The 230,028-nt window shown below is 49.3% G+C and overlaps 14 protein-coding genes and 1 non-coding gene across 30 annotated transcripts; 8 read left to right on the forward strand and 7 right to left on the reverse strand.

Moving 5' to 3' along the window:
* Positions 1 to 495: 495 nt before the first annotated feature.
* Positions 496 to 7,061, forward strand: LOC134516933 (lipase member M-like). The gene is made up of 9 exons (XM_063337778.1): positions 496 to 585; positions 1,139 to 1,304; positions 2,664 to 2,862; positions 3,119 to 3,228; positions 3,651 to 3,787; positions 4,230 to 4,373; positions 5,599 to 5,670; positions 6,398 to 6,463; positions 6,828 to 7,061. The coding sequence occupies exons 1-9, from the start codon at positions 502 to 504 to the stop codon at positions 7,059 to 7,061; spliced, it is 1,212 nt and encodes a 403-aa protein (XP_063193848.1). The 5' UTR covers positions 496 to 501.
* Positions 7,062 to 16,868: 9,807 nt separating this feature from the next.
* LOC134517207 (lipase member M-like) lies at positions 16,869 to 23,615 on the forward strand. Its single transcript, XM_063338479.1, has 9 exons — positions 16,869 to 16,973; positions 18,000 to 18,117; positions 18,770 to 18,968; positions 19,871 to 19,980; positions 20,703 to 20,839; positions 21,434 to 21,580; positions 22,041 to 22,112; positions 23,187 to 23,252; positions 23,382 to 23,615. Exons 1-9 carry the CDS (start codon positions 16,869 to 16,871, stop codon positions 23,613 to 23,615), a joined length of 1,188 nt encoding a protein of 395 aa, XP_063194549.1.
* Positions 23,616 to 25,250: 1,635 nt separating this feature from the next.
* On the forward strand, positions 25,251 to 28,190 carry PAOX (polyamine oxidase). Its single transcript, XM_063339046.1, has 7 exons — positions 25,251 to 25,426; positions 25,743 to 26,235; positions 26,316 to 26,515; positions 26,683 to 26,938; positions 27,146 to 27,258; positions 27,355 to 27,512; positions 27,960 to 28,190. Exons 1-7 carry the CDS (start codon positions 25,276 to 25,278, stop codon positions 28,098 to 28,100), a joined length of 1,512 nt encoding a protein of 503 aa, XP_063195116.1. The 5' UTR covers positions 25,251 to 25,275; the 3' UTR covers positions 28,101 to 28,190.
* Positions 28,191 to 28,650: 460 nt separating this feature from the next.
* On the forward strand, positions 28,651 to 31,451 carry MTG1 (mitochondrial ribosome associated GTPase 1). Of its 2 annotated transcripts, XM_063339047.1 has the most exons (10): positions 28,651 to 28,791; positions 28,863 to 29,260; positions 29,340 to 29,420; positions 29,689 to 29,745; positions 29,929 to 30,019; positions 30,134 to 30,195; positions 30,437 to 30,533; positions 30,731 to 30,812; positions 30,953 to 31,065; positions 31,162 to 31,451. In XM_063339047.1, exons 1-10 carry the CDS (start codon positions 28,662 to 28,664, stop codon positions 31,257 to 31,259), a joined length of 1,209 nt encoding a protein of 402 aa, XP_063195117.1. In that variant the 5' UTR covers positions 28,651 to 28,661; the 3' UTR covers positions 31,260 to 31,451. The 2 variants fall into 2 exon arrangements, with proteins under 2 accessions (XP_063195117.1, XP_063195118.1); XM_063339048.1 differs by lacking the exon at positions 29,340 to 29,420.
* Positions 29,872 to 32,706, reverse strand: SPRN (shadow of prion protein). 6 transcript variants are annotated; one of them, XR_010071641.1, is made up of 3 exons: positions 32,418 to 32,706; positions 30,461 to 30,747; positions 29,872 to 30,009 (listed from the first exon to the last, which is right to left on the reverse strand). XR_010071641.1 is itself a non-coding variant. In XM_063339054.1 (2 exons), the coding sequence occupies exon 2, from the start codon at positions 32,193 to 32,195 to the stop codon at positions 31,788 to 31,790; it is 408 nt and encodes a 135-aa protein (XP_063195124.1). In that variant the 5' UTR covers positions 32,196 to 32,214; positions 32,529 to 32,672; the 3' UTR covers positions 31,395 to 31,787. The 6 variants fall into 6 exon arrangements, 3 of the variants coding, with proteins under 3 accessions (XP_063195124.1, XP_063195122.1, XP_063195123.1); XR_010071642.1 differs by lacking the exon at positions 32,418 to 32,706 and adding an exon at positions 31,074 to 31,183; XR_010071643.1 differs by lacking the exon at positions 30,461 to 30,747 and having other exon boundaries at positions 29,886 to 30,009; positions 32,418 to 32,492.
* A 66-nt stretch (positions 32,707 to 32,772) lies between these two features.
* ECHS1 (enoyl-CoA hydratase, short chain 1) lies at positions 32,773 to 34,872 on the forward strand. Its single transcript, XM_063339049.1, has 8 exons — positions 32,773 to 32,939; positions 33,389 to 33,586; positions 33,676 to 33,803; positions 33,885 to 33,984; positions 34,091 to 34,195; positions 34,282 to 34,401; positions 34,482 to 34,549; positions 34,653 to 34,872. The coding sequence occupies exons 1-8, from the start codon at positions 32,831 to 32,833 to the stop codon at positions 34,716 to 34,718; spliced, it is 894 nt and encodes a 297-aa protein (XP_063195119.1). The 5' UTR covers positions 32,773 to 32,830; the 3' UTR covers positions 34,719 to 34,872.
* Positions 34,873 to 35,010: 138 nt separating this feature from the next.
* PRAP1 (proline rich acidic protein 1) lies at positions 35,011 to 37,408 on the reverse strand. The gene is made up of 4 exons (XM_063339051.1): positions 36,636 to 37,408; positions 36,253 to 36,331; positions 36,089 to 36,147; positions 35,011 to 35,669 (listed from the first exon to the last, which is right to left on the reverse strand). The coding sequence occupies exons 1-4, from the start codon at positions 36,716 to 36,718 to the stop codon at positions 35,402 to 35,404; spliced, it is 489 nt and encodes a 162-aa protein (XP_063195121.1). The 5' UTR covers positions 36,719 to 37,408; the 3' UTR covers positions 35,011 to 35,401.
* Positions 37,409 to 37,796: 388 nt separating this feature from the next.
* Positions 37,797 to 45,897, reverse strand: ZNF511 (zinc finger protein 511). 2 transcript variants are annotated; one of them, XR_010071640.1, is made up of 7 exons: positions 45,727 to 45,897; positions 45,402 to 45,475; positions 43,780 to 43,981; positions 43,508 to 43,632; positions 41,920 to 42,105; positions 39,080 to 40,451; positions 37,797 to 38,003 (listed from the first exon to the last, which is right to left on the reverse strand). XR_010071640.1 is itself a non-coding variant. In XM_063339050.1 (7 exons), exons 1-6 carry the CDS (start codon positions 45,895 to 45,897, stop codon positions 40,382 to 40,384), a joined length of 828 nt encoding a protein of 275 aa, XP_063195120.1. In that variant the 3' UTR covers positions 38,563 to 39,633; positions 40,380 to 40,381. The 2 variants fall into 2 exon arrangements, 1 of the variants encoding a protein (XP_063195120.1); XM_063339050.1 differs by lacking the exon at positions 37,797 to 38,003 and having other exon boundaries at positions 38,563 to 39,633; positions 40,380 to 40,451.
* Positions 45,545 to 86,553, forward strand: TUBGCP2 (tubulin gamma complex component 2). 5 transcript variants are annotated; one of them, XM_063339044.1, is made up of 19 exons: positions 45,991 to 46,288; positions 47,218 to 47,535; positions 47,727 to 47,899; positions 49,410 to 49,538; positions 49,848 to 50,024; positions 56,769 to 56,928; positions 59,851 to 60,058; positions 61,693 to 61,892; positions 63,514 to 63,703; positions 64,627 to 64,772; positions 65,442 to 65,622; positions 67,930 to 68,110; positions 68,793 to 68,965; positions 70,378 to 70,506; positions 71,932 to 72,052; positions 77,774 to 77,917; positions 78,494 to 78,622; positions 79,528 to 79,691; positions 86,174 to 86,553. In XM_063339044.1, exons 3-19 carry the CDS (start codon positions 47,750 to 47,752, stop codon positions 86,277 to 86,279), a joined length of 2,688 nt encoding a protein of 895 aa, XP_063195114.1. In that variant the 5' UTR covers positions 45,991 to 46,288; positions 47,218 to 47,535; positions 47,727 to 47,749; the 3' UTR covers positions 86,280 to 86,553. The 5 variants fall into 5 exon arrangements, with proteins under 5 accessions (XP_063195115.1, XP_063195113.1, XP_063195114.1 ...); XM_063339045.1 differs by lacking the exons at positions 45,991 to 46,288; positions 47,218 to 47,535 and adding an exon at positions 45,545 to 45,625; XM_063339043.1 differs by lacking the exons at positions 45,991 to 46,288; positions 47,218 to 47,535 and adding an exon at positions 45,962 to 45,984.
* Positions 86,554 to 89,409: 2,856 nt separating this feature from the next.
* On the forward strand, positions 89,410 to 104,652 carry ADAM8 (ADAM metallopeptidase domain 8). 3 transcript variants are annotated; one of them, XM_063339696.1, is made up of 22 exons: positions 89,410 to 89,538; positions 90,604 to 90,713; positions 94,187 to 94,266; positions 94,549 to 94,627; positions 94,736 to 94,812; positions 96,320 to 96,506; positions 96,986 to 97,051; positions 97,154 to 97,222; positions 97,866 to 98,035; positions 98,123 to 98,204; positions 98,869 to 99,017; positions 99,251 to 99,428; positions 100,198 to 100,287; positions 101,725 to 101,920; positions 102,106 to 102,205; positions 102,326 to 102,509; positions 102,607 to 102,684; positions 102,793 to 102,877; positions 103,017 to 103,131; positions 103,216 to 103,393; positions 103,487 to 103,543; positions 103,785 to 104,652. In XM_063339696.1, exons 1-22 carry the CDS (start codon positions 89,484 to 89,486, stop codon positions 103,959 to 103,961), a joined length of 2,562 nt encoding a protein of 853 aa, XP_063195766.1. In that variant the 5' UTR covers positions 89,410 to 89,483; the 3' UTR covers positions 103,962 to 104,652. The 3 variants fall into 3 exon arrangements, with proteins under 3 accessions (XP_063195766.1, XP_063195767.1, XP_063195765.1); XM_063339697.1 differs by having other exon boundaries at positions 94,190 to 94,266; XM_063339695.1 differs by having other exon boundaries at positions 103,216 to 103,543.
* A 782-nt stretch (positions 104,653 to 105,434) lies between these two features.
* ERLIN1 (ER lipid raft associated 1) lies at positions 105,435 to 128,038 on the reverse strand. The gene is given in 13 exon segments (XM_063338478.1): positions 105,435 to 109,032; positions 109,034 to 109,177; positions 109,377 to 109,456; positions 109,735 to 109,824; positions 110,400 to 110,491; positions 111,516 to 111,574; positions 116,703 to 116,776; positions 117,914 to 118,039; positions 118,826 to 118,887; positions 125,034 to 125,080; positions 125,602 to 125,683; positions 126,923 to 127,046; positions 127,906 to 128,038. Coding segments are annotated over 13 exon segments (1,128 nt in total). The 5' UTR covers positions 127,931 to 128,038; the 3' UTR covers positions 105,435 to 108,909.
* On the reverse strand, positions 128,029 to 169,903 carry CHUK (component of inhibitor of nuclear factor kappa B kinase complex). The gene is made up of 21 exons (XM_063338472.1): positions 169,742 to 169,903; positions 169,568 to 169,662; positions 167,990 to 168,104; positions 163,884 to 163,953; positions 160,230 to 160,318; positions 159,452 to 159,541; positions 158,712 to 158,836; positions 157,118 to 157,225; positions 155,437 to 155,572; positions 152,059 to 152,253; positions 151,571 to 151,673; positions 148,520 to 148,643; positions 146,347 to 146,498; positions 145,269 to 145,330; positions 142,804 to 142,913; positions 141,254 to 141,303; positions 140,408 to 140,504; positions 139,400 to 139,547; positions 136,878 to 137,014; positions 135,424 to 135,523; positions 128,029 to 128,168 (listed from the first exon to the last, which is right to left on the reverse strand). The coding sequence occupies exons 1-21, from the start codon at positions 169,901 to 169,903 to the stop codon at positions 128,142 to 128,144; spliced, it is 2,295 nt and encodes a 764-aa protein (XP_063194542.1). The 3' UTR covers positions 128,029 to 128,141.
* Positions 169,904 to 169,976: 73 nt separating this feature from the next.
* CWF19L1 (CWF19 like cell cycle control factor 1) lies at positions 169,977 to 184,421 on the reverse strand. 3 transcript variants are annotated; one of them, XM_063338473.1, is made up of 14 exons: positions 184,335 to 184,421; positions 184,083 to 184,167; positions 182,444 to 182,522; positions 181,587 to 181,688; positions 180,590 to 180,804; positions 179,418 to 179,536; positions 178,627 to 178,711; positions 177,636 to 177,776; positions 175,217 to 175,328; positions 173,507 to 173,586; positions 172,390 to 172,599; positions 170,796 to 170,915; positions 170,232 to 170,329; positions 169,977 to 170,127 (listed from the first exon to the last, which is right to left on the reverse strand). In XM_063338473.1, exons 1-14 carry the CDS (start codon positions 184,355 to 184,357, stop codon positions 169,977 to 169,979), a joined length of 1,620 nt encoding a protein of 539 aa, XP_063194543.1. In that variant the 5' UTR covers positions 184,358 to 184,421. The 3 variants fall into 3 exon arrangements, with proteins under 3 accessions (XP_063194543.1, XP_063194544.1, XP_063194547.1); XM_063338474.1 differs by having other exon boundaries at positions 184,374 to 184,391; XM_063338477.1 differs by lacking the exon at positions 184,083 to 184,167 and having other exon boundaries at positions 184,335 to 184,403.
* On the reverse strand, positions 171,082 to 171,221 carry LOC134518065 (small nucleolar RNA SNORA12). The gene has a single exon (XR_010071859.1). It is a non-coding gene; the product is annotated as a small nucleolar RNA SNORA12 (small nucleolar RNA).
* A 24,268-nt stretch (positions 184,422 to 208,689) lies between the features above and the next one.
* On the forward strand, positions 208,690 to 216,262 carry STRIT1 (small transmembrane regulator of ion transport 1). The gene is made up of 2 exons (XM_063338520.1): positions 208,690 to 208,729; positions 216,168 to 216,262. Exons 1-2 carry the CDS (start codon positions 208,690 to 208,692, stop codon positions 216,260 to 216,262), a joined length of 135 nt encoding a protein of 44 aa, XP_063194590.1.
* The last annotated feature ends 13,766 nt before the right edge of the window (positions 216,263 to 230,028 follow it).

Here is a 230,028-nt window from a genome sequence, read left to right on the forward strand (position 1 = left end):
GCCTCTTTCAGCCACAAGGAGAGCCCAACCCAATAACATTATTTTATTTCATATTAAGAACAAAGCCTCCATGGTCCTTCAACTTAAAACCGGGTGGTTCACTCCTGATTAGTTCAGTTATCAGTTCAACCAAATAATCTATTCTTCTGACCATCCAAGCCATCATTTTAAATGAATCCCCTCGAAGACCAGATTTGCCCGGGATGGTATATCCATATACATACACATGCATTTTCCTGAATACAGGGATCTAACAGAGAACGTGTGATTAAAATCTGATGGAGTTTGGACTCTGGCATTGTTCAAGACAAGAAAAATGAGTAATTTCTAGAACCAATTAGAAGATTTCAAATTTATAGTTGTTTCAGCTGTTGAGTGGTCAGATTGATATACCAACAGAAGTGTAGCACATGCCAAGTGAGGTGTGTGCAATCCCTGGCTTTTGTGTTAGTTCTGTCAATGTCTCTCATGCTCATCATGTTGACTGTTTTGCAGAACACCATGACGTGGCTGTTCATCACCGTTGCTTATTTAATGTGCCTCCCTGAAAAGTCAGATGCGAGCCCTGAGGTGTCCATGGATGTTGTAAGTCCTGACTTCTGTCCCTTCTTTTCCTGCTTGGGCATACTGCCATCGTCTGGGCAGGACCCATGGTCTCTATGCATGTATCTTCACCAGGGTTTGGTACCAGGGCTTTTTTAGAGCTTTTTTCTACCTGTGCTTAAGTACATGGAGATTTATGGCAGACATTTATGGAGGAGTTCAGTCCAAGTCAACAGGTTTGGTCAAAGCAGCTGTCTCAGGTTTGGAGCTTTGCTGTCGTTTCTGCCCTGCTCTTCACAAATGTTGATTGCAACATGAAGAGCAACAATGGGTCCTTCTTTACCAGACCTGCTCAGGGAGTGAGGGAAACTCACTCCTGCCAAAAATTTTAGATGAAGTCATGACATCACCACAGCGTTGGTGGAAGGGATGTTGTGAGGTCCCTACTCCACCCTCCTGCTGACAGCAGAAGTTGCCACTACCAGTTCAGGGCGGCCACTGTTGGTTTCACCCAGATGGTCTCCCTGACATCCTCTGGGATGGAGACACCCACTTCCCTGGGGATCCATCCCATGCTGTCCTTCCCTTCCCACAGGGTGAAATTGTCCGCTACCACGGGTACCCCTATGAGGAGCATGAAGTGGTGACAGACGATGGCTATTACCTCACCATGCAGAGGATTCCTCACGGCAGAGAAAACCCAGGAAGCACGAGCACCTCCCACGAAGCAGAGGCACAGGGCTCCAGCATGTTTTGCCCCCGTAAGTGCCATAAGAAGGTCTGTCTGCTCCAGCGAACCTGAGAGCTTTGCTGGGCTGGAGTGGGCCATGGTCAGGGCCGCCTCATCATGGGATGGGTCCTCAAGGAGACAACTTTCCCTGTAGGATTAGCCTTGGGAGCAGAAGAAATGCAGGTGCCCACCACGCCAGCCTTCTTGTTCTGAGAGGATCTGCTCCAAAGAGGAAAGAAAAGATAAGAAGAATGAATGGGACAGAGAAATCCTGCCCCAGGTTTTATCCCAGCTGAAAGCCAGCCAGTGGAGCCGCAAAAAGCCATTTGTCAGCAAAAAAGCCCCACATGTCCAATCCAATGCCATCTCACCATTTTCGTTCCTTTCTGTTCTTCAATTGAACCACTGTTTCAAAGTGGAGGGGGTGATGCCCCATTCTTGGCAGAGCGTCCCTCTCCTGGGAAGCAGGAGGACTGACGTATGAACATGGCAAATAAGTGTAAAAAGCCAGATTCCTACTCAGGACACTTTGTCCTCGGCTGTCCAGGGTGGAAATGCGAGTCTTATATTGGGGGTTTAAAAACCAACAGAAAAAAAGAGGAAACAAAGGAAGGAAAAAAGAAAGAAAAAAGAAAGGAAAGTCACTTTTATTTGAACTTTTTCATGCTGCAACCTGTGGTCGCCCTACTGTATGAATTCAGATATCTTTATGATGACCCTGTGAAGTTGGACCTGCTTCGAGTTGGGGATTGGAGCAGAGATCTCCAGAGGTCCTTTCCAAACTAAGCCTTTCCATATTCTCTCTTCCACTGTCTTCCTACAGCACTTCAGGCTTCCTAGTCCTTTGTAAAAAAGACCTTAAGTTTGTTCTGGGGAGGTGAGATTCACCCATATGGCTTAAAGTGGGCAGAAATGGGTGGAGGAGATGCTCTTGACCCCTCTTGACCCACGTCTCTTGCAATGTGGCAGCATGGTGTCACCGTGCCGTGGGAGGTACTTAAAGTCTGATGGATTTTCAGTGCCTCCTGGTCAGACCCAGAGTACCTGAGCCAAACTAACGTCACCGTGAGAAGGGTGGCCTCCATGCAAAAGGCACAGTTCAGTGTCCATGGGGCTTGGTTTCTTTCTTCCTGGGAACATGATTTACTGAGCTCCATTCAGTGTGGAGTCCAACCTTATTTTTCAGCTTTGCTATATCAATTTTCTCTGCCCTAGGATGACCAAAGAACCTACTTCAAAAGCAGCTCTCCAAAGAGGCTGAGGACATAGGTGACCATCTCCTTGCTCTGGAGTCACTTCCCTGAGGCATTGCTGGCAAAAGTGATACCTGGGTGTGAACGGTCAATTCTGAGAGTGGTCAGAGAAAATGATCCTCCTATTCTTTCTTCAGCTCCGAAGGCCGTGGTCCTCCTGCAGCATGGCCTGGTGTTGGAGGGAAGCAACTGGGTTACCAACTTGCCCAACAGCAGCCTGGGCTTCATCCTTGCTGATGCCGGCTATGATGTCTGGATCGGAAACAGCCGTGGGAACAGCTGGTCACGAAAGCACAGAGAGTTTGAGTTTCACCACCAGGAATACTCAGCTTACAGGTATTTTCTGCAAAAATGAAGGGTGGGCAGGTACCTGTTACCCTCAGCAGTGTCCACAGGCTGGAGGAGCAGCACCCTGACAGTCGCACCATCTGCCAGTGGGCATAAAACAACACCACCAAGACACTGTAGGGGTGCCCATACTTGCTAGAGCCCTCGCGTGCTCCCCAGTAGCCATGCCACTACTTGCCCTGTCCTGCCTGTCATGCTCAAGGTCAGCAACAGCAATTTTGTCATGTTCCCATCTCCACTGCAGCTTTCATGAGATGGCCATGTATGACCTTCCGGCAACGATCAACTATATTCTGCAGAAAACTGGACAGGAGCAGTTATACTACGTGGCTTACTCTCAAGGCACCACCACAGGTATTTAGGAAGAGATCAGACCACTGCCAGAGTTATGTTAGCTACACACTGCTTGTTTGGGAGTGTTCTCCTGAGAGCCTGGATGGGGAGGGTAAAGTCCGGGCACATCCAAACAATGAGGGGAAAAGAACAGGTTTGCTTTAACAGAACAGTTCTGAGCAGTGACGGCCCAAAACCAATTGCAACAATGGCTTTGGGTGTGTCCCAGTGCTGCCAGAGCCCCAAGAATGGCTTTCAGGAGCTGCAGCTGGACTCAGCAGTCAAGCTGTGAGCCAAAATATATCAGCAGCAGAGGCTTCAGGTCAAGTCAACAACCTGCTAAAGCCACCTCTGAGGGTCCTTCCAATGGGCACACACACCTGGGAGTCAACAGCTCCTTCAGAAATAACAGGGCAGGGTCTGATTCCTTCTCCCTCCCACAGGTTTCATTGCATTTTCATCCATTCCCGAGCTGGATCGCAAAATCAAGATGTTTTTCGCCTTGGCTCCTATCACCACAAATTCAAATATGAAGTCACCCTTGGTAAGGGTGTTTGACCTTCCCGAGGTGCTGGTTAAGGTATGTCCTCTCCAGATGCTCATCTGATGTGAGAGGGAAGGGGGGAACAGGAAGGTCTCGTTGCCCGTGTCATGCAGTGCTTGCATATCACTTCCATTTCCCTGCCCTCCGAGTGCCCTTTGCATTGAGCAGGTACGTTTCTGCCTACACTATTGAGTCTGCGGGGCACTAAACAGTGTAAAGCATCCTCCTGTCCAGCCCTAATCAGAGAAGAGCTGTTTCTAGACATTGTTTTTGGGTTCATCCTCCTAGGAGAAACCTCTTCTAGGAAGATCAGGGCTCTTCCAGGGCCATGGCCATTTCTGAAAAGCCAAAATTACAAAGCACAGCAAAGGTGTGGCAAGGAAGGCAGAAGTTTTCAGGGGTGAGCAGAGAGGTGGGGAGTGTCTGGAAGCAAAAGAGGAACGTGAACCACACTGATCAACGCCTTTGACTTTCACAGCTCATTTTAGGACGCACGGTGGTCTTTGACAAGGGCGAGGTCTTGAAGCAAGTGATTTCCAGTCTCTGCAGCTACCCCATCTTTAAAAGCTTTTGCTCCTTGGTCCTTTACTTGCCTGGTGGGTTTACCAGCAGCTTAAATGTGGTATGTACACTCCAGCTTACCTTTTAAGTGATCCAGTTTCTCATTGTTTGAGCCAAAGTTGTCAACTAGCTGCCTTCACCTGGCCTTTCGCCTCTTCAGTTCGTCAAAAATTCTGGCCATTGTGTCAGCATTTTGCAATCTGGCAATTACGTTGGCCATTGCAATGTTCTTGCATTGGCACCAGAGGGAAGCCCAGAGTGCACACAAGGACATGCACCCACGGGGCACATTGTGTCCCAAGTGGGGAGGATGCCAAAGGGGAGAGTGCAGAAATTCATTCAGTGCCCCAGGAGCTCCTAGGGTTTCTCTTTCACTAAACAATGTGTAATTTCACATGTGTTTTAGTATCAAAACAGGCTCTTACAGAACAAACTCCCCTTGAATTCGCTGCTAAGAGAGGTGGGCCCTCAGCCTCTTCAGTCTGCCATCCCTTAGAACATATCTATCCCCAAATCAGAGCCTTTGCCTGTGCTCCACTGCAATGAAAAATTCAGGCTGCAGGCAACAGGGTGGGGGTCTCTGGCCCTACCTCGCTCCCACCAGGGCCAACACTAGTGCAGATTGCTGTAGATCTAGATACGGTAGATTCTTTGGGGACATGTCCAGGTGAGCTGGGTGGTCCCAGTGATAACCCACTCACACAGGGAAGGGCTATTTCCTTGGGGCTAGACAAGATTTCAAGGTCCAGATCCTGCCACAAACCGCCCATGTGAGTAAAATCAGAGGCAGGTCCACATAGAATGCCAAACAATCATGGATGGAGTTAGAGCTGGGCCACTGTTTCTCAAGGAAAGTGTTGATTTTCTTAATATTCCAAGGAGGAAATGCGTTAGAAACAACACGTAGAGCTACTGTGATGAGTTGTACATTGTCTTGCTGAGTTGCTCATTGTCTTTGCAAAATATCCTGAGCACAAGATACGGAATTTTACTTTGGTTTGAAAACCACGTAGACTTATAACATGATACAGCATACCATGGGAATTCCTTGGCTTACTGAAGGGAACTCTACAGCACCCTTCATGCTGCTGTCTGTGGCGAGTGTTTGCACGGCATGTGGCTGCACTGTGCCTTCTCAGAGCTAAGATGAAGCAGTTTGTGCAATTGCAAGCTCCAGCTAGCCTGTGTGAGTGAAAGACTTATGTAGCTGCTGAACAGGATCATTTTTATTTCTAATGGGATTTCCCTCCATGCAGAGAATAAATGTCTCCAATGGTTTCTTGCAGAGCCGCATAGATGTCTACCTGTCCCACTACCCTGATTCAACATCCCTAAAAAACATGTTACATTGGCGCCAGGTAATACTTCCTGCTGCAGAGTAAGACCACATGCAACCAAGGCCCATGTGCTCTTCTCTCAGCTGCCGAGGACCTCTTCTCAATGCTTGGGTATAATCCTCCGTTGCTCTCCCTGAGAGCTATATTAGAGAGAAAGGGGGAAATCACATGAAATACCAGCGCAGATGCAGTTCTTCTCGTCATGACTTTCAACAAAAGATGACCAAGCTCTTTGGAGCTGGTAGGAGACGGAGATGGAAACAAAAACTGGTAGTAAGCCAGCACATGAGATGCTAGAGTAAAGTCTAAGAGCTGAGGGTCAGTAGACACAACTGATCATAAAACAACTAGTCACTGAAAACGCGCACAGACTCATATCCTTCTGTTGTAGACATTGACCATGACAGTAAAAGGAAACTCGGCCAAAAGGCTGATTTGTGTCTTCTTTGAGGCTTGCTCTTGGTTCTACGCTAGGTGCACTATGGGTTTTTGGGGCCTCCAGACATGTACAATCTGCAGCTTGCCAGACACCTGAAAGAGGAGGGATGGAAGATATGAGCAATGCGAGGCGATCTTGCAGACCATGCTGAGGTCTTCCTGGCGGTTGAGCTTTCCTCCCTAAAGACAATATCACACGTGACCTTGGGCTTTGGTGGCAGGAGGGAGCAGTGTGGTTCCCCGGTCACCAATTTTTCATATGGTCCCCATTAATGCATGAACAATAAACACAGCTCTCCTCCTTTTCCAGATCTATCAAACAGGGGAATTCAAATATTATGATTACGGCAGTGATAACATGCTTCATTACAATCAGGTAAGAGAAATCCATTCTCATTTGCCAGTTTTAAAAGAGAAAAAAAAAGAAAATTACAGTGAAAATATTGCAGTCTCTGAGGCTGAATTTTGTGGGATTTATGGAATTTACCTTATATGGTCAAACAGGTTTCTACCTTTCTTACAAAAAAGAAGTCTGTTGTGTCGTTCAGTGATGACTTTTTGATGCTCTGGTGAGAAGCGCAAGAGCCCAAGGCATAGTCAGGGTCTCTGGTGATAGTTTCTGTATCATCTCTCGGTATAGGGGAGAAATTCCAAGCAGCAATCAGGAATACTCTGAATTTTTGGCATTCCCATTGACCTCCCAGGCTTTCCTTCCTGAAGCCACACTATTTGTCTTCCAGACCACACCTCCCTTCTATGAGCTGGAAAATATGAAAGCCCCACTTGCTGCATGGTACGGTGGCAAGGACTGGATTTCAGCCCCCGAAGACGTAAACATCACATTGCCTCGTATAACCAATGTGGCATACAAAAAGTACATTCCTGAATTCGTCCACTTTGATTTCCTTTGGGGTGTGCAAGCGTATGAACAAGTGTACAAAGAATTGCTTGAACTGATGGAGAAGAGCGCCTAGAGTCATACCAGTGTCAGTAATTGTTGGTATCTCATTTGACTTCTGGGGCTTCTTTTATTTGAAAAAAAAAAAAAAAAGAAAAAAAAGTGAAGAAAAAAAGAGAGGTAAAAGGCTTGTTAACCTGCTACGCTTGGTTTGGATTGATATTACTCTCAAAAGTGAGGAAAACAAGCCAATCCAATGATCAGGAAAGCAATAGGATTTAGGTTAAATAGGTTGAGGTCCTTGCAGGAGTTGGGCATGGCCCTTGGACCCTGAGTCTCCCAGGTGCCTCACTCATGTGGGTTTCCTGCAACAAGCAATTTCAGTGGAATTTGGCTCCTGGTCGCCGTTGTGAGCTCTGTCCTCTCTACACTTGAGTCGGGAACTATGGAGAGCAGCTCAGCTCCCTCCTGGATGCTGGTGTTTCACGAGAGTGGATATGCTTGGATGGGACCACATGACAGGCTGAGTGATGAATCCTGCTGGTGTAGCTTTATCCACCTTCTGGCGACTACTCTTCCACATGAAGAATCCCAACGTCCTGACATTCATTGCTTTACATACATCCAGAAGGAGCTAGAAACTTTCTGCCTGGTGACAATGAAAAGAGTCCGTGTTTTATTTCCATAAGAACTGTGCGTTTCGCTAACATAGGGAATATCTTTCTCAAATGCATGTTGATTTGGATAAAACCAGCCTTGCTTGTACACAAAAGGTTTTTCAGTAAGTTCTACCATTTTGCACCATTTTAAGCAATATTCCCAAGACACAAATGCTGCTGGAAAAGTCACCTTTTGCCGACTGTCAGGAAATGCTTTTGTTTTCCTTATGTGGGAGAGAGAGGAAGAGTCTGGTGGAAGCCAGTAATGAGTCTAATTCTGTTTTCAGCTTCTGGATTACGTTTCTTAATAATATATTGATTAGGAGAGGAATTGTGAATTTGCCTGTTCATGTAAGTATATTCTTAAATATGTCTAGGAGCAAGCAGGGCAAAGGATAACTCCCTCTTTCCACATAGATACACAAATAATAATTATGATAGCAATAATAAAGTAAGATAGGGTCCACTGAGCTCTGTGTGGTTGTACTGCCTTAAACCTCTGGAGGAGCACGCGAGTTTTCAGCACAGACATCTTACCATGCATAGGCGAGGGAGAGCTGCGTGTCCAACACTCCCCCTGCTCGGGGATAAGTGTTGGTGGCTTGTAACACTGCCAGGTGCCCACCACCCGCGAGGCAACTCTTATCCCCCACCCTGTGCCCTGTGGGGAAGGGGTGCGTCACAGAGGGTAGGTTGGAGGGTGAAGAGGGGTGTTAGAGACCAGCACAGCTTCTCTCCAAAGGCAAACCATGGGTCTCAGCAGCACACTTCCATCCAAGTGTCTAGAGATGGTGGGACAGGTTGGTTCACGTCCTCGAAGGACAACTGCAGTGGGCTCTGTCTCAGTTATCATCAAAGGGGACCGGCTGTAAAGGTGTTTCACTTTCCATCCTTACAGCTGGAATTGACCACAGAAGAAAACAGGATGGGGTGAGGTAATCCTTGGGTGTAAGAATTAGGCTATAGGTTAAATATGATCTATCCAGATTACTTAGTGTATTTGTAATGACATCTTTTTCCATGTACTTAGTTATTCCCTGCAGGGCTTTGCCCTGGAGCAGCATTCTCACAGGACTGCACTGTGTCCTGCCATGGATGTCAACGCAAATGCAAGAAGACTTTTTTGTCTTTGCAAATAAACACCCAAAGCTCGGCAAGACATTTCCCCAAGCCCCTTCTCAAAAGTTTGCAGGAAGTTACTTATGTTCAGTTAGAAAGTACTAATGTTTTACTTCTGAAAATGTATAAGAATTGCAGGGTTTAGTCTCTTCTCTTTCTCTTCGGGTTATAATGTTTCTGACACTTCTGTAATTATTTGATGCAAAGTTTGTATTGCATTACCTTCATTCATTGGCGGTCTCCCATGACAGAGCGTTTTGATGAAGTTCTCCCTAAATCAGGTTCCGTAAGCTCTCTGCTCCCTATGGCACTGGTAGTTGCTTCCTATCTCCTGTTAAAGGATCAACAACGGTTGGAGCAGTGCATTTTGGAAGCAAACAGAATGGTAAATAATCAAGGTGCTTGTGGCATAAATACTGTGATGTTCTGTCATCTGGGATTGCCTTGACCAATAAATGGATTGAGTTACATGGCAAGCTGTGTTCATCTTGCCAGGACTGGAGTCCTTGCATGCCTCAAGTCTATCAGGCAAGTCAAAAGTCACCAGGGAGGTCCATGGTGATGGCAGAGGTCCAAGATCAGGCTGAGACATCAGCCCATGATGTTGGGGTACAGATCAACTCAATCTCTCACCCTTAGACTTCACAACGCAGCACCAGGCCTTCACTACCCTGGTGAATTAATTCACGGCACAGCAGTGCTTCCTTTCTGTTCTCCATGTGTGAGCAAACCAACCTCACTCACACACCTACGCTTGACAGAGGATGTTCGTGATTCAGCCACTTACTTAATTTTCTTCCAAGGTGTGCTCATGCAAAGCCGTTCTTGATCTGCTTGTGTATGGCACACAAGGCCAGAAGGGCTCAAAACTGTGTCACATCCCATTCAAAATACATCCGTTTCACCATGTTTGCTGACCTATAGTCTTCTATCGTCATCAGGGTCAATACCAAAAAAGGTAGCACACGCATGTACTGTGGAGCATATCATCAGCTCCAAGCTGGAGAGGTGGTGAGCACATCTACTACAGTGTCCTTCCCACTTGAGGATTATGCGCAGGCACATGCTTAAAGGGGAGTTGCATTTTGTAAGTAACCCTAGGATTGCTTTGGTGTCTGCTTTAAGCAAAGTACTAGCCTACACGGTTATTTAGAAACTGATTTGTACCAAGGTTAATCTAGGACAAGGTTTCGAGTTACGTCACATGATGTAGTGCCTTTTCATATTTTTTTGATCCTTAATCACAAGCCTGACAACAGTTTCCAGCAGTCACCAGCATTGCTGACTGGATTCAGAGTTTTATTCAGTTGAGGACACGTTGCTTTCTTATTTCAGGAACCATGAGCAATTTCTGTGTTATTTCCTATGTTATTTCCACATTTTCTTTTGAGATTGCTGGATGAATGCTCAGAAGAGAGACCAAATAACTGTTCTTTGAGACTTGTATTTTCGTATATTGGTACTTCAGGAAGATGGGAATAGGATAAGGCCATGGAAAGTTATGGTTAGCCAAAATCATGATCAGATATAACTACCTCCAACACTCTTCACAAGCCTTTGTTGGTGTCCATTCCTGATCCTGGACTATATCATGTGGGACATGTTACTGCTCCCTGAAGGTCTCTGATAGCCCTGACCAGGGCACTGGCTAAGCTGAGCCCAATCAGCTTTTCTCTAATACAAAGAGCACCGTGGTAGCAAATTTGAAAGATGTTCGTATTTCTTTAGTGGGAAAGTTTGATGAAGTTGGCTTTAAAATACTCTTTAAAGCCAATTGTACAATGAAGAGAGATCAGAGAAGTACAAGAAGCTCAGAGTTGTTCTGGGGTCTTCTGAACAAAGAAATGGGGAAGAATTAGCTGAGACAAACCACTGGTGAGCACAACTCAGCTATTTCACAATCAACATTCAGGAACATTTTATGCTTTTGTTGATTCAGTTTCACTACTGTGTATAAAATGATTGCGTGAACAATTCCAGCAAGGTGTTGTGAAAATAAATTGTTGTTTCATCAGGCTTCATCTGTAACTCCAGCATGCGTAAAACTCCTACTAAATGTGCAATCAGAGATGCTGGAGATATCCCAGCCTAGCTGAGGGGCTTTAAACTAGGAGAGGTACAACCAGATAAACACTGCTTTGCTTATCACGTTCTTTACCTGGGCAAGGTTCTCCAAGGTTACTGCAAGGGAATCATGCTTATCTGGCAGGAATTACACAAGAGTTGAAGTTCTCTTATTGCTAAAATCAGAATGACGCTCTCTTTCACAGTTCAGGATGTCAAGACCAGATGACAGATAGTTAAGCATCTCCCTACTTACCCTTGTGCTTGGCAAGAGGCAACGGATAGAAGGTAACTACCAGTGTCTTGGGCATACAGTCTGGTGGCTTGTACATGCGTGAAAGCACCAGGAGAAAGACCAGAGCAAGAGTTAGGGGAATGGTATGCGCTGATATCCAAGGACATGATTAACACCAGTCAAACTGGCAAGCACTGTGGAATGTGTTTCTTGCACTGTGATGCACCACACAGAAGGTGACTCACCAGCAGAAGACCCGCACCTCTTAACAGAAGGACAGCAGCAGGGATACAACACATTTCATGGGTTGTTTCTCTTCCTGTTATCCCAACAGCAGTACGGGTTACAGTTCTATGATTCCTCAAACAAGAAAATGAAAGACACCCAGCAGCAATGTTGCCTAATATTTATGAAGCATGAGGTTAACAAGATGCAGAAGCAAAACCATACCCGGTGGTAACTTTTGACTCCTAAAGGACCTTAGAGGTCAAGAAAGAGTTGGCCCTTGGACCTCAAGCAGAACCCAGAAGGCATATGGAGTACTCAATAGCTAGCAACCCTGACCTTCCATGTCACACTCAGGTGACCTCGGCCAGACCACGTGGATACACACATTTTGGCGTCTCGGAGAATGTGCGTGTGAGAGTGCTGATTGGTACAGTCTACTTGGTTAGAAAGTTATATAAAATACCTTTCTGTTTCTAAATGGTCTTGAGTTTTCTTACATTAGTTCCCACAACAACAGTGTAAAAACATCCCATGAGTGTGGTTATACAGCTTCATTTTAAGATGCCCATTACAGTCTATCTAATGTTTGGTTGGGCACCCTACCATGTATTATGGGGTTCTGACACCATAGGTTAATACTAGTGACTGTTTACAATTCTGTTCAGTGTACAATCACAGCCGCATCCTGACGGTATTGCTCTTTCCACCTAAACTCGCACCTATGTGTCAAAACATCCAGCTTTGGTCTCCTAACTTCAAATAACTCAAAGGTCTTCATTTCTTCCTTTGACTAAGCTACACAAGAGCTTCTCCGTAAAAAGCTAGCTGCTCTTTCTTGGCAGCTTCTCTCCTTCCTATCACAGTTATGATAGGTACTGGTGCTAAATTGCACACCAGCCTCAGCGCTGATACACTGCTCCGATAGCCTCGTCCCATAGCCTGAGGATACTGGAGAAGTCTCTGCTCCCTTTCCAACCTCTATTAGTACCTAGTACTTAGTACTTCTGCTAGATAACTAGTACTCCGTGGAGGCAGAAGGCAGCAGACTTGACAGTGGATGAAGTAGCTGACCATACAAGTAAAAGGTGAGGTCTGTCTCGATGCTGTTGAAGGCAGCCTGATGATAGAGTGGAAAAATACAAGTTGGGTAAGGACAACACGGCAGGGCATAAGCAATCCAGGAGGTTCCTGGAAAGTGCTGATGATAACTTCCTTCTCCGAGTGAAAGAGGAGCCAGTGGGGAGAGGTGCTATTGTGGACCTTATTCTCAGCAGCAAGGAGGGGCTGGTGGGGAATGTGAAGCTCAAAGGCAGCCTTGCCTGCAGTGACCACAAGATGGTGGAGTTCGAGATCCTGAAGGCAGCGAGGGGGGCGCACAGCAAGCTCACTACCCTGGACTTCAGGAGGGCAGACCTGGGCTTCTTGAGGGATCCGCTTGATAGAGTACTGTGAGATAAAGCACTGGAGGGAAGAGGGGCCCAAGAAAGCTGGTTAATATTCAAGGCCTCCAAGCTCAGGAGCAATGCATCCCTACTGAGAGGAAGTCAGGCAAAAACACCAGGAGGCCTGCACGGATGAGCAAGGCGCTCCTGGAGAAACTCCAATGGAAAAAGGAAACCTACAGAGGGTGGAAGGAAGGACAGGTAGCCTGGGAGGAATACAGAGAAATTGTCCGAGCAGCCAGAGATCGGGTTAGGCAAGCTAAAGCCTAGATAGAATTAAATCTGGCTAGGGACATCAAGGGCACCAAGAAAAGCTTCTGTAGGTATGTCAGTGATAAAAGGAAGACTAGGGAAGACGTGGGCCCTCTCCAGAAGGAAATGGGAAACCTGGTTACCCTGGATATGGACAAGGCTGAGGTATTCAATGACTTTTTTGCCTCAGTCTTCACCAGCAAATGCTCTAGCCACACTGCTGAAGTCACAGAAAGCAAAGGCAGGGACTGGGAGAATGAAGAACTGCCCACTATAGGAGAAGATCAGGTTCGAGACCATCTAAGGAACCTGAAGGTGCACAAATCCATGGGACCTGATGAGGAGCATCCGCGAGTCCTGAGGGAACTGGTGGATGAAGTTGCCAAGCCACTATGCATCATATTTGAAAATTTGTGGCAGTCCAATAAAGTTCCCACTGACATGAAAGGGGGAAACATAACCACCATTTTTAAAAAGGGAAAAAAGGAAGAACCGGGGAACTAAAGGCCGGTCAGTCTCACCTCTGTGCCTGGCAAGATCATGGAGCAGATCCTCCTGGAAACTCTGCTAAGGCACATGGAAAATAAGGAGGTGATTGGTGACAGCCAACACGGTTTCACTAAAGGCAAATTGTGCCTGAAAAATTTGGTGGCCTTCTACAATGAGCTTACAGCATCGGTGGATAAGAGAAGAGCAACACATGTCATCTACCTGGACTTGTGCAAGCATTTGACACCCTTGCCTCTAAATTGGAGAGACATGGATTTGGTGGATGGACCGCTCGGTGGATAAGGAACTGGGTGGGTGGTCTCACTCAAGGAGTTGTGATCAATGGCTCGATGCCCAAGTGGAGTCCAGTGACAACCGGCATTCCTCAGGGGTTGGTATTAGGATCAGTGCTTATTATCATCTTTGTCGGCAACATGGACAGTGGGATTGAGTGGACCCTCAGCAAGCTTGACAATGACACTAAGCTGTGTGGTGTGGTCAACACACTGGAGGGAAGGGATGCCATCCAGAGGGACCTGATCAGGCTTGAGAGGTGGGCCCGTGCGAACCTCATGAAGTTCAATCAGGCCAAATGTAAGGTCCTGCACCTGGGTCAGGGCAATTCCAAGCACAAATACAGGTTGGGTGGAGAATGGCTTGAGAGCAGCCCTGAGGAGAAGGACTTGGGTGTGCTGGTGGATGAGAAGCTCAACATGTACTGGCAATGTGTGCTCACAGCCAAGAAAGCCAGCCGCATCCTGGACTGCATCAAAAGCAGTATGGCCAACAAAGGGAGGTGATTCTGCCCCTCTACTCCGCTCTGAGAGACTCCGCCTGAAGTACTGCCTCCAGGTCTGGGGCCCCGAACATAAGAAGGACATGGACCTGTTGGAACGTGTCCAGAAGAGGCCATGAAGATCATCAGGGGGCTGGAGCACCTATGCTATGAGGACAGGCTGAGAGAGTTTGCGTTATTCAGCCTGGAGAAGAGAAAACTCCAGGGAGACCTTATAGCGGCCTTCCAGTACTTAAGGGGGCTGCAGAAAAGATGAGAGGGACTCTTGATCAGGAAGTGTAGTGATAGGACGAGAGGTAACGGTTTTAAACTGGAAGAGGGCAGATTTAGATTAGACATTAGGAAGAAATTCCTTCCTGTGAGGGTGGTGAGCCCCTGGCCCAGGTTGCCCAGGAAAGCTGTGAATGTCCCATCCCTGGAGGTGTTCAAGGCCAGGTTGGACAGGGCTTGGAGCAACCTGGTCTGGTGGGAGGTGTCCCTGCCCAGGGCAGGGAGGGGTGGAACGAGGTGATCTTTAAGATCCTTTCCAACTCTAACCATTCTATGATTCTATGATTCTGTGATTCCACGATTCTCTAAAGTAAGGTAATGAAACAGTGAGGGCTCTGGCCACACACGCTGTCAGGAAGATAGCACCCACACAAGCAGTCCCTTTGTGTCAGTGGTTGTGGCTCTCATAGAAAATTACAATCTGCGGGATGGAGTAACACATGCGTGTTTTGGGCTGTGTTTCACAACTTGCATACCGCTCATAGACTATGGCGGGTATGAACATTTGAAGTCACCCAAATCCATGACCGGGAAACATATACTCAAGCAGAGCACCTGGTAGCCAACCGAAGGCTCAGTCTTTTAGGTGGCTACCAAGCATTTACAGAAAGGCGTAGGTTGTAAGGTCACAGGGCTGGAGGTGGAGAACAAACACCTTCACTCTGTGTAACACTTGTCGCTTCAGCCAAACAGAGGCATTGCACAAGTTCTCCTCTGCTCTGCCATCCATCAGCAAGACACTAAGCGTGGTTGCTTTTCCAGAAAACGATGCAGAGGTTTTGAAAATTGCCAGTTCCAAATACAATGTCACTTGGGTGTAAGGGCTATGTGGAAGTTGCCTTGGCCACTGTCACTTTTGAAGAGTGCTGTAATTACCAAGTGTCTCCCACCCAGGCAGCCAGTGAAGCCTGACCTGTCCTTGGAGTGTCTATGGAGAGGTCGGCATGCTCCTGAGGCCTTGTGAAGCTGATGGAGCCCAAGTCCTTTCGTTGCCCCAGGAGCTCATCTATGAGGCATTCCCAAGGGTCTCTGGGAGTTAGGAAATGACCCTTTAAAAAGAAAACCTTTCAACTTTTTTTTACTGCGGCTACCATGAGCTTAAGGCGTAACTCCATAGCTGAAATTCCTCACCGCACCTCTCCATCTGCTTTTGGAAACGCAATCCTTTGCAAGCACGAAAGTTATGACCACATGGCAAGCAGAGGAAGTTATCGAAGATATGACCAGCACGCACATCGCTTAATTGGAGGACACGTGATGTGGTCCAGCGTGGTGCCAACGTAGCAGGGCTCTGACACAACGTGCTCTTTTTAACACTGGCGATGACAGAGCCACCACCATTCACACCACCAGCCTGATCAGATACGACAGTGGGCTCCGCCTGGTAATGTATTTTCCTCCACATAATTCAGATTTGCATTGGAGCTATCCCCAGGGTGAAAATGCATTGATTGCTTTTTTCTTCTCAGTAACTTGCCTCTTGGTAATACCATAGAGAGGGTTACTGGGAATATTTCAGCGGGCAAATATGTCTCATGGTGTGGGAGACCCATCGGGAGGAGGAAGAAGGGAGGTGGAGAGTAACCAGACAGCTGGCGTGAAGACTTGCAACTCATGCTACTGGGTTGAAGTTAAGCTCTAACTTTTAAGAGCCTGGCAAAACATTAGAAATCATATTAACTGTGTATATTAAGAATAGATCTCTGCTCTAGACAGGAGTCTCTAAGGCGATCAAAAATGTTTCCGTTTTTTTCAGGCTGCACTGATTTAATAAATAGTCTTCGTATGAGGGTCTACCAGTTTCAGTTCATAGAATCCTTCTGTTAATATTGGTTTTCTTGGTGCAAAAGCTAAGCAATAAAGAAACAGCAAAAGTGTAGACGTAGTCATAGCCCAGCCAACCTAAATGTGTTTCTCGTGTAGTGTAAACTCTTACTTCAGATTAATTTCCTCCATGTGACAATTGGCCTGATGGCTTTCTGTCACTTTAGTTCTTGCATTAGAGAGCTGGTTTTCTTCTTTTTACCATTAAAAATACAAAAATGGGTCTTGACTAACACCAGGTCCAGTCTGCATGGAGGAGTACGAAGAGCCATGAACGGACTCCAATGCAAGCTGGAACTGGGAATCTCCTTTGCTTCCCCAGCCCAGACCATGATATATGGTCTTCAGATACATAAAGAACTTAACCCACTATAACCAAGTATAAACAGATATTCATAACGATGATGACGATGATAATAATAGTAGTAGTAGTAGTAATAATAATAATAATAATAATAATAATAATAATAATAATAATAATAATAATATTTTACACAGACACAAGATGTGGCTGTTTATTGCAATCCTGGTTTTGATACAAGCACCTGTGAACTCAGCAGATGCCATCCAGCCGAAAAAGGTTACAAATCCTGAGACTTTCATGAATGTTGTAAGTCAGAAGTTTGAATTTCCACTCTGTCTGAAAGCTTGCGGACATTTAGATGGGTGAGAGTGGCGTGGAGGGTATGTATGTGGCAACAGCGCAGGTCACCACGTGTGCTGGTTTTGTTGAGCAGTGTGATATGGCGTCACCTCCATATCATCATTAACAAGCCCTGCTTCCTGAAGGATTCCTCTTCCTCCCAGCAGTATTAAGTGCAATTATCAGCAGGTCAGTGAGAGAAGGGAGTAATCACAGCCTGGATTTGATCAGACATCTTCCTGAAGGGTAGAAAGTTGTGTGTGGCTCCTCTCTTTCAGCTGCAGGAAGTTGCTTGGGGCCGTGTCCAGGCCAGTCCTGAAAGTCTCTGAAAGTGGGTTTAGATGGACCCAAGACGTGGGCAATAAAATTGCTGACATGAATCTCTTCCATCATATCTGTGGCAAAGCAACCATATAGCGATGTGTAGGCAGGATCGCAGCTGGATTTCACCACACTGAAACTTCCCAGTCTGTGGAGTTTTTGGCATAAATAAAGCTCAGGCAGAGCCTCGGGAGCACTGCAACAAATCCTATGGGGCTCGTCCTATTGCCCTTCCAGTCAGTCCAGCTCAGCAGGTTTGATATGCCTCGCTGTCTATCTGCCCTGCTCACTAGCTCAGAGCATGACATGACATGTCCTGCCACCAGTGTCAGCTGTCAGCAAATCCCTTTCATTTCAGTCTTTGTTTTTCGAAGCATTTCAAAGGCATATGCTGGTGAAGAGCCCTGCTGCCGCCGGCTCCCCTCTTGCTCGCCGTCTGAGCATCTCCTCTTCCCTGGGGCATCTCACTGGAGCGGGCATGGGACTCGGACTGACGATCCTCTCTCAAAAAAGTCCTCCTCTGATCCAGAGGCACCCCAGGCAAAGCAATGTCCCAGCTGCCGCGGCGTTTCAGTTTTGCAAAGGCATCCCAGCGGATGAGGGATGTGTTCTTCGAGTCAAATGAGCCCCTCGGCTACAGAAAGCTTTCTGCCTGGGTTTTTCTTTTCCCAGAGCCAAATGATCTGCCACAGAGGGTACCCCAGTGAGGAGTATGAAGTCCTGACTCGCGATGGCTACTACGTCAGCCTGAACAGAATTCCTCATGGGAAAGGAAATCCTTGGAACAGAGGTATGGCTCTATTTTGCAGGGAAGCTGGGAAAAAAACAAACAAACAAACAAAAAAAACCCCAAAAAAACCCCACCTTAACATAGCAAGCAGGTAAAGAGATAAAACTTACCAGGCCAGGCGAGTATTTATTGTTAAATCAAAAATAACAAAACCACAGTACTTCTCCAATTTACAGTCAAGGCTTTAGCAACCAGCATAGGAAAGCGTGCGTGCAGCACAGCAACTGCCTTTCATATCAAGCAGAGCCTGGACTTTAAGGTTCAGAGGGAGCAGGCATACCTTAAGAGAGCTCCTCATTTAATTTTTTCCCCCATAAATTTGTGGCTTTGGGGCTTGAACGATCTGAGGGATGAGCCTGTACACCTGAGGTTTTGCAGGGTTGTTGCCAGTGGTCACAGTGCTGAGCTTGTGGGTATGAGCACCCGGGGTCTGAAAGGCTTAGGAGGGACATCTGCAGCCCTCCAGCCTGAGACAAGGAGGGCATCCACCATGAGATGACTATGGCAAGGATTCCTTCACCAGAAGGCGTCATTACAACACACAGTGTATGTCCTCTAGCAGTGCAAGAAAGACGCTTTATTGGCCTGAATTTGGGGTGAGTAAGTATACAAATTCTGGTTCAATGAAACATGCTGTTTCCTTCACATTCAGGGCCCAAGCCAGTCGTGTTTCTCCAGCATGGGTTATTTGGAGAAGGCAGCCACTGGGTGCAAAATCTGGCTAACAACAGCCTTGGCTTCATACTAGCAGACTCCGGCTATGACGTCTGGCTGGGAAACAGCCGGGGGACAAGTTGGTCCCGGAGACACCAGCACCTTTCAGCTGAACAGGTTGAATTCTGGGATTTCAGGTGGGCTGCAGTGGATTACAAAAGTGTGGCAAACTTCTCTAGACAGAGATGGGTGCCTCCAAGAAGGCAAGTCAGAGCACCTAATCCCCAGGTATGGCCTCCCCCAGACCTCCCGGTGATGTGCCCAGGGAGGAAGGAAGAACCTGTGCAGACGTGCCTGCTGACGTGGTGTGAACACCTCCCTGCAGTAGCCTGGCCCTGCCAAGAGCGCAGGGCACTGCTGCCTGTGGGGAGACACCCATCCTGCAGAGACATCAGCCCTATCTTGTGGCCTCCATGGGGGCCTCCCCGGCCAAGCTCCCCCAGCAAGGTGTCTAAAAGCATCATTGCAACCTCCACTTCTAGACATTGTCCACAGAAACCTTCTCCCCAAGAACAGCATTTTAAGCTGCTGCCGCTCTGAGTTGATCTTCAGAGAGCACTCCTGGATTTCCCAAGCTCATAAATGTGCTTCCAGTAAAAATAGCTAATAAAGTAGGCCTGCATTTCACCATATCACACTAAAAGGCACACGGGCAGGAACCGGTGCTCTGTTTCCTTCAAGGAAAGAGCACCTCTAGGAGCAGAGCTGGTGCTGTAATCCTGATGAGAGTCAGCTCTGGATCTGCAGAGCTGCTGGGTATTGCACCCGAATGCACAGCTGGCCAGGCTCTTCACAGTTTCTTAACCCTAACCATGCTTATAGGAGGACTAAGCCCTTTCAGGGAAGGATGAGGCCATGGAAGGAGGGATGCCTTCAGACCCTGTGCAGTTTCACTTAGCTCATAGTAATTTTCTCCTGGAAAATCATCCCCGGATGTTAAGCCCTTCAATATATGAGCAACGCAAGGCAACCAAAATTCGCAAGTAAGTCTGTTCTCCTGGTGTTACCTTATAACCAATGCGCTACTCCTGTGTTGCAGCTTTCACGAAATGGCAATGTACGACCTCCCAGCCATGATCGACTTTGTTCTGCAGAAGACTGGGCAGAAGCAGATCTATTATGTTGGCTACTCACAGGGCTGCACAATGGGTGCGTCAGAAGGGGTTGCACATCACATTGCCTGGACCACCTTGAAAACATTAATTTTGGTGTTTGTAGGCAGAAAGCGGAGGGGTTCCATCTTTGTGGGCTGCCAAGCAGGCACATTAGGTAGAAGGTCTCTCGCAGTGAGAAGTCCCACAGCAGCCATGCTTTCCATACAAGGCATCTGGGAGGACCAGCATGCTCCTAGGGTAAGAATGCTCCTGGCGACCTCAGTAAGCTCCTCACTGCAACTGGAGCAGCTGTAATTCAACCTAGAAAACTGAATTGCAGTGTTGCACATCAAAACAAAAGGCATTTTGCATGGAGGTCACAGCTTCTGCTTTCTGATATAATGCATGGTGCTTCTTTTGACCAGCTGGGCCACCAGGGGTATGAGATAACCTCTGTGACAATGATACCCTTTACCAGTGGTTGATGGAAGATGACACCACTATTCCCATCACCTGGTGAATGGGGCAGGACTTCCCATCAGTGGTACTCGTTGAAGTGCTTCATCAGCCACTTCTGGCCATAGGAATAAAGGCATTGTCTCCTTTTGGACACCTGTAGCACTAACATTAAGCAGAATGGTGGCAAGAGGTCCCAGATTTCTAATTGGAGATAATGCCAGCTAAACAGATCTGGGCAGTGGGTCCAAGTGAACGCTCGGAGTAAGCACCTGAAGAAAGATCAACAAAGTCTCAGGGGTTTTTTTTCTGTTTTCTCAGCATTCATTGCGTTTTCAACCATGCCAGAACTGGCTCAGAAAATCAAAATGTTCTTTGCCCTGGCTCCAGTACTGACAATCAAGTACGCCAAAAGTCCCATCATGAAAATGTCCTTCCTTCTGGACAGGCAATTCAGTGTGGTTCAGGTAGGGGTCTACTTCATGCTCCTCCCCTGAACACATCGGTGCTAGGAAAGGGATCGTGCCCAGATGCAGTCCCTGGGGCTATCTGATGCAGCGGAAAAGTTACTTCCCACTAATTTGTAAGCACAGACACGATTCGGGTGCAGGGGCACTCCTGCACCATCCCTTTGTTGAGTGCATGCTCCCCTTCTATCTGGAGGATCCTCAGGTGTTGGAACTGGTCTTTCTATGAGGGCACCAGACAGACAGCCTGGAAATGAGCAGCTTTGCTGCGTTGAGTTTAATGACAGTGAAAAATGAATCCAACGCTTGAGGGAAGTGGGGGGAAAGAGAAGAATCCCAAATATTGATTTCCCTGTTGTGCATTTGGTCAGTACCACCTCCTGCCACGAGCTGTACACATCTCAGTGAGGCAGGAACGAAGGAGGAGAAGGTTTGGCTTCTGTGGGGACCCTGTGCCACACATCCCCTCACCACCCAGCTGGTGGGACAGCTCATGGGGACACCGGCTGGAGGCGGATTCGGGGAGGGGCTCCAAGGGGATGCCAGGGAAATGCAGGAAATCACCCTTGCCCTTTGCTTCTGCAGCTTCTGCTTGGCAGAACAGATGCCTCGCTGCGGATGAGGAAGCTGTGGAGGTTTCTCCCCGAGCTGTGCAGGCACCCGCTGCTGCACAAACCCTGTGCCAACCTCCTCTTTCTGCTGGGTGGCTACAATGAGAAGAACCTTAACATGGTGGGTGCAGCACCAGGGGGGGCGTGGGGTGCAGTGTGGGGGCAAGGGATCTGGAGCCAGGTGGTACTTGACAGCATATCTGAGTTAGGGCTGCCTGTCACCATGGTACCTCCCACCAGCAGCCCTGGGGTGCAGCCCCTGCTCCTGCCCATCCTACGTCAAGTCTGCTAAAGCAGCATCTGGACGACACAGGGTAGTCACTAAGGTCTTGAGCACAGTCCCTGGGCCCAGATGAGGTATCCACAGGAGCCAGGGGTGTCTCATCCTTCATCATCCGTTCTCCCCCTGGAGCTGTCTCAGAACAATTGATTTTTAATGAAGATTATATTCCCTGAACCCGACCCAACTCTAGGCAGTGTGACTCAGCGGTGGCTGTTTTGGGAAACTCGTCATCTGGCAACTACCATCCTCACTCCTGTCCATTGGGAAGCAATGATAGCTTGAATATGTTTCCTTGCAGACACGGCTGGATGTGTACACATCCCACTATCCAGATGGGACATCTGTCAAAAACATGATACACTGGGCCCAGGTAGGTTCCCTGAAGCGCAAATGGTTTCACCCATGGGATGGTACCTTCACTGAGAGCCTGGTGTGTCCAGGGCAGGTGTGAGAGATCAGGGATCTTGGACATTGGCAGCTTGTGAGAAAGTAAAGGCAACAAATTAGGCATACAGTAGAGGCACTGGATGCTGGATGAGCTGCCCCAGTGCCTTTAGGAACCAGAAGACGCCAGGGTGTGTGCCCTGGGCTGTGCCAAGCAGGAGCAAGGGAAGGGATGGGGAGGCCACAGCTGGATGCCGGGACCAGTTTGGGGCCCCCAAGGATCCCCAAGGCAGAGTGAGCCCGGGGACATCGCGGTGATGGTGGGTGGAAGCCAGGGCATACAAGGAGAGGCTGAGGGAGCTGGGCCTGCTCAGCCAGAGACGAGGAGGCAAAGGGGGATCCAACAGCATCTCCCCCTGCCCAAAGGGGTGCCAGAGATACCAGGGCCGGACTCTGACAGTCTGAGCAACCCGCTGCAGCTGCGGGACTGGCTCTGCTGGACACGAGGTCAGGCTGGAGACCCCCACTCTGGTGCCTCCTTGCAGAGACAAATTATAGGCTATGGGGAAGGCAAAAAAGGTCTTTTTAATCAATGCAGCTATTGTGCAGGCATCTGAGCTTTTGCTCCTAGCACAGAAGCAACTCTTATAATAACCTGGCTCACCGATGTCTCTGTGCTCTGAGCCCCCAGTGTCACAAGAAGGTAAGGATGATCCAGTTGTTGAAGGAAAGCTCACCAATGTGGCATCCTGCACACACAGTGCTACACGTGATGAGCAGGTATTCAGAGGCACGAGCATCGCACTGGGGCAGACAAGGAGTCACACGCAACACCTTGGTTTGTCAGCCCGTAGCTGGGGACAGGCGTGGAGCTGGAGGTCAAAGCATCACCCTGTTAAAAAAGGTGGAAAGCCTGGGTTTGCAGGGATGCCACCTCCTCTTGCAACGTCCTGTGTTGAACACCCTCTCATGATGCGGTCCCTCGAGGAGGACGGGAGATGCCAGACCGACACAGCAGTGCTTGCTGGCCTCCCACTGCAGATCTATCCTCTCCTCCTAGGTGATGAAATCAGGAGAATTCAAAGCCTTCGACTATGGCAGCAAAAACCCAGTCGTGTACCACCAGGTAGGAGGCTACAGTAGCAGTGCTGGTGGCTGGAGATGTCAGGGGACTGTCCTGGGTAGTGGAGGGATGGGCTGGCTTGCAGGGGTTGGCCAAGGCAATGGTTTCTCAGAGTCTCCTCTGTCCCTCCAGGAGACACCTCCCTCCTACCAGGTGGAGGAGATGCTTGTACCCACCGCGGTGTGGTCGGGAGGGGAAGACTGGGCGGCTGACTGGAGGGATGTACGCCAGCTGCTGCCCCGCATCGCCCACCTCGTCACCTATGACCACATCCCTGACTGGAACCACTGGGACTTCATCTGGGGCTTGGATGCTCCCAGGCGCCTCTACAGCAGCATCTTAGAGCTGATAGAGGGGTCGCTGTAGAGCAGCAGCTCTCCCCAGGCCCTTCCACCTCAGCCAGGACAGGCCAGGAAGGCAGTGGGACATCCCCTGCTGTCCCCGCCTTCCTGCTGGCCTGACACACTTGTGGTGACAGTGCTTCCCATACATCCCTTGGTTGTCGGGGTCTCTCGTCTTCCTTGCTTGGGAGCTCCCTAAGGACTGGTGGCACCATGCTAGGGTCAACCAAGGCATCAGGGCTGACAGGAGCCACCGGCCGGGCAGCCCTGCTTGGAAGGATCCTGGGTAATAGTGGACCTGTGTCCTGGGCTGTGCAAGGGGGATGCGGGGACCCTGCTGTGACCCCCCAGTTGGCTGCCCAGTGGATTGGGGATTAGAGCACTCAACCCAGGAGGAGATGGGAGGGAGCTGGGCTTGTTGGGTCTGGCTGTGGGGAGGTGGCGGGGGGGGCGCATCTGAGAGCAGCCCCTGATTGCCACACAGGCAGGGATGGAGGGTCAAACCCTTCTCAGGTGAGGCAATGAGGGGCCCCGGCCTCAGATCACAGCCCAAGGGGTGTCAGGTTGGATGTGGGGAAAACTTCTTCCCCCAGACATGTCCCCAGGAAGGTGGAGGGTCTTCATCTGGTGGGGGTTCAGGACTCAGCTGGGCCAAGCCGGGGACTTGCCTGCACCATTTGGTCCCAGAAGGTCCCCAGGGAGGGCTGCATGGCTCAGCGCTGACACTCCGGGAATCCCCATCCTCCATCCCTGGGAGACGATGGCCCCAGATACCCTGGGGCCAGGTCACAGGGCCGCTGTCTCCCCGTGAAGCTGCCTCCAGCCCAGTATCCCATGGTAGTACGTACCACTGCCCCCATGCAGTCCCTCCCAGAGGTGGGGAAAATCCCTCCAAAATAAATGCTCAAAGGGGATTCCAGGACCCTGTGCTGCAGCTCTGACACCCCCGCCTCTTTCTTGCATGTAAATATTTTCAAGGGGGCTGCCCAGTATGGGAGGGCAGCAGAGATCAGCGCTGGTGGGGCGACCCCAGCCGCAGTCAGCCGGGTGTTCAGGGTGGCATGGTGGGTGCTGCCCGGCTGGAAGCACCCTGGTACCTGCACCCCACCGCCGCCGGGGTGAGCGGGAGGCGGGGATATCCCCCACGCAGCATCGGGGCAGCAACCATCGATCGCCAGCAAAGAACCACCAGGCAGCCTCAGGGTCAGAGACCTTTAGTGATGGCCACAACAGCTGGGAAATCGCTGGCAAGCAGGACTGGGGGCCAGGCCGGCTTGGCTGATGGACTGGATGGAGGCATTCAGGGGCTCCTCCACCTTGCCGGGCTGCCCAGCACCGGCGCCGGGCAGCTGCCGGTGCGGGATGAGGACGAGAAGGAGGGTGGTGAGGCGGCCCCGGGGGTGTCCCCCCCACTCCGGGAAAGGTCGCCTTTTCCCGCCCCTCCACCTACGACGCGGTGTTCGGTCCTGTTCACTGAAGGCACCGACCCACCGTGAAAGGCCGTGCGAGCACCCGCGCTGGCTTCTCCGCCAGGCTCGGGGGGGCGGGGAATGGAGAGGGCGGGGCGAGGCCTGTGGAAGGGGGGAGGCCTGGAGAGGGGCCGAGGCCTGTGGAAGGGCCGAGGCCTGTGGAAGGGGCGGGGTCTGGCGGAGGGGGCGGGCCCGTGCCGGGCCGTACCGGGCGCCATGGAGGGCGGCGGCAGCGGGCGGCGGGTGGTGGCGGTGGGCGCGGGGCTGGCGGGGCTGGGGGCGGCCCGGCGGCTGTGCGGGCACGGCTCCCTCCTCCTGCTGGAGGCGGCGGGCCGCGTCGGGGGCCGCGTCTGCACCCGCCCCTTCGGTACGAGGCAGGCCCGGGATGGGGGGCGGGCTACACCGGGGAACGTGTCCGCTCAGAGGTCTGGCTGCACCGGGGCAGGATGGGGGAGCGGCACCTAAACCCCCGCCCCCCCCCGGCCGTGGGGCCAGTCCGGAGTGGGATGGACAGGGGACTGGGGGTCTTCGGTCCCGTGGGTGCAGTGGGACCTAACTGGAGCAGGCCACAGGTGGGGGACACCAGGGCGGGGTGGGGGGGTCCCGCTGGTTTTGGGGGGGACACATGGGGTTGGGGGTCCTGCCACGCCTTGGGGTGACCCCACTTCCTCCCCTCCCCGCAGCATCAGGGCTGGCGGAGATGGGGGCCCACTGGATCCATGGCCCTTCACCAGGCAACCCCGTCTTCCGGCTGGCCACCAGCTACAGCCTGCTGGGCCCAGAGGCTGCGCGGGAGGAGAACCAGCAGGTGGAGGTGGGGGGCCACCCCTTTCTGCCCTCTGTCACCTACGGCAGCTCGGGGAAGGCACTGAGCCCCACGGCAGTGAGCGAAGCCCGCCACCTCTTCGATACCCTGCTGGAGTCCGCCCGGACTTTTCAGGGGACCAAGGAGCTGCCAGCCCCCAGTGTGGGACAGTACCTGCGGGGGGAGATTGCACAGAGGGTCCCTGCTTTGGGGGAGGGCCGGGAGGACGCCCGGCGGCTCCAGCTGGCCGTCCTCGCTGCCTGCCTCAAGCTGGAGTGTTGCATCAGCGGGACACACAGCATGGACCTGGTGGCCCTGGAGCCCTTCGGAGAGTATGTCTCCCTGCCCGGCCTGGACTGTACCTTCCCAGGGTAAGCGTGGGGCTCTGGAGGGGGGGCAAAGAAGAGGGTTTTGGGGGGCACACCTTCCCCAGCGGCGCCTCCTCCTGCAGTGGCTACAGCAGCTTGCCCGATTGCATGCTCTCGGCTCTGCCGGAGGGCACTGTCCTGCTCAACAAGGCGGTGAGGACCATCCAGTGGAAAGGGTCCTTCCACGAGGAGGGGGATGAGGCCAGGAATTTCCCTGTCCGGGTGGAGTGTGAGGATGGAGACGCCTTCCTTGCCGACCACGTCATTGTCACCGTCCCGCTGGGTGAGGACCCCACCACCTGCCTGTCCCCTCCAACCAGTTGGAGATGGGCAGATGGAGGGCAGGGACTTGCCCAAACCCCTTCCCAGCCTCCCCTCCCCCCTGGGGAAAGTATCTCAGACCCCATTTAGGAGCCCACTGAACAGAGCTGCCCAACGTTCTGCTTGCAGGTTTCCTCAAGGAACACCACCAGGACTTCTTCCAGCCTCCCTTGCCCCAGCGGAAAGTGGAGGCCATTCGCCGCCTGGGTTTTGGCACCAACAACAAGATCTTCCTGGAGTTCGAGAAGCCGTTCTGGGATCCCCAGCAGCAGCTCCTCGAAGTGGTGTGGGAGGACGAGTCACCCCTGGAGGAGCCCAGAACTGACCTGGAGGCCAACTGGTTCAAGAAGCTCATTGGCTTCGTGGTCCTCCAACCACCGGAGCAGTAGGTGGCCATGAGCGTCAGCAAAGGGGCATCATGGCAGGGCGGGGGTTGGACAACTTCTGGGCAACATGAAGGAGTATCTTGGTCATATCTGGAGATTTAAGTCCTTCTCTGGGTCGCTTATAGCCCATGAGGCAGGGAGGGCACAGTGCCCAGTGAGCAGCGGGAGGGTGGCAGTCAGCTCTTGGCCCCATCTTTCCTCCCCAGGCATGGGCACGTCCTCTGCGGTTTCATCGCAGGGAAGGAGTCGGAGTACATGGAGACACTGAGCGACGAAGAGGTTCTTGGCACCATGACACGCCTCCTCCGCATGCTGACAGGTACCACCACCTCCTCCGCCCTTGTCACCCCAACAACGCCCACTCAGGAAGTGTGCCCCTGGATTTCTGGACCCCACCAAAAATCCACACCTGCAGGGAACCCGCACCTGCCCGCTCCCAGGAGTGTGCTCAGGTCCCGGTGGCACAGCGCTCCCTACACCCGGGGCTCCTACAGCTACGTGGCCGTCGGCAGCTCGGGGGACGACATCGATGCACTGGCTCAGCCCCTGCCCGAGGACCCCGAGGACCCCAGGGTAATTGCTTTATGGGACTGTAGGGGGAGTAGGACCACCCCTAGGGCATGGGGACAGACAGACAGGGCACCTCGGGCCTTGAGGAGCACAGGAAGGTGACATTCCCCACTCCTGCTCCATTCAGGGGTCACCGACGCTCAGATCACCAACCAACCCCCCCTTGGCTCTTCCCACTGAACTCCATGGGGGTGGGGGGAGCCTGATTTTCATAAAATTTGGGGACTCGTAACTCCTTCCAACCACTTTCCAACACCCTCATGTCATGGGGTGGGTCTCTAAGGAAGGGAAGGTGCCTGCTCCTCAGTCTCTGCAGGGCTGTAGGGTGGGTCATGCATCCGCGCAGTGCCAAAGAGCAGGGAGATGAGGCTGGTTTAGCATGACCCAGTGTCTCAGCTGGGGTGGGGAAGGCATTAGGTCCCCAGCGCTCACCTCCTGTCTTGCCCGCAGCCTCTGCAGCTCCTCTTTGCTGGCGAGGCCACCCACCGCACCTTCTACTCCACCACCCACGGTGCCCTGCTGTCGGGCTGGCGGGAGGCTGAGCGGCTCAACCAGTTCTTCCAGGCACCCAGCCCCGCTCCTCGGCTCTGAGGAGGGAAAATAAAACCCGTGCTTTGCAGGTCACTGGTGGTCAGCCTCCTTTATTGAGAAATAAAGGAGAGACGCAGAGGCTTCTCTCTCTCTCTCCGGGGAAAAAGGATGCGGCTCCTCGGCTGGGGTCCAGCGAGAAAAAGGGTGCAGCGCCGTTAGTACCAGTTGGTGCTGGCGATCAGGAAGCGAGTGTCGTCCAGCGGGGCCTGTATCGGGCCTGGCTGCGGGGTGGGCTGAGGGGCTGGGGGCGGCTGGGGGGCGGCTTGGGGACCAGGCCCCGAGGCACGAGGGGTGCTGGGCCCGGCGGGGGGCGCTGCGGGCCTCCCGCCGGGCCCGGCACCCCCTGGGCCACCCGGACCCACCGTCGGTACCCCGGTAGGTGCCGCAGACCCCACAGGCCGCGACTCCGCCATGGCACTGCGGAAGCGACGGCAGCTGAGGGAGGCGCCGCGTCCGCCCGGCTTGGCCACACCCACCGGGAGCCCGAGCGCGCGCTGCGTCGTGCCCCGCCTCCCCGCGCGTCGCGGCGGATGTGATGCGTGAAGGGGCGCCGCCGCCGCCATGAGAGGGTGGGTCGGAGCGCTGCGGGCGGCGGCGGTTGGGCCCGGGTCGGTGCCCGGCGCATTCCGGCAGCGCTTCGATTTCGGCGGCCGCGATGTCGCCTCCTGGTTCCCGGGGCACATGGCGAAAGGTGAAGGGTGGAAGCGGAGCGGGATGACTACCCCCCTACCCCGCCACCGCTCACCCAGCGCTGTGTTGCAGGCTTGCGGCAGATGCGGGCCTCCCTGCGGCGCGCCGACTGCCTCATCGAGGTGCACGACGCTCGCATATCCTCTGGCACGGCTCTTCATTCCTCCCTGGGGCAGCAGGAGCCGACACCCTGCCACCTACACCGGGTCCCCCCTCCCCAGTTGCTTCGTTTCCCTCCAGGCCGACCCTTCTCCCGGTCCCGTACCCCTCTCCAGCTCTGCACCAGCCCCATAAACTCCCACCGTCCTCCCCCCCGATACCTGCTCCCACGCCAGTGCACAATCATTCTCCTTAGCAGCGCTCACATCCCACTGTCGGGCCGTAACCCCATGCTGCGAGAGGTGCTGGGCATCCGCCCGCATGTCCTGGTGCTGAACAAGAGGGACCTGGCTGATCCCCAGCGGAAGCCGGTGAGTGCCAGGGCAGGGCTGGCTGGCTGTGGGTCCGCAGGTCACAGGTGCCAGCTGTGCCTCTGCCTGTCCCCTTCAGACGGTCTTGGAGTACCTGAAGCAGCAGGGATGCTCACACGTTGTCTTCACTGACTGCCAGCGCGATGACAATGTCAAGAAGGTAATGGGCCAGCAGCCCTGTGCCCAGCCCTGCTCCTTGATGCTGCCAGCTGATCGCCAGCCCCATGGAGAGGCCTCAGTGCCCTGCTGTGGGGAAGTGATGCTGGCTGGTCCAGAGCAGTCTTCATTTCCAGCTTACCCAAGGTGCCCCATGCTCTGCTTGGCCCCCGTTTTGCTCATCCTCCTGGTACAGCATCCTCTGAGTGAGTGGCTGCTGCCAGCCCAGGTGCAAGCAGCAGTTACGGTCTTTCTCCCATGTTTCTCTGCAGATTGTTCCCTTGGTTGCCAAGCTGGTGGACAACAGCCCACGCTACCACAGGGCTGAGGTGAGATGTGATAGTGAGACTGCAGACATCTGCAGGTCACCTCCCTCTCCGGCTGGAGGGACAAGGCTGCTCGCACGTGTGCCAGAAACACCGGCAAAGGCCGGGCTGTTGCATCTGCCTGTCGCTCCTGGGGTGGGTGGCCGATAACCGGCTGCTCCCTGCCCACATCCTCCTTGCTTCCAGAGCACCGAGTACAGCATCCTGGTGATCGGAGTGCCCAACGTGGGCAAGTCCTCGCTCATCAACTCCCTGCGGAGGCTGCACCTGAAAAAGGGTATTTCTCTGTGGTGCCTGGGTTCAGCGAGGAGCTGCTGATGCAGCGCTGGAGCAGGCAGGGGGGAAGAGCATCGCTTGCTTCTCTTGACTGTGTCTCTCCTTTCCCCAAAAGGGAAAGCCACCGCGGTTGGTGGCGAGCCAGGTGTCACCAAGGCGGTGCTGACCAGAATACAGGTAACATCCCTGCGGCACAGCCGGCTGGGTGGGTGCTGACCTCTGCCTCCCTGCATCCTCTGGCAGGAGCTCAGGAAAACTTTGAGGCGCACAGAGCTCATCTCAAAGGGTTGCTCAGGCCTCCTTTTCAGCGAGGCCTTAATGAAAGAGCTCAATGCCTGGCTCATTAGTTGTGTCAGAGTCTGCTGAGCCAATTACCAAGCTGTGCATCCTAACAGCCCTGCCTCCCTCCCCATCCCAGGTCTGTGAGAAGCCCCTGATGTACCTGGTGGACACTCCTGGTGTGCTGCCCCCCAAGCTGGAGGACGTGGAGACGGGCGTGAAGCTGGCGCTCTGTGGTGAGGGGGAGGCTGTGGCTGGGTGGGGTGACACTCCCCAGACATGGCTTCCAGCCCCGGCTGGGCCAGCTACCTGAGGCTGGGGTGGGAGTCTGCTGCTCGCAGGTGCCCATGGATGGCACATGGACAGCGGGGAGGGGTGGCTGGGGCTCGGAGCAGGGCTGGAGGGGAGCTGGGGCTTGGATCCTCTTTTTCAGGAGCCATCCGTGACCACCTGGTAGGGGAGGACATCATGGCTGACTACCTCCTGTACACCCTGAACAAGCAGCAGCAGTTTGGGTGAGCCAGTGGGGGAACTGGAGAGGGCCCTGGGCTGCATCCATGGCCTGTGGTCCCAAGCGGGTGGTGGAGAAACCATCCCTAGGGAACTGGGAGGGGGAAAGACATGCCAGCAGGGTGTAAACCACCTCCTTTGGCAGGTACGTGCAGCGGTACGGGTTGGCCGAGGCCTGTGATGCCATCGAACCAGTGCTGAGGCGCGTGGCCCTCACCCGGGGCAGAACACAGAAGGTGAAGGTGCTGACGGGCACGGGTGAGTACCTGTTGCGGGGGGAGCCTGGGGCAGCTTTTGGGGATCCTGGTGTGGCCCCTGACTCCGCTGACACCTCCTTCTGCACCCCACCACCAGGGAATGTCAATGTGACAACGCTCGACTACTCAGCTGCAGCCTATGAGTTCCTGCGGGATTTCCGTGCAGGATGCCTGGGCAGGGTGACACTGGACTGAGACCTGTCCCATGGGGAAGAGGCGCACCCACCTGCAGCTGCACAGGCTGGGGACGCCCCAACAGGGAGCGATCTGTGTCTGTCATGTGGTATCACCATGCAGGGCAACGTGGGGGGAAGATGGAGAGAATGCTCTCTGGGACCACCATCCCCAAATAAAACCCCCATGCGCAGGGTGCTGGGGCACTGGCCATCCTGGTGTCCTCATCCTGAGCCCTACATCCAGCCACACCAGCTTTCCATCCACCTTTATTGCCGTCTCCTCATCCTCCGAACGCTACGAGACCCTCCATACCAAGGAGTGGCTGAGACGGGGGTGCCAGAGTTGGGGGGAGTTTGGCACGGGGTGTGAGGGGAGGGTGGTGGAAGGGCTTCCCGTGGGGTCCTGCCCCGGTGGCGGCGGGTTATGGGGTGAGCTGGGCACGGGGTGGGCACAGCCCTGGGAGCCGCTGCTAGCCCAGGGTGGGGGAGGTGACCGGTGGGTCCTATCCGTATCTGCACCGGGTGCGGTCAGGTCCCACCACCGCCGTCAGCGGCGGAGGATGGCAGCCAGGGGACAGAGCCAGGGTATGGCCCAGCTCGGTGGGACCCAGGCCATCGCAGCAGAGGTCCAGGCGCTGGCCGTCCAGTTGCCGTCACGATAGTCGCCGCCGTTGCCTGCTTCCAGCTCCCCGGCCAACCGGGCCCGCCGCAGGGCAGCCCCCGCCGCTACGCCGGCCGCCGCTCCCGCCGCCGCCGCCCCTGCCACCCGCAGGGCCGCCCCGGACGAGCCGTAACGGGGCACCGCTGCCTTCACCCGCCCGCGGGCGGCTCCGCGGGCGACCCCGCCGCGGGCGGCCCCGCGGGCGCCGCCGCGGCCCCCCTTGCCGGCCACCGAGTCGCAGAAGGCGGCGGCCAGCAGCAGCAGCGCCCAGCACGCCGCCGCGCTTCGCCGCATCCCCGCCGCTCGGCCGCACCTGCGGGCGGGAGGAGAGAGCCCCGGCGCTCAGCCCGCGGGGCCGGGACACCCGCGGGCGCGGCGCGGCCCCGCACGCCCGCCTCCCTCCGCCGGCCCCACGCACACGCGGGCCCCACGCGTGAGCTCCGCTGTAGGCCCCGCTCCCCCCCAGCCACCACCACCACGCACACGCGCCAACCCGCGGCACCGCGCGGGGCTCACCGGGCCCGGGGCTGCCGCTGGCTCGCTCCGCTCCCGCTCCTCCCCGGCCGCGCTCCCGCCGCCGCGCTCCCGCTGCCCACCGCCCCCCACACACACCCCACTCCGCCTCACCCCACGCGCGGGGCGGGGGAAAGCGGGTCAGGGCGCCCACGCGGGGGAAGGGCACGTAGACACTCCCGCCCTACGGCGCCTCTAAACTCCCCCGTCCCCGATCCCGGCCCCACTCGCGTCTCGCCCCGCGTGGGGAGAGCGCAGGACCCGGCGGCTCCTTTCCCCCGCCGCCGCGCCCCGCCTCGGCCAATGGGGACGCCGCGTTGCGGGGCGGGGCCGCCTCGGCCAATGGGCGCAAGGGCGGGGCGGGGCGGGTGTGTGTGTGTGTGCGCGCGGAGCCTCGTTCCCCGCCGCGCTCCGCCATGGCCGCCTCGCTGCGCGCGCTCCTCCGCCCAGCCGCCGCTGCGCGCCGCCGCGCGCTCTTCCCGCTGCCACCGCCCCCCCTCCCGGGGGCGCGAGCCTGCAGTGCCGGTGAGCGCGGAACCGGGGCGGGCACGCGGGGGGGGGACGGGGGGGAGGGGCAGGCGCCGCGCGCCCCGGGCCGCCGCCATGCATCGGGGGTCGCCAGCAGAGGGTCCCAGCGCAGGCCCAGGTCCGGGCACCAGGGGCTCAGTACCGGGGCTCAGGACCACGTACGGCCCCAGCACCGTGCGCCGGGCTGGCACAGGGCGGTGGTCACTGGGCCGCCCCTGACCGGGTCAGGATGGCACCGGCGACTCTCCGCCATCTCCCGGTCCTGAGACCCCGGGGGCGACGGCTGCCGGTGACCGCTGTCATGCGCCCGCCACCCTGAAGGTCGGCTTAAAAATAGCACGGCGCCGCGGCAGCAACCGGGCCTGACCGGAGGGTGGGTGGTGAACGGGGGGGGAGTCACCCAGTTGCCGGCAACCGGTTGCTTAATGGTGTCGGTGTCGGGGCAGGGTCCCCGTACCAGTACCTGGCGGTGCAGAGGACGGGGGCACGGCAGAGCGTGGGCCTGATCCAGCTGAACCGGCCGCAGGCGCTTAACGCTCTCTGCGAGGGGCTCATGCAGGAGCTGCGGCGGGCGCTGGAGGCTCTGGAGAACGACCCACAGGTGGGGGCCATCGTCATCACCGGCAGCCAAAAAGCCTTCGCAGGTAGGGGCAGGGTGCCTCTCCCCACCCCAAATTTTTTTTTGGGGGGGGATGTGTGTGTGTCAGTGTCCCCACCCAGTTTCCCTTCGTAGCTGGCGCTGACATCAAGGAGATGCAGAATAAAACCTTCCAGGAGTGCTACAGCAGTGGCTTTCTTGCCGGCTGGGACAAGGTCTCCACCGTCCGCAAACCCATCATCGCCGCCGTCAATGGCTACGCTGTGAGTGTGTCCTCTCCCCGCCCCCGTCCCCGCTTGATCCTTGGCACCCCCCTGACACCCCCTCTTCCTCCCTGATCCCAGCTGGGTGGCGGGTGCGAGCTGGCCATGATGTGCGACATCATCTACGCCGGTGAGAAAGCGCAGTTCGGGCAACCCGAAATCCTGCTGGGGACCATCCCAGGTGAGCGGGACGGGGGGCACCCACCCACCCCCAGCCGGAGCGGGGACAGCAGGGACACCCAAGTTGTCCCTCTCTGGACCTTTCCCCCTTCCCCAAACGCCTCCAGGTGCTGGAGGGACACAGAGGTTGACCAGGGCGGTGGGGAAGTCGCTGGCCATGGAGATGGTCCTCACCGGGGACCGGATATCAGCAGCGGAGGCGAAGGAGGCAGGTAGGGGGCATGGGCCATCCCCGGCATGGTGGGGATCCGGCGGGTAGCCCCCACCCCACCCCACCGCCTCCCACCCACCATCCTAGGGCTGGTGAGCAAGGTCTTCCCCGTTGAGAAGCTGCTGGATGCTGCCATCGCCTGTGCTGAGAAGATCGCCAGCAACTCCAAGCTGGTGACCGCCATGGCGAAGGAGTCGGTCAACGCAGGTAGGGGCTGGGGCGGCAACCGGGAGCCCCTCTCTGGGGGGCTGGGCGGCAGGCCTCCCCAACTTCTCCTTTGCTTTTAGCCTTTGAGACAACGCTGGCAGAGGGGACCAGGACGGAGAAGCGGCTTTTTTATGCCACCTTTGCCACTGTGAGTAAGGGGAAGTCGGTCCCATCACAGCAAGGGCGGGTATAGCAGGGCTTCCGCAACCCCCCAGCCCCTGCCTCAACCTCACCCTCTCTGCTCCCCGCAGGGTGACCGCAAGGAGGGGATGACGGCGTTTGTGGAGAAGCGCAAGGCCAACTTCACTGACAGCTAAGCCCTGGGGGGGGCAGGTCCCCGCTGCCCCACCGGCTCCCTCCCTTACCCCACCAGAGGGGTCTGGCATCCGGCCACCAGCCAGAGTGGCCTGGGGTGAGATGACGAGCAGCGGGGGACCACGTTTGCTCTTGCTATTAAAAGGTTTTCCTGGCGCTCCTGGGAGATGGGGCTTCCTTGCTGTGGGGTGTCCCGTCCCCCCACCCCGGAGCTGGGAAATGTTGGGGTTCACTGACACACCCTCCCCCCCCGCCCCAACTCCATCAGCTCTCTGATGCTGAGCTGGGCGAGAGCAGCCTCGTGGAGCAATAAGGTACCTGCATCCCCTGGGGAGGGGACCTCCTCGGGCGCAACACCGGCGTGCTGAGTTCCCCCAGCCTTGGCCCTGCCTGGGTGGCACTGAGGCCGGGGGATGGGCTGAGTTGTGTCCATCCCCCCCCCACTCCGCCCACCGAGGCATCATCCTCACCCTTCTCGGGGCCAGTCCAAGGAGGAGGATACCCCTGATCTGGGAGCCCTGCGCTTCATGAGAGGTTTCTGGCAGCAATGAGCTCCACCGGAACATGGATGGGAAAATGGATTTATTGGGGAGGCTCGAGGGTGGGTAGGGAGGGGACGATTTCCGTCAGGAAGCCCCAGAGGTGGCTCCCACCCCTCACTTCACAGCCTGGGCACGTCTCTGACTCAGCCGTGGTGGAGATGGTCGCGGTCCTCCTCCGGGACGCTCTGCACCTCCAAGGACAGCATCCGGGGGGGTGGCCTGTGGGCATTGGCCTCCCCAGCGTTGTCCTGGGGGGGGTGGTGGAGGTGGTCATGGTCCTCCTCTGGTCCCGCCTGGACTTGGAGGGGGCCCCTTTGAGCCCAGGCGCTGCTGGAGACCTTTAGACCTAGTTCTACGTCGTCGGTGATCTCATGCTCCTCCGGCGGCTCCACGGCTCGTATGCCCAGGAGGCTGGAAGAGCGAAATCACGAGGAATGATGGGGGTTGCTTAATATCCCCCCACCCCAGGGGAATCCCCGTCAGGGTGCAGGGACGCTGGCAGGACACCCTGAACCTCCCAGGGAGGCTGCAATTAGGATCTCATCAAGCAAACAGACTAATTGAGCCGCTTATCCTGCAAGCGGGCTGGATGGGTTTGGAACATTGGTGCCGCCGGCGGCAAAGGGAAACTAGCCAGGAATGCTCGGAGGGTTTGGGTGGTTTTAGGGGGAAGACAGCTGGGAGCCCCTTAGTTTTTGTGGGGGGTGCAAAGCAACAAGGGAAATTTATTCCCTACCCCCTCCCCCCTCCCAAAATGCTTTGCATTTTGCGGTGTTGCTTTGTCAGTGGTGGGGGCACCCGACAGCGCGGGGAGCACATCCGCCTCTTACATTTCCTTGGCCAAATCCTGCTCTGCAGCCAGGTCCTTCCGCCCAGTGCCGCTGGGAGCCTGTGAGGGGAGAGGAGGCATGTGCCAGGGGGGTGGCAGAGATCACGCGTGGGTCTCCCTGTGCCCGCCGCTGGCAGGGGGATGAGGCGGAGACTGGGGGCTCACCTGGGTGCCCCCGGGTGCTGGCAGGAGGAGGGCAGTGCCCAGCAGGAGGGCAATGCTGCAGAGACGCACGGCCGCCGGGCTGCCAGAGAGATGGCCAGGGAGCCATGTTGGCAGGAGCCGTGTTGGCTGGTGCCTGCCTGCGCCCACAGCCCCTGCCTGTCCCTGCCTGCGCCCACAGCCCCTGCCTGCGCCCACAGCCCCTGCCTGTCCCTGCCTGTGCCCACAACCCCTGCCTGCGCCCACAGCCCCTGCCCGTCCCTGCCTGCACCCACAGCCCCTGCCTGTCCCTGCCTGCACCCACAGCCCCTGCCTGTGCCCACAGCTCCTTGCACCCACCCCTGCCCATGCTGCCTGCCCCCCGCTGGGTCCAGGCAGGGACCTACCGCTCCATGGCTGCCATCCGTGGGCTGCCCCAGCCTTTGCCCCGCACTTTGCCCGCTGGCGGGTGCGTCTCCTCCCAGGGCATCCTCTGGGGTGCTGGGTGGTGCCAGCTTGTGCTGACAGGGGGAAACAGGGCACAGGACTAACCCCCCCGAAGACGGCCTCCCAGGCAGCCTTTGGGTGCTTTGGCTCGGAGGGGACCTTCCAAAATCATCCATCCGCTCATGGGAAGCCAAAGGCTCAGGTTTGCCCTCTGAAATCAAGCTGGGATGGGGCTGTTTGAAGCAGATGCGTGCCTGGGCTGAAGCCCTCCCCAGGGAGATGGACGGATTGCCCCTGCTCAAGAAGCTGCTGCCCGAGCATTCACATGCCATTCATGGTGTTGCACAGGCACGGAGGCGCCCTTCCTCCTTCAGGCTCCTTGGCTTTCCGCAGCAGAGTCTCAGGTGTTGGATTTCACAAAATAATTAATTTAATTAGAAGGTACAGCAGCAAGGAGAGCCCGGGCTGGGTGCCTCCAAAGAGACAGACCCCCCAACAAAGAAATCCCTGGGCAATTACACCCTTGTGATCTCTACACCCGCCCCTCGCGCCTCTTTTAGTCCAATGGTGATTTTTGGCCTGGGGTCTTCTAACCAACCCTAACAATTCTATGATTCCACGATTCTTTTCCTGTGTCCAGGCAGGCAGGATCTTATCTTGTCGATTTGCAGTTTCAGGCGAGGGTTGGAGCCTCCATAGCTTCTGGTTTACGCTTCTTGTGCACCTGCCCTTGTTGGTAGAACATGCAGAAGTGGAGTCCCGGACTTGAGAGAAACGCTCTTGCTCTGCAGGGGTCCTGGAGGGGGGAGGCCTCTTTAGACTTCCCAGCTGGCATGGGCGTGGACGTCTTGCTCCTGCCATGGTGTTGAGTGCTCCCCCAAGTCAGCTGCCGCCCTTCCCCTCGCTTCTCCACCGTGTCCAGCGTGATGGGATCCATCTCCGTGGATGGGTTACACCCTGTTTCACCAAGGGCACCCCGTTTTCGCGTGGGGACGGGTGAAGGCAAGCTCCCAGCAGCAGCTCTGCCATCCAGAGGCTGGAGAACCTCAACGGTGCTTTGCTTACAGCTGGGTGCGTGCTCAGGGACACGCTGGATGGGTTATAAAAGCTCCCTTTCCCAGCCATGGGCGCACTTGCTTGCAAACGCCCTGTGCGTGGTGTGTGCGCGCACAGCTGCCGTACACGCGTGTACAAGTGGCATGCACGCACGCGTGCCGCCCCGAGTCCCGCTCTCTGCGTGCGTTTGCTTGCAGGCGTGCCTGTCCGTATGTCCGACCGGCCCGTTGTCCTTCTGACAGCTGCCGCTGTGTGACTCCACCTGCTACTGCCTGCACAAACAAGCAAGGGAAGGGCCGGAAAATTTCGCTTATGACAAACCCCACAAGGAATAAAAAAATTAAAAAAAAAAAAAAAAAAAAAGAAGTGCAATTCAAGTTTTGGCTTGAAATTTGAATTTTTGAAAGCTGCTAGCCAGCTGGGAAAGACTCGCCCACAGACTCTGGAAAAAGTTGGTAACACAGAAGGGAGCTAATCATGAGCCCTGAGGCTGTAAACACAATTTTTATTGATTGTTTAATAGCAAGGGCAGACACTCAGAGACATGGAATCTGGGAAAAAGGAAGGAAGTTTCCAGGTGGAAACTTAGGACCTAAACATGTCAGGGAGAGCAGATTGGGCTGCTTCTGCCTGACCTTTGCACCAGCACATGCCAAAGCCTGCAGGCATCTCCGGCGATGTGTCGCCTGCCTCAAAATTCCAGTTATTCCAGTAGAGGCAAAAAAAAAGCCTTGTCCGGGGCTTCCAGTGTTGGGAGAGTGATTTTTGGGCATTGCTGGTCCCTGCTGATAGACATCCCCGGGCAGGCGTGGAGTGGGAGCACCAGGGTGGTGGCCACAAGGCGGTGACAGAGGCTGGTCTTGTACCATGGGGCTGCCTGCTCTCCTCTGGCAGCGATCCTGGCCGGAGAGTTTGCCTGCCAGAGACGGTTCTCTCCGGAGACCGAGGAGCAAGGATTAAGGCCGGGCAAGTCAGCTGAGTTTTAAACAGAGCAAAGCATTTTAAAACCCGCAGGGAAATCCCCTACGTCTCCATAAGCATCGTTCCCTGCCCCTATTTGCAAGGATTTTTCAAAGCCCTTTTTATCCTTTATTCCTCCCAGAGAGGGGGAAGGGGGAAAAAAAAAAAAAAGCAATTATAGATCCTAAGCTTCTTGGATAAACACCGTCCCAGCAACCTCTTCCTTTCCACTTTACGGTCAATTTTATAAACGTCGTGGTTCAAGGGGACCCTGAGACCTGGCAGCAGCATGCCGAGCCTGGCTGTGCTCACAATCAATCTTTTCTCCTGGCAGGATAAGACTAAAAAGGAAGGGAAAGACAAGAGGGAAAAGAAGTTTCATCTCAACCTGATTTTTGGTGTATTTGGAGCCGGGGAAGGTTCACTCTTTACATCTGACTGCCTGGGCTTCAAAACAGCATTTAAATCCTCTACAAAGCAATTTTGTAAAAATTCCTTTTATTTATTCAGCTAGTTGGAAGTCACTTTATTCTAACTCCCCATGGAAATGAGCTGCAAGGCACCAGAATGCTTTTCCTGTCCTGGGCAAACCTTTTGTGGGGGTTTGAGATCAAGTGCCAGGGACGAGAGCAGACTTCGGCAAGATGGAGGAGGACAGAATTAAGGACCTGTGCTTTTTTTTCCTCTGTTTTTTTCTTTTAGTCAGTGGCACCAGCTTCTGAACAGTCAGCAGATTTTGTCTTCCAATTTCTTGAATCTATTTCTTCCCCCCAAAAGACAAAAAAGCAAAAAAAACCCCAATCCTGCGTAGCCTCAGCTCCAGCAGCTGATCTCCTCTCACCTCCACGTCGCAGCGCTCCACTGCAGCCTGAAACTTTCTGCGAGCAGCTGATGCGTAGTTCAACCTGCCCCGTGTCTGCCCGGGGCTGTCCTCGCCGGGAGCTTTTAAAAACAGCAAGAAAATGAAAGAATTCAATTAAAATAATTAAATCAATTGCTTTAATCTACACTGCTCTTCCTCTGGATTTTATTTTGGTTCTCCTTTGTGCAAGCAGGGCTGGCAGGGAAGCGTGACACCTTGCCCGAGGGCCAGCTGAGGAGGCTGGGGGGATGTAGAGCTTTCTGCAGGAAGAGGAAACACGGCATACTTTGCCCGGTGTCATTCCTGCTGCATCTTTGGGGGTGATGCCTTGCAAGTTTTTCACAAAGTGTATGCGATCCCCACAGCTGCCCGGAGTTTCAGAACAGCATTTGCAAGTTCAGGTGAGATGTGACCATCCATCTAGAATGCCACTGCTGCTCAGAGTGGTCCTGGCACTGATGAGACACAAACGCTCACAGCACAGAGGCAGAGGAATGTATTCGTAGTTTGATTTCAGAGGGGATCAGAAAAGAGACTGTTGTGTCTTGGGAAGGATAAACGTAAGCACGGGTCAGCTCTGAAATGCTGCCCAACTGAGGGTGGTACAGAGACACAGAGGGACCGTAGCAAAGCCCGTCCCAAGGTATTGATGTATCCCAAACAGCTGCCGCGCAATCCCTGTTTTCGCCCTTCTGCCTTCCCTGTACGGAGCAGGACCCTCCTACGCAGCTGCAAATATCCCAGCTCAGCCGCAGTGCTGTCGCAAACATTTATGGGTGACAGCAGCCAGTGGCCTTCTCATCGTGCACAAATCTGGTGCGCTGACCTTCAGACTTTCTTCCTTGGTCCTTTAAATCCTCGGGTGGCACCTTGTCCAAAGCAAATTGTGGATGGGATTCTGGAAAGTGAAAAGACAAGCTTTAGTACGCATTAATGCCCCATCTCTTGCAGGACCACCAGATGTGTAGCGTTTCAAGCTCCCAGAGTGGGAAGAGGAAGGCACTGGAGGAGCAGGACATCTAAATCAGCAGTGTAATTAAAAAAAAGGGAGAAATACTGGTCTGCTTTCCCATTTATCCTGCATATTTCATTGCTGTTCTGGAGGGCTCTCCTCTCTTTGCAATAGGGTGTAAGGCGTTACCAAATGCCACTGGGCAGTTGTAGTGGTTTTTTGCAGAAGCACACGCTTGTGATGAGCAGGAGAGCAGAAGCAGCAGTAAAAGCATGGCCTCTCGGCACCGAATTCTCCTTTTGACCTGCAGCATCACATTGAATTCAAGGGATGGTTTCTTTCTGGTTTATAAGCTGTTACGCTGGACAAAGCGGTGGAGTTTAAAATGTCACCTGCTTAGGGGCAGGTTTTTGTCAGGCAGACCATGACATACCAAAGCAGACCCAACTGGCTGCAGTCCACTGCGAGTGCTTTCAGACTCCACACCTCGTTAGAAAGCCCTGAAACAGTAACGCTACCTCGTTTTACAGAGGCAGTGCGAAACACTGACACCAGCGAACCCAAGAGGGAGCTGAGGACAGAAGCGGGTTTTCCAGTGCGGTCGTGGGCTCACTGTTCTGCTTCCAGACTGCCAGCGTGTCACAGGTACAGGAAACTCAAAACCACAATAATGCCTTTGCTAACTAGAATAGTTCAGGCAAAAACATATGCTGAGAGATGATTAAAACAATGAAAAAAATTACACCAATCTGGGTACTGGAAGAGGGTGGTGTCCTTTTGATGGCTCCCTTGTATCTTGTACAGGTTTTACGGCACAAAGTGAGGGGGGTTTCAAAAGTCAAGCCAGCATCAGGCAATTCAGTTTCAACTTTTTGTTAAGACTTTATGTCAAAAAAAAAAAACCAACCACAAAACAAACCCAGAAAAAACCAGCAATGCTGCTCTGGCCTAATCTGCAAAACCTCGGATTCAAGGCAGGATGTTCACCTGCTTTATTTGTGACTTGTCCTGTGACTGCACGGGAGAGCACAGACAGCTACAGTGAAATGCACCAGCACAGCCCCATGTCAGCTCGGATGGGAAAGTGTTACAAAGCAGGAACAAAACTTGTTTCGAGCATTTTAGGGCAGAGCTCATACCTTCAGACCCACGCCATTCTGCAGTATCCTGGGAAGAGATCATGAGCGGGCAGACTAACAGAAACTTATTGACGTGGCTTTCGCAGCGTACGCACACCCTTCCTTACGCTTTCCTCTTTTAAAAACATCTTTAAAACATACATGGAAATCCTACCTCTCTTATCTTCAACAGAGAACCACCCTGAGCCGTGCTGCCCTAGGCACTGCAAAATGCCATTAAGATGATACGGTCCCAGCCCCAGAAATTTTTGCCTGTGGAGGCCAACAGTACAGACCTGGATTTATAGTGTCGTTTCTCTGGCACCCCGAGGCCAGGGCTGGCTGCAGGATGAGGGATCTCCATGTTCTCACTGGGCCCTATTTCCATGGGGTCCACTGGGAATGGTTCCGATGTCTCCATGCTCACATCCATTGGTACACCAACACCCTGCTTCACAGGAGAGCTCACGTGCTTGGGGCCACTGCAGAGAGAAAATTTTATGTCCTTCCTCAGCAGCAGCCAAATAAGCCCAGAGCAAAGGAAATTAAAAAGTATTTCATGACGAAAAAGGTCAAGTCCAACTTGAGTGAGTTACTGCATGGTGGCACAAAGATTTGGCTGTGCAAACCACTGGGAGCAGCCAAAAGGCTGATGGAGAGCTGCGTGACAGGCTTGTATGAGTTTCTACTTTAAGTATTCAGGGTTACAGAATCCCAGAATGTTAAGGGTTGGAAGGGACCTTTGGAGACCATCTAGTCCAACTCCCCACCAAAGCAGGGTCATCCAGAGCAGGCTGCACAGGAACGCACCCAGGCGGGTTTTGAACACCTCTAGAGAAGGAGACTCCACCACCTCTCCAGGCAGCCTCTTCCAGTGCTCCATCACCCTCAAAGGAAAGAAGTTTTTCCTCATGTTCATATGGAATTCCCTGTGTTCCAGTTTGTGCCCCTTGTCCTGTCACCGGGCCCCATCCTCTTGACACCCACCCTTTAGACATTGATAAGCACTGATGAGATCCCCTCTCAGTCTTCTCTTCTCCAGGCTAAACAGCCCCAGGTCTCTCAGCCTTTCCTCATGAGAGAGCTGCTCCAGTCCCCTGACCATCTTTGTAGCCTCCACTGGACACTCTCCAGCAGTTCCCTGTCTTTCTTGAACTGGGGAGCCCAGAACTGGACACAGCACTGCAGATGCGGCCTCACCAGGGCAGAGCAGAGGGGGAGGATGACCTCCCTCCGCCTGCTGGCCACGCTCTTTTTAATGCCCCCCAGGAGACCACTGGCCAAGTTCTTTTCTTCAGTCCATAAAGCACAACTCATTCAATGGGCTCAGAATGTACACACTGGGCTACCCACACAAGCTTTGAAAGACTCCACAGACCCAGTCCCCTGTCTCTTTAGGCACCTCCCACTCTGCCAGGAGAGAAATTCTCTCTCCATTCTATCACCCAGGTCTCTGTTATCATTCTATTAATCCCTGTGGTGAAAGAAGTGCTTGAAATGAGCAGCCAGCTCAGAAAGCCATTCACCAAACTTACAAAGCCTCCCTCTGCTCTGCTTGAGCTTTTGGGGAACGGTAATGTTGCAAAGGGTTAGAAGGTAGGAAACATGCACAAGGTGATGCAGGGCTTTGCATTTACACTTGAGAAGGCACGAAGGGAACAGAGCCTGGAGCCACACAGGGAGAGAAATACAATGGGTTTCCACATTAAAATAAAGTAAAACATTGCCACAGAAAGACTTGCAAGTTGACTGTTCTTACAAGCAGCAGAAAACGTCCTTTCTGAGCCCCTGCTTCCTTACTCTGAAAGGGAGTGTGACAGCAGAGAAGCACAATATCACCTCTACAGGGGAAAAGCAGTTGTGCTACGGCAGTTCTGCAGTTACCTTTGCACTTTCTTCGGCCTATCAAACCGAAAGTCAGCAGGATAAAGGTGAACGGTGACCAAGTGATCCTTTCTGTCCTTGCTGCTCTTGAACTTCTCTGCACAGCCTTCTACCAAACACTTGTACTGAAAGGCAAGAGGAAAAAAAAAAAAAAGACATAATTGGAAAAAGCAAATGGTGTCAGCGGGGGGGACATGTGTGCCCTGCCCAAAGGGTGCCAGCGCACGCCGTGCACACCAATGACGAACAAAGGGCTGGGCAGGGCGACTCACCATGTTTTGCTTCTCGGCCATTATCTGGAAGAGCGAGTCGTGCCATTCCAAGATGTGAATATCCAAAAGATGCCCCGATGGAAAGGAGCGCTTGCAGAAGGAGCAGACGTTCCTGTGCAGCGTGTTGTAGTGGTGCTCGTAGCCCTCCAGTGTATCAAAGACCTGGCAGCACCCAGAGATGTGGCAACTGAATTCAGACACCCTATGGGGAAATTAGGACATCCACAACTCAAATTAAATTAGAACCTTAATTTAAGCTGCATCTCTCCCTCTAGATGACTTTATTTACTTGAGGAATTTTTTTGTGAATAATACTTAAATTAAAGGAAAGGTGCAACGGAATGAAGATTATGATGGTACTGGCAGCTGGAAACTCTTATTTGCCATTACGGCTTGAGCATCATTGTCCTCTAAAGTGGTGCTTCGATTAAGAATGAACACCAAGCAGCAATGTGAGAAATAAGCTGTTTGACCTTTACAGCTGTGGATTAAAACTTTGTGCCGATGCTGTTTAACAAGCATCTGTAGGATAACCTCACACAATCCTCAAAGTACTTCTGCAATTTCATATACGACAGCAGGTTTTAAAGCAAGATGAAGATTCTCCTGCAGGCTTCGCATTTGTAATTGGGGCTGTCTGTACCTGTCCCACTGTTCTGTCTGTGTAAATAATAACCTGCCACTTAAATCCTCTTGTTTAGCTACAATCCCAATGTTATAGATGCTTTGTATGCTTTTGGGGAACACTCAGTGAAATGATGTCACATCCAGCAAGCACAAGGAAGTCACTATTTAGCCAGACAGCTGGCTGCAGCACAAAATACCAATTTTTGACCTTTTAAGCAGGACATTGAGGTTTGCAAACTATTTCACCTCATTTTCCTTTTCAAAATCATAGAATGGTTTGGGCTGGAAGGGACCATAAAGATCATCCAGTTCCAACCCCCTGCCCTGGGCAGGGACACCTCCCACCAGACCAGGCTGCTTAAAGCCCCGTCCAGCCGGGCCTTGAGCACCTCCAGGGATGGGGCAGCCACAGCTTCTCTGGGCAACCTGTTCCACTGCCTCACCACCCTCATAGTAAAGAATTTCTTCCTAATATCTAATCTAAATTTCCCCTCTTTCAGCTTAAAACTGTTACCACTTGTCCTATCGCTCCACTCCCTGATCAAGTTTCCTGTAGGCACCCTTTAGGTACTGGAAGGGGCTCTAAGGTCTCCCCGGAGCCTTCTCTTCTCCAGGCTGGAGAACCCCAACTCTCTCAGCCTGTCTTCATAGCAGAGATGCTCCAGCCCCAATGATGTTCATAGCTTCCTCTGGACCCACTCCAACAAGTCCACATCCTTCTTGTGCTGAGGACTCCAGACTGGAGTAGAGAGGCAGAATTAAAATGCTTTGCAATGCATCCCCACCTTCTCCCTTTTAACTTATTTCTCCTCCTTGGCCTCTAATGTCCATGGATGAGAGGAAAAGCACCCATCTAAGCCTTGCACCCACAGAATGTGAGCAAGGCGGGGTTCAGTGCTGCACACCAATGTGATGAGGAGAAGGATATATAAACTAAAAGGCATGCCTGCTGCCACTGCTGTGCTGGGGTAGCACGCAGGTCCTGTCTCACTTACTTGGGTCTCTCTGCCACCTCCGCGAGGCTGGTGAGGACACCCTGGAGGTAGAGGTGCCTGTGAATGTCTCCATCCTAGGAGAGGAGGAGAGAGAAAGGCCGTGGGCTGGCAGGCCGGCCTCCACAGAGCAAACCCTTCCCCTGCACGGAGACAGGCGGTGCTGGGAAAGGCTCTGAGGGAGCACGGCCGTTGGTTAGACGGGAGGGCGGCGGCCCAGGCCCGAGGTGGGCTTTGAGGGAGCACGGCCGTTATCTTTCCACACAGACCAAGCCCGCAGGCCCGGGCCGGAGAGGGCTCGCCCGGCGGGCGGATGGTAGGCCCTCACCTCCAGCAGCGGGTGATGGAGGCCGAGGCGGAGGCGACGGGGGGCGAAGGCGAAGGGGGAAGGGGAGGACGACGGGGCAGGCGCCGGGGTCGGGAGCGGTGGGGCGGGCCGCGGCGGGGCAGGCGGCCTTTCCCTGAGGCGGCTGTGCAGTCCGGCCGGCAGCGTGAGCATGGCGCAGCATTGCGCATGCGCGGCGATGCGCACTTCCGGGCGGTGGGGGCACTTCCGGGCGGTGGTGGGCACTTCCGGGGCGGGCAGGTAAGGGACGGGACGGGGTGGTGCCCGGAGCCGCCGCGGGGGTTGGGGAAGGTGCAGGGCTCCCGGGGGAGCTGGGGCGGGAAACGGAGGGACCCGCCGCGGAGGTTCCGCGCTCCCAGCAGGGCTAATGCCGCAGCTGGTCACTGGGGGCCGTGTCCGCGTGAGCCGCCGGGGCGCCGCCGCGGATGGGCATCCCCCGCCGCTCGGGGCCCGTCCTCGTGGACGCCCCGCCTGTTTCCGGGCTGTTCCCTTGGGGCCGGCCGGGGTTTCCAGGTTGTTGCTGGTGCAGATCCTCGCTGCTGGGGTTGGTGATATTTGATGTGTCCTTTGACAGACAGGAGGAACGGCTTTTGGCAACTCGCGCGTCCCACAGCAGGAATGAGGGGTTGGTGGGCCACAGGCTGCAGTGAGCGCTGATAGAGAACTGGATAGGCTGGCCCGGTGGGGTCACAGAAAGGAACCTTAAGGAACTGGGAAAAATGCAAATGCCCAGTCTTTGGGAACACCACAGCCCAAATGACAGCAGAGGCTGGGTGACAGCTGGCTGGAGCACACCTGTGAAGAAAGGCGTCTATAGGTCCAGGGGAGCAGGGTGGATATGACAAGTGCTGTGCCCTTGTGCCAGCAAAGGCCAGTCCTCTCCCTCGTTAGCAAGGACATTGCCAGCAGATAAAGCAAAGGGAACACCTCGTTCATGACACCACATCCAAAAGACTCTGGGCAGTCTTGGGGCTTCCTTATGAGAGAACATATAACAAACCGGAGCAAGCCTCGGGTGGCCCTGGTGATGGTGGGTGGAGGCCAGGGCAGGCAAGGAGAGGCTGGGGCAGTTGGACTTGCTCAGACAGAGATGAGGAGGTTAAGGGGGATTCAACAGCATCTCCCCCTGCCCAAAGAGTTACTGGAGGCACTGGGGCTAGACCCTGCTTAGAAGGGCACAGTGAGAGCCCCAGAGGCACTGGCACAAGCTGCAACATGGGAAATCCCAGTTGGATATTAGGAAGAGGAGTTTTCACGTGAGGATCACGGCCCTGGGTTGGGGGGGAGAAGCTGGATCTTTAGAGATATTTAAGCTTTGACCGGACAATGCACCGCACAGCCTGCTCTGGTTTGAGTCAGTTTTGGATGGACAGTTGGACTGAGACTTACAAAGATCCATTCTAGCCTCAGTGATTCAATGATTTTGGCAAACCAAAAGCGTGTCTGTATGCTTGATATCCTATGTCTGTACAGGGTGTCACATTAAACTCCATACTCGCATGACGCCTCAATCAGACTCTTACTTCGGCAGCTATCGTTTAAGCAGCTTCGCAGAATTTGGTGCTTATCTGTTAATGAAATGGGTAGTAGAAGACTCCTAAACTTGGAAAAACTGCTTTTGAATAACATCAGAAGCAGCAGTGCAGGCAGGCTTCTGAAGCCAGCAGTTTCAGCTGTGTATGTAGTCTGTCAGTTCACGAACCACCACTTCCTATGACAACTCAGTAACTTTCCCACTGCCAGTGTGATTTTGAGATTGAAAAATTCTCTGCTGGCTCACCGATGTTTAAGGTGAGCTTTGTACCAGTACAGTTAAATCGGGCACAAAACCGAGTATCTCTCTTTTGCTTGCTTCCTTCCCTTAATTTCTTTATTCCAGTCAAATATTTTAGCACGTAGTCAAGAAGTGTTGTTTGTGTGGGTATATTTTCATTTGCAGCAGTAAAATAATAGCTTACCGCCTTTGTTTCTGCATCCCCCAGAGCTTGTAGCCTCAGGTAGGAGTATGAGCGAGTTCCGCATTCACCACGATGTCAACGAGTTGCTCAGCCTGCTGCGCGTTCATGGCGGGGAAGGAGCCGAAGTCTACATCGATCTTCTGCAGAAGAATCGAACGCCTTATGTTACCACGACTGTCTCTGCGCACAGTGCAAAGGTAAGCGTTGATATACTGTAATCACGGCTGACATGCGTTTCAGACCTTACGGGGGGAGCAGCAGGACTCCTGAAGTGGCATGCTTCCTTTGCAGTCACAGGTAGAGGTTCCGTCGGCTCTGAGAGCACAGTCCTCCCTAAGGAGAAATTCCAGGTAAACGTTCTTTAGCGTGATTTCTCTTGGCCAGTGACGTGAACTACCTTTTCCTTACTCTGCTCTTCTGCAAGATGACTTGACTTCTGTGGGTGTGGAGCTGGACACGTTTCGGGCGGCGGAATGACTCATTGGTAAAAAAAGGGGATAATCTGATCTGGAATCTCAATTTTGGGTATAAAGGAGAAAGATTATATCAGGAAAAAGGCAAAATCCTTGCATCTTGGAGAGAGTGGTGGAAGACCCTGAGAAGGATTTTTAGAACTGGTGTGAGGGGGAAGTTTAAAAAAGGAGCTTATTTTGTGCCTGTGGTGGTTGTTTCAAATTTTGATTAGAGGGGTTGTCCTCTGGAGGAATAAAACAAATGTAATGGTTTGAAATAGGATTATATGAACAATACCTGACATTTTCTGAACGTCACCCAGGTATTGGGGATTAAAGCCTGACACTTTCATGACTGGGCATAATTCTGTGGCTATACTGCTTTTCATTGTCATTTTTAAAAGCAAGCCATCAGTCAAGCTATAAGTGCTAGAAAATTGCTAACTCTTTCTGAAAGTTTAGATCTTTGTAGCCTGAACTGCATGTTTTCACTAATTCTAGTCTTAAGCATCATTTATACTGACAGCTACAGGTCATAGACTTGTACAAGGATTTAAGTAGGAGGCACAGCTGGTGACCTGCAGTCCAGCCCCTTGTTCACAGCAAGGCCAGCATCACAGCTACAGCAGACTGCTTAGCTGCGTTTTGAAGATCTCCAGAAGATTCTTCCATCTCTCTGGCTGTGTCCCAGGGTCACTTCTCTCTCCAGAAATAACTGTTTCCCTAGGGCCGGCTGGGATTTTCCATGTTGTGATACGCGGCGGTGCCTGTGGTGCTTCTGCTGTGCCTCTCGGAGCAGGGTCTGTAACCCTTTCAGGCAATGGGCAGCGTGCCCCACCATCTCTGTGGCTCAGTCCAGTTTGCTGATGTCTCTCTTGCTAATGGGGCCCCCAAAGTGGACCCAGTGTCCAGATGTGGCTTCATCAACGCCAAATCCCTTAATAAACCTGTTGATACAAAATTATATTGCTTCAGACTGAGCATGTGCCAGTCGAGCCCTACTGCAGATCTTAACGCTTACCTTCACCTTTTCTCTCCTGCAGTCCCTTCTCCATCACCTGAAGTGCTAGGACCCCCACTTTCCTCCAGCAGTTGTTAGTAGGAGACCAATGCTGCAGCATTCAGTCCAAAACCCATTCCTGAAGTACTTCAATAGCAGCAGCAGCCTGCACGTTGTCTTTGCACAATGCTCCTCTTTTGAATGCTGTGATAATATTATATATTAGACATTTAATATTAATTTGGTGTTTTACAGGTAAAAATAGCAGAGTTTTCTCGAACTCCTGAAGATTTTTTAAAGAAGTACGATGAGCTGAAGTCTAAAAATACAAGACATCTAGATTCTTTAGTTTATCTACTATCAAAACTCACAGAAGACAAAGAGGTTTGTTTATCCTTTAGAACTGGATGTGTTATAAGTATTCAGCAGTAGCAACAATGCGATGATTTTAAGTACAGCATGCTTTCTTATGACAACGTTCAGCGAAATGCGTTGAAATCAACCGGTTGTAGCATCTACTTAATTGTTAAAGCACTACTGAGTATTACAATCCTTGATATAAACCACCAAGATGTGGGAAACTGGGAGACCCGCGGTCTCATTCGGCACGGCCATCTTATGGTCATATGTTTCTTGCTTTAGCGTGTGCTGATCAGCATTCACAAAATCTTTTCTTTCTTTCTGTATGGACAGACACTCCAGTATTTGCAACAAAATGCTAAAGAAAGGGCAGAACTTGCGGCAAATGCAGCAACCAGTGGCAGCACAAATTTTTCTATTCCCTCCTCTACTTCCAAGATATCTCTACAGGAGCTCGAGGAGCTACGCAAGCAGCTGGGCAGTGTCGCAGCCAACTCCAGTGTACAGCAGGTATTCTCTTTTCCCAGGCTTTGGGCGCAAAATCGCTCCCTTCTGCTCATGGGTATAGCTGTGCTCTTAACTTTATCATCCAGTGGAACTATAAATGTTCCTCTCTGTGCAGATAATTTAAATTATCTCTCAAAATGTTTTAGTCGGATTATATTAAATCTTTGTGCTGTTCTTAATAAAAGTGCCTTTTTTTCTCTTTAGGTCAGTTAAGGTGAGTCAAGTTTAGGCCATGACAGTTCTAACTGGTGTGGGCGTTAGTGGAATTTAATTTTCCCGTTTCAAACAACCGCTTTGAGCTGTGCTGATATTTCCTTTTCTGCCTGTGGCAGTGCTTGCTCAGGAGCTCAGCAGCCATCGTGGGGTGTCCCCATCCACGCTAGGAGTACCGCTCTCTCAGATAATGCGAATACAATGCCTCACACGATCATTCCCCAAGTGGACACTTAGCTGCTTAGCTATTTGAGCTCCTGAAATAAATGCTGCAAAGTGACTGCAAAGACAAAAAGGAAGGAAAAAGGAAAAAAAAAAAAAAACCTGCTGTAGAAGTAAACTGTATCATTACAAGACACAGGCTTAGAAAACAGTTAAGCAAGTGTCTGATTATCAGCAGGCTGGGAGGTAGGAACTGCAAGAGGGTGATTATTACTTAAATCCAAATTTTTATGTCCTGTTATCATTTGTATAAATAACTATACTGTGATGGGTTGACCTTGGCTAGCCACGCTATTACTCCCCCTGCTCAACAGGACAAAGAGGAGAAAAATAGGATAAAAAGCTTGTGGGTCAAGATAAGGGCTTTTGGCTGCGGAATGCACGGAAGCAACTGTGTACGGACAGTTATTTGGACGGAGGTGAAAGAGTGATAAGTGGGGAGAAGGGGAAGAAGAAAAGATGCTCAGAGGTCCGTAGCGAGTGAGCAACTGGACGATATCTGCAAATGCATCCATTTAAAATCTTGCAGCTTACCTTTGTCCCAGAGGTTCGTTTCTGTTCTGCCTTCTGATTAATGGTCAATAAAATCTAACGGGCAAAGCGTCCAGGGTCTGAATGTGACTGTTTCCGAGGATGCCCCCTGCTTGTAGATGCTTGGAAATAACATGCTGGGCATGTCTCGGTCTGCAGCCTCTGTTGTGGCAGTCCTGCGCCCTTGCTCAGTGCAAGTTGTATGTATATCTTGTTAGTGCACGGGGTCTGTCTGCATTTACGAGGCGTGTGCTTCACTCAACTCCTTGCTTTGTGGCACTGCTGGCCCTGTCTTGGCCACGTGGCAGGATTCGCTACCAACCTTTTCTGTTGAGCACTCTAGCTGTGGCTGTATATGGTTTATTGCCCATGCTGGCTTCTCAGCAGATGTGCGTTTACTCTTCAATCTGTGAATATCGTTCTGTGGCAGTGGCTGAGCAGAGCAAACACCTTCCAGGGAACTGTGAAGATTATGACAGTAGATCTGCTGCCAACTGGGGAGTTTGCTGTGACGGTCAGATCACTTCAAGCCATCGGTGGCTAGAGGAATGGACTCTCCATGTTCAGTGTTTTGGGACACCTGCAGGTTTTCTCAGCTTGAAGGGCTGTACGTGCATGTGATGATGGAGCGTTCAAGTCCTAAACGGAGAGTCCAACCCCCTCCCACTTTCAGGCAGTGATGAAACCAGCCTTGTTCCACATACCCTGTAAAATACATGTCTGCACAGACTGTTTGCCTGACTTATCCAAGTCCTTCACAGGTGATCTGAGTCAAATGGTTGATTGAGATCATGAAGGGAAGATGAATTTCCACTAAGATAACTGATCTTTTTAATAGGATTCATGTGCAGACTTGCTAAAAGAGGAAAGGAAAGTAAGTGGTGTTCTCTGGGATGTTTAGTTCACAACCAAAGGAATTGAAATGGCAATGCAAGCCACATAGAAAGATTTGTGCCTCCCTGCTGCTCCATTTATACTTCAGACTTAAAGAGCTGAAACTCTGATAAAAGGCCCTAACAGGCAGGTGCTTGGGACCTTTGTGCCAGTTGGGCTGTATCAGCTCACATAGTTGAAATTTCTTGACCCAGAGTTTCCACTAGAGCCACTTGCCAAGAGTACTGTCAAGTAGGCATAATAATTGCAATTGATTTATTTCTCCATCTCTCTTCTAGAAGCTGGGTTGTGCACTGGCATAAGCCCTGGAGTGATCCTTCATACTGTATTGATGGGCACAAGGGTCTCACTTGAGCAACTCTATTTGTAATCCTTGTGGTACAGTCTTCATTCACCAGGAGTGGAGGATAGCTGCCAGTGTTTCCATAGACTCGTTACAGCACTGGTGGGAGGAACCGCTGGGGTTCTCCAGTCCAGCCCCACTCTCACAGCAGAGATGTCACCTACACTAGATCAGGGCAGCTGTCGTTTTGTGCGTCTGAGTCCTGCAGCCTCCCGGGAGGGAAATACCCTGCCTCCCTGCTGCCACCCTGTGGCTGCTCCCCCTCTGCGGGCAGAAGTGTCTCTTCCTGCCTGATCTCAATATCCCAAGAGGCAGCTTGCGTCCATGGCCGCCTGAACCTCCTGCCGCTGCTGAGAGGAGCTTGACTTCACCCATCATCTTGGTACTTGTCCTTCCTGCTCTTAGCAGCCTGCAGGCTGCTCTTAGACCTTCTGTTGGCCAGACACAGCAAAGGCCAGCTACCTCCACCGCTCCTCCTTGGTCGTGTACTCTAGGTCCGGTGTAGGCTCACTGTTGCCCGTCTTCCCTCACACCAGGGCTGTAGTGCAGGGAGCTCTTTGGTGCAGTCAGCATTCATTGAGCACCAAGATGAGCTCTTTCTCTACCTAGATGGATGTGGAAGATGCCAGATGCAGGTTCATCAGCATAAGGTGGCAAACTGCCACCTTATCCCATGGGCTTTTAAGTGCCAGGGTGACGCTTGAGGGCCATGTTTTCAGTCCTGGGAGTTTTATCCAGGCTTTCATTGAGGCCTGTAATGACAATGACCTAAACTTTAAGTTACGGAGAGAAGGTTATTCATGTCCCTGAGACATGTGCTTTGTCACTGGTGCCACAAGTGCTGTGCCACCTGCTCTGTGATTACTTGTCACTGTTGGAGAGATCATACAGTGATCTTTCAGTGATTGGAGTTGCTGCTTGGATCAGTTTTGGCCCAGGAATTATTGAGGTAGTAAAACTTACGTGTTCCCTTTCAGGTAGTTATGTCCTTTATAGCCTAACTATGTCAACTTTTTGGAACTCTGCCGGTTAACAAATTCACACTAGATGTGGTTGAACTCCAACAGAAGCTCCCTACCTCTTGTCATCCCAGAGAATCACTAGCAAAGAAGAACCAGTCCCTCGATGAAGGATGTTCTGCATTTGTTTCAGGGGTTCTGGCTGCTCCTTTTCATGATCACTCAAAGGAGCAGGCCTCAGTCCCTGCCTTTTTATTAGGGACAGATGCTGCTGCTCATGCCCTTATTCCAGGCACACCCCAGCCTATAGCCTGTGAGCTCACAGGGGCAGAGGTGCCAGCATGCTCCCTCACAGTGCCATGAGCTCATCTGATTTCAGGGACCTTCCACAGGCACTGGGAGCTATTGGGCTTATTCCTGTATAATATGGGAGTAGGGAATTTTACAATATATATTTTCCAGGGCCAAGAAGGAAAAGAGACTACTAGATGGATAAGGAATTGGCTGGATGGCTGCATTCAGAGAGTTGCAGTCAGTGGTTCAATGTCCAAATGGGAACCAGTAACGAGTGGTGTCCCTCAAGGGTCCATATTGGGACTAATACTATTTCATATCTTCATCCATGACATACCTAGTGGGATCGAGTGCACCCTCATCAAGTTTGCAAATGACACCAAGCTGAGTGGTGCAGTTGATATGCTGGAGGGACAGGTTGCCATCTAGAGGGACCTGGACAGGCTGGAAGAGTGGGCCCATATGAACCTCATGAAGTTCAGCAAGGCCAAGTGCAAAGTCCTGCACCTGGATTGGGGCAGTGCTCGCTATTGGTATAGTCTAGGGGATGAAGGGACGGAGAACAGCCCTGTGAAGAAGGACTTGGGGGTACTGGTGGAAAAAAAAATAATAATTGGATATGAGCTGGCAATGTGCGCTTGCATCCTGGAAAGCCGTGTGTATCCTGGTCTGCATCACAAGCGTGGCCAGCAGGTTGAGGGAAGTGATTCTCCCCCTCTGCTCTGGTGAGACACCACCTGGAGTTCTGCGTCCATCTGTGAGGTCCGCAGTGCAAGAAAGTCATGGACCTGTTGGAGCAGGTCCAGAGGCTGCGAAAATGATCCGAGGCCTTGAACACCTCTCCTATGGAGAAAGGCTGAGAGAGTTAGATTTTTTTCAGCCTGGAGAGGATTAGGCTCTGAGGAGACCTTACTGTGGCCTTTCGATATATAAAGGGGGCTTATAAGAGGGAGTAAGACTTCTTACTAGAGCAAGGGGCAACGAGTCCCAAGTACACAATGACAGGACCAGAGGAAATGGTCTGAAGTTGCGGCAGGGGAGGTTTAGATTAGATATGAGGAAGAATGACTTTACTGAAAGAGTGGTCAGGCACTGGAACAGCCTGCCCAGGGAGGTGGTAGAGTCGCCATCCCTAGAGGTGTTTAAGAAACGTCTAGATGTGGTGCTTCAGGGCATGCTCTAGTGGCAGAGATTGTAGGTTGTTTGGTTGGACTCGATGATCTTAAGGGTCCTTTCCAACCATGAAGATTCTGTGGTTTTAAACAGAAAGAGGGTAGGTTTAGATGGGGTGCTCCATCCCTGGCAGTATTCAAGGTCAGGTTGGACAGGGCTTTGAGCAATCTGATGCAGTAAAAGATGTCCACGCCCAGGACAGGGAATTTGATCTGGATGATCTTTAAAGGTCCCTTCCAACCCAAACCATTCTATGAGTCTACGATCTGGTTTAATTTTGGCAGTTGGAGACAGGAATTACTTCGCGTCTCTGATTTTCCAAGGTCATATATTCCATCTCACTCAACTGTCTCTATTTTATAGTCCTGTCTTCCATCCACATGTGCTGTTGAGATTTTACCTGGCTCTGTTAGGTTGTATGGTCTCCCATACTTAGCACAATGCCTCAGAAGCTTTTGGACTTGGATACTTTCTTAGTCTGCTCTCTCAGAAGTATTCATGGTTCATGGAGATGCTGTGATGGTGAGGTCCATGGTTTGTGGAGTTTTTCTTCCAGCTCATTCCTTCCTGACATTTGGGAAGATGTAATGATGGCTGTCCTTTTCCTAAGCAGAAACTTGTTCATACAGCTGCTGTGCACAGGGAGATCTTCCATTCCAGGTCCAGATACAGAAAGTGCACATGATGTTTTCATCTTTTAGCCAGTGTCTGCGTGTCCAGATTGTGATGGACAAGTAAACTACTATATACGCTACTTCAATGGAGAAGTATTTTCTCACTGTATGGATTTAAGATTTATGGGGGAGTTCAGGTTGCTGACCAAGGTGAAGGACTCAGTCCTACATGGGGATCTGCAGTTTTATGTGGAGTTTAGTCATCCTTTGAATTGCTGGCAGCTTACTTGATACTTCGTCCCTCTCCATACCCTACTATGAGAGTCCTGTTTCTGTTAGGGGAGCAGAGGAGGTTGAGGTCCTTCTAGCAGATCACATATACAGTATAAGTAGGAATGCAATGTTGCTTTGGGGTGCCTCTGACCTCAGGATGTTGTACTGGCGTTATGTCAGTGGTGAACCTGCAGGAAACATGCCCAGAACTGGTGCTGCTGGGAGGAGTGGTCCCACAGCTGATGCTTGTTTGAAGGATTCCAAGACCCAGCACTGGGCAGCTCTGAGAACGTGGAAGATGGCCGGGGCCAATCACAGTATGCACCCACTACCTCTCAGTGTAAAAGCGCCATTCTTTAAGATGCAAAACTCACATGTATGTTTGCTTCCTTCTAAAATTCCTCTCTCTTCTGACACCTCCTATAAGAGGAAAGCAAAATGTCCCCTTGTGTGTCCCATTTCAAATATGCAGCTCTGTGGAGCTTAAGAAATGGTGTTCATAAGCATGTCCCCCGTGTTTGTGTCTTGGGACTCTGAGTGTTCATGTAGGTTGTACAGCTCACGTGTCTCTCCAGCTGATAATTAGTCTTGCACTCCATTTTATTTTAGTGTCGGAGACCCAGAGCCAGGGGTGGAAAGTTTTGTTGGTCTTTAAGAGCTCACTTCCTTCACTGATTTCTATTCAGTGTAAAAAAACTCTGTAATTTTCCAGCTATCTGTGGGTGGATTATCTGGACTGCATTTGGCACGCAGCTACTCAGTGGGCACTATGCAGAAACGGAGTTCAGAGGTGTTTGTTAGCCTATCTGCAGGCGCCCCTTGAATAAGACGTTACTGCTTCTGGAAGGAGTGTGCTGCCTTTCACATGGTGCGCTTTGCAAACTAGTAAGCTGCCTGGTGGTTGTGCATGTCCCCATTCTGCTCCTCCATGCGTGCCTTAGCACCCAGGCCAGTGGGGAGGGGTGCAGAAGGGCGTTATTTGATGTACCCGCCAATAAAAAACAATAAAAAGGCCAACTGTATAAAAAAAATCACCTCTGTGGCACTAAGGCCAGTAGAGTGTGTGGTATTGTGAGACCAAATACTACACTGTGATACTGAAACATCAGCTATTCTACTTTCTGTTCTCAAGTTACCGGTTTACAGTCAATTTCTGCTTAAAATTCATAATTTCTTCGATGTCTGAAGATCTCTCTTTTCTCTTCTTTCTTTCACTTTCTTTTTCCAACAGCCTTTTGAGCTTACACGAAAAATCCTCCGAGATAAGCAGAACAAGAAGAATTCTGGTCAGCCCATTCCAGTATTTCCATCCTGGGTATATGAGAGACCTGCTCTTATTGGCGATTTCTTAATTGGCACCAGTTTAAGCACTGACACAACAGTACCTATAGGTATGTGATATGCAGGGAAAATTACATTAACGTTTTATGTTTTGTACTTGTTCAGAAATACTGTTCAGATTTCATCACACTCAGGATGAAAGCAAAACTTGGCTTCTTGGACTCTGCAGTTGAAGAGCAGGGTTCGGAAAAAAAAAAAAACAAACCCCAAATTTACTTTGTTCACAGTGTTTCTCCTGTGCTGAATTCCAGCCCCACTGTTGATCCATGGGGTCTAATCTGTTTTGAGTTTCGCAGTCCTTTTTCTGTCTTGAGTCACAGCCTTCATAAAATCCTACTGTAGGAGTATCACATCTGTTTTCTCAGCTGAATTCTCTCTGCACCTGACGATGGAGTATTCATCAGTCCACCCCGCTCAGTATCCTCTCCGGTAAGACTATAGCAACCTTCCTGATTTACTGTGTCTCTCCTCACCAGAGCAGCAGGGAATTAATCTCTCCCCGTTGTATTCTAGCTTTAGGCTGACCTAAGTCTAGTTTCTTATTCATAAATTAGATTTAAGAACTTTTTTTGGAAGAGAACAGCTGAGTTAGAGACGCATGTTTCCATTCCCCAGAACTGTGGAGGCTCCTACAAGAAACCCGTAACTTCTTCCCAATGTGGATTTAGCCTGCGTCTAAGGGGAGACATGAAAACAGTAGGCTGCTTCTTGGAGGTGCCCTTAAATAGCTTCTCCACTAGCGCATTTCTGCCAGGCCTTTTGGGATGTGCCGTGAGGGTATGTTCCTAGTAAGCTCACAACCATTTGTTCTCTCACATACAGTCCTACAAACGGAGATGGATTGTTGCCTTGTGTCATGAGATAAGCTTTGTTGTAGTTAGTGTTGTAGGCACTCTGTTCTTTGATCTTCTGATGCACTTGATTATATTTCAGCAGCTGGTTTGTAGTTGACTGCACCATTTGAGACCCTACAGTTTACAGTTCACCTGCAACTTTTGCTGGGCTAGTATTTCTTTGTGTCTGTATTTTAACTGTTTTCTTGATATTTGAATATTTCAGTGGAGGGGAGGTAGGGGGAGCTGTTGACAAGATTGGAGCTCCTCAGGTCCTGTATGACCTGATGAAATCCATCCACGGGTCCTGAGGTTGCTGGCAGATGAAGTCGCCAAGTCGCAAGTGGCAGTCTGGTGAAGTTCCCGCTGAATGGAAAAGGGGAAACATAACCCCCATTTTCAAAAAGGGAAAAAAGGAAGACCCAGGGAACTACAGGCCAGTCAGTCTCACCGCTGTGCCTGGCAAGATCATGGAGCAGATCCTCATGGAGTCTCTGCTAAGGCACGTGGAAAATAAGGAGGTGACTGGTGACAGCCAACATGGCTTCACCAAGGGCACATCATGCCTGACAAATTTGGTGGCCTTCTATGATGCTGCCACAGCATTGGTAGATAAGGGGAGAGCAACCGACGTCATCTACCTGGACTTATGCAAAGCATTTGACACTGTCCCGCATGACATCCTGGTCTCCAAATTGGAAAGGCATGGATTTGATGGATGGACCAGTGGGTGGATAAGGAACTGGCTGGATGGCCGCACTCAAAGGGTTGCGGTCAACGGCTCAGTGTCCACATGGAAACTGGTGACGAGTGGCGTTCCTCAGGGGTCAGTACTGGGACAAGTGCTGTTTAACATCTTTGTCAGAAACATGGACAGTGGAATTGAGTGCACCCTCAGCAAGTTTGACAATGACACCAAGTTGCGTGGCACGGTTGACATGCTGGAGGGAAGGGATGCCATCCAGAGAGACCTTGACAGGCTGGAGAGGTGGGCCTGTGCGAACCTCATGAAGTTCAACCAGGCCAAGCGCAAGGTCCTGCACCTGGGGTCACAGCAATCCCAGGCACAAATAAAGGTTGGGTGGAGAATGGCTTGAGAGCAGCCCTGAGGAGAAGGACTTGGGGGTGCTGGTGGACGAGAAGCTCAACATGAGCAGGCAATGTGCGCTTGGAGCCCAGAAGGCCAGTCGCATCCTGGGCTGCATCAAAAGAAGCGTGGCCAGCAGGCCGAGGGAGGTGATTCTGCCCCTCTACTCTGCTCTGTTGAGACCCCACCTGGACTCCTGCATCCAGCTCTGGAGTCCTCAGCACAAGAAGGACATGGACCTGTTGGAGCAGGTCCAGCAGAGGGCCATGAAGATGCTCCGAGGGCTGGAGCCCCTCTGCTGTGAGGACAGGCTGAGAGAGTTGGGGTTGTTCAGCCTGGAGAAGAGAAGGCTCCGGGGAGACCTTAGAGCCCCTTCCAGTACCTAAAGGGGCTACAAGAAAGGTGGGGAGGGACTCTTTCTCAGGGAGTGGAGCAATAGGACGAGGGGTAACGGTTTTAAACTGAAAGAGGGGAAATTTAGATTAGATATCAGGAAGAAACTCTTCACTATGAGGGTGGTGAGGCACTGGAACAGGTTGCCCAGAGAAGCTGTGGATGCCCCATCCCCAGAGGTGTTCAAGGCCAGGTTGGATGGGGCTTTGAGCAACCTGGTCTAGTGGGAGGTGTCCCTGCCCAGGGCAGGGGGGTTGGAACTAGATGATCTTTAGGGTCCCTTCCAACCGGAACCATTCTATGATTCTATAACTGACCCCCTTTTGCTGGAAGGATTAGCAGCACAAGCTGTGGGTGATGTTCTCTTGGCCACAGATGTCGGATGTGAAGCCCTGTCTACTTGGTTTGCTTTGGGTATAAATGAGCAAAGGATTCTGTTTTCTTGGAAAGCAAGGTAGATGATTTTGGAGTTGACCCTAACTCGGTTTTATTTCTCTATATCTTGATTCTGCGTTGTGTGATCTTCCTTTGTTCTCTTTGAATGGTACTGTCTTCTGTCCAAGCTTCAGGTATTAGATTGAAATTATATGAAGGGACACTCAGGTAGTACTATGGCATGTTCTGATTGTGGTGGTTTTTTGTCTTCTTTTTGGAAACAGGTACCTTGCCATTAGCCTCCCAAGAATCCATGATTGTGGAGGACTTGCTGTACGTTCTGATCGGTGTGGATGGAAGATACATCACAGCACAGCCTCTTGTAGGCAGGCAGAACCGAGCATTTTCAGTTGATCCAAACTTGGACTTGTCCATCAAAGAGCTGGTGACCAGGATTCTTCCTGTAGCAGCAAGTTACTCTGCTGTCACCAGGTACCAAGCTGACTTGTGTCAGAGGAGGATGTTCTCCCTTCAGCATCAGACTGCAGAATAAGAGAATCTGTCATTGTGCACATGATAACTTCCAAGCTTAATTTAAACCTATGGGGTTATAAAATAAGAATGACAATTTTTTTAAATTGGTTTTAGCTACATTTCCTTTTGCTGGGTTTCTCCTCTCTGCTGCCAGTTCACTTTTTCATTCACCTCACCTTCGCTTTGTCCAAACTTGGTCTTGGTAAATTCAGGCAAAGAGCAAATAAGATATGTCTGCTTGTTCTGGCTTGTGTCCTCCCATTCTGCTCTGAATTTCTCCATGTTTACTGCTTTTTGCTCTCCTCTGGGCATCGAGGACTGAGACAATCTTCATGTGCTTCTGAGCAGAAGAGCCTACTGCTGCCTAATTTCTGGTAGCTACCTTAAGTAATTGTTAAAAGGTCTTAATATAAAGTACATCTCACTAACAGCAGATGTTTGCTACGTGGATGTCTGCGTTTGATTCAAAGTCCCTAAAAGATCAGCAAAGAGAAAGAAGCATTTTTAGGATGTGATTCATCCCATCTCCTTTACATGTCTCCTTACAGACTTGTGTTCAGAAGCATCTGTTTCTCTCCACTAACATGTATGGAGCCCTCTAAATCTGTTCAGGTGAATCCCTGCTGTGGCATGCGGTGTCAGAAGCTAGCAGCAGTGCTTTCCCCACATTGCACATTGCTTCCTTTTGAGATCTCCCAGCTCGAGGGAGGTGATTCTACCCCTCTATTCCGCTCTGGTGAGACCCTACCTGGAGTACTACCTCCAGCTCTGGAGTCCTCAGCACAAGAAGAACATGGACCCGTTGGAGCGGGTCCAGCAGAGGGCCATGAAGATGCTCCGAGGGCTGGAGCCCCTCTGCTATGAGGACAGGCTGAGAGAGTTGGGGTTGTTCAGCCTGGAGAAGAGAAGGCTCCGGGGAGACCTTAGAGCCCATTCCAGTACCTAAAGAGGGCCTACAGGAAAGGTGGGGAGGAACTCTTTCTCAGGGAGCGGAGCAATAGAACAAGGGGTAATGGTTTTAAACTGAAAGAGGGGAGATTTAGATTAGATATTAGGAAGAAACTCTTCACTATGAGGGTGGTGAGGCACTGGAGCAGGTTGCCCAGGGAAGTTGTGAATGTCCCATCCCTGGAAGTGTTCAAGACCAGGTTGAATGAGGCTTTGCGCAGTCTGGTCTGGTGGGAGGTGTCGCTCCCCCATGGCAGGTAGGTTGGAACTAGGTGATCTTTAAGGTCCCTTCCAACCTGAACCATTCTGTGATTCTTTTTCCTGTCCTCTAATCTGTTGCTTACGCAAATAAAATTGCCTCGAAAATCCTGGCTGTCACTTTTTCCATAGTGCTTTTGCAGATAATTCTGGTTCCCCTGCAATTTGAGAGGGAATGTCTTCCCACAGCTTTCCGTACTAGGAAATATGGTGTTGGGAAATAAGCAGGGGACACAGAGCAAATGTGGAACCTGAAACTCCAGCTGAAGGCCGGTGTGCTTTCCAACATACGATCTACTCACGCTTGTACAGTGTCCTGAAGATAAAATTCCTGAAAATGATAGAAGGTGCCTTGCCTGAAAGAGTTTCCATTTTGCTTTTTACAGGTTTATAGAGGAGAAGTCTTCCTTTGAGTACGGACAGGTAAATCATGCTCTGGCTGCCGCTATGCGGACTCTAATCAAGGAATACATGATACTGATAACGCAGCTGGAACATCTTCAGAGACAGGGACTTCTGTCACTGCAGAAACTCTGGTTTTATATCCAGCCCACAATGAGGACCTTGGAGATTCTTGCTTCGCTTGGTAAGTTTCAAAAATACAGTCATTCCATTTTGACAGTGTCTTCTGAAAACTGTACAGAGTAGCGATACAGACAGGACATGTGTCATTTTGGTTTTACGCTATATTAAAGAAAAAAAGCAAAGGGGAATTGTAGTGGTCTGCTCTTTTTTGAGAGCAGTGGGCTCGAAGGGTGAATCTGCCCTTTAGAGCTGTCATGAGGCAAGTCCACGCCTTTTACCTTCACAATCCATGCCCTTTGAATCCGTTGTTTCCACGACTGCTGTCTCTACTCAGCATCTTTCCAAATGCCTCTCCTGCTATGTGTGGATGTATAACCACAAACCGATTCAATTAGAAGGAACACCTGGAAGTTTCTAGTCCAACCACTTGCTCGCAGCTACAGCAGGTTGCTCGGGGCCATGTCCGGGTGAGTCTGGACAATCCTCAGTGATGTAGATCCCCCACCATTCTGTGCCCTTTCCCATGATTTCACCACCCTTTTGTGAACGTTTCTTTCTGTATCTCCAACTGGAATTTCCCTTCTTGTAACTTTTGCCCTCTTGATATTGCCGCTGTGCTCCTCCAAGAGGAGTCCCATACCATCTCCTCTAGAACCATCCATTGTATAGTGAAGGGGTTATGTTCAGCAACTTCCAACTTCATGTTCTTTCCTTCTCTCAGCTAACAAGCGCAGCTTCCTGAGGCTCTCCTTGTATGCCTTGGACACCAGCCCCCGACCATCTTATTAACCTCTGCTGGACTTCTCATTTTGTCATTCATAGTGGGGACTCCAAACTGCATCAGCTGGTTGTCCACCAGGACCCCCTGGTTGTTCTTTGCACTGCTGCTCCTCAGCCAGCCGGTCCTAGCCTGTACCATTGCGTGAGGTTGTTGGTCACAGATGCAGTTACCTCATTAATTTTGGTTAAACTCTTTGGTGTGAGATTACTTGTACATATCTCTTTACTCAGCCCAGAGAATTTACCTGAAATTAAGTATCTGTTCTATTTACGGTCTGGAATTGGATGATCCCTCTTGGTATTCCCGTTTCCTGCAATTTTCAGCTTTTTGGAACACAGCACTTAAGGTTTACTTAAATCTGAAACTCATGTCAATACTCTGTTCCTCTGTCCATATGTCCCTTTTGTGATAGCAAGGTACGAATTTCACTATCAACCTGCCTAAATCCTGGTGTGCACGGCTACCTCAGGGTTACAGTTGAGAACAGAAGTGCTTTTGAGATCAGAGATTTCTCAAGCAAGCCACTGAAGTGTGTGTTTCTTCCATTACCACCTGGAAAGCAGGTCTCTATACATGGTCCCCCCAGCGTCGGAGGCTTTTGGACTCTAAAAAACCATGTACCTTGTGTCTACCTGAGTCCAGTTCTCCTTCCCTGGAGGGTTGTGTTTGGTTATTGCTTTTTTAGATTACGGATCATTTGGGTTTTCGTTTCAGCTGTAAGCCTTTGGTTGTGTGGTGGAATGGCCTTGCACCTTCATAGGGAGGGGTCTACAGCAGACGTGGAGACCTGTGGCTTGGGTGGTCAGCTAATCAGCTGCTAACTTAATGATGTCTAACAGTGTAGCTTGCACAATTAATCTGCGTCAGATTTGTGTCTTATATCTATATTTTTAAATTTTAGCTACTTCTGTGGATAAAGGTGAGTGTATGGGAGGATCAACCCTGAGCTTACTCCATGACAAGACTTTCAATTACACGGGGGACAGCCAGGCCCAGGAGCTGTGTCTGTATTTAACTAAGGCAGCCAGCGTGCCTTATTTTGAAATTCTGGAAAAGTGGATATATCGAGGCATCATTAATGATCCGTACAGGTAAAGAACAATTAAGGAATGAAAATGAAATGCGAAAGTTAAGAAATGCTGTTTATGTGTCTTTGGCTTCTCCTTTTTCAGTGCACCCATCCCTCTGCTCGGTAGAGTGCATAGCTTAGGGGCCTCGAAATGGCGGCAGTAGGTAGACAATGCAGCATTGCAAGGAAGGAGAGCTGCTGGAGCGTGCTTAACTTATTTTCTTATTTGATTCAGTGTTTGTGCAGTCAAGGGCACTCTCATTTGCTTTGTTTTTCCAAATTCAAGAAATGTATATGCCAAAGTCAATGGCACAACAGTTCAAATATGCAGCCCACTCAAATTCCACCTTACCATGCCTGTCCCTCTTTAAGTATTCTCCCTTCATATCCTCACACTCTTCACGACAGGGCTGAGCCCTCTTCTCTTGGGGAATGAGTGTGATAACTTGGTGAATCCGTGTGAAACGGAGACCACTGATACGCTAATCGGATGTGAGCTACCAACACTCTGAAGTTTCCTGTCTTTCGTAGAATCGTTTGAAGCATTTCGCTGTGTTTAATAGTTTATGCAGCGTTTCTCTTTCCCACATTTGCAGAATCCTGAGGGGCAAAACTCAGTTTAAAATAGCTGAAATACCTTCCTGATGGTGAGAAGGCAGACAAAGGCCAGCTTCTTCACCTCTACACTGACAACCAAATAATGTTTAGACGTGGTTTGTGAACCCTATGAAATTCTGTTTCTGTCATAATTGCTTGCAAATTAGCAGAAACACTCTGCATAATGCTTCTCCTCTTACTACAGATACAGAGTCGTTTCAGGTCTTGATTGGTCTTATTTTCATAAGACCTTATTTCTGATAGATCATATTACCAGTTTACAGATCAAAAAAAAGTAATCCTCATTGTACCACTTCCTGCTTCTAAACGTCTGCTTTAACTGTTCAGTGAGTTCATGGTGGAGGAACATGAGCTGCAGAAGGAGAAGATTCAGGAGGACTATAATGACAAGTATTGGGATCAAAGGTACACTGTTGTTCAGCAACAGATACCCTCATTCTTGCAGAAAATGGCTGACAAAATACTAAGCACAGGTAGGTAAAGAGATGATTCTGATGTAGGAGGAGTCTTGAGACAAGCATTACCGTTCTTTGTGTAAATGGAAAGTAAATGTCATTGTGCTTTGGCAGTTTATGGGGTTATCCAGCTGAACTTTCCAGAGGAATAGAAGAAACACATTTAAAAAAGAACTCCAAATCCTATAAATAATGTGTGTGAAGGAGTCCAGCAGCAAGGGGAGCTGCCTGCCTTACTGCTGTTTCGTGGGTACAGTTTTCTAGCAGCTAGCCAGATGGAACTAAACAGCTGAGGTCTGAACATATGCTGAGTTTTAATTTATGTGTTTAAATGAAGCTTGCAACCTGATGGCCACCGTTGTTCTCTTCCATAAGTACAAAACCCCCCAAAAGCTACTTCTGAAGCGCAGCACCAGATCTTCAAAGTTTCTGGCTATCTGCAGAGATGTTTTGTCACCAGTGGTAAAGAAAACCATTTCAAAGTCTCTCCTTAAAACGTGCTGCTAGATGCCTAATTTAAAAATCTGTATCATCTTTTGAAAGGTGTCTAAATCCTTTCCCGTTTTCAGTTGACCTTGGTACAAACATGTCACAGCATGTCTTCTGCTTGAAGGTAGTGGTCTGAAAGTTTCCCTGTTGAATGTACAATGGGTATAAATATGAGTCATTCTTTCTTTTTGTTTCTAGGGAAATATTTAAATGTTGTGCGAGAATGTGGACGGGATGTTACCTGCCCTGTGGCTAAAGAGGTCATCTATACTTTAAAAGAACGAGCATATGTGGAACAAATAGAAAAAGCATATAACTATGCTAGCAAAGTTCTTCTGGATTTCCTAATGGAGGAGAAAGAGCTGGTGGCTCACCTAAGGTTTGATTTATTTTACTAAATGCATGTTAAATAGATTGGTTCCGATAGCGAACGTAAGTTTTTTAAGTTAGCCCTCTTTTCTTGGTATATTATTAGTGTATTCTCTCTATTTCCATTAGAAAAGTTGACCTGAAAAAACAAGATTTGGTTTTTTTCCCCAAAGCGGGGGAAAAAAGAAAAAAGTGTAAAATCATAGAAATGTTGGGTGGGAAGGATGTCTGGGGGTCTCTAGTCCAACTTCCTTGAAAGGCTGTTGCCAAAACTAGATCAGGAGAGCTGTGGCTTTGTCTAGCCCAGTCCCAAAACCCACCCTCAGGTATGGACATTCCCCACCTCTCTCATGACTTGTGCCACAGCTACATGTCGCTCCCACCTGGGAAAGGAGTTTCCTAATGTCATCTGGTATGATCAAGAAGAGTTTCATGTGAATAAGAAATACTTTGATATTAAGCATCTCACCAAATATATGCTATGGTTATTTTTCATGCAAACACGGGTAGTTGGAATACAGTGTATTAGCCCCAAGTTCCACTGCAGGATTTTTCTTAACATTGTTCTTTTTTTTTTAAAGTTCATTTTAATAACCTCTGTTTTGATTCTTGTAACGCGTTCAGCTGATAGCAAATGCAAGTGCATTCTAGCATGCAAACTCCACCTTTCTTGTGTGAATCAAGCTTTTAGTTTGTTACTATCTTCTGGAAACACTAAAAGCAGGAATCTTAACTATCCAGAAGACCAAGACAGCAACAAATAGGTAGGAAACTGCAGCTGATAGCTGGTTGTAAGATAGTTTGTAATTGGTGTGAGACTTGGTACTAGAGGTTACGCTTCACACCAGTGACACAGTGTGAAAGAAAGTGATCTCAGCTTCTTGGGACAAACCTGCCAATTGACTCGCACAAGATGTCCCACTGGGAGACATAACCTGGAGCAGTAATGGCGACTGAAGTGAATACGCCTAGCAGGCCAGGGGGGATTGCTTTGGGTTGTTTTTCGCTATGTCTAAAAAAAGTTGTAGCCTCAACAAAGGTGTCTGCTCCAGACCTGGCAACACTGCAGCTCCAGCTGCGAGAGGCTGTGGGAAGAGCTGAAGATCCATGTTTCACTCCTTTGAAACTGATACATGCCTTCCTGCACTGTGAAAACTACCGGAGAATATGCCTTGTTTCATGAAAGGTTATGAGAGCTAAAACCTGCCAGTCGTTAAGGAGATTCTTCCTAGCCTTGCTGATGACTGTTATCGTTCCAAGCCGCCTTTGCTTAATAGGACCGTTCAAAAGACACTGGCTTCCAGAGTTCTTGTGGCACACCTCCTCTCTTGGGCCTGTCTGTCACCATGTAGTTTCAGATTAAGGTGTTGCTCAGTGTTGGTTGGAAGGAACCAACAACTTCGGCAGATTTCTAGTTGCACCTCCTGCTTGAAGCGGGATTGTTTGCCAGCGCTAGGTGAGGTTTTTATTTGGGTATGCGCTCTAGGGTGTGTCAGCAGTATCTCACTTCCCTGTCTGTTGTGTCCTCAGTTAACCACTGACACTGTCATGACTTCCTCGTGATGGGGGGAGTTTTCTTGGCTCAAGAGAGTAACGGCAGTCAGGGAAACGGAGGGGCTGAGCATTGTCCTAAACTGACAGTGATCAGGAGTCTGCAACCGCTTTGTGTTAAGGTTGTGCTGGTCCTGTTTTTGCTCCGAAAACTGCAGTTATCTTATGTGATCTTTGGCCAGGCATTAAGTTGATCCTCAAACTCTACTCTGAGCTATTTCTAAGCTCCTGGCTCGCTCCAGTTAACTCTGCCTGGCGCCAAGTGAAAATTAAAGTTTTATGCGTCCGACTATAGCAGAAGTCAACCTGAGTACCTGGAGCACTTAAAAGATCAGCACAGATACTTGTTTATTCAAAAGGAGTGCAAGATTCTATTCTGAGTTGGCAACTGCCTTTTAGGTGGATCTGCATGCTCTGAAGGTTGGGGTGTTGTTCAGGACAGCGGTATGAGCCTTTGCCCAGCAATGTAGTGTATATGGGTTTGGTTTTTTTTTTCTAAGGTGCATTTTTTGAGGGGAAAAAAAGAGCGGCAGCAGCCCTGATCTGACTTCATAAAAGCATGTTGACTGTGGCGGCAGGGAGGAGGGGACATGCATAAAAGACTAGTCTCCAAATGGGTTGTTTATGTCCTCTCTATGAAGAGGAACATTTTGTGATCAAACCCAGTAGGCTGTCTGAATTGATTGTGTTTGTTCCTTTAGGTTTAATATGGATTAACTTGGGCTTTAAAAAACATAATCAATTGTCCCCTCATTTTGTTGAGCAGATCTATAAAACACTATTTCCTGATGGATCAAGGAGACTTTTTTGTTCACTTCATGGATCTCACAGAAGAGGAACTTAAGAAGCCTGTGGATGACATCATAACTACGAGGCTAGAGGCTCTGCTTGAATTAGCCCTGCGCATGAGCACAGCCAACACAGATCCTTTCAAGGATGATCTTAAGGTAAGAATGTATGTAAGCAAGCAGAAGGTAACTGAATTTGAGCAGAAGGCCTGCCACGATTTGGGAAGATCTGTGTGCCTCTAAGAACCTGCTGAGCGTACAATGGAAGAAAAGAGAACTGATGGCTGTCCTTCTATAGACTTCTCCGGGTTAACTCCTCTTCCATCCAGATCAGTGACTGGAAGCCCCCACCCTGGACAAGGGGCTGCGTTTTCTTGCTGGAGTGTGAACACGGAGAAGGTGATTTTGGGTGGCCTCAGGATGAGATGGAAACAGCAGTGTGTCTCTCATGCTTATTCTCAGCTTGGGTGCTCACTTTGGAGTACAAGAAAATACCTGATTAGAAGTTCCTACCTATTAGTGATTGTGTATTTTATAGATGAGAGGCAGTGCAGAGGCTGTGCCTCAGGAGCGTGAGATCTGACTAGACCTTGCAGCCGCCGAGGGCCAGGCAGAGCAATCAGCAGAGTCGTATGTGTACGCTGGTTGTTAAACACGACAGCGACACTGCGCTGGTGTCTGCTGCTGCACTGTCCAGATCATGCCATTCACTGTTGCTTCTAGGTTGTTCTGATGACCTGAGAGCGACTTGGACGATTTGCACTCCTGCCACGTGTCTGTTGCCGTGCATTAGTTGTGAGTATCCTGTGGCTTCATTTTTTTTCCTGCTCTTCCTTTATAGATTGACTTGATGCCCCATGACCTCATTACGCAGCTCTTGAGAGTATTGGCCATAGAAACGAAACAGGAGAAGGCCATTATCAGTGCAGATCCCACAGAACTCACTCTCAGTGGTCTCGAAGCATTTTCCTTTGACTACATTGTTAAGTGGCCTCTGTCCCTTATTATAAACAGGTAAAGTATCAATCCACTGAAGTTTAAAAAGGCAGAAGCCTTTGCATGGGGTTAAATCACGTTTCCACACAGCAAAATACTGGAAAACCTGTATCTTAAAAGTGACATTATAAGTTGCTGACTAGTAGGGAATGCTTTGGAGTTGTTGAGCCCTGCTTGCTCTGCCTGTAGGCTATGGAATACAGATTGTCTCTTCAGTAGAGCCCTGCTAGGCCGTGTGTATGGCACGCTTGGGAAGTCAAACTTTCATTTTAAATGGTGGGAATGCATAGATGAAAGGGTGCTTTCTCAGCCTGGTCCTTAGTTTTACTTGTGACTGGTCACCCCGTTTTCAATTGTCCGTGGCTTGCTGAAGTATCTCCCCTGAGAAAGTGAACTCTTATTAAGAGGGTTTCCGTGCAAGATTCAAGCATTTCTTGAACAGGAAAACTGAAATTGAGAGCAGGAAAAAAAATGCACTTTCTGATATCCCTGGTTGCAAACTGTAAGGATAGAGGCTGTTACTAGAATTACTATAGCAAGCTATTTTGCATTTAATTGAGTTATGAGGGACTCAACGGTTCGTTTTTCTGCAGGGTTTTGCCCCCTGTTTCCCTGGAGAAACACTGGCAGACCTGGTGCTGTGAGCCAGGGCAAATGGGACAACAAGTGTTACATGAACAGGGTGACAGACGTGGAATTGCTAAATGCCAACAATTAGTTTTTCCCTTAACGTCCCCTTTAAAGAATCAGTTGATACAGTGGGACTTTTTTAATGATGTGATGCTTTTGAATTTTTGTGTCTTTCTTTCAAATTGAGTATATTAGCTCTGATGGTAGCTATGGAAGTGAAAATACTACTTGGTAAGGCTTCACGAACTGTATTGACTGGAGCTCTGTAGACGCCTACGCTGAAATGTCTGAATGCAGACCTGAATCCAGTCCCTGAAGCTATAAATAAGCACCCCCATCTGCTTCTGACAGTGCATTGCTGGTGGGTAATGCTCTCTGTAGCTTGGTTACAGCTCTTTCTTCATCTTTTTGGAGAATCCTGGTGCATTGTTTTGGTGACAGGAGTGGTCTTATTGCAGTGGGTACGTGACCCACAGGCTTTCAACCCGCTGTCCCAGCATCTGTGTGAGCGACCTTTCTGCAGGTGGCTTGAGGGAGCTGAAGAAGAAAGCTGGCGATGTACCCGCTGGCAGGAAATATGGAGGAGGGACTCCTTAGGGAGAAATTCTTTGGGATGGTTACAAATGTGATTTTTTTTTTTGCTTTGGTTTGAATTGTTTTGGTGCGGATCTGTGTGCGTCTGGAGGCGTAAGGAACATATTGTGTAAAGTCTCTTTGCCTTTGAGCAGCCTCAGCCTTCACGGCTTAGTCTGTCAATCAGAACAGAGCTTAATTTGGATGGGTTTCTACTTTCTTTCCAGGAAAGCACTGACAAGATACCAGATGCTTTTCAGACACATGTTCTATTGCAAACATGTGGAAAGGCAGCTGTGCAACGTTTGGATCAGCAATAAGACGGCCAAGCAATTCTCCCTGCATTCAGCTAAGTGGTATGTCCTTTTTTTTCTGCTGGATCAGATGGGAAGGTTTCATTTTCCTTCTTGGTAGTTAGGTATGTCGTGGCATGGATCAGATCATTTTGACTTGAAAAAGATCTTTACAAATTCCTTACAGGCTGAGAGGGGTCAAAATTGCAACATTGTAGGTTTCAGTAGGAAACGTCTGCTCAATAATCTTTGTATTTCTTGGCTCATTCCACTTTGTTGGCATGAAGTTTTGAAAAGGAAAAGGTGGTCTTCAGGGTTAGCTCATTCTACACTGAACGGTTACAGCAGAGGACATCTGCGCGCGTATCGTCGTGGTCGTGACTCGAGCATCAGCAAGATTAGTGAGGACCCCAGTAGTTTAAAAGCAACATCCTTCCGTTCTGGCCAGACTACTAGCAAGGGCTCATGACTCTGCACAGCTTGGCTAATGTTTGGGGTTTTGTATTCAATAGAAATTGAAATGAGGTAAAATTGGAGGTGTTTTCCCAGGAAACCATTCTGTCTTGTTCTGTCTGTGAGGGTAGAGTTTCATCTTTGGATCTGCACTACAGGTGCCTGTTTGGAGAGCGAGGCAGGCCCCAGCAATGCAAGGTGATACCTTCTGCCTTGCCAGCAGCACTGTCTTGTCATAAGGTCACCTCGGCTGCCTTGGCATTGACCTCAGCCAACATGACTGTAGCTCTGGTTCTCCTGTAACTGTAGAGGTGTTGGCAGAAGAGACCTGTGAGGATCTCTAGTCCAATCTCCAGCTCCCAGGATGACAGTGATCAGCAGGGGACAGGGCAGCTGTGGTTGAAAACCCCTAGGGTGGGTGTCCCCCACCTCTCTGGTGACCAGTCCCAGTTTGCCGAAGTCAGTTCTTAGTTTGCCATCACAGAGCCTGCATCAATTAACATTGAAAGGCCCTCTGTACAATCCCACTATTCTATTTTAAGGTGAAATTGCATTAAATACCCTAGGTAGCAGGTGATTTGATTAAGTATTTGAATCACCTGAACATATTGATGCGAGGCATAGAATATTTTTAAGTGTTCATTTAACAAGTAAGGCTGGAAAGAAACATGAACCATTTATCTTGTTAAATTTTGCCCTGCTAATGAATGCGTGTCTCACTGAATAGTAACGCTAGTAAAATTGCTTTAATATTTAATATTAAAATTTTAGTGGAGTATAATCAAATATTCAAAGTAATTGTCCAGTCCACAACAGGTTCAAAACTCTGACTCTAGTGATTGAGGGAAAGCCATTTGATTTATGTAGAAAATAATCAGAGATGATGGTTTGCATTAACTTTATAATTCCTCTCACGCTGCAGCAGTGAATTTCCTAGGACAGAAATATTTCGCTCTGCTTGACTGTGGAAGCCTGGTAATAGTTCTTCATGGCATTTGCTAGCTCTAAGTTGTGTGGGTGTGATTTCTCCCCTAGGTTTGCTGGCGCTTTCACACTGCGGCAGCGGATGCTGAATTTTGTACAGAATATCCAGTATTACATGATGTTTGAAGTGATGGAGCCAACATGGCACATTCTTGAGAAGAACCTGAAATTGGTGAGTGTGTGTGCTTGAAAGAAGTTGGAACAGCAGTCTTAAGTTAACAAATTTAATATGGAGGGGAGGGGAAATGCCTAATTTCAGTTACCGCAGGTGTCTGCTCATTTTGTTGGAGGCACTTAAGTATCTTCGAACCGTTGTTATTATCACACTGCAAAGAAGTGCTGCTGTTCTACGTTACCTTCCTGCCTTATTAGTCAGATATCCCTTTTCTCTGCTGCATCCTTCCATCTATGCCTAGCTCATGCTCTGCACTCTGTTACGTAAAGGTGGTGTTCTGATGAACATTGCTGGACGCAGAAGAAAGAAAACTATGGAAAAGGAAGAAGGATGCAGGGTCTGAGGATCATAAACTGGTCCAGACATCGTCAGCTGATTCCTCGGCTGACTTACAGTGTTCTTAAAAGCCAAGCCTGTGCTTTCTCTTCTGTGAAGCTGCCAAGGACTGGCATGTTAGGACTGTCTGTTATAAAACGGGGCTTTCCTTATTCGGGCACTATTTCACATGTGTATTCCCACTGCAGGTGGGCAAGGCTGGAGAACTTTTTCCCTCTGGTGTTATCTGGGAGAGGCTAAGCTCACTTGCCACTAGTTTTTATGCCTGACAAGGGGCTATCTGGGCAAAGGATGCCTGGCAGCATTTTAGTTCCTTTCATGGAGATGTAATGTTCTGAGCTGTGGGACTTTCCAGGTGTGCTACATAGTATTTCTGGTTCACTAATCCAAGGCAGTGACTTCTCCGGAAGTTCTTCACCCTAGCAAAAACAGCAAGAATCGTGTTTTATCTGCTGACGGGCATGTGAGATGTCTTCATGATCTCAGAGAGGAGCATCTGCCCGTTTTGAACCAAGAATGAGAAGCCATTGGCAGTTTGCCTTTCAGAACAGGCTGGTCAAGGAGTCCATAAAGGCCTTCTCGTATCTGGTTTCATTCACATAGATTTGTTGGTTCCATCCTCAACAACAGAGGAAAAAAATCTGTCGCCAACAGATCCAGGGCTATTCTCAGTTTGTCTAGAGCAAGCCCTTCTCTCCCTTCCTTTTTTACCTGTCTGTGGTAAAGATCTAGTCTTCCAGGGCATACAGTTACTGTGGTAGTTCATTAGACAAGTGAAGGATGATACTTGAGCACTGGTGGAGCTTGTGAAAGCCACAGCAATGCTGCAAATCCATGTTATCTTCCTTGCCATCAGCCTGGTGCAGCCCATAGCTTCTTTGTTCTCCAGGAATGCGTGCTGGAGCCGGGGCACTGGTTCCCTCACCCTCAGCACTGGTGGAGCTGCCTGGCTTCTGCTGGTTTCTGGCATACAAATAAGTCTTTGTGGGAGGAAAAAGCAAAGATGGCATCTTAGGTTACTTCTGTATTTGCTGCCTAGAACAAGAGCAGAGACATAGGCTGTCTGCTCCATGTTACATAGCAAGTGTCTTCACTGAGTCCTGTGTGGTCCTATCATACCATCATTTTGTGTTCTTCCAGTTTCACGTTTTTGCAGCAGTCTGGGGAGGGCTGGGTTGTAGTTGTTTTCGCAGCATGAACCTGCAGGGGTGCATTGTGTGGGCTGGGGTATGTCGTGAAGGCCTGTGAAAGTGCTTGAAGGTACATATCTTGGTGGAGTGGCATTGGAGGGCTTTGCCGAGGGAAAATCTGACCTGCTGCTACCTCCTCCGTGCCAGGAGGCAAGTGGAGAAGGCCCTTAGGAAGTGCTGTCCCTCAGCTTTGTATGACGGTTGTCTTGGTATATGGCGCTCATCACAGGTAAGGGCTGTGCCAGGCAGTGGACTTGGCATTTAATTAGAGCAGATGATCAGTGATCCCTTCCTCAAAGTTGCTTATTTTGCCGCGTAACCTTTGTGATGGCTGTAGTCATGTTTCCTTATCTCAAGGGACACTGTGTTCTTTGTGGTCCTTCTCAGCTTCCTTACCCACTGCAGTGCTGCTGTGTTGGGGCCAATGTTACGGTGCCCTAGCTACTGCAAGGGAACAGGAGGCAGATGTACATCACCTTATTATTCTTCCCTCTGGTAGTCATCCTGTGATCAGACGCTTTTGGGTTGCATATCTTTTTCCTCTTACACCGCGAAAGACATTTCTCTGAGCCCGATGCTCTTCCTGCAATCTGCATCACCACAGCAGCTCTCTTGGCAGCTCTCTGACGAGCCTTGTGAATCTTCAGCATCAGCTGACCCTGTCTTAATTTCTGCTGTGTACTGGGGAGTTGTTCTGGGGTCAGCTAACCAACATTTTTGATGCCTTGTCATCCTTTGTCCTGGAGAATTCACAGGAGGTATCATGTTTAGGACTGTGAGTGTCATCGTGTGTTCTTGATGAGGACTTCAATCAAGAAGAGGTTTATACGTCGAGCTCCTGGATGATCTGAGAGAAATGTACTTTCTTCTTAATTTTATTGTAAGTTTAGGTTTGCAAAATGTAATACTTAGCTTACTTTACTTAAATTGAGGCACTTGAACAAGTTTTACGGTCCTGGGTTCTTCCATACTGCTTTCAGGTAGCGCTTCCTTTCAGTCTCTGCTGATTCCAGATGTCCTAGAAGGGACGGTTAAACGCAGAAGGCACGTGGTCTGTATTCATGGCATCCCCTGCTCAGAAGAGACAATCTCCTAACTCTGGAGTTTTTGCAAAGACTTCCTGTCTGAAGATCCCTTTGCTTTGGCTCTCAGCCTTTGAGTTTCTCTGCTCCTTCAGAGATATTGTGGTGTTGAAGCATTTTTATTTCAGATCCAAAAAAGAATTTGTCGGTTTATACTGTTTCTTGGAGGAGCCCATTCCCAAGAAATATCTATAGACCAAACCTTTTTTGATAGCCCACATGGGCAGAATTTTCCCCTTGCTATAGGATATCTGCGAGCCTCTTTTGCCTGACAGAGATGTTGAGATAGCAGCTATAAAGTGACTTTGCTGGCACTGGGGAAAGGTGTTTTGCATGGCTGTATGGCAAGAAGGAGATCAGTCCGTGCCTTCACCATATGTTTCTTCATCTCTGAAACCTTGAGGGCTGCTGCAGCGTTCTGTAGAGCATTTCTACCATTGCTCTGTACATGAAGGGCTTCTTCAAGTAATAATGCAGTAAGAATGACTTAAAGATGCCTGTGATGTGAATATGTACACAAGTCATCACTTGAAACTGAGAAAGATTTTTGGCAAGCTAGCAAAGTCTTTGAGGCGTAATCCAAATGTGTGTTTGCCTCCCATCCTCATCAGTGTCCTTCAGTGCTTTTTTTATCTCTGGGAGATGGAGCATGCCCTCTACCAGTTCTGGGGTGGGAAAAGTCTGGCTCTCAGCAGTGTTGTGATTTGAGCACCTGTGAGTCAAACGTCTCAACACTGCCAGCTAAAGAAGCTGTTTCAGCAACCACTTTGTTATGCAGTCTTTAAAAGAGCTGCTCACCAGGGATGACATATCCCCAGCTACTGAGTAAAATTTTCCTTAGTTTAAATAAAAGCATCATTTATTGCCAAACAGAGGATGCGGAACTGGCTCCTTAACCTCCGTAGCCTACAGACTGGGGTAGTTTTTTTCCTTTCATTTGCGTTTTAGGAGGGAAAAGGATGATCCTCACTGGTCTCATGTAGTGCTTTATGCAGGTTTTTTATTTGTCAGACTTCTCTCTTGTGCATTTCCGCTTGAAGTCAAAGTGCTTTCTTCCTAAAAATATAGCTCGTATCTTCATCTCCACAACATCATTGTCTTTATCAACACAACTAGCAACTTCATGGCATTATAGAGCAGCATTTATCCCCCCTTCTGAACTGGTTGTTTAAAAGGTTATGGGGGGTTTTCTTTGGCATTGATCCTGTCTGACTAATCTGATAGCCTTCTACGATGGCATGACTGGATGGATAGATGAGGGGAGAGCAGTGGATGTTGTCCACCTTGACTTCAGCAAGGCTCTTAACACGGTCTCCCACAGCATCCTCATAGGGAAGCTTAGGAAGAGTGGGTTAGATGAAGGGACAGCGGGGTGGACTGAAAACTGGTTGAAAGACAGAGCTCAGAGGGTGGTGATTAGGGGCACAGTCTAATTGGAGGTCAGTGACGAGTGGTGTTCCCCAGAGGTCAGTACTGGGTCCAGTCCTCTTTAATATATTCATCAATGACCTGGATGAGGGGATAAAGTGCACCCTCAGCAAATTTGCCGATGACACAAAGGTTCGGGGGGTGGCTGACACACCGGAAGGCTGTGCCACCATACAGAGAGGCCTGGACAGGCTGGAGATTGGGCAGAGAGGAACCTTATGAAATTCAACAAGGACAAGTGTAGGGTGCTGCACCTGGAGAAGAATAACCCCATGCACCAGGACAGGTTGGGGGTGACCTGCTGGAGAGCAGCTCTGTGGAAAGAGACCTGGGAGTCCTGATGGACAACAGGATGACCATGAGCCAGCAATGTGCCCTTGTGGCCAAGAAGGCCAATGGCATCCTGTGGTGCATCAAGAAGAGTGTGGCCAGCAGGTCGAGGGAGGTCATCCTCCCTCTCTGCTCTGCCCTGGTGAGGCTGCACCTGGAGTACTGCGTCCAGTCCTGGGCTCCCTGGTTCAAGAAGGACAGGGAACTGCTGGAGAGAGTCCAGTGGAGGACTACAAGATGATGAGAGGACTGGAACGTGTCTCTTATGAAGAAAGGCTGAGGGATTTGGGTCTCTTCAGTCTGGAAAAAAAACGGCTGAGGGGGGGACCTTATCAACGCTTATAAATACTGAAAGGGTGGGTGTCAGGAGGATGGGGACAGGACAAGGGGTAGTGGGCACAAACTTGAGCACAGGAAGTTCCACATAAACATGAGGAGGAGCTTCTTTCCTGTGAGGGTGGCAGAGCCCTGGCACAGGCTGCCCAGAGAGGTGGTGGAGTCTCTGTCTCTGGAAACAATCCAAACCCGCCTGGACACATTCCTGTGCCACCTGCTCTAAGATGACCCTGCTCTGGCAGGGGGTTGGACTAGATAATCTCCAGAGGTCCCTTCTGGCCCCTGTCATTCTGTGATTCTGTTAGACCAGTGTGGATACTTGGGCAATTTTAGTCCAATGGCTCTTTCCTAAGCTTGACTTGCGTTCTCAGCTTCAGCGTATCCCGTAATTGTACAGAGTGTGTGTGGGAGGTTGATCTATCATTTAAAACTCGATATTGAAACAGACATTGAAGTAGCAGAAGTGGACAAAAATCTTACAGAATCCTTGCAACACTGCGTGTCCTGGTTCCTTATTGTGTTCCTAAAACAAGTTGCTGAATAACCTGTATGTTTTCAGCTTCGTAAACTTACTGGCATTTAAGGTTCTTTGAAAAGAGAAAAATAATTTCTCTTTTCCACTTACTGTAGCTGGCTTTACCGAGATTGTGGGAGTAGGCATGACAAGCAGATCTAAAAGCAAAGGAGGTGCATGTTCATAAAGCAGGTAACTCCATCTTGAGCCTCCTCTCCAGTGGGGGGTCTGGATGATTAAAGAAAGCATAATTTGATTGAGAAGGCGATATGACAAATCAGAGGTAAAAAGCCTGTGAAGGGCTGTTGAATGCAGTAATGCAAATATGGTCTCCATCTCAGGATGTTATTCAAAGCTGGAAGGTACATGAGAAGTATCTCAACATACCCTAGATCATGTCTGAGAGGTCACTGTCAGAGGTGGGATGGTGGGTTAGAGCTTTGGTCCAGTGCAGCACAGCAGTCCTGGTTTGGTTTTTCATTCTTGTACTATCCTGTCACAGGCATCTAATATTGATGATGTCCTGACCCACCACACAAGCTTCCTGGACAACTGCTTAAAGGACTGCATGCTAACCAACCCAGAACTGCTGAAGATCTTCTCCAAGCTGATGTCTGTCTGTGTCATGTTCACAAACTGCATGCAGGTATGTACAGTCTCCCCGTATTGACCGTGGCACTGCCAGCTGCTTTGGGTGCCAGCAGCTGAGACAGTCCCTATTTTCAACTCGATCCTTCCTGATGTGCCTGGAAGAGCCTCTGTTTCTCCTGCCAGCAGGCTCTACAGCTTGGCTACTCATCCTTTCTCCCAAATGGTTTCTGTGGCTTCTCCCTCCACAAAATGCTCTTCTTTTTCAGTGCTGGGATCCAGTTACCTCTCTTCAGCTAGTCCTGCAGCAGAATTTGAGGTGTAAGTTGTAGGGCTCTGTAGTCTTTAGCATGCTCTTTTGAGGGTCAGGCAAGGACCGGTGATTGGACCCACAGAGACTGATCTCCATGGGCACACTCTAGTCAGCATCTCAGGGAACCCATAGCTTTCAAAAAACCCACACCTTTCTGTGGTTTTAGGGACCTTGTGTATTAACGTCATAAATTGAGTCTCAGAGTTAGTTTTCATGGGAGTTAGCTAGCTGCAGGGATAGCAGAACTGAGTCAGCCTCATGTGTTGCCGTAGTTGAAAAAAATGGGAGCTAACCATTTACCCAACACTATGCCCTTCCAAGAGGTTCACCCAGAGCATGAAGCTGGATAATGAGATGGACCGCCTCACCTTAGAGCACGGCACCATGCTGGGCCCGCCAACAGAGGAGGAGCGCGCTGAAGAGACTGCGAAGAAGAAGCTAACTAACAAGGTAGGACACGGGATGGACAGCTAGCCGGGCCCTTTCCTCTCTGAATGCTGCCTGGATTCTAATGTGATCAGGGTGGCTGTACTGCCCCTTGCAGACAGACCTTCCAAGTTTCTAGAGCACCTCTGGCCCCAAAAGCAGAATCTTGCAGAATTGTGGGCATTTTTGAGGACGGTGTGGAGTGCAGGTAGTGTTCTCAAAGACTGCTTTGAAGACCCTGTCTCTCATAGCAGTCCCTCCACTTGTTTTGAAGTTCTTAGTTGTGTTTTCAGCTGTGCAGTGGGTACCCACATACAGGCTTTCTGCAACTCAAGACCTGTCTTATTTCCACAACTAGTATTTTGTGATGGAGCCATCCATGGCTCCACCTGATGGAGCCAAAGGAACCATCAGGTGCAACTTTGCAGTCCATCCCTTTCATATCTGGGGTATTTGTCTTGTCTGTATTTCTCTATCTGAATTCATATGTACCAAGTGATTTGTTTGGCGTGCTCTGTGGTTAGCAGGCTCTCTCCCATCCCACCGAAAGCCCCGCTCTGGCACACAGACGGTAGGGTCCACCACACTGCAGCAATCAGCGTGCTGCAGAAGTTACAACCTGTCTTAGGCAGCACTCACTTTCTCCTTACTGGCTTTTCCTCCTGCTCGAAAATAAATAACAACAGCGTATATTTGAGGGTAACTCTATTGGGATCTGCTCTGGGGTGCTCCCAGATAGGCATGGCAAAGGTTTTTAATCACCAAGGGCCTCGCAGCTGTTTTGAAGGATTTATTTTAGTAGCTGAGCAGCTGTTAAGTTCTATGGCAGTATTTTTGAGCAGGTTAGGAAATAGGGAAGGAATAATTGCATCACTTTGGCACGTGTCAGTCAGCGAACACACGGGGCCACTATGCCTTTGTCTTGGTAGCTTTTGGCAGAGCATGCCGACAACCTCCACCTGACATCCGGCTTCGAAGCAACAATCAACAAGTTTGATAGCAATTTCTCTACGCATCTGCTGGACCTGTTGGACAAACTGAGCGTTTACAGCACCAACGACTGTGAGCACAGCATGCTCAACATCATCTACAGGTGAGCCAGCAGTTTTCTCTCTGTAACTTCCCCTCCTGTGGTTTCCCAGTTCAGCTCAGGAAGAATAATTGCTGCTTTTGACCGTGCATGTCTACCCCATCAATGAAAACACTGAAATCACAAGAAATACCACTTTGCATTTCAACCCAAGGCTTTAAAAAAAAAACGGATTCCTTTGAATTATGTGAAATTTGTCTGTTAATGTTGTAAATGTAACACGAGTGTTAGTTTCTTGGGGATTTTCTCACTGTATAGACAGTGAGTAAGCTGATTCCTGAATGCAGGGTAAGTATTCCAGAATGAGAAAAACACGCAAGGGATTGATCATAAGTGGCTGTTTTGTTTCAAGTTCACACCTTGTATTTGTTTAAATAAACATCTCTTAATATGTTTTTACCATGGCCTCACCCATACTTACTGGCTTCTTAGAAAACAGAATTCCTCCAGTAATACCTAGAAGCAGAGAGAGAGAAAAGGAGATCTAAGTTTTGCTGTTAGGTTTGTAACCTGTGTTCCTTTTTCAATAAAATGAGATGTACAAGGCCTTCTTTGTAGTGATTAACATTTGTTTATGCTATAACAGTCATACATGCTGGTGTTGCTGGGCTTTTTAGGATCTGTGTTATAGGTTAGTGTAGCATGGAGGGACCTGCCCCGGTACTGCTAGATTTGAAGAACCACAGATAATGCTCAGCCTGCGTTGAGCACGTGCTGAGCAGGCAGAATGCTTCTTACTCTCATCCTGCTACCAGGGCTTTAGGAACAAAACAGAAATAACTGTGCTGCTGTGAGCGGCTGTTAGTGTTCAGGGCTGGAATATGTTTTTTCAAGAGTTAAGCACGCATGAAACCTCGCAGCCTGCAGATTGGAAATGTTCAGCTGAGGCGTGCATGTAACCACAGAATAAGAAGGCAAGTGAGGGTCAGGAGTTGAAATCTCTTAATTCAAAGAGTCACCTTGGTGGGAGTCAAATGTAAGAGATGCTGGGTGCCAGCTGCCTTGGACCTGGCAAAGACTGTGACACTTCAGAAATGCTGGTTACAGACTGTTAGGCCCATACCAAAACCAATTAATTTTTACAGTGACTTATTTTTTTCCAGCAAAGAGGCGGGATATATGTTGCACGTAGGCATAATTTTAAGAGGCTAGGGTTTTCACGAATATAAAAAGTGCTCCTTCTATGTTTGTGAGCCTAATAGACACATTTGTACTGTTACGGTGTGTGTAGGCCTGGGACACTTGAGACTTACCTTCTTTGTCATTACTCTCGGCTGGTGAAAGAAAACAAAGCCATCCTAAACATCCATTAGTTTCCACGTGCTGCCTGTAAACGAGCGTGTAGCCTTATTTTCATGTGTGAGCAATTGTAAACAGCTCTTACAGAACTAGACAGAAGTGAAGGTCATTTTTAGATATTGATTGTTTCGTCTTTTTCTGAGGAAAGCCCTTAATTTACCAAGGAGTACTCCCTACTTATACAGATGTTTTTCGTCTTAAGTTGTAATGCTTTTCAGCGGTAGATATGCTAGAATCAGTTGTCGGTGTTGTGTGATTGTGTTCATAAATGTGCCTGGTAACTGGTTAATCTCATACATTTTCTTTTTCCCCTTGATGTTGTAGGGATTCATGCCCCAAGCCCTTTGATATTTAGTACAGAGCAGTGTAGATCCTTAGTTAGTTCTTTTTAACCACATAGGACTAAAAGGTGCCTCAAGCTTTCTCCTAACTGTGCTTTATCCTCTGTTTTGTTTTGTTTTATTTAAGTGTCATCTTGTTGCTCCTCTGCTTAGTTTGGTCTTTGTGAGCTATACTTTTATTGATCATTGTCATCCTTTAACTTAATCTTCAGGAGAACCATAAGAATATTAACATGCAACCATTAAGTTCTGTTCGCTGCCCTTCTGTACTAGTTTTTTTTCTGTACCAGCTGGCCGATAACCCTTACACTTCTGTGGAGGTGTGCTACAGCTGAAAACAGAGAGAGAAAATGTTTCAGGAATGTTTTTTGGTTTGTTTGGTTGGTTTTTTTTGAAGTAGGTTGTTGCCCCCTGCTCATGCCTTGTCTCTTGAAGCTTCCATTTTCCTTTTCTAAGAGCATCTGACAGGGCTGTCCAGGATTCCTGGTATCAATCTTTCCAAACAGTTTTGCGAAGTATTCCAGCAGGAGACTGGGCTTCCAGTTGTCCTTTACTTCTGAGAACTTCTTAATCAGCAGCTACCATACATTTACACAGCCCCTGGCCTCCTGTGTTAGCATCTGCTGCTCTATCTGAGATGTGGTTGCACAGCTGAGACCAAGGTTGAACACTAAAATCTGTTATCCCTGTTACCATGGGTGCTTCCAGGAGTGGAATCTAGCCTACCAGCTCCCACAGCACTGCAGAGAATCACATCCCTTGTCTTCTTCCTTGTAGGCATTGTATTCCTTGTTTAAGGAGGACAGGGATACTCACAGGCAACCGAAAGGAAACACAGTGCCACCAGGGCTACTCGCTGCTCTGAACTCTCCTACTTCCATTCCCTGTCAGGGTAGGAGCTTATCTTCCTCCCACCAGAACTGCCCTTGTTGGTTGATACTCAGTCCCTGAAACGGGAAGGGAGGTGAGGACCACTTCTCCACCGTCCTAATAACTCTGATTCACTCCATTTCTGAAGTGACCATAGCCTGAGGTCTACTTCTCATCTTGGAAATTATTCTAGGACTTGTTTTGTGTCTGTGAGTGGAGGCCCAACTATATATACAGGTGATTGCTGTTCTTTTTGGGACTAAGCAGGACAGATAAGTCTCTGCAAATTCTTTCAGGAAATAACGGTGCGAGGCCTTCTGGATATTTTATGTCAACCTTCATCTGCCTGGGCATCGCTGTTAATCATCACTGGACTGTTGTAGATTGCAGACAGGATCCATCTGTAGAAAAATTGACAGGCCAAAGGGATTAAGCTCTTACGCTCCCCTTGTTGCCTTCACTCCTATGTGTCACAGTAGCATACAGAGTCAAGCTAGATTCGGGGATCAAGACCACAAGAAGTTGAGTCATCCAGGGAAGAACATTTACTCCTCAGTGCTCCACCTCTGCCTCCTTTATCAAGCGCTTACATTTTTATCGTTACCAGTACAAACTCAAACAGACAGGCTTTTTTATGATGCTCCATCCAGGAGATCTTAATAGCAGCTAATTCCATGATCCAGCCACTTGGACATCATTGCAGGTTGCATAGGGCATGGCCAACACAGTGTTGAAGACCAAGTTGCCCACTCTTTTAATAGAAGACCATCATGACCCCACAGTCATGCAAAGAACATGTGGAGATCATCCCATTGGTGGGATCACCCAGCTCAGTCTAAGGCTGGAGTTGGTTCTCAGCTTACTCAAGAAGTCAACAACGTCAAGTCCTTGCCCAGTCTTTACATCACGCAACAGCAGAAGTCCTGCAGCCTTCCATAATACTTTATCACGTGTGATGCCAGGCACTGATGTAAGGCCTTTTCTGGCTCACATGGTGTCCTCTTTCTGGCATTGCTCCTACACTTAGCATCAGAGGCTCACCTCTTTTACTTTTGCTTCCCCACCCTTCTGTCAACTTTATGCATCTACCAGGATGGTGGGACAAGCTGATGCTGCACAATGGAGACTGGCTGTATATCTTGTTCAATTGCGGGTCCGTGGTGGCGTGGCCAGGAGCTATCCTCCGCCAGATGCCTTTGTGTTTGTTGTGTGCCGTTTGCCTTTGTGTGCACGTGAGTGTTAGCTGTGGCAGGAGCTGGGTGACTCCTGAGCTGTGAAAGCTCTGGAGCCAATTATCCCAGATGCAGAGAGGTTGATTTTTTTTTTTTTTTTTTTACGAGTACTTCCTGCTTCAGGAGAAAGGAGAAGTGTGGTGATTCAGGCTGGTTGTGAGAAAACAAAATGCTTCCGTTAGCGGTTTGCGTTGACAGTGCTGAGCTGAGCCGCAACCAGAAGAGGGTCTGAGTCCTTTGCCCCCTGGTATTTCCGCGCCTCAGTTGTGTTCAAGGGCTGCAGAGGAAATACTGGGTCTTTGTGCCATCAGGACTGTCGTCCCTATCAAGTCCCCAGTTTGCACTGTCTGGGACCACGTGAGTCTTCACCAAGATGTTGGGCCTTTACTGACAAACCAGATGTCCCCATTTCCTCGGCTGAAATACTGCGTGTTAACAAGCCGTGCAACAGAACATTGTCTTTCCATTTCTGCAAGCTGCTCAGTAATGTTTTAAAGGGTGGCAGTCGCACAATGAATGCCCACACCTGACACTTAACTCTCATTCCGTGTGCAGAGATTACTGGATTGAGTCCTGGACTCTCTGAGAACAGGAACCCAAAACCGGAGCAGAGAAGGTTGCTATCTGAAGTAACATATTTGACACAGAGATGGAAACGTTTATAAGACTTTTCTTATAAATGATAACCTTTTTATATGAGTGCTTTTCAAGGGTGGTAGTCAGCATGTAAGATAGATAACAAAATATCCCTTTTGTTCATAATTCTGGTGGTTTTATCTATTTGATCCTGGTTAATATTTATTTAGTTTACAGTACTGAGTAATCGCAGCACCATCATAGTTGTAGCACCAAACACCAGAAGATGGAGACCTGGAGGCTTTACTTTCAAAGTGGGGAAGCTCACACGTAACTCGCAGATGTTCAGGGCGCCAAAGTCCTGCTCGGGCGCCTTGGCTCCGTCAGTAGCAGTGCTGACAGGGGGCTGGCGACTGCAGAAAGTCTTCAGAGTTACTCCTTCACATCCCAGAAGTGAAAAGGAGAAGGATTACAGCATAGAGGACTTTGTCAGAAGGATTACTTAATTCCAAATACTTAGAAGTCTTACCCATCGAGTGCTGTTAGAATTCATCAGATATCCTTCCTTTACCAGTGTGGAGGAAACAACGGTGACTGAGCTTCGAGTAAGACCGGTAGGATGTATGAAGTGATGCAAACCCTGGTGAATAAAAGTTCCAGCCGCAAAACAAGAATCTGAAGCGTAAGCAGAGTTTGAGGAAGCACCACGCGAATACTTAAGAAGTAGTTATCACAGATCATTTAACCCTAAAAACGTAGCTGAAAGGGAAGCTGGTCAAAATCTGCAATTCAAAAAAAGCAAGCAACTTTAGAAATGGAAGGGTATAAATGAGTTCTGGCCTTGTATCTGAATCAAAGTTTGGTAAATGTGCCTGCCTCAGTGTCAGGTTTCCTTTGTGCAGCACTTCAAGGATGAAAGAGACGTAAGCTTTTCAACCAGGAGGGAGCAACAGACAAATTCCATCTGTCAAGCCTCTGTTTCCCCGCAGTCACCAAGAACTGTCAAGGAACGATTTGTTGCCGTTTGTGTAAGGTTGTTAAGCAACATGAAACTCAAATATTGTGCCCATTCATTTAGTATGGGAGCAACTTAATTTGAGGAATGAAGAGAGTAATTCTTGTGTGATTCACAGGCTTATATTGACGGTTCCCAGGGCACACGTTTTTAAGAGCCGCATGTGTCTTAGTTCTCTTCGTAGCACAGAGAACTAAGGAAGGTCGCAGCAAATGGAGCTGGGTGGTTTCGTGGCATGGTTTTAGATGATCAGGGAGACAGGATTACGGTGTTGCTGGTGTTGCCAGCTTTGGAGAGGCATTTACAAGTATCAGCAGCAACGCTTGGGGTTTCGGCTGAGCGTCTTCCACCCAGTTACTCAGCTTCTTGAATGATGAATCTGTTTGAAGCATACCTGTGTTAGCGAAGGAGGGTGGTGGTAACGGAGTTGGCAATGTTTCGTGGTAGTCACAATGGTGGATTTCATGTGGGGATGAATACAGGAGTTTGGTGGTGGTGAACTCTGGTATTAAGGAGCGGTGGGAGTGGCTGGGAAGGGGTGGAGACTGAGGAGCCCTTACCCCTTGGCGCCTTGTCCCTGCGAGTGATACGTGTGGTCAAGCTGCGACTCCGGAGAGGAAGCTTCCCTGGCGTATTTTACACACCTGTAAGTAACAGGGGAAATTTAGCCTGTCGTCAAGAGACGGGCACAGAAGAGGTGTCACCGACAATCCCCGTGGCACAGTGCAGACATCCCCGTCTGCATCCCCCCGCCGAATCCCTCGTTCGCCTGATGCCCAGGGGGAGGTTTCTCCCCTGGGGGCCATGGCTGGGGAAGAGCGAGGCCGTGCTCAGCAGGGTGGGCTCGAGGAGCGCGGCTGCTTGAGAGGTCCGTGCTTCTTCCCGTGGTGCGACTTGCTTTGCTTTTCCTTCATACCCCTTTGTTTCAACCAATTTTCTCTTAAAAATCTGCCTAATCCTGTAAGAGAGTTTATGCATTTTTGGATCCCCTTGCTGCCTTTGAGAACCTTGACAAGCAGGTGCGCTGCAGCACTCGCAGCGCTGAGCCTCCCAGGGGCCCCGTGGCAAGTGTGTTTGGCATGCCGTGTGCCACTTCGGGGCACCGTTGGGCCGGTGGGCTGCCACAACTCCGGTGTTTTCTGTCTCTCTCAGGTTGGACTTCAACGGGTTCTACACCGAGCGCTTGGAGCACATGTCTGCCGAGCGCAGCCAGAAGGCAGCTCCCCTGCTTCCCCGCCTGGCTGTGCCTGCCCAGTGAAGTCCTGCTGCTGCCCCTTTCAGCCACCACCTCTTCCGCACCGGCCCCACACTCATTGCCTTCGAGCTAAGAATACTCAACCCTCTCCATTCACAGCGTGAGCTGGAAACGAACCGTAAGGTTTGTCCCAGAGAGACAGAGGGGGAATATTCAGTCTCATGAAATGTATGTAATGGATTTTCTCTTCTGAGAGGCTTTTGTTAAGTCCCTTTTTTTTCCTTTTTTTTTTTTTACTGCATTGTAAAGTGATGTATTTGTGTGTTGTAAAATAAATTTAAAAAAAATAATCAGGGTTTATTTTGGCTGTTAACAGAACTGAGGGTGCAGATTAGTCTTTTAGGTGACTAAATTTTGGTCAGCTCACAGAGATCTGTCTCAGCTGCCGTGTGGCCTTACTTTGGGGGAAGGGGGGGAGCCTAACTGGGGGGTTGCTGGAGTGAAGCTGGTCAGCTGCTCTAACCAACGGGATGGGCTTCACAGCTGATGAGCAGGAATGCGATGTTCGTATCACATTGGCCGAGTCCTCAGCAGAGGACTTCCAGGGTGTCTCGCAGAGTTGTGCAGTCATAAAAATTGCTTGAGGCAGTTTGGAAGCGGGTGTGGTAGAGGGTGGAAGAGAAATGTCTCCCAGGAACAAGTGGTGACCAAGGTAAGTGCCTGAGACACCAGAAGGCATGTGAACCTGGGGAGATGCACGAGGGCTGTGCTTACGGGGCTGAGTGCGCCTGTTAATGACCTGCCCTTCCACTCCCTCACCTCCTCCTTTGCAAAGACCTCCTAGAGTGCCTTAGAGGGAAGAGCCGGGTTCTCTTTGCTCTGGTGGCCTAAAGCTGGTCCTCCAGCTCGGCAGAGGGAGGGAGAGAGACCAATGGAGGAGATGGAGACCACCAGTCTTCGCTATGGAGGAGTGAATTCCTTCATCTGAATGTTGAGGTTGAGGACTGAGACCTCAGCCAACATCATCTGGCTCTTCAGGGAAAGGACTTGTGCAGTTCATGGGGACGGGAGAGTTTCGTGTTCCTGCCACTGAGGTGGCCTCTCAGTCCAGGAAGGCTTGGAGAAGTTGACCGCCTGTTTCCATTAAGTTTCTGTGGACCTCACAGGACTTCACAGCCTGTCCCTCAAACTCCTCAGGGTGGAGAGGCAGAGGGGCCCTGGTCCCTGGAGGGACCTGCTGTTCTCTCAGGGCTTGAGAGACTCCCCTGGCACTTCGCTGTGTCACTGTTGGTGTCATGCATTTTTCATGCCAACGAGCAGTGTGGTGGCTCTTGCCAGATACCCTACTGCCAGGCCCAAGCAGGAGATGGAGGTGGGTCTTCTCCCCTCACCAGAAGCCAGGAGGTGCCAGTAGAGAGGCAAGAAAAGGTCCTGTGGCTGAACCCAGCAGCCCCACATCCCGTGGCACAGCAGTTGGGTACCTCCTTGCCCCAAGTTGCCATTTGGCTGCTCTGTGTGTCTCTGGCAAGCTGGGCTATTTGCCGTGCTTCACAGACTGTGGGTTGGTCAGTAGCTCCTTCAAGGACCGCTCAGCTACGCACACCTTGCAAGGGTTACCGTTGTTGGGGGGAGAGCTCAACTGGAGACGTTTAGGTAGCTAAGAACAGACAGGACTAGGAGCGTCGAGGGTGAAAGACCAGAGCTTTACTATTTATTGGGTTTTCTTGATAAACTTGTCTATTTAAGAGGGAATTGCAGGAAAGCTGTGGGGAGAAAGAGGGAAGACACCGAAACAGTGCTTGGCTACGGTGGTTTCTGTGCCATTTTGGAGGAAGCTTGTCCCCAGTGACGGTGCTCTGCGACAGCCGAATGTGGCGTCCGAACCCCTCTGTCATTAAATGCGGCATTTCTTGGCCTGAAGCAGATGTAACTGGACAGGGTGTGAGAGAACCTTGGCCAGGCTCCCTTCCCCACCACAGGTGGGACCAGATGATCTTCAGAGGTCCCTTGCAACCTGGGCTGCTCTGTGGACAAGGGGGAGATGGCAGTTAGCTCCGGGGCGGAGCGGAGGTGCACCTCCCAGCTCAGCCCCACATGGTGATCCCAGCCCCCTCCCATCCTTTGGGATCAGGGAGGGTCCTGAGTGCCCCACTGATACGCCCTGATATCCCACAGTCCCCCGCAGGCCCCCTGGATGGTTCAGCCCCTCATGGTGACCCCAGCCCCTCCGTCATCTCAGTGCTCCATCATCTCAACCCCCCACCAATGCCTGCCAATGCCTCCGGCATCCTACTGCTGCCCTCTGGTAGCCCAGCCACCCTCAGCTCCTGCATCACCTCGGGGCCACCTCAGACACCCACTTCATGGCCAATGGACACCGCTCAATGTCCCCAGCCCCTCTGTCACCTAAGAGCCAGGCAGGCACCCCATGGACACCTCCCTCAGTGCCCCAGGGGACACTCCTAACCCCACTACCTCCTGTGGCAGCCCAGCCACCCCAGCCCCTCCAACCACCTCAGAGCCAGGCAGGGCTTCCCACTGCCCGCCGCCACCCTTGATACTCTATTGTCACCCCCCCGCCATGCCCCGCAGACGCCCACACGGCCCTGGGACGTGCCCATATTGGTCATGGACACACCCTGATGTGCCGGGGGTTCAGACTCTCTCTGAAGCCACACAGACAGCTGTAAATGCCACTCAGACCGTGTTGCCCCCGTCCGTCCTCCCCCCCCCCGATACCACATTGCACACCCTCTGCTACCCCACAAACCCTCCCCAGTGGCTCACGCACCCCCCCTTGACGCCCCACGGACAGTCCCTAAGGCTCTGTGGACCCTCCCCAATGCCCCGCAGATGCCCCGCCATGCCCCACGGACAGCCGTCAGCGCCCCGCGGACCCTCCCCGGTGGCCCACAGTCACCCCCCGATGCCCCACGGACCCTCCCGGATGCTCCACGGACCCTCCCCCGTGCCTTCACGGGCAGCCCCGGATGCCCCGTGGACAGTCACCGATGCCCCACGGACACCCCCCCCTCATCCCCCGACACCCCACAGACACCCCCCTCTGACCCCCGCCGGCCCCTCCCTGCCGCACTCCCCGGGCCTCTCCCGGCCCCGCTCCGCCCGGAGCCCCCAGCCGGGGGCGGCCCCATCCCCGCCCCGTCCCGCCGGTGCCGGTGAGTCACGGCGGGCGGGGGCTGCCGGCGCGGCTCGGCGCGGCTCGGCTCGGCGGCGCTTGGAGCCGGGCACCGCGGACACGTCGGAGCCATGGCCCCGCCGCTCCTCCGCCTCCTCCTCCTCCTCCTCCTCCTGCTGGTCCACGGTGAGCGTGGGGCGGGCAGCCGCGCTCCGCCGACGGGACGGGCGTGAAGTTGTGGGGAGGCGCGGAGGCTCCCCAGGGCGGGTGGGGGGGGTTCTTCTGCCGTGGGGCAGGGTTGGAGGAACATTCCTGCATCCCTCTAGACAGGGATGCTCTTCCCTGTGAGAAGGAAGGGGACGCGTGGGGAGCGGCACGGGAGGGGATGGATGCACGGGGTGGCTTTTTTTTTGGGGGGGGGGGGGGGCGGACCACAGCCAGGCAAGGCTTGGGCTGCTTTGTCGTTCCCCTGGCGTCACCGGGGGATTCGGCGGGCACTGCCGTCGTCGCCTCCTCAAGCTCCCCCCCGAGGGCGAAAGGCGACCCTTGGCAGAGGGATGCTTGGCGGTGACCTCCTGCCTCACCGCTGCCCCACACAGATTGCGGGGGAGGGGGCGCACCTCGACTGGGAGGCTCCTGCCAGCCAGGGGAAATTTGTCACCAGCAGCCGGCGGAGTGCTGGCAATGGTGGGGGGGGGCCCGGTGACTCAGCCGGCCGAGGGGGTGGTGAGGAGGCTCCTGGCTCCCTCTTGGGAGCTGTGGGCGAGGGCCGCCGGGCACCCGCTGGGGGCTCAGCCGTCCCCGTCTGACCCCCCAGAGCTCAGGCATGGCTGCGGCACGTGCTCCCAATTTGGGGCTGCCAGGGAGGCGAGGGGTTTATGGCAGAAATGTCTTCCTTCTGACACACACACACAAAAAAAGAGGCTGGGGGGAGGGCTACGCCAGCCCAGACACAAGAGAGATGTTCTCCAAAACACAACCCCCAGCAGCTGCCAGGTGCCAAGTCACAAACTGTGGCATCAAGACGGCAGGCTGGAAAAACTGCTGTCTTGATTTGCCCTCTGTGGTCTCAGCAGGGTTTTCCAGCCTTGAAGGACCACTCACACATGGGTGATGCTCCCCACCGGGGAGTTGCGTTCCCAGATGTTATTTCAGGACTTGCTGGTTTGGCTCTTCCCTTGGCTGCTTCCATTATCCCCTGACTTGGCTGTTCCTGGGCATCCCAGCTCAAAGGTCTTTGACCTTTCCCAGGTGCCACAGCCAGGCTGGAGGAGAAGCTCATCCATGTCGAGAAGTATGAGATGGTGACACCACGCAATATGCCGGTGCCTCGGGAGAAGAGGGACCTCTCTGCGCTACCAGTGAGTAGTGTCACCTCCTGAATACTGGCTCATCACAGCTGCTCTTGCTGCCTTGCAGGGAGGGTGTTGCAATCAGCAGACACCCGTAGCCCACCACTGGGCTCAGAGTTGGATCCCTTTGGCCCACCACTGGGCTTGGAGCTGGACCCCCTTAGCCAGAAGAATGACCCGGTGCACATTTTCTTGCATTTCTTCCATCCCAGAGAATGGAGATCTTAAAATAGTCGCTCAGATCAGCTTTCCTGCACTGTTTTTGGGTAAAAATAGGAACTGTAGAAAGCAGGGTGGATTCTTGAAGAGGTGGGGGCTGCTTTCTCCAATGTTTTCTTCGGAGCCATTAGCCAGTGGTGCCACCTCTTGCAGTCTTTCAGTGATCTTGCGACATCTGGTCTTTGCTTAAGGAGGGATTTGCAAAGCCTCATTGAACTGTAAGCACTTTTCTTGCTGTGTTTGCTGAAGTTGGTTTTTTTTTCATCCTTTGGGACAGGGAAATAAGAATCAGAAAGTTGCAGAAACCCACATGAAAGAAAGCCAGTGTTATTTTTCTTGGGAAACCTTATAATTTGGGGGAAGGAATGGGGTTTGACTCAGGAGTTTTGAGCTGTCAGAGCTGATGTCCGTAGGATGATGGCTTTGACCTCAAAGATATTTTCCTTGTTGCCTTAAAGTGAAATTCAGCCAAATACAAGGATTCATGTTCTAGGACCGAAAAGCACTGACATTAGCACATGATGAGATAGAGGGGCTGGGGACATTTATTTCCTAGTAAACTCTTTGTACAGCGTGTTCATCTGTGATTCAAAACCCTTTCTGATAAACTAGCTTCAAAAACACTCCCCAAAAGCATCTGTTTTCTCTGCTCTAGAAACCTAAACTTGTCCATGAGATAAACATTCCCCAGGCTATTTAGAGACACCATCTGTGCTGGGTGCGCTGGGCGGCTCTGCACTGATCCCCCTGGAAAGGGGAGCTCACCCATCTCGGGGTCCCTCCGCTTTCCGCAGCGCAGGGGGCCTTCATCCGCGGTCTCTGGCTGGGACGGGCATGGGCCAAGAGCTGGTTCCTGGGTCAGAGCAGTTGGGACACGTGAGGCTGGTCCAGCAGAGCATCTGCCACGTTTGAAGCAGACCCCTCTGGCTTTGCGTCAGTCAAAATGTTTAGCCCTGCAGACGGGGTGGGGAGCTGGGTCCCGCAGCGCAGGATCCCCTGGGATGCTAGCCTTCCCGCAGGCCGTGGTCTGCTGTGCCCACCCACCTTTAGCAGGGGCGGGACAGGACATGTGGCAAACCTGGGCACTTCATGGAAAGGGACCTGAAAAAAGAGCAAGAAGGGCCTCCAAAAAGATTTATAGTTACCTGCTCTTGATTGCAGAAGTGATATCTCCCTCATACTCAATACTCCCCAGTATTGAGGAGCGCAGCTCCAGCTGTATTGAAGTGGGAGGGAGGTTTCCAGACACCGTAAGACCCAGTGTTGCAAGCTTCCGGCTTCTCCCTCAGTGTACCTGTGCTCACACATCCCTGATGATGTCCCCCACCGTGTCCCCAGAGCCAGTTGACGCAAGGAGGCAAGCCCTTTGACTGGGTAGAGACAGCTGAGCTCCTGCTAGCCCAGCCCACGGCTCTGCAGGGGATAGCAGGACATTGCAGAGCGAGCAATGGGGCCAGACGGAGCAGGAGCAAGGGACGGTGGTGGCCCAGACACCCCCTTCTCTTCCTCCTCTCGTGTGCTGCAGCTCCTCTGATACGTGGCATGGTGCAACGAGACCCATCCCTACCGTCCTAGCCTGTCGCCCCTTCCCACCCAGAGAAGAAATACGCTGCGCTGGGGTGGGACGGTGGCATCACGTCCCAATCCTCTGCAAGCTCTCTGGGTCTCTTCATAACACCAGCTGGAAGAAATCCCTCCTTTCTGTGTGCTGTGGCCCTGGCTCTGTTTCGCTCGCTCAGCGTGGTCTGGGGGTTAGCAGGGCTCAGGCAGGGGCAGGGCTGAGCTGCCTGCGCTTCCACAGCCTTCCCATCTGGAGCCCTTGCAAAGCCCATGCTAATGAGGAAGGGGGTGATTCAGAGAAGCTGTAGCAGAGTTCTGTTTTTTTTTTTAACTTGCCCTGTGGTTGTCTCCAAGAGATGGTTTCTGACCCACCACCCCCTTCCAAGTGCTTTCCTGCCATTTCCTAAGACCTCTTCTGTCTCCGGCACTGCCAAGAATAACAAAGCGTTGCTTTGTCGGCAGACACAGGACGGGACGGCCACATCAAGCAGGAGACACTGTTTCATAAAAGAAGAATTTTCCGGGGACCCATGAGCGCGCCCGCGTGTCGGTGTTGTGCCTGCAGGCCTGTTGCCGCCTGCTCAGCCAGCAGAGAGGACATTTCATGGCCAGCAGCCCGTCGCTTCAGATTGGAAATGGGTCAAATGGAGGGCGACCGAGTGACAGGCAAACCCTCTTACCTGACCCTGCTGGTGCTGACTTGCTCTCGGCTCAGCCCCAGCTCCCGCCAGCTCGCAGATCATCCCCCTGGGAGTGCCAAGATGTCCTATGACAGCAAGTGACGTCATCCTCCCTGGGGGAGAGGCTGCACACCTCATCTGGGAGGAATGCTGGCCCTGTGGGAAGTGCTTGCTTTGCCTTTTGCTCAGCTCTCTGCCCCAGGATCCCATAAGAGGGAGGATGTGCCCTCAGGAGAGGTGTCTGTGCTGCAGTGGTGACTAAGGATGCAGGCTGGTACAAGGCACCGCCGTCTCTCTCTGTTGCCCTGGTGGGATGGGACCTCTGGAGGTCTATGGCCCGGTCTCTTCAGATGGAGATCGCAAGACATCCCAGAGGGAAACATTTCTGGAAGGGATGTCTCCATCCTGGGAGTTCAGGGCATCCACCCTGACCCAGCCACAGCGACTGGAGGTTGGGCTTGAGATGCTTTGAGATCCCTCCACCAGCACTAAGGTGGTGCTCAGGGGATCTGGCACATGGTGATACTAAAATCTACTCTCAGTAGCAGACGAGAACCCAGAAAAGGTTATTTTCTAACTGTGATGTTGCAGATTAGATCAGTCAGAGATAAGGAAGTCTCTGCTGATGAGAGCTGTTGGGCACTGGGGATCTTTGTGGTTAGTCTGTGAGTAAGCGCTGAACTCAGTCTCCAGAAAAGGAGCTTTGTGACTGATGAGTAGGAAACCTCAGTTTCTGGCGTGGCCATCTGCAGCCATGTGTCAGAGACAGGAAACCAGACTTTGCTGACTCTGTTTCATTGCTGGTGACCTGTTCTTTATCTCAGGATGTGCCGGGGATTTGTGTTATTGCCCACACGCTTTCTTTCTTCTCTTCTGATTTCCTGTGTCTTTGCTGGATGCCTCCAGGGCGAGCAGCCAGGCTCCCCATCCCGCAGCCACCTTCCAGCGGGATGCACGCACACGCCATCCCCTTTCTGGGCAGGTCCTCCATTCTGAAGCGGTTGATGTTGTCTGTCTTTCAAGCAGAGCACCTACCCGGACCGTGTCCTCTACAGTATCCGTGCCGAAGGCAGTGACTACCTCCTGTGGCTGGAGAAGAACAAGTGAGTGCGGGTGGGCACAGTGGGATGGTCAGGGAGAGGCTCGATTCTCACCCTTGCCATGAACATCACTTCTCCAAGGTCCGGCATCACCACACCAGCAATCTAAGCCCTCAGGCCAGACCCTTGATAGGAAAATATTTCGATTTTTTTTCCCTCCTTGGTAAACCCATCCAGGGAGGTCATGGGCCCACCACACCCAACCTGACCGACCTCATCCTCAAAGCTTTCCATCCTCTCCCCACAAAATAGGGTCGCTTCTGACACCCCTTCTCCATCCTGCAGGGAGCTGCTAGGGCAGCACTACACTGAGACGCACTACTCTGCTGACGGCACGGAGATCACAGAGCAGCCGGACGTTCAGGTATGGAGCTGGCTCCAGGGAGAGCGGTTTTCCCGCTCACGCAAGGTCCCTCTGTGCTGACAGCGGATGCAAGACCCCCTTTACACCTCTCCTCTCTCTCGGCGGCAGGATCACTGCCTTTATCAGGGCCACGTGCGAGGATATGCCGACTCAGCAGCAAGCATCAGCACCTGCGGCGGGCTCAGGTAGGACCTCCCCTGGGGCACCGTGGCTGGTCAGAGGACAGCATCAGGCCCAGCCTTGGCACACGCCTGCTGCTCCTGCTGGATGCGGTGCCACGCAACGGTGAACCGGTGCGACCAAGCCCCAGCCAGCCGGAGCTGTGCTGATGGAGGGAGAGCTCAGACTTCCCACGAGGAAGAGAAGATGTCCCTTTTCTTGCTGGCGGTGGGAGTGCTGGCCTCCCTGGCTCGGCGCCTAGCAGGAAAGGCGTTTTGCATCTCCTCTGGGCCACACCAAGCTCCTGGAGCTGATGGCTGGGCGCCTTTCCAAAAGAAAAGGAAAACATACAGTACATCAGGCCAGCTGTGTCTCCCACTGCCCACCCGCTGCTGGCCATGCTGGTGCTCGTTCCTCAAAAGCTGCTCTGGGTCTACCTTCTTTTAATGGCAGAAAGCATCCTTGCAAAGCAACCCTAGCCACCAGGTCCATGCAAGGTCACTCAGTTTGCCATGGAAGATTCATACTCTGCTTGTTCTCTTTCTTTTGAGGTCAGCTAGCAGCCAGACATGGCAAGAGAGTAAGCCAGAGAGGAAGGGGGCCCCTGGCAGGAGGATGTGTGAGGAGACCAGGTGGTCCCTGGAGCACCCAGGGACCTGCAAACATCCATTTGCAGGAGAAGCACCCACTGGAGCTGCATGGTAGCCATCTCCTCACTTGGCCAGCAGTGCTCGTGTCTGTGGAGACCTTGGCTCACACAGCTTGTGCGTATGTGGGACACGATATCCTTGTATAGTAGGAAGACAAGATGTGCTAGGGCAGGACAGGAGAGAAGGACAATACAACAGGCAGGGCACATGGGACACCTTACAGAAAGCATCTTGAAGGCCAGAGCTGTTGAGCAGGAATACTGTGTTACACCTGGCCTGGCAGCACTGGGCAGTTCTCCTTGCTGAACCCTGGGAGATTTCTGCTGCCCAGAGTACAGGATACTCCCCTTGCCATGGATGCTATGCTACGGTTTGCTCCCTCCCAGCCCAGCAGCCAGTTTCCAGCCTCCCTAACAGCCCTTTTGTTCGACCGGTGCTCCTGCAGCCTCCGAAAGCAAATGCTGTGGACGTGTTTCCTATTGCTCCCCGTCTCCCAGCATGCCCCAGGTCAGCTTGGTCCTGGAGCACCTCCTCTCAGGCCAGGTGAGGTTGCAGGGAAGACGCATCCAGTCCCTCATGTTGCTGTGAGCTCCTGCACCCCTGTACCTCTGCACAGTGGTGTGAGGCTTCATGCACTGCCCATGGGCTGCTTGGGGTCTTTGCGTTGAGCGTGGCTCCATGCATATGGCCAGAAGGACCAGACCATCGTATCCTGCTAGCTCATCCAAGCTGCCTATGGGAACCATGAAGGGGTAGGGTGGTTTCCTGGGTGAGATTTGGCAGCTGTATTTTGTGTCACGGGCACTAGCGGGGGTGCATGTAGGGTCTGTCCATGTCCTGCCAGATATCACCCCAACCTGAAGCCTGCCTTCTCTCTTGGCAGTGGGTTTTTCCGGGTGAATGAGACCACTTTCCTGCTGGAGCCCCTGGAGGAGGATGCGGCCGGCCAGCATGCAGTGTACAGAGCAGCTCACCTGCGGGGGAAGCGTGGCACATGCCCAGAGTCCGGTGCCACCCTGGAATATGACCATGAACCGAGAATTCCCGCAGCCATGAAGCTCTACCGCTGGGTTAAGGATTGCATTGTTTGTCCTTGCTGTAGCTGAGTTTGCAAGAGCCTAGGTCCTGTGAAGTCCAGGAGAGGAGTGGGGCCATACCGCGTGTCTTGGAGATGCTCCTCTCCCACATGTTGTTGGTTGGGTACCCAAATGTGGGTTGCTCCCAGTGGCCTAGCTCCTGGTGGGAACAAGTCCTCAGGTCCTATATCATTATCAGGAGCATCCTCTTTCCCCACGAGCTCCATGATGACCGCAGAGCCTCTCTCATTCCTTATCCCAGTAGCAGGCTTGAGTTTTGCCTTGTGTGTTGGAAGGTGTCTGAAACACCCAGCAAAGTAACATCAGAAAGCAGAGCTAGAAGACCTCCTAGCCTTGAATAACATTGAAAGATGCCCCAGGATCCAACACATCCCACAGGAGGGTCATCTGCAGGGCTTGGCAAGCTGCAGAGCTGAGCCCATCTTTGTGCTCACTTTCCTCTTCCCTTCCAGAAATCAGCTCCGTTACACAAAGGTCCCCGATATGTGGAGCTGGTCCTGGTCGTGGACAACGAGGAGGTAAGCACCAGGGCAGGGAGCCAGTGCCTGCATTTTTGCTGTCATCCACAGCAGCGAGGAGGTCGAAGCCAGCCTGGAAATCTCTCTGTGTCCTTCCTGTAGTTCAGGAAACACAAGGACTTGCGCACAGTGCAGAACCGCATGAAGGAGGTCGTGAACCATGTCGACAAGGTGAGCCCAGGGTCTGGATCTGCACTCCCCACTCCCACACATGCCCCGCAGTGCCAGCACAGGCATGAACATGGAGGAGGAGAGATTGGTGTGGGTCGGGTGATGGAGCTTGAGCTGATCTCAAGCCTCTAGGTGGGCTGCCATAGGGTGACCAACTTCCTTGGCCAATGGGGTGTGCAAGGTGGACGCAACAAGCAGCTCAGCCCTGGGTCCTCAAGAGCATGGGACGGCTGCCTCCCAGCTCTTTCATAAGGGAAGCGGGAGGAGAAATTTCTTCTCCTAACCCCTGGGAGTACCTCCCACAGCCATTCTCAAGCTGGAGCAGGTGCTAGCAAGGGGAGGGTGATGGATGCAGTGCACCAAGGGGGAGCTTCTGTTTGCCTTGCTTCAGCCTCACTCTTTGGTCGGCGGCATGGGAGCAGCATCCCAACCTTCACCAGCCAAGAGGGAGCCCAGAGGTCCCGGGGAAAACCCCATCTACGTGGTCACCCCACCTTGTATTATTTATTGAATGGGTGACAGAGGCTAATATTGCACAGTGAGGTGGGGTCCTGGGCTTGGTTGCAGCTCCCCAGGGGAAGTGGGACCTTCCCCTTGTGCAGATCAAATCCAAGCACTCCCTCTGGGCTCTCTCCCACCCCAGCTTTATCAGCCTCTTCGCCTGCGGGTGGCCTTGATTGGCTTGGAGGTGTGGAGCCACAAGGACAAAATTGTGGTCAGTCCCAACCCGGAGGTGACGCTGGACAACTTCCTCCACTGGCGAGAGGCAGAGCTGCTGCGGAGGAAGCCACACGACAATGCCCAGCTGATCACGTAAGAATAGGGTGCCACCACCTGGCCACCCTTGCAACCCTGCTGCCACCCAGGCCACGTGGCCATGATGGCATCTCAATCCCACAGGGGCATAGACTTCCATGGCACGACTGTAGGGCTCGCCAAGAAGCTCGTGATGTGTACCAGGGACTCGGGCGGTGTCAACCAGGTGGGTCCCACTGCCCAGGCATGCACTGGGAGGGCAGCGGCAGTCCCACAGTCTGCGCTCACTGCATTATATTGTCCAGAGCAGGTCTCTCCTCCGCTGGTCTCCAGCTTTTCCTCCACAGCCTTAGGGCTGGATCTGGTCCCTGACATCTCCAGCCCTTGAGTCACTGACCCCCAGAGAAGTGTTGGGGCCGCAGGAGGGGAAGGTTAGCTGTGGAAGCCCAGCTGGGTGCTGGTGGAGGGTTCTGATACACCTGAGCCCTGAAGAGCCTCCCAGGCTAGTTCTGTGGACACAAGGCTTCTCCCACCACCTGTCAGGTGGCTGGGACTTGGTTTGGAATTGCTCCTTGGCCATCCTGGCTGTTCTTCTCATCCCTCCCCAGGGAGGGCATCCTTTGCTGAAGGGGGACCCATGGCTATCCAGAACCACCACAAAGCATTGTTTCAGGGTAGCTGCTATATCTAAGCACACTCACACCCCTGAGAGGGACCATTCTGGAGTTCCTCAGGGGGCCATGGGGCCAAGTCCAGCTTTTGTCTTCCTTTACCTCAGCATGGCAGCATTAGGGAATGAATAGTAGACAGCAGTGAGACCTGGCCCTTGGTGGGCCCCATGGAAATGCTGTGGAGAGCATTTGAACCATGCTGCACTTCTTGTGCCACAGGACCACAGCATGAATCCTTTTGGTGCTGCATCCACCATGGCCCACGAGATGGGGCACAACCTGGGGATGTCTCATGATGAAGATATTGCTGGCTGCCAGTGTCCTGTCCCCAAGGATGATGGAGGATGTGTCATGGCGGCAAGTGTTGGGTGAGTGAACGAAAAAAGGGGAACACCTCTGGGCAGCAAATATCTTGAGGTGCCCTCCAGCATTGTCCTGATGGGGTGAAGCCTGTTAGATGGTCAGGTCTGGGAAGACATTTCACTTGAAGCTGCACTTCAAAGGTCTGTTGGTGGCCCTCCAGCTTCTCCTTGGGATGGTGGGTGCGAAGCCCCCAGGCTCTTATCTCTGCTCATGACCGCATGTTTTTGTGCCCCTTCAGCTTGGTTTATCCGAAGCTCTTCAGCCGCTGCAGCGAGCAGGACATGTGGCAGTTCCTAGGGGACCCCAGGACCAGCTGCCTGCTGAATGTCCCCAGGGCGGATGAGTTGTACGGGGGGCCGGTGTGCGGGAACCAGTTTGTGGAGCGGGGAGAGCAGTGTGACTGCGGTACACCAGAGGTATGGATGCTCTCTGAGGGCCCAGGAAGGAGGGTGGGCAGCAGGGACCTGAGGCCTGTCATTCGGGCTCGGAAAATGTTGTGCAAGCCTCTTCACTGGACCCTGTGCTTTGCAAGACTCATCTTCCTTATGTTCCTGATGCTTCTGCTGAAAAACAACTTATGGCGGGTTCGTTAACCTGGACGTGTGCCCTCCCCCCCACGCCACCCCACGTAGCTGGAGCAGGAGCATGCCTAGGAAAGATGGACATCCCAACAGGATGTCCCCCGAAGAGGTGATCCAGGAAGGGGGACATCATGGCACGTTGTCCTTTCAATAGCTCAGCTTTTCCTCGTCCCTTGTGGCCCTAGGGGGAGATCTGAGACAAACGGCCAGGTGGTGTCTCTGGGATAAATCCCTGTGTCACAGGCCTGCTCTGGGACCTGAAGGGATGCTCCCCTGATGCAGAGAGCACAGAGATCCTCCTGTTTTCTACTTCCTGGAGGTGTGCAAAGGGTGCTACCAAGGAGCAATGACTCACGTCAGGACCCATCTTCTGAAAAAAAATCTCTTCTTTTCCTTTGATTTGGTGTTGGTCATGGGAGTAAAGGGGCAGCGGTAACGATTCACACCTGGGATGATGCTGTGGTTTTGCCCCATGGTTTAGCCCATGGAAGCTACAGTGCTGTTGGCCCTTGGTTACGCGACAGCTGGGCCCCCTCCAAGAGGAAGGAAAATGGTCTTTAAAGGGGGGCTTTCGGGAGTGTTTCAGTCCCTCCCTATCTTCCAGGAGTGCTCCGACCGCTGCTGCAATGCCACCACTTGTCAGCTGAGAGAGGGAGCCGAGTGCGCCCAGGGGAGCTGCTGCCAGGACTGCAAGGTACCGCTGCCAGCCAGGGGACCAGCCTGGCAGGGAAGGGGGCTGGTGGGTGCACAGTCCTGCCCTAGGCTCCTCCAGTGCTTCCCAGTAGATGCAAGGTGTGTCCATAGCCCACTAGAAAGCCTGAAGGACCTCTGTAGTAGCCTGCCCAGAGCCAAATGCACCCAATGGTTCGGGTGGGAATCATGCTTTCTGTTCAGTGCTCTCACTACATGGACAGTAGCATCTTGGGTGGGGAGTGTTCAGGAATGTAAAGCAGCCTCTGTTTCTGGCATCCTGGAGCCCAGATCCCTTGGTCTGTTAGCTTAGGTGCAGGATGAAAAGTGTTGAAGAACTGGGCAATGTTCACAAGGGATCAATGTGCTCCATTTGTCGAAGAGAAAGTTAAGAATTACATGCATTGGTTCCTGCACAAGGGCATAAGAAATGCCCTAGGGAGGAATAACCCCACGCACCTGGAGAGCAGCTCCGCAGAGAGGGACCTGGGAGTCCTGGTGGACAACAAGTTGACCACGAGGCAGCAATGTGCCCTTGTAGCCAAGAAGGCCAATGGTCTCCTAGAGTGCATTAAAAAGAGTGTGGCCAGCAGGTGGAGGGAGGTCACCCTCCTCCTCTGCTCTGCCCTGGTGAGGCCACATCTGCAGTGCTGTGTCCAGTTCTGGGCTCCCCAGTTCAAGAAAGACAGGGAACTGCTGGAGAGAGTCCAGTGAAGGGCTAGGAGATGATCAAGGGACTGGAGCAGCTCTCTGATGAGGAAAGGCTGAAAGACCTGGGGCTGTTTAGCCTGGAGAAGAGAAGACTGAGAGGGGACCTCACCAATGCTTATCAATATCTAAAGGGTGGGTGTCAGGAGGATGGGGCCAGACTCTTTTCAGTGGTGCCCGGCGACAGGACAAGGGGCAACAGGCACAAACTGGAACACAGGGAATTCCATATGAACATGAGGAAAAACTTCTTTCCTTTGAGGGTGATGGAGCACTGGAAGAGGCTGCCTGGAGAGGCTGTGGAGTCTCCTTCTCTGGAGATGTTCAAAACCTGCCTGGATGCATTCCTGTCCAGCCTGCTCTGGGTGACCCTGCTTTGGCGGGGGGATTGGACTAGATGATCTCCAAAGGTCCCTGCCATTTCAGGAAACCTATGATTCTGTGAAGAGATTCTGGAAGAGGACCCCAGGTCAAATCCAGACTAAAAGCAAACCACAAGGTGTTGCCTGCAGGGCAAGGTTTAACTAGGGGAAGACCCAGTCAGAGGCCTGACAGGTGTCTGTCCGGTGCCATAGCTCGGCCAATAGTAAATGTCTTTGTGCCAGAGTGGCACAAGCTGCCGTGTCTGGATCTGTTGGGTGCTGGGAGGTGTTTTGAAGACCAGGGTGCTTCTTCTGTGGATCTGGGGATGCAAGAGCATTGAGGCAGTGCTGACATCCCCTTTTCTGTGCAGGTGAAAGCTGCTGGTGTGCTCTGCCGGGCCAGCAAGAATGACTGCGACCTGCCCGAACACTGCACTGGCTTCAGTGCCGAGTGCCCGGAGGATGTTTTCCAGGAGAATGGCATCCCCTGCCAGAACGGCAATGGCTACTGCTACAATGGGGCTTGCCCCTCTCACAGCGAGCAGTGCCGTGCGCTCTGGGGTGCAGGTAGCTGCTCCCCGACCCTGCTCACCCCTCTTTCCCCCACCACGCTGGGTGATCGCCTGCAGCCCTGGCTTCTTGGGCCAGGGCATTGCTAGGCTGTCGTCCCCTCCTGCATCCCTAGCTATGGCTGCTGACCCCAAAGTGCGGCCATTGGTGTTGGTGCACCTGACCCTTTCCATGTCCCGCAGAGGCCCGGGTGGCTCCTGATGTTTGCTTTAAGCGCAACAGTGAGCAACACCTTCACCTCCACTGCCTCACCAAGTACGGGAAGCGGCCCTGCAGCCCCAAGTAAGGAGCTGGGGAGGTGGGGTGGGTGTCCATGTCGAGCGACAGCACCGTGGGGCCAAGCAAAGCTCCACAGCCCTGTGCCACCTCTGCCACTGGTGCTCATGGCTGCTTCCCCCGCAGGGATGTGAAATGCGGCACGCTGCTGTGCCTGAGCGACAACACCAGCCCTGTCCTTGGCAGTGGCTCCTACTCCCTCTTCTTTGGACGCTTCAAGTGCAAGGCAGTCATTGCCGGCAGCGACGCCAACGAGGTGATGGCCAAGCTCAGGCTGGTGCCCACCGGTGCCAAGTGTGGAGAGGAGATGGTGAGTGGGCCGGCTGCTGTGCCGGGTTGGCAGGGGGGAGATGACTGCCAGCCACAGCACAATGGAGCAGCCTCCGAGCCCCCCTGCCTGCCCCCAGGTCTGCTACGCTGGTCGCTGCCAGAACCTCCTCGTCTACGGCGACAAGAACTGCTCAGCCAAGTGCAACAACCACGGGGTATGCTGCGAGATCATCCTCTCCCGGAGCAGCTGTGGGACCCAGGGCAGCAGTCCCAGCCCCTACTGTGTGTGTGCGCCACCCTGACGCTTTCCTCCCTCATCCCAGGTGTGCAATCACAAGCGGGAGTGTCACTGTGAGCCAGGCTGGGCAGCGCCCTACTGCGAGCAGAAGATTTCAGGGATGGCGGCAGGTACGGCACACCCACCCTGTGCATGGCCAGCACCAGCTTACCTCAGCCCGATGCCAGGGAGGGAGCCTGGCGATGGGAGTCGGGCTCCATCCCCACAGTGCCAGAGGTGCCCGTCCTGATGCCGAGCGGGTTTCCACAGGGAGCAGCAGCGTGGTCTTGGTGGCAGTGCCGGCTGTGCTGGCACTCTCCGGCATCCTGCTGGGCAGTGGCGTCATGCTTCTCAGAGGCAGGGGGACCAGACGCTTCCAGAAAGGGTAATTCCCCTCTCCTCTGCCCCAGGCTGAGCTCAGCGGGGGGTGGCCCAGAGCTCAGTCCCACATCGTTCCTGTGCCCCACAGGAGGACCTCTGGTGAGCCCGCTGCCAGCCTCGCTGACCCGCTCTTCCAGGAGGGCAGACGGACACCCCGTCCCCACCGCCAGCTGTCTCGCCGTGACATTGGCCACCCGAACCTGCTCAGCAGCACGGCAGCCCCAGGGGATGCCCAGCCCCTCGGGCCCTGCCACCCGGCACCGCAGGTCAGGGAGCCAAAGGGAGACCTGGCGTGGGGCAGGAATGGCTGGTCGGGGGGGAGGGCAGCCTCTCACCCCCGCTTTTTGCTGACCCTGCAGCCACCAGAACTGGTTCCCAAGGTGACATCTCCAGCCTCTCCAGGACAGCCCCTGCAGGTAACCACCCCTCCAAAAGCCACCATGGCAGGGTGGCCTGTCCTTCCCTTTCAGACATTTCCCCCCTCCATCAGCCTCCCCTGGCCTGATGGGCCCCAGATGTGTGGGGCACATCTCTGGGGTGGCCCTAGGCCGCTGGTGACCTGGGGATGCACACCCTTCCTCTGGCCCCCCTGTCCCCCTCTGGGCCCCTCCTTGGCGCCCAGGCAGGGGACTCGGGTCTCTCCTCTCCTCCCACTAGGTGAAGCCGAAGCCGCCCAGCAAGCCTCTCCCACCACTGAAGAGCAAGGCGCTGTGCAACGGCAATGGGCTGCCAGGACTGGCCCTCCCTTGCCCCCTGATGACAACCCCCATGGTCCTTCAGCAGGGCATCCCCCCGAAGGTGGCCCTGAAGCCACCACCCCCGGCCAGGAGGTGACCAAGGATGCTCCATCCACCACCATGGCTGAGGAGATGCCGGCTCTCGTGGCACAGCCGCAGAGCCGCTGTCTGGCTTCCACCCTTACTTGAATCGCTCACTGGACCCTCCCCCAGGATGGCACCCGTGTTTACAGATATTTTGAGTTGTGCCTTAACAGACTTCATAGCCTCGTGGCTGGCCCAGGGAGAGCCGTCAGCTGGGGCTTCACGAGGAGACCAGGAGCAGGGGGACAATGCCAGCTCTGGTTCTGAGGCCAGCCCAAAGTTGGTCCAGGCTCTCCTGCACCCTGGGAGCTGCTGCCTTCTCTCCTGATGTCCTGAATATGTCCTGCTCCTCACGCCTTCCCTGCTGGGGTCATGGCAAGAAGCTCCTGGCATGGCCTGCTGGGGCTGGAGAAGCACTGAACCACAGGGACCATGCCCCAGGACCACCAGCCCGCCCAGGGACAGTCACAAGGGGAGGTCTCGCCAGGGGCTTTGGCAGGTCCAAGCTGGGCTTGGCCTCCCCACAGGGCTTTTATCTCTGAACTTACCACCTGAGCGACTGTTCTCCTGAAATGGAATTTCCTGGGAGCCTTTTTACTGCAGCCGTTAACTTACAACCCTTCTGAGCCATCTGTTGTGAAAACAGTCGCGTCCCCCCACCCCATTTTTGATATAATTTAGGTTGAAGGCTTTTGTACCAATAAAGATGGAAGGTAGTGCTGTCATGAGGTGGTGTCTCTCAGCAGAAGGGGGCAGGAGGGTGGCAGCAGGCAGGGAGCTGCAGGGGGCTCAGGGTGGATCTGGCACGGGTGGAGCCAAGGCGGGAGAAGGGCTTGAGCGGAGCTGCCAAATCCTGTGCTGGAGTCACGGGGGCCCCAAATGGCAGCACTTCCTGCCCACTGCACGGAGCAAGGCCGTCCCAGGGGCTGCATGATGCTGCAGCAAGTCTCTGTCACCCTCTGGCTCACAGCACTGCTGTCCCCCAGCTGCCACAACAGGCCCTGGGCTTGCCCTGTGACCAAAGACTGGTCACCATGACTCCCACCATCAGCTTGGCTCCCAGCATCCTGGTCCAAGACTACGTCGTGCGTGCAGGCACCATCAGTGCTCAGGGCGCAGCCCACAGTCCCCAGGGACATGGCTCACAGGCAACAGCCATGCCTGCTTGGGAAACGCTCCTGCACTGGCCACACGCGGGCAACAGGGCAGCTCAGGTGAGGGCCCAAGAGCCAGCACAGCTCAGCTCCCAACCACAAGCTTGGAAGGACAATAGCAGAAACAGAGCAGGACTGTAAGCACTGCCCCTGCTGCTCAGCTCCACCATCCTGCGGTTTTCATCGAGCCCAGGCTGCTCCTGAGGCTCCTAGGGTAGCAGTCACCATAGCTGGGGATGTGCAGTGTTACTGCAGGGTGAGGCACAGGGTTGTCCCCCCCCGCCACGTGCCTACAGCGACACTGGCCCTAGGACACATGAAAACACTGAGGAAACAGTAACAAAATAATTTTATTCTGCTTTATCGAAAGAACTTAACACTGTGCATGTAAACTTGACCGTACTTATTGTTTTTCCTTAAAGAAGGCGCAGATCCAGTCGCAGACCCCTTCTGTCACACAGGAGCACAGAGGCCTTTTTGAAGGGGAAGAAAAAACAGTTCAATCCCACATTCCTGGCTGCACCCATATTCCCGCTCTGCAACTCCCAGCTCTGAGAGACGCAAAGCCTAGACAGAGGTGTTAAAGCCATGGTGATTCCCTCCTCTTGCACGCCTACTCCGGCTCCCGAAGCAGAGGGCTAGGGAAGCAGAGAGGGACAGAGGAGGTTTTCGCAGAAGGCACCATGCATCACACACACCTTGCTGCAGGACTTCAAGCCACAGAAGCATCTCTCGGTGTCCCTCAGACCACATGGGCCACCTCTGGCTGATGCATACCCAACCAGAGCAGGACAACATTTAGCCAGACGGACAGCCACTAACAGCAAAGTCATGCATCCACCCGGACAGCCGCAGTGAGACCCACTGAGGTTCAGATCCAAAGGGAAGCAGCTCTTCCTGCAGTGGCCTTGAAGGCTTTCCCACTCCCTGCGCAGGGATCTCACTCTGATCACCACAGGAGAGCTGTGAGCTGCCTGGTTATTGCTTGTCATGGTTCCCCTCATCCCTTACTTCTTGTCATCTCCAGGCTGGCAGAACCTACCCTGTCCACCCAGCCCCATGCCAGCACTGGGTAGTGCCCAACCTCAGTGAGCACCACATGGAGACAAGTCCATGTCTCCTCCAGCAGTGCTTCTGTTCTAAAAAGCCTGCCTTTGTCCAAAAATACAATCCAAGTGGCTGCTGCAGGCCAGCAACACCAAGGAGGTGGAGGGTCAAAGAGATGCAACTCCACTGACTCCTCGAAGCCCTTCCCACAGGAGAAATGGGACCGTGGCAAGTCAAACAATACTTCCAGAAGTCATTTCAACCACCACAGCTACAAAATATGCTACCACCCCCACTGCCCTGCCCCTTAGGAGGGCACTGCAAGGTCTAACAGGGCTAACGCTGTGCCTGCCTGTTCCTCTCCTGCCATCAGCCACGGGTTTCAACTCTGCCCTGCCTGCTGGCCGAGCTGCCTTCCAGCGCGACAGGCAGACATCCTTCCTGCTCCTGTGCTCGCCAGCATCCTTTAAAGGCTGCTCTTTGCCAGGAGAGCAGTGTTTGCCCAAGCCTTCTGCAGGTGAAGATGTGAGCTCCCCCATGCAAAATGCTCAGCTTAGTGCTCCCTAGGCTGGGACCTGCAAGGCACAGGGCTGTGCCACAACCCCCTGTGCACCAGGTGCGTACAGAAAACGCTTCAGAAACCTCTCCTCCTGGTGACAGCAGTACCCTTCCTTCCATCCTCAGAGCACGAGGGAAGCACGCTCACCCACGACCTCCCTGGAAGCCAGGATTGGTGCTCAAGCACCTTCAGCTGGCCTCTCACTGGGGTGGGGTGCTGGTCCCCTGCTCCTGCCATGGCTGGGTTTGAAAAGGAGCTGGTGTCCTGAAGCAGAACACCAATCAGGCCTTGGGAGTTTGCAGACAGACGGACGAAGGACAGACGGTGGAAAGACAGACCACTTGAAACTGCTGCAAGCTCCCAGAGTCACATGTTACCCAAGCTGGCCAGTGGTGGCAGCAGGAGAGACAGGGTCAATCCATCCCTGTTCTGCCGCAGAGATGGAGGAGAAGCAGCCAGGGCAGAAGCTGAGACACCGTAAGGCACCGTATGTTGCCAAACTTCCTTGAGAAGAGACACTGCCATCCTCTGAGTCAAGCCACGTGGGCTTGGAAAGCCTGTGTAGGTTAGGAAAGCAGCACTGGAAAGCCTGAAGCCCACACATCTCATTTGAGGAAATTATTAGCAGAGGTGAAGTCAAGCCATTTGTTTTGGGTTGAACATTTCACAAAGGCAAAACCTAAGCGTGTTCTTCCCATTGCCACAAGGCTGCAGACAGTGCCAGGGACAGAAGATCTCAATGCCAGCACCAACTGGCCCATCACCGCCAACTGGCCCGGACAGGAAAGCAGGATGAACATACAGATATCCCAGGCTGGCGGAGGAGAGGCAGTCTTGGAACAGGCAGCGGGGTTCAGAGGCAGGCATTGCTGCAGTGCTGCCCTCTGGGGAACAGTGCTTCAGCTCAAGATCTTGCCAGTTGCCTCCCCAGCCATCGTCTTCTGGGATCACCGCAGAATGCGATGAGAAACAGGTCCTAGAACAAGCATGTCCTCACAGACAAAGGGGAGGACAGAGGAAAAGAGGAACGCAGATCATACCAGCAGATTTCCCTCCGTGAGCACACCTCTTTTTCTCACCCTGCAGTGGCACACAGGGAGCGGGGATTTGATATATTACAATGCACACCAGGAGAAAAGATCATCCGGCTAGCACCGCTCACGAGTCAAAAACCTTGCAACACAGCAAAGCCTGGCCAGCAATGAGAGGACCAGCAACAGTCTCTCGACCGCAGCTGCTCAAGAACACATGAGGCAAGTCCAGCTTCTTCTTGGAGCAGTGGATTTTGCACTGGGGAGCAGCGATGCCTCACCTACTTTGCAGCTGAGGTGTCAAACATCTGATTTGCTGCAGAGCGGGGAGCCTTCGCTCTTCTCTTCCCATTCGCTTTCATCAGCGAGGCAGAGCAGTGGAAATTCAGCCCCCTTTCCCTGGCAAACATTTGCCAGCTCTGTTGCCAACCAGCTGCTCAGAGGTGATCCACGCACTCCGGAATCTGGTTTAGGATGCAAGGCGAGACTCAGCTGCCCAGCTGAAACGTACTACAGTCAGTCACGGGCAGCCAGCATGACGCTCTTGCTTGGAGAAGGGGAGTTACAGAAGCCTGTTAGAGATTGCTTGCTCTGAGTCGGTATCTAGTACCATTGCCTAAAGGAAAGAAGGTTACATCTATGGAGATCCTATTCATATAACCCATTCCACACCAAACCACTCCTCGTCAGGCCTTGCCCTGAGCAGGAACACACAGCCTCCGCTGGCCAAGGAGAGCCCACTCACTGGAGTTCTTGAGGCGAGTTAGACAGCGCCAGTAGAAACTTGCCTCGGAGTCCACAAAGCAAAGCTTCATTGGCAGGACAAAGGAAACCTCCTCGTTCTGCCTCAGCAAGGAGCACTGGGCAATGACCAGTGTGCAGCAACGTAGCACTCAAAGCCACATCTCCTACCTCCAGAGTAACACTTGCTAAATAATTGCACCTACTGCGGAAGGCTTTCCTGGTGTCTGTCTTTTAATATTCCAGTATAGGTATGTTAGTACAGGATTATCCCTCATTTGGAAGCACCAATTTAATAGGGGAAGAAACGGAAGAGGCAGAGCACTTGCAATGTGTTGCTAGAAGAAAATCACCCCAACTGCCACCTAATACACAGGATGTCCACACATGCGCTGTATCCGCCCCACCAGCACAGGGCAACAGCCCCATTCACAGCTGGGCTAGCTGTTGAGCTACACCGGGTATTTTTCTACCTCTGTCAGCCAGTGCTTTCCTTTGCTCTGAGGTGGCTTTCTCCAGAGGTGTCTGGGGCCTCCTGTGAAGGAAGGCTGGTTTCTTGGGCGGTCCTCAGACTGGCTTGCTGGAAGGCACAGGAATCCAGAAACACGTTGGGGATGCGGTCACCAAAATACAGCTTGCTGTTGGCAGCTATCGCTTGGTACTTCATTAGTTCCAGATACTCGGGGGTAAGTTTCAGCTACAAAAAAACAAAACCAGAGACTGTAAGAGACAACCTTCTGGGGCCCTCGTCATTAGATTTCATCTCAGGCAGCTGCTTCCTGGGACATGGGCTCCTAAATGAAGAGTTTTTCCAATGCAGCCCACCTAAACCTGATCTCCTGTGTAGAACGAAAAGAGTAAGCAAGTCCTCTTCTGACCAGCTTTCAAGTGCTCACCTTGTTGGAATCGGCCAGCTTCCGAGCAGTGTAGTATTCCGCATCAGCTTTTGCTTTCTCTCTTGCTAGGAATGCAGCATCTAACACAGCAACAGAGGACAGGACAGGAAAAGATGTGTTAGCCCCATCAGATTGAGCACCTGAGCTGACCCAGGTGTACCCGTGTACCTGCACTGCTGGCTTCTTGGAGAGGTCCCTGCAAGGGGGAGGAATGACCCCAGCGCATAACCTTGCGCTACTGCACCCTTTATTATTTTTGCAGGATGGCGATGCCTGTCGGCCCAGTCCTGAAGTTCCTCTACCTGCCACCACCCTTAGCTGAAAGGTGATCCCAGCAGCACGCTAGCACCACAGTTACCTTCAATTTCAGAAATTCGCTTCTCAGTTTCCTTCTCCATAATCTTCTGTTGATAGTGAATCTTGGCCACTTGAGCAGCCTTCTCCGCCTCTGCAATCACAACAGGCTCAGCTCAGACAATGGCTTCTCAGGGCTTGACCATCAGCACCCTGACACCAGCACCTGGTTGCAGAATCTGCCACGCAAGTTAAGTTTGCTCTCGGCTTTCTGCCTCCCTTTCTGCTCAGAGGCTGGTACTCCAAACTCAGTGCCAGTTGGTACTTCGAGCAACACAGTTACAGAAAGAAAACACAGTGCTGATGTTGCTAGAGTTGCACCGGCTGACATCCGTTTGACAAGTATAAGTCCCCCCGGCACAGGGACATTTAGCTTCAAGCCCAAGTAGCTTTTCTGGGAGAGCTGTCACCTCTTGGCCTGCTGTAGGGGGAGCCCCGGTGTAGGACAGAGGTGTTCGCTGCTCTGCTGCTACAGGGAGGGAGGCGGGACATGGATACAACAGCACAAACACTCTTTTTTCTTAATGACTGTTGGTGCAGCCGGGACCTGCCTCCTTCAGGGAAGCTGTCAGCCATGCAAGACAACATCCTACCCCGGCTTACTGGGGGATGCAGGGATGGAAATTCAGTCTGCACCCCATCCACTAGTACTCCCAGCTAGTAACATACCAATGAGCGCTTTCTTCCGGTCCGTCTCCGCCTCCTTCTCTACTACTTTCTGCTTCTGGGCTGCAATCAGCAGCTTGGTCTTCTCAGCCTCCCTGCAAGGTGAGAAACAATATCAGAAGGAAAGAGATGGGGAGCAGCTCTGCAAACCAGGCATGAAAGGCCAGCAGGACAGGAAGAAGCCTACCAGTTGCCAGCATCATGTCCTCACAGCCATGAGCACTATCTCTGTTTTCAGCTGTATGAGCACATGTGTAACCAGCAGGTCAAAGGAAGGGATTATTACTCCGCTCTATTTGGCACTGGTGAGGCCACATCTGGATGCTCTATACAGTTTGAGGCCCTCAGGACAAGGATGGAGTCCAGTGCAGGGCTACTGCAGATCTGGGGTGGAGGCCAGGGCATCGAGGAGAGGCTGAGGGAGCTGGGCTTGCTCAGCCAGACCCAACAGCATTTCCCCCTACCCGAATGGCTCCCAGAGGCTCCAGGGCTGGACTCTGCTTGGAGGGGTACAGCGAGGGCCCCAGAGGTACTGGTACAGCTGCAGCATGGGAAACAGTAGCCAGCCCCAAGGAAACAGCCCAGACCCATGCGAGCGAGGTGTCCTGGGACGGGGCCACAAGCGGTGAGGGATGCCCCAACTTGCCCACACATGGCTCCCAGTGACCTGCTGCAGCTGCGGCATCGGCCCTGCTGTCCAAGCCCTTTCCCAAAGGAGATCTCCATGGGTATTTATCAGACTAAAATTTGCCTGCAGTTCTGCGAGTTTGCTGGAGGGGAGTTTATGGGTGAGACTTCAAGACCCCCGAGCCCTGAATTCAGATCATGAGTCTTCTACAGGTTCTCTATATGACATCAGTGTCCTCTCTACAAAAAGGAGCAGGAACATAGCCTTGATACGGACTCTGTACACCTTAACCACCATCTTTGTGAAGGGTTGAAAAGCTTCAAGGTGGAAGAGCTATGGAAATTGAGAAACAGAATGCACAAGTGCGCCCAGTCAAGCACACGCTGTCTAGAGCCCATCTCTCACCTTCTGAGCACCAGGTAAGAGCTCTCTAATAGCATTAAGCCTGTGCTGGACCCTCAAAGCCAATTCATACAATTTTGTATACTCACATTAGCTCAAAATTTCTTCGGATGGCTTCTGGGATTTTGGGTTTTGTAACACGCACAGCCTGTGGAAAAAAAAAAAGTGCATTTTAACTTAAACATTTTGATGCGAGCTGCATAACTAAGAAATGTCTTTGCAAAACCAGCTCTAGTGCTCTGGACATCTCCACATTGATCCAAGACCACACATAATGGTTCCCAATCCTCTTGTACAACACAGCTGAGCACAGCCACTCTCACTGAGGTGCCCTGCATTTATTTCCTGTCTTTGCACCTTTAGTGGCACCAAAGCGATCAAGTAAGGCTAGTGGAACAAACTGCTAAAGAGGTCCACCACCTTTGTTAGAAGAGACTTAGTTCTCCACTCCAAAGACTCTCCAAACATCACCAGACAATGCCTCCCAAAATACTGCTCAAGAATGGGGCTCACAAACCCGACAAAATTAAATTGCAGGATTGAGACTTGCAAAACAGACGAAGGGCTACACGCTCAGAAATGGGTTTTCCAGGAGAAAAGCTTGCAGAAGTGACAACACAATTAAAGACACAGCTGTAAAGATGGGGGAGAACAGCAGGGCACGGGTGGCAGCTGTCGTTTGCAACTGCAGGTCATCAAGAGCAACGTACATAGCAATGCTGACACCACAGCTCAGGTACATGCCAGAGACAGCTGCTGAGCTGCTCTATGGAGGACTCTCTCTGAAACATGAAGGGAACAGCTCCAGAGGCAAGACCAGGAGCTACTGCATGTTGTACGGCTCATTACTGAGCTTTGGGAGACACAGATCGACAGTCCACAGCTGTGTAATTGCTTCACCACTCTTATCGTAAGATGTTTCTTCCTTACATCCAACCTAAACCTACCCTTCTTCACTTTAAAACCATTGTCCCTTGTCCTGTCACTACAGGCCTTGGTAAAAAGCCCTCTTCATATATTGACAGGCCGCAATAAAGTCTCCCTGGAAGCTTCTCCTCTCCAGGCTGAACAGCCCCAATTCTGCTTCTCTGAACAACCAAAGAAAGCAGATATATGGGACACCAAACCAGAAGATTCTTCAGCGAAAGGATTTTTCTAAGCTCCTACCACATCCCTAGAAAGCAGAGAGCTCACCTCACCTCCCACTGCAGGGTATATTCTTTATAATTCCATAATACCCCTGCACCAAAACAAAGATGAGCTTCCAGAAGAACAGCTTTTTCCAACACGGTCAAAGATTCCTCTGTAATCAGGAAAGCCACCAGGTCTTTGAAAATCTTCAGTAGCTGCTCCTTTTTCAAGCCAATGGCTCAATCTATTTAAGAGTGAAATCTACTTAAATCTACTGTATGGAAACACTACTGTGCACTGTGAGTATGTTAATAATCAAGCGTTAAGGCATTGGGAGATGCTGCGACTAAGTGGCTGAGCAACAACTTTGCAATAAAGAGCACAAAGGAATCAAATGACAAGCTCACCATATGACAGCATTTTTTCTCTGTGGACATGAAGTCCAGCAACATTCTGAGCCGCACTGGCAAAAGCTCAGCAGGAGGCTGAAGGCAGTTTTTATTCCAGTGTGGGGAGCCCAGTATAAAGGATAGCAATAAGCTGGAGAATGCAGTTGGAAGTCACAGAATCCCAGAATGGCAGGGGTTGGAAGGGACCTTTGGAGATCATCTAGTCCACTTCCCTTGCCAAAGCAGGGTCACCCAGAGCAGGTTGGACAGGAACGCATCCAGGTGGGTCTGGAATATCTCTAGAGAAGGAGACTCCACAGCCTCTCCAGACAGCCTCTTCCAGGGCTCCATCACCCTCAAAGGAAAGAAGTTTTTCCCTCATGTTCAGATGTAATTCCCTGTGTTCCAGTTTGTGCCCCTTGTCCTGTCACCAGGCACTGCTGAAAAGAGTCTGCCCCATCCTCCTGACACCCACCCTTTAGATATTGATAAGCATTGGTGAGGTCCCCTCTCAGTCTTCTCTTCTCCAGGCTAAACAGCCCCAGGTCTCTCAGCCTTTCCTCATCAGAGAGCTGCTCCAGTCCCCTGACCATCTTTGTAGCCTCTGCTGGACTCTCTCCAGTAGTTCCCTGTCTTTCTTGAACTGGGGAGCCCAGAACTGGACACAGTAAAAGTCATCAAGATGTCAATGTAAACGATGCAGAGAACGGGAATAAGTTGATGTTATGGTACTTCTCTCCTGTTGATCCTCCTCCCCGTAAATATGGGTGCAACATTTGCCTGTTTTCAGTTATTAGGGACCTCCCTTGACCGCTGCCATCTTTCAAAGGTAAGAGAGTGGCTTCACGATGGTGCAGGCCAGACACTCAGCACCCTCGGATGCATCCCACCTGGTTCCACAGAATTGTGCGTGTCCATCTGCTCAGTTGTCCTCTACTGTGGGTAACGCTTCACTTCTGCAGACACTGCTGCTTGGGTAAGGAACAGGGAGGCCCAAAGGCAGACCTTGCCAGAAAGAAGTCGAAGACAGTGTTGAGTACTTCAGCTTTTTCCACATCCTTGTTCACTATGTGCCCTGCTCCACAGCTTCCTTGGCCTTCCTTTTGCTGTGGATGCACCTCAGGAGTCCTCTGTGTTGCCCTACACAGCCATCATTAGGTCCAGGTCTAGCTGAGCTTTGGTTTTCCTAACTCTGTACCTGCGCTCTCCGTTCAACTAGCTTTATTCCTCTCAGCGTATCTATCCCTACTCCACTTCTTGTGAGGTTACTTTCTACTTTTCAGCTCGGTCCATTCATCCACACTGGCCTCCTGTCTCACCTGCTTAACTTTCCACACTTTGGAGTGTCCTTGGCAATGATGCGGGCCTCCTGGCCTCCTTTGCTGACCATGTCAGTCTTCCACAGGACCCTGACAAGCACACCTTGCACAAACTGAGTTCTGTTCTCCTTAAGCCCAGGCCCGTAATTCTCCTGTTCACCTCACTCCTCCGAGGACCTTGAACTCACCACCTTACAGCTGCTACAGCTGACACTGCTACCAGATTTCAGCTCAACCAGTTCTTTGTTGTTTCTAAAAGGTCCAGCAAAGCATCTCCCTGGGTCAGCTTTGCTCACCACTGCCAAAACCTGTGTTCAATACCCTTCAGAAAGATCCAGCATGGCTCGCAACCAGGCCTATTGCCCTTCCAGCAGATACTGAGGTGGTCAGAGACCCCCGTGAACACTAGGGCCTGCAATCATAGGGCTTCCTCTGGTCTTTTACAGGCATCTTTCCCTACTTCGTCTTACTAACCAATGATTTCCAGCAGACAAGGACGACGTGGTCCTCCATGTTGGTGTGACTCTTGCCTATATTGGCTCTTATCTTAGCTGTTCATCATCCATCCCAAACTGAAGCCCTCTGTACCCATCCACAGCAGCACTGCATTCATGCAAGCTATCCCACCAGGCCCCAGGACCACAAATGTGCATGGATTTCCAGTTTCTCAGTTTTGTTTCCCAGGAGGTGTGCGCTTCTGTCCAGACACTTGAGACAAGGCCCAGGGTGTGCAACTTTCACGTGGAAAGTGCAGGAGCCTCCCCGACAACACTGTTCCTAGACACCTCTTACCATTCACTGGTCTCCATTTCTCTTCAGGCTGTGGCTATCATTCCAGTTAGGAAAGAATGTTCTACATCAGACACCTTGGAGGACTTGCGAAGGTTTCATACATGTTAGTTTTAATAAACCTAGAAAAAAATGCTGCTAATGCCCTCTAACAGCATCTTTTCAATTAAGTTGTTTTCCGTGTCACTTTGTTCAAAAAAGAATTGTCAGTTATCTCTGAAGCACTCATGGGTGCAAACATGCTCCTCAAGAGGAAAACGTTATGCCCGAATACAGCATTATTTCCCTTAGAGCTCACAAAACAATTCAATTATAGGTACAGTTAAGTTAACCTGGGTTACACATCAGCATGCGGAGAGTCCAAAGAAAGCTCAGCTCTTCACCGAAGGAGCAGGGTATTTCATGACAAGAGACAAAGCAACATGGCAGAGTTGTATGCTGAGGCACAATTTTACTGGGAACAAGGGTGCACCTCTGCTTTGAAAGGGAAGAACAGGAACATGAGGGCAGGATCACAGTACTAGAGATGAACCACTTTCCTCACTAGTTACGGGACTTCTTCAAACTGCCAGTCTGGTGAGCTCAGTGTGGGCTGATGTTGGTGGGATATCCTTCAACTTTTGACCAACAGCAAAGGTTGGGCATGTCGATGGGATAGCGTACGCTGAAGATCAGATTTAGCTCTGCAGTTCACATCTCCCCAGCAAAGAGTTGTGAGCTTTGCTTATGCCTCTCCATACCCTGAGATCAAAAAGGGCCTTTACGTTATCACCATAATTTTTATCATGAACTTTTGCAGGAAATCTCTCTACGATGTATAGCGCAAGTTAGGTTGGGTATTTGGAAGAGCCGTGCCATCTCAACTTCTTTGTGGTAAGACACTGCCTGTGGCTCACCCCATCAAAACAGAGCAAGCCTATGCACAAATGAGCTGCAAAGCAGAACGGTATTTATCACAGCATTTCACATGCTGTCAATAGGAGGCTTACCCTCCCTGCACGCAGACGGCCAGCCTAGCTAAATGTGGCAACAACAACAGCAAAACAGATTTCGTCTCACTCCTCCCTACGTTGCAAATCTGCAGAGATTTCCATCTTAGCGCTTGCAAGCCTAAGGTATATTTTTCCCAGTCAGTTGCCTGCAACTTCAACATGTCAAAAAGCCAGTATGTCCCACAGCCCAGACAAGATTAAACAAGATTTTCTAACATTACATGTAAGCAGAAAATCACTTAAGATATAACATCTTTCCCTGTCACTGGTACAAGTGCAGAAGAGGTGAAGATCTCTTTTTCTTTTGCAATTACCTGTAGGAACTGTGCTGGCACACTGGAGTGCCCAGCTCTGTAGGGGGCCAAAGGTAGTTTGAAGAAAAATATTTTCTTGCTCTTTGCAAACTAAATCCAACACCTGCAGGTCTATGGCCTAAAAGGTCCTTTTCTCTATCCTGCAGGTCTTCCCCTAACGTAAAACTACCATTTAGAAGTGGTCGCTGTCATACAGACAGTCTTCAAATGACAAACCTCAACTCAATGCTCAACTATTTCACACTATGTGTAAAACCAAAGCAAGAAACCTCATCAATCTAGTGAAAGGGGAGCAAGTGAGAGGTGGAAAAAAGAATAATCTTTGTTAGGGAATGAACCTACCTGGATAGTGAGACCTGGTGCCATAACATTGAGATCTTTCTGCAGGGCCAACTTCAGATTCTCATCTATCTGATCTGTGTTTGAAGGACAAGAGAGAGACTACTTAGCTCATCATCATTTCTCCTACAGCTTGTGTGGCAGAGTCAGCTGGCCTTGAAGAGCAGATGTCTCTATGGTGTAAGATAAAGATACTTTCTGAGATCATACAGTACATCATTTCCCTTCCTATACCCCCTTGAAAGTGTTCCTGAAAAGAGAGCTACACACTACCATCTCTAGAAAGGTTCAGATATTGATGAACTCATGGCATCTGAGCTGAGCATAAATGGCTTTCAGTGTCTTGGCAAGAAAAAGCATCCAGAGCCTGTGGTAGACATTTATCCCTTCCTAGCCAGAGACACACCAACCCTGCTGCCTTAAGCTCTGCCTTAAGTCTCTAGGGATCTGCAGGATCAAGTACTTGCTACTGGAAAAAAAACATATTCTGTTACTTCTGAGCTCTAAGATCTTCCCACAAAAATGGACAGTTATAAAGGAAATAGACTGCATGTACTACCAGGAAACTCCTCTCTGACTATGGATATTTGGCAAGTCTCAGTACAGCATTCAAAGATTGACAGTCTCTTAATATTAGAACTCTGACAATCTTTTATCTTCCATAAACCCATTTTCCCCTGCTCTGCCAGTCAAGAAGGAACGTGATGCTGTTACGTCTCTGGGGGCACAGGTAGGTACCAAGACACAAAACATTAAATTTGCTAATTCCTGAACCACTGCTTCCCCCTCGTGAAAAAACTAGAGCATTGCAATGAACAGAGACAATGTTCCTTCTGGCTCTCACTTGCTAAATAAAGCCAGAAGGAAGTTTTTAAAGTAAAAAAGTCAATTTAGCAACTGAACAGAGGCCTGAAAGTAGAAGTACAAGACAAAACCATCACCATAGTGAGTGGCTAATTTGTGTGTCCAGAATTCAGTTCCAAGTGGAAAAGGGCTGAAATCTAATTCCCACGTGCAGATGGGGAAAGACAAAGATATCATTAAAGAGTAAAGTTACATGGAAAGTGACACATGGGTATACAAGGAGCTGGATTCTAGCCTGCAACTCAAGCACGGAGGCTGTTTGCTTGCAGGAGCCTCCTATAACATATTCCACAGCCGAACGGGGAGATTACACTGTTCTTGGTGGGCGCATCCAGCTGCCATCCACTTACCGAACAGCTCAATGTATACTTCCTGCAGGGTATGGGCGCTGCAGAACTGATTCAGCTCATGATGAATTTTATTGAAGATCAAGGTCTTATCATAGTCTGCAGTGTAGTTTCTCACAATATCGTACACTGAGGAAGCAAGAGAATTATCACAGTCACCACTGACACTTACCGCTTTCTGCAATGCCACAACCACAAAACAACAGCTCAGGGCATTAGGGGAGTAGTGCAGCACTGGGACAGGTTGGGTAGGGGATCTCCGTCCTTGGGAGTTTTCAGAACTCAGCTGGACGAAGCCACAGCTGCCCTGCCCAGCTGTTAGTCAGAAGCCTGCTGTAAGTGGGAGGAAGGTCAGAGTGGAAACCTGCAGAGGTCCCCTCCACCAGCGCTACTGGGATTATATGACTTCAAAAAGCAGAGTAGTTACAGCAAGATATACTGCACGGTCCTGTTTTATGATCTGCAGAAACAAACGAAAAGGTAAAGCCTGTCTAGGACCTGCATGCATAGGAACAGATACTACTATAAAGTGAAAACCTGTGTAGGTCTTTGGTTCAGACACTGGTGAAATCAGAAGGTAAGAGGCTTCGACACAGGCTGAGCTGGCAAGCATCTGGGGGCTTTGTCCCTTGTATTTAGTTTCACAGGTTGTCTCCCCTTCAGCAGCAAGAAATAGGCCAGCTTGAGTACCCATTGCATTTCTAAGTGTACAGGGGAGAAGCAATCCCAGAATGTATTTTCATCTGTGGCTCTCCAAAAAGCTTGCAGATACAGGCATGAAACTAAGTGGTATGGTACTGGCAACCATAAGGATACGGAGACACAGAAAACTGAAGTCTGCAAACCAAGACAGAGAGGCTATAGGATGAGTGAAGACAGTCACAGTGCTGCTTGTTGAAAGAGGACAGGAAATACCTGCATATGGTGCCAATTTATTGACAACTTCTATTCGGTCAATGTAGATCATAACACCGCCACTGTAAGTGAAAAAGAGAATTCACAAATTATTACTGCAACTGTTAAGGGTGGTCCATATTTAAAGCGAAGACTCCTCTGTCCCCTTTTTTACTGAATTCTACTAAACTTAGAACAATTCTGACTTCTTGAGCAAACCCCCGTTTTCTACAGACTAGACCCTCTCTTTGTATAAATCAAAAGCGTGCTCCAGCGCGTCTGCAAAGCCCTTTCACTTCGCTTTGTTACCTCCTACTTTGCCAGCAAAAGGAAAACATTTTTGAACAGGAATGTAGCTGCAACTATCAGAAAGGGGGAAGTCCAGCACAACAAAGGGAAGGCAACAGGGACGGCAGACGGCACCTGCAAGCAGCAGATCAGAGGCAAACTGCAAACGCACCACAGCTGTCCTAGGCAGCAAATACATTTTAAATAGAAAAGCCCTTCGTTTAAGTTCATGCATTTACTAACTCCAGCATGAACCTGACAAGGCCCTTGTTAGAAAGCAAGAAAGAAAGCACGTAACAGAATTTAATTCACGTTCCCTGCATCAATGTCATGTTGCAAACAGCTCGCCAGTTAAGACCCGCAACTGTGTGCACGTGCCCAGGCATGTGCACTGTCAAGAAGCTCCAGACACCTCATAGAATCATAGAATCTTCATGGTTGGAAAGGACCTTTGAGATCATCGAGTCGAACCATACACACAAAAAACCCAACCAACCAAACAAAAAAACCCAAAAAACCCCCACACATAACCAACAATCTCTGCCCTTCAGAGCATGCCCTGAAGCGCCACATCTAGATGTTTCTTAAACACCTCTAGGGATGGTGACACAACCACCTCCCTGGGCAGGCTGTTCCAGTGCCTGACCACTCTTTCAGTAAAGTAATTCTTCCTAATATCTAATCTAAACCTCCCCTGCCGCAACTTCAGGCCATTTCTTCTGGTCCTGTCATTATTCACTTGGGAGAAGAGGCCAACACCCACCTCTCTATAACCTCCTTTCAGGTAGTTGTAGAGGGCAATGAGGTGTCCCCTCAGTCTCCTCTTCTCCAAGCTAAACATCAGTAGAAGCCTGCAAGCAGTCCTCTCCCCAAGGGATCATGTGCTGCCAGACCAGCAGAGAAAAGAAGGAATCAGAGGTAGGGCTGGATCTCAGCCTCTGCTCTTACTGACGTGGCTTTCAGCAGGTCATGCCCACCCTTAGGTACCTATGGCACTGGGGAAAACCTTAAACGCTACAGTGAAAAAAAAAAAACAACACCCTCCTAATATTCAACAGCTTGTAAGTCTCTTGAGAGGCATATTTTCAAAGCACTCTTGCGATTTTGTCCTCAGGGCAAAAGCAAATCACAAACAACAAAAACCGTTTAGAGGCAGCTGATCCCCAGAAGCAGACCTCGCACACTTACAAACTTACTCTCCACAGTGTTTTAACTCAAACGTATGCCCAGGACAAACTCGGTTTCTTATTTGGCAGATCTTAATCTCTGGCAGTTGAAAGCTAAGTCTGCAGAAAAATCACCCAAACTTGCCTGTGTCTGCGCCCTTTTAGAAAAGGTCTCCCAGGCACAACCTGCGTTCACTCTGCAAACCTGCCTGCTGCATGGCAAGCTACGAGCTAAAAACATTGGTGATGGACTGAGCTTGCCTGCTAGAAGGGATAAGCCCAAAGAAAAGTCTCTTTAGCCAAAAATAGCTTATTTCCCAGTGAGATACTAGTAATAAGAGTATTAATCTCCTTTTCACTCAAGATTTCTTTTAAGGCCATGGTCATTCCTGCTGACTCCCTCTTAAGACCTGTTACTATTATTGAAAAATAAGATAGGGTTACGAGTCCTTTATGGATATGTCAGGCTGTGCAAGCAGTTATAATGGCATGGTATACGTGTTTTTCTCCATCTCATCTGTTCTGCACTCTAACTATCCCACCACATCCAATAAAACGACTATTGATCATGGCAAGTGATGTCCAACAGCATTCCCTGTGCTCTTCTGGACCTGCTTTCATCCTCCTGATTTATTCCTTACGACATATCCAACAGGACAGGGAAACCCAGCTTGGGGTATCCTCCAGATATCCCTGGTGAGGGAACCAAAGCAGAGTGTGTGGGCTTCTTCCAACAGAATCTCTCCACATCTTTCTGTTGGGGTCCTTTTGGCATTTCAATTTTATGGGGATGCGAGAAGAAAAAGAGAGCACCTGAGACAGTCTGCCTTCTAGGCAGAACTCATCCACAGCCCCTCATCACCTCACGTACAAGAAAGGCTGGCATCTCAGAACAGAGAGGACTGCCTACTGCCTGACTGACTCAACCGTAACACTACCCACAGCAACCCTGCCAAGGATCTCAACCTGCATGGGGCGTAAGTGAATTATATCAGTCCTCTTGGTCAGGCAATGGCTTTGAGGAAAGAGATGCCACCCAGAGCCCAAATACACTGGCCGCCCATTTCCCCACTGAGGGTTTAAGGTTCAACCGAGCCTACAAAGCACTTACACTGCAGTTTCCAGCCAGCCAGCTAGCTGCTAAAGCCACCATCATTTCACATTGTGCAGTGGGGACGGCCCTCTGGACGTTGCTGCTGTAAACCCAGAAGCCAAACCGAACCGTAATACTCTGATCTTAAAGTGAGGATCTCAGACAAGACATCCTCTCAAACAGCCTGGTCCAGAAGATGTTAGTTAACTTCTAGGTTGCAGGAGACACCGTCCTGGGCAGTTTCAGGACAGTTGCTCTGGCAGAGCATCACAGACTGATTTGGAGCGATTCACACACCTTGCTGACAAGGAACTGTATAAATACTCTCATCACCCACAGCTGCTTTACTTGCCCTTTGACACCTACAGCTTAAACGCTGGCTCAGACAGCACTCTTGCCATTTCAACAAGCCCCTACCACTCTCAAAACACCCTCGTCTGCCAGATGCACGGCAGGGTGACTTCCACAGGGCGATTTCCAGCTCTTGCAACTCTCCACTGCTGTTTCTGCAGCCTTTCTCAGACCAGCATTTGCAGCCTCTGTAAGGGCTACTCACACCCCACCCAAGGTCCTCACTGCAGAGCTGCTCATCAGGCTGGTCAGGCAGAACCATACTGAGCTGAGCAGGCTCTTTGGTCAGGGAGAGAGGAACAAGAAGGAAGTCTGAAAGGAGGATCAACACATAGACTATGCGCACCTGGGAGAAGCTGAAGCATAATCAGGCAGCAATAGCACCTAAATTTACAGGACAAGGTAAAAGCGTGCGGGGGACTAACATGCACTAACAGGCATTTCAGGAGACCTTAGAAAGCCTCATACATTTCAGGATTTTAGCTTATGCCAGGCCAGGAGAAGACAAGGGAGAAACTGAAGGACGTTGCCATAAAAAAGGGGACGTAAAATAAGGTGAAGGTTTAATGCTTATTGCTAGAGCTGACCACAAACAAGTCCGGACCAGGTTAGGCAATCAGAGCATGTAAAACTCGGGCTTAAAGGTCAGATCTGGTGTGTCTGGAGATATGGGGATTAATGCAATACATCCACTTGCAATATTGATGACACAAATTTTCCACGTGGCTGGCTAACAAGCAGGGATATGCCCCTCCACTGCTCCACTTGCATTCCTGCCAACAATCTGCAGCACGAGCACAAAATGACTCTCGCACCTCTGCAAATAAACAACTAGTGCTTGAGCAGTGTTACTGCGTAGCATCCTGGCTATTTACTGTCTCTTGGCATTGTAAAAACCTGTACAAGATTTAGCACGATTGTTTGCAGTTAAGTTTAGAAGAAAAATGCTACTTATGTAATTCTCTCATGCAATATTTGCACTACACCATTTTCAACGCATTTATTGTGAGTACATTAATTCTTCGAGCCAGCCCTTTGGAATACTTTGCTCTTCTAAAACTAATTTATTGAACTGATTTTCCATCAGTTTTTGGTGATTAGCAGACCTGCCATAAGGAAACCACTGCACTCTCCAAGGAACTGTGTGCATATTTTCTTGTTGGGGAAAGCCAGAAATCTCAGACACCAGAGGCAATTCACAGCTCAGAGCAGACACATATTCTACCTGCTGTAATGGAATGAGGTTTTTCTCTGGGGCGAGAGCTGTTTTATGAAAAAACAGTCATCTAGTGCCAAAGTATTTTAAAATCTGTATTTAACATATTCACTTAATGCTGTCAAGTATAAATGGGACAGGTAAGGCAGAAATTGTGGATGGGACACCCACACAGCCATTCAGAAGCTTCTTGATATAGATAAGAATACAAGGACAGGAGTATGAATACGGGGGAAGACAAACTCAGCCTTTAAAATCTGATGGTTTAATATACAATTATAAAAATTTAAACCGTTTCGGATCTATTCTTGCGATGAACTTTGAACTGGGAGAGTGAAATTTCAGATTTGATCCATTTGTTATTTATAAGCTAACATTTTGTTATGGAAATGTGAATTCAAAGTTTTGGCATGGACCAGCTGCAGACTTTGACCCCGAATGCAGAAAATTTAAAGGTTTCTGCAGTAACACCTTAAAAATGGGCAGGGCTACTAGGACCTTTAGACTGAATTGTATTCAATTATTAACTAAGAACTGCTTCACCAGCTGTTTGTTGTTTTAAAGCACATTTATTACCTGGAACTTCACAACCACTTACATTGCACAACTGAATCCTGCAACGCAGAAATGTAACAGGAGCTTAAAGAATTAAACTGAATATTTAGTTCCTACATCACAGACGCACAGAATGGTCAGGGTTGGAGGTCATCTTGTCCCACAGCACATTTTAATTTTGACTGTGTTAGCATGTCTAATGTAGTTAAGCTTCAGTGGAAAGCTTTCCTTGGTCTATTAAGAAGGCTTGCGGGATGGTAGGACACCAGCCCTGGCCCAAGGACACAATGCTGTTTTACAACATCCCGCAGGTGAAGTATTACTCCTATTTATGCTACTTAGGAGCTAAAAGTTGCCATTAAACACACTGCTAAAACTCTGCTCTGATGACTTTTTTTTTTTTTTAAACTTTGCCATTTAAAAGATACAGATACAGATCACAATGAATCGTAACTCCTCCTCCTTGCACTTACTTTCTACTTGACCTAAAGTCTCTTCACTTGATCACAAAGCCCTGGCTGCAGCGCTGACCACTCACGTTATTTATGGATGCTCGTGAAAGAGGTTAGAGATGTGAAACTAAAACCAGTAAGGGTTTATGTTAATATTTAAGCCCAAGCGATGTCTAACGAGTTGCTATAGGAATAATTCCAATAACTCATTTCAGTAAGGGCTAAACCAGATTGAAATTAACTCTGCCTTATTAATGTTGCTGCTAACTTTCAGCTTTTAATTTCAGCATGGTCAGTATGTGTCATCATTCAAGTCATACTGCCTTTTTTTTTTTTTAACAGAAATATTGTTGAGTACCCTAAAGCTAAAATACAAGAAGAAGCACCATCAGTTTTGTTTTTATCCTGAAGAAACAGATCCGATTATCGCTTTTATTTGTGAATGAACCAACACAACAGGATCTGCAACTCAGCTCAACTAGCCTTCTCCTTCTGTTACTGCTCTGCTTGTTAAAACAATACAGACCTGTGCTGCAAAAAGGATCAGCTTAATTACGAAGCACAGGTGCCACCCACGCATAGGATTCTTCTTTATTCTGTCTCCCTCTCCCTTTATGTCAGGTGAAACATCAATTCCAAAAATGCCCCAAATGATTCCAGGAGACTCATTTTCTTGAGCTGTTTTTGAAATGAACCATCTCCCATCAGGATTCCCATTCACCATTTACTTTTGCCCACTAAGTCACTTGTCAACACTTGTATCAGCCACAAGATTCAGAGTAGAAATACCACAAAGCAGAGGGCAGACCAAAGCACAAGCAACAGACTAGCAGAGTAATCAAGAAACCAAGCAAAAAATCAAGAAAATATCACTATAAATGTAAATACCCTAAGAACATCAATTCCAGCGAAAACAAAAGCGTTCCTTTCCATACCTCCTGCTCTATTATTTCCAAGTGTGATGTATGTGTGTATGTTTGAGACTAATTTTAGGGTATGTGCCTTTACTTTTCAGCCTCTGTGTTGCAGCACTATCAATGACTAGCTGCAAACTACACAACAGAGTGTACTTGCTCATCACCACAAGAAATAAAAAGGAAAAACATACCTTGTCCCACAAGGCACATTTTTCACTTCATCAGTCTGCAACGTGGTCTGAAATAAAAAGACAACCAGCGCTCACAAAACCTCTCCATTGTCCAGGAAGATGATGCTGTACCCAGACTCTCACAACCATTACACAGGAACATGGAGCCAAAAAGGCGTCCTCTGACTTTTGCAGAAGCGGGCAGAAGACAGACTTCTTTCAACTTGCCTTTTGTGAGACAGAAAGGCAGCTGCGCTCCTTTCCCTGCTCTCAGTTCCTGCAGCTCTCCCTGGAAACAATTAGGGCCACTAACACAAACTGTCTTCCCAAAGCAAGACATGTCCCATCCCAAGTAACAAACAAGCATGCTGGGGAGATTCCACCAAAAGGACAAGTCCCAGCGCACAGCTGGGTCTGGCACCTGAGACAGAAGGAACCATGGGCTTCCTCGGAGCCGGTGCTGCTCTGACTACCACATTACTGAGCTCCTCTGCAAACGTCAGTTGTCCAAGTCACCCCCCCACACCCAGCAATATCCCTACTGACATCTGCTCCCACTCACCCTCTTCCAAGATGAGGAGATACTAACCTGCACAGATTTGAAGGTGGTAACAAACGGGAGCATGATGTGGTAGCCTGGTCCGCTTGGACTAGATAACAATGCACCACCCCTACAGAGACAGACAGAAAATAGGGGAAAAGGCTCAAGTGACTGGAAAAAGCAAGCACTGACTTTGAGAGTGAGCAAGCACATTCAAACTGCCAGGGGTCACAGGTGCATTAGTGCAAATTACATTACTCACCTGCACCAAATTTGCCACTAATTCCCCTAAAAAAGGGCTTACTACCTAAGATACTTGCCTGCTGCTATTTGACAATTGTTTACTTCAGTCCTGTGAGCAATTAACTTTTAGAGAAGGCAGATATTCCTAAATTCTTCCCTCATTGCAACACTGCAGAGAGCTTCAAGAACATAGATATTCCTCTCCAAATAGTTCACTGGTAACCATGGAAAAATCCAGCAGTTGATGCAATACCGCCAGTTTGGATTTTCGCATGGCATTCAGCACAGTCCCTCATCCAAAGCACAAAGAAAACCCACAGCCTCTCCTGGGGACTGGCAAGTGGTTAAAAGACTGGAGACAACAGAGCTCAAACTGACTGATTGTCATAGTGCAGTATGGTCTCTTGCAGCATCCCGCAAGAGCCTGCGCTGCTCAAAACACTTGTAATTAAAGGAAAGAGCAGCACAAAAGAAACTGGTGGTGGTGAGGGCAAAGGGTAGAAGAGACAGGACGGAATGAAAAAAGGCTGGTGCCAAATTTCTCCGTTTCTTCATTCAAATTTAAAGTGAAATCTAGTCAAGAGGTGGCATTAAGTGACTGTGACCACTCGATGTTGTGGAGTGACAATGACTTGCTCTGCAGATGCTATTCACAGCATTGATGAGCCCTAGGGCTCTCCCCCAGCCCAGAGCCAGGGAGAAGACCCATTTAAAAACAACAACAAGGCAGGTACTCTGGCTGGCAGGCAGTCTTGAGTCGAAGGTGACGGCCCTTGATATAAGAGGGAGAGATCAACAGATGCCAAAAGCCTCAATGGACCAAGAGTTTTGGTCCCCATAGCTTTGAAATCCAAACCGTGACCCAGAAAAGGGGGAGAGAGGTAAAAGTAGCTGAGGATTCAGAAAGGCTGAAACTCGTTAAGGGTTCTACACAGAGTGAAGCTATCCACGCCCACATCATTCCCAATGCAGTAAGATCAGAAACAACACTGTTCGCCCACCTTGGGGCAAAACCTGGAAGGGAGACGGAAGCCTCCCAAGGTGACCTGGGCCCAGGATGAATCCTAAGCGGAGCGAGAGGGAAACTTAGGGAAGGCTCCAGGTGCTGGCAAAGGAACAACAGTACCTGTAATAGACGGCCAGATGCCCCTCCTCGACCTTGTGGATGGAGGAGTAGAGGAAGAAGACCAGGAGTCCCGCGGCCGCTGCAACGACGGCTCCAGCCTGAGCCATGGTCATCCTCGCATCACCTGTGGGACAGAGAGAGGCCGTGATGTGGCCAGGCAGATCCCGCCTGCACGGAGGTTTTTGTTCCTCCTCCCCACTGACGGCCTCCCTGCCCCCTTTTTCCCCACACCGAGCTCCTTTTTGCGGACCTAAAAAGCCAGGGAATATCCCCAGACCACGCAGCGAAAGGAAGAGGGCCGCCTCACCCCTCCCGCTCGTCACAGCGAGCGCAATGGCGGCCGACCACGACCCCCCCCACCCTTCCCCCGGTCCCCGGTGGAAGGCCGCGGGCGCACGGGCCGCACCGGGGGCCGCTCACCCGCCGGCTGCTCCCGGGACCGGCTGGGGCCCCGCCTCTCAGACCGGTCCGTAGGGCAGTAGCGGCGGCCCCCCCTCACCTCCGCTCCCCCCCATCACGGCCGGAGGACCCCGAACTCCCTCCCAGTACCGGGGACCCACCGAGGGAACCCGCCCGCGTCCCTGTAGCCGCCGCCGCGCCCACGTGCGGCCGAGGCCCCACTCCCGCCCCGCCGCGCCTGCGCGGCGCCTGCTTATGGCGTCGCGGCCCGCGACGGGGCGAGGGGGATACGGCGCCCTGCCCTGTTGCCCGGCAACAGCGCGGGGCGGGGCGGCGGCCCGGCCGGCGGGGTGCGGCGAAGGGCCCGCAGCGAGGGAGAAACGACACGGCCTCTCTCACAGCGTTTATTGCGGCTAATTCCACGTTAAATAGATACAATCTATACAAGATTCGTGTGCCACACGTTGAGGCAGTCGTGACAAGCGGCGGGAGGGCCGGGGCAGGAAGGCCCCAGCCCCTCAAGCTGCCGCCAGCTCTTGGCTCTCCTTGACTTGTCCAGGAAAGGTTCTGGGGAGAAATCACACGTCTCCAACAAGCCGGTTGCTCCATCAGTGGAAAGCCCAACTCAGCACCAGCCCGCAAAACGCTGTGTTATCTGCTGCTGACCAACGTCAAGCTGATCGCAATCAGCTCCATTAAGGTTTACAAAAACACAAGCTGACTGAGCCACCAGTCCCCTCCGGCTTGTCACATCGAAGGCTGCCAAGCCACCTCGCAGCACGCAGGCACTTGGCAGACAGCAGCACATCGGCTCCTTCAGCTATTTCAGCCAGCTCCAATCAAAACTCTGAAAGAAGAAGCAAGGAAACAACGGAAGTGCAGGAAATGGCTATTGAATAAACATTTTGCATCCAGAGGAGGCCACAAAGATGATCAGAGGGCTGGAGCCCCTCTGCTGTGAGGACAGGCTGAGAGAGTTGGGGTTGTTCAGCCTGGAGAAGAGAAGGCTCCGGGGAGACCTCAGAGCCCCTTCCAGTCCCTAAAGGGGCTACAGGAAAAATGGAGAGAAGATTTTTAGCAGGGCCTGTTGCAATAGGACAAGGGGTAATGGCTTCAAATTAAAAGAGGGAAGATTTGGACTAGGTTGGGAATTGGGGAAGAAATTTTTTACGCTGAGGGTGGTGAGACACTGGCACAGGTTGCCCAGGGAAGTTGTGGATGCCCCAGCCCTGGAGGTGTTCAAGGCCAGGACAGATGGGGTTTTAGGCAACCTGGTCTAGTGGGAGGTGTCCCTGCCCAGGGCAAGGGGTTTAGAACTAGATGGTCTTTAAGGTTGCTTCCAAACCTAACCATTCTGTGATTCGACGATTTCCAAGGTGGTGAACAAAGGGCGCTCAGTATCGAGTATCTCTCTCTTCTCAAAGAATCAAGGACCTGGGTGCCTTGTCAACCGCCAGGTGACTATGAGGCAGCAGTGTGCCCAGGTGGCCAAGAAGGCCAACAGCATCCTAGCCTGTATCAGGAATAGTGTGGCCAGCAGGACTAGGCAGGGATTGTTCCGCTGGTGAGGCCCCTCCTCAAGTACTGTGTCCAGTTTTGGGCCCCTCACCACAAAAAAGACACTGAGGTGCTGGAGCGTGTCCAGGGAAGGGCAACGAAGCTGGTGAGGGGTCTGGAGCACAAGTCTTGTGAGGAGCGACTGAGGGAGCTGAGAGGGGGCTGAGGAGACCTTCTCGCTCTCTACAACTCCCTGAAAAGAGGGGTTCGGTCTCTTCTCCCAAGCAACAGGCAATAGGACACGAGGAAATGGCCTCAAGTTGCGCCAGGGGAGGTTTAGGATGGTTATTAGGAAAAATGCCTTACCAAAAGGGTTATCAAGCATTGGAAATCACCATCCCTGGAGGTATTTAAAAGACAGGTAGACGTGGTGCTGAGGGACATGGTTTAGTGGTGGTTTTGGCAGTGTCATGTTAGCAGTAGGACTCAATGATCTTAAAGGTCCCTTCTAACCTGGATGATTCTATGTTGCTCTAACAGCGGAAAAGTAATCCCGTAATTTCACCACTCAGTTTGCCTCAATACAAAATGCCTCCCCACTTATTGCAGTGCTCAGGCACAGCACAGACTGTACTCGCTTTGGAAACTGCATTTTGTGCCTGCGCAAAACCTGCCGCCAGCATTTCTAGCACGCCATGGGACATACTGGTAGGGTAATAACAGAAATGAAAAAGAAAGAAAGGCTCCTAGTCAAATGTATGCAAGAATAGAGAAAAAGGTTCTTACAGATAGGACCATCATCGCGTTCACAGACCCTGGTCATCATGGGGGACTTCAACCACCCCGATATACAGCAGGGCACAAGAAATCCAGGAAGTTCGTCGAATGTGTCGATGACAACTTTCTTCTTCAAATGGTACAGGAGCCAAGGAGGAGAGGAACAGTGCTGGACCTTGTCAAGGAGGGGCTGGTGGTGAGTGTCAAGCTCAAGGGTAGCCTCGGCTGCAGTGATCATGAAATGGTGGATTTCAAGATCCTTCAGGCAGCGAGGAGAGCATGCAGCAAGCTCACTACCCTGGACTTCAAGAGAGCAGACTTTGTCCTCTTGAGGGACCTGCTTGGCACAGTAACATGGGGAAAAAGTACTGGAGGGAAAAGGGGCCTACGAGAGCTGGTTAGTATTCAAGGATCTCCTCCTCCAAGCTCAGGAGCGGTACATCCCAAGAATGAAGAAGTCAGGCAAAAACACCAGGAGGCCTGCATGGATTAACAAAGAGCTCCTGGACAAGCTCAAGAGCAAAAAGGAGGCCTACAGAGGGTGGAAGCAAGGAGCGGGTGACTGGGTGGAATACAGAGAAACTGTCTGAGCGACCAGGAACCAGATCAGGCAAGCTAAAGCCCAGATAGAATTAAATCTGGCTAGGGGCATCAAGGATAACAAGAAAAACTTCTTTAAGTATGTCAGGGGTAAAGGCAAGACTAGGGAAGACGTGAGCCCTCTCAGGAAGGAGTCAGGAGACCTGGTCACCCAGGACATGGAGAAGGCTGAGGTGCTGAATGACTTTTTCGCCTCGGTCTTCACCAGCAAGGGCTCCAACCACACCACCCAAGTTGCAGGATGCAAAGGCAGGGTCTATGAGAATGAAGAAGTGCCCACTGTAGGAGAAGATCAGGTTTGGGACCATGTGAGGAACCTGAGGTGCGTAAGTCCATGGGACTGGATGAAATCCATCCACGCGCCCTGAGGGAGCTGGCAGATGAAGTCGCCAAGCTGCTTTCCATTATATTTGAAAAGTCGTGCCAGTCTGGTGAAGTTCCTGCTGACTGGAAAAAGGGGAAACATAACCCCCATTTTCAAAAAGGGAAAAAAGGAAGACCCAGGGAACTACAGACCAGTCAGTCTCACCGCTGTGCCTGGCAAGATCATGGAGCAGATCCTCCTGGAGTCTCTGCTAAGGCACGTGGAAAATAAGGAGGTGACTGGTGACAGCCAACATGGCTTCACCAAGGGCAAATAGTGCCTGACAAATTTGGTGGCCTTCTATGATGCTGCCGCAGCATTGGTAGATAAGGGGAGAGCAACCGACGTCATCTACCTGGACTTATGCAAAGCATTTGACACTGTCCCGCATGACATCCTGGTCTCCAAATTGGAAAGGCATGGATTTGATGGATGGACCAGTGGGTGGATAAGGAACTGGCTGGATGGCCGCACTCAAAGGGTTGTGGTCAACGGCTCAACGTCCACATGGAAACTGGTGACGAGTTGCATTCCTCAGGGGTCAGTACTGGGACCAGTGCTGTTTAACATCTTTGTCAGAAACATGGACAGTGGGATTGAGTGCACCCCCAGCAAGTTTGACAATGACACCAAGCTGTGTGGTGTGGTTGACACGCTGGAGGGAGGGGATGCCATCCAGAGAGACCTTGACAGGCTGGAGAAGTGGGCCTGTGCGAACCCCATGAAGTTCAACCAGGCCAAGTGCAAGGTCCTGCACCTGGGGTCACAGCAATCCCAGGCACAAATAAAGGTTGGGTGGAGAATGGCTTGAGAGCAGCCCTGAGGAGAAGGACTTGGGGGTGCTGGTGGACGAGAAGCTCAACATGAGCAGGCAATGTGCGCTTGCAGCCCAGAAGGCCAGTCGCATCCTGGGCTGCATCAAAAGAAGCATGGCCAGCAGGCCGAGGGAGGTGATTCTGCCCCTCTACTCTGCTCTGTTGAGACCCCACCTGGACTCCTGCATCCAGCTCTGGAGTCCTCAGCACAAGAAGGACATGGACCTGTTGGAGCAGGTCCAGCAGAGGGCCACGAAGATGATCAGAGGTCTGGAGGCCCTCTGCTGTGAGGACAGGCTGAGAGAGTTGGGGTTGTTCAGCCTGGAGAAGAGAAGGCTCTGAGGAGACATTATAGTGGCCTTCCAGTCTCTAAAGGGGGCCTACAGGAAAGATGGGGAGGGACTCTTTTATCAGGGAGTAAAGTGATAGGACACGGGGTAATGGCCTCAAACTGAAAGAGGGTAGATTTACATTGGATATCAGGAAGAAATTCTTTACTGTGAGGGTGGTGAGGCACTGGCCCAGGTTGCCCAGGGAAGCTGTCAATGCCCCATCCCTGGAGGTGTTCAAGGCCAGGCTGGATGAGGCTTTGAGCAGCCTGGTCTAGTGGGAGGTGTCCCTGCGCATGGCAGGTGGGTTGGAACTAGATGATCTTTAAGGTCCCTTCCAACCCGAACCATTTTGTGATTCTGTGTAGTTATTTATTCTTTTTTCCTCTGTTTTTCCCTAAGTGAATTGAAGAGGACAATTTGTGTTTTCTGCTGCTTTCCTGTTGACTAAGTTCTGTCCCCTGATGCAAGGAAAAGGGGAAGAAACCAAACATAACAAAACAGGTGCTGATCTGCAGAGCGTGATTCCACAGCAATGAACAATCTTTCTGGGCTAAAACATGCCAAAGACAGATGCTGCAGCTTGGAATGAGATACGGGAGCTGACAGAGACATGGATGACTAACAGGTCATATGCCAGTCATATGGCTTCTTGCTCCTGTCCAGCCAAAGCAAGGAGGCAAGACAAGACAGAAGACTCTATTACCCAACTGATACCAACCCTGTCAGAACTGAACAAAGACAAACAAAGCATTCATCGACCAATGGATGAAGACCACGGTATGCATAACTAAGGCTGTTATCCCCACTAACGTAATTACTTTGCCTTAATCAGTGGCTAATTTCATTTCCCCATTCATATTGCTCAATCTCTTGCTATTACAGTGTCATCTGCAACTCCCACTAAGTTTTCATTTCACCATCCCAAATAACTTACTAACTCTAGTAAACTCTTAGTTCACTGTTTACTATTATTCACAAACATTAGAACATCAAAATGTTCATGAACTAAAATGTTTATAAGAGCTCCATTTCATCAACCACCCCACCATTTCGCCAACCTTGTTCCTTGTTATTTCACCAGTTTCAACTGGTAAACAGCTTCTGCTTTTTTATTCCATGAGAATGGAATTTATCCCCAAAGAGGCCTTTAAGAAGCTTTTTGAAAATCCGAGTTACGGCATATCGGTGGATATGTACCCTCCCTGATGACCAAGAATGGCAAAGTAATAACAACAGATGAGAAGGCTGAGGTTCTCAACAACTTTTTTGCCTTTTTTACCTCAGTCTTCACTGCCAGCCTCTCTCCTTATGCCTCGCAAGTTGAAGGACCGCAAGACGGGGACCTGCGGGACAAAGTCCCTCCCACTGGAAGTGAAGACAAGATTCGTGACCACCTGAGGAACCTGAACATATACAAGTCTATGGGACCTGATGAGATGCACCCCAGAGTCCTGAGGGAATTGGCTGATGTAGTTGCCAAGCCACTCTCCATGATATTTGAAAAGTCATGGCAGTCAGGTGAAGTCCCTGGTGACTGGAAAAAGGGAAACATCGCACCCATTTTTCAAAAGGGTAAAAAGGAGGATCCTGGGAACTACGGCACTGTCAGCCTCACTTCTGTGCCTGGGAAGATCATGGAACAGATCCTCCTAGAAGCTATGCTAAGGCACATGGAGGACAGGGAGGTGATTCGAGACAGCCAGCACAGCTTCACCAAGGGCAAGTCCTGTCTGACCAACCTGGTGGCTTTCTACAGCAGAGTGACTGCAGCAGTGGACAAGGGGAGAGCTAAGGATATCATCTATCTGGACTTCTGCAAGGCCTTTGACACAGTCCCCCACAACATCCTTCTAAGTTGGAGAGATACGGATTTCATGCGTGGACTGTTTGGTGGATAAGGAACTGGCTGGATGGTCGCATCCAGAGGGTAGTGGTCAATGGCTTGATGTCCAGATGGAGAGGTGTGACAAGTGGTGTCCCTCAGGGATCCGTACTGGGACCGGTGCTGTTCAATATCTTCATCAATGATTTAGACAGTGGGATCAAGTGCACCCTCAGCAAGTTGGCTGATGATACCAAGCTGAGTGGTGCAGTTGACAGGCCAGAGGGACAGGATGTCATCCAGAGGGATGTGGACGAGCTAGAGAAGTGGGCCCGAGCAAACCTTATGAAGTTCAACAAGGCCACGTGCAAGGTCCTACACTTGTGTGGGGACAATCCTCGTTATCAATACAGGCTGGGGGATGATGTGAGCAGCCCTGCGGAAAAGGACTTGGGGGTGCTGGTGGATCAAAAACTGGACATGAGCCAACAACATGCGCCTGCCGCCCAGAAGGCCAGTCACATCCTGGGCTGCATCAAAAGAAGCCTGGCCAGCAGATCCAGAGAGGGGATTCTCCCCCTCTACTCTGCTCTGGTGAGACCCCACCTGGAGTCCTGCGTCCAGCTCTGGAGTCCTCAGCACAAGAAGGACATGGACATGTTGGAGTGGGGCCAGAGGAGGGCCACGAGGATGATCAGAGGTCTGGAGCCCCTCTGCTGTGAGGACAGGCTGAGAGAGCCGGGGTTGTTCAGCCTGGAGAAGAGAAGGCTCCGGGGAGACCTTAGAGCCCCTTCCAGTACCTGAAGAGGGCCTACAGGAAAGCTGGGGAGGGTCTGTTTGCAAGGGCATGTAGCCATAGGACGAGGCGTAATGGTTTTAAACTAGAGCAGGGCAGGTTTAGATGAGACATTAGGAAGAAGTTCTTTACACTGAGGGTGGTGAGACACTGCAACAGGTTGCCCAGGGAGGTGGTGGAGGCCTGGACGCCTGGAGGCAAGGTCAGGCTGGATGAGGCTCTGAGCAACCTGATCTAGTTGAAGATGTCCCTGCTCACTGCAGGGGGGTTGGACTAGATGGCCTTTAAAGGTCTCTTCCAACCCAACACATTCTATGATTCTACGATTCTGTGATTTTTGACTTCTTTACAGGACTGCAATAAACTTGTGAGACAAACTCATGCTAACAGAAGCTGTATTGACTCTTCTCCATTATAAACAGGTCAACCTACTTGCCTAACTGTCCTTTTCTATTATATTTATACAGGTTCTTCTATGATACAGCCCCTAAAATTAGCACAGAGCCTCTTCTAAAAGACCAGTATTCTGTGGTGCACTTCATTCTTCTGGTAACTGGGCTCTTTTGGGCAGTAACTTCCTGGCCTCAATTACTAGTTCAGGAACAGAGTTTCAGACTGCATCAAAACATCTGGGTGATTGTTATTTAATTTTGTCATTTCTTGCTATTTCAAACACCAATTTGTGCAAAGAGCCATCTTAGAACTCTCTAAAGCTCCACTTTTGCCCTAAGGAGAGCTTCAGTGAATGATGAGGAAAGGGCTCTAGAAATGGAGAATGCTGCTCACTCCAGGGCAGGGACACAAAGCAGGATGCTCTGGTCAAGAATGCAAACGGAATTCAGAGCAAGCTCTGGACTGTGAGACCAGGGGATCCTACAGAACAGCCTGTTCTGCCACGCAGACCGCTTGGCTGATGTTAGCGCCAAGTGCCACTTTCCATAATGACCGGCATATTAGCAGAGTCCAGGAGGGACGACAGACACCATACACCAGCCACAGTCACCACAAATGATCCTATTTAAGGAGTTCTCCATACCCCTAGAGGACCCAGCTGCGGCTCTTAGAAATCAAGTCCTCAGAGATACATCAACAGACTTACCATCATGCTGCTGTTCTGTTCCTCTCTCGCCTCCTGCAAAATACTGCTAAAGAGTTCAAGGTAATTCAGATTCTCTTCTATCACTTGGACAAAATTTTCCCTGCAGGGAAGGGAGGGCATAAGATGACATATTTAAAACACAAAGTAACACCAATGTCAAAAGGCTCTGTGTTGGGGGGGGAGGGGGGAAACAACAAAAAACAAACACCCACAAAAACCAAATAACCCCCAAAAATGATTTATAGTTCTCTGCAATTGTAGGTGAAACCCTGTAAGGCACAAAAACATGCCTGGAGGTGGCATCCTGCAGATCCTCACCCTGGAAGTGTGAATTTGCACTCCTTCCCTACCAAGGAACTCCACAAACCACCCCGAAAAGAACTTAGGAAGTGAGCTGAATACGAGGGGCCTGAAATCACTGCCCACTCCCCGTAAGGCTTGCGTCTCTTGGCTCTTTGTATAGTGCCTCATACAGTGAAGGCACGGTTCAAAGAGGAGCTATGAGGCGATCCAAAGGCACCTTGCCCAGAAAAGCACCCATTGAAAGGTGATCACCCAACATTACTCAAGAGGCGAAAATTGCTGTGCAGCAGCAGACAGAAAAGAGGAAGTGGAAAAGGCTGCTTTCAGGAAAAGGTTTCAGAAAAATCAACTGACTTCCAGCAAAAGCCTGCTTAGATGTGTATCTTCAGAACCTAGGCATTTCCCCTGACAATCCAAAAAAGAAAAAGCTGGCCAAATGGTTTGATGCCAATGTTCACAACCCCTGCCCAGCCCCCCCAAAACCAGCACTGCTGCAAATAGAGGGCTGAGCACTCTCTGAGGGGCGCCTTCCCTTCTGTTATGCCGACTTGAAGTAAAATTGCTAATGAAGCAAAGAGGAGAAACCCCTCAGCTCCTGACAACTCTCTTACTCAGCTAGACCCGGCTGAGAGAGAGAAGCCTTAATAATCAAATCCAACCTCAAGACAGAATAACACGATGTGCAGGAAATGAACAGCACAATGCGTTAGCCGAGAGTAGTATGTGGAACTTGCTCAGGATAAGAAAGTGTAAGTTTCTGCATAAAGAGTTCAACCCAATTCCTGAATTTTTACAGCATTAATAACATATGAGCAACTGAAACGTTTTTTTTGGAAGGATAAAAAAAAAATCAAAAACAGATATCGAACCAGATGGATTGCTTAGTACTGACCGCGACTTCAGACCTCCATCTGAACTAAGACTTTTTAAAATCACTGAAGCTGTAAGAAGCACTAAACACGGCCTGGTTTACCTGCAACTTGCCCCAGAACCTGGGCAGGAAAAGAAACCGCACTTTGGTTCAAAATCTCATTGTTGCATTTTGCTGTGGTATGCCCAGAGCTAAGTTACTAAAACTCCAGTCAAGAGTCAAACAATGGCTACACTAAATGCTCTCCAGTGGCCTCATTTCCTTTCCCAACAGCTCTTACCCATCTTCAGGAGTTGCCATAGATGACAGAGGGTGAGGTACGTTCCCTGAGCAGCTCTGTGGGAGCCACGTGGCTGCTGGAGTTGAGGCTGTCCCTTCCAGGCTGGAGCTTACCAGTGATCGAGAAGAGCTCTGAGTCTAGAAAAAATAAATTTATCTGCTGTGACGGACAAAGGAAGAATTCAGTCAGGCTTAATTACTTTGTATGCAAGACTTGAGATTAAACATAAGCACTATTTGTAACACACACACACAATCTAGGCCATGCCTGTGGCTGGCAAGTCAGATGATACAATCCTCCACAGTTTTGCAAATAGCTGGTACCAAATGTCTCTGCATGCAAGTCACCCGTGGTGTTCACAACATCTTCTACCCTGAAGAATCAGGAGGCAATGCCATGTCCTAAACTGTGAGTCATGCACAGCAGCAACTCTCCTGACAGGGGAAAGACATACATGTTTCCCATGCTGACCTTGAACGTAGGCATGTGGAATCAGCGGATTGCTTCAGCGGTATAGTTACTACAATTGATGCAGAAAAAACAGTGTACTCTTAAAAAACACCTTGAACTAACCAGAGGAGCACCTACTTCACTTTTGGAGCCTTAAAATCATGATAGTTTTAATGCATAAGGCTGAAGTTCAACCATCCAAGGGAAAACCAGTGCACGCAGCATGGGCAGCAAACAGGAGGAGCTGGAAGCCACCATGCTGCTAGAAAGGTATGGCCTAGTTGCCAATACTGAAACCTGGTGGGACGAATCTCATGACTAGAGTGCGGCTATTGATGGCTACAGGCTGTTCACAGAAGGGACAGGCAAGGATGGAGGGGCGGAGGCATTGCCCGCTACATCAAGAAACAGATACAGTGTGAAGGGCTGTCTCTGAAGGCACCGAGGGACAGGGAGGTGATGCAAGACAGCCAGCATGGCTTCACCAAGGGCAAGTCCTGCCTGACCAACCTAGTGGCCTTCTATGATGGAGTGACTACATCAGTGGACAAGGGAAGAGCTACGGATGTCATCTATCTGGATTTCTGCAAGGCCTTTGACACGGTCCCCCACAACATCCTTCTCTCTAAATTGGACAGATATGGATCTGATGGGTGGACTGTGTGGTGGAGGAGGAATTAGTTGGATGGTCGTATCCAGAAGGTAGTGGTCAATGGCTCAATGTCCAGATGGAGACTGATGACAAGCGGTGTCCCTCAGGGGTCTGTACTGGGACCAGTACTGCTTGATGTCTTCATCAGTTACATAGACAGTGGGATTGAGTGCACCCTCAGCAAGTTTGTGAACAACACAAAGCTGAGTGGTACAGTTGACACACCTGAGGGACGGGATGGCATCCAGAGGGACCTGGACAGGCTCGAGAAGTGGTCCCATGTGAACCTCATGAGGTTCAACAAGGCCAAGAGCAGGGGCCTGCACCTGTGTTGGGGCAACCTCTGGTATCAATACAGGCTGGGGATGGAGAGCAGCCCTGAGGAGAAGGACTTGGGGGTAGTGGTGGGTGAAAAGCTGGACATGAGCCGGCAATGTGTGCTCACAGCCAAGAAAGCCAACCGCATCCTGGGCTGCATCACCAGCATTGTGGCCAGCAGGTCCAGGGACGGGATTCTGCGTCTCTACTCCCCTCTGGTGAGACCCCATGTGCAGTGCTGCCCCCAGCACTGGGGCCCCCAACGTAAGAAGGACATGGACCTGTTGAAGCAGGTCCAGAGTATGCCACAAAAATGATCAGAGGGCTGGAGCCCCTCTGCTGTGAGGACAGGCTGAGAGAGTTGGGGTTGTTCAGCCTGCAGAAGAGAAGGCTCTGGGGAGACCTTAGGGCCCCTTCCAGTACCTAAAGGGGCTACAGGAAAGGTGGGGACAAGATTTTTAGCAGGGCCTGTTGCAATAGGACAAGGGGTAATGGCTTCAAATTAAAAAAGGGAAGATTTAGACTAGGTTGGGAATTGGGAAGAAATTTTTTATGCTGAGGGTGGTGAAACACTGTCCCAGGTTGCCCAGAGAGGTGGTAGATGCCCCATCTCTGGAAACATTCATGGCCATGTTGGATTGGGCTCTGAGCAACCTGATCTAGTTGAAGATGTCCCTGCTCATTGCAGGGGAGGTTGGACTAGGTGACCTTTAAAGGTCCCTTCCAACCCAAACCATTCTGTGATTCTATGATACATCCTTCAACAGCAGCCAACACTAGACATTCAGGGAAGGTAAGAACAAGGCACATGGCATGGCACATCTACTGTACTCCAGCCACCAGTGACTTGCAGTTTGATGACTTACTGGGACCCAAGGACTCCTCCACTGGGCTTCTTTTCCATTAATTTGTTTACCCCCTTTCTAAACTTGTGTCAGATTTTAGCATCTCAAACTTCCCTTCTCTATAAAAAAATAAAATAAAATAAAAATCAACCACTGGGTGGAAGTTTTCCCTTTTTGGTCTCTTCAGTGTTTCATTTGATGTCCCCTGGCTCCTGCACTGGAAGGAAGAGCAAATGAATAGTCCAAAAGCTACTTACGCAAGCAATTTTCAACAAATGCCATATCTCCCTTTGTCTTTTGCCCTGCATCTGCATCACTGAGTTGTCAGCTTCCTTGATGTTATTTAGAGCCACTTCAATCTTTGGAAGCAAGTCAATGATCTTCTGCTTACAGCCCAAGAGTTTGCTATAATAAAAACCAAACACAAAGTTACTTTCCAGCTTGTGTGGTGATACGTTCTGGGAAAACCAAAAGCCTCACCTTGGGATTCAAGAAAAATTCTGTGAGAACACCCCTTTCTCTTAGCTCAGCACTGTGACAGCTGCAGGTACAAAACTGGCAAGACTGGAGTGACCCCTGGACTTTTCCAAAAGTCCAGTTAAGACTGGACCAGGCAGACGACACTACCATTAATACCCACAATACATGCTCTTCTGATTTGAAAAGCAAAAATGGATCCCCGTGACAATGGACAGCACAGCAACTCAACCATGATATTTCATTCATCTTCTCTGGTCTGTGTTGGTCTCTGTGGGCTGACCACACCATAGCTAACAACTTTCTTTATGGGATCTACCAAGCATAAGCTACACATGAAATGAACACTAGATCATGCTTTGCTGACCACAAGATTTGCATAATGACATTTTTTCTGAGCCACTTGAAGAATTAATGAAGTAGTGAACAAATCACTGTGATACCTTCTCAGTTGTTACGCTATTTTTATTTTTTTTTCCCCCCGTAAGATTTTAATCCCAGACTAAACCTTAGCAGACTTTGACTCATTTTAAAGTGAACTCTTGGATGCTAACAGTACAAGCCATTGCGTTCTCCTCCCCTTCCCTATTAGCTATACGTCTTAAAAAGTAAGTGGAAACATAACAGAGAGACAAAGGAGCAGAATTAATATTGCTATTAGAAACATATACCTGTGGATGGAGCTTTTGGGCTCCGATCTCCATGGTTTTCCCCTCTCCTTTCCTGCTACAAAGCTACAAATGTCACAAGTTGCATTTGTTTGGGTTTTTTTTTCCTGCATAAAGTACCTGAGATGGCCGAAGAGCTCCTTGAGAACTCGGTCTTGGCTCTGTACTGTCTGCACGATGATCTTCACCATGTCTGTGCTGTCACTGTAAGCATGATCTGGAAGGGCCATCAATCACCACATTAGTAAAATGCCTTTCAGTGAGGAGTCACTCTGGACACAAATGCCCAGAGTCAAGGAAAGATTTGACTTAATGAGTGCAGCCAAACAAACTGGAATACAATGAAATACGTTAAAATCTCTCTCAATCTCTCATTAGGCACAGCTTTTCCTTAATGTCTCTTCTTTCTGCAGTAACGTATACAATTCCAGCCACTCTTGCTGCCTAAATACTGTCTTCAATAAGGACTGAAGGCAGCTGTCAAATGCACAAGTAACTAAATCTTTCTGCTCACCAGTTACTATGTTCAGAACATAATAATCCCCAAACACGCGGTTCCATCCAGTATAATCAGTGGAGAGGAGGAGAGGGAGAAAAGAGATTGACATTGGGTTGGGGCGACGACAGAGGAACAGCAGTTCTTCCCATGTCTGGAGAGAGTAAAGCAATAGTACCGGGGGCAGGAAAAAAGGTAGATAACGCCAGAAGGCAGACACATGTTCAGGGCAGATGCTCCAAGAATGAAAACCAAAAGACAAACCCACGTCCGAGGAACAGGACTACAGAATTTGGAAGAGCTTTAGGCTCAGCAAAAAGAAGAAATCATCTTAAGGTATGCCCTTGAGTCTGGTGAACTTTAATACAATCATTTGCCTTTTCCTAAACAGTATTTTCTGTGTTTGAGTTCAGAAAAATTAGTCATGGGGTATGAGTGTGAAACAGTCTGTGAACCATCTCCTTCCATACCTGGAGGTCTTGTTTTTAATTGCTTGTACAGGTCTATGGCTCTCTGTTCCCTTTAAAAAGAAAAAAAATTATTCATACATGTTAGCAACAAGCAGGTGACTCAAGAAAAAAAGCACTGCAATTAAGTTATGATGCGGTGAACCTCACACATTGGAGCTGCCACCTTCCTCTACAGCTAGTGTACAAGTATGACATTTGAAACACGAGGATTGTCTTTCTGTGATGGAAATAAACCCTTCCCTAAAAGCTGTCTCTCTTCTAATCATACATTTTCTTCTCAGATAACTGTACAAACTGCAGGTTATTTTCAATTTCAAATTTTCAAGTGGCTCCGCTGTGTTTTCTTTCCATGGTATCCTTGATTATGAAACTCAGTTTTTGTAACTCTGGGTACTTCTGCACAACTGCCTGAGAAATTCTTGTTCCTGTTCTGCATTTTTAGCCTGAATTTTAGTGACAGTCTGCAAATGGAAAGATACAGCTGCATCACAAACGGGAGGACAGCGTTTCTCTTCTTCCCATTAAATAAGTGTTACTTCTTTCAAGTATTTCAAAAGCAGTCAAACACTGAAGCTTCCATCCTTGAACAAATCTTCGCTGCTCCAAATGTCGGCTACTGCTGCAAGAGGTGGTTTCTCCATTCCACCACTTCCTCCCCTGTACACCAGTTCTGATGCTCCTGCAACTACACAGGGATGAAATGCAACTTAGCTGATCTAGCTCTGCAAAGAGGGAGGCGGGAGAGCATGCCAGGAACTGGCACATTTCCTCCCAGAATATTCAGAGTCATTCAGAAGAGCTCTTACTAACAACTGATTTAGCGGCTATTCAATCTTGGTGGCTATTTGGTAATTGCCACTCTTCTATAATTGCTTTTATAATTGCCACTTGTGCTCTCAGCAACAGCCCAAATGACAATAATTGCTTCCTATGTCTTCTTAAGATCAGGAATACCACTTAGCTCTTTCATATTTTAATACTTGTTGAAAAAAACAATTTTCAAGTTTCCAAATATTCAAGTATCCATGAGTTGTTAATTATCCTTGCTTTGAAAACAGAGTGAAGATGTTTAACAGGATTTTATAATGATCTCATAATTTTCTCACTCAATACCATAAAATTACTCTTTTCCAACGCGAAAAAGACATCCTCTGCATTTTTCAGTTGAGACCAACATGTATCTTAGGCCCAACCTCTTCTATGATGAAGTTTCACAGTCAGTGACAGAGAAGTGTCCTGTCCCCCTTAGCTGTGTTTTCCATGTTTCCACAGGTCTAGCTACTGTGTGTTCTGCCTTATAACGCTGTCAAGTGATCCTTCGAACTTCAAGAGGAATGAGGAATGTACAGCCACAGGTAGTGGGATCTTCCCTTTTACCAGCAAAATGATCTTAAACCGACTGCAAACTGCTCTGCACTCGCAGTTTGCAAAAAGTGAGGAGTGCATTTCAAAAGCATTGATGGCACCAACAGATTTAAAAATAAACCCTCAGAAAATGAAGTACACAACATCCATTTATGTGCAAAAAAATTAACAAGCAAAGGACTTACAAACTCTCCATGACTTCTCCTTGGCGCCTTGCATACGGACTCTTCTGAAGCTCTACAATCTCTGTGTGCAAAGCCATGATCTGCTCATCCAGATATCCTATATCTTCAGCCTAATGGGGACATGCAGTTACAAACCAAACTGAAGGAGGAGGGCAATAAAGCAGATAAAGATCCCCAGAACACTTGTTTGGATAACGGGCTGACTCCACGCGGAGTTTAGGAGAAAAAAGCTTTCTGACCTGACTGCTGCTACAATAATTGAGGTTACTATTATTAACTTCTTAGTGCATGATATCACCTAGATCCAAATCTCTAACAACCACACTGGATGAGAAAAATCAGCTTCTTCATAAATCCCCTCTCTGAGATGCACGCTGCACACACATATACTCTCTGGCACTAGCAGGGAAGATTTTTTTTCCTCCCATTTTTACAGGATGGACAGAGGGTGCTCTCACATTTTACCCTCTCATATCCATTTTGGTTTGACATTTCTCCGGTATTTCACATCTTCCTCAAAGCAATACAAAAGACACGAGGGGGCCAACAACAAAATTTCTGGGCATGAGGATTAGCTATGCAGTGCCAGACATGCACTGGAGATCCCCAGCATGGTTAAGAAAGCACTGGTCACCGTAACAGGCGTTAGCGCCATGGACTGTGGGCACAGATCTGCCTTCCTGAGAAAGTATCTTGAGATATTTTCAGCTTTTCCTTTCTGACCTGGGGATGTAGGACCTGCAAATTGAACGTTTTCCAGAATGTACCCCTTGCAGAAGCTGCAGAAGTACTTGGTAGGAGGCTATATAAGTGGGATGTGACCCCTTGGCCAGAAAGGGATGTCTGTAGGTCTTGCAAGTAAAGAATAAAAAAAGAAGACAAAGAAGGAGCGAGAAGCCACACAGTCAAAGGAGAGTCAGTTTGTGAGAAAAACATGAAATAAACCCTGTTGTCAAAAGAAACGTCTTTATCTGGAGCACTGTGATTCACCATACAGCATAACTGTGACTCCTGAGTTCACAGAAGTTAAGCTACCTGCTAGATAGACTGAGATACCACCGTGTATTACAGAGTAAAATATTTTCCATCCTGATAAATGGACACGATGTGACTATACACATGGAGTGCACAGCCTGAAAACAGAACGTAATTCTGATGGCCTGCAAAGTAAGTATTTGTTGAGGTTCCCGTTTTTCTGGAAACAGCCTGTGACAGCTTTGAGTTACTCTGTTAGAAGCAGCCTCCCTTTTATCTCTGTTGCTTCCTAACAGGGAGCAACAAGATCCCAAAACGGAAAGAGCTACAACAGGGAGGAATTCAGATGGGAATGACAATTGCCCTATCTCCATCATATGAGCAAACAGAATCCAGGCTCCAAAAACCTTTTGACTTAGATGAAGATAGCTAACGGATCCCAGAACCTGAACTACCCAGTCTATTCCTTCACAGTGGAAAAAAAATAGGCAATGTAATTTATTGTTTGTGTTTCTAATGGCGTATGGGATCTTTACATATTGATCACTGTACTCTGTATTATTATACCTTCTGAATGCCCCCAGTTCTGAATGCTCCCCTCTGAACACCTCACCCCTCCCAAGCTTTATTCAGTACATCCAGTAGACAAGAAGAAGAAACAGCTTTTAAATAAACTACCATCATCCTAACTGTCCCTAGTTTTCACAGCTAAACGGTTATTCCTTACCTACAAAGGTCTGAACAGAACTGCAGGCAGAATTTTTCTTTGTCAGAAAGGCCTGTATCTCCTCCTCATTTTCAGTGGAGGTAAAATTAAAATACTCATTCCCAGAAGACAAGAGATCGGAATTCTAAGCAGCAGATACATTTCAACTAGCCTTCCTCGCAGAACTAACTCTCTGAGAAACAGAAAGCCATTATGCCAGCTCAATTGTCCATAAATCACAAGTGAAAACACCCATCAACTATTAGGACTACTCAGAGTAAGAACTGGCTCTAGCTCTGCTCTAAATTTCTTAAGGACGACTCTTATTAAAAACTGATTTGTGTATTTTCTTGCAGAATACCAGAAATTTATCTCTGTCCTCCTAAATGAAATACGCAGTCATTTCAAAACTGCAGTAACAAGCGACTGGTATTATTTTCAACTTTAGCAATGGAAATTGTTGTGTGCAATAAATCCAAACAGGAAGACTCTTGGCTATAGCAACATCCTTTCTTCTGGGCAATAAATAATGTGTCTTTATAGTCTGCTTTCCTATACAGATAACTGAGGGTTGTGACATTTGTGCTGGTTTTCTTCAAATCACTAGATTCAAACAACCCGGTGACTGTTTCTTTTTTAATGTATCTGCAATGAGATTCTCATTCCCACAGCAGGCAGAATATGAAACTCACTGCAGGCACAAAGCAGCGTCAGGTATGACACTAAGTTCCTGTCGTGGTATCCTTCGCAGAGAGATAATGACGCTCCTTTAATATCCCCCTACCTGTGCACACTGAGAGGCCTTCTCTTGCATCTCCTTCCAGGCTTTGAGCATTTTTTCTGAAGCTTAAGAGAAAAGAGTTGTTAATTTACAAAAACACACAGACACAAAAATAAAGCATGACCTGAACTTTACACACATCCATTCCTGTTGAATTTGAACACAAAGAGTGTGACACTGAATCTCCAAGCAAAAGTTATGTCCCAAAGATCACAGAGAGACAGCAAAGTTGCAACTTAACAACTCCACGCTCACATACAAACTGTTTGGTAGGATTTCACTGTTTGCAATCACCAGCCCAAAATGAGCCTGAGTCTTTAAACTCCACCACTAAGCTCAACAACTGCCACTTGTGATTAAACACACTGACTAGAACCAGTTCCCTGAGTCTTTCCATTTTCCGTCATCACCCTTCAGCCCAGTCATAATTTTTGACTCAAGTTTTGGGTTTTAGCCATATATCCAAACTATGCATAAATCTTACTGTTCTCCCCCGAACAGTATTTGTAAGATCCAGACATTTCCGTGATATTAAAACTGTAGCTGGTGCTTTTTCACCTCGTCTCTCAGCCTGGTTCATGCTACCTCCTAATATCAAACGCAGCAAGATAACTCCCTCTGCGCTGCTCAAAATGATGTTTCTACAGTCACCATGCCTGTTTCCTCTTCCAAGGGTGGTTAGTGGCCTGTCCACTGTCCATCAAGGGCGGCAGCTCTGCCCTCCACCTTCTGCCCAGTGACAATTACAAGTGAATCAGACGCTGACTGAATAAATAGCAAACATTTACATCACCAGTACTACTAATACTCCAATTTTCTTAGCTTGGTGTTCTCAGCAGGGAACCACCTGTTTCAGTGTCACTGAAGGCCTCCAAAACCATTTTTTTTTCAATCTTCCTGCCTTTCCTTCTGCCAAATTCTTCTCCTGCATCTACCCCAAATAAAACATACCCATAAAGATGCCAATGAACAGGATGGCAGCTCCTGCGTTTGTCTTCTTTCTACCCACAACCCTTCATAGTCGGTCTGATCCTTTACAAGATCAGACAAGACACCCACGCAAGTATTACACAATACGTACATATGCCGTAAGCCATCTGGTCACTGTATCTCTCCAGGTCGAGGCGAATGCTTTGATGAAAGAATTCCAGCTTTGCTTTCAGCTGCTGAGATGCTGACACCATATTGTTTTTCATTTTGATTAGGTTGGCGTTATACCGAAGAAGACTGAGCCTAACGAATGAAACAAGAGCAGCACATTAGTTTGAAAAACTGGACTTATGTGGCCAGTGCTGTCACATTACCTGACAGAAAGATATAGCTAGTAAAAAATGGTGTAAGATCCTTGAAACAGGGAGTCTCAGTGGGGTCATAGACTCCATCTCGCTTCCTTAGAAGCTGCAGGTCCTCAGAAAGCGAAAGAGAAAGTCCTTCCTCATTTCACAGATTTTTTGCCAAGCTCAGTTAAACAGTCTTTGGAGTGTAGAGTATTTCTTAGCATTTACTGTAGCACACATTGCCCCTGGTGAATGCTGGCACCTTTTTTATCACTTGAGAAATATGAGTCAGTCACAGGACAAAACCCTACAAATACAACAAACAGTTCCACTCACTCCGCCCCTTGTGAAACGACTATCCTGGGCTACATTAGGAGGAATGTTGCCAGCAGGTCGAGGGAGGTGATTCTCTCCTTGTGTTCAGCACTGGTGGGGCCACACCTGGGTCCAGTTCTGGGCTCCCCAGCACACCAGAGACATGGACATACTGGAGAGAGGCCAGTGAAGATTATTAAATGACACACCAGAAGGCTGTGCCGCCATACAGCGAGACCTGGACAGGCTAGAGTGTTGGGTGGAGAGGAACCTAATGAAGATCAACAAGGGCAAGTGTAGGGTGCTGCACCTGGGGAGGAATAACCCCATGCGCCAGGACAGGTTGGGGGCTGACCTGCTGGAAAGCAGCTCTGTGGAGAGGGACCTGGGAGTCCTGGTGGACAAGTTGACCATGAGGCAGCAATGTGCCCTTGTGGCCAAGAAGGCCAATGGTCTCCTGCGGGGCATTAAAAAGAGCGTGGCCAGCAGGTCAAGGAAGGTCATCCTCCCCTGCTACTCTGCCTTGGTGAGGCCACATCTGGAGTGCTGTGTCCAGTTCTGGGCTCTCCAATTCAAGGAAGACACGGAACTACTGGATAGAGTCCAGTGAAGGGCTACAAGATGACCACGGGATTGGAGCACCTTCCTGATGAGGAAAGGCTGAGAGACCTGGCGCCTGGCGAAGAGAAGACTGAGAGGGGATCTCATCAATGCTTATCAATATCTAAAGGGTGGGTGTCAAGAGGGTGGGGCCAGACTCTTTTCAGTGGTACCCACTGACAGGACAATTCCATCTGAAGACACAGGAAATTCAATCTGAACACAAGGAAAAACTTCTTTGAGGGTGGCAGAGCCCTGGCACAGCTGCCCAGAGAGGTTGTGGAGTCTCCTTCTCTGGAGATATTCAAAACCCGCCTGGACACGTTCCTGTGCAACTTCCTCTAAAGGAACCTGCTTTGGCAGGGGGGTTGGACTAGATGATCTCGACCCCTACCATTCTGTGTTTAAGGGACTGAAGCATCTCTCCTCTGAGGTAAGGCTGAGAGAGTTGGGACCGCTCAGCCTGGAGAACAGAAGACTGACTGGAGATCAAAACGTAAAAATACCTGAAGGAAGGGTGCATAGAGAATGGAGCGGGGCTCTGTTCAGCATTACCCAGTGACAGGACCACAGGCAATGGGCAAAAAATTGAAACACTGGAGACTCCCTCTGAACGTTAGGGAACTTTTTTACTGTGAGGGTGACCGAGCACTGGCACAGGTTGCCCAAGGGGGTTTTGGAGTCTCTATCCTTGGAGATACTTAAAAGCCATCTGAACACGGTCATGGGCAACCAGCTCTAGGGGACCTTGCTGGAGCAGCGGGGTTGGACTGGATGACCTCCAGAGGTCCCTGCCAGCTTCATCCATTCTATGAATCTGGTCTGTGACTATATTCAAGGTTCATGTTTTTTTCCGTATTATCAGTGTCAGGCACTATGCAGTAAAATACCCATGGAGGAATAACTTCCCAGCCCAAATATGTTTTATAATGTAGAAGTACAGAACAGCAAAGTACTGTAAAACTTCGGGTAACCAATGCTCCTCCGAGATGTACATTCCCATGCAAACAATCTCTGTATTTGCATAATACTGCATCTTCTTAACAAGGAGTAACAACTTACATGGCAGCTCTCTGGCCCTGGAAAAGCCTGCTATAATCTTCTTTTAGCCCAATCACGTAGTGAACTGCTTCTGCCCACACCTTGCGCAGCTGAGGAATTGGCAGTTGGATTTTACTATCCTGTACTGAATACAAGAAGAAACACAATTGTACACAAATGAAAGGACAACTCTAGAAAAGGACTTCAGCGCTTACAACATCGCTAACTTGCTTCAGGTGCCTAAACTAAGGGATCAAGCCACTTAAGATCTGTTTAACTTTTATGTGATGTTGCCTAAGTGCGTATAAGCTTTTCACGTTACAGCTCGCCGGGTATCTGACAGCCTGCTACTGGCCAGGCTCACATTTGAACTCACGGATACGAGAGTACTGATTTCTTGGAGCACTTTGGCCTATTGACACTAGCAGACACAGGGCACGCTGCATGAAATACGGCACAAGGCAGGATCCAGGAGTGCTTTTATCCAAACCTCTACGTAAAGCACTTGCCCAAGCTAGCAAAGCCAATGTAACTGCTACGTTTATCAACATTTCCTCCCAGATTCCTCATGTAGATGTTTACGGGGAAAAGATGCAGGACTTACATGTGTTCCCCTATAGAGATGGGGAACTATCAGTAAATTGGGGTATCAATAAACATGTCGTAACAAGCCTTAGCTCCAAGAGATTCAGCACAATGACGCCACACAACAAGATTCACCAGAATAAAATAGCCCAGCACACCGAAAAAAACCAATCAGAAATGTGAGTGACAATAAAAGGAGAGAGGGAAAAGCAGCGCAACTTCTGCAGAGCCAGACCAAAGAAAATAACACCATTTAACAGGAACTGTATGTCACAAGGCATTTCCTTTACATGCAGTATCCCAGTAGATGCCTCCTGTCCCTTGACACTATTTTTCCTTTCATTGAGGTATACAAGGTCCTTCCTACAGGTACACTGGGTATACATAAATCTTCACAGAGGTGTATTAGGTCCTGCAGATGACTGCTGTCATTTCAGGAGACGTGGAAGGGAAGCTGTAAGCAGAGAAGCAGCTTTGACGCAAGGTCTGTAAGTATACTGATGATGTCAGGGCCAGGCAGCAGCACCAGAATGAGGAGGGACCAATGGGAGCAGATCTCACCAGTGTCCATGCAGCAACAGACTGGCTTTACTCCTAACAACTCAAGACGAAGCAGGGGGCCTGGACTCTTCTCAGACACTTGATTCTGCTCGGTGAGACCAGAAGTAGGATCAGTGCTATGGAGTTCTGGCCACACTATGACTAGAGCTTAAAACTGTTGGGAAGATAGTACAAGACTGAAGGTTTTGAACCTCTGCAAAGTGTCTCTGAAGAACAGCCCTACTCCATAACCTCCACAGGGAAATAACAACAGTTCTGCAACTCATGCAACTGACTTGGCTCTGTGATCAGAACAAGGTGGATTTCCTCATACAGGGCCTGAATGATCAGCAGCACAAAATGAGGGGCCTGTTCTTTCATTTAGGCGAGACACAGGAGACGGATCACAGGTGAAATGCAACTATCACAGATATTACAGGGCAAAAAGGTAATCTGTATCCTCAGGATGCTGATACAGGGTTCAGGAGCATAAGCCTAGGAGAGCTCTAGGAGGGCAACTGCTCATGAACATCCAAAACACCCAATCTCAGGAGACAGGACTGCAAGGAGCTGAACCCTGTATGTACCTGTGCACAGGGAGGAGGGGAGGAAGAGAAGGGATATGTGCACAACTTCTTCAGATGCTAAGCGCTAAAAGAGGATATATCTAAGCAGGCCATCACTCAAGTTCTGCAAACATCTCCTGGCACAATGGCACTGCAACACTCTGTGAGTGTGTTGCGCGACACCCTTTAGCACAGCAAATGAAATAACAGTCCCCCAGTCAGAATCTTCCTTGGTGGATGAGAAGCTGCTTCTTGGTGGGTGAGATGCTCAGTGGTGGACCAGAAGCTCAACATGAGCCGGCAATGTGTGCTCACAGCCAAGAAAGCAACCGTATCCTGGGCTGCATCAAAAGCAGTGTGGCCAACAGGTCAAAGGAGGTGATTCTGCCCCTCTACTCCACCTAGTGAGATCCCACCTGGAGCACTGCCTCCAGCTCTGGGGCCCCCAATGGAACAATGACATGGACCTGTTGGAGTGGGTCCAGAGGAGGCCACGAAGATCATCAGAGGGTGGAGGATGTCTCCTGTGAAGACAGGCTGAGGGAGCTGGGGTTGTTCAGCCTGGAGAAGAGAAGGCTCCGGGGAGACCTTATAGCAGCTTTCCAGTATCTGAAGGGGGCCTACAAGAAAGCTGGAGAGGGACTTTTTACAAGGGCATGTAGTGACCCCATGACGAGGCATAAGGGCTTCAAACTGGAAGATGGGAAAATTGGATTAGACATTAGGAAAAAAATTTTCACCATGAGGGTGGTGAGGCACTGGCACAGGTTACCCAGAGAAGCTGCGGATGCCCCATCCCTGGAGATGTTCAAGGCCAGGCTGGATGGGGCTTTGGGCAGCCTGGTCTGGTGGGAGGTGTCCCTGCCCAGGGCAGGGGGGTTGGAACTAGATGATCTTTAAGGTTCCTTCCAACCTAAACCATTCTATGACTCTTTCCAGGAGAATGTGCAGGCACAGACCAAAAGTTCCCCTCTCTAGGCTACAAGATTAGGCTGCACGTATTACCTCCCAAGCCTTCATTCACTTTGTGGTTCTGTTTCAGTGGGGCAATGTTTAGGTTTAGGTGTTTAGGTGGGGTAGATGCTGTTCAGTGCCCAGAATTTAATACAAGCACAAAAATCGTAATTGAATTCTTAAGTTGCTCAATAGGAGAGTTCCCAAAGGGCAGGCAATAAATTCTCTGAACTGTTACATCTACAAAAAATGGAGATATAGTGCTGTAGATGTAAACTTTTTTAGGCTGCTCCAGGTTCTTAAATGGTCCTCTTTGAATGAGAGAATGCCATTCAAGACAATACATAGAGATTCGTAAGGCAGATCCACTTTCATATTACATGAGAAGCAGCGCTTTCAGTTCCCTGCTGTCCTCCAGCATACTTACCAATGTAATTTACACAGTCAGACAGACTCCGAGAAGCAAAGGGTCCATCATAGACAGTTTTGCTTTTGTCAAACAAATAGACCATGTAGCTATCCCAGCCTCTCTGGTGAGAAAAGAGAAGAGAACATAAGAGAACACATCCCAAACATAGATCCCGCTAACCCATACCATTCTGGTTACTTCATGAACTAATTATTGTGGTCAGACACTCTTCTTATCTGGCGCCTTAAAAAACTGGTTTTGATAAATCTCACAGAAACACAGCGCCCTTTGCTAGCAAGTTATTTTATTTAAATACTTAGACAGAGTATGACTATACAAGTCTACTTACATTACCTGATAAAGGAAATAATGCTAGACCTTAAGAGTTACTATACTTACAAAGCAAACTGTCACCAGTGGGAGAAGATTAAGGCAATTTATCTTCCCTAAGATTTTTAAATTCCCTGAGAATGTGAAAGACATTAAATGAACAGAATCATTCTTACTACGCCATCAATAACACACTGGGAAGCAGGTTTCCGAGGGTCCAGGCAAATTCCTGTTTCCAACAGCAGCTCCTGATTTCCAGTACTTATTCCAGTTTCAAACTCAATCCGAATCTGAAAGGAATGAAGGCTTTCCTCAGGATGCAAGAGAAACGAAACAATCTTGGCAGAGGTCATATTTAGGATGTGTACTATCTGTAAAAAGAGTACAAGTTGGTTACAAGTCACTGGCTGTCAAAGACAAAGGACACGAAGGCCTGGGAGGCAGTATGTAGCAATTAACACGTTAAGACTGAAAGCACCATTTGAGTTTCAACGACTACAATAATCAAGTTCAGGAGTAAAGCCCCACATAATAAAACTCAAAGCCCGGGCCTCTAACAATTTAATGTCAGAAAAAATTACAATAAAACACACTAATAACTGTCACAATCCACACTGTAGTTAAATTACATCAAAAGAATGGTGACAAGCTAGGATAAAGGCCATCTCGAGCCTCATATTCTCTGATGCTGGCCAGAACTGCTCCCAAGAAAGGGAGTCCCATTTCCTTTAATCCCTCCATACAAAAAAGCTGTTACATTACACTGCTTGTCTTCTCCCCACTTTCATAGAATCATAGAATGGTTTGGGTTGGAAGGGACCTTAAAGATCATCTAGTTCCAACCCCCCTGCCCTGGGCAGGGACACCTCCCACTAGACCAGGTTGCTCAGAGCCCCATCCAGCCTGGCCTTAAAAACTTCCAGGGATGGGGCTTCCACCACCTCTCTGGGTAACCTGTGCCAGTGCCTCACCACCCTCATGGTGAAGAACTTCTTCCTAACATCCAGTCTGAATCGACCCATCTCTAGTTTTAATCCATTGCCTCTAGTCCTACCATTACCCAACATCCCAAAAAGTCCCTCCCCAGCTTTCTTGTAGGCCCCCTTAAGACACTGGTAGGCCACTATAAGGTCTCCTTGGAGCCTTCTTTTCTCCAGACTGAACAACCCCAACTCTCTCAGTCTGTCCCCATAGCAGAGGTGCTCCAGCCCTCTGATCATCCTCGTGGCCCTTCTCTGGACGCGTTCCAGCACATCCATATCTCTCTTGTAGTAGGGGCTCCAGAATTGGATGCAGTACTCCAGGTGGCGTCTCACGAGAGTGGAGTAGAGGGGGAGAATCACCTCCCTCGACCTGCTGGCCACGTTTCTCCTGATGCAGCCCAGGATATGATTGGCTTTCTGGGCTGCTAGTGCACGCTGATGGCTCATGTGGAGCCTCTCGTCTGCCAGCACCCCCAAGTCCTTTTCTTCAGGGCTGCTCTCAAGCCAGTCACTGCCCAGCCTATATCGGTGCTTGCGATTGCCCCAACCCAGATGGAGGGCCTTGCACTTGGTCTTGTTGAACTTCATGAGGTTGGCACGGGCCCACCTCTGCAGCCTGTCAAGATCCCTCTGGACGGCATCCCTTCCCTCCAGCATGTCAGCTGCCCCACACAGCTTGGCTTTGTCAGCGAACTTGCTGAGGGTGCACTCTATGCCACTGTCCATGTCGCTGACAAAGGTGTTAAACAAGACCAGTCCCAGTACTGATCCTTGAAGGACTCCACTTGTCACTGGCCTCCACTTGGACATGGACCTAGATGCCCCCTCTCTAGTTTTACTATACCTGGGCAGAGACCGTAAGACCCAAACCACCCCATGATATACAAATTTCAACAAGCCCCAATTATGGGCACAATATTTTGTGTTTCTGGCTTTAATTGCTTTGGAATCCTTCCAGCTGAGACAAAATTATCCTCTGGCTTCTACACATGCTTGCCTCAGCTAGACTTGCTCCAGCAAAGCTCCAGTAATTACATGAAGGGGAAGAGTCAGGTAAATGTAATCTCTGTTCTACTAAAGGTGCTACTATAGTACGTGAACCTGGAGGTCACAGCATCAGTAGCAGAGTTCAGGAAAACTGTTATTATCAAATATTAAACCACTACTTGATCTTGGTGAGTCCTTTCTGAGATGACAGACAGCAATATGGGGTCATTTTTCTACTCCAAGTGTAAAGCTAGAGATTGATATTGCTGGTGATATTTTGCCTTCAGATATGTACTGGACAGTACATACTTCCTGATACCAAGAAAAACATTCCTCATGATCCTTATGCAAAGGATTTGACACTGTCCTGCACAACATCCTGGTCTGCAAATTGGAGAGACAAGAATTTGATGGATGGACCACTCGGTGGATAAGAAACTGGCTGGATGGTCGCACTCAAAGAGTTGCGGTCAACGGCTCAAAACCCAAGTGGAATCTAGTGATGAGTGGCATTGTTCAGGGGTCAGTACTGGGACTGCTGTTCAACATCTTTGTGGGCGACATGGACAGTGGGATCAAGTGCACCCTCAGCAAGTTTGCCAACAACACTGAGCTGCGTGAAGTAGTCCATACTCTGGAGGGACGGGATACCATCCAGAGGGACCTGGACAGCCTGGAGAGGCGGGCCCATGTGAACCTCATGAGGTTCAACCAAGCCAAGCGCAGGGTCCTGCACATGGGTAGGGGCAACCTCAAGCACAAATACAGTCTGGGAGGAGTACAGCTCGAGAACAGCCCTGAGGAGAAGGACTTGGGGGTGCTGGCTGATGAGAAGCTCAACATGACCTGGCAATGTGTGCTCACAGCCAAGAAAGCAACCGTATCCTGGGCTGCATCAAAAGCAGTGTGGCCAACGGGTCAAAGGAGGTGATTCTGCCCCTCTACTCCACCTAGTGAGATCCCACCTGGAGCACTGCCTCCAGCTCTGGGGCCCCCAATGGAACAATGACATGGACCTGTTGGAGTGGGTCCAGAGGAGGCCACGAAGATCAGAGGGTGGAGGATGTCTCCTGTGAAGACAGGCTGAGGGAGCTGGGGTTGTTCAGCCTGGAGAAGAGAAGGCTCTGGGGAGACCTCATAGTGGCCTTCAATACCTAAAGGGGCTACAGGAAAGATGGGAGGGACCCTTTATCAGGGACCGTAGCAACAGGATGAGGGGGAAGGGTTTTAAAATTAAGGAAGGTAGATTTAGATCGGAGATAATGAAGAAATTTTTCACTCTGAGGGTGGTGAGACACTGGAACAGTTTGCCCAGAGAAGCTGCACCTGACCCATCCCTGGAGGTGCTCAAGGCCAGGCTGGACGGGGCTTTGAGCAACCTGGTCTAGTGGGAGGTGTCCCTGCCCATGGCAGGGGGCTGGAATTAGATGATCTTTAAGGTCCCTTCCAACCTAAGCCATTCTGTGATTCTATGATCCTGCAGCTTGATGTTGCCAGGATTATAGCTTTGTTCCACTGAACACACTTTCTGTCCTTTGATATGCTTTCAGCAGGCCTTTAAAGCCAGTAACAACCCTCACTCACCTTCAAATTCAGTATGTGATCCATTATTAGGAAACACTTTGGACGACTGGTCTCAGGATCTAAACCTCCACCCCTCTGTTGCGGATCCCAATTCAGCATCAGTTGCAACCAATTTTCCATTGGTTCTACAATTAAACTAAAACAGAAGAGCCGTAAGAAAGAGAAGGCACATATTCTACAACACTTAGTCTACTTAGGAAACTAGGGTCTCACAACAGCAATAAGGTTTCAACTCTTTGGTTAGAGACCAAACATCCGCTGAACACATGTGAAGAACTGATTTTGCTGCAGTCGCTCATCCTGACCGCGGCGAAAGCCCACAAGGGGAGGAACGACCATGCAGAGTGAGCATCTCCACCATAACAACAGTCTTCACTGACCTCTGCAGGACCACTCGCCCATCCAACAGACCTTGCATTACACTTCTCCCTCTTCCTGATTCCTATTCACTGAGTCAAATGCATCTTGACACATCAGTAAGGTATGTCAAGATAGATAAGGGGTAGAATTGGTTTGTTTGTTTGTTTGTTCATTTTTCTCCAAAACCCATCTGTGATACACATGAAATTTAATAGTTTTCAAAGCCTTGTCTGCAGAATAACCATCCCCATGCTGCAGTGCCGCCTGGAAGGCTCTCCTCCGCATTTATCCACACAAGCAGCATGTAAGTTTTTTGTCAAGAATGTCTTTAAAGACAGCACACAGTGCAAAAAGCCCAAAGCACTGGCACAAAACCACTTATTTCATTCTCAACTCCAGTACTTTTCCTAGAAATCTGCCAGTGCCGTGAATTCTGCTGCACCACTGGGCACATCTAAATAAGTGCTAAATAAGCGACAAATGATCAGTCCGACTTCTGACTTGGTTAATTCAGGCTGAAGGCCCTCCTGGAGGTCTTTGGTCTGATCCCTAGCCCATTGCAAGCCCAACATTGCACAGCTACGGCAGGCTGCTCAGGACTGCATCCAAGCAAGTCTGGGCAGTTCCCACAGATGGAGATCCCCCACTGCTCAGGGCCCTGTCCCAGGAATGCATCACTAGCTTGGGGAAACCTTTTTCCTGTGCCCAAATTTCATTTCCCTTGTTGTAACTTATGGTGTTGCCTTTCATCCTTCCGCTTTGCCCCTCTGAGAAGAGCCTATTGTCTCTGTAATGCCCCAATAGATAGTAGAAGACAAAATTAGATCCCCCTTTGCCTGCTCTTTGCCAGACCAAAGGAGCCCAACTTAAGGGCCCCTCCTTGCATGCTCTATTCAACAGGCTCTGACCATCTTCGTGACCTCCACTGGACTCTCTGCAGATTTCCCAACACAAATACGAGACGCTTCTGCTTTCACAGAGGAGCTAACTCAAGTACCTGGTTTATGAGACAATACCGTCAAGTTATCAGGGAGATGTTACTCAGTGCCTTGTAATAACGGGTGGAAAGCAGTCACAGAGTTCACGCGGCACAGTGAAATGCCATCATCCCACCAACTGCAGGGTGAGAGGGCCCAAAGAATCAAAAGAGCTGTGTGGCTACGGGCTATTCTTTAACAGCAAATGGCAGCTTGCCAGGAGTTTGAAACACTGCTTAGGAGAAAGAAGTAGGACCTCTCAGCATTTGAGATAAAGGGGGAAGATCCCTCAGTTTAAAAGACAAGCCAAAAATGATCACATGTAGCCAGAAGGACAAACTTACCCACAGAGGCTGTGAGGCTGTGGCAAATGGGTACTAAAGCGAACTTCCCCATTCATCTCTTCGGAAGCAAAAATGTGCTTTGGATCCTTCTTCTTGATTTTTTCATGCCTAGAAAATAAAATTCTTTGTGGATATACCAGCAATATTACTTTTATAGTAAAGGGCCAATGGCCTATGGCAGCAGCAAAAAGTGCCACAGTCTAGTAGCTTTAGAAAACAAACTCGTCTTTCAGGACAAAGACGACATTTCCAAACAATCCACCCAGAACACCTCCAAGTGGAAGAGGGAAGCCCTTGCAATTAACTCTGTCTGGAAACATTTTTGCCCTTGCTTCCAAGGAGGTCTGGACAGCATCCAACGAGAGGGTCAACAGGTAACAACAATTCACTGACCACAGAGCAAGCCTGTATGACAAAATGAGCCTACAAACATCCATGAGACAGATAAGATTTGCAAGAGTCATCTTGGCAAAACCCCTGCCCTTACCTCGATCCGAGGGAAGCATCTAGTAAGTGCCAGAAACACAGCATGCTATTGGATCCTGGACCAGGGAAACCTCAAATTTACCTTTTCCCCAGTATTATTTCAATGCTAACAGAAAAGCAGGCTTCATATTTTTTTTCCGGTTGCAGAATTACTCTTTTAAAAACCAAGCTTACACACACTCCTGATACTGCAAGGTAAGAAGTGGAAATACAAAATTACGTATTTCTGTCCCTTCTTCTAGCCCTGAAAGAGTAAGCGGGTTAAAGTCTTTCAGTCCTCACTTTTGTGAAGTTACTTATAAACACATAAGTATGTGTTTACTACACAAAATAGGCTCTGTCTTGCTGCGTGTTATTTATTGCTAAAAATAAGTATCCTCCAAGCCTAGGTGAAAAAAGGACTGTATGACTACTTCCCATTACGTTTTTTCTGATACCAATACACAGACTGGTTTATAATTATGCTTTTTGATTCAAATTTCACTTGTGAAAGAATTATTACGACCAGAGGCTACCACACAATGTAATACACATGTACTACAATACATATAAATAGCCAATCAAACTGTTACTCATGCTGCTAAAGTATCAACGGCTTCTCCAAAGCTTAGCAGACCACCAGCCTCAGCACCTAAAACCCAATAAATTGATCATTCTGGTGCACGCTGTTACCTCACCACACGCAGTAGCTGTCATTCATAGAATCACAGAATGGTTTGGGTTGGAAGGGACCTTAGAGATCATCCAGTTCCAACCCCCTGCCCTGGGCAGGGACACCTCCCACCAGACCAGGTTGCTCAAAGCCCCATCCAGCCTGGCCTTGAACACCTCCAGGGATGGGGCAGCCACAGCTTCTCTGGGCAACCTGTTCCGGTGTTTCACTGCCCTCACAGTAAAGATTTTTTTCCTGATATCTAATCTAAATCTACTCTCTTCCAGTTCAAAGCCATCATGCCTTGTCCTATCACTACATGCCCTTGTAAAAAGTCCCTCTCCAGCTTTCTTGTAGGCCCCCTTTAAGTACGGAAGGGGGTCTAAGGTCTCCCCAGAGCCTTCTCTTCTCCATTTCTATTGCCTGCCATCACCACTCGCAGAATAAGCATCTTACCAGGTAAATGGCTGTAGGTTATGTAAGAAAGGTCTAAATCCTGCAATGCATTCAAACACCATCGTTCCAAAGCTCCAGTAATCAACAGTAACTGAGTAGGATTTATTCTCAAAGAGTTCCGGAGCCTAAAAAGGATCATAAAAAGACACTTTGAAAGTGGTACTTCATGTATTTTCTTGCATTGCTGAAGAAACAAAGCTGCATCTAGGTGTGGACCCCAGTTCCAGAGCACCGTGGGGACCCTGATGCAGCCCCACAGTGGAGATGGGCTGCCATGGTGGCCTGGAGCATCCAACCCAGGAGGAGATGGGAGGGAGCTGGGCTTGTTGGGTCTGGCTGTGGGAAGGCAGGCTGAGAGCGGCTCCCGACCATGGTGCACGAAGGCATGGAGGGGATGGTGAAGGCCAACTCATCTTGGAAGTCACAGGTGATGCAATGAGGGGCGACGGCCCCAGATCACCACCTGGAAGGTTCAGGTTGGACAACAGGAAACACTTCTTTCCCTGGAGAGGGAACACCCTTGGGACAAGTCCCCAGGAAGGTGTGGGATCTCCATTTTTGGAGGTTTCAGGGGTTGGCTGGACCAAGCCATGGCTGCCCTGACCTATTGCTGGGGACAGTCCTGCTGTAAGCGGGAGGCTGGACAAGGGACTTCCATAGGTTTCTTCTCACAAATACTTCTGTGATTCTATAAAATGTGTTGATACCACTTGTACACATGAAAAAAACCCAAGTCTTACCAAATATTGTAATGTTCCAACAAATGAAGTGCATAAACTTCCTTGATCCAGATCCTTTGCGTATCCCAGGTCTATTATTTTGTGAACAATCTGTAGACAGTTTAAACAGTTCATCAGAAAAGCAAATTCAGACAAAAAACCCACAACAAACAACCCAAAATCTGTGCAGTGACACCCACAGCATACACTCAAGAAGAGGAACGCCAGAATGGAAATTCTGGGGAAAGTCCATAGCAAAGCGTCAACATGTTACATGGCGTTAAAACATGCGGTTTCACCATGTAAGCTGGCGTTGTCCACCTATCTCAACTTAGACTCGACTTTATTTAAAGCAGCTTGCCGGTTACACCTTGGCCAAGCGGAGTACCTAACTTTTTATTTGGGAATTGAAAGCTATTTGTTTGAAGAGTAACAATAGATAAAACAATTTTTACTGAGAAATCCATCAGGCCGACTCTCGTAACTAGCCTGATTTTACATGCAGCCCTCAAAGCCACAAACACAGGGATACACTACAATCGTATATCGTTCAGATTCTGTTCCTTCTGGAAAGGACGCAGAAGTTGCTTGGTTTTAATGACAAGGATTTAAAAATAAGCAAAACAGGATTGTGTCTTCAAGAAGATGTAAACTTTTAGTAAATTCACAGCTGAGCTTTCAGCCAAGTTCAATGCCCCAAACTACTTGTTCTCTTTTATTTCTCTCAGGTAAGACAAAGCTTATGACAGCTTCCAGAAATGACAGTGGGAACGCCACTGACAGAGGCCACTTGACTTACCTTCCCACCTTCATCCTGAAGAACAATATTTTCAGGCTTTAAATCTCTGTGTATAATTCTGTTTTCATGCAAATACTGAATACCAGACCCTGAAAGACACACATTTGATTTAATAGAAAAGAAACTCACATTGATTAAAGATACACATGATAAAAATCTAATATTTCTGACATTGGGATTGACATCAATACATTTGCATTTTAAAGCACCATTAAGAACGATTGACTTAAGAGATCTGTCAGATTTATGCTAGAACTGAACTAGCTCCCTTTACTCTGCTCTGCAGAAATGGGGGTTGCTACAGAGTTTAGACCTTGTGGCATAACCACAAGTCACATCTTACAGGCAAGGGAGAAGGCAGGCAAATTCTTCTCAAACCGTAGTTACAAAATGAAACACAGCGCACAGACAAGCAAAACGGGTCTCCAAAATGTGTAGGCAGCTTGAAACAGCTCTGCATGTCCTCTAGCCTAAGATCGTGCTAAATTAGCAGAGGAGAACGAAAAGATCTATTTATATATGTGAGCACATCATGCAAGGTGCTGATGAAAGGAAACACTGAAATTAATTAAGCAAATGAAACAAGTCGAGGTTCCCTTTGACCTAAAACTACTGCCAAATAGCGGCTGATAGAGCTTCTAGTCTGCCAAAGCGCCACAATACAAACCAGCCCATCAGGGAAGGGACTGTTCAGCTGCGACGAAGCAGATGCGTGGCTGGCGTTAAAAAAATAATTCCTGGTCAGGGTCTAGTTAACACCATGTGGAGCAGCTGACCGAGGTGCCCCCAGCGACACCCAGGTCAGTATTAGCAACACTTGAATTTAGAAATGCAAGGCTTCCCCTCTGCTGGTGGGGGCCTAATGCACTCAAAGGAGGACAACTTCTGTCCCTCCCACCGTGAAAAATGAAACTCCACAATTGCTTTAAGCCAATCTATGTGGGGGCTGTCCCCAGATGGAACACAGGTTCCCAAATTCTCCTTTCCCAGACACAAATTCTATGGCAGCACAAGCATTTTATGGCAGCACTAGCATTTTATGGCACCGCATGATGAGCTTGATCTTGGGACTGGAAACTACTGGAAACTTGGTAGCTGGAAACTACTACAGAAAATAAAAATAAAAATCCATTTTTAGCCAGGCTGGTTTACAGAACCTGCTCCTCAGCTGGGTACGAGAGTGGCTGCAATAGGAGAAGGAATGGGAGCGTGCGCCCAAGAAAAGACAAAGAGCAGGACTTTGCCTTGTGGCGATGGTCCACACTTGAACTGCCTTGAGGGGACTGTGGAGCCACTAACAACAGCAAGGAGAAACAAGAGAAATCTTGCCGGCAGTAAGGGAAAAATTCACTACAGATTTACGCAAATAACAGCACTGGCTGCTAAATGAAAGATTATCAAGCAAATGCCTGCCAGAGGACGTAGCCACAGACCAAACGGGACTTTCAAAATTTGTTTGATTTGGTTTTTTAAGTCATTATTTTTCAACCTTGGAGATTGCAAGTGGAAATAAAAGCAAAGGTCCCATGAAAGGCCAAGGCAGGTATTTTATTTTCTCACCTCCGTCATGGGGTATTTTAAATTTTCCTATTCTGACTGCACATTGTGTAAACCCTACTTCTAACCAGCAATGACTATAAATTCATTACAGGATTATTTTAAGAGAAATTCAACCAACATGCCTTGTCCACAGTTCAAACAATTTCTTCCGTCAGGGAGAAAGTCCCCAACCTTCCCCGATTTACCAATCATTTATATAATTAACAGCTTCTAACTTGCATTTCTTCTCCACTGCATTGTTAAGTCTTTGCCAAAGACAAGCCAAAGACATTCAACTTCTTACAAAAACAACAGACCCTGTTCTGCAGGTGGAAGGGGAACAAGGATGAAGGAATGCAGAGCTGTACTTGATTCCGGGACCTCAACTGCAAGCCCTCTGAGCACTTAAAGTTACAGAAGCCCAGGCCAATATATCCAAAATGCTTTCTCACGCCAAAACCAGCTCCATTCCTACAAGTAGAGACAGGCTGTCTGTAAGAGAACTAAGAAACCCATACGCTCTATTGAGGAGCTCTCCTGGAAAGCCTACTTGCTAGAGAAACCATGTGTAGGCACAACCCTCCATCAGATGATTTGTTCTCTCCAGGCTGTCCAAGAAGCCAGGCACTTCGTGATGGACAGGAAGGCCAGTTTCAAGTCTCACATCTTTTAATTTTCTCGCAGTGCTTGCTCTCAGTGGTCATGGATTTGGCATCAAGCAAGCTAAAGCTCAACAGTTTTAAAAATGAAATATTTGATGAAACACTTCTGGAGACCCATCAAGTTTGTGTCACACAGTGATTTCCATGGATTAGTACAGCCTTAATAAATGGCTTTAAAGAAGGCACCCAAAGGTATCTAATTAACTTGCTCCTTATGAGCAGTGCTCTCACCTTGGGCTACTCCTGTACAGATCTGCTGTCTGCTCCCTTTCCACACTGCAGAATCTGAAATCCACATTATATCAAACACCTTCTGACTGCAGAACAAGGTGATGTCTGGCTCATTCTCACCTTGTCATCACTCTGCTGCCCTGTACGCTGCTTTGGGACTTCCCTAGGACCACACACAGCACATCACGAGAGTGTTAGTGGGAAAGGTTTCTTCTCCAACCTCGCGCTTCAGCCTCCCATGGTGGAACACAGGGCTGGTGCCCCTTGTTATGCTGCTCACCAAGTACACTTTCATCCCATCCATCACCTTTGCACGTGCCCTTGCCGTAGCCACAGGCTACAGGCCCTCCTCAGCCTCCCTGCGGCCCGTCTCAACAAGCCCATATGCTGGTGGGTCAAGTGCTCCAGGCCCTGGGCAGCCTTTGCAAGGCCTTGCCAGGACCTCCATGCCCCTTTGGAACTTGGGGCCAGATGTGGACAACTGTATCCAGATGTAGCTCCCCAGTGCTGAGTAAAGGAGACAGTGATCTCCATCACTCTGCTAGCTACAACTCTAATGCAGACCAACAGAAATGCTCTTCCAAAACAAGAAGCTTCTCAACATTTAGGGACACTTATTTGGGGATCACCTACCTAATTAACCCTCAGTTGAGAGCAAATCATTAGGCAGAAGATTGCTGGACTAGCCACAGCATGGTTGGCTTCCTCTTCTGCTATGCCCTCCGGTTTATCATCTCCTCTGTACTGTCACCTTGAACAAACAGAATTTCCCTCCTATGAAGCAAACCCTACACAGAGAAGCCACAGGGCAGCTTTGGCATTTCTCATGTTGGTTTTTGTTTCTTCGCTTGTAAATATTACTTTCCTTCAAGTGACATGCAGTTTGGCAACTCCAGAGCCATGAATAGAAACAGGGTTTGAACAGAAAACCATGACCATTAACAAAACAAAACGTTAAGGTCATAGCTACATAAAACCGACCCCTATACAGCTCTTCCAATCCCATTCCACAAGCATGCCATTAGTGCAAGCTTCTTGTCTCTGGGATCAGCAGGGGATACCAAGTCCATCCACTGGAACAGAAATCGGATTTAACACCCTGTTCTTCTTAGTCCCCTTTTCAGGGTCAACTGAAAAATCAAAATGCCATTACACATAATAACTCCCCCCCCCCCCCAAAAAAACAAAAAACAAGACAGGAGGAAGGCATTAGAGTACATACCGATGTCGCTAAGCAGAGAAAGTATTTGACTTTCCTTAAGTCCGCAGCAGTTTTCTGGTTTGTTTAGCAACTGCAGTAAAGAAAAAGGTGTTTAGACCCACAGTGCAACAGTTAGCAGTCATGAACAACATCTTCCATCCCCTGCTGACAGGACAGAAAACAGCGCAGCTCGAATATAACACTAGTTGAATAAGGTAGTTTGCTTTGTGAAATAAAAGCATGGGGGGAAAAGAAAACAACTCAGACAAAATGAAAATTCATTGCACAGAGATAGGGATGAAAAGATTTGGGCTTTTAGAATAATACCACAAAAGCATGAAAGACATCATAAAGCAAACAGGCAAGACGTGCAAGCAGGGCCAGCAGGCAACAGGGATCCTGAGGCTCCTGGAATTTGCTTATTTCTCATCTGCTGAAGTTTGGGTTGATGGCATTTGGGAACACTCCAAATCATCGAAGGATTTGGGTTGAAAGGGACCCTTAAAGGTCAACCTCCCCTGCAATGAGCAGGGACACCTTCAACTAGATCGGGTTGCTCAGAGCCCCATCCAACCTGGCCATGAATGTTTCCAGGGATGGGGCATCTACCACCTCTCTGGGCAACCTGTGCCAATGTTTCATCACCCTCACTGTAAAAAATTTATTCCTTATATATAGTCTAAATCTACCTGGAGCAGGACTGCTGCTTGGAAGAACAACTTTCCAGTGAGGAAAATAAACTGCGTGACAAAAAGCAAAAGGAACGGATGCACATCTAAGCCCCTGGCTTTCAAACATCGGTCAATGACAAAAGAATGAGAAGGGAAACCAACAGACTAACCCTGAAATTCAGTGCAAGCCACAGAAGAGAAGATCACTGCAAGGACATGGACCTGTTGGAGCGGGTCCAGAGGAGGCCACGAAGATCATCAGAGGGCTGGAGGACGTCTCCTATGAGGACAGGCTGAGAGAGTTGGGGTTGTTCAGCCTGGAGAAGAGAAGGCTTCAGGGAGACCTTATAGCAGCTTTCCAGTATCTGAAGGGGGCCTACAAGAAAGCTGGAGAGGGACTTTTTACAAGGGCATGTAGTGACAGGTAATGGCTTCAAACTGAAAGAGAGTAGATCTAGATTAGGCATTAGGAAGAAAATTTTCATTCTGAGGGTAATGAGCCCCTGGCCCAGGTTGCCCAGAGAAGCTGTGGCTGCCCCATCCCTGGAGGTGTTCAAGGCCAGGCTGGATGGGGCTTGGAGCAGCCTGGTCTAGTGGGAGGTGTCCCTGCCCAGGGCAGGGGGATTGGAACTGGGTGATCTGTAAGATCCCTTTCAACCCAAACCGTTCTACGATTCTATGACTGTAACATAGCCTGTTTTTCTCCATGTGGTCTCCATACCCCACGCTATGGAAAAGCAACCCAGGTATCGGCCCCTGCTGCAAGAGGCTGCCAAACACTGTGCAGCCGCCTTCATAGTCACCAACGCTGCCTGAGCCCTGCAGGGTCCAAGGCACAGTACCAGCCACCCACGTCACAGGCCGGCACCTTAAAACCAGCGAAGTGCATGTTCTCCAATAACGGTGCTATTGCCACAGGCTGCCCCACTCCACAAAAATCACCGTCTTCTGCTCAGAGTGCTCAATCGCTGTCTAGCTCTGCCTTGGGACATAGCCTCCTTTCTGACCGCCCTCCCACAATGAGAAGAAGCTGCTCGACGCTTCAGCACGCTGGCTCCTAGGTCGTCCACCTCATTCATCCTGAGCTAAAAAGCAGAGCATTGGCTGTGGATCACTGGATGGACCATGACCTGAACTCTCAAGCCTGCCTCCACTCTAAAGTGCTTCTTCATCTCTTCTCTCCCTTGCGCTGAACTTCTCTCCCCTAGCAAAAAGTATGGTAGAATCACTGGAGGAATCCCCCTCCTAATCACTGTCTTACTGATCTGTCAATAAGTAGCTTCAGCAATTTCCCACATATGCCAATCAACATGTGATCTGATTTTTTTCATCACTACATGGAAGGTTTTTATAAATGACCAAGGTACACCTCTGCACTACAGCCACCCCTCCCATGATGTACCCTCACATCTTTGCCTGCTTCCCACACTTCAGGCAAAACCAGCAGTCAAGCCTCTATGGTGGAGAAGTCAGACTTAAGCATCTCACTCCTTAAGTTCTAGGTCAACGTGCTGAACAAGAAAGGAGGAGAAGGGCAAAGTCAGAAATCAAGCTCAGAGCCCACAACACCGCCCTGAAAGAGCACAAGCATAAAAATGTGTGCGGTCCATAGACAGAAGCAGATCCTTTTCCAGGCTTTATAGAAGATTGCAGATGTGCAATGAGAAATTAACAGTGGTGCAAAACACCAATGATGCCAAGTGAGTGTAAGAGAAATGTTTAAAGAAGAGCAGGATCAGAAATTAAAAAATATGCATCTTTTTTTTTCTCTTCTTTACGGGACACAGCATTACATGTGATCAAATGAAATGAAGCATATTACTTCGTAAACAGCCCCAGCATCTAAGGATTCATTAGAAATTAAATTATCAAGTACTGCATTGCAAGTAGAGCCAATGTAACCCCAAATTTCTTGGCGAAGGTCTCCTATTTACCTTCAAATAGTCTCAGAACTTTTACTGCAAAAAAAACAACACCCAAGTATCACCGAGAACACAGGCAGCTACATGTGTCTGCAACATCCAAATGTTTTTTTCATATATACCCACTTCCTTTCATTGCCAACCTTAAAACTGTCTCTTCAAATTGTCCCTACTGTTTTAACAACTCAACAATATAAAATGAGGCTTAGTAAGTTACGGATACAGTAGCTGCTATTGCATTCAACATCTGCTCATGTTACTCTACTTAACACCAGTAAAAAAAAAAAAAAAAAACAACTGCTGAAAAATGAGCTTCCGGACCACTTAGATGAGGTGATTTCCAAGCAAAACTTAATCAAAAGGGCTTAGCTTCTTCACCTCTATACAAACTGCTGCCTTCTGAATCCAGCTGCAGCGGAAAGGGAGCATAAACTCTATCGGGCCATGCGGCCGCTGCCTGGGGAACTCTCGGCTGTCACTGCTTTGCAGAAGGCCCAGTTCCCACTTCAGCAGAATACAGCAAAGTCTCTGAAGGCCTGGAGGCCCCAGTCCAGTACCAAAAGGATCCTTCCCTGTGCCAAGAGCAATACAACACTGAATACACATCAATCAAAACCAGATCAGACTCCAAACAGAGACACATTGCAGTAAAGGCTGCATCAAAAGCAGCGTGTCCAGCAGTGTGAGGGAGGGGATTCTGCCCTTCAGCTCTGCTCTGGGAGAACCCCTTGCAGTGCTGCCTCCAGCTCCAGGGCCCTCAGCACAGGAGACATGGACCCTCCAAAGGAGGGCCATGAAGATCATCAGAGGGCTGGAGCACCTCTGCTGTCAGGACAGGCTGAGGGAGTTGGGGTTGTTCAACCTGGGGAAGAGAAGGCTCCGGGGAGAACTTATAGCAGCCTTTCAGTACCTAAAGCATCTACAGGAAAGCTGCGGAGGGACTCTTTTATCAGAGAGTGCAGTGATAGGATGAGGGGGAATGGTTTTAAACTGAAAGGGGGAAATTTAGATTAGATATTAGGAAGAAATTCTTTACTGTGAGGGCGGTGAGACAGTGGAACAGGTTGCTCAGAGAAGCTGTGGATGTCCCACCCCTGGAGGCGTTCGAGACCAGGTTCAATGGGGCTTTCAGCAACCTGGTCTGGTGGGAGGTGTCCGGGCCCAGGGCAGGGGGGTTGGAACTAGATGGTCTTTAAGGTCCCTTCCAACCTAAACCTTTCTATGATTCTATGAAAGCCAAACATGCTAGGCGCAAGTATCTAGCTGTATTAATGCTAAAGCAAATCCATGAAAGGACACGCTGCTTCATGATAAAAGAGTATCTGCCCTTGGATTGTTCCCTGTCCTCTGGTTTCAAAAACACGAGCCTCATTTCCCATGCATGGTTTTTTTCCCCTTCACATTTACTTTCCCCACATTAGTACCTAAAAAGAAAAAGCGCCACAGAACATACATGGTTTCACAGACAACCACAGTCAAACACCATTAACCCCACCTTATTTTGCTAAATATTGCAAAGCAAAGCAGACACTACCTTCCGGAGGTCACCCCCTGAACAATATTCCATTGCCAGAAGAGGAACATCGTTAACGAGGAAGTTCATCTCCTCAGGAACTTCACAGGCTCTTACTACGTTGGGATGGTTCAACCTAAGCACATGGAAAGATGAATGAAAAGTCTGACTCCTCTTTTGGAAGAATGAGCCAACAGACTGTCAACCACTCATGTTTTATGTTTCAGGTATAATTTCTGTTCCCCTTGCTGAGAAGTACACTCTTCAGCTGGTCCCTACCAGTATTGAAATACATAAAATCTATGTTTTGGGAATACACAAGCCAGCAATGAGCAGAATCAACATTTCAAAGTCAAGGCACAGGACTTAGATAATGGAGAGCCACGCTCAAGTTCTGGATTCCTGCACATTCCTGGCAAAGTTGTCACATATTCTGTCTCTGTTTCAGCATATGGGGACAGTTTCCTCCTGGCCCAAGGGTTTCACAGGAATCCACTAACACTTGTGTAACTGCACTAGGGAGGTAGGAGCAGGCAGGTGAAATCCACATACACGGGGAGGAATTAATTGTGAATTCCCACAGTTGTTTCCTCACTGTCTCTCATACACATTCTTCTTGGGAATAAAAGACACATCCAGAAGGAAGTGAAGACAAATTACTTCTGTGTACACCTCTGGAAGCCACCACAAGAGTAGCTGTAGCTGTGCAGCTTAGTGCTTGTATTCAGAAAACGTATAGAGTGAAAATGCCGATGGGAACAGCAATCACCAAGCTCTGACTTACAAACGCAGGTTGCCTCCAAGTGGCTTCCTCCAACATTAGTGCATACAGCCAGGTGAGGGTAACAAGGCGGCACAGCAGGAGCTCAGTAAAGCTCTATGCAGCAGGCTCGCTGCAGGCCTCGGTGAGAACAACTCAGAAGAAAACCAAGCAGAATCCCTGCTCCCACCAGCGCGATGGAGCATTTGACACTCCAGGATCTCTCTCAAAAAGGGACGAGGAATTCTCAGGACGAGGGAACAACTGTATGAGACCACGCTCACATCCATGACGACAAACCTGGCCAGCTGTGGTTCACAGGAATATCAGAATGACATGCTAGAGAGAGGGACAGTGGTCAGCATAGAATATAGTTTCTTACGAGAAAGTGTTAGGAGACATTACCCTGTACCTGTGGGAGCGTGACAGGAAAAAAAAGCAATTCCTAGCTCCCCAGATGCTACATCAAAGAGGAATGTGCTGCACAGCACAGGAATATGCCGGTGTTCTCACATCACCACGTGAAAACTCAGTGCACCGTGTGTTGTGAAGGAATTTAGGTATCACTGGGGGATGGACAAAGAGCCCAGGCAGCAAGAAAGTGCAGAGGCTTGGGATGTCGCTAGGTCCCAAGCCAAGGCATCAGCTAGTACAGCACAGCAGAACCACTGGACATCTTGTGACGACAGATAAACCACTGCAGAGCCACTAGGTGACGGGCAGACCCTCAGCCCGGCTGGTCCGGGGACTGGCTGTCCCAACGCCCCAGTGCCTCAGCCCGGCTGGTCCGGGGACTGTCCCCTGGCTGCCCGGGCCACGCCGTCTCCCTCCTCACTCACTTCTTCATGATGTCGATCTCGTGGCACCAGCGGTCCTTGTTCTTGACGCTGAGCTCCAACCGGCAGGACTTGATGGCCACCCGGTCGCCCGAGTCCTACGGGACACAGCGCCGTCAGCCGCCCGGGCTGGGCCCAGCCCTGCCCGCCCCGGCCCTCCCCGCCGCCCGGCCCCACCTGGTGCTGGTAGAGACAGACGTTGCCGAAGCCGCCGGTCCCCAGGCGGTCCCGCATCTCCCAGGGCCCGCAGCCGCCCGCCGGCTGCCCCCGCAAGGCCGCCCCGCCGGGGGCCCGCTCCGCGCCGCCTCCGGGCCCGGCGGGGTTGGCGCCCCGCTCCATTGCGCCGCAGCCACTCGGTGCTACCGGTTCCTCCGCCTTTATTTCCGCGTCACCCCGCGCCCGATCGCCGCCGTCAGTCCCGGAGGGAGAAGTCGAAGGGCTGGAAGTCACGGCGGAAGGCGCGGGCCTGCGCCGCCTCCTCCTCCGCCGCCCGCCCGGCCGCGCACCGCCGCCAGTCGGCCTGCTGCGGCAGCGCCAGCAGCGCCGGACTCGCCAGCACCGCCCTGCGAGGAGCGCGCACCGCGTCACCACACTGCGTCACGCGTGACGTCAGCGAGGCGGCGGGGCAGAGGGCAAGGGAAGGGGAAGGGAAAGGGAAGGCTCCGACCTGCCGAAGTGGAGCGGGAAGCGGCCGCGGATGCGGTGGAAGAGCTTCTCCCCCGTGTCCAGCTCCACGTAGAAGTAGGGGGTTCCCGGCTGCACCACCTGGGGGGGAGGCGAGGAGCGGTGGTAAGGAAGGGGAGAGGCAGGGGGTAAGGGGGGAGTAAAGGGGAGGGGAAGTGAAGGAGTAACGGAGGGGAGAGGCAGGGATGTTATGTCATTTCTCTGACATTCCACGATTTCTCTGATACAACAGGAAGATTTTCTTGCAAATTCTCATCCAAGAGAACCCAAAACTGCCTCCTTCCGTGCCACAGCACTGAAGGAGGGTTGGTGTTCGGTATCAGAAGGAATGAATCCAGCAAGCCCTAGGCACAGCTGGAATCGTTTTCACATCAGCCACGCGTCTGGTGTTTGCGGGAACTTTGCCTGCAGCAGAACACATCTGGCACAAATCAAGTCCTCAACGTTCTGCCTCTTAACAGCAACAACAAGGGACCTCAGAGGCACACCACCACCCAAGATGGGACACAGGGAGAATAAATTCAACAGGTGAAATCTTGTCTCATACTTGCGTGATATCTGAGTGTTCTGGGATTTCTACTAATTCAATCTGCTGTTCCTGTGCCTGTGCAATAAAGGACTCTTTAATGTCTTCGGGGGTGCAGTGGTCCAACGGGACAGGAATCACCTGGAGATGGAGGACAACGTTTCCGTAAAAGAAGAGACAAAATGAACCCACTTGCAGAAAGCGATCAGTCCATCACTGGAGCTGGTATGCTCCTCAGTACTACGCAGCGTCATCAAACAAGACAGGCATGCACCCATCTGTACAGGCTTAAACTTATGAGATTTTTTTCTGTAGGAGCTGAAAAAGGCTGAAAACCAAAAGCTTGAAAAAGTTCTCAGCACAGCCTTCTCCATTCTGATCTCTGTGGTAGTTTAAGGCCGCTCTGCTATAGTGACAGATCTGCCAAATACAGAAACCACCACAATAAACCACTAAACGATTTGACACACAAGGACAGAAATAAAAAGCAAATCAAAAGGGCTGGTACCGGTAGACAATGACCAGAGTTCTGCAGATATCTTTAGATTTCAGCCTACAAATGCAAGCACCGCAGTTCACCTGCCAGCGTGAGACAACTGGGAGTCAGAGCAAAGTCTTATCTGAAAACCCTGTGGGCTTTTTAATCAGTTCCATGCAGGGCAAAGTGTTCCGCACCCACTCAGCACAACCAATGCTGTGCTGCTGTAACAGGAAGAGTTAAAGGACTGTGACAGACCCGGCACAGAATCACAGAATGTTAGGGGTTGGAAAGGACCTTTGGAGATCATCTAGTCCAATCCCCCCGCCAAAGCAGGGTCACCCAGAGCAGACTGAACAGGAACGCATCCAGGCAGGTTTTGAACATCTCCAGAGAAGGAGACTCCACAGCCTCTCCAGGCAGCCTCTTCCAGTGCTCTGGCACCCTCAAAGGAAAGTTTTTCCTCATGTTGAGATGGGATTCCTTATGTTCCAGTTTGTGCCTGTTGCCCCTTGTCCTGTTGCCAGGCACCACTGAAAAGAGTCTGGCCCCATCCTCCTGACACTCACCCTTTAGATATTGATAAGCATTGGTGAGGTCCCCTCTCAGTCTTCTCTTCTCCAGCCTAAACAGCCCCAGGTCTCTCAGCCTTTCCTCATCAGAGAGCTGCTCCAGTCCCTTGGTCATCTCCTAGCCCTTCACTGGACTCTCTCCAGCAGTTCCCTGTCCTTCTTGAACTGGGGAGCCCAGAACTGGACACAGCACTGCAGATGTGGCCTCACGAGGGCAGAGCAGAGGGGGAGGGTAACCTCCCTCCACCTGCTGGCCACGTGCTTTTTAATGCCCCCCAGGAGACCATTGGCCTTCTTGGCTACAAGGGCACATCTGCTGCCTCATGGTGTCCACCAGGAGTCCCAGGTTTCTCTCCACAGATCTGCTTTCCAGCAGGTTAACCCCTAACTTGTACCAGTGCATGGAAACCAGTTTTATTTTTGCTCTGGCTCCATCTGTAGGTAGGACAACTTCTCTCCATACTCTGGGAAGGCACAGACAAAAGAGAGAATTTTGAAGGTGAGCCTTCTCTTTCCCTTCATTTGCAGAGAATTTTATTCTCCCAGGGTGCCACTAAAACCATACCTGTAACTGCAGATGCTGACTCCTGTAGTTTCTTTCAAACAGGACATATCTCTTTCCCTTGCTTCTAAAAAATTCCTTTAGGGCAGACTTGTACTTGGTCACTTCTTCCACCACCTCTGAAGACAAGTCCACCACCGACTGATAGTGGCCAATAGGCAAAATCAAGACGTGATCAGGCAGTAAGCCACCTTTGGCCAGGGCGAGATAGCACTAGAGTGAAACAATACACACCAGTTACACTGTGAGCAACACACACTTACCATGCTGTGGAAATGTACTCTCTGACCATATTCCGAGTATCCCCCCGCCTACTGATTCTGCCTCAGGAACAGGAAAGTCTTCTCTGTGTTGACTTGTTTTGTTTTTTAGCAATTTATTAATTATTAGAAGAATGAGAAAGAGAGAGGGCCTGCCGAAGGACAAAAAAACCCCAAAACTCTTGAATGCCAGAGAATGCCTTGTCTGCAGGAAAGCGTCTGAGTGAACTTCACCACTGTGGCTAGAATTTCTTACTATGACAAAAAAATCCACTTGAAAGTTGTGAACAGCTTTTTAATTAATCCATAAGTGGATTATGCTATACAGGAACAATAACGTCAAGCAAAGTGAATATATCAATGAGAGAACTGATCTCCAAGATGTACTTTGAGATGTCAGCTTTAAAGCTATCTTATATTCTGTTTAATCTATATATAATAAAACGGAACATATATAGAATAAAACCGGAACCAGTCATCCCAGGGAGATCTGGCATAACTCCAGACAGTGCATCCTGTAGCCAAAGCAGATCCCAGTTTACACTGAGTTAACACTGGGAAAGTTCTGCCAGATGGTAACATAAGCAAACCACGAGGGCTGGCACAGCAAAAAGTGTTCTGACACTGTCATCCAGTTCTGCTGCTGGAGCAAAACTGCTTCATTTTTTAAAAAACTATCTATATACTTTTGTCTTTTGTAGGGGAGATATGAAGAAACTGAAAACGAAACTGAGAGTCAGCTTCAAATCAAGTTTGTTAGGGTTTTTCTAAGATTTAAAATTGGAGAATGATATTTTATATTGCTGTATCGTAGCATGATTCTGCCACCACGTAGCAAAGACCACGCTACAGGTACTTACGTGTGTGCCAATACTAACAACCAAGTGCTTCTCAACGTCTGGGCTGGCCAGGCAGAACCAGCAGGGCCCCGTGGGCTGTGCTTTATGGGGAGAGAGAAACAAGTGTTAGCACAAGGCTTATTTGTCAGAACAAGGAATGGAACAGGATCTGGAAGAGCTGTTATTTTCCAGCCACCTTTCCCAGTTGATAAAATGCTGAAGATGTCAGAAAGACACAGCTCCTGGAAGCAGATCTGGTCAGAGAACTGGTGCCTCTGGGAAATTCCAGCAAGGGAGGAGGTGGCAGCAATCACGCCCTTGCTGACTGCCATTCCCATCGAGTGCTCTAACTTTATGGAAGAGCACTAATTCTAGGATTTAGAGGTTATAGCTCACTAATAGGAAAGCACCAGCGAATTTAAACAAATCAAAACGAGGTAAAATTACTGCGTAGGTACAGACAAGGACAGATGCTGCCAAACACACCTGTCAGTTCTGGCCTGTTCATCACACTCAAAACACCTGAATTCATACCCAAATTGCGATACCTGAGCTGACCTTTAAGACAAGTCGATGGGATTGATAAGCTAGGCCCTCTCCTTAGGGCGAAACGCTGTATTTACCTCCTCTGCAGGCTGCGTACGGGATTAGACAAGCAGCTTTGTAAATGCAATAAACATGGAGGCGGCTCTCCCAAGAACCACAGAAAACCAAATGTCCAATTCTGGGATTAATTTCTGAGCAAACCAGTGTAACAAGGTTCTCTTCTCATGATACCAAACTCCAGAAAGTTTTGGAAGTTATATGAATATGCACAATGGCACGCTGTCCTACAGAAGTGATGGGGGAAAACAAGAAAACCCACATGTATTCTTTCTTCAAAACTGACTGCCATTACAGCCAGTTGTGCTTCTGCAATGACAGTGTGCTCATTTTAGCATACAGTAATTTATCCTGTAGACCTGTTATGTGCAAGGACTGTGCAAAGGGTTTGGAAATCTAATAGATAAAAACCAAACAACTTAGTCTCATGTAACAAAGGCAACCAGACTTTATCTACCAGAGGCATTTTAGAGGAATGTCTTCTTACCCGCTGGGAGTGAGAACAGCTTTCACAGAAACTAAAGGGGAGGCTGACACCTACATTTGCATTTTAAGCCCGAATTTCTTTATAACCAAGACCAACATTTCTAAAGATAGAGGCTTGCAATAACACTGCCAATGGGAAGTCATGCTCCTTAAAGATTTCATTTCAGTTTCTTATAGTCAGACAAACTCTAATGAGATTTACAGCACAGAAATTCAGAGGTAACAGAAGAGCTTCCTCCCTTCCCAGTTCATTTATACTTTGCGAAGTCACAGCACAGAACACCCGAAGCCGTGCTTCAAGAACACATCAGCACCGTGATCTCGCAGTCCCTCTGAATGGAAACGTGCCGCTTTGTGAAAGTGCCTGTTGTCATGTTCAGAGGGTAAACAGCATCAGCCCAACCGCAACCACCACAGACCCAACTACCTTTTGAACTATCCTTTTGACTTTTCAGTCACCTATTGTCAGGTTTGTAGGAAACAAGGGACCCTTCGTTACTCTGTACTCCCACAGTGTCTAGGATAGCAACAGAGCGTGTTGTCAAGCTGACATATACAGCTCAACAGCTTGAGAAAAATGAAGAGCGAGATGTTTCAATGCCTCAAGGGAAGAACTCAGGAAAAAAGTATCTGCATACTTACGGGGTTTTTTGGCTTGCTTAGGTTGGGAGTTCCCTGTCTCTTTCCCATCTGAGGGACGTTTCTTTCCCTGATGCTTGTTCAAATCAAAGAAAAACTGACAAGCTGGTTCTTCCTGTTTAGAAAATGAAAACCGAAGCCCATTACAACTGCATCATAGAGAGTCACAGTACATACAAGAATTTGCCTTTTCCTGAAGAGGTGTATCACTACCTTCGAACAACAGCAAAAGCATCAATATCCTGGAACAGAATGAATTGACCTCTCCTAGAAACACAGCCAACTTTGCCTGCCTGGATATGCCGCCTCAGCCAGGGAAAAAATTCTGGGAGAGCCGCCCCAAATTGCCACATTCTCCTATTTAGCCTTATGCTGCACATTCAGAATTGCTTGATTTTATGGATTATTCAAATCTCATTTTCACTTGACAGCCATTGCCAAAAGAATGTCTGTATTTCCTGGAGATGTTAACTTCTCAACAGACTCCCAGAGAGGCTGAAACCACTTGACTAAGTTGTCATGTATGGCAAAATGCCATTAGAAGGCTTTAATGATGCAGAGGAAAGCATTTGGGAAGATGACAGCAAAAGAGCAGGGCTGCTCACACCAGCTTAGCTTGGCTTCCACATGGGAGCACAACTGCAGTCTAAAATCTAACTCATGCTGGAAGAACCAGCATGTGCAGCGGAAGCAGTTTTCCCAGTAAACTTTACAAGCTTTCGCGCCTGTCTCCAATCGGATATTGAAGCTCAAAGGTACGAGAATTTTTGCTTCCATCAAGTGATGGACTGTTTGGTCTACTTAAAGCCTTACTGCCAGGGGTTTAACACAACAGCAAGTCTCAGATGGGGACAGGGAGGCTGTCACAGCTAAAGGGGTTGGGAGGTGCCTGTTGCCCTCATGCCCACCCACGCTGTCAGCTGGAAGGAGCCAGCCCTTCACTCTGCATGCATGCTCCAGGGAGAAAGGCTGGAGACCAGCGCTTGCACTTCCTACCTGACACACTGTTCCAGCAAAGTCCAAGTCAAGACTAACTTCAGGCTGAGTATTTTCCCCCCCTGCCAATGATTTCCCGATTTAGCTTCTCTCCATTACATTAAGATATACAGGCATTGCTATTCTGTGTCCACATTAGTGGAGTATCCCACAATGCTCAGAGGGCAAAACATGCTCTGCACAGGGAAACAATCCGAGTCTCTACACTGATGAACACAATCCACTTGTCTAATGATCAAAATTACGAAGCTGGCAATTTCAAATCTTCTGACACCAACACCTGAGTGTTCAGGCCCCAGGAAGGAACGTTTCTGCCCTCAGGTGACAAGCAACTGATCTGTAAAGGAGCATGGAACTGGTAACTTGACAGACACTCGAGAAAAAAAAAAAAAAAAAACAACCACACAAGGGCACCCAAAAGCTAGCTCACCAGCACTGAGGGATACAATGGAAATGCAACATCAAAGAAAGTAGCATCTGAGTAGCCAGCAGTCTAAGGGAGAAAACTGGGGGCCAACTGCAAAGGACTAATTTGTAACCTACAAGCTTAGAAAAAATAAGACCATGTGTGCTGAGGCGCCCATAAGGGACAGGCCTGAGAAGCAAGTAGATCTAACTACAACATCACCATGCAGACCTGCAGGAAGAAGCACAGAATGGTTTGCATTGAAAGGGACCTTTAAAGGTCACCTAGTCCAACCTCCCTGCAATAAGCAGGGACACCTTCACCTAGATCAGGTTGCTCAGAGCCCCGTCCAACCTGGCCTTGAATGTCTCCAGGGATGGGGCATCTACCGCCCCTCTGGGCAACCTGGGACAGTGTTTCACCACCCTCAGCGTAAAAAATTTATTCCTTATATCTAGTCTAAATCTCTCCTCTTTTAGTTTAAAGCCATTACCCTTGTCCTGTCGCTAAAGACCCTACTAAAAAGTTTGTCCCCGTCTTTCTTGTAGACCCCCTTTAAGTACTGAAAGGCTGCTACAAGGTCTCTCCAGAGCCTTCTCTTCTCCAGCCTGAACAAACCCAGCTCTCTCAGCCTGTCCTCACAGCAGAGGGGCTCCAGGCCTCTAATCATCTCCGTGGCCTCCTCTAGACCCGCTCCAACAGGTCCGTGGTCTTCTTATGTTGGGGGCCCAGTGCTGGAGGCAGCACTGTAGGTGGGGTCACACCAGAGCAGAGTAGAGGGGCAAAATCCCCTCCATCGACCTGCCGGCCATCCTGTTGGCGATGCAGCAAATTGTAATAAATTGTAATAAATCCCCATGCATTGCATTTATACAATTTGGTTGATGCAAATGGTTTATGCAGACCCCCGAAGTTTTTTGGACAGAAATATTCCACGGTTAAAGCTGAACACTGTTCTAAGCTCGCTAAACACAGAGAGTGAAAACAGAGTGCGCACATGGGGAAGAAGGCAGCAGCTACCTCTGCACACAGGCGTGCTTTGGTCTTCTGAGCTTCCTTCCGTGATTTTTGGTATGGATTTTCGGTGACATCCTGTGGCTGTTTCACCAGCTCTGCAGGGTCCATCAAGCTCATCGGCGTAATGCTGAAGGCGTACAGATACTAGAAAAAAGACAGATGGCTCAAATGCAAGAAACTTTTGCTATGACTGCAACTCTGAAGACATTGGTTGTGAACTAAGCCATCCTGAAATGGTAACACATGATTTAGCACTGCAAGAACTCAGCAAGTCAGCGTTTAAGCTACGGCAGGACATGAAAAACACACTCCCTGTGCTAGTCTCCCACCCCATACAACCAAGAGTTTATGGAGTGCTTCCTCATTCCAGGTTAAGGAAAGACCTGTTTGAAAAGCAGCAGTGTATCCTACTTGAAAAAGAAAACAACCTTGATCCTTGCCCGTTTCCAGGTATTCTTTCTGTACAGAACTCCTGGACCTTTTTTTTGTTACCAGGCCTGGTTCCTATGCCTTCTTAACCACTAGCAACCTGTCCTTCTATACCAATATTCTGTAACTTTCTTAAGAGGAGAAAAGAAACAGCTTAAAAAAACCCCAACAAAACAAATCAGCCCCTTCCCATCCCAGAAGTTAGTAATTTTTAGTGATGTGTATGGGATCCTTTGGAATTTCGCTTCCTTCTTAAAGCAGGCCTGTGAACAGAAAATACATAAGGCAGCTGGGTAAGAGGAAGGAATGGCAGCTTTCTAACCACTTTCCTCTGCAGCTGTCTTCACAGCTAGATGCCATTTGACCAGGGAGAGAAGAACAACAGTGCCTCAGAGCACATCTTGCAGCCCTTACCCTTCTAACGTAATGTGCAAATGTGAGACAGATCCCTCTGCTTCAATCAAGCTTTTAAGGGACCAACACTGTCCTCTAGCTAGCCAAAGCTGGGCTTACTGCCCTATTACTTGTACTTGGGAAAAGAAGAAAGGTTCAAGAGTGTCAGTACCTTTTTCTTGCTTGTATTGCCAACATCAGCAAGTGCAATAAACCTGCTCACATGCTGTGGGGTCTCCTGTAGCACTGTGTGATTTCTGTAAGGAAGTAAAACTCGATTGTACTGGCATATACAACATAGAAAACGACAGTGGGAAAACAACATGTCCTCCATGAAGCTACTCAGAATGTCAGCCACACACAGTCTTCAGCCAAGAACAAGGAGGGCTGAGGACAGACAGACTGATCTAACAGCAAACAGCTGCACAGACCAAAATGGCATCTCATTGCAGTCCAAATACAGAGATGAGAGGACAATTCACTGGTCTGAAAACAGCTATACACTTTAAAGTGTTTCCTGCGGAAAGGATAATAATCTTACCCAACGTTAACATGACAGCCTTAGTTCTACATGTAGGTTGTTCTGACGCTTACCTTATGTTACTAGTCACGTTCTATATACAAAGTTATGACTGAAGACACCACTCTCTTCACCACACAAGCTTTTCCATGATACATTTTCAAAGATAAACCCCTGAATTAAGCTGAATACTGTTTAAACGCACCTGAGGGCAACTAATTTGGCATCAGATTCACAGCAATGTACTGGGAAGAGGGTTGTCAGCAATGGCACAGTTTTCAAGACAGCAGGAATTACAGTAATAAGATGCATCTGAGAAACAATCTTGACCTTATGTCGGGGCTGGATGAATTCATAAAATTATTTTAAAGTTGTCCTCCTGTGTTCTTTAAAAATTGAACTCTAATTAGAAAATAAATGAGATTTCACAGGGTCTTACAAACCTGTAAGGAAGTCTTTCATAATAGGCCTTCTCCAGGGCAGCAAAGTGGTACCTTGGTTTGAGACTTGCAGCTAGATCAGACACTAACTTGGAGCCACATTTCTTGGTATCTATTTCTCCCTATAAAATAGAAACCAAGTTATATTTAAAAAAATGCGTCAGAGTAGTGAAAAGAAACAGTTTCATACAGAACTGCATGCTGGAAATGTAGAGACTGACTATAGTGGGTGGCATTCCCTGGAAGTGGAAAAAAAAAAAAAAGTCAAAAGGGCTTGATCTCTTATTGCCAAGCAGAGCCTACTCATTTATTCCATTCTGTGTACTCAGGGTTTACATCCACTCGTTTCACCAATCCACATTTCTCATGTTTTCCTTCTCTTGGTCCTGTGAAGCCAGGGCAGCACAGAGTGAGTTTGGAAAACACAAACAGATGTCCAAATCATTAAGACAAGTTTTGACCACATGCCGAGAGTACCAAAGCTTTAGTGCATGAGTCAAGCAAATAGGAAAGCTCTGAGGTTCCCTTAGGAGGCATAATTTTATCCCACTCCCATCCCCGAGAAGTCAGAGCAAAACAAAATACAACCAAAGAGCAGACTTCCAACCATTTCCTTGGGTGAAGGCTCTTCTTGTGCTGCCTTTTCTCCATTAGCCTTAGACTGAGAAGTGAAGTAGAGAAGGAAAAGGGCAGGGAAAGACAGAAGTTCAGAAACAGCCTACATCTGTCACCTGTAGCGTGTTATCTTCGGTAAAAGCACAGGGACCTGACCTGGCAGGCATCTGTCACAGCCCTTCATTGCGACAGCTGGGCAGGCACTAACCCACCCCCAAGAAAACGGGGGGTGGGTTAGTGCCTGTCTCCCTCCAGAGACTACCAGCATCGTTCCACAGCAACTGCAACCAACTAAATTTAGAGCAACATTTGCGATCAGATGAAAGCTATTGACTCTGCTTTTTCAGGCAGGGACAGATAGAACACCCTGAAGTTTCATAAATCCTCCTCCCCAATGGTCCTTCTCTGAAGAACCAGAATATCCACTGTCCGTTTTTTACTTTTAGCTTTCTCAAGCATTCAGAGATGACCCAATAGCCAAAATAGCCAAAGCAAGCAGAAAGACAATGCTTTGTTAAATCCAGCTGGAAACCCACTCCACCAGAAAACCGAGCACTTACTGCACTGTTGGCAAAAGTCCCCACATCTCTGGGCCAGGGTGACGTCAGCAATATATCAACACCTTTGAAGTCTGGGTTTGATAACAAAGATGTTTTTAATTCTGACACATCCCTTGCGCTAAAACTGTAGTCAGGAGCTGGCTCATCCTGGGACTCGGTGCCACTCAGGTATGCGATCTGCAGTCCAGAAGCACCGCTGTAAAGACCTCGACGGCCTGCATTAACAGAGAAGCACACACTTGAAATGTAGGCACTGAGAGTAATCTCTTAGTCACATCATAGACAGAGGACCAAATTCAGCAGTCCTGCCTTATTCTATTGAAACTGTCCTTACAGACAGCTCATTTTCTATGCCCATAAATTGCGGTAAAGACATGTTTTAGTGCAATGACTCAAACCCTGTTTGAGTCTGTTCAGACAACCCCCAGTCTTCTCTCCTCACTGCTATCTTGCTTCCCCAAAGTCAATCCATATCAAAAGCTCAGTATGAAGGCAGAGTGAAAAAAAGCCAACTGCAAGTGCCTTTACTTGTTATGTTTTTGTCAGGTTGCATTCTAGAAAGAAAGTAGTTTTTCCTTTTAGCTTTGCTACAACTTCATTATCTTTAAAGATGACGCTTCTTACCTCTGCTACTCCAGTACAGCCTCAGAGCACAGCAAAATCATACTTCAATTAGGAAACCTTGCCCATACAAAGACAGGCATGCTATGGGAATAAGATATTCTCAAAGAACAGACTCTTTCAACCACTATTCCTTTTGACAAGTTCGGTGTTAGAAAAAAACAAAAAAAACAGGGTTCTCTTTCATATTTTCCATAGCAGATCATATCAGCCTTTCAACATACAGTTCAACTCCAGTCTGAAACCTGGAGTAAGAAATGCCACCTTAAAACTTCCAGTAAAAGGAAGGGCTTTGAAGTGGGAATATCAGAAAACCCTCATGAAAGCAACAATGGGCCAATACATATCCTTTACCACAAACCACCTGCACCCTTACCTAAGTAAGTGATGTTCTCAGCTAATTCGCAGCCACTGACATCTGGAAAATAGCTGACGGTCTTCTGGTCATTAGCACCAAGCACGTAGGTTGGAATTGGAGCTGAGGAAGAGGACGACATGCACTCAGTCTGCTTTAATTCAAGTACATTAGCACAAGTTCAGTCCACATTTACTAGGAATTGCAGCAGGTCCTATCCATTCCTACACACCCCAACAACCTGCTGCTGCTCTCCCTTCTTAAAAAGGAAACTATTGCTGTTTTTCATTCAGTGAACAGGGAATGACCGGGAATTTCTGTAAGGGAAGCACCAGGAGTGGCAAAAGGGCTACACACTGGCAGGTGTGCTGGAATCCCACAGCCTGCTGACCGAACTGCAGTAAACATCTATGTGGAGCTTATCAGACTACCTGGGTTGAGAAAACAAGGATTGCTCCACACAGCAGCCTGCAAGCTGAAAATGTAAGGAGGCACTAATAGGAACAGAAGTGGAGCCGTAAGACATCCAGGCAAGGACAGAGAAGACCCTGACACCAATTAGCAGCGCCTGCGTCTCTACTAGCAGTGCTAATAGCGCCGGCCAGATGATCCAGGCACAGGCCTTGACACCCAAATCGTGGGCGGGCGACTTGGACACATGCATTTTTGTGCTCCTGAGACTGAGAGCGTGACAGAAATTAGTTTTATTTTGAAACAAACCCATCTTGCCCTCCTGTGTAGAGGTTTCCCACTAGATCTTAACTGCTTTAACATTACACTGTTTAACTGCAACTTCTGAATTCAAAAACACATTGCAATGAGACAGTGAATTGGGTTGCAAAATAGTGCAATACCCAGAGTGACAATGCCTTCCTTACCTTTCTTGGCCCCTGTGCGATATTCTGCCCATTCTGCCTCTGAAGTAGCGCCAAAAAAATTCCCAACACACAAAAGCATCTAGAAACAAGCAAGAGTTGCAATTTGACCAAAGACAAAACACATGCCACATTTTCATAATATGCTGTATTGTCCCAATACTGGGACATGCTTCAACAGCATTTTGTTTGGTATGGTGAAGAGGTTCCTCTGCGTTTATCATAGAATGGTTGGGGTTGGAAGGGACCTTAAAGACCATCTAGCTCCACACCCCCTGCCATGGGCAGGGACACCTTCCACTAGACCAGGTTGCTCAAAGCCCCATCCAACTGGGCCTTCACAGAATCCCAGAATGGTCAGGATTGGAAGGGACCTTTGGAGATCATCTAGTCCAATCCCCCTCCCAAAGCAGGGTCACCCAGAGCAGGTTGCACAGGAACGTGTCCAGGTGGGGTTTGAATATCTCCAGAGAAGGAGACTCCACAGCCTCTCCGGGCAGCCTCTTCCAGTGCTCCATCACCCTCAAAGGAAAGTTTTTCCTCATGTTGAGATGGAATTTCCCGTGTTCCAGTTTGTGCCTGTTGCCCCTTGTCATGTCTCTGGGCACCACTGAAAAGAGTCTGGCCCCATCCTCCTGACACCCACCCTTTAGATATTGATAAGCATTGATGAGATCACCCCTCAGTCTTCTGCAGGCTAAACAGCCCCAGGTCTCTCAGCCTTTCCTCATCAGAGAGGTGCTCCTGTACCTTGACCATTTTCATACCCCTTCACTGCATCTAGTACTAAACGTGTAACAGCAACATTAACGGGTTTAAATATGACAAGGCAACAGTTGCTCTTCCGCACTTTCTGCCGACAGGTTATGGCTCCTCCCAACACTTTGTTGCTGAGCAAGGAGTGCTGAGGGGGCTGCAAAGCCCCCTCCACGTACCCCTTCGTATCCCGAGCAGAACGAGGAGGGGTTCACAGCTCAGGAGGGGGGCAACAACAGCAGCAACACCCTCCTCAGTGCAAAACCCACCCAAGAGCTTCTCCCAATTCACAGACAGAGCTGAGATATTTGCTTTATTCCTGTTCTGCGCCATATAGGGTTCTAGGCAATAATTTGAAAAGGCAGCACACCTGTTAGGAAACATCCAGAGTCTTCTATACAAAAAGGTAACGAAGGAAAATCACATCAAGACAGCTGATTGATCACTTCTAATTATATAACAAAAAAATCCTTTGCGCATGTCCCAATTCCTGTCTGGCTCATTATGCCAAGGTGGCCTTACACTTACGTGTAAAATCTCCTCCTGGAGATGTAATTTTATTACTAGAATTATCTAAGGTAACTAGAGGCTACACCTTCATCCTACCAGCTACCACCAGGTTACCATTCAACTTTCTATTCCATTGGGGCTCCACTTGGGACAACGACTAACTTTCAAGACTGGATTATTTATGCTTATGGGCTTTTTGTGTCAGAGGCTTCCTATTCCCTGTTGCTACGGTTTCAGAGCAGGCCATCGCGTCACGGCCGCTCAATTTTGTGGACTTTTTCACTCTTTTTTAGATCAGCATCACCCTGTGCAAGCTCCTTGCCCCCAGCCACCCCCACGGGAACCCCACCCATACCATCCACTCCCCAAGCCTTACATCAAAGTGGCCGCTCTTGCCCTGGATAGCCCGGACTCGCCTGAAGAGAGCTTCCAGTTGCCCCTCCACGTCGCCACATGCCAGCCTGCGGGACAGGGGGTGTCAGCAGCCGCGAGGCCAGAGCCCCACCGCCCTCCTTCTCCTCCTCCCTTTCTTCCCCCCCCCCCCCATCCTTCTCCTCCTCCTGTCCCCCCTTCTCCTACTACCCCCTTCTTCTTCTTCTTCTTCCTCTCCACCTCCAGTCACACTCACACACGCAGAGGTGCAACGGCCATCACGAAGCTGCTCAACCTGAGAGACGCCGCCGCGCCCGGAACCTCACGCCACTTCCGGGTGCGCCGCGACAAATGCTCCGCCCGGCGCCACTTCCGGGCGCGGGGAACCTCTTGTTCCCCCACTTCCGGGGAACAGAGGACGACGTGCGACTTCTGGTGGACAACAAGTTGCCTATGGGGCAGCAGTGTGCCCTTGTGGCCAAGAAGGCCAATGGTCTCCTAGGGGACATTAAAAAGCACGTGTCCAGCAGGTGGAGGGAGGTTACCCTCCCCCTCTGCTCTGCCCTGGTGAGGCCACATCTGCAGTGCTGTGTCCAGTTCTGGGCTCCCCAGTTCAAGAAGGACAGGGAACTGCTGGAGAGAGTCCAGTGAAGGGCTAGGAGATGATCAAGGGACTGGAGCAGCTCTCTGATGAGGAAAGGCTGAGAGACCTGGGGCTGTTTAGGCTGGAGAAGAGAAGACTGAGAGGGGACCTCACCAATGCTTATCAATATCTAAAGGGTGGGTGTCAGGAGGATGGGGCCAGACTCTTTTCAGTGGTGCCTGGCGACAGGACAAGGGGCAACAGGCACAAACTGGAACATAAGGAATCCCATCTCAACATGAGGAAAAACTTTCCTTTGAGGGTGATGGAGCACTGGAAGAGGCTGCCTGGAGAGGCTGTGGAGTCTCCTTCTCTGGAGATGTTCAAAACCTGCCTGGATGCGTTCCTGTCCAGCCTGCTCTGGGTGACCCTGCTTTGGCGGGGGGATTGGACTAGATGATCTCCAAAGGTCTTTTCTAACCCCTACCACTACAAGAAAGACATTGAGGTGCTGGAGTGAGTCCAGAGAAGTGCAAAGGAGGTGGTGAGGGGTCTGGAGCTCTTGTGAGGAGTGGCTGAGGGAACTGGGATTGTTCAGCCTGGAGAAAAGGAGGCTGAGAGAAGACCTTAGTGTGCTCTACAACTACCTGAAAGGAGGTTGTAGCGAGGTGGGGGTCTGTCTCTTCTCCCAAGTAACAGGCGATAGGACAAGAGCAGACAGCCTCGGGTTGTGCCAGGGGAGGTTTAGGGTGGATATTGGGAAACATTGGAACAGGCTGCCTAGGGAAGTGGTGGAGTTGCCATCCCTGGAGGTATTTAAAAAATGGGTAGACGTGGTGCTGAGGGACACAGTTTAGTGGTGGTTTTGGCAGTGTTAGGTTGATGGTTGGACTTAATGATCTGAGAGGACCCTTCCAACCTAGACAATTCTGTGATTCTATATGTGCACCAGAGGAAGCCCTGCCAGACCAGGAGAACAAGAGAGCTGGCTGCCAAAATCACCCCTTAAGCCATCTGCAATGCCAGACAGTTGCCTTGTGGACTACCCCAAGGCTGCTACTGGCCTTGTCGCCATGCAGGTGCCTGGGAAAGACTGGCACTGCTCACCTTGACTTGCCAAAAGGCCAGGGAGGGGAGTTGGGGTGGGTGCTGGTTGTGGGGTAGGTGTGCTCAGCAAATTGTGTGTGGCGGTTGCTTCCACTCACTTCCTGCATGACACTGCCCTGCAGTTATTGACATAAACAAAAACTTGGCAGCATAAAAAGAGGTTTCTGTGAGCCTAGAGGAGAAAATAGAAAGGGGAGCTCAAAAAATGGGGAGGGGAACAGACACAAGTGAGGGGAGGGGAATGCAGGGAGGGTGGTAGAAGAAGAAGTTCAGTTAGAAGCACACAGGAAAAAAAGAAGGAAGGAAATTTTAAGAACAGAAACCCCAGTCCCGAGCCCTGGCTGCACAGGAGTGCCTGGAGGGCCAGTTCCACACCACTGCCCAGGGAGAAGGAAAACCCACAGCCCTCCAGCTGCAGCATCACCTGCTCCCACCCGCCCCAGGGGACACGCTGCCACGAGAAGGCAGGCTGGCGAGGCCACCCCGCTGCAGGGACTGGTGCAACCACCCCTCTGCCCTGACTACAAAGGCAGCAGCCAGTTCTCCTGCATCGCTCAGGTATGTGGACAACAGTGGGGCCTGGGCCCACACCCCAACTCAGAGGGAAGGCAGAGACAGTGCTACACCCCAGGGCTGAGGGGCTCTCCACACACACCTCCAGCTTAGCAAGACACCCAGCATTAGCCCTACACTTGCCCCCAACACAAGCCTCAGTTCAGAAAGCACAGGGCACCTACTGAAGACTCTGGGCAGAAGCTCAGACTCACCTTTTTGTCAGAGAGCGCTGGCTTCTTGGCCGGTGGTGGTGACATGGTACTGCTCTGCTCCAGAGTGGTGCTGGCCAACAGGGAGGATTTCAGTTTGGCCAGCTTGGAGTCTTCAGGGGCAGCTGGCTTGGCGCTGGGACCAGCAGGGAGGTCCATGACACAGTCTGTTTCCTGAGAGGTGCAGAAGATGCTGGTTCCTCTCTTGGCTTTCTGGGACACTTTTGCCAGCTTCCTCACTGTGCCGTGCGCTGGGCTGGCAGCACTGCTGCTGCAGGAGTCCCTCTCCAGGATCCCAGTATTCTCCCCGCTGTCCCCAGTCTCCTGGCTGGGGCTGGGCTCCAGCAGCAGCTTGGGTGAGGTAGGTGGAGAGCAGCTTCTTGGGCCACCAGGCTGCATCACTGGGCAGCACTGCGGCCATGTGTGTGGCTTTGAGGGACAGTTTGGGTGATGGCGACTCAGTGGGCAGCTTCAGCAGTGCGATTCCATTCGGCAGCTTCAGCCACGTCCCAAACTTGCTGTGGGCCACAGGGACTCCAACCTCCTCCGGCCCCGGCAGCTTCTTCCCCAGCAGCATGTCTGGTGTCTGATCAAAGAGGAAGAGAGAAGGACACAGAGCAATACTTTCCTCCCCAGGCCCACAGGAACCCTTGGCTCAGCAGGATCCGTCCCTCACGCCTGCCCACTCAGAGCAGCGCACCTGCCTCCCTGTGAAGCTGCAGCTCACTCACCCTCGCGGAGCAGGCAGAGGGGCATCAGCTCCCAGCTCGGCACTGGCCGAGGGCAGCCTTCAGGACTCACCCAGCCCATCAGTGGTGAAGACAGGGGCCCATTGGTCACAGTTTTGGTCCAGGCAGGCTGGAGGCAACTTGGGAATGGGCCCCTCCAAGCTCTTCCTGGGTCTGGGGATTTTGGTGGAGGCAGAGAAAGCACATGTGTCAACTGCAAGGGTCTGAGTGACTGGAAAGCTCTCATCAGAGATGCACACAAGAAACAGGAGCCAGAAGCTCCAAGGAGATGACGTGCTCTTGATCTACAGCAAAACCATGACAGGGAGCTGGACCTCTCCCTGCCACCCTCCTCCAAGCCAGCACATGCACACAGGCATTGGGGCTACTTGGGCCAAGCTCCTCCCCAGTCAGGCACGTGCTACCAGCCATGTCCCAAATGCTGAGAGCAGGGGGCAGAGTGGACAGGAGACACAGGGCCCTCTCACCTTAGGTGGAACAGCACATAGGCCTGCTAGTTGAGGACCAGTTTGATGTTGCTGGAGTGGACCAGGTCACTGTTCATTTGGTATCACTGCCCGTTGCTGGCATGTGGAAGAAGACAGAACAGGGTCAGGCTGTGTCTGGGGACCCTCCTTGCCCATCGGCAGAGGTCCTCCACCCAAAACCCACAGGTGGACCAGGGCAGGCAAGGGGACTCTGCGAGAGCAGACATCCATGCTTCCTGTGGTGGAACACAGCCCATACCTCCCATCCAGTGCTCCACACCATGCATCTGCTGAGCAACCTCCTTTCCTACAGGGACACACGAGCACCCACCAGCCCCCAGCCCAGAGGGCGTGCCAAGAGAGCGCCCTGGGCTTACCTTCATGTAGTAGTAGTAGTGCCCTTCGTGGCAGCTGTACCCAGAGTGCACCAGCACTGCAGAGTTGGTACATGATAGGATCCCAGTGGTTCTGAGACACATAAGGGTGGATGTTCGAGAACTCGGGGTACCCCACCATCTGCAGAGAGAGGATGTCTCAGGAGCCTGCACAGCAGATGGTGTTCTTGCTAGAGCAAGAGCAGCCCAGCTGTCCTTTCTCCCCAGGCAGAGGTCAAGCTGTTCCACCACCCAGATGACTGCCAGCCCTAGCCAAGGGCAAAACCCATGGAAATGACTCTGCTGACATCAGACAGCGCTCCAGGGCACCTGCTCATGGCCATGTCTGCTGGCTCAAATCCTCATCATGAGAGGAGGGAGCTGAGGAGTGGCAGGCTTCATCGCAGGCTTCCAGGGCCATGTATCTCATGATTTAGCCATGGAGCAGGTTGAGAATTCCCCCTGTATTGCAGCAGGCTTTCCATCTGCTTCCCACCAGCACACACATGGGTCTCTTCCCACAGCCACAGCCCCACACACTCACTTAGCACAAATGTAGGCATTCTCCCCACCCAGCACAGCTGGCTTCACAGACAGCTCCAGCGCCTTCACTATTTTGCTGCAAGGATTGCTGCAAGGACAGAGGAGAGATCAGGGCACGTCTGTCTCCCTGCCAAGACGCTAGCCCCGAGAGATAATACAGAGCATGAGCACAGGGCCACAGAATACACCAAACCCATGAGCCTGCCACCAACTAGGCACTGGCCAGCATGCTGCAAGGGATGGCTGCACCATGGCTGCACCCCAACACCGTGGAGCCTCAATGGAGGAGTCATGGTTCATCCTCAGGCAACAGGCGTTGCTCTGCCAGACAGAGAAGGCAGCACAACAATGGAAGCTGCTGCTTCCCTCTTGTCTTCACTGTGCCTTGACACTGGCAGGTTAAGGAGACTTGAGAGCAGTAATGGTGCAGTTGCAGGAACATTCCCCGTGAAAGCCAAGCTCCTCCCCTCCCTGACCCTACTGCAGTACCTTGATCTCCAGCAAACAGTCCAGGTAAGGGTCATAGGTGTCTGAGATGCTCTTCCACATGGAGCACTTCACTGCAAAAGAAAGAGCAATGAGCGCACACTGGGTCAACACCTCCACCCACCACCACCCCAGCACACTGCTGGCAGCTGCAGTATTCCCCATCTTCTTGTTTGAGCTCTGGGATGTGAGTGCCAGGATTCACAGCCTGGAGAGGAGGAAGGCTGGCAATTCCACTATGTGCTGGGACAGCAAGTGTTGGAAGATAGCTTGCAGCATGGGTTCCTTTGCTGGTGGCAACAGCTTTTCCACTAGCCAGCTCCAGCTTTGGGGCTCCAGATCAGCTTTTCCTGGGGTCATCTGTTCCTTTGGGCTCCAGATTGGCTTTTCTGGGAGACAGGTCCTCCTTTGGGGCTCCTGGTCACCTTTTCCAGGGGACGGCTCTTCCTTTAGGGCTCCTGGTAGGCTTTTCTAGGGGCAGGATTGCTCTCTAGGTCTCCGGATTGTCTTTTCCAAGGGCCAGCTCTTCCTTTGGGGCTCCTGGTCAGCTTTTCCAGGAGTCAGGTCCTCCTTTGGGGCTCCTGGTCACCTTTTCCAGGGGCCAACTATTCCTTTGGGGGTCCAGGTCAGCTTCTCCAGGGGTTGGATCCTTCTTGGGGGCTCCAGGTCAGATTTTCTGGGGATCAGCTAACCCTCTGCTGGTCTGTGTTGGCTTTTCTGGGGGCCAGCTCTTCATCTGGGGCTCCTGGTTGGCTCTTCCTTTGGGGCTTTGGATCGGCTCTTCCAAGGGTCACCTCCTACACTGTGGCTCCAAACTGGCTTTTCTAGGGGCCAGCTCCTACCTTGTGGCTCCAGGTCAGCTTTTCCAGGGGCCAGCCTTTCCTTTGGGTCTCTGGGTCAGCTTTTCAAAGGGCTGCCTCTTCTGCTGGGGCTCCAGGTCAGCTTTCTAAGGGTTAGCTTTTCCTTTGGGGGTCCTGTGTGGATTTTCCAGGGGCCAGCTCCTACTCTGGGGCTCCAGGTCAGCTCTTCCTCCTTTTGGGGTCTGGGTTGGCTTTTCTGCTGGTTGGCTAATCCTCTGCTTGTCTGCGTTGCCTTTTCTGGGAGCCAGCTCTTCGTTTGGGGTTCTGGGTCAGCTTTTCTAGGAGCCAGCTCATCCTTTGGGGCTTCAGGACAGCTTTTCCTGTGGTCTGGTGCTCCTTTGGGGCTCCAGGTTGTGTTTTCCGGGAGCCGGCCCTTCCTTTGATGCTTTGGGTTGGCTTGTCCATGGGACAGCTGCTCCTTTGGGGCTCGAGGTCATTTTTCCTGGAGCTGGCTCATCCTTTGGGGGTTCCAGGTCAGCTTTGTCAAGGGTCAGCTCCTCCATTTGGGCTCTGGGTTGGCTTTTCCAGGGGCCGGCTCCTCATTTTGGGTGCTGGTTCTGCTTTTCTGGGGTTTGGCTCTTCCTTTGTGGCTCTAGGTTGGCTTTTCTGGGGTCCAGCTCCTGCCTTGAGGCTCCAGGTTGGCTTTTCCAAGGGCTGTCTCCTCCTCTGGGGCTCCTGGTCTGCTTTCTGGGGGCCAGCTCTTCCCTTGGGGCTTTGAGTTGGCTTTTCCTGGGAGCTGGCTCCTCCTTTGCATCTTCGGGTCCACTTTTCCAGGGGCTGACTTGTCCACTGGGGCTTTGGGTTGGCTTTTCTGAGGTAAGTGCTTTTCCTTTAGGGCTCCTGGTTGGCTTCTCCAGGAGCCAACTCTTCCTTTGGGCCTCTAGGTGAGCTTTTCAGGGGGGTGGCTTGTCCTTTGGGGCTCTGGGTTGGCTTATTTTGGGCTTGGCTCTTTCTTTGCTGCTCTAGGTTGGCTTTTCCAGGGTCCAGCTCCTCCTTTGAGGCTCCTAGTTGGCTTTTCCAAGCGGCGGCTCCTCCTTTGGGACTCCTTATCAGCTTTCTGGGGTCTGGCTCTTCCTTTGGGGCTCTGGGTCAGATTTTCTGGGGGTCAGCTCCTTCACTGGGGCTCTAGATCGGCTTTTCCAGGGTTCAGCTTCTCCTTTGAGGCTCCAGGTTGGATTTTCCATGGGTCAACTCTTCCTATTGGGCTCCTGGTCTGCTTTCTAGGGGCTGGCTCTTCCTTTGCACTCCGAGTCAGATTTTCCAGGGGCAGGCTCCTCCTATGGGCCTCTGGGTCAGCTTTTTAAGGGTCTGGATTCTGCTTTGGGGCTCAGTGTTGGTTTTTCCTGGGCTGGCTATTTGTGTCTCTGGGTCAGCTTTTCCAAGGGCCAGCTCTTCCACTGGGGCTCTGGGTTGTATTGTCTGTGCACTCGCTCCTCCTTTAGGGCTCCGAGTAGGCCCCTCTAAGGGTCAGCTTCTTCTTTGGGGCTTATTGGTCAGCTTTTCTGGGGGCCAGCTCTTCCTTTGGGGCTCTGGTTTGGATTTTCCAGGGGTTGGCTGCTCCTTTGGAGCTCCAGGTCTGCTTTTTCTGGGAGATGGCTCCTCCATTGTTGCTCCTGGTCAGCTTTTCCAGGGACCAGCTCCCCCTCTGGGGCCCCAGCTCAGCTTTTCTGGGTCTGGCTCCTTATTTGTTCCATGTCTGCTTTTCCAAGGGCTGGCTCCTCCTTACGTTCACCATCGATATGTACGAAGGTTGCATATGCATTCAGCGACTAACGTTACATGGCATGAATACTCAACCAGAAACTTGTGTAATTAAGACACACAAATATTCAATAGGTTGGGTCAAGAGAAACACCTGCCTTTTATGTGGAATTCTAAAAACTGTGAACTGTCATTAAAAAGCATTAAAATCAGAAAGATTTTCAATAGTATTGAAATATATAAAAATATGCACGACAGTTCACAGAGAAAGATCTATGGACATATTTAATAACTACGACCAAGAAAAAAGAACTTCTTACATGTTAAATTCCAGGTTTCCCTTGAATTTTGAAGGTTTTTGCAACACTGCCTAATAACCTCTGTATTTCACCCCAAGAGAAACAGTTCTTAATCTGAGTGTTCATGTATTTGTTACGTAACTGCCACGTGAAAAATTAAAAGTGAAGTAACACCAGAAGTCCCCCGCAGTCTTACCCCATTCGTTGGGCAGTTCTTTATGTAGTGGCCAGGTTTTCCGCAACGAAAGCATATATAGGATGGTGGAGGTGTATCCCAGGGTTTCTTCATGTAACTAAAAGGTTTCTGAGAAAAGAAGAAAAAGGTATGCCTGTGTTTCTCTCGTTAAAACAAACATCTCTACAATTTGTCCAGAATCTTCAAAGAACAGATTTGATATTATCGACACTTACTTGATTGGATCGTATTCACAGCAAGACTGTATCATCATAGCTTTTATTTTGTCTTCTTCAGAAGCGTTGGCTTCAGCCAGATTGTCAGTCTGTTTAACAGGTGAGCATTTGACACACGCATTAGAAACACATTTGCACCCACACAGCCAGAGACGATACCACTCGCCCCATCCTGTAAAGAGCAGCACAACGCTAGATGGGGCTGCATGAAAACAGCTGCTCATAGAAAATACTGTTGTCCTGAAGATGTTCTGGGGACTCCTTAACACCATCACATGACGTTGGTGTGCCCGTTAATCTCCTGGAAAAGAGCGTTCTTGGGCACTCAAAACCTTGGGCTCTGTTTGCACCTCACATAAAGACTCGTGTAACCACTCCAGTTTTCTTCCAAGCGGACTGAAGCCATGCGCAGAAAAAACTACCCAGTACTCTTCAACTGATCTTTAAGCTCCAGACTACTGGAAGGAGGAGATATCCCCTGTACGTTTAATGGAGAAAGATGTATGCAACTATCGTTATTTACGCTTTGCAGCGTTAAAAGGACACTCAACTGAAGAGTAGGTGAAGCTGTTTCTGCTTGCTGAAATTCAGCTTCAGACACAGAAGCGTTAAAAGGAATCAAGCTTTTTATAATCCCTCAGCAAGACAAAAGATCCTTTGCAGTAGAAGTTTGACCATCATGTGCTCTCAGCAGTCCAAACCGCGTGTTCTCCCCCTACTAACTTCTTCGTATTAAGTGATTTAACTACAGTAAGCAAAACCTGCAGGTTTTTTCCAGTTGACTGTGTCCTTTCAACATACAAATTGTAATAAAAGCCTTGTGCGGCACTAGATCTTCAAATTATCGAATCCCGCTGGATTTCTTTAAGCAGCATTTCTTAAAACACAAGTCCAGTTCCAAGCAGGGTCTAAGGGGGTGACTGTCAATGATTTGGACCTTCAAGTACCCATCCTTCAGATCAGCCACTCATGGTTTTGGTTTTATATGCATTCCTAAACGATTAGGTACGTTTTCAGAATTTACACCATCTGCGTGCAAACAAATTAGTTTGTGCTGCTCACTGTAGATATACTAGAATTTATGAAGTTGCGCAGCACTCAAGGAATGGATCTGCCACTGTAATGACTGGCAATTCAGAAATAGCCATACAAGTGTCCGCGTTACAGAAACACTGCTGTTTTGGCTGTGGCAAAGCCCCCTGAAATGTCCATAATTTGCAGCCAATTACATTCTTCTGTAAAAAATGGTTTAGTTTCCAACGCAAAATTAACGAGACGTGCAAAATGGTAAACAGCATCTGAAGGGCTTCGTTTTTGTGTCTTTTTTGTGTCTGATGAGTAATCCTGCAATGTTACGTTGAGGCTGATAAGGTACTCCCCTTCTCTCTGCCCAAACTGGGAACTACTCTTTACAGGATAGTATTGAAATACATGCGCATTTTAAAGTTAAAATAAATACTTTAAATTATTAAAAATTAAATTAAAAGTTTGTTCACATTACAACAGCTATCCAGCTATAGACCACAGCATAAGATTTAAAAATACAAAGCCAACACTTTTTTTTTTTTTGGGGGGGGGAAGTATTTGGCAAGATTATATATATATATATATATATATATATATATATATATATTTACCTTCACAAGCTGGGCCAGAGAAAGAGGTGCAGGAGAGTCATCAATCTGTTCACAAAAAATGAAACACATATTCAAGTTCCACAACCAAAACACAGCGATAGTTAACCTCTACTCTAGTCTGAGAGCAGCACTATATCCTCTGGGCATCACTGAAGGAGGCATTTCAAACCCGGTGTAATTTGTCTTTGTCCGAAACAAAGTCCAAAACTATGAGAGCTTAGGAGTGCCCATGTGGTTAATGAGAAGAAACTAAATGAATCAAACACGCTTGAGATCAACTGCTTGCTCCCGCATATCTCAGAGAGGGACCCTTGTCAATTGCTCACAACTGCTTAAAAGTCGAAGGGGTAAGGCGGCTGTCAATTTTCAGCTGAAAAGGTTTTTAAAAAAATATTTATTTGAGAAGGAAGCATCACTGCGGGAAACTTATCTTCAGTGTAGTTTGTAAACTAATTGTTAATTTCACATCATTGATAAAGGCATATGGTTACGCTTCCAGGAACAGAGTGTAGCTGCCTGTCAAAATAAAGCACCGGCACATCATCCCTGAAACGTGAACTCTGCCCCTCCACTCAAGAAGGTTAAAAATGCCAAGCTCGCCATACCCCACCAAGCCCAAACAAAAACAGCAATCCAAAACATCAGCCAATAAAAATAACCCACCACTTTGTCTAGAAAAAGAATAAGCTGCTCAAATTACTGAAATGAAGGTGTTCACCATGACAGAGATCCTTGCAGTCACTGACACAGCCATACTAAAAGGATCCCCTTCCTTGCTTTGGCTGTAGTAACAGCAGGAGAGCAGCACACATTTGCAAACGTGGAATGACAGCTAACGTAAGAGCAAAGCGATGAAGAAATAGCCAAAGAATAAGCTTTTGTGCATCCTTTTTAAAACAATCTTAACTAATTTTAAGTTTGCCGCTTGACTCTACAACAGCAATTGGCAAGCTTTCCAGTGATTTATTCCTACCACACTAAGATCCAGGTTCTGCTTTGAAATCCATCCAGAAACATGTGTATTGCAAACAAAACAAAACAAAATCCCCACACTTTTGACCAAGACCTGAGGCAGATTTCAGATTAAAGCTAATTGTGTCTCCAACACTAGAAGCACCTGAGGCTGCGCTGATTTACAGTGAGAGAGAGGACATGTAAAGAGCGATGCGAGGCTTCTGCCCTCCCTCCTTTTGTTTTCTGGGGGCTTTTTTGAGACACCTCTGTTAGCTGGTGGTAAGATTCAACTTAGAAATATAATGCAGACATGGCAGGGAACACATGAACCTAAAAGAATGGTAACTTTATTTATGAACATGTGATCTGTGTTTATACACATGCTAGCAAACAACGAGAAAAATAATGCTTTTCAAGAAATAAAAACCCATCTGAATCAGATCAAATACTATAAATGTGGCTTACATAAATGCAGTACATTAACTGCTGGGGTCACTGGGTCAGTTAAACTATCTCCAACCCAAGTGATCAGATCCAATGATCCAGGGTTAGTCTATGCCTCACACCATTCTAGAGAAGAAAAAGCATTTCTACTTCAAATAAAGATGAAAAATTAAACCCACCACACAGTAAGTTTTATACTACAAGGACTACTTTGAAACGCACAGTTTCACACGGTATTCAAGCCAAGTGCCAAATCCAGACCTAGACCACTACCAGTCAAGTATTTCCCTGGATCACTCATTTAGATTTTAGCAGCAGAATGACAAGTGTTTCCAAACCTGAAGAAAAATGCTGCCCCTTTTCCCAATGTAAATTCAAAGTGGTGGTATACTAAAGAAAGGCTTAACCTTTGGGAAATGAAAGCAGCATCCAACCTGAAAACACCCAGTTCCAAAAATGTACTGCAGGCAGAAGTTAAGAAAAGTGACAGGGATTTTACCCACAAATGCACCAGCCTACGCACAAATGCACCAGAGCGGGCAGGGGTGAGCAGCCCTGCTCCCTGCCCCGCAGGGGGACCCGGGGCACAGGGGTTGGCTGTGAAGCCCCGTTGGCTCTGAAGATGGTGGGACCCTTGGAGGTTTCCTTCAGGTACACAGTGAACTTTACCCACAAATGCACCAGGCTATAACCTTATGCCAGAATTTGTACACTGGGTTTTAGATATTTTCATTTGCGGACAAACTGTTAAACTAAACTGCTTCATCTGATAAAGTGGAAAGATCAAATGCAGAACTTTAGAATACCACTTTCTGTAGCAAGGATATGTAAATTCACGTCAATCTATTACAAACACTGATGTACTCAGAGGGGCCCAAACAGTATCACTTCAATGGTACAGTTTTTAGGAACAAATACCCAAGTATTTAAAGACATCAGGAATCCGAACTGTCCTCAAAAGGTATGGGATGTGTTGGGTTTGGTATTTGTTGAGCCCCTGAGTCAAAAGTTAGAAACAGTACCAAGTTTAGCAATAATGGTTTCTCAGTGGCTTTTGAAAACATTTTCAAAAAGCATTAGGCAAAAAAGTACTTAAAAACAAAAGCTAAGTGATACAATGGGAAAATGGAAAAAAAAATGGAAAAAAAATACGCTCTAAACAATTTTTGTTGCAAGAAACAAAAACCACACACACCCCCATACAAACATACATATTGGCTAGCTATAGACAGACAGATGTAGCACATCAGTGTGCAAACCTTGAACCGGCATGATCTAAAAACCATCATATATTACCTGTTCAACACAAAGTCATACAGGAAATAGCCTAGCATGTTCAATATGAAATACAATGCATTACGAGGCACAAATACCAATATTCACATTCGAACTGCGCAAGCGATGGCATTACTCAGTCTTTGCTATGCTGAATTAAATACACTGTATTTGCATTATATACTGCGTTTTACTGGAAAATATATGAAGTTAATGTTTGCAAAATTAACACAAGGCTATTTTTTTAGAATTTGCTTAGAATTTCTTCTTTAGAATTAAGCGTGTTGAAAAAATGGTGAGATGGTGTTTTTACATACTGCTTTTGATGTTCCACTCACTGGCTCAGTTCTGCCTCTAGAAGAAGAAATAAAGGTGATCAGAACTTAAAATAAAGCACTTGTACCAAATGTAAACAGTGAAAACAGATCACAAAACCTGAACATCAAAACATTATGTCCTAAATAATCTAGTGAATATGGTAATTCATTTCCACACATAAACTGTTCTCTCTTGGTATGTTCAGTGCAACTAATAAAACCCTCCAAAGTCATGTTTCTACTTAGTCACAATTTATTTGGCCATTCAATGGTTTCTTCATGCGTTTACCTTGAAGAACATTCTACAAGGCAAGTAACGCATGTTTGAAGGCCTCTCCACCATTACAGCATACTTGCATCATTCCCAAACATCAGCCCCTCTACCAGTGGTTTCTGCCATGTTTCCAGCTGAAGGAATAGAAAGCTCACCTGCCTGGTTAATTGTCAACATTAGAACAGCAGTGCTGGTCTGTCCTTATCCCCATGTACAGGTGTTTATTTGACCTTTGATGCCAGTAGCATCTATCCTCTCATTTTGGGGCAGCATGACAATACCCAGGGAGGGTGCCATGCAGCCAGAAACGGAGGATGGATTGGCAAGGTAGCACTAAGCATACATATTTAAATACATGAATTCACCCCCAAAGCAAGGCCGTGTTTATAAGCACAAGGCTGCGGTGTCCAGAATTGCTAGGGAGTGCTTGAAGGCATCTCCTCTGAGATGGAAACAAATTATAGGTTTACACTACAATGCCTATCTGTTGTTCCTATAAAAGCAATAAAAGCAAATGCATATAATACGGGATCTCTCCACGGAGAGGAAACAGGATCTACAACTTGGGTCTCAGAACAGCCAACCCCAAGAACAAACCCTGTAGAACCCTCTGAAAAGTTACCATTGATGGAGTTGGAACCCCATCTCCCAGCAGGCCTAAAAATGTCAGCCTACTTCGGGACAGATACAGTAACATCTACCCCATGAGGACAAACATTTACTACAGCTTTAACGAGAGAGGTACAATCGGAATGCCTCCGCAAACTAATATCCATTAAAAAAGTTCACACGTTGAAACCCCTAACAAAGAATTCGATGCTTTATGGACACTCACATAGCAGATGTTTTGCTGGCAGCTTTAACTCCTCCAACAGGGATTCTTCTCACAATTACCGAGGAGTTCTTAGCAATCAGAGCATTGTCATCTGTGTATTCTGTAACAACATAAACACAGAAAAAAAATCAGCCAATTTGTAAGAATGTGTATTAATTTGTAATTACATAGCACTCCAGAGGATCCTTTTGCAGCTATAAATGCAAAATTCTACGCGTAACAGCGTGCTGTTATCATCTCAACATACTAACAGGACTTTTCAAGAAGCAGATACTTCTTCACCGAGTTGTGATTACACATGGAAACAAAGAAACACACTTTGTAAAAATGCTATTACGTATATTACAGTAATACTTTATGGGGTAATATATTTATGAGCATCAATGTTTCACCTAAAACTTTGCTTTCGGTTTCTCAACTGCCATAACAGAATCTCCGTGTTTGGACTATTTCAAAACATTTTTTCTCCCAGTGGTAACAACTGGGCCCATCACAGTTTATTGCCATCAGTGTTCTGGTTTTAAGGCTCTGCTTTAGACAGACCCAGCCGCTACAGAAGGGACATCAGCCAGGCAGCCATTCAGCCTGCTGGCATTCGTCAGGCTGGAAGTTCATTAGCAACTGAAGGCAAATTCAGAGACCCTTCTGCAGCAAAGCCCTTCAAGCAAATTAAACCTCTTTCAAAAGCTCTTCACAATTTTATTCAACACTACGAGAAAAATCCAGGACTTCTGAAATGTATCTCTACCTACTCTGCGAGGCCCCCAGCACAAGTCACAGCTTCCGATGGCGGCCGAATCTCATCATGGCTTCCCGCCCCGCTTCATCCCCGCCCCGCATCCCTCCCGGTGCCCCCCACGCCCACGACACGGGCCCCAGGTGGACTCGGGCCACCTGGGGCGCCCCGCAGAGAGCCCGGCATGGCTCCCGCAGGCCGCGGCCACCACGGGGGGTCCCCAAGGCCCCACGCTGCGCCCCATGCACCTGCTCCGGTCTGGGCGTTGCTGATCTGCAAGTCGCTGGTGGCCACCTTCAGCTTCTCGTGGACCATGATCTGGCGCTTGAGGTCCCGCAGGCAAATGTTCAGGCCGCTGAAGATGACCCTGTCATACGCCGGCTTGGCGGCGAACTTGTAGTGGACGCATGACATGTTTGTGGCCATGTGGTCCAGGGGCCACGGCATCCACATCAGTGCAAAGTGTGGCGGCCTCTGTGCTGGGCTGGGCTCGCGGCAGCGCAGGGAAGGGCCTGCCGAGGGGCCGGGGAAAGCGGTGCGGGCTGAGACGAGCTCTGTCCCTGCTCCCTCTCTCCCACACAGTGTTGCCACACAGTCACTATGGACACTGGGCAACGGCCCACTGCCCCACCCCCATGCCTCAGGGGACCCAGCGCATTGTGCCAAAAGGGGTGTCGCTGCCCCTGGCTGCTGGTGTCCCTGCTGTCCCCCGGCCTGTCACCGGCCACTGTCCTGTTCACCCCCCACTGTCCTGTCACCCCCCAGGTCTGCGGGGTCCCTCCTGTCACCCCCAGGCTGTCACCCCCACTGTCCCATCCTCCTGGCAGCCAGACGAGCCAAGACAGCCTGGGGGAGATGCAGCCGGCTCTGCCGTGTGGCACCCGGCTGCCTGCACCGCAGGGCCAGCGAAGGCAGGGGACATCTCAGGGGGTCTGAGTGTTCCTTGGGGCAGCTACCGAAAGGTCAGCCAAAGGGGCCAATGACCACCTGGTTTATGGCCACGAGCCAATGTACTTCCCAACCGTGGCACACCCACAGCGGCGTGAACTCTGTCTGGAGAGGAGGACTAAGAAGTCAGGAATCAACCATCAGTGTTAGGAGGTGCCCCAGGACAACCTTTCTTGCTTTCTCAACCATCAAAGCTGCTGCTGCAACAGCCCTAGTGCAGGAAATCATGCCTTGAACTATGAGGTCGAGTTCTGTTGAGTAATATGCTATGGCTTGCAGACGCTTCTGGGCCAACTGGATTTTCCTTTCTGTTCATATAAATGTAAAAGGCGTGTTGTGGTCTGGCAGGGCTAAGGAGGGAGCTTCCACGACTGCTTGGTTTAGATCTTTAAATGCCTTTCGGGTTTCCGGAGTCAGGAAACCCTTTTGGTTTCAGTGCTGTCCTCTGTATAAAAGGCATCATTAATTTTGCTCTTGGTGTCTGTTTTTCCTGTTAATAGTCATTTGGAAGCCCAGGTTTTAATATGGTAGCCTTGCCTGTAAGCCTGTGGTGGATTATACGTATTCATTCCACAACTCGCCCATTGCCACGGTTGAAACTGCAGCAGCAGAGGAAAAAAAGCCCCACTGTTGGATATGCACTAAAAGCCCATCTTCTGCCAGAAATACTCTCCTGGGAATCTGTCCTGGTGAATTCTCATCGGTACAGGGACGGGCATCTATGTTACGAATTTTCACTGAGGAAAGGAAGGATACCAGCCTTCCACCAAGTCGGGTTTGTCACTAGTCTGAAAGGAGATCCCTGGCTATGCCTGGAGAGCAAACCTATTGACAAGCTCACACACTCTCCAGGGGCTGGGCACTGGAAATGCCAGTAGAGCTCTTAGGGCCATACAGATGAAAAGGGGAGTCTTATGCCTGGAACCTTCCATAGATTCGTTCCTATGCCTAAAGGCAATCGGTTTTCCTCCACAGACAGGCTGGTCAGTCTCGCCTCGGTGCCCGGCAGGATCATGGAGCAGATCTTCCTGGAACCTCTGCTAAGGCACACAGAAAATAGGGAGTACAATGATAGGACACAGGGCAACGGTTTCAAACTGGAAGAGGGTAGATTTAGCTTGGTTATCAGGAAGAAACTCTTTACTGTGAGGGTGGTGAGGCACTGAAAGAGGTTGCCCAGGGAAGCTGTCAATGCCGCATCCCTAGAAGTGTTCAATGCTGGGTGAGGCTTTGAGCAGCCTGGTCTAGTGGGTGGTGTCCCTGCCCATGGCAGGGGGGTTGGAACTAGATTATCTTTAGGGTCCCTTCCAACCCAAAACATTCCGTGATTCTGTGATCAGTGACAGCCAAACACGGCTTCACTAAGGGCACATGGTGCCTGACAAATTTGGTGGCCTCCTACAACAGGGTTACAGTGTTGGTGGATAAGGGAAGAGCAGTGACATCATCTGACTGGACTCGGGCAAGGTATCTGACACTGTCCCACACGACATCCTTGTCTCTAAATTGGAGACACGTGGCTTTGACAGATGGACCACTCGGTGGATAAGGAACTGGCTGGATGGCTGCACTCAAAGAGTTGTGGTCAACGGCTTGATGACCAAGTGGTGAGCAGTGATGAATGGTGTTCTATTTAACATCTTTGTTGGTGACATGGATGTCGGGATTGAGTCGACCCTCAGCAAGTTTGCTGACAACACCAAGCTGTGTGGCTGGAGGGGAGGCTGGAGCCATCCAGAGGGACCCAGACAGGCTGGAGAAGTTCAATTGGGCCAAGTGCAAGGTCCTACACATGGTCTGGGGCAATCCCAAGCAAAAATACACACTGGGAGGAGAATGGTTTGAGAGCAGCCCTGAGGAGAAGGACTTGGGGGTGTTCGTGGGTGAGAAGTTCAACATGATCTGGCGATGTGCACACGCAGCCCAGAAAGCCAACAATATCCGCAGCTGCATCAAAAGAAGCGTGGCCAGCAGGTCGAGTGACATGGTTCTGCCCCTCTACTCTGCTCTCATGAGAACCCACCTGAAGTACTGCCTCCAGCTCTGGGGACCCAAACATGAAAAGGACACGGAACTGTTGGAGTGAGTCCAGAGGAGACCATGAAGATGATCCGAGGGCTCAAGCCCCTCTGCCATGAGGACAGGCTGAGAGAGTTGGGTTTGTTGAGCCTGGAGAAGAGAAGGCTCCAGGGAGACCTTATGGCGGCCTTCCAGTACTACCTAAAGGGGGCCTACAGAAAAAGTGGAGAGTGACTCTTGGTCAGGGAGTGGAGCAATAGTACGAGGGGAATGGTTTTAAACTGAAAGAGGGTAGATTTAGATTAGACACTAGGAAGGAATTCTTTACGCCGAGGGTGGTGTGCCACTGGCACAGGCTGCCCAGAAAACTAGTGTATGACCCATCCCTGGAGGTGTTCAAGGCCAACCTGGACAGGGCTTTGAGCAACCTGGTCTAGTGGGAGGTGTCCCTGCCCATGGCAGGGAGGTTGGACTAGATGATCTTTAAGGTCCCTTCTAACTCTAACCATTCTATGATTCTATGATTCGTCAGCAATGTTTCAAGTCACACAATACTCAGTCACGTTACAAAATGTCAGTAAACTTAAGGACAGCAGCCTCTTTGCAGGTTTCTAACTCAAAAGCAAAAGGCCTGGTCCTTCCATGTGGCTGGCATCTTCTCATGGCTCTTCTGAGTCGGACTGCACCACAAGTGGCACTGCCCCACCTGCAGTAGACATACTGGACCAGAAATGATGGTTTCAAGATAGAAACCACCATACAATCCACCAAAACAGAAAGAAAACCACAACAGATAAAACATTGTACACAAAACAGAGACCCCTATCTAAACCTTAAAATGGTAAACAAGCTGAAAAAGAGGACTCTCCACAAAAAAAGACCATGCAGAACACAAGATAACGTAAAAATACCATAATCCAGGCAGCCAGGGCCAACACACCCAGATCCTGTACATAACAGTAAAACCTGGGTTAAACACTCCAGGGGAGAAAGGCTGAGGCCCTTGGAGACTTTGAACTGGCCAGCCATGGGCACCGGGCTTCAGCTCATTATTTCTGTGTTAGATGACCCTGTCCTCCCTGTGAGACCCCTCAGGGCAGCTGTACCCAGCTCCAGAGGGGTGGATATGGCGTCAGCATTGTGGGGAGGTGCTTCCTGGGAGCAAGATCTCTCATGGGGGCACTGGGAAACCCTCCTCAGGCCTGGATGCCTGAGAAACATCTCTGCACTGCTCCACATCTCACCAAAACCAGGGACAGAGGAAGGCTGCTGTGGAGGCCTCCAAGAGAACCAGCTCACCTGGGCTGTTCTGCAGCCACCAGGTGCCTCTGCTGTCAGGCGGGTCTCAGCGTTGCTCTGCAAATGGCTGTCACCTCCCTGCAGAATGCTCTCCAGCACATGGTACGTCTGCACTGAGACTTCTTGGGGACGAAGTCCCAAAGGGAGGGATGGGGTTTGCTCGGCCCCCATTCCCAGGGTGCCATGAGAGAGAGCTGCCACCCCCAAATCTGCTCTGTGACGTGGACACCACACACGAGCTGCAGACATGGGTCAGGACAGCTTTGGGGAGCAGGCAAGCCATTCCGTGGTGCCCCCGGTGCGGGCAGAAAGCAGAGCCGGAGACAACGGGGGGCAGCCCGGGGCAGCCAACGGCAGGGTGCAGCGCCTGCAGAAACACCCAGCTCCTTGAGCCTCGGCCCCGGGGCTGCAGCTAGGGGCTGGCGCTGGCTGGGGCTTCGCTGGGAAAAAACAGGTGGGGGTGACCCTGACACCCCGCACGTGTACCTCATCCCACGATCTGGGAACCTGTCCCTCTGCCCATTGTCGCCATGGGGTGCACAAAGCAGCGCCACTGGCCCTGGCGTGGTCCTGAGCCATGTCTCAACAGATGAGCCTTCAACCAGCAGGCCTAAAAAGAGGGAAAATTGCCCAGAACTAAGCTGTGCTCAAGTTTTTGCAGGCAGTATGATTTTTTGAGCTGCCTGGCGGTGCCGCACCTGGGGAGCGCTCAAGACCCAGGGCGGCTGCCTGTACCTGCAAGCAGCCGGTGGAATGTGCGCAGCGGGAGCCAGCGGTGGTTTGTGTGGCTGTTGGATGGGTCTGGGCTCTAAATGTGCCCAACATAGTACGCCTGGTTCCTTTCTCCTTACGGGTTGTATTTAGAGCTTAAACGGTATTTTTTTAAAAAGCACGAACAACAAGCAAACAGAAAAACAGCTGGGCAATTCCCCCCCCCGCCCCCCACTCCGAGCTGGGCTTTTTCCCCGCAGTCCTGACCACTCTGCAAGTTCATCACCAATATTAGGCAGCAGGACTGAGCCCAGGGAAGGGCTTTTGCAGGCAGCACACTCCTTGAGGCGCCTGGTAATGCCGTTGCTGGGGGGTGCTCAAGAAATAGAGTCAGTTGCCCATAGTTGCTATTTGTGGTCCCTCCTCATCGCCCTGTCTGGCTCCCTGCCCCCATCTTTTAATTTCTCCCTCTCTGTCTCTAGCCAATCACTATTTTTTTTCTTTCTCTTTCTTTCTCTGAACGGCTCCCTGACCTTATGTTTTTCGTCCCTCCCTCTCTGCCATACAGCCCGTTTTTGTCTTTCTATATTTGTCTTTCTCTGCCTGGCTCCCTGTCTGCCCTATAGCCCGTTGCTATTTTTTTCTTTCTCTGCATCTCTCTCCCCCGCTCCCTGCCCTTCTCTCGTTTCTATCGCTCCATCCACCTGCCCGGCCTCATCTTCCTCGCTGTCCTGCAGCCCGTCCCCTTTCCTGCCTGTCTGCCTGGGCCTTCCCTCTTCCCTCTGGGCCTCCATCCCGCTCCCCGTCCCCTTTTGCTCTTCCCCCACCTCAGCCCTGGAGGCCGCTGCTGTTCTGTCCTTCTCCGCCTCCTCGTCCTGACCCTGGCCCCTGCCCTCCATCTCTTTCCCGCCCTCCCCCTGCTCCTCACCAGGATTTCTCCTCCCTCCGCTCCCTGCCCAGCTCCCCCCTGCTCTCCCCGTTGTCCCCCTGGCCCTTCCCGCCCCTCTCCGCCGCCCTCTCCCTCTCTGCCCTCCTCCTCCCGGCTCCACCGGGGCTCCGGGGCCTGGCCCTGGGCCGGGGCAGCCCCGGGGAGGCGGCCCTGGTTCCTGCGGGGGTCAGAGGGCAGGAAGGGGCGCCCCGGGGCACGCTGGGGGCTGTAGTCCCGGCACGGATCGTGTAATTGCTGTGATTTTCGCTCTCTAGAGACCACACATGCTCTTATTTTTCTCACCACCAGTCTTAAATAACATACAGAAAACCTACAGTAAGTCCATCATGAATCAGCTAAAAATTCTGAGTCGTAAATTGTAGCCCAACCCTTTAGCACCATCAGTGCTGCTCACCTGTCCTTTCTGAAGGGGGAGATTACTGGCCTTAATGGTTTATGTCCCTTCAGTACTGACCCTTCAGCCGATGTCTGCTGAAATTTACAGAGACAGGCTTGGTATGGCTGGGTAACTATAGAATGAAATAATTACCTTGGCGTCGTCCTTCGTTCTTAGAGACCTGATTTATAGAAGGTTCCTGCATCAGCTGAAAAGGCAATGGATATTTTGGAATCTTTTTCAGAGAATCAAATGGCCTAAAGACAATCATAAATGAGCCGAAAAAGGCTAACATGAAGGCTGTGTATTAAGTGTATTTTTATTAACGGAGCTCTCTACCCATTAGAGTACAAACCATCTCATGATGCCTGCAATATCAATTCACAGTGTCAAGGAAAAGTGGTTGGAACGGAATTAATGCATACATTTACCTCTCATAATCCCATCTTTAACAACCACCTAAACTAAAACTAATACAGTCCAGTAACTGAGTAATGAACATTAGAGGGAATGGATGATGTTTCCACAGTGAAAGTAAGCTCTCCAGTGAGGGCATCTCTACTTTTCTCCAAGCATCCTTTCCCTTTATTTTACCTACAGCAAATTCTCTAGTGACAAACGTGCTTACAGACGGTTGCAGCTCTCCAAGGGTAAACCAGCCTGATGCACTGAAGACAAACTCTCTGAGAAGAGACGGCTAAAAAATACCAGGAGGTCTGGGAGGAATGCTTTGTCTCGGCTGGCCAGAGCGGTCTAGCTGGGGTTCAGCTCTCAGGGATGGGCACATGACAGCAGTGGACATCGTCCCTTGTTACCCTTTGCATTGCTTTTAATCCAAGGTAAACTGTTTTAAACCACTGCAAAAAAAGACTTGGCAGCCATGAGGACAGCGCCGCCCTCATCTTCGCCTGGCCCACTGGCTCCTGCGTTGCCACTTTCGGGTGAGCGGTGGTGCCGTGTGCCGTGGGTGGGCAGGAGAGCTTCCCCAGAATGCCCACGCCGTGCTGGGAATGGCCTCTGCCCCACCTGCAGAGCCTGGGCAGGGAGTGGGCAGCACGCCGGCAGGGAGGGAGGCGGGGAGGGAGGCAGGGAGGTTTCGGGGTACCATCAAGCTCCAGGCAGTTTATTTTCTTGCTACTAAAACTCTGTAAGATTGGTTGTTAAACTCCGCTATGGCAGCTTAACGCAAGGCTACCTTGCCTTACCCTGTGGCAACTTTTAGTCATAAAGGAACACACCATGATGCATTACGGCATCCACAGACACCACTGTCAGGGTCGGTGTGCAAGTGGAGTTCCAAAGTTCACAATTTCTAAAATAACCGTGCCACCCATACGAAAGGCATTTAGAGATGGAAAATCAAGTGCCCGCAAAAAAGTGTGGGGGTGAATTGGTGTTCTAGAGGAAAAAGATTCATCAGGTTGAAACAACTGAGGATAATAAAGCTTATTAATTGATCACAGATATTGAGCCACTTCCCACAGAGATGCTACAATGCTGCGACGAAATTGATAAATGTATGATACAAAGCCCTTGTCAGGCCTTATCCTGAATACTGCACACTATTTCTAGTCATCTGTGCTCAAGAAAGATGGATTGAAACGGAAATATACCCAGGGCCACCCAAACTGGCTAATCAAGGGAATGAAGAGCCTCTCTCTTCAGAGGAGATGGAAAGATTTGGCTGGTTTAGCCTACAGAAACAAAAACTAAGAGAAGAGACGACTGCTCTCATCAGTAGGGCAACTACTTGTGTAGGACTTGTGAAGGTCAAGAATGATACTGGCAGAAGAACAAAGAGATATAGCCTGGAAGTGAATAAATTTGGGCTGGGAATCAGAAGAGAATTTCCAAGCATCAGAGGAGTGAAATTCTGGAACAACGCTGCAATAAGAGACAGAGCGCGGTACAAAAGAAGCTTGTTTTTAAAACAGCAATTAGTAAGATTAAGGACATGATTATCCAAAGCACTTGCTGTGACAGCAGGGCTCCTCCCAGCTCTACCCTGGTGATTCGATGCGATTGATCCTGTCTTTGATTAGAAAAATCAACAGAAGGTGCACCTAAAGGCAGGGAGTATGTTTCTGATTGAGAGACTTTGCAGAATTTATTAGGAAAACACCTCGTTCCGTCATAGAGAAAGGGAATAGTGGAGCAACTTGCCAGCCAGCCATTGCAACTGAACAATTACTCAAAATACAACAATTTTGCAAGATGACATTTTTTTTGAACTAGGTAAGAACTAGAAATCACAAAAAATGGACAAATGTTAAAAGTAGTTTATCTTCAACTTGATTTTTAGTTTGGCGTTTGTTGGTGTTTTTTTTTAAAGTAAAAGCCCATTGAGAAGATCAGTCAGAATATGACCAGGTAAATACCACTCACTTTAGAAAGCCACATTGATTTCAAAAAATTGACCCAAAAAAACCCAAATCCAAAACAGTTTCTCCAATAATGGATTGATGGCGATGTTCATCTTATCATCCGTATGTCAGGATTTTTCACATCCTGATCAGGCAGCGACCTTTAACAGATGAATCAGCAAGCTAATTCTCCATTTGAGATCTGTTGATAACGGCTCAGATCTGTAAAACTGATGCATTTGCTTGCAACCCTCACTTTGCCAATCTGCTTTTAAAACTCCAGTTGATGCTAAAACCTGCTTTTTCTGTGCATAAGGCAATAGTGCCATCTCGTGGGAAACACGCTGCTTCGTGCCTTATGGTGGGGAAAAAGAGCCTGGAACCTTTCTTCAAACAAATACCTCCTCATGAAAAATAGATTTTTATTTTTCTTTAAGTTGGCTCCCTCCAGTTAGCACGTAAACTTTCATCTAAAATGCCCGCTAACCTTTTCTGGGTAAGGTTCCGTAAGGACTCGCCTCTTCTCCGAGATGCTCTCCTACAAACCCTGGCCCCAGCGTCCTGTTTGGGTACAGCCCAGGAGGGTCCCGCGGGCAGGAGGGAGAGCCCCCAGCCCAGCTCCGACTCGGCCCGCAGGCAGAGCAGCGCTGCTCGGCGTCGCCCGCAAGACCAGCCTCGCTGGGCGAGCACGTGCCACGAGTCCTCAGGTGGGCTGTACGTGCAGTATGTACACACACAGAGTTGCCAGTCACATCCCAACCCTGCTTCTCCTATCGACATTTTTGGTCCATTTTATCTGATTTTGTGCCTCTTTACCTTTTTTGGCAGAGCCAAAACACAAACAGCACTTGGCACACCGAAGAGCACTGGAAACCTTTTTACATTTAAACTGTCATCCATCTTACAGAGGAAAAATAACGAGGATTCATCTGTTTATTCCACGAGCAGTGGAAGAAGCATGGCAGGAACAAGGCCCTTTCTTCCAGAGAGCTCCACCTGCATGGCTCCTTGGTGAAGAAGGGAACTGATTAACCCAAATTGGCTTCCTTTTACACAAAGCAGGTGTTAAACAGAAACCCTCTGCCTCCTTCAGATTCCACCTTTCCTCCAAGGCTTCTCCTCCTACTGCCATGCTGGTCCTCATCCTGGCCCTGGTCAACCTGCTTCTTGGTAAGCAAGTAAAGGTAAATGCCAGCACAGCTTTTTTTCCTAGATGCCTGTTAAACGTTGTGAGTTCTGGAGCCATCAGATAGATATTTACCATAAATAAGAATTAAACAGGATCCTGTATTCACAGCAAGTTTCCGTTTGCAGCCTGCAGTCAGTGGTTCAAGACACACTCAAGAATGAATCTCAGGCTGGTACTTCCATGGTGCTGTTGGTTCACCATTGCCAATGAAGGCAAGCGTCAGGAAAAATGGTAAACTATTACCTTCATTTATCATTTGTATGCTTTTGCCAGTATTATAAAATTGGGATTTCTGTTTTAAAATACCAGTATAATAAAATAAGAAGAAACCATCACACCCACCAATTTTGTCTTCCTGTATGAGGCTCTGGATTGTTCCCCTGGACTGTTATACATGTAGGGTAAGACAAACACACACTCCCAAGCTTAAAATTCCTGGGATGGACAATCTATCACAACTCTTGATAAATTGTGCCTGTATAGTTACAGCAGTAGCCACAAAAAAGACGACAAGCTTATAGAGAAGAGATGTCGCCTTGAGCTTTGGCATCAGATGTTTGTCCATCTGCAATAACAGCAATTAGGATCTTGTTTAATTTGGTTTAAGCTAAATTCAGAGCAGGTCAGGTGCTGTTGGTGTAAGATACAAAGAGCTTAGGCTTGGTATTTTATTAATTCACTAACAAAATAACCAATTTACAATGCAGTTTTGAGATACTATTTTAAAACACACTGTTTATTCAGACTAATTGAAATGGACATATTATTTAGAGTCCAGTTAGTCGTTCCTGAAATTCCAGTCTGCGTGAGAAAAACATACAGTACTAACTGGTATTAATCAACTGAAAATGGTGAAATTCAAAATTTCATATGCATTCCATTGATTTTACAGCTGAAGCGCTGAAGACAGTACTTCATTTAAAGCACAAGCTCTTCAGGTTGAGCAATAAACCATACGCGGACTGGAAATGAGAATATTAACTGCATTTCTATATTAAAGGACTGCCACAGCTCAAAATGGCACTAAAAGCAGTATTACAATATGAACAACTTACCCCGAAAGCAGTCATAAAGCTTATACTTAGGGAAACAGAGGAAAAAAATGATAAAATAGCCCTTCAGATTTTCTGGATTTTACATGTGCGTCACAAGAGATTCTGATGAATCTTGGTTGTAAGCTATTTAACATAACTGCATATTCTAATATTTCCTAAACAACGCGTATAGAAATTTTATAGAATAAACTTTGTGCAATTTTTCTAAAGTGCAACATTTTGGCTTACCTTATAATTAACGCAGTACTTGAGAATCACGCTTTACCAGAAAATAGACAAAACTTGAAAAAGACTTGTCACTTTTTAAAAACTGTTCATTTTTTATTAACTAAAATGACTCAGCCATAAAAAGCGCAAAGTGTATAGAAGTGCATAGGGCAAAATGGTTTCTATGAACAGAGGATGATGCTTCCAATAATAAACGTTTGTCTTGTCCATGCTGGTTTGGGGGCATATGTATCATCAACACAGGAACAGGTTTTCACTGAAGGTCCTGAATGCAGTTCACATAGGGAAGCGTCATATCTGCTTGTGATAAATTATATTCCTCTAATCTAAAATGCTAAATGCCAGCTATTGGAGTCAGTCGCCGAGGTGCGCTGGCCCCATCCGCAGCGGAGCGGCAGAGCTTGATGCACGGGGGGCCTCCCGAGGCAGGGAAAAGCCAGGGCGGTGGAGAGACCCACCAGGAGCCAGCAGCTCTGGTGGAAGACGCTGACAAGGTGTGGGCATTGACAGAGCCACAGCGGCTACCCCACACCTATAAAAACCAGCCTGGGGACTAGAAGCGACCAGGAGCGCTGCAAACAGAGTGTGGCACAGTCTGCATGGCAGGGCATCATCACTCTACCAGCTCAAAAGGTGAGCTCCATTGGTGGTCATCACAGTCTCAGAAGGAGCAGAGCTACCGTATCCACGTGGCAGAAAGCCCAATCCTCTGCACTCACCGGAATGGATGTGGCAACCCAGACAGAGTTCCAGTGAGATCATGCAGGTCTTGGGCTGCAGGGCTTGCCAGAGAATTTCGCTAGTAACTGAGGGCAGCAGTGAGAACAACAGCGTGAGGTGTGACCAGGTGGACGATCTGCTCAGCTTGGTGACAGGGCTACGACAGGTAGTAGAATAGTTAAGGAGCATCAGGGAGTCCAAGAAAGAGATGGACTGGTGGAATCATGCTCTGCCCTCCCTGAGACAGAAACAGGAACAGCCACCAGAAAAAAACCAACAAGATCCAGGGGATCCTGCAACCTCCCCCTGCCAGGCTGAGACAGTAGCTTCAAGGAAAGCAGTGAACAGAGGCAAGTCCATGCCCAGGGTGGATGGAGAACCCCCTCCTTGCCCAGCCCACCTTCCCAGGTGCTGCAACGCATAGTCCAAGGGCCACCAAAAAAGGCTTCCAGGCCTCAGGATGGTTGGTAAGGAAATCTGAACCACAGGGTATTTTCTCCTCTCTCCTTCCCGTTGTGGGCAGCAACATGGGAAGAAATAGATGGACACAGTCTATTAATACGTGGCTCCGTGGCTGATGTCACCCACACAATTTTGGGGTTTTCGAGAATGGGGCAGCCTGCACGGCACGAGGCTTGCTGGCGTCAGATGGGATTCACCTTTCTGAAAGGGCGAAGAGGGTCTTTGCTCACGAGTGAGCGGAGCTCATTGACAGAGCCTTAAACTAGGCTTGAAAGGGGAGGGGGACAATATCAGGCGTGCCCGTGACAAGCGGTGGGACAACACACCAAGGTAGAGGGTTGGGGTGCTAGTGAGGGCACTCAGCCTGTTGCTCTGACACGTGCTGGGTACACTGGAGGATGCTTGAAGTCTTACAGAGATGAGGGAATGGCTCCTGAGGTAATGGGGGGGGAGCCAAAAGGGGAGGAGAAAAGAGGGGAACAGCAGTGAATACCTCAAAGGAATCAAGGTGTGTTCCTCTAAGAAGGTGACATGGCCGACAGCTCAGCTAAAGTGCCTTGACACCAATGCATGCAGCATGGTCAACAAATGGGAGGAGCTGGAAGCCGCCCCGCTGCTGGAAAGCTGACACCTAGTTGCCATTCCTGAAACCTGGTGGGACGAATCCCATGACTGGAGTGTGACTATCCATGGCCAGCAACAGGGGAGGAAGCGGGGGGCAGAGGGGCTACCCTCTGGGTCAGGAAACGGGTAGAGCGTGAAGAGCTGTCTCTGAAGAATAGCCAAGAGCAGGTTGAAAGCTTATGGGTAAGCATTAGAGAGCCAAGGCAACAAAGGGAGCCTTGGGGTTGGTGTCTACTCCAGGCCGCCTGATCAAGGGGAGCCTATTGACGAAGCCTTCTTCCTCCAGCTACAGCAGCAGGCATCATGCTCACAGGTTCTCGTCCTGCTGGGGGACTTCGGCCACCCCGACAGCTGCTGGAAAAGCAGCACGGCGAGCTGGGGGCAATCCATGAGACACCCAGGGCCGAGTGCCTTGAAGATAACTTCTTGAGCCAGGTAATAGACAGCCCCACCAGAGGAGCGGCCATACTGGACCTGAAGGGCACCAATGCAAACGAGCTAATGGGTGACATCAAGATTGGAGGCAGCCTGGGCTGCAGCGGTCAGGTGCTGGTGGAGTTCACAGTCCTGAGGGGTCTGGGCGTCAGGGGGAAGAGTAAAGTCAGGACCCTGAATTTTAGGAAAGCAAACTTCCAGCTCTTCAAAGAGCTGGTCAATAGGACCTTCCAGGACACTGCTGAAAATCCAGTTCCTATGAGACTGATAGAAATGGCACTTGCAGATTTGCATGAGGGACATGTAAGTACAGGGAACATGGACTACAAATTCATACCATTGCGCACGTATGAGTTCTCTAAGCAGAGTCTTAACTGTCAGTAACGCTGAGTTTATTTAGAGAAAAAAAATCCCTTCTGTCCACACTTCCACCCTTCCTTGCCCAGCAAGACAACAACGTGCTGCCTCCTGTTCTGCAGGTCATGAGCGACCCATTTCAGAACGGCCTCGAACACGGCCTCTTCTTTCACAGGGAGCTCATCCTTCTCCAGCAGGCATTCCAGGTCGTTGAAGGAGAGCGCCAGAAACTCTGTGGACTCCCTGGTCACCTCCTCGAAGTGACGCAGGATGAACTCATGGGCTGCTTCTCGCAGGTCAGGACAGTAGTAGTAGCCTGTGAATCTCCAGATGCCAATGCAATTTTCCAAGCACAGCTGGGATTTTAAGAACTCGCAGCACAGTCTGACGATGTCCAGGACGTTGAACTGGTCTGCCGCGATTAGCAAACTTTCAACGTTGTCATCTGTGACCGGCACTGTCCCGGTGTAGGCGTACTCCATAAGGAGCCTCATCATTTCAGAGGAAGTGCCGGGGATTTTATAGACCTTCTTCTCGGCATTGCTCCAGTTGCTGGAGAACAAAGCCCTGAAAAAAACAAAGCAGTGCTGGGGAAGAAAGTGGCCTTGCTGTGTGACACCCTGACCCCATTATCCCCTGTGCCTCCTTCCCCGGGCACCAATTTGGGCACTAGCAGTAGCCATGCTGGGAGGCCGTGGAGTTCTATGAAGGAACGTTTTACTAGCCGGTTGTTTTAATAAGGAGCCACAGGGCAAGTGGGCACCTTGCTTCAACAAGAACACCCGAGAATAATGGTGTGTGGGGAAGGAAAACCTCCCGCCTGCAGCAGACCAGCCAGGCTGGCCACGGTCCCAGCCCTGCACCGTATCTGGGGGTTTGCCAGACACCACTTCCAGGGCTGCTGTTCGATCTGAGCTTGTGGATGAATTTTGGTGTCCAGGGAGGTACCAGCACTAGGGGAAACTGCTGGAGGAGAGTTTGAGTGCCAAGGGAAGCGCTGGAGATACACGAAGGCACAGTGTGGCACAGAGCAGGAAATGCTGTTTGGCCCCATCCCGTCCTCCTTCAAGCACTCACCTGAAGTACGGACTGCAGCTGGTGAGGATCATCTTGTGAGCAATGAATTCAATGCCGTCCACGCTGATGAGCCCATCGCCCAGCTTTCCTTCCAGGCAAAGCCCACTGAAGGCGGTACAAGCCACAGCAGTCATCTTCCTCTCCCTGGGTGAGGAGGAGTATGCAGTGCGAGACAAGCTACCGCCCACCTTGACGCCTGAGGCACTGGGAGATGCTTCTCTCTGGGGTGCTTACAGCACTTGCCCTCCCTCCAACACCATAGCAGAATCCCTGCCTGTCCGGTGGCTCTGGAACATGCCCCATAATGACATCACAGACGTGGGGGGGACCGGGACCAGCCGTGAGCCCCTCCACAGCCCCTCTGTGGGGCCGAGGTCTGGGTCCCCGCAGTCCATGTTGTCGTGGGGCGGAGCCGTGGGGTCCCTGGGCACTGTGGACTTCCACACAGGAGAGGAAATAAAAGATGTACACAGCACTAGGCACCGTCTACAAAAGACTCCAAGCTTTTAAAAGAAAGCAAGGAAGAGGAAAGAGACATTTGGGAAACAGGAAAACTGTCAGAGAAAGCAAGCTTTCAAAACAAGTAGGAGCGTATACTGCTCATTGTAACACATTATTGCCATGAGCATCTACCGTAGCTAGAAAAGAAAAATGCTTGCCAGCCTCGCGTTGGAAGCTTGGTACCTGAAAAACACTTGTGTTTAACGGAAGCTCTCTCAAGAGCTAGCGGTTTGAAGCAGCAATGCTACCAGGTTCAAGGCCCGCATTTCCTCAGAGCACATGCTTAAGTCAGTTTTGCAAAGCCAGCCAGAAAGCTGAATGGAACCTGAAAATAAAAACCGCCTCTTTCCACCAATGCAAGTAAAAATGCCATGAATGCAGCAGTATTGGAAGTTTTGTTGGAAATACATGAACTGCAACAGAATCCTAATAATCTTCCCATTTAGTATTTGCATTTTCAACCCCATACAACAAGAAAAAATGCAACTCCACTGGCAGTCTCCATAAAAGACACAATTCTAGCAGATAGGACCACATATGAAGACATGTACAGGTCTATGCAACTTGGGGGGTTCCCATGGGTATTTGGGGTTCCCTATGAGGGATAGTGAGGGTTTTTTGGGTCCCGTGGGTGGGATTTAGGAGGATCCTGGGGGCTATTACATGGTTAAAGGGAGGCTTTGGGGGCCATTGTGTGTCCTTGATGGAGTTTGGGATGGGTTCCAATCCTCGTGTTTCCAATTTTCCGCAACAGGGTAAAATTCAACTTCTCTTCAGACAAGACAGGCCAGCAAATGTGTTAAAACAGTGCAGGTTTCTTTTGATGTAACCAGGAACAGTGACGCGTACGATGATTTGAAAAGAAATGTTGCAGTAGAAAATCAGCAAGGGCGGCAATCTGGTAAATGATCAAAAAATGAAAAATTGCATGTTCATCCCTTGCCTTGGAGCTGCAAGGGTTGCTTTCCCATATGAAACTGTGATGTATTACTAATACTACATATATTAATTAAGACCGCTGGTACACGGGGAAGGTGGATTGCTTTTGCTCACCAGCTCTTTTCTCATTTACAAACGTGTCACAATTGGCAGCAGGTCTCATAGGAGCATCTCGTAACCTTTCAGAAAGGATTCAGAGCTGTTCATATCGGATACATCCAAAGCTCATTTATTGCTTTAGACTTTCAGTAAACCAAGTTGCTGGTGGGTGCCCGGAGTCGGATCCCTTTTGGTGCAGAAGAGCAGGAGAGGGAAATGGCCACTGGAGAAGGCAGGGGGCCACAGGGCCACATCTCCTCTTTGAAGGTGCAGGCGTCTCCTCTTTGGCATATCGCTGTAGTGGCAGGATAGGAGAGGGCTGAGTCGGGCACTGTGTGCAGAAAGCACAGAGATGAGCTGTGAATCCTGACGCGCAGCCGCTGGCAAACATCCCTCTGAGGTATGGGAACTCATACCGCATCCCCTCATTGCAGCCCCAGCACAGTGATCTTAAATGGGTGCAATGTTAAATAATCACTGTATTTTTGATATACTGTTGCCAACCTAAAGAGACTTCTAGAAGGTGACGTACATCGTCAGAGATTGAATCCTGAATCTGTTGGGACAGCTGCTGTCAATAAAGTCCAGTACGGATGTTCTCCTGATGACCTATGGAGACCAAGAACAGAACCAAGCCTGTCTCCTCCCTGTACCCTGCTGCTTTTGGAAGTGCTAAGCTTTGTACTATCTCATTGCAGAGACCATAGCAGGGAAATCTTTGGGCTTTTGCTATGTATTTTTGTTGGAAGGCCTGCCAAGATACGGTGACTCCATGCTAAAAATAGCAATCATAGATAATGTGGCCGAAGCTCACAGGTATCTTTTTGCCCTGTGGCAATTGTGGTTTTTATGTGTTTAATTTAGTGAACTCATCACCAATGTAATGTGGCCTTTCTGAAAAAGATCATCTTTTCTCTTTCAGCCCAAGTCCCACTTTCACGTCTCGTTGTACCTATACTCCTTGCAGTTGGCTGGATAGTGGGTTGTGCGCTAATGGTTTACATTGTCTTCTCTTGAGGGAAGTAAGTGACTTTTACAGTATCATATATCATCCATGCTTTCTTTGGTTTGCGCTGCCACCTTTTTAAACATATTTTTCTTTGTCTTACAGGACAGAAGAATCTACAATGGTGTTGATCAGAACAACCTGGAAGTTAAACTGAAATTTCTAATTACTAAAATATGTATGAGTTCTTTTTAATATCAATAATGTAAACATGGGGTACACTTTTTATCCACAACAAAAGTTTGAAGTGCTAATTAGAGCATTAAGGAGAATCATCAAACCAATTTCACAGTTTTCAAATGGTTTTAATTGAGCGAGTAGTTTTTAGAGTCCAATGGTAGGTCAGATACCTGGCTGTTCTGCAGCCTGCATGTTGTAACCTTGAATTTAAGCAGTTTTGGAAACAGTATTCCCAGTGTTAGTGATGCAATGGTGGACAAAAGAAGTGAGTTAAGCTCATTTGTGAGATGTGCTGAGCTGGGGAAGAAGTATCACAATGTATTTGGGGAAGTTTTAAGCGGACAGTGGACAATTTTTTAAAGTTTTGTAGTAAAAAATAAAATATTAAATGTAAAATATTGTGGTGATCCACTCTTCCTGTCCCAAGATCTGAAGCGTTAGTGTCTAAATAAAATTTCTGAAACTACATTAACTTCCTTTTTTAAGAAAGCAAACGAACAGTCATACAAGCATACTAATAGATAAATCAAAAAAAGTCCTTTAGAAAATGAAAGGCAGCCAGGGAAAGTTACCTGGAAGCAATGCATCCTAAAATGTACGACTTGGACTTTCTAAATCCTAAAACATTTGGTTTTTATTTAATAGTTTGCAGATAAATACCAAATGAACTGCTGGTCTCTTCTGTTTACATGATGTTCAGGGCCCAATTTTGTATTTTTCCATTGGCAACCAAACTAGTTCTTGTGAAATTAAATGCTGCTGGACTCAGCGGGCACTGAACTGCATCAAGACCAGGTGGAATTCCAGCCCTGTTTTCTGGCATGCCAGCAGCCCCCCCCCTCTGCTGGCTCCAGAGTCCAGGGAGATAGGAGAACAAAAGGTAGGATTCAAAATGAAACTAAATCACTAGTCTGGAAAAAAATGCAATGCAATAGGTGAAAATTCAATTTCTACACCTTACAGGAACTGTTTAAAAGCACAAATACAGGACAGGGAACAGCTGGCTGGGTAGCAATTTTCGGAAAAGAGCCTGGGAATTGCCATGTATCACAAACTGAATTAAGGTCACTAATGTCATCATGTTGGTGTGAGAAACGAAACATTGTCCTAGGACAAATACCAGAAAAATGGCTTGAGAGATGCATGAAATCACCCCTTAGCTCTACCAGCAACGGCAAGGTCTCCCCAGCCTGCTGCAGCTGGCTTGGGCACCACAGGAACTGGTTGTAGGCTGATGGGAAGGAACTCAGGGAAGAGCAGCCTTCTCCCCTAGGAAGAGGGGAACTGAGGTTTGTAACATTTAACCAGGGAGAAGATGAGCACACTGGAGCAGTTCAGCCTAGAAAAGAGCAGACTGAAGAAAATGTAAGTCTTAAATACTATCAGACTTTTTGAAAGAGGAAGGGAATAATCTCTTATTGATGATACACAGGGCAAGAAGTAATGAAGAACTAGCAAGTAAGATTCAGGCTGTCCTTATGGTAAAGGTACAGAAGTACTGGAAGAAATTTTTAGGCATAATAATCAATATTATTGTTGATTATTGGAGGCCTTTGAGAACAGATGGACGAACATCCCTCGGGCATGCAGCAGGAGTACAGGTGATCCTGACTTGGTGCCTGAGGGCAGCTATTTGACAACCCCTCATGCACGAGTCTCCATGACTGTAAGTACTCCCATGAAATTCTACGGGACTGTTTGCAAAGACAGAACCAAGTGATGGTAACTGCAGGCAAGTACTACTTCAAACAGTAGTTTTTTGGGCATACAGGAAAACATTTTAATATTGGCTGCAGCATTAGGAAAAGTCTCTATAACATAGAATAGGAGGTGAGCTACAGATCACGCATGCAGTGTGTAGGTAAAGCCATGTGAAGAAAGGCAGCAATGCCATTAGAGCAACGTGACTGACCATGGAGGTTAATGTCCAAATGAATGCATTGGCACGTCCGCCCTCTCCATCTAACTGTGGACTACATAGCAGAAAGGGCTGAGCCTTCTGTCGCATTTTTAATGCTTCAACTTTATATGTTCTTAAAACTGCCTAGATGTTTCCTGAGTTGTTAAGAGGAGGAAGAGGCATGAGAAAAGCAGTTTGATCCAAGGGGCAGGTGGGCTGGCTGATTCTCTGAATTTCCCAGTTTCCATGCTCTAATGTCATCATGCTCACAGGCAGCTACCGAGGCAGTTCAGACTCACTTATCAAACAAGGGCAGAAGCTGAGAGGATCGCAGGCCTCTAGGTGAGACTGGCCGGACCATGCAAGCGCTGACTGGTATTACATGACATACCAAAACGTGGCATACTAAACTGTTTGCCTTGCAGCCATCCGAAGATACTGCAGTGTTGCCTGAATCAGCATTGGTACAGTACTGATGCCCGCCTTCAGAAATTTGGCCTTAGATAAAACATTGTTGAATATCAAACTTTTAAAATAGCTGCTATCAGCTAAGGAACTTCAAACTTTTTAGAAACAGGCAAGAGTTAATTCCTTGTGAGGCCTGGGGAAGTATTTTTAGCCTTATTATGGGGAAAAATTCTTGGAATCTATTGTTATGAAACAGGAACATGTACGTCCTTCAAAAAGAAAACATCAGCCTTCTTTAAGGTTGGGAGGTCTGTTGTACAGCATAGTGTGTCCAGAATTGTGGCTCAGACGCATCGTGGCCTCCTGATTATTTTGTACTAGAGGTTTTGCTTTTTTTAATTCTAATTGGAGGTAATTATATTCACCCACTAGATAATGTGCCTTGAGACATTCCTGTGACCCAGTCGTTTAAATCAGAAATGATGATCAGATAATCTGAGACACTGTTTTCACAGACAACGTTGAGCTTTTCAGCTCGAAGATTTTTATACTAAAAAGTTTCAGTTCTCAGAAGACTAAATCATTAATAATTCAGTCCTCAGTTAAAGTAGAGAACTGATTGTGTGAGGCATGTCTTGAAGATCCTAGCAAGATGTATGCTTAAGGGAATGTGAAAAAAATTTTAATGACCCCTGATGGGACTAGATAGACAAAGAAACTATTTTTTAACTGCTGCTCATGCAATTTGTATAATTTTGAGAACGTGAGGAAGGCACAACAATCGGTCATCCTGTCTGCATCTGTGATCGGTGTCTGTTATCCTGTAGGAAGGGAAAAGAACCAGAAATACATTTGGCCATAGTGCAACCATGAAAATTCCTTTGCAATGCCAGCAGCTATTAGCAGAAGAACTGAAGTGTGACATTCAGTTTTGGGAATTGTCTTAACACCAAGTCACTGTGCCTGTGAATAAACTGAGGGCAAAGGGGCAATCTTGTTTCATCAAATGTCCTGAAAGGGAGGGGATAAATGGTGCTGTCTCTTGGAAAGCTGGAGATTCCCGGTCTCTGCAGCAGCTGCTGCTTCCATATGAGGACCTCCAGCATCACCATCTTCTAGTCACTTCCAGATGAGAACATCCATTCTAACTCACTTGTACATGTACACTATGCAAGCTAAGAGGCTAGTTTAAGCATATACTTGAAGGAGATACCTCATTATCTCATTTCAAGGACCCATGTCTCATTTTCTAAGACTGAGACTGTCCAGTCTGACACTAGCTCTGACTGTCTGAACTCTAGACAACAGTTAGGCTCCTTGAAGACAGAGATAGGTGCACCAAAGTTCTCTGCTGTTTTTTACACCAGATCTCCCACAAATCTCCCAGAAAACCTTGTGCTGAGAGATTGATTGCCATTACATGAAGTCCCAGTCTATGTCTCGCCTTTGAGCTCATTCTTCCTTTAGCAAGCAGACAAAGCAAATAGTGGGTTTCTAACCCTGCACAACTTGTCAGCTGTATCTGGTTTGCGTTACGCCAGCCGCGCAATACAGCCAGCAGCAGCTCTCCTGCAGCTGCCTCGCAGCGTTGATCGGGGCCCTGACCCGTGGATGGCACCGCTGGGGTGGGTGTGCGAGCTGCCCGGCCGGGGCAAGGGGGCACAGAGTGACTTCATAGTGACCACGTACATATTTTTTATATTTCAGTTTATTTACCAGGCACTGATGAAAACAGTTCTGAAAGACCCAGTTGACCCAAGCGGCTTTTTCAGGTGTCTAACGACTTTTGAAATCAAATGTTTCAAATTAAAATGTTACAGAGATAAAATATAAACATTACAATATGTTCTAGCTTTACCTGATTCTTGAGAGCAGAAATATCTGATTTGGCAGAGGAAAACAAAATAACTTTCCAGGTTGGCTTCAATATTGTCAAGCTGATTTGCTACATAGAAAGGAAAAGATGTTCCTGCTGGTTTTGTAGACTAATAAAAAGAGGATTATTCCAAGAAAATATCCATCCCACGCACTGTTTAAAGTGCACTGACCACTCTGCAACGTGGCCTTTTGCAACCACCTTCAGCACAACCCACTTGGGCATCTTTGCATAATGAAACATACAATGATCACTGAAGCTTCCCACACTTGTAGGGGTGTATTGGGTAACTAAAGGTTTGGGGTTTTTTATTCTTGAAAAATAAAACCACTGTTTAGGTGCTAAGTTTTTTTCTCTCAAATAGAGACATGCTAGTGATTTAGGAGAAGAAGAAAACATACACATTCATATTTCTTCCAAAATTCAGGTGCATTGCTATTAAAGTGTGGCAATAGCTTCAGTTTTTGTGTCACTGTGCCAGTATATAGAACATTTGTGTTGTTATGATACTGGAGAGGACTCTGGCTTCATTACAGCATAATGCCATTAGGTCTAAAGAGCTGTATCGCAGCACCTGAGATCCAGTTCTCAATGAGCAAAGGCAGCCTGCACGTGTTGAGGGTGGGCATCTTTTTCAAGCCCCCTTTTCATTTCTGTTGTTTCCTTCCAGGTAGGATGATGTTTTCTGTGCTCTAAGATGATTTTTTTTACTGATTAATTTATTATTCATCTTTTTATTACCAAAAGCTAAGTGGGAATGTTTGGGTTCCTGTTGGTCCAAAGAATGGTTGCCAAGTTTGCACCATGGCCTCTGCTCGGCCTTCCCTGTTAGCCACTGAACAGCTATTTGAGTAAGTTGATTAGGGATGAGTCTCTGTCCATCCGTCCTGGGATGCTGCGTGTGGCTTCCTGGCCAGTGTTCCAGTCTCTTGTTTATAATTGTTTAATGCTCGTCATCCAATTTAAGAATTATTAGTATACACAAGAGCATAACTGTGTTCCTCTCCACAGCATACAGAGCCGAGCCGTTGTGAGAAAGCCTGTCTGTACACCAGAGTTTATCTTAAGGAGACCTTTCCAGTCCAGACCTACACGCAAAGGGCACGCTGGCCACCTCTTGTGTCCCTTCTGCCCCAAAGGCCAACACCAGCACCCAACCTGCTCTTACCCCTGCTGGCTCCGGGCCCGGCTCAGCTGTGCCTTCCACAGCGGGGCTTAACCATATCAGCAACTGTGGGCGCTGGCCTAACCCCACGAGTGCAGAGAGAGCCCCTTCCCCAGCAGCGTTCATGGAGGACGCTTCCTTGCACTTCACCTTCTCTCGGTTACAGTGGAAAGTGAAAAACACCCAGTCACTCCTGCCTGCTCCTCCCTGATATGGCAGTCCCGCTCCAGGGACCACAACCCCCGTGGGTGCTGCTGTTCTCCGTGCTTGCCGTGAACAGCGCCCCTCTGTGCTGCTGGATGGGGCACGGCTGCCTGCTCAGCCCTCCCTGCCCCACAGGGAGACAGCGGGCAGGGAGCCTCGGCCGCCAGCGGGGCAGGCTGCGGCTCCCAGAACCCTCCGGAAGGGGCAGAGGTACAGAGGGGCCGGGCCAGAGGAACCTTCTCGAAGGGGCGGAGCTGCAGGTGCACTGAGGGGCGGGGCTTGGGCGCCTTCTGGAAAGGGTGGAGCTACGGGGGCTCTGAGGGGCGGGGCCCGGCAGGGTGTTCTGTGGTGCCGGGGGCGAGCAGGGCTGCCTGCGGAAGGGCTCCATGGCGGGGCTGAGGTGGGGATCACCGCCCGCCCGCCCACTGTCCCTCCCTGGCAGCCCAGCCATCGCGGGAGCAGCCCAGGATGCTGCTGCAGCACCTCTCCCCAGGGCGGGAGCCCGACCATCCTGACCTTAGCGCTGCCTCTGGGATGTGTTTGAGCATGGGTTGGTCCAGGCGGCTGCCCTGAGCCCACCCCAGGGCTGTGGGGCACTGGCTCAGACCCCCAAAACCTCATTCTACCTGAAAAGCCTCGTTTTACCTGAAAACTGCGACAGAGATGGGGCTGGCACAGGTAGGAGCAATTTTTGGTTTGCGTTAAAGCTGGATGTAGCTGGCTGACTCGGTAACCCTCTCTTGTATCAGGAGTGCAGCAGACCTCTGGGGCATGAAACTCAAATACTTCCAACCACAACCATAATGGTATTTCTTCCTGCGCGTAGAAATCAAGGCCTAACTCGGATCCCGCCTAAGCCTGCAGACTGATTCCTGGCTCCCATCTGGGAGCGCAGCGGAGGCTTTGCAGCCTTGTACCTTTACTGGGCTCAGTAGCACATGATTAATTACATTTGCTTTTAAAAATACTTTTATCATACAAAGCTGCAGAGAACATCGGTTCCTGTGTGAAAATAGAGACTTCTAAGTTTTTCCATTTTTGTCAGAGTCTTGTTTCTGCTTAAAGCAAATACTTCAAGTTATGTAGCAAAATTGCATTTTGGTCATTGCATTTTTTGTTTGCTGATATTTAAGAAACTGACCTTGCGGAGCTGTTTAGGTGTGTTGATTTGCAGGATGTTACTGTGCTTCGACAGCTGTAAGAGCTGGGGATGAATGCATCCTTCCAGTGATCCAGGTCAAAGGGGCTGACCTCTGAGTGCAGCCACGTGGGCACATCCCAAACTGGGTGCCTCGTATTCCTGGTAGCTATCAGCAGGTCAGGCTTAATAGTGCTCTCTCGCTCTTGACATTCCTGCCAGAGCTGGGCGCAATGAGCAAGCAGCACTTACTGGAAAGCTCAATGAAGGATCGCTCTGAGGGCTGGGGCCCATCCTTCATCTCCAACCATCTCTCCAAAGTCCCTACTCTGTTCCCTTTGTCTAGAAAGAGCGTTGCAGTTCCTCAGTCATTTGCAGAGAGGTCAGCTTGTACCTGTTCGCAGTCATAGCGAGTTGATTAAAATACATCAGTATTTAACATTTTTACAGCAATGCTGCTATGAGACCGTCCAGATCTTGAGCCTGGTGGTATGCAAGCAAATAGCCAGTGACCGTTTCAGTGCCAGTGATTTATCAGTTGAGGTGTAATGACAGGCTAGAGGCAAATAGGGTTCACGTCTATGATAGCCTTTTCTGTTGTTACTTATGAAGTTATGTGGTCTAATTAATGTTTGTAACCCCTTGTATATCAAGGTAGCTGTGGTCATTGGAGACAGTCTTAAAAAGATGCAGTTAGTTGGCCAATATTATGTGCCTTAGGCTGAACTATTTAAAACTGATTTAATAGCTTATTGATTTAATAATCAAATGGTAGCTACTAGTGCTCTGTATAAGTATCTTATTCTGGGTGGTAAGGGCGGGAGAAGGTAACCAGAGAAGCTCAGTACTTGGATGAGATGCCCTCCTGGAGAGCAACAGTGAACTAGAATTAGGAATGTAGCTCTGACAGATGGCTTTACTGAGTCCAGTCCTGAAAGCTGTACTCAACAGAGGTAGGAAGTGTTTCTTGTAAACAGATGAAAACATTTTGGTGAGTCTATAGCCTCCTGTAGTTGCATCTGGTTGAAGATGCACCAGACAAATGGTTTATTTAAGAAAGAGCCTGGGAGTTACTGCTGGCTTCCTCACTGACACGAGCTCTTCTGTAACAGCAGTTGTGAGTTATGCTTTCTGCCATCCATTTTGTCTAGCTTACCATACCTCATCATGGCGATTAATGGCTTTGCCTCACTTCATCACCTCTTAGCTGGACCACAGGCACATAATTCATGTGTGCAAGAAGCCCAGTCTGTAAGAAAGTCCAGCCTAGTGTAGGAGGTCTCAACACCAGCAGAACAACTGTCTTCTGCTCCTCCATTAGCTTCTCGTAAAATATGAAATCAAGTTGCTGGTGTCAGTCTTTATGTTCAAGGATCTAACTGAAACAGTACTAGAAGATCTGAACAATTCTGGATGAAGAATATAATTGACAAACCTATTGTTGAAGCACAGTGTACTTACCAGAAGGTGACCTGTGCAAGAGGAAGATCTTTCTCAGGACCTGGTTCAACTCTGGAATGAATTCTGACTTGTAAGGTCTGACAGAAAATATATCGTACAATTTTCTGTTTGCACCATATTTGCATCTCTTTGACCATGTCTTCTCCAAGGTAAATACATAGCAATGCTTGTATGTAACTAAATGAAAGTGGATGCTGTATTGCATGTCTGGTATTGTAGTGAGCAGAACAATAGCAAGCTTATTCTTGTTTGGTATTCTGCTGTTGTATCATGTTTGAGTTACAAGACTTGGAATAGATAGGGACATTTGGTAGCAAGTGGAAATAGACCAGTCTTCTCATATAGTTTTAAAATGTCAATAAAACTGCCATATAAGGAAGGAAACCTTAGAACAATAAAATGGTCTGCTTAGTAGCCTTAAATGCGTAATCTCACAAAGGATTATTCCAAATTATTTTCTTGTTTTCTGTTGTTGCCAGTAGTGTAATATCTAACTGGTACATGAGGGTCTGCATGGGCAGTGGAGAGCATACTGAATGGTACTCCTGTCGCCAGGAGATCGGTGTAAAACAGAAGCTGTGAGTGGGAAGTCTGAATAGTGTCAACATGAGAAATTTTGTCCCACTTGTGTGATTGATAGATTCTGCTGTGTTTGTAGGATTTTGGATGGTTCTAAGGGTGTTGCATTGTTTGGAAGTCGGTGCACATATTCCTTTCCTGGATACAGGAAACAGTTCCCTTAGTAGGGGTAATAGCGTTTGCTGCAAAAACATGTGTCATTATACAGTGAAATCCCAGGCAACACAACAGCCAGCTGAGCCTGCATGAAGGAATGAATGTAATTTCATAAAAGAGGAGGTGAGTAGGACTCCAGGGCACAGATCCAGCCTTCTGCCCATTACTGAGTCTGAGAGGCTGGTTTGGGCTCATTAGGACTCACTTCTGTTAAACACTGATTTTATGAAGAAAAATATTTTTTTTTTTCTGTCTTGAGTCACCACCATCACTTCCTCCCTTATTTGGTTCTGATATCTCCATGTGTGATGTGATGAGAACAGCTTGAGTTGATGCAGACCAAAGGAGGCATCGAGACACGTGGAATCTGAATAATTTGGGAAAAATATCCCTGCTGTCAAAACTCAGTATATATATATTTTTTTTTTTTTTATGATCATTGTTGCCATTTTCGTTTGTTTTTTGAACTTACTGCTTTCTGTTCTGTGGAATATTGCTCCAGTAGTGTAAAGTTGGTTGTGTTACATAAAGTAATTCCAAATTCTGCTATGCTCACTCACTCAATATGAGTGACTGACTCAATATGTGCATCTTTGATTGTTCTGGAGGAAAATCTATTCCAGTACCTCCTGATGAAATAATTTTTGGACTTTTTTTTAAGTTAGTGGGAGGACTTAATTCTCAGATAACTTTTGAGGTATATAACCACCACCTATGAATATTACAGCTTCAGAATTTAGTTTAAAAATCGTTAATTATTTTTCTGTATTTCTTTAGTGCTGTAGACTCTGTAAGTAGGCTGTGTTCCTGTAGCAGTCGTCTTCGTAGCCTTTCCTAAAAAGTCAGTAAGACCTGTGTGTGACAGAGCAATAAAATGACCCACTGATTTTAGTGAAACACCAGTAATTAGCTACGTGCACTGAACTTGTGTGCCTATCTGTGTGAAATACAGTTGTCTCTTTTTGTGGATGTAAAGTAATAACAGTCGGTGTATGGAAGGGCTTCACTTGGGCCGAACATATCCCAGAGCAGCTGGAAAGACTTTTGCCTCGTTGTGCCGTGAGAATTCCTTGGTGGTTTAGCTAAGAAAACGAATTCTGGACTTAGCAGTCTTTGTCAGCAGATGGTCAAGTGAGAAAAGCGCTGGGACATATCCAAAGGAAAATTAACAAATACCATGATATCAAAATCAGTAATATCAAAACTTTCTCTATGTTGAGTTAAAAAGTAAAAGTCCTGGAGAAGGGGGAAAGAAGAACAAGGAATTTGGACTCTGAATAAATCCCAGAGAAGGTGCTCCCCAGTGGTAGGCTTTTCCCGGGAGGGCAGGCAGGTACTGCAGAGGTGGTGGTTGTGCAGGGAAGGCTGACACAACCTCTGGGGCAGTAGCTGAACTATGCGGTGGGGAAAGAAGTTAATCTCAGTTCCATGACAGCCTAGCCTTAGTTTCACTTCTGGACATCTGTGACTGATAAACCTTTCATGCTATGTCCTGTAGGTTTTTTTTGGTTACCTTCTTGCTTTCACCTGAATTTGCTGTGAGTGAAGAGTGATTTTTAAGGTAAAGGACTAGCATCAAGATACTCCATCCCTGTGAGGACTGAAACGAGGGCATGGTAGCCTTTGAATCAGAATGTGTCCTCATATAAACTGTGAACTAGTTTAGGATGTGATGGTGCTAGAGTCTGCAAGGAACAAAATACTTCACTGACCATGGTTAACCTCTTTGAGGAAAGGAACTAAGGTACCAGGGATGGGCTCCAACTGTGTGTTGCTGCCTTTGTACCTTGTTTTGCATTGGAAGGAAACCTTTGGGTGCAGTGCATAGCCTGCTCTGAATGACCCAGGGGCAGGACCGAATGCCAGAGTATCTCTGACTTCAGATCCAACACTGCCTGTAGGTTGTGGCGTTGAATCACTTCAGTTTTCCTCTTAAGTTGGCTGATGTTTTTCTTTATGCTTAAGCACAATGTTGGGGAAGATGCTTTCTTGGGCAGTTATTACTTATTACCCATTTGGATAAAAAGCTCTCCTAGCAATGCTGCAGAAGATGTGTGAAGCCATTATGGCTCCTCTGGACACAGTGTGTGCCATATCTTATTTATGCTTTGCTGTAATGTGAGTTTCCACTAGGCATTACAAAAGTTTTGTCAGCCTGATACTATGGATAGTCAAGTCATCTGAAACAATCAAAATACATCTGTAGAACTGCAGTGACCAACTCTTAGATTTTATGGAAGCTGACAGAGATAGTATAAGTTGTTTATAATATTTTTTTTTAGGTAAAATTGAGTAGTTTTTTTTTTTTTCCCAGAAGTAGGAACAAATGCAGCTGTTTGCCCACTGGATCCTGCTGTATCTCAGTCACACTGTTTATTAAACTTATTTTTGGGTTTAACTCTGTCCTTTCTTGCACTGAAGTAGATCAGAGAAAGTGATTAAAAATTTTTTGTTCATACCTGTAAATGTTCTTGGCTTTTTTTGTACATTTCATTGATGTTAACAAGGATACTGTGATAAATGCTGAGCTGAAGTTTTAGCCAAAATGAAAACGTGTAAAATGTAACATGAGAAAGAGATAATGTTCCCTTCAGCTTTTGCCTTCATGTCTCGATGCTCTCCCCAGAACTTTTAGAAGCAGCTCTCCCCAGAACTTTTAGAAGCAGCTCGCCCCAGAGCTTTTAGTAGCCTAGGCAGGATTTGACAATGGCAGCCTGCCCAACCTTCTGGGGCAAGGGACTGTAATACTCTTGAGGCGACCTCTTCTGTCACCGAGACTGACAAGTGTAAATCCTGCTGGACTTGCAGCAGCCTTTGTGCAGACAGATGCTGGAAATGGCTCTGCAAAGCCAGCTCGTAAGTGAACAGAAGTTATTTTATATAATTAATTTGGATACTTGGCTTCATCCTTTTTTTCATCCCCTGGTGGTTAGGAAATGAAGGTGGATATACGTAACCGATATTTGGGTAGTGTTAACTGTTTACACAAGCAGTGTTTGTACTATCGTACCTTGGCTTTTGCTTGGCTACTGCTTGCTCAGGTATTTGTAACTGCAGGTCAGTCTGCCAGTAATGGACAGATAGGAGCAGATATTCCTGCTATATTATAACTTGTAAGATGTTGGATTTAAGAGTAGACCTGCACAGTAGCAGGATCCAAAACTGCTTTTTGTACTGAAGAAAATAGTGCCAAAATTTGTATGAATGTAAAGGAAAATACAGCAGAGGGAGAAGTTGAAGCTTAAATGGGCAGGAAATGAGAAAAAACACAGCAGATGGACTATGTGGTTGTGTGGTTATTTGCAGGGAACTGATTTCTCTAAGAGATCACAGAAGGAAGGTGACTTAAGTGGAGGCAAAGCAAAAACTAAGAATACAAATAGCAAGGGCGAGGGAATCAGAGGAATCTAACAAGGAGGAGATATCCCAAATTCATCCACAAATCAAGATCAATTTAAATACTCGTCAGTTATTAACATTATTTTTTTTTCTTTTAGGTATGGAATACTCTCATCTTCCAGAAATTCCTTCCTTTCCATTGAGATAATACTGATTACTTTTTTTTTTTCTTCTCTTTTTTGCTTTATTTGACTCTTTCTGGTTTTGAAGATTAAGAAACACACACTGATGCACACTTCATAGGGCACTAGTCATTTTTTTTCCTATGTCTTGTAATAAATTCTTCATATCTCTGGTGTTCATGCCAACTTGATTCTAAGCATCTTTTCAGTAAAACAGAAACATTTTCCTAGGCAATGTAACCAAGGCAGGTTGAATTTACAGAAAATGCAAACACTAGCAATGCAGTGTTTGTGATACCATGTTTACTGTTTTTATAGCTTTCAGTAGTAAATCTGGCAGTTTACATGCGCCTCACGCCAAGCTCATGGGAATGCTAGAAAGAACCAGTACATTTGCACACAAGTTGAACTCCTAGTGTGAAATCTGTTAGAGTGTCTAAATGTGTAACTGAGGAGGCAGTAAAATATGAATGCTGCGTTGAGTGACATGTCCTTCACTCCTTTGTTGGTTTTGAGGCCATTTGAGGTAAATGCTTTCCATGGCATGTCTATAAGTACTTTCCTGACATATTAACACTCTTAGAAGGAGAATGCTCGCTGGCACTCATTAGTTTGCAAGCTGTGATGAAAGGTACATTTTGATTGTCACTGCTCGTTTAATGTCAGATTTCTCCCTCTATTTATGAAGACCTGAATTTTGCTATTGCATGAGTGAGGAAATCATAATTGCCACTGGTTAAAGCCTGGTTTCCAAGACATGTATTTTACATTTTAGTTTTCTGTTAAATGCTAATACAAGGCTTCCCTGCACTTAGCTGATGTGCCGAGTGACTTTTGGAGAAGACTGAATTGATGAGGGGTGGTGTATGATGTGCCTAGGCCCTAGGATTGGTATTGGGAGACGCTGAGATTCAGATCTGTACTGCAGATGATTTCTTTGTTTTCTCTTGGTTCTGGCATGTAGTCATTTCCTACTAGGGCTGATTTCAGTAGTCACAGCTACCCACACAGTTCTGATTCAGCTGCTTTAGCCAGGAGTAAAGCCAACCCTTCATTTATTTTCCTGCCTACTTCAAAGCGGGAATAAGGAAATGAGGAGTCTCTTTTGCACCTACATTGCACCTACAGGTGATGTAGCCTCTATAATTGTGTGAAGGATGGAGGGGATCTCTCAGGGGGATGTTTTTGA

This window comes from Chroicocephalus ridibundus, chromosome 6 (genome assembly GCF_963924245.1).
Source record: "Chroicocephalus ridibundus chromosome 6, bChrRid1.1, whole genome shotgun sequence".
Classification (NCBI taxonomy): Eukaryota; Metazoa; Chordata; class Aves; order Charadriiformes; family Laridae; genus Chroicocephalus; species Chroicocephalus ridibundus.

Excerpts from the sequence above, each read along its gene's own strand:
- LOC134516933 (XM_063337778.1), top strand. The coding sequence starts at position 502 with ATGACGTGGCTGTTCATCACCGTTGCTTATTTAATGTGCCTCCCTGAA. Across the intron at positions 2,863-3,118 it reads CAGGAATACTCAGCTTACAG|CTTTCATGAGATGGCCATGT; the intron begins GTATTTTCTGCA and ends TCTCCACTGCAG. Across the intron at positions 3,229-3,650 it reads CTCTCAAGGCACCACCACAG|GTTTCATTGCATTTTCATCC; the intron begins GTATTTAGGAAG and ends TCCCTCCCACAG.
- LOC134517207 (XM_063338479.1), top strand. The coding sequence starts at position 16,869 with ATGTGGCTGTTTATTGCAATCCTGGTTTTGATACAAGCACCTGTGAAC. Across the intron at positions 20,840-21,433 it reads TTCTGGACAGGCAATTCAGT|CTTCTGCTTGGCAGAACAGA; the intron begins GTGGTTCAGGTA and ends TTGCTTCTGCAG. Across the intron at positions 23,253-23,381 it reads ACCCAGTCGTGTACCACCAG|GAGACACCTCCCTCCTACCA; the intron begins GTAGGAGGCTAC and ends CTGTCCCTCCAG.
- PAOX (XM_063339046.1), top strand. The coding sequence starts at position 25,276 with ATGGAGGGCGGCGGCAGCGGGCGGCGGGTGGTGGCGGTGGGCGCGGGG. Across the intron at positions 25,427-25,742 it reads CGTCTGCACCCGCCCCTTCG|CATCAGGGCTGGCGGAGATG; the intron begins GTACGAGGCAGG and ends CCCTCCCCGCAG. Across the intron at positions 26,939-27,145 it reads GTCCTCCAACCACCGGAGCA|GCATGGGCACGTCCTCTGCG; the intron begins GTAGGTGGCCAT and ends TTTCCTCCCCAG.
- MTG1 (XM_063339047.1), top strand. The coding sequence starts at position 28,662 with ATGAGAGGGTGGGTCGGAGCGCTGCGGGCGGCGGCGGTTGGGCCCGGG. Across the intron at positions 29,746-29,928 it reads CACGCTACCACAGGGCTGAG|AGCACCGAGTACAGCATCCT; the intron begins GTGAGATGTGAT and ends CCTTGCTTCCAG. Across the intron at positions 30,196-30,436 it reads CGGTGCTGACCAGAATACAG|GTCTGTGAGAAGCCCCTGAT; the intron begins GTAACATCCCTG and ends TCCCCATCCCAG.
- SPRN (XM_063339054.1), bottom strand. The coding sequence starts at position 32,195 with ATGCGGCGAAGCGCGGCGGCGTGCTGGGCGCTGCTGCTGCTGGCCGCC.
- ECHS1 (XM_063339049.1), top strand. The coding sequence starts at position 32,831 with ATGGCCGCCTCGCTGCGCGCGCTCCTCCGCCCAGCCGCCGCTGCGCGC. Across the intron at positions 33,804-33,884 it reads CCGCCGTCAATGGCTACGCT|CTGGGTGGCGGGTGCGAGCT; the intron begins GTGAGTGTGTCC and ends CCCTGATCCCAG. Across the intron at positions 34,402-34,481 it reads GAAGGAGTCGGTCAACGCAG|CCTTTGAGACAACGCTGGCA; the intron begins GTAGGGGCTGGG and ends CTTTGCTTTTAG.
- PRAP1 (XM_063339051.1), bottom strand. The coding sequence starts at position 36,718 with ATGCCCTGGGAGGAGACGCACCCGCCAGCGGGCAAAGTGCGGGGCAAA. Across the intron at positions 36,148-36,252 it reads CAGCACCCGGGGGCACCCAG|GCTCCCAGCGGCACTGGGCG; the intron begins GTGAGCCCCCAG and ends CTCCCCTCACAG. Across the intron at positions 35,670-36,088 it reads CAGGATTTGGCCAAGGAAAT|CCTCCTGGGCATACGAGCCG; the intron begins GTAAGAGGCGGA and ends TCGCTCTTCCAG.
- ZNF511 (XM_063339050.1), bottom strand. The coding sequence starts at position 45,897 with ATGCTCACGCTGCCGGCCGGACTGCACAGCCGCCTCAGGGAAAGGCCG. Across the intron at positions 45,476-45,726 it reads TCCATCACCCGCTGCTGGAG|GATGGAGACATTCACAGGCA; the intron begins GTGAGGGCCTAC and ends CTCCTCTCCTAG. Across the intron at positions 40,452-41,919 it reads AAACGACACTATAAATCCAG|AATCCCATCCACAATTTGCT; the intron begins GTCTGTACTGTT and ends TTCACTTTCCAG.
- TUBGCP2 (XM_063339045.1), top strand. The coding sequence starts at position 47,750 with ATGAGCGAGTTCCGCATTCACCACGATGTCAACGAGTTGCTCAGCCTG. Across the intron at positions 64,773-65,441 it reads TGACAAAATACTAAGCACAG|GGAAATATTTAAATGTTGTG; the intron begins GTAGGTAAAGAG and ends TTTTGTTTCTAG. Across the intron at positions 77,918-78,493 it reads TGTTCACAAACTGCATGCAG|AGGTTCACCCAGAGCATGAA; the intron begins GTATGTACAGTC and ends TGCCCTTCCAAG.
- ADAM8 (XM_063339695.1), top strand. The coding sequence starts at position 89,484 with ATGGCCCCGCCGCTCCTCCGCCTCCTCCTCCTCCTCCTCCTCCTGCTG. Across the intron at positions 101,921-102,105 it reads CCGTGCGCTCTGGGGTGCAG|AGGCCCGGGTGGCTCCTGAT; the intron begins GTAGCTGCTCCC and ends CATGTCCCGCAG. Across the intron at positions 103,132-103,215 it reads ACCAGACGCTTCCAGAAAGG|GAGGACCTCTGGTGAGCCCG; the intron begins GTAATTCCCCTC and ends TGTGCCCCACAG.
- CHUK (XM_063338472.1), bottom strand. The coding sequence starts at position 169,903 with ATGGAGCGGGGCGCCAACCCCGCCGGGCCCGGAGGCGGCGCGGAGCGG. Across the intron at positions 169,663-169,741 it reads TCTGTCTCTACCAGCACCAG|GACTCGGGCGACCGGGTGGC; the intron begins GTGGGGCCGGGC and ends TGTGTCCCGTAG. Across the intron at positions 157,226-158,711 it reads AACCTACAGCCATTTACCTG|GCATGAAAAAATCAAGAAGA; the intron begins GTAAGATGCTTA and ends TTTATTTTCTAG.
- CWF19L1 (XM_063338473.1), bottom strand. The coding sequence starts at position 184,357 with ATGGCCGTTGCACCTCTGCGTGT. Across the intron at positions 173,587-175,216 it reads TAAGCAAGCCAAAAAACCCC|CACAGCCCACGGGGCCCTGC; the intron begins GTAAGTATGCAG and ends CTCCCCATAAAG. Across the intron at positions 172,600-173,506 it reads TTGTTAGTATTGGCACACAC|TGCTATCTCGCCCTGGCCAA; the intron begins GTAAGTACCTGT and ends GTTTCACTCTAG.
- STRIT1 (XM_063338520.1), top strand. The coding sequence starts at position 208,690 with ATGCTGGTCCTCATCCTGGCCCTGGTCAACCTGCTTCTTG. Across the intron at positions 208,730-216,167 it reads CCTGGTCAACCTGCTTCTTG|CCCAAGTCCCACTTTCACGT; the intron begins GTAAGCAAGTAA and ends TTTCTCTTTCAG.